This window comes from Acanthochromis polyacanthus, chromosome 5 (genome assembly GCF_021347895.1).
Source record: "Acanthochromis polyacanthus isolate Apoly-LR-REF ecotype Palm Island chromosome 5, KAUST_Apoly_ChrSc, whole genome shotgun sequence".
Classification (NCBI taxonomy): Eukaryota; Metazoa; Chordata; class Actinopteri; family Pomacentridae; genus Acanthochromis; species Acanthochromis polyacanthus.
The window spans coordinates 28,626,678-28,915,035 of record NC_067117.1 but is presented as its reverse complement, the minus strand read 5'-3'; the positions used below and the strand labels follow the sequence as shown (position 1 = coordinate 28,915,035).

Sequence of the window (288,358 nt, the reverse complement as noted above, 5' to 3'; positions counted from 1 at the left end):
GGAGGCATTTTGTTACAGCTTGGCTCAAAGGCTGCAAGAAAACAAGGAGACAACAACTAAAAATGGATTTACTGCAGTGCAAATAACCGATCTGGTGTCGTAAAGACAGCAAACAAAACCCAAACATGGACTGAAGCTCCAGGAGGAAGCAGCTCCTGTCAGAGAAAGTGAGGAAGGTTAGCTGAGCCAGTTGATCCCAGATGTGGACCAATCAGCTGATTGGTTCATAGCTGATGTGTTTTAATTTTTGCGATTTTATTAGTTATTTTCTTTAATTTAACAAAGCAGAGCCACAAATTGAAAAAAAAATCCATTTATAATTGTCAGGAATGTGTTTTTTATTGTGGTAATTTAAAGAAAAAAAGTTCATGTTTGTGCAGCACAACTTTGGGAATCTTATTCCTGCCAGAGGTGTTGGAAAAACTGAACCAGATCTCCTCTCCAAACAGATCAAGAGTGGTTCTGGATGCATCATTTAAAGTCCTGGATGCATCATTTAAACTCCTGGAAACAGAACGTCGGAGCCTATAAAAGCTCTGCAGACCTTCCATCGGTCCCTTTTTGCACTTGGACTTCTTGAGGACACTTGCAAATCGACCTGAGCTGACAGCTGACCTCTTTGGAGATCTCTGGAAAGCATTTACAAAACCAAAAACTTCTGCGGAGTGAACTCTATTTCTGGAAGAAGAAGAAGACGAACCGGAGCTGCTGAGAGACGAGATGTCCGCCCGCTGGGAGCACCTGGACCTGGACCTTCAGCTTGCAGGTAGGAAGAGATCTTCTCTTTTCCTAAACAGTTCATTTTAACCTCGAGAAACAAACAGGAAGCGTTTTCAGCTCGAAAATGAGAATTAATTGGCTCAATTTGTTCAGTTTGTCGAGCTTTGGTGACATGTTAGAAAACACAGTTTGAATGATGCTCGTGGCTATTTTGGTGTAAACGTGATATTTCTAAGGTTTACTGTATAAAATATGTCAGAAAATATGAGGAATGTATTGAAAATACTAAAATATAATAAGAAATTATGCGACTTTACTTCGAGGGCATTATTTTCGTTTCATTTAGTGTGTGAAGTTTATGAAAACGGAATGATTACTGAGACATTTTTCAAAAAATGCTAAATATTTTTTCCCACAAAGAAAGAAATGTAGAAAGTTTTAGTTAAATTTGAAGTAACAGAAGTTTTGGTGACATGTTAAAAAACACATTTTGAATGATGCTTGTGCCTTTTTTCTGTGTAAAATAGTTATTTCTAAGTTTTACTGGATGAAATGTCCCAGAAAATATGAGCAATGTGTTTGAAATATCACAGGATATCAAGAAAATGTGAGGTTTTACTTGCAGGCCATGATTTTAGCTGAATTTAGTGTGTGCAGTTTATGAAATCTGAATGATTACTGAGACGTTTTTTTTAAAAAATGCAAAATATTTTTACCCATAAAGAAAAAAATGAAGAAATTATTTGTTCAATTTAAAATGTTTTAAGTAGCATAGGTTTTGGTGATATGTTAGAAAACATACTTTGAATGACGCTTTTGTTTTTTCTGGGTGTAAAATTGATATTTCTGAGTTTTACTGTACAAAATATCCCAGACAATATGAGGAATGTGTTTGAAATGTCACAATATGTTAAGAAAATATGTAATTTTATTTAAATGGCATCGTTATAGTTGAATTTGATGTCCAAAATTGTGGAAACCAGAAGGTGACTGAGACAAAAATCTGATGTTAAAAATTCTGTATTTTTTTATTATTTCATCCATTTTGAGATCAGAATTTTAGTTGAACTTTGTGTTGAGAAAACAAAAAACAAGATGACCACAGAGATATTTTTCACAAACTGCTGAAAATGTTTTATTTTTAAACCATGCAGAAAGTTCGGGGAAACAAAATGGAGACTCACATATTTTCAATCAAATGCCGTAAATGTTTGTTTTTGGTCACCATGGAGATGGTGGAACTGTTGGGAGAAGCTTTAGAACGTGAAGATGGACAGAAAACAGCTGAAAAGGTCACCGTCAGATTTGAGTTGTTCTCAGCTGAACTCGGCTGTTGTGTTCAAATCTGTCATTTTATATTTAGGGTTATTTCGGAGTTATTTCTGCCGCTCTGAAAAATGTTTTCATGTGATAAACGCTGTTCTGCTGTTATGAATGACCGAATGCGCACGTCCTGCGTCTCCTGCACGAGCACTGGTTTACTCTTCTAACCTTTAGAATAACCAGAGACTGTCGTGTTCACAGAGGATCACGTTTCTGTGGTTATCTCGTTGAAAGCCTGTAGTTGTTGCGCATGACTGAACAAGGTGCCCAATTCGTCATGCGTAATTACGCATAGAGTTTGGCGCACTGGCAGCGGTGATGGAGAACGTAGCATCAACTTGTAAACACGATGCACATAATATCATGTGAAATAATCTGTTCTCTCTGAATCACTGGAGACCATCAGATCCTCTTTCCAAATTCCTCATTCCAAGTTCACTTTAATGTGAAGTCAAGCAGCAGAAGTGATTTGATTGTGGAGAATCAGGTTAAAATGTATTTTACATGTTGGCACCTTCCTAAAAATAACGGCCCAAGTCATTTTTTGACTAATATTATTATTATTATTATTATCATTATTATTATCATTATTATTATTATTATTGCCTAAATCATGCTGGCCACCTCTGGTAAAATTGCCTTCATCCTCAGTTGAACAGATCATATGATTCCATCCTGCAGTTTAATGGCCTTTAGGTCAAGGTTCAGGCTGGTGTCCTTCAATTTTTTCTGCTTTCTGAAGAACTTCAGAAAAAGACTTCAGCCATTATTTTAAGAGGGTGTCCATGTGGAGCTGAGTAGATGCATCACTGCTGCCTGTGAGTGTTTCTGAATCTGTTCTTTAGAATTTACTGACTGAGGTGGAAGATGTGGCTCTGATTCCTTACAGGAAACACAAAGTAATATTAGTGTGTTGTTTCATGTTAAGGGCTGTACAGTGACGTAGTGGTTAGCACTTTCACTTTGCAGCAAGAAGATCTCTGGTTCAAATCCCGGGGTGGGCCTGGGAGCTTTCTGCATGGAGTTTACATGTTCTCCCTGTGCATGTGTGGGTTTTCTCTGGGTACTCCGGCTTCCTCCCACAGTCCAAAAATATGCTGAGGTTAATTGATTATTCTAAATTGTCTGTAGGTGTGAATGTGAGTGTGATTGTTTGTCTGTATATGTAGCCCTGCGACAGACTGGCGACCTGTCCAGGGTGTCCCCTGCCTTCACCCGAGTCAGCTGGGATAGGCTCCAGCACCCCCCGCGACCCTAGTGAGGATAAAGCGGTGTATAGAGGATGGATGGATGTTTGATGTTATCTTAATCATAGCTGCACAGTAACTACTACATGTATGAAGCATTTTGTGCACAGCATCCTGTGATATTCACAAGTCAGAGTAAAGTATTTTGAAGTTGTGGTAGATATTTGTGTTTATTTGGGTCTCAGCTGCTGAATGAAAACGTTTTTGATGTGTTTCTTTTATATGTGTCAGGATTCTGCCCCTGTGCTGCCTTTGTTCCTGTTCCACTTTTCCTCCCTTTTCCTTCCTCCCCTCGTTTGGATTTGACCCTTTTTGGACCTTGTTGTTTTCTGTTTAGACTCGTGCCTGTTTGTTCCTCCTGTGTTGGTTGCTCTTCTGTGTGTATTTTTGCTAGTGTGTCTTTGTCTCCCTCTGTCTGTGGCCCTTCTCTCCTGTCACTCATCTTCTGGCTTTGTCACCTGCTCTGATTACGGCACGAGCGTCAGCTGCCACTAATTAGTCAATTCTACTCACCTGTCTCCTGTTATTTAAGCTCTGCCATTCCCTTCAGTCTTTGCTGGTGCATAGTTAGACATACATGCAGTTCTCTCTGCACTCCCCACTACCCTCCTCCGCTGGATTCTCAGTTGTTGGACTTTGCCATTTTTCACCCCTTTTCTGGATTACCCCCATTGGACTTGATGCTTGTTTGACCCTAGTTTGCTCTTGTGTTTGCTGTTCGTTCTCCTTCTGTAAGTTCCTCTTAGTCTTGCCGTAGCCTTTGTCGTGTTTAGTTTTTGTCCTCCCTTCTTCGTCTGTTGTTTCACCTCTGTCTAATTAGGTTTTTGTCCACTTCAGTCTCGTTTTCAGTTGTGAAAGTTTTTTTTGATTTAGTTAATAAATTCTTTAATCATGCCTAGTGTTTTGTCAGTGATGTCTGCACCTGGGTTCTCAACAACCCTAACAATATGAAATGTTAGAAGATTTAAAATCCATGAAACAGTGTTTGTATTTCTACACACAAAAATAACCTTTTTTAGATGGTATAATATAGTACAATTCTACAGTGTTTTTATTCATAATTTTTGATGTGGACATTCTATACAGTTTTTGTCTTTATTGATGGCTACATGTAAATAGTGTTTTTCTGTGATTTTGCTCATTATGTGTAATTTAACAGCACAGCTACAGTGAAGGTAAGAACTGCTGACTAATTGTGACATCCTAGAGCCGCTGATGGTTTTCTGCATGAACTGTTCTGTCTGAATACGAGGGTTAGTGGTTGTTGGTGTGAGTAAACTGTGTTTGTCACAATCATCCCCGTGTGACGCTCCGAAACTCCGAATATTTTTAGAATGTCAACGTCTTCGTTGGTCAGAACTGTAACTTTGTGTTTTTACTTCTTCCCTTGAAGGCGTCTCCAACATCGTTGAGCGTCCTGCAGCTGAAGGGGTCCCTGAAGGTAACATTCTGCCTTTATGTTTTTCGGAGGGGGAGGTTAGTTTCGGGGAGGCTGGTTTCGGGGAGGCTAGTTTCTCGGCGGGGGAGGTTGGTTTCGGGGAGGCTAGTTTCTCGGCGGGGGAGGTTGGTTTCGGGGAGGCTAGTTTCTCGGAGGGGGAGGTTGTCTTCGGGGAGGCTAGTTTCTCGGAGGGGGAGGTTGTCTTCGGGAGGCTAGTTTCTCGGAGGGGGAGGTTGTCTTCGGGGAGGCTAGTTTCTCGGAGGGGGAGGTTGTCTTCGGGGAGGCTAGTTTCTCGGAGGGGGAGGTTGTCTTCGGGGAGGCTAGTTTCTCGGAGGGGGAGGTTGTCTTCGGGGAGTCTAGCTTCGGGGAGTCTAGCTTCGGGGAGTCTAGCTTCGGGGAGTCTAGCTTCGGGGAGTCTAGCTTCGGGGAGTCTAGCTTCGGGGAGTCTAGCTTCGGGGAGTGGGAGGTTGGCTTCGGGGAGTCTAGCTTCGGGGAGTCTAGCTTCGGGGAGTCTAGCTTCGGGGAGTCTAGCTTCGGGGAGTCTAGCTTCGGGGAGTCTAGCTTCGGGGAGTCTAGCTTCGGGGAGTGGGAGGTTGGCTTCGGGGAGGTTGGCTTCGGGGAGTCTAGCTTCGGGGAGTCTAGCTTCGGGGAGTCTAGCTTCGGGGAGTCTAGCTTCGGGGAGTCTAGCTTCGGGGAGTCTAGCTTCGGGGAGTCTAGCTTCGGGGAGTCTAGCTTCGGGGAGTGGGAGGTTGGCTTCGGGGAGTCTAGCTTCGGGGAGTCTAGCTTCGGGGAGTCTAGCTTCGGGGAGTCTAGCTTCGGGGAGTCTAGCTTCGGGGAGTCTAGCTTCGGGGAGTCTAGCTTCGGGGAGTCTAGCTTCGGGGAGTCTAGCTTCGGGGAGTGGGAGGTTGGCTTCGGGGAGTCTAGCTTCGGGGAGTCTAGCTTCGGGGAGTCTAGCTTCGGGGAGTCTAGCTTCGGGGAGTCTAGCTTCGGGGAGTCTAGCTTCGGGGAGTCTAGCTTCGGGGAGTGGGAGGTTGGCTTCGGGGAGTCTAGCTTCGGGGAGTCTAGCTTCGGGGAGTGGGAGGTTGGCTTCGGGGAGTCTAGCTTCGGGGAGTCTAGCTTCGGGGAGTCTAGCTTCGGGGAGTCTAGCTTCGGGGAGTCTAGCTTCGAGGAGTGGGAGGTTGGCTTCGGCGAGTCTAGCTTCGGGGAGTCTAGCTTCGGGGAGTCTAGCTTCGGGGAGTCTAGCTTCGGGGAGTGGGAGGTTGGCTTCAGGGAGTCTAGCTTCGGGGAGTCTAGCTTCGGGGAGTGGGAGGTTGGCTTCGGGGAGTCTAGCTTCGGGGAGTCTAGCTTCGGGGAGTCTAGCTTCGGGGAGTCTAGCTTCGGGGAGTCTAGCTTCGGGGAGTGGGAGGTTGGCTTCGGCGAGTCTAGCTTCGGGGAGTGGGAGGTTGGCTTCGGCGAGTCTGGCTTCGGCGAGTCTAGCTTCGGCGAGTCTAGCTTCGGCGAGTCTAGCTTCGGCGAGTCTAGCTTCGGGGAGTCTAGCTTCGGGGAGTCTGGCTTCGGGGAGTCTAGCTTCGGGGAGTGGGAGGTTGGCTTCGGGGAGTCTAGCTTCGGGGAGTGGGAGGTTGGCTTCGGGGAGTCTAGCTTCGGGGAGTGGGAGGTTGGCTTCGGGGAGTCTAGCTTCGGGGAGTGGGAGGTTGGCTTCGGGGAGTCTAGCTTCGGGGAGTCTAGCTTCGGGGAGTCTAGCTTCGGGGAGTCTAGCTTCGGGGAGTCTAGCTTCGAGGAGTGGGAGGTTGGCTTCGGGGAGTCTAGCTTCGGGGAGTCTAGCTTCGGGGAGTCTAGCTTCGGGGAGTGGGAGGTTGGCTTCGGGGAGTCTAGCTTCGGGGAGTCTAGCTTCGGGGAGTGGGAGGTTGGCTTCGGGGAGTCTAGCTTCGGGGAGTCTAGCTTCGGGGAGTCTAGCTTCGGGGAGTCTAGCTTCGGGGAGTCTAGCTTCGGGGAGTGGGAGGTTGGCTTCGGCGAGTCTAGCTTCGGGGAGTGGGAGGTTGGCTTCGGCGAGTCTAGCTTCGGCGAGTCTAGCTTCGGGGAGTCTAGCTTCGGGGAGTCTAGCTTCGGGGAGTCTAGCTTCGGGGAGTGGGAGGTTGGCTTCGGGGAGTCTAGCTTCGGGGAGTGGGAGGTTGGCTTCGGGGAGTCTAGCTTCGGGGAGTCTAGCTTCGGGGAGTCTAGCTTCGGGGAGTCTAGCTTCGGGGAGTGGGAGGTTGGCTTCGGGGAGTCTAGCTTTGCGGAGTGGGAGGTTGGCTTCGGGGAGTCTAGCTTCGGGGAGTCTAGCTTTGCGGAGTGGGAGGTTGGCTTCGGGGAGTCTAGCTTCGGGGAGTCTAGCTTTGCGGAGTGGGAGGTTGGCTTCGGGGAGTCTAGCTTCGGGGAGTCTAGCTTTGCGGAGTGGGAGGTTGGCTTCGGGGAGTCTAGCTTCGGGGAGTCTAGCTTTGCGGAGTGGGAGGTTGGCTTCGGGGAGTCTAGCTTCGGGGAGTCTAGCTTTGCGGAGTGGGAGGTTGGCTTCGGGGAGTCTAGCTTCGGGGAGTCTAGCCTCGGGGAGTGGGAGGTTGGCTTCGGGGAGTCTAGCTTCGGGGAGTCTAGCTTCGGGGAGTGGGAGGTTGGCTTCGGGGAGTCTAGCTTCGGGGAGTCTAGCTTCGGGGAGTGGGAGGTTGGCTTTGGGGAGTCTAGCTTTGGGGAGTCTAGCTTTGGGGAGTCTAGCTTTGGGGAGTCTAGCTTTGGGGAGTCTAGCTTTGGGGAGTCTAGCTTTGGGGAGTCTAGCTTTGGGGAGTCTAGCTTTGGGGAGTCTAGCTTTGGGGAGTCTAGCTTCGGGGAGTCTAGCTTCGGGGAGTGGGAGGTTGGCTTTGGGGAGTCTAGCTTCGGGGAGTCTAGCTTCGGGGAGTGGGAGGTTGGCTTTGGGGAGTCTAGCTTCGGGGAGTCTAGCTTCGGGGAGTGGGAGGTTGGCTTCGGGGAGTCTAGCTTCGGGGAGTCTAGCTTCGGGGAGTCTAGCTTCGGGGAGTCTAGCTTCGGGGAGTCTAGCTTCGGGGAGTCGGAGTCTAGCTTCGGGGAGTCGGAGTCTAGCTTCGGGGAGTCTAGCTTCGGGGAGTCTAGCTTCGGGGAGTGGGAGTCTGGCTTCGGGGAGTCTGGCTTTGGGGAGTCTGGCTTCGTCTTGGATGACACATTTTCCTAACTCAGCCTGTTTTGTTGCTGTCCGAGCTGCTGTTTCTCTGATGGACTCATGGAGGACCAGCTCTACCTCCTGAGGTCCTGCCTCTCACCTACCACCAACAACGGGTGACAGTTTCCTGGATGGAAGGCGATCAACTTAAGATGCTAAAGGTAAGGTCTGCTAGCTTCCACACATTGCATCTGTTTATCTCTTCAGTGTTGGATCTCACACTCTGGTTTTCTGTTTCTCTGAGCTGAATGTGACTGAAGAGGAGCCCACCGGACCACCGAGACCAAATGTTCCTGCTGGACGTCCAGGAACTTCTTGATGATGAAGAACTTAAAACCAAAGGACGAGCTGGACAGCATGTGATTTGACAAAGTCAGACTTTGAGGATCTTCAAGGTGGCTATAGTGACAGAAGACACTATTTTATACTTGGAAGACATCTGAGGACATGTTCATGACTTTGTTTTGGTTCTTCAGGGCAGGATTCACTTTTTTTTTTTTTTTTTTTGTGGGGGGTCCACAGTGGAGACGATGAACAGCTTTCATCACCAGATGTTCCTCAAGACCATCAAAGGCGTTGGAACCTCCACAACCAACTGAGAAGGTAAGAAAACAGGACCCTTATACATTTGTGCTCTGCTAAAATTAACATTGCAGTCCTTTAACAATTTACGTCCTCTGCATCTTTACAAATGTATATCATGAGCATCCATGTTTTTTTTCATTTCCAGTTTCCTTGGCGCACCTGACAGTGGACGGTCATCTCAAGAAGTTCCACAAAGATAAAGACCACAACAACGAAGTGGAAGACAGCTCCAGTCATCCTCTTAATTTTATTTGTTTTGTCCATAACATATTCCCATCCATGTAAGAGATATTTTTGTAAATGGATTTTATTTTGTAGAAGCATATTGTTGTATTTTTGCTTTATTTTGTATAATTATTATTTTTGCATTTTGTGTAATTACATTGTTTTTGTTTTATCTTGTATGATTGTTTTTGTTGTATTTTGCATAATTGTATTATATTCTACCTTTTACAACTTGTTTTGATGATGGATTTAATTAAATTTGTGTGTACTTTTTCTGAACTAATCCAGTGTTCTATGAGATCCTTCACTCTCAGTTATGCTGAGTTTACATGAAGCTCCTTAACCAGTAAATTCCAAAATAACTTCACCACTGGGACATAAGTTTGTACTACAAAGCAGGATGTTGGGTGGCGCGATATAACTTCTGCTTGAACTCAAGAAAACTTGAGTTTTCAGTGATGGTTCACTTGTTAACCAGGTACATCGCCATGGTAGCTGAATGTCTAACCTGCCACACTAAACAGACACTAATTGCAGAGTGCAAATTATACAGTGACTTTGGGGGGGGGGTCAGCATTTTTTAGAGGCCAGGGTGAAAAGGGAACCCAGTACAGCACAGGCACCTGCTTAAGGTAACAGAAGTCTTACACAATTCTTACAGCATCATGAAGGTCCAAGATTTAACAATCTTTATTGTTGTATATAGAGAAGACATTAAAAAAAACATGTATACAAGAAAACAAAATCATTAAATTTTAACAGGTCATTTTAAATATTTACATAAATCTTGCTTCAAAAACATATCTGCATTGTGTACTGTCCTCCTCCTGTCTGCTCATTGTCCTCTGCTCCTCCTTTCTTGCTCGCAATATCTCCCTCTGCCTCCTTAATACAACAGCACATGTATGTAAAATTCACCATGCTATAATGCTCTGTATTTATAGTCTCTATAACAACCACTGAAAATACAGGCTGCATTTTCTTAACTATGTCCTAATTTTCAACTTACTGTTTTGTTTTTGTTTTTTTTGGCACCAAAATAGTGCCTGATACCTTCTCCTTTCCTCTTGACCATGTTGGCTCTGTAAATGAAATCTAATTTGAGTTCAATGAAGTAGTCATAAATTTGGACTAATACAACTATCACAGGCAATCAGTTAATCAGCTTTTAGTATGTTGATTTTAACAGTTCAACTCATCAGCCAGATTATAGTCCTGCCTGAAATCTACTGTCATGGAGTGCCTATTATAAAAGCTAATATCAAGGCAAAAGCATAAATAGATCACCGCTCAGAAGACTATTAAAATGAAATAATATAATTTTGTGACAGACTGACATTGGATTACATGTTGTCTATCAGTTCAGTGTTTTCCTATATTCATAAAGGTGGCATACAGGCTGACAGGCCTGTCAGTCATTGAGAGAGAACTGGAGCTAAAAGCTAAAAGTAGTGAGGACTGGTCTTCATTATTGTATGAACGTCAGCCCCCCATTTGCTAACTGCTCATGAGCACCGGTGTAAGCTAACGTAACATTCACACCAGTTTAAGCTAGCATTAACGTATTGACATTTACACATAGATACATGATAACATTCTTCTGAGACACCGGACACAATATGAATCCAAATATAATTCGTAACTCCGAAAGTGGGATACTAAATAAAAATAAACTAGCTAGATAACTTACATCACAGTGCTCCCCAAGTCGTTGATGTCCCGAAACAGCGCAAAGCCAACTTTTTCTCTGTCTAGCTCTTTTTTTTTTTTTTTACGTGCGTGCGGCTACTTGGATTTCAGCCAGGGAGCCGGGAACTAACGAGTGACAGTGAAAATGGTATAGTCCACTCTGGGTTGGGGTGTGTGTGTTTTAGCACAAGCCTCCTCCTGGCATGAATATGGAAAATACAATACACTGTAATATTTTTGACACTAAAAAGACAGATAAATGTTTCAAACCCACCCCCCCCCCAATCTCTTATTTGTACCCCTTTTAGGGGGGGTCGAAGTTGTAATTGGGGGGGTCAAACCCCCCGCAATTCGCACTGTGGTACTTGGGCTGGAACCGAATATCCGAATAGTCGTTCGCTACGGCGGTATCTGGATATTAATTTTGGTATCTGAATATATAAAACATGGTAAATTAATAAATAAATATATAATCTAAATAAATAAATACATAGATTAAGCAAAAATATTTATAAATAATCATTTTAATTTCATGTTCAGAAAAACAGTGACAATAGCTGTTCTATGAATAATAATAAACCATTTAAATCTAATAAAATCAAATCGATGAATCAAAAACAGTACAGACATGCTGAAAAAAATGAACATTTGATGGATTATTTATTTGTTTATTTATTTACAGAATATTTAAAACTGATTGAAAGAAAAACAACATTATCAAAATAAATAGCATGCACTTTATAAGATAAACTGATTAATCAAAAGCATTCAGAAAATAAAATACAAAACACACAAACAAGCAGAAGACTTTTTGAAGTACCCTCGTAATAACAGTTTGTGCAAATGGTGTCTGCACATTAAGGGAACGTCTGAAAATTATAGCTATAGAAAATTACCACAGTTGCACAGTAGTCTCTGCTTGCACATTGGTTTCACACTCTGAGACTCACAGCCATAAATAAACTGTGCTGTTTCCGGGAAACAGCACAGTGAAATTTCATCAGGTCAATATATGGTTCACACTGATACACCACCTTTTTGCCTCTGCTGGGTTCTACAATGTATTCTCAGTCATTCATTTACATATGCCAATGTCAGTTCCACATGTGGAGAGGATGACCATCAATTCACCAACCCTGGATTAGCAGACAATTCATAAAATCAGTAGCTCCTGTTTCTACAAAAGAATAGTGAAAACTTCCCAAAGCTTGTCATTGATTTAAACTGTATCACTGAATTAAGAAGCACTCCACATTAAAGATTGTGACAGAGCGAGACTGTGTCACTGAGCGAATGGGTGAAGGAATCAGAATGGAAAAGGGCCAAAGTATTTAAAGCAATGTGAACTTGAGCTTTTTGCATCGGTTTATGTCATTGTTTGAATCTTTGACCACAATTTATATGGACATCTGACACTGCAGCATTATATGTATTGCAGAAAATAAGGAAATGCACATATCTTCTTTGTATCCTTTGACATGAATTCACCAAATCACATCAAAATCTTCAAAAAGTCCTTCTAAAGAAATGGTTTGATTTTGAGCGAATGATTACCTATTGGCACAAGAGAAGACAGCAGCTTTTACACATAAGAACATGCTGGTCCTCGCTATTTCCAGAGGGGGGCGCCAAAATATTCAAAAGTCTTACATGATGTTCTTCAGTCAGGTCATCTTTGAGCAACAACTTTAAAGCCTTTGAAAACACACAGCAAACTTTGCAGCTACGAGTAAAATATTTTTTTAAAAAAATATGTGTAATTTGTTTGTATGCAACTTGGCTTATGCAAGTTTGTTACATTTTTTATTCTGTACATCCTCTTTTATTTGTTGAGAGCAGATCCTCTAGGAACAGACAAGAAAAATCTGTCAAGAGATGTTCTGCCATTCGTCACAAGACTCTATCCAGCTGCTCTTTCTTGGAGGGGTTTTGTTGCTCCACCTTCCACTTTAGACTAATCCAAATGTGCTCTATTAGGTTCATTTCAGAGGACATATGTGGCCAGGTCATAACTCTGTTACAGAGTGTTTGGGATCATTGTCATGTTGGAAAGTTCCTCCCTTGCCAAGTTTCTTGAAACTTGGAGTCTCAGTTTCGTCATTCTGTGTTCTACTTTTGCAACCCAAACTAACAAACTCCCGTCACCGTGTTTCTCTGTCAGGATCATGCAGTCACTGTGGTGGTCCTGACTGTTTTTCAGACTTCCTTTTATATTTGCTGGCAGCGTTTCATGTTGCAGTTTTGTGCTGTTTTGTAAGCAATCGTTTTCTTCCCGGACAAGGCCCACAGAGGTTGACTTCTTGTATTGTAGTCTCCACAGGTGATCTTTGGGCAAAGTCAAAAGTATCTATGAACTATTTTTCAATGCAAAATTGCATAAATAGTGGAGCAAATTTTTGAGGATTGTACCTTCTGCTTTTGGTTGTATAGCTCTTCTTCAACCACTTAACAAGTGTAACATCTGTGTTTTAACTTCTGTTAAGTAGCTGCTGATGTGACTGTTTCCATCTTACAAATGTGTTTTTAGCTATTGCTTCTCATCCTGTGGAGCTTTGACACATCAGAGACCACGGTCAAAGCCTTGGCTCTCGATTTTATCATCTTAATTACACAATTAACATAAAGATGATTTTGTCTTGAACTGACAGTGAACTTAAATGTGAGAAACTAACCTCATAAGAATCATAGGAATGTGAGTGTGCATCAGAATCTCATAATTACCAGATGTTAACAGCTACTTCAGTGTACTTGACTGTCCCAAATGTAAACAAAAATTAGCTAAAAAAAAAAAGGAATCTCAATTCACAGCATGCAGTATAATTTATTGTGTGCATGCAGTGGGTTAGTAGTTGTAAATTGGGGCTAATCAGCACATCTTTATTACTGGATTTCAGGTGGATGTGTGACCACAGTAAAAGCCAAAAACACATAACATATTCTCTTATTTTTAGACCTGCAACCATTTAGACATTATCAAATGCGTGACATGTTTGAAATGGCAGGAGTCTCACTTTGGCTTTGTTTAATAAGAAGTAAAGTTCAGATGTTGCTTCGGTGTTGTGTTTGGAGCGACACATTCAGTCCTCTCCAGTCCGGAGCAGGCAGGTCGAGGAGGTTACCAGGGGCAGCAGGTTTCTGTCAGTGAGACTATTCATTGTGGTCTCCGAGGGCCTTGATTAAGGATATCCTCCAAACAATTGCTGTGGGTGTTGAAATTGGTTCAAAAGTTTTCATGCGTATATACTTCCTCCCATCCATCTCCCAGCTACAGGAGGCTCCGAGCGGCAAACAATTGCATTTATTGGCCCAGAGATCATAATTAATGCCTTGTTAAAATGCCATTCGGCAGGCTTCCTCGCCCAGGGGAGGTTTTCCCATGTGATGTCACTGCTATAATATATGTTGCTTTGTGTTTGTGTGTTGTTCTGCATCATGGGGACAATTATCAGTGAGAAATCTCAGGCTATCTGTCATTACTCTGCAGCAGAGTTAAGGATTGAAGGGAAGTGCGCAGTTTAATGTTGGGAAAAATTTGTCTATGGAAAACCAACTACCTGTATCTAAAAAGAGTTTCATGCAGCACACAGTGAATAAAATTAATATCTAAAACATGTAAAAACAATGAAGAGATCACTTTTAAAAGCAGAATAGTCCTACATTTGTTTAAAAATGAAGATAAGATAAGTCTTTTTTAATCCCACAGTTGGAAAAGGGGAAAGAACAATTATAAATAAATATAGAAGTAAGCATTAGTTCAGATTGTCCAAATTCCTTTGGATGGATGGAACAATATTGCACATATCAGATTACTATCTATATTGCATGGATTTATCAAAATAACAATATTGCACATATTCCAGTGAACAATATAGAAAACACAATATGTCAGGGCATTGATGGGCGTCAAACTATGGCGGAAGTCTGCCTCCTTCCTCCTTCAGAGCTGCCTGTGCAGATTTATTGTTGTATTATTTTGACAGAGGGAGAAATCAGGTCACAAATTAGTCACCTTTCACCTCTGCATCAAGGGCCACCGCCTTACAGCTGAGGCAGAGCACAGCAGCAGGAACCGAGCTGAGGGCAATCAGAGCCCTGCCCCGGTGGACTGATATTGTCTGTACTAATGTCTCAGGTCATTCCTCTGCTTCCTCATGCTGCATGTTGAGGGGAAACAACTGTCCCAAGTGTCCGCTGCGGAGAGTGTGTCAACACCACCAGCACACACCCATAAACACACACTTATCTGCTCTGTTGCACAACAATAATGTTGTTCCCATTAGACCAGCAAGTCATCCACCTCTGATATACAGTAATCAGTGTTCCTCACTTGCAATAATTTGCGATGAAATGTCCATTATTTTCCATATTATAAACATATCTTAGATTTTGTTCTAATATGATCATCTCAAAGTTCCACTTGCTTGATGTTTCTGGTGCTTTCAACTCCTTTGTTCATCAGCCAGTTGCTCCGGTGTCATCACACAATTTTAAAGTTTATGTAAAGGCATGAACTTACTCCATGATGAGATTAAGGGATCAAAAATATCAAGAATAAGAACACTCACCAAGCACTTTATTAAAAACCCCAATTAATAGTTCCTTGCATAGCATGGATTCCTTGACCTATGTTAATATGGTACTGTCACATCGTTTCTGCAGATTTTTAAGCTGCACATTCACATTACAAATCTCCCATTTTTCCACATCCCAAATGTATTCTACTGGATTTAAATTTGATCGTTGGCTGAAAAAAACTGAAATCTACTGAACATGTCCATCAAACTGGTTTGACTTTAGATTCATGTTTGCTGGAAGACACAGGATGTACATTGTCAGCAAAACTCACGTATTCTGTAGCGTTCAAATTGTGAATGATGATTAAGTGACTCAAAATGTACTGAGAAAAACATTCCCCACATCATTACACTACCAACAGCAGCTTGGACTGTCTCTGTTAATTCTGGCTTATTATCTACAGACTCAGCAGAAATGGAGGTATGATGTTCTATCATTGTAGCCCATCCAGCTAAAAGGCCAAAGCAGTGTCATCCAGAGTAACTATCTGGTTAAACAGTGTGTTTCTGAGGTGTTTAGGGCCAAACACAAAAACTCCAGCTCTGTTTGAAAATAGTAGTAGAAAATTATACATCATCCAAGCCTTTATTTTCTTAAGATATGCTTGGAAGTTTGAGTAACTGCTTAGTTTTTCTGGCTTCATAGATAAATATAACAGGGTGTCATCTGCATAGCAATGAACGTTTATGCAGTGTTTCCTAATATCACCTAAGCAAGTGTCTGAACTCCATTGAAATCCATAAGTAGCTCTTGAATGTATGACATGAACTGGAATCTATCTGATAAATATGACTTAAATCGTGTGATTTCATCACTCTAGTGACACATTTCAGCTGATTTGTGATATGTCAACTGACTAATTTGCCAAATCTTTACTTGTGCTTAAGTGATAAAAACACAGGTGATAAGAGACTGAAGGAAGTTTCTGTTGCTCAAGTGTTAGTATGTATTTTTGAAAAACAAATTACCGTATTTTCCACACCATAAGGCGCATTGGATTGTAAGGTCCAGTCTCAATTATGGGTTTATTTCTGTACTTAAGCCATATATAAGCCGCATCGTATTATTGGGCGCATGCTAAAACAAGAAAACAGAAGCAAAACAGTGAGTTTGGTTGAACTTTATTCTACTACGTATTAAAAATACACTCACATTATTTTTTGATCAATCTTTTGTCACAAATCCATAAACGTCCTCATCTTCTGTATCTGAATTGAACAGCTGGGCAATTTCGACATCAAACATGCCGGGTTCACTCTCGTCATTGTCGGAGTCAGTCTTGTTGCCGGGTGGCTGTTCAGCAATGATGCCGACTTTTGCGAAAGCTCGGACAATAGTCAGCACTGTACGTAGCTTTAGGTAATGTTCTCTAATAGGTTTATCGCTGCCAGCATGTGTAGTGTACGTATTACATCCCTATGTCCGTGGGAAATGGTCCAACAGTCCAGATTTTGGAACTCAGTGCACACATAAGACGCACCGGGTTAAAAGGCGCACCATCGATTTTTGACAAAATTAAAGGCTTTTAAGTGCACCTTATAGTGCAGAAAACACGGTGGATGAAAATAAGTTTTAAGCAACTGTGGCCTTCAAATGCTCTAATAGGTCAAACTTCCTGTGCTGTCAAACACTGTCTGGCTTGTTTAACGCCTGTTTGGCTGCTGCAGAGGATTAGTATGCTCCCAGTTCTCCCACTCCACCCATCAATGGAAAACAATCATAAAAATCGGAAGCAGCCTATCCAAGGCCGCTGTCCCATGAAAGGGCCCGTGATGCGTATCCGATGGCGATTATCTCCTCCGACAGGCCGCCTGCCCGGGGAACTAACTATAGGGTTGAAGGAGAGGCAGCGAAGGGGCGTAACGTATCTGTCCTGTCAGACCAGTTGAGCTACAGCACCATAAGGGTCTGTTTAGGCCGAAGTGTGGTGGAGGGGAACTGTATCGCAATCTTAGCCCTTCCTATTTGCCCCATGGTATCCTCCACTAACGCTTACCAGATGGAGCTGAAGATGGGGAAAGTGCCGCTAACAACTCTGACAGATTAATTTACGTTCAAATGGAACTTTATACTGTCCTGTATGGAGATATCCCTAACTTTTATAAAGAAAAGTGGTTGTTCCAATTTTCCCATCATACTTTGTCTGTCTATAAAGAAGTTAAGATAATACAGACAGACCTGTTAATGTTTCTCCATCTGTCTTACCATGACCAGCAGCATTCAGATTTGCTACAATAGCACTAATGTTGTTCCTTTCCTCTGTTTTTTGTCAATGGCATTGCACTTTTTTCAGAACCTATGAGTTACTTACAGACAGGGCACGTGTAATACAGTCCTGAACATACATTTACATACACTTTATGGCAGTCTTGAGTCTCCAATGACTCCTATAACTCTACATTTTCTAGAATGGAATTATGGAAACCCCCAGTTACCCTAGAGAAGGGCGTGTTGTCATCCTGGAAGAGACCATCAGGATAGAAATGTGTCATCACAGGATTAAGGTGATCACTCAGAACACATGTGTACTGTGGTAGTTTGTGTTTTCCCGTTAATTAGTCACTCATTTGTATGTACTGTCTGTACATTTGACTGTTTATGCATGAGTGTGTTTCCTATTTTCTATTGTCTATAGATTGCTGCATGTGTCATATCTCATATTGTTTTGGACTTTTGATCTGATAAGTATCCATTAAGGCTTTTCTTACATCAGGAAGAAGTGAATTCCTAACGTTATTAATTGTAGTTTAATGCAACCAGCGGGACGAAGCCATTAGTGAATTAGCTGTAAAACTGTTCATTGACTCTGACTCAGAGTTTTGTTCGCTTTCCCACCCAGGAATTAAAATAAGCATCAGCTGAGCCTGACGGACCATCTGGACTCCTATTGATGTCAAAGCTGGCACTGACCCAGGGCCCCGGGTCCCGCAGGGAGGGCCCTGGCAGGGTCAAGCACTTGGGCCTTTTCCTTCCTGTTCTTCTATGACATCTTCCTGCCTGGGGGGGCCTCGGGGAGCCATTGAACGGGGCCCCGCCGGGCCCTTGGACCTGCAGGATAAGCTCACACAGCAGCTTCTAATTAGGCTTTAGCACTGACAGGTGGAGAGAAACTGGAGGGCTGGGATGCTTTATGCAAGTGTGCAGCTATTTGTGCCGCCCCCGAGGACGGCGAGTGCAATAACTTTTTTTCCAGAGGGGTGTACCTCCAAACATCACTTCAGGGGTGATTTAAAGGATTCAGTTTAGTCATAACTGTGTTGTCAAATGCTGAAAATCTGCAGTAAATCAGCGCATGGTTGGCTATGGGCGTGTGATAACGAGAAACTTTTGAGTGGTTTTGTAAGAAATGGTTACGACAGAAATGCTGCACGTAGCTCTAGGTATCATGTAGTACTGTAAAATACACAGATATGCTCAATAAAAGCACAACAGAGCATCATATACACAAATATTCTTGTAAAAGCACAGCTACCACAGGAATAAATGTGAAGAAAAAGTGCAGTACTACTAAACTAGACTCAGATAGGAAGATCACACTGAGCATGTAGAGTTAGAGTGAGACAGTCTTAAAAACAGTCCAGCACCACATGAACGACAATCTGGCCTCTTAACTTGACAGCAATTATTTGTGATTGTTTCTTCAGTCTTTCAAGTTTTCTTTTTAAATCAAGAATTTAAAAAAAAAAAAAGCCAAGCATTGCTGTTCTTTCTCTAAATCCTGCAGTGTTTTATCTGTTGATGTCACCAGTAACATCAGCTTACAGTCACTTCAGACTTTCCTTTCCTTTCAGTCCTTTAATTTCAATGTATTATGTGAAGGTTGGAAGATAATTTTGGGGCTTTTTTTTAGATCCATATGCTGGTATTCAACTTTTAAACATTTTTGTGTTACTTCTGGCACAACTGATTAAAAATCTGTGCTTCTATCCGTTGATACATGTTCATATATTTTCACACAGGCCACAGTGCTGCTCTCCTGGTGTGATCTACAACATTAATTCATCAGCAGCTGTGTTTGTCTGGACACAGGGCGCTAGGTGATATTAGCTGTGACTGATCAACACCACATGTGGATCCCAACTCGGGAGATTTACTACCAGAGCAGAGTCACACCAAAGATCGACCCTGAGATTTCTGCACTTCCATGGATCCTGACTGTAAAAGTGAAAAAAAGTTGGAGTATGGAGTGAAAAAAAATGCTGCTAAGACAGATTCCAAACAGGAGAAGACACAAGTATGAACCAAAGGAGCCTGAGGCCTAAAACCAAACTTTAAACTTCGTCCCCTCTGTGGTTGATCTTGCTGGCCGGGCTCCAGTAATGTGCTGCAGTCCCCGATGTTCTGCATGAGTAATCATCAGTCACCACAATAGATCCAGCGACACTAATTTGTCTCTTTCCTGTTTTGCCTTTTCGGTGTTCCAGAGTGGATTCTGATTCATGCCTTCCTAACCGGCTCTCAGCACCTACCACCTCGACAGGGCTCTCTGCTCTCCCATGCTGCTGGGATGCAACCGTTTCAGAGAGAACCCGCTGAGGAAAAGACGGATTACTTCCTCTGTTCAGATTCCTTGGAGTTATGCAGACAGACAGGGTAAAGCTTCACTGGAATTCCCCATGAAGGGTTCCTCCTCTGTACTGTTGCAAGATGAAGAAGTGGTTAAGTCATTCTCTGGGCTCTGATTGTCCTACATTTCCGTGTTTTTGAGCTATAAAAATCAAAAGAATCGCAACCTCACTGATTTACACTCTCAGCTTGCAGTGCTAAATTACATAAACTGTCATTTACAACTTGTGCACAAACAGTTGGATATATTTTAACGGTTTTGAATTATCTGTCTGATTCTACTTGGACGAAGTTTATCAGAACACAGTCAGCATTTTCCATAGCAACTACTTTTTCATTAGAACTACAAACTTGACCTGTTGCAAGAACATTTTCAAATAAATCCAGGTTCACAAAACTTTTCTAAATGTACCAACTTCGTCTAAATGGCTGGTTTCAATCTAATGCATGCAAACCCTTTGCAAGCAGGTGAAGGTTTGTGAAATTTCTTCAACAGCATAATCAGTGCACCTAGAAATGTTAATTAAAATGCTAATGAAGTCATGTTTCTTTTTATTTGTGGGTAAGTTTCTATCAGAAGAATGTTAAATATTGAAAAGAAGTTCAGATTAAGCAGCTTTTGGTCCTGCAAAATGAGAAAAACTGCTAAAACTTTGCACGAATGATTCCTACCTGAGGCTCACTGAGTGTTTTTTATAGAAGCTCTGATCTCCATTGTATTAAATGGAGGCAGAGATCTCAGAGATAAATATTTCCAAACCCGCATGAATAAAAATATAACAAGGGGCCGCTGCAGGACATTTAAAAGGTTGAGAAAATATATAATTGAGTGAAACCACTTAAAAGAGAAAATAAACCCTGCCAGTTTTTGATTAGTTCATATTTTGCTTGGAACGTCTAGTCTTGAACAGCTACTTGCAAAACTCACAGAGCTTAGAGTTATAATTCAAAATATTTCAAAACATGTCAATTACACCTCCTTAAGAACATACTCTGTGCATTATAAATAAAAGTGATGATAATAGGCTTGATCAAGGCCAAATACAAGAGCCACATCTATGTAAAAATAAATTTAATTTCAAAGTAGAGAGCAACATGTAATGGAAGAAAACAAACAAAGTAGAGTCCCACTGATGCATCCTGCTGCATTCAGCGCCAGTTCAGGGAGGTTGGAGTAGTTTGTCCTTTTCACTCCGGCAGAGGCTCAGCTGTGTGAGTGTCTTAGTGAGCAAAGCCTCCCCAGAAACATGTTGAGGATTTATAAACTGTCTTATTTGATCTTAAAGAGCTTTTCAAAGGAGTTTATCTCAACCAGCGCCTAACCTAAATGTCGATAAGATGACGGGCGCCAAAGTGTCTCCAGATCCAGCCGCCATTTTTGATCATCCTCACACACGGACCTGAAACCGATGATAAACAAAACCTCTGGAAGCTACGACCAACAAATGAGACGAATTTAATGTAAAGAGACATCAAGAGAACACCTTCTGTGAACATTTAAGTCATTGTTTAGTATTCATAAGTGACTGCCATCATCCAAAGTGCTGCATAATCATAAAACCATCAGTCGTCCAGAGCCGGTGTTGATTTCCATCTGAGCTTCATCGTCATGTGATTCAAACATCCCTTAATGACATTTGATAGCAAACACTGGACCTACTGTATCCGCTGGAGACACAGGAATGGTTTCTATGCCAATCCTCCCATCTCACACCGGGTTTACTGACCAATCAGGCAAACGCCCAGAAAGTCAGAGAAGCTCTTTAAGACTGCTGTGCTGCTGAGATGCTTCAAGTCTTTAAGGAATGACCGCTGGAGGGATTCTACCCCCTGACGTCTGCTCCGAGGAGAAGATCCCATCAAATGCCTTCACCGTCTGCTTATTTGTCTGCTTGTGTGCATTTTCACACAGTCTCGTCTGTATTTAACCTGTAGGGAAAGCAGGAAAATGCCACCAATGTCAGTTCAAACACTGTCATGGATACGGTGCATGTATGGGAAATATCTCACTCCTAAACTTCTTCAGAGTGCATGAATAGATTCAGTGTAATTATCTATCAGAATAAATAAAAATACCATCTTCCTTTAAAGGATATATCCATGCACTGAATGATATGGCACTTATAAATAAACTAAATCCCAACAGAGAGATCCAGAACACCAACATGGATCACATCCAAATTCACTGGGATGCAGGCAACTCAACCCAAACCCCTCAGTGTCACGTTAAGCTGAGCACAGACATTTTTCAAACGCACTTGTCAATACAACACAGAAAGCACCAAATAGTAGGGGGGAAATGTTAAATTGGTAGCTCAAATAATTAAATCTTGGTTTAAATTTATATAATAAAGGCAAAATTAAGAGACATACAGAACAAAAAGTAAAATATGATGCTGTTCAGAAGGCCTATAGTGCTTGAAAATTATATTTAATGAATGTTAATGAGGTGTCGAGTTCACTGGCAGTTTTTGAAACTGGCCAGTCTCATTTGTGAATATTTTACTCAAGTTATTCACCAGTGCAGTATAAAGTTTATGTGGAAAAAAGGAGGAAAAGATGCATTTTTTTTGCTTAAACTAATATTATAAGCATTTATTAATTTACGCATTTAATTTAAGTCTGACCAAAATTTCCATCCAGGTGTTCTGCAGGGAAAATGGTGCACTAATAACAAGCATGAATGCTGAAATTGTGGGATTATAGATGAAATATCTAAAATATATGTGCTTTTTCAACAAAATAACACAATTCTGACTCTGTTTTCTGAGCTGCAGTATGTGACCGTGTGAGGACGTGTCTGGAGCGGGGGTTTTTTTCTTTACCCCTTTTCGTTGGTTGCTGAGGCAGAATGTGCAGATAGTCCGGGGCTGTTTTCCGTCTCCACTGCCCTTCACCTCCTTGTAGACTGCGCTCAGGCACGGCTGTCCGTCCTCCCTGCCGTCCCCGACCACCAGCACGTTGGCCAGGTGGGAGATGTAGCTGGACGCGAGGCGCAGCGTCTCGATCTTGGAGAGCTTTCTGTCCACCGGCTCCGTGGGGATGAGCGTCCGCAGCGCCGTGAAGGCCGTGTTCACGTTCTGGGTCCGGTGTCTCTCCCTGGCGTTGGCGGCGTTGCGCTGGCGGATCACCACGCCGCCGGACTCCCGCCGGTAACTCTCCCCGGCGACCCCGCAGCAGCCGTAGCTCTGGTCGGTGCTGCCGTCGCTCTCGCTGCGGTTCCCCTCCTCGTCGTCCGACATCAAGGTCAGGTCCGCGGGGTAGGAGAACGGATGCGTGGACACCGGCCTCAGCATAGCGAAAGCCATCATAGGTAGGCAAAAAAGGGGAAAACACTCACAGGAGAAACCAGTCCTGTTGTTTATTTCGGGCAGACAGCAGCTGCGTGCGCTGGAGAGCCGTGCGTAAAAAAGGGCTGCAGCTCCGAGGTTCAGCCAGCAGAAGTCCCCGCTGTGTTTTGACACTTCCTCATAGGAGGGTCCGGTGTGGGAGTCATCATGACACTGAGCGTCTCTTATAGCGGCCACGGTAGCCTCAGCTGGGAGGGGAGGAGTGGAGCAGATGCTGGGACTCCTCTGTTCCCAAATGTTTTGGTCCTAAAAGTCTGGCGTGGAGAAGTGTGGACTCAACCAAACTGAGTGCACCATTAGTTTTTACGAGTGGAGTTAGAAATTATTGACACTGACAGACAGCTACTTCTGCATTTTTTTCTGCAGACAAACATGACAAACATTGACATTTGGTTGATATTGGGGTGAAAATGAGATCAGCAGTGGTGGACTGTGACTAAAAAGCTGCATTTACTCAGTTATTCCAGGTCTTTACTTCACTATACGATGCTTTAGACAGAATATTTATCTGGCAGCTGTAACTTATGACTCATTTGGAGAATATGATGCACTGCTATAGATTGAACTTCTCTACGTACATTCTTTAAGATAAGAGGCTTTTATTAATCCCACAGTGGGGTAATTTGCAACTTTGACTTTTTATTTGGTCATTTTTACTTGAATATTTTACTTTTGCCTGTGCAGTATTGTGAATTTTACCTGTCAAAGATGAGAGAAGCACACCTAAATGTAGCACACAAGCTGCACCCTCCAGCATTAAGTTTAATCAGCAAACTTTAAGCAGGGGAGATTTAGTGTAGCATTAGACTACAACATTGTTGCAGTCTAATTTTCCTGTATTATAATGATTCTGTCCATTTGATATTTAGAGGATTCCTCTATTGCTGTAAAGGTCAAGAATCAGACCATATGTTCCTGGTGTGACCTAAAAACTAAAACATTTCTCTGACTATTCACTGAATTATTCTAAATGCCTCCACACACTTGAGAAGAAGTAGATGAGAATAATCTGTGATCTTCAGATTCAAATGTATACAGGATTATTGCACACAAAGGCATGAAGCAACCAAACATCATCACAGAATGCATGAACTTAAATAATGTTCTTTACAGGACAGGGTATAAAGAAGACCTCCCCAAACTCTGATTAGTACCTGATTCTCACCTCCTTTATTGAGCTGCAGCACCTACCTGAACCATGAGCCAGGTTGTGATATTCAACCTTCTCATATGTATTTAGCTTATTTGCTTATGTAGTGCTTGCTTATGCATTTTAAAAATATGTAGACACTTGGTTCAACTGGCCTAAATGGAGCTGTCCTTTATAAACAATAGTCTTTAGTCCGTCCACTGTAGCTGCAGATTCAGACTGCTCCTGATATTTACTTTAATACGCTTGCAGACTTCAGTGTTTTTGGTGACATGTGGTCTAAACGCCGCACAGCTTTAGTGACTTGTGGCCTCGTGCTTCACAGACATCTCATGTAGGTCAGCACTTTGGAATTTCCTCTCAAATTCTGTTTCAGCTACGGCAGGATTTCTTCAACTTTAGTGATCTGTTTTTAAGCGTCAAAATTCCCATGATTCCAGTAATTAGACAGTTGTCAAGTGAACGGGATTTAGATACAGGATGCTCCAAAAGTGAGATAGATAGATAGATAGATAGATAGATAGATAGATAGATAGATAGATAGATAGATAGATAGATAGATAGATAGATAGATAGATGGATAGATGGATGGATGGATGGATGGATGGATGGATGGATAGTGCCCAGCACCTCACACATGTTACATTAAGAATAATAAGAAAAATAGCATGCAAATCGTTGGTATAAGAAATTAAACCCAATAATTCTTAGTACACCAGGACTCAAGAATGCCTCTTTAATGCTTATTATTATGTCTGTTTTTATACTGTACTTAGACGTGTACCACACCTTTTTAATTGTAAACACCAGCACATTATAACTCTGGAAGTATGATTAAATCTGCTTAGCTAAAAAAATACACACATCCAGGTTTGTGATGTAGAAAGTTGTGTTGATTGTATTTTCTTACTGGCATGGCCTCTAAGCCTACTGTGAGTGATTACAGCTGGTGACTCCTCTGACAGATTTACTCTTCATAGTTACTTGGTGTTGCAAGTCTAAATATTTACTTATAGAAAGGAGTGTTACAATGCTAAATACAGCATGTAAATAGAAATAACACCAAGCATATAGGAGGGGTGTTTATGTCCTGGTCTATGAAGGATTATTGAGGTTTATTTAATTCTTCTACCAGCAAGAACTGCATGTCATTTTCATCACTTTTCCTGTATGTAAAATGTGGGAGCTACTGGGTAACTTGAATTTCCCTTCTTATCTGGATGAATAAAGTATCTATCTATCTATCTATCTATCTATCTATCTATCTATCTATCTATCTATCTATCTATCTATCTATCTATCTATCTATCTATCTATCTATCTATCTATCTATCTATCTATCTATCCATCTATCTATCTATCTATCTATCTATCCATCTATCTATCCATCTATCTATCTATCTATCTATCTATCTATCCATCTATCTATCTATCTATCCATCTATCTATCTATCTATCTATCCATCTATCCATCTATCTATCTATCTATCTATCTATCTATCTATCTATCTATCTATCTATCTATCTATCTATCTATCTATCTATCCATCATCTATCTATCTATCTATCTATCTATCTATCTATCTATCTATCTATCTATCTATCTATCTATCTATCTATCTATCTATCTATCGGTGCAAAGTCATCCTGGTGAAGAGAAAAATAAAAAATAAAAAATACAATAAAAAACAGTATTTAATAGTCTAAATACAGTATAATAATAATAATAATAATAATAATAATAAATAATAATAATAAGTAATAGGTGGATGTTTGGGCCTTGTTGGTGGATTACTGCACAGTTGAAGTGATACATTTCAACAATTTCCCATCTGTAGATGCACCGTTGGCCCCGGTGCTGCTCCTGTCCTCAGAGGACCAACGTGACCAGTGGCTCTACAGTTGCCCCCTCTCAGTTTGTCTAATGGGTTAAGTGCTGTGGGTAAATAAACACTCAGCAGATGCTGGAGGTGATCAAGCCTGAACTTTTCCTGGTGGAAACTGAACAAATGGCTTCCAGATTGACTGGTGCTGCTGGAGAGGGGAGAGAGTGCCATCAAAGGGGCTGTTTTAACAAACACAAGCCCTCCACACATCAAACCCCGGCACCAGCGGCCCCCAACCTGCCCCCCCGACTCCTCCGGCTCAGCTGCACCAACAACGCCGTGACCTGTGTGCAACCTGGTGCCGCTCATAAAGCAGGACACCATGGTGTTTTACCATCGCCCGGCCAGCCAGCAACACGACCCCGCTGCACTTTCTCTCCCACAGCACCATCCACCGCTTCACAGTTTGGAACCATAAATTCTTCACCCACCTCGCCCCTCACCCCCTGCATCAACTTAAAGGAATGCCATTAAATGCCTGTTGAGGTGATTAGAGTCCTAATGAAGTGTGCGGTAGGTGGCATGTGTGTCAGAGAAGACGTGAAAATGGTCCTTACTTTATTATGTGGTTTCACTCGATGATTGAGGCTGATTCCAGTCGCTCTGGGTATAAAAGTTTTCTGAATGAACAGTCTGAACAAGAGGCTTAAAGCTGCATTCATCTAATTTTCCAGCATTAATAGTTATTTGTATTACTATGTTGCGATGTAGCTGTGATTTACTATATCAGCATCTTCAACCAGCTCACCTCAATGAAATTTTTTAGCCCATTTTAAGTCTTTGCTTTGGTTTTACAGCATCATTTTTGCTGTTAATCCATCTAAGAGCTCATATCAAGCTTGTTATCTGTTATTTTCTGTCAAAAAAGACAATAAAAATGCGTCACCTGACTGTACATTACCAGCCAACGTGGTTCAAAGCAACAATCATCTAGCGGCTAATGAGCCAGATAGTAGAAATACATTCAGATGTAAAAACATGAGCTCATTCTAGATGTTTTCTGTCCCCAAGACACCAAAAAGAAGTAATTAATAGACGCTATTATTATTCCTCTGAAGGGAAATCCCTGGTGGATCTAAATACATTAATGCTTGCTGCATTTCTCTTGCATATGCTGCTTGAAAACATGATTAATGTTTCTGCTACGGGGTGCTTTTCCTGTTATTATAAAACAGAATGCCTGTTTTGCAGCTTTAAAGCAGGTTTTGCATTACAACAACCCGACCAAACTAAATTTTACGCAAACAGTCATTGGAGGAAACAAGACTTATAAAATGTGAAACAGGTTTGTTCTCCATTAAAGAGACTCCTGGGACCATGTTTACGATCTTATGCAGTCTTTACCTGGTGGATCCTGACTGTGAACAGACAGTTTAGTGTCCAGAGCATCAGAAAACCAAACTAGAATTATTCACATATTTCTGCAGCTACACTTTGACACAATCACCACACTGTAGCCAATAAAATGCATTTATCTGCAGGTTTCACTGCTTGTCTTAGCAAAACATTGAACAAAAAGTAGAGAACTATAACTGAAATGAACAACCAATCCCATGAAAGTGTTCCTCATTTAAACAATATACATATAAGAATACAAAGACAGCGCAGGTTTTCCAGCATCAGGCTTTACCCCCTGCTGCACAGTGTGGAGTGACGAGACAGTGAGGCCCGTCGGTGTTAATGCTGTGGTGTCTCCTGTGAGGGAATCTTCTGGGAAACACTGCAGTCAGATAACTTGACTCATCGGAAACAGCTGCACTGGAGAGAAAAGCGCCTACTCCTAGCAGCCTGCTGCAAAGGGTCTTTTATTATGTACTGATGTCTGCGTGTATTTATGAGATGGAAAACAGCCGACTGACAGCAGACAGAGAGTTGGTGGAGCTGAAACATACTGACATAGTCTGAATAGTTTCAACTGGGGTTGACTGTGCGTGATAACAGCATCTCTTCTGTCTTTATAAAGAGCTGTTGTACAACTGGAGCAGCTCCAGAACAATAACTGTTGGTGCAAAGCCCCTCGTGGTCGTAATGCTGCAGTGAATAATCCTGAATTCCACCTGAAACCACCTGTTATACGTGACTGTGATGTCCTCATCTTTTCCTTGTTTTTGTCTGTTGGATATCATCAGAAGTAACCAGGCTGTCTCTGTCAGATATTTAGTTTCATGCAAGGAGAAACTATGATATAAGAGAGTCAGTTTCTACAGACAGACACTGAAAGTAGCCCATGAAAATGCTCTGCTGGTGATGTCAAGATGAATCACAGTTGAGGTTTCTGACTCATGACAGTCAAATGGAAAAACATTCATTTATTACTGATTTTAAAATTTTTTTGCTGCTTTAAATCTTACAACAAAACCAACCAAACTCTACATGGCTGGAATTGAATGAAATCAACTTTTTTTGTCATCAACGAAAGGAAATATGTTTTTCCCATTTCCAATAATTTTATACCTAAATTAATTCTAAACGATTTACATTTTGTCAGATTTTGTGAATATCTCCTCGTAGTTTGCTAGCTGTTCATGCTGTACTAACTATCTAAATAAGCTAACCAGCTAAATAGCTTCAGTTTTTCTCCAGATGCACAGACTCCAGCTTTAACTTTTTCATTGGGAAAGGGTGTCTCATTTCCGCTGTGCAAATTCTGATAATGATGTAAGAAAAATTTTCAAATAACTCAACCAAAAGCTGAGATACAGAGATGAGCAAACACTTGAACACCCAACTCTGTCTCCGTACACTCCTGTACAGCTGCAAACGCAAACTTAAAACTAAAACATATTAGTGACCAAACGTTGTTTTCTATCAGCACAATAAAGAAAGGTATATTAACTTGCAAATATGTTGATACTGAATTAATTAATCAAAGTTTTTTACCCCAAATGGTGGATCTTGCTTAAAAGTTGAGCACTTTGTACGCCTGTCCATCCACCCCACCACCTCCTGTTGACTCTGACCTTAATCCAGCCAGTGATTAAGCAGCACGTAAACATTAACAACAATAATAATACATTTTATTTATAGGTGCCTTTCAGAACACTCTAACCTTGCCAGCAAGTTGATTTCTCGCCATATTTGTGAGTTCACAAATCTCTCAAGAAACCATCTTGTTCCGCTCCCGCCTTCACTTTTCGTACAGCACCAAGTTGGTTCGTGGCCAATCACGCAGCAGTATTCGTGTGTGGGGCGGGATAATGGGCGGGATATCCGGGTGTGACAACGACACCAAGCGCCAGTAGATCAAAACAAACATGGCAACGGAGGACAACGATCGTGTAGATGCTGCTATTAAGTCAGTTTTAGCTGAATCTCCTATCACTTCTTTGAAGGAAGAACAACGAGCGGCGCTTTGCGCATTTCTGGATGGTAAAGATGTTTGTGCTTTTTTACCTACGGGTTTTGGTCAGAGTTTAATCTACCAATTGGCTCCGCTCGTTGTGAAGATCCCGCGATTGGCTAAAAACAAACCTGTCAGAGGCGGGACATACTGTTGCATTGTCCAATCCGTGCCTCTTTCCTCCGAACGGATTTACATGGAGCGGTCCCAGATTGATGTTGTGGAGTACTATCAAGTACTACACAATTATTAATCTGGCTATTGCCAGGTTAAGAACACTCAGGGTCACCATACAGAAGAAAAGTATATAGTATAAAATGTAAAAAATATTGGGAAAGCAATTTAGTTTTTAGGGATAGAATTCCAAAGAGACAAAGTTTGAATAGCACATCAATCTTGTTATGTATCACCTGTAAAATGGGGCAAGAAGATGTATTAATTCAACATTCCAATTTGTCTGAAATGTGCTTCTGCCATTAATTCATTTATTTCAGAACTTGATGGTATGAGTTCTTAAACAACTGCTTTTGTGTTTCGTTAGCTCCTTATATTAAGCTTCAAGAGCCATGTGAAGGTTAAAACTGTCCAAAAACCATTTTGTTCAGCTCTTCATTGGACACCTGTGCAGTAGACATACTGCATAAAAAAGGAAGAAAAAAATCCTATTACCTCCCACAGTGCCTGTAGGCACCAGGGTCCTATTATCACACTTGAACTTGTTTTATGGCTCTTATCCAGGTTGTTTTCTCCTGACTAGATCCTTGCTTGTGTTGTATCTACTCTCAGATGTACGTCGCTTTGGATAAAAGCGTCTGCTAAATGAAATTGTTGGAATGGCAGAATCTGTATTTCAGTTTTTTGGCTTTAACACTAGTTTCAAGAAGATATTCATTGATATCTGGTAACATTGATGCAACATAGCAAGGTTTCCCAGGTGCATTCATTACAGTTTATGCTCTGAAAAGCCACAATAGTACCAAACCTGACAACCTAACCATGACCACAAGACTCACAAAGAATAGAATCTGGGGTTGAGGCAAGGCTAAATGTCCATACTGAGGCTTCTGCATCAACAGTACAGTCATGGTTATGGAAGTCTGACTCACCAGATTAACTGTTGATAAAAGCTTGTCATTGGCCAACACATTTCACATTACTTTCTCCTCCCCTGCTGCTGTGTTGCCATTTTCAAAATCCCCTCCACCACAGAACACAACAACAACCAGAAAAATAAGAAGTTCATGTTTTTCCAAAGGTTCAGATCGTGCGTTTGAAAGAACTCCGTTGCTGCTTCCCGTTTGTAGATCTGCCCAAGACAACTGTGATTGGTTTTAATCAAAAAATAAAAACAATCTTAACCCTCATGTTGTCTTGCGGGTCAAATTGATCCATTTTTTAAATTTGAAAATATGGAGAAAAAATTCATATTTTTACAGTGAAACTTCTGATGTCCACATTTTCAATATGTTTGGGAATTCTTTGAACATTTTTTTTGTTGTAAAAAAAGAAATGTTAAAAATGTTTCTTAATAACATTTCAAAAAATCAACCAAAATTCAGTGAATTTTGCTGGATTTTGGTTGATTTTTTTGTGAATGTTCTTAAAGAAAATATTAGAAGTTTTACTGATAAATATATAATCACTTTAGATATTTATTGAGGATTTTTTTGGGAAGATTTTTACTCATTTTTTTGAAAATATTTACAAGAATTTTCTTGCCAAATTTGGGGGATTTTTTTTAAAAAAAGAAAACTTTTAAGGGAAACTTTTAGGAAATTATTGGAATTTTCTTCTTGAATGTTTTGCAAATTTTCAGAAATTTGGGGAATTATTTTTTTTTTTAGATTTTTACAGACAAGAAAACAATATTTTTTGGTGCCCGTAAATGAAGACAACAGGAGGAATAAACATTTTTCCCAGATAAAAGTGTGATAATGAGGTGCAGCCAGACCAATCTACACAGCACTGTGCTCAAGAATGGTCTGGGTTTGGCTGAATGTGAATAAACATGCCAGGTGGAGGTGATTGGGGTGGATGTTGGGTCTATAAAACACAAGACTGAGGTTCACATGTACACTTTTGTCTGTAGTTTAGGCAACAAAACAAATTTAAAAATGAGCATTTTGTTAAACAGAACCTGGTTTCAACTATATTTTTCTGGAAATTAATTGACTATAAACATACTTTCTTACAGACAGGATTACAACAGTTCTGTATTTTGCCGTTCCCCCTATTATCAGACTAAAGTAACAACCGATACAGTCATTTAAACCCTCAGTTAACCCAGATAAAGACTAAACGATATATTCATCAGTCCAGACGTCTCCTTGGGCAAATGAGCTGGCAAAAAAGCTAATGTAACCCCCAGCACAGTAGCAACGGTGTTATCTTTCATTTGACTTTTAGTGCGACCTCGAGATAAGACTCGGCCCATCTTCCTCTCATCCCGACACCCTCCTCCACCTTCTTCCTCGCATTTTTCTCCGTTTCCCTCCCGATCGTCTTTCACGGCCCCTGACAGTTTGAGCCATCAAGACAGGTGGTGCAGCGAGTCAGTGAAAGTTCAACAAATGGCCTCAGCTACACTTGTCTCACCTCTCATTTGGAGGAAAACATGAAAACTCAAGTCTCTGAAGATGCCAAGTTGTCCTTTTATTTAAAATGACTTCACTCTCAGGGATGAGTTCCAAATGTGGAAATGACAGTTTTATAGGTGGATTTTTCTAATGTTACACTTTGACCTGCTAAAGGTAACAGCAGAGTTAAAGTATACAGCCTAGAAGAAGCAGGTGTTTCTTGAACCTGGAGCTGAAGAACTGGGGTGTCATCGTTTCCCATGGGATCCCTGAAGTCCCGCAAACAGGCAGACATCAAGTGAAGGCCTCGCCATGCAGGAAGTTAACTCACACGCAAGGATTCTTTTCTAGAAGACCACCGCTGCCTTTAATGTCCGCCGTGCCGAGCTCCGGCCCACGTCTGTCGGCTTCCTCCAAAGCCGCCTGGGACCTCCGATCCAGGGGCCTCCACAGGTCACCAGATTTTATCACACCAGAGAAATCTACAGGTTGGCTATAAAGCCTTGTTGTACATGATGTAAGCAGCATGGCTCGTGATCTGATAAAGGAGGCTATAAAAAGGCTCATCCGTTTTGGCCTTGAGGTCATTCTGCCTGCTCAGGACATGGCGGTCATATCCTCCATGTTGATTGGCAAGCAGCGCTGACCTACAGTCTGCTCCTTTGTTTGCGGTGGAAGCTTTATGTTTGCCGACATGTACAGTACAGCATAATTGCTTGTTTTTATGGCTGCATCCTATACTATTTCCAGAGTCTGCACATAGAGGGGACAATACTGTACTCAACAAAGCATACTGTGGAAAGATTTATGCCATTTTCTGACAGTTTTTACACTCCACTGATTGTTTTTTTTTCTGCAGTTACGCTAAATTTATGGTTTAGACAGTAGAATGCTAGAAAAAAAAGTTTGTCCCAATTTCCCTGGACCTGAAGTGATGTCTTCCCAACCCAAAGATAATAAATTTATAAGCAAGCTGTAAGCAAAACCCCATATTTTAGAAGATGAAAATTGCCATTCATTTGTTCAAAACCGGGCATTTTCTGCCAATATTCTGTCTTTATGTGGTCATTTTCTGTCATTTGTGCCCATTTTGTGTGTGTTTATGATAATTTTTTGCCCATTTGCGGGTGATTTTATGTCCCTTTGTTGACATTTAATGTGGTTTATTTTCCTAAACAGTAATTGTTTAGTCAATAAAATACCAGAAAAAGAGATTATCCCAGTTTGAGGTGATGTCTACCAAACCTCAAGATAATAAATTTATAACCAGAATGTCAGCAGGTGAGTTTTCACATTTGAGAAGCTAAAAATTGGCAGCACTGGGTCATTCAGATGTTCAAAACTGTACATTTTCTGTCTTTACGTTATTTTGTGTCTTTTGTGGTCATTTTCTAGCCTAGCAATGCTAGATCCCATGTTTCTGACGGCACAAGGGTCTAGGGAAGCTCGACAGGGAGGGAGGCGGGCTAAAAGGTTGTCTATCAAATCCCTCTGCAGCAATTGGGTAGGTATACAACCAATCAACGCAACGAATAGGCTGACGTAGTTCCGAGAGCAACGGCGGATTGTGGCTAAGTCCCATTAGCTTCCCAACCAGTGGAGCCAACTGGTATATTAAGGATTTGCCATATCCCGTCGGTATAAGTCCAAATACGAAATTTCTTCTCAATGAAACACTTCAGTCCCGTCCTTTGTTTATCTTTCAAGTTGAATTTTAGCTTCAAATCTTTAAGGGCTGTGGCCAAAACCAAATCGAAAGATAACTGTTTATTGTGCGCTGATTGTTTCTGTCAGAATCGTCGCGCCTCTGTCGTCACTTAGTTACGCCCGCCTTCTGACTCTACACTTCATGGTGATTGGTCAGTTTCAGGAGAATCCAGCCTCGAGCCTTATGGAGGGTAACTAGACCCACCCTGGCAGAGAATTAAATTCGTTGCCTTGGGTTGTCTAGCGCGGCTAGGCTAGTCATTTTCTATAATTTGTTGTCAATTTTCTGTCCATTTGTGGGTGATTTTCTTTCTCTTTGTTGACACTCAGTGTGGTTCCTTTGTCAATAAAACACCAGATTAAAAGCTTGTGCCAACTTCCCTTGACCCGAGGTGATGTCTTCAGTAAAAAAAAAAACTGATTGGAAGCAAGTGAATCTTTATATTTGTACAGTTGAAAAATGGCGGAATTGGATCATTCACTTTTTCAAAACTGGTCATTTTCTGCCTTTTGTGCTTGTTTTGTTTGTATTTATGGACATTTTTTGTCCATTTGCCTGTGATTTTGTGTCCCTTTGTTGACACTTCATGTGGTTTCTTTGCCTTAATATTAATTGTTTAGTCAATATAATACCAAGAAAAAAAAAGCTTGTCTCAACCTGAGGTGATGTATTCAATTTACTGTTCCAAACCCAAATATAATAAATTGACAACCATATGACACATTAATACTGTAAGCAAGGGAATTGTCACATTTGGAAGCTAAAAAATGGTGCAACGGGGTCGTCCAGTTGTTCCAACCTGAGCTAGAAGTTGTGTTGATGGTCCAAAAATATCTCTGTAGGAATTATTTAAAGGAACCGAAGATTAAGCAGATTAACACTATAATATAACTCATTTTCTGTGATTAGAAATGAATAAAATTAATGCAATTACGTTTTTTTGAAAATGTACAACCTTTGTAGTTGCCTCTTCAGCATTTATGGAGATGAAGCTGATAAAAGTGAGACTGAATTAAACAGCAATGTTCTGGCTGTAAAACTAGATTAATGGACCGAGAGGAACAATAAAGCTCTGTGGACCTGCAGCGACTGCTGAGTTGGTGATGATTCTCTGTGAGTTGGTGCAGCCACTGTCCTATTACACCAAGTCATCTGATTGATGGAAAACACCAACTACTGCAGCTTTAAGGTGGTTGGATATGTGTGGAAAGAAACCCTTTCTGCAACGCTGCTATGGTTTTATGCACAACACTTGGACAAAAGTTGATCTTTAGCCCCAGAGTTCATGATATGTTTGTGTTTTCCCATCAGACTGAGGCGACCTTGAGTGCGTGTTGCGTGTATGTACACATCCATGCATACATGAAGACGTGAATATGTGTTTTGAGCGGTGGCCATTGTGTCTGAAAATAACCATCTCCCGTCTGCGGTCTATTGAGACACATACTTGCATTTCCCTGGAGGGGCTACTGAGGGTTCAGCCCTGTCTGGTATGGACCAGCAGCTCAGTTCTCATGACACCCGACCCAGAGCACATCCTGTGGTCACGCTGTGGTGTTGTGAAGATCCAGGATCTGATCTTAGGGACGAGGGCAGATTTCAGTGTGGACGCTGCTGACACATTCTGCTGCAGAGCTTCAGTTCCTGAGTGTGGCTGTTTTGAGTGAAACATTAATCCTCTTAATGAGTGTAGAGTCCTGATTGTTCCTACAACGTGGAGGACAAACTGAGGATGTGTTGTGTTTATCTAGTTGCCCCCTCTTGTGGTCAGTAGAAGCACTGCAGCTGAAGGAGATGGCCCAGAAAAACAAAACTGAGGTGTTCTAACAGTGAGTCAGGATCCCTGACGTTTTCATCCTGCTCATTCAGACCAATCAGAAATGTAGAAGATAAATCTGAGAGCTGCTAAGATAAGAACTAAAACAATCATTGTTTTTGAAATGTGAAATGTTGGACTGGGAGAGTAAAATTGCTGTTTGGTTTAACTATCTGCAAATCATGTTAGAAACCCCAACATTATCACCAGGAACAAAAGAAAGTCATGTACAATTTAAGTTTTTGACAACCAAAAAGAGTATTTACCAACACCAGGTTTATGGTCTGGCTTCTGTCCGGCGCTGTTTACATCCTACAGCGGCTTTTTAAAGTGGAAAAAATTGTTTTGTGTTTCTTTGTAGTCATTTCGAGTGTCTTTGGAGTTGTTTTCTATCCATTTGTTGACAGTTTGTATCTCTTTGTGATTGTTTTGCATTCCTTTGCGGTAATTTTATGTGTAGGTGTTGTCATTCTTTTGTCATTTGTGATTGTTTTAGTCCATTTGTGGTCATTTTCTTTCTTTTATAATAGTTTTGAGCCTCTTTGTGGTCATTTTGCGTCTCTTCTGGTTTTGTATATGTTTGTGTTCATTTTGTGTCCATGTGGTCATTTTTGCCTCTTTGTGGCTGTTTTGTATCAGTTTGTGGTCATTCTATGTCTCTTTGCAGTCATTTTGCATTCCATTGTGTGTGCTTTATGTTTCCTTGTGGTCATTTTTTTGTCATTTGTGGTTGCTTTGTACCTGCTAGTGATTATTTTATGAATCTTTGCAGTTGTTTTACATGTGGTCGTTTTTTTGTGTGTTTTCTTGTAGTCATTTTGTCTTTGTTGTCATTTTGTGTCATGTTATATTGATTCCGTGTCATTTGTGGTCCTTTTGTGTCTCTTTGTGGTAATTTCTTGTTAATCTGTGTGTTATTTTGTGTCTCTTTGTTGACACTTGATGTGGGTTCTTTGACTTTCCAGTGACTCATGATGTCTTTGATTCAAGTCTCTTAGAAGTTGTCAGGTGGGGTGTTGTCAACTTAACTTGACCCTGTCAAGCCATCATGGTCTGTTCGATCCCAAAAATCCATCTTTGGAGAACACAACAGCGTGAAAGTGTAGACTGTAAATGTCCCAGCATGCATTGAGTGGAGGGAACACAGATCCCCTGCTTAAAGTTTAAAGAAATGTTGAAACTGGTGAAATTCTTGCATAATCTTGTCTTGGGAAGGGAAAACCCAGGACAATAACCCACACAACTTACTCATTACAACTGATTATAGCTGATCAGAACCTTTATATCAAAAGCTGAGTTGTTGCTTTTCACTGCTGTTTGTACAGTACATTTTTGTGTCGGATCTGTAGTAATTTGTGCATTTGTTCAACATTTGCAACATACTTCTATCTGACCTGCTGCAGCTGTGTAGCAGTAAACTGGGCTACTGCAGCACATCATTTATAGCATGCCAGTGGTGGATTACATCTTTTTTTTGGAACAAATTAAATAATTTCATTACAGTTTCTAATCCTATTTAGGATTTGTTGGTTTGACCAGCAGTCAGAGAGCTCATGTCACTTTGGTGTGTGTTCAGTTGACACACTAGTCTGATACACAACAGAAGTGGACATCACTGAAATGTCAAATATTTCCAGACTGCATCACCTTACAGTCACTGGATTAATTTAGCATTTGAGGTTTTGTCTTAAAATAATTCTAACAGTCTCGGTTTTACTATCATAAAAATACAGACCCCATAGTGGAAAATCAGTGCAACAAAGGTCAGCATACCTTTTATCTTTGATATTATTTCATTTTTTTCAACACTTTGTGAGTCCATTTTTATTTTTGCTGGCAACCTCAGTTCTGTTACCGTGTTGCATGAGTTTCTGGAGAGACATTCAGCCGTTCTTTATAGCTGCTCTTTGCTGGAGGGGTTGTGTCGTTCTGCGTTTCAAGTCAGGCGACATTCTTGACCAGATCGTAATTTTCAATCTTTTATTCTTCAGTGCCTCTTTAGTGATTTTGATGGTATGCTTTAGATGGTTGTCATGCTGGAATATTCCTCTCCTGTAAAGCTTCTAGACTTTATTTTTATTCTAAAACGCCAGCAGCTGTGGTTGCCAGAATACTACCGTAAAATTACAGTAAAACATTTTCTACATTTATGGCACAGAAACATATTGATATTGTTCATTTTCCAGTTAAAAAATGTGCTTCATTTCATATTTTCCTGTAAAAAAAAGTTTCAACCTTTAAATATATGAAAATTATATGAAAATGTTGTATAAATTAAAGTTTGTGAAACTTATTATAAATATTGCATAAATATTTCCATTATCAGCACAACAGTTTATATATTTAACATTAAATATGTGTATTTTTAGAAAAAAACTGCAGTTATCGCCGTCATAAATTTTGGAGCATATGTCCGTTATTCACACAAAAGTAAATCAATTTGACTGGTAATGAACTGTAGTTTAGGTATGAAATAAACGCAAAAATTGCCATGTTCCTTGTTATGAAGATTACATCATGTTGCCATTATCAGCACAGCTGTGAAAAACTGTATTCTTTTTTAGAAATAACTGCAATAATTACAGTAATGATGTTAGACATATTACGGCATTTTTCCACCCCCTTAACACCTTTTCAGCCATGCAGCCCATATAATCACACTTCACTGTCAGGACTTTATCAGCATGAGGCCATAGAATCTGATCCCAGAATTCATCAGGTTTCTTTTCATGTTCTTTAGCCCAATTTCTTTTGCAGTCTTAGTCAAAAAGCACTTTCCTGAACGCTGCACTCTGAGGCTGATGTTATGTAATGTCCTTCACATTGTCTGAGTTGTTACAGAACCTCTGATCTGCATTGATAACTCCCTGCACTAACTCTGAAGCACAGATCTTCCTGTTTTTCAGAGCTAGACTGTGAAAGTAACACCCTGTCTGTGGCATCATTCTAGGAGGACGATCACTGCAGCAATGATTAGTGGTACTATGGCTCCTTCTTTACCCGCTGATTACCCCTGCAGCTGAGAAGCCATTATTTTAAGTTGGTTATCGATCTTCCCGTGTCTTTTTCCATCTCTGTGAAGTCTCACAATGAGATTTCAAACCCTATGTCAGTTCTTTTCCATATGGATCCATGATGCAGGCATGCAGGTACACACAGTCCTTAGGTTTAGATCATTTAACATGTAGGTCATATTTCACAGGGATGTAGTCATTCTGTTGCATACTGTGTTAGCTTGTTGCAGCTTGTTTGGGGTAGGCGCTTTAGCGAAACAGTAAAGAAGTGGTTGTTAATAACCGTTGTGTGTTTGTAGCTGGCTTGCTCATGTTAACCAGTGTTGTGTGTACATTTGAGAGTCACCCAGTGGAGACTTGGATAAAATATAACTGTACCTCTGAGTTCAGGACTTGCAATCACTGAGGCTAATGCTAAGCTAACTGTGACTCGTGCAGGCACATGAACATACTGATAATTTCAAAATGATATAAAAATATATTTAAGGCAGCACTGAAAAACCTCTTCTCATCCCGATCTCCTCCTACCCATGTGACTCACGTTGGCAAAACACAAAAACAAATTTGTATTGATTGAACAGTTCATAAATCCAGTCTGAAAAGTGCTTTTCACTCAGTAAAGCTGCGAAGAACCAGATTTCATATTGAAATTATGTCACATTTGCTGTTCTGGGGCATTTTGTCTGTTTCTGTCTACCTGAAGATGTTCATTGATTTATCAACAACATTTTTTACTGCCACTTTAGGAACTTGCAAATCTCAGTATTCTGGATTTGAAAATATCTTGAGTACATCTTGATCTGTTGAGCTGGCAGACTTGTGTTTTTAACCAACAGCAGCAGCCTGCTGTCCATCCAGTACCATTATTTCTAATAATAGCCAAATTGCACCAGGGTTTCCCACCTGCTAAGCTCTGCCGTTGACACATGCCAGCTGTTTTTGTTCCCGATCATGAGTAAATTCCTCCGAACTGATAAATAATGCAATGTGTTACTTTGGCTGCTGAGTTGTTAGCAGTCTAATGGTTTTAAAGAAGAGACAGTAACAGGTAATTGATTACAATTTGCCTGTCTTTATTGGACGTTTATAGTGTAGATCAAAACTATTTCCACATGTTGCCTCTCAGAGTGTCTCCAGATTGATCTGTACTTTGCCTGAGTACGATGGCACTCACTTCAAACCGCCCTTGCTGGCCAGCATTGACAGTATTGATCCACACCTAAGTGCGCCTGAGTTCTTTTTATCCTGTCCCTGCATTGCTCACTACTGCCTCTGAAGATCAAACCAAATATCTAGTTAACATTTCAATTTGTTGTGAGACCAAAGCAATCCTTAAACGGTGGACAAGACTGGAAAAAGTGACAGCTTGTTGAATAATATTAACATCATATCTTCATCACGATGCTACCTGATTTCTACAGAGCTAGCTTTCACACACAATGCATACGACACCAGCGTGTGCCTGATCTGGACCAGAGTCTGGCTTTTCCAAACAAACCGTGGTATATTATACTGTATTTAAAGGTAGCAAACATCCTGAAATTTGGGCTCAAGCATGTTTTAAAACTGCACAGAAAAGCAATTCTGATTATTTGAGTAGTAAAGTCAGCTAGAGATCATTATGTGCGACCAGACCATTCTCTAGCCCTGACACAACACTATGTAGAATGGTCTGACTGCAACGTATTATCATTCTGCTGGTCTTGGGTTTTGCTAAGCAACAGTATCTCCTCAAAATAATGAGTGAAAAGTTTTGGTGGAATGTTTGTATGAAGGTTGGTGAATGCTGTCATTAAAATGAACCATTCATTAGAAATGACAGTAGAGCCTTGAAATATTCCATTATCTGTGAAGTAGGTTGCTCAGACAGATGTTGTTGTTGTTTTTTTCTGTAGTCAAAGGGATGCTGAAAATGGTTACATCTATACAGCCGATAAAAAGGAAAAAGCTGGATGCAGTTTGTGGCCAATGGCAGATTTACAGTTTACATCTGTTGAGTCAGACTAACTACAGAGTGACCAACAGGTATGAAGTGACACCTGCTATTGGAAATCCAAGAACAGAAGCAATGTAGCAATGGAGATACGCCCCTGAACCAGGAGCAACTACTCATCAACCACTTTTCCATCTCATTGCCACTCCATTTTGGACTTCAAGATAAAAAAAAAGTCACCGTGTTTGCTGGAATAATGCTTGTCATTGGTGAGTTATATGACGAATGGAACAGTGTCAGTTCACAGGCATGAGTAAAGGCGGAGTTTCAGTAATTATTCAAATCAGTGGTTTTATTGTCATCACCAAATTGATCAGACAGACGAATATAGTGTCAGAATACATTTTGGCTTTTGTTCTCAACAAATCCAATCCATGGCTTGTAATAAATTCATGTCGATTTCACAAATACATCAACCAAGAATAAATAAATAATCTTCAAATTGGCAAATAAATAGTTAAATAAATTAATAAATACGCAAGTACTTTATGTTACCAACAGAAACAGTTTGAGGTAAATTAAGAGCTAGATGACATATAAAATAATACTGACATGTAAATTATTGCAATTTTTTTTTTAAAAAAAAGAATATAAAATATTTTATATTTGTGATCAACACAGACATTTTGATGAATTTTTCTACATACATGATTCCTGAAGAATTTAAAGTGAGGTTATTGCTTATATCAAAAGGCAGGATTATGATGCATGCATGTGACAAGCCTGAGAAGAGACGAGCTGATCTCTGACTTTATGAACTCTGGAAAAGTGTATCATTTTAAAAAAGGAAAAAGCAACTATTTCCCTTTCAGTCCTCGGAGCTGCAGTCGTCCTCCACGTGTTGCCCTTTGAAGCAGGCCGACTCGTAGTGCTTGTTCAGGTAAGACTTGAGCGCAAAGCTTTTTTGGCAGCGTTTGCAGGAGTAGTGCTTGAAGGCCGAGTGCGTCTGCATGTGGGCGCGCAGGTTGGAGCGGTCAGCGAAGGCTTTGCCGCAGTGGGCGCAGGCGAACGGCTTCTCCCCGGTGTGAGACCTCATGTGGCCCTGCAGGAGCCACGGCCGGCTGAAGGCTTTGCCGCAAACCGTGCACTCGTGCTTCAGGTCGTGGGTCAACATGTGCATGGCCAGCGCCGGCATGGACACGTACACCTTGTGGCAGGTGGGACACTTCCTGGCCTGCTGGCTGTCCAGGCTGCGGTGAGTCTGCTTGTGCCTGCTCAGGTTGGAGGACGTGGCGTAAGACTTTCCACACTCGCTGCACATGTGGCGCCCTTTGGATTTCCCTTTGATGGGGCTGCAGTCCGCCGAGTCAATGCCCTCGCTGTCGTCCGAGCAGCTGTCTCCCTTGTGAGGACACCTCTGGTTGGGCCTCCGGCGGGAGCGACCGTCAGAAATGAGGAAGGCGCTGATGGGGCAGGCCTCCAGCTCCGGACCGCTGCTGTCCGACTCGACTGTGGCGCTAGAAACGGGGCTGTCTGGTTGCTCCATGTCATGGTCGGAAAACTCTTCCCCACTGCTGCTCCCCGAGGAGTACAGGGGCCCTGAGGAGAGCCCGGTCTGCTCATGACTTGACTCCTTTGTGCTCTGCAACACTGAGGGGATGACGTAATCCTGGATGTAGCCTGGGAAAGAAGAAAAAAGAGCGCATTTAATATACAAACATAAAAGATTTAGAAGTGAATAGAAGCTCTTCAGGATCTGAATAACCTCTGATGAAAAGTGGCTTCTTACCACTCGAATGTGAACCTCTACAGGAAGCTATTTGTAAGCGCCAGGTTCAGCAAGCTTTAGAATTGAAATATTAATGAGCCCTTGGTGCCCAAATCAATACCTCCACTCACTCCAACAAGTGCTATCATTTTTTTTTTTAAAAAGAAAAGAAAAAAGTGAAAGGCTCAATATAACACAATGTGCTGACACTGAAAAAAGGGGTCACGGAGCAATAGTGCCACCCAGTACTGATCGATCCACCTGTCGGCACCTCGTAGCAGCAGCAGCAGTCTGGATCTGTGAGGGAGGTGGGAGGCGGGCGAGGAGGGGGCTGGTGATCAAAACAGAGTGTCTCAGCAGCGAAATCCCCTCAATCACTAAATCATTTTAATCAGATCATTCCCCATCTGTGGTGTTTTTGAGAGTGTTCATGAGTATGGTAATGGGGAGATTGAGTGACAGGTGGGGGCTGCGATTTGGCAAAGAAGAGGAAGGGAGGGCTTTGGAGAGAGTGTGAGGGAGGGGGGGAGGAGGGGGAGGTGGGTGGGTTGTCTGATCTTGACAGCAGTCAATGGTATATTGTACCCCCCCCCCCCCCCACACACACACACCTTCGTCTCCCACACACACACCCTCACGAACACACACTCTCACAAAGGGAAGCAGACAGCTGGCATCCTAAATCTGGGGGACAAATGATTCAACTCGAACACAAGATCTGTGATGCCTGGTGTTGTTGGGGGGTGGAGAAGTACGGCTGCTGCTGGTGGGTTTCTCAGGGCCAGTATACACTCAAACACACTACATATTGTTTGTGTTGGAGTGCAGTTCTCACACCCAGTCTCTGTAGAAATCCCACAGATGAAAATCTACTGTCTGCCAGCGTGCTGCTCATGTTGCACTTTATTGAATTACCTGCAGCACTCTCTCTTTTCCAGTCAATACCCATCCCTCTAAAACCCCGTTCCATAGCCTCTCACTGCTCCACATATGGATTGTGTTGCTGCAATCTTACTCCCTGTGGCTATCTAACATCCTGCAGGATCAGATGGAGAAAGATGGAGAGATGAATGGGGTGGAGGGGTAAAGCGAGGAGGGGGAGGAGGTTGGATGATAAGAGGAGAGACTCAAGGGCAACGGCACCATCTAAGGACAACCCTGTCCCATGTGGATATCTGCTTTCTCCTGAGTTTTTTCCCCTCCAGTTGGACCTTGCATCACATTTTGTGCCTAATACCGTGCACATCTCATCACTCGTGTACACAATAGTATTAAATCCAAAGGCTGCCGTGCGATCTGGTTTGAGTATTAAGCTGACTGAGCCGTGACCTGAATACTATTTAGCATCCATCGAGTTAGAAAACAAAAGTCCTGAGGCATACGGAAGGAGGGTTAGCAGCCGGTGGGGGGTTTTTAGGGGGTTTCCAAGAGCAGATTAAAACATGTCTGTTGTTTCAGAATTTCCAAAGACCATGTGCAGCATCAGCCTGTAGTGCAGCAGCAGAAATACACAAAGTAGGAAACTCAACTCACCGTTTTCACTCAGACGCACCGCCAAGTTGGTGGCCGACTCAGTGATGGCATGTGTCACAGTGTAAGAGTCGTCCCAGTGCTGCTGCTCCTGCTGCTCCTGATGATAGTAGCTGGAAGACGAGAAATCGTGAACCTTCGGCTGCTTCACCAAAAAGGAGCGTGGCATTTTCTCTCTTTTTTTCCTTTGATGAAACACTGATTCTAAATCCTCATAGAAAAACACTGTGATGATAATGATAACAAAAAAAAGAACCACTGAGCTTCCGGGCGGCCTTCTTGAAGAGGCCAGGGAAAAAAAAAAAGCAGCTGAGGATTGGTAGAAAAGAAAAGAAGGTGCAAGCAAATCTATCCTGGAATTAAAGCCAGAGGGGGGAGAAGTGAAAGAGAGAAGAAAGCAGCAAAGATAGAGAGAGAGGAGGACAGAGAGGATGGAAGGGAAGATAGAAAGTGGCGAGAGGGAGAGACAGAGGCAGAGAGAGAAGAGAGAGAGAGACGCTGGACTAGCTGAGCTCAGCACTACTGCAGCCTTTTATATGTGGGGCACGAGCCCCAAAGATCAGGTGGTGCTTTGGAAGAGGGAGCTGCTTAGCATTAATCCATCAAACATCCCCGGGGACACACATCAAATTACCACGAGCCGTCTGTGCTTCTGCCTGCATGCACACACACACATGCACGCACACACACACATATACACAAATACACACACACACAGAGCAGCCAACCACCTCCTCCTCCTCCTCCTCTTCCCACATCCTCCTCCTCCTTTCACCCCGTTCGTCTCCCCTCTCCCAGGGAAGGAGAGCAGACAATAGTGGTGCAGAAGCACGTGGGTGACACTACACACAACATCTTGTCCTCCATTGTTTTTCAATGAAGTAGCTAACACAATTTGTGCTGCCCCCCCCCCCCACACACACACACACACCCACACACACCCACACCCATCCTGCCAACCCCACCACCAACACCACCACCGATAATATTTTGTCATCATCATCCAACTCATCAACGGCGAAGACGTGGCATCAGAATGGGAATCAGAGTACAGTTTGGTTTGTGTGTGTTTTCGTCGCGTTACATCTGAGGTGTCTGTGTTTAGATTCTTGTTACGAAGCTGCGTGTGGAACCTCAGTGTGTTCTGTAGTTGTTAGCACTGTGTCCGTGGCAACAGGTATCAAAAACTGTAAGCTGGGGTTGAATTAATGCAACATCTTCAAATTCTTAATTTCGTTCACTCACTCTTTAATGTTCTGATGTAAATATTCTTGTTCAGTTTGTCTGTTCTGTTTATTATTCTAATGCTCCTCTTCCCAATTTCCACATATATATACAGAATAGAATATATTTACTTATAAAATGGGAAAAAAATTAAATAGCATGTTGATTGACATCCATACATTTATTTATATTTATATGCTCAATATGTTCAATTTTACACTGTACTTTATTACTTTCTCTTTATTGTAAACAGATAGCCTAGCCGCGCTAGACCCATGCTCTGAAGATGCAAGGGTCTAGGCACGCTCGATAGCGAGGGAGGCGAGCTAAAAGGTTGTCTTTCAAATCACTCTGCAGCAATTGGGTAGGTATACAACCAATCAACGCAACGAATAGGCTCCTAGAGCACTGGAAATCAGAGGATGCGGTAGTTCGGTGAAGCCTTATTTATACAGTCAGTGGGTGAAGCTCAAGTATATTACAGACATGTTAGCAGAAAGATTATTCAGAGTCGGTGCTAATGGAGCTCAAGGACTGTTGTTTTTGTTGTCAACCCTGGCAGAGAATTAAATTCGTTGCTGTGGGTTGTCTAGCGTGGCTAGGCTAGAAAATAGAAGCAATTTTGCACCTTATTTTTTGTAAATACCAGCATTTTTGGCACATTATTTCTTTGCCGAGCACGATTTGCACGTTTTTTGTAGATTGTTTTACTTACCTATCTTGAATGTAACATGTGAGCTACTGGTGCATAGTTGTGCTGATATTTATAATGAAAATATAGAGTTCCAAGCCTAAGCACAGCACATAAGTAGAAATAATAATAAGAGAGGTGTTTGTGTAGGTTTTATTATATTTCTTCTACCAGCATGATTTGCAAAGTATTTTCCTTGTTTTTCCAAATGTAACGTGTAAGTTGCAGAACAACTTGACTTTCCCCAAAGGGATGGATAAAGTATCTATCTATCTATCTATCTATCTATCTATCTATCTATCTATCTATCTATCTATCTATCCATCCATCCATCCATCCATCCATCCATCCATCCATCCATCCATCCATCCATCCATCCATCCATCCATCCATCCATCCATCCATCCATCCATCCTTCAAACTTGGTGGTTTAATTGTGCATCTGTGAATTATTCCAGTAATAAGACCTGCTATTGTGTAGCACAGTTTTAGAGCTGTAGGTGAGCTGGTGTGCTTAAACTGCACTGTGTAGGGAAAGACTTCAAAATGTGCAACTTTGTTACACAAATTATAGTTTTAATGGTCAAATCAGTGACCACAGTGGGATATTAAAATAACTTTTAACACGTCAAAAGTTCAAAATTCTAGATTATTTTCTTAGAAAGGATCTGAAAAGGAACATGTAGTTTGATACAAAATATAGAGGAAGGGGAAATCATATTTAATGGTTAAGTTTTAAATGTTGTCCAGAGAAAAGCGTACGACAAACTGGACCAACAACTTTTCAAAAATCTTTGGATCTAATGGACCGTTGTCTCTTCTTAAAACTCATCAGTAGGAATTAATCTATTTAGAATGGGGAAACAAATCAACGTGTTTCCTGCAGGAAACGATCAGAAATATTTTGATTTACTGTAAAGAAAATTGCAGAAGCTGTAAAAATTAAAGTTATTATTTTGGTACCAGTGATTTGTATCACAGTGATGCCAGGACATAAAAACTTACCCATTTTAAATAGGAGGGTTGCATCAGGTGACGTGCAGGAAAACAGATTATGTAAGTTCCATTCACATTCTTTAAATGTGCTGGATTAGATAATGTAGTATGTAAAGTCCACCCAGAAAGATGTCCTTTAATCAAACACAGTACAGTTTCCTCTCCAAATCTGACAAATATTTGCAAACGCCTGCAGCTCGAACATTTTCTAATTTTCACCTCCATCCTCTTTATGCTTTCTGGCAGTTTTATGTCTCTCTGAAGGCCCCCCAGCCCTCCACAGAACCATGTAACCCTCATCAGGATTAAAAGGCCCCCACAGTGACTTCCGGCCCGTCGGCTGTGGCAGGTCGACCTCCGGGTGCCTGCTGTGTCACGGGGTCACGTCCTGGTTGGGCGGAGGGATGACGGCAGCTTAAAATCAGGCTGGACGACTCGCTCACAGATGGCTGCACAGGTTCGGTATGACGGGATGATAAAAAGTATCTAATCTCACAGACAGATGTCGGCGGGGGGATTTTTGATTCAGTAACCCCGTACTGTGACATGTTTACAGAGGAGAAATCCTCTCTGGTCTGGGCTGAAGTGGCAGCACCTCAATGATAAGACAAAGAACACCTAAAAATAAACATATAATATAATATATCACACTTTTTTCTGATTAAAAACATGTCACATATGAACGAATGAATGAAAGAATGAATGAATGAATGATTTATTTCGGTTACAGTACTACAGTACAATAATTTAATTTTGTGCATTCAGCTAACAAAGAAGTATTATCCATTCTTACAGTAAACATTCTTTTTTTTCTCACAAAAACAGAAAAGAAAAATGAAAAAAAAGACAAAATTTGACAAGCTTTGTAACCGAAAAAGGAATAGATTGAAGCTGAGGCTTATTTTGTCTATCCTGTACAATCCATAAAATAACCCAGAAAATCTGTAATACAAGAAATAAAAGACAAGAAGAAAAAAAACAGAACTAGATTTACTCAAAGTTATTCTTCTTAATCACTTCACATGTCAGTCATTTTACATTGTAATCCTTAATTGTTTTACCTTTAAATGTTTTTTTGAAACTCAACAGAGATCTACACAGTTTCAAATCATCACTAAGTCCATTCCATAATATAACCCCCAAATATGAAACACATATCTCCATCAGATGTATACCAGTGATTGACTGAAACCTCACAAAAGCTCCAAATGTGTAATAATCAATTACTGAAAATAGTCCCTAATAAATGCACTATTTTCTCCGGTTTGAGTAACATTTTGTCAAAAAGTACAATTTTCTCAAGACAATTTTGTCTTTTTTTTGCATTACGTGTGTCTTATAAAACCTGGCTGGCCATTTTTGACAGAATAACTCAACTAAATATGCACTGAAATGAATAAAATACGAGAAAAATGAGCAGTCAGATGCTCAGATAGATGCCCTTTATTGCGTTTATTTTCACTTGGAGAATCAATATGGTGCAGCTGAAACAGAAAGTAGGTCTGTAAACTCTGATGGATGAACACCACCAGCTAGTTTGGACAATAAATTGACTGTTTATTGTCTTTCAGCTAAGCTAACCTGATAATTTGTATGTATTTGTGACATTATGTGACTGTTCATGGTTGTTGCACCTACTTTTCTGATGCTTCTGAGCTTACTTTGGTGAGTAAAGTGTTATCAGCTGGTAAAACTAGTGGTTTATTAACTGACTGTTCTGCTTTTATGATTCTTTAAAGGTGTAATTTCTGTAGTAAGACACAAAGAGAGACTGCACAGAGCCTGAGCGTTCTGCTAGAAAGAGATCTGGTCATTGCAGTTCTTGTGCATGCTACTGACTGCTGCTGAGTCTGATTAAATGCATGTTAAGTAGCGCTGCAGAGAATGCGCCCAGAGACCGTCTATGTAAGCCTGTAGAGCTGTGATAAGTGAGATAATTTGTGTTAATCACATCCAGTCATTAGAGAGCCATCTGAAAAACAAACGCAGGTCCTTTTTTCTGAGACGTCTTTTCAGCACCTCCACACACACAAAAAAAATCTCCCACTTCTGCAATCTGACAATGAGTCAGCTGCACTCGCATGAATGAGAGTGATTGTCTCTTTTCTTTTAATCAGCACTTAGTGAGCGATGAAAAGGAGAATTTCCCCTCTTCACTCGGCGTGTTTTTTCAGGGGTTGATTGTGGTTAGCTGCGGAGGGCGACTTGTGATTAATGTTCCAACACATTTCCCTTTTTTCCCCCCTTTAAACCGAGCAGTTTTGTGCAAACGGTGTGAGGAACGCTCCGCAGAGATTTGTCTCACACACCGAAAAATGACAAAACGCCTCCAGTCAATTTGAAAGTGACTGGTTAAAGTCTCGCACAATCAGCCACGTCCACACCACTTCCCAGGACGAGAGGTCAGCGGAGAAGATGGGGAGAAAATTCCCGAGCTGACTGACAGCGGATGGAGAGGGGATGCTAAGAAGGGCAACGGGGAAACCAAAAAAAGGGGGGAGGAGGCGTTGTACAACTGCATTTTAATCTAGTCAAGACCTCAATCCTGATAAAAGGAATCTGTCCATCTCTCTCTTTTCCATTTTGGGGGTCATCAATCACATGTGTCACTGGCCTCTGCTCTGGTTGATGTCAGAGTCTCTGGGGAGAAGCAGGCACAAGCTACAGATGCTGTCTGAAATGGGAAAAACCAGATGAAGAGAAAATATGGTGGATGGAAAGGATGACGACACGCCTGATGGCAGCTGAAGCTCCATGACAGATTGCGAAACAACAGGTTTATTTATGTTCAATACAAATCTAAAAAAAAAAAAACACACATTACAGATATGCAAAAAAAAGCAACCTTTAAGAAATAGTTAGTGAAGTGAATTGAGTGTTAAGGAGCTGGATTCAGGCTGTAGTGGGACAGACACAGCATTAAGGCTTAAGACAGGTTTCTAACATGCTTCTGTTCTGTGTGTTTGGTTAAACAGAAGCAATTTGTTGTATTAATGGAATTGAGACTCCATACATTGTTAGTTAAAGCACCTACAGTCACCTATAGATACTTTCTGTTGAACTTCTAGATCTTTGGTGTCAATCTTATTTTAGTTCAGGGACCACATACAGGCTGATTCGATCTCAAGTGGGCCACACCAGTAAAATCATAGCACAATAATCAATAAATAATGACGACTCCTAATTTTCCATTTGTCTTGGTGCAAAAAAAGAGAATGTTCTGAATATGATCGCATTTAATGAAATATCTTCTTGCAAAACATTATGAACAACCTGAATTTTCTCAAGAAAAATAAGTTCTATTTCAACAACATTATGTCTCGATTTATCATTTACACATTATAAACAAGAAAAGCGCTCAGAAATCACAGCAACATAGAATGTGTCCATTTAATAGAGATGTACCCACATACAAAATGACCTTACGCTGAGCACAGGTGTGTGTTATGCATGTGTACGTTACGCACAGATGCCAAATCGTGTGACCTAAATATGTAGCAGGTGGTAGGAATTGATGGGGCTTGGAAACACCCCTACAATTTAATCAATTGTTCCTTGTATCATTTTTGACAGATAAGTTCCGATAAGTCTGCAGTGGTGGATTTGTAGTAGGATCGCACTCATCAGCAGGCAGAACGTAGCATTCACTTGTTGTCATGGTTACAGTGACACTGTGCAGCTATCTCGCAGTAAGAAATCCTTAACAAATCCGTGGATCCAGACTATGGGAATGGCTAGTGTGACGTCACGGACCACTTCCGTGTCCTACGCCGCGGCGCACCGAATGAAAACACAATGGCAGTAGCGAAAGAACCGGTCACCTTTTTCACTGTGACATCTTATTTTGCGGATTTTCCGAAGTCGGTAAAGCGAGGTCTTAACTCTTACAACTCAAACAGAGTTGTAAATGTTAGTGTGCTGGCAGGTGGTTTTAAAGGGAAAGTGCAGGCGTCAATGAAAAAGAAAACGTACAGTGTTGAGGTGAGTAGCTAAGTAGCGTAAGCTAGCAAACACAGGATGTCAGAAATAAAGCTAGCTTTATCATCTGTGTGAGGTTAAATGTCGTTTACTTGGCTTTGTTAGAGCTGTTATGTTAGATTAGAAAATTTTGAGTTAACTCAAGAAATGTCTATCATGCTCAGTTTGACAGCTCACATGGCAGCACACTCTAGGGCTAACTTGTGCCGGGAGCACATGGCTAATTTGCATATGTAAATAACTACACATCTCTTTACACTAATCATGAATCCATAACAGTTAAAATAATCTTAGCCAAACATTTTTAGCAAGTCAGTCCAAGTATTGGACTCAATTAAATCCAAGTCACATAGATCCATATCCTAGTCAAGTCGAGTATTTTGGGCAGATTGGTCAAGCAAGTCCAAGTCCCCAAAACCGGGACAAAAGTCTCCCTCGGCAGACTTTATTCTTGTAAATTAAAAGTATAAACTTATTATCAGAGACTTCAATCTCGACCACTTTTAGTTTCTTTTGTAATGTGGCCCAAACACTCATCTTAACACAAAAAATAACATGATTCAAGCGGCTAATACTAGCTAGCGCATGTTAGCTCCCGGCGCTAAATGTATTTTCTAAGATTAGAAATCCGATTTACCTTATCAGTGTCAGCCATCTTCTCTTCTCCTTTTCGTCCAGAGGAAAGCGGTAGAAAGATATCATTTTATTTACATCATTTCTATTGTTGCAACACAGGACATAACACAGCACCATTATATCGTTGGTTTGGTAGGACACGGAAGTGACGTTTTTGGACACGATGACGTAGTTACTAGCCATCCCCATAAGCCCCATCACTGCCAAAATCTAATGAGGTGGTCCTTGTGTCATTTCTTAGCTTCCCTGAAAATTTCATCCAAATCCCTTAGTCTATTGTTGAGTAACACGGACAGAGAGAATCACGTACGCTGATCGTCACAGAACTCCGCTGCATTTGTTGGTGGAGTAATTGCCAATCACAGTGTATCTACAAAGGCACAAAACTTTTATAGTCCCAGGTATCTGGAACTCAACAATATAGTATTTTACTTTATGATCAAAACAACTTGTCAAAATCTAGAAATATTTGAAACTCAATTTTACAAATTTACGAGTTGCAGTTAATGTGTTCTCTGTAATTTTTATCCTTTGCAATGTCATCTAGCGGGGTGTATTGGATTCTCTGGAGAGCCGGTTTTGCCCCATGGGCCATATGTTTCACACCCCTGTTCTAGAGGTTATGTGAGAAACCATTGTTTGTTTCAGCAAATTGACCAAAATTACACATAATTACATCCATGCCATGATGCTTTCTAGTGGCTGTAGTGATTATGAAACCAGTAAGGGGGAAGTCAAGTGATGATATTGAGCCACAGAGTTGGGGAGGAGGTCGGGGTGGATGGACGGATCCATAATATGACCAAAACTGTGTGGCTGTTACTACAACCATGAAGGTGCTCTAACCTTAATAGACTACTTATTTCTCTTTGTTTTCTCTGAGTTTTGTCACCACACAATTGCCGGTGGATAACCTGTAGAGCAGGAAATAGCTCCAACATGAGAGATAAAGTGCCTTCAGTAGTGTTCAACGGCTTTAAAGGTGTCAGCTTTGATTGATGTTTCTGCTTCAGTCTTCTGTTTAGAAATTACAGTGCTTTAGTAATGTATTGATCTATTACAAAGACCGTAATCTTCTGGTTTACAATGATTTACAATACAATGCACAAAAAACATATTAACGTAGATGATTATTTGTTATGGCTGCACAGTGGGGTAGTGGTTAGCACTTTCGCCTTGCAGCAAGAAGATCCCTGTTTCGAATCCCGGGCTGGGCCTGGGATCTTTCTGCATGGAGTTTGCATGTTCTCCCTGTGCATGCGTGGGTTTTCTCCGGGCACTCCGGCTTCCTCCCACAGTCCAAAAACATGCTGAGGTTAATTGAAAACTCTAAATTGTCTGTAGGTGTGAATGTGAGTGTGATTGTTTGTCTGTATATGTAGCCCTGTGACAGACTGGTGACCTGTCCAGGGTGTCCCCTGCCTTCACCCGAGTCAGCTGGGATAGGCTTCAGCACCCCCCGCGACCCTAGTGAGGATAAAGCGGTGTATAGAGAATGGATGGATGGACTGATTATTTGTTATTCATTAATTATTTAGCTTTTTGTAAAATATATTTTTGTACATGTGCTTGAAATCAATATTATTTTTTAAAAAGCACAAGTTAACAACAAAAAAGTGGCACAATGAAGACCAAAAAAGTCCATTCCCCTTGCTGACTATGGTACTCCCCAGATAATTAGGGGTTAAAGTGTAGTAATATGTGAAAATAACCTGAAGAGGGCTGCACAGGTGGGGAGACAGAAACCTCACAGACAGAATTTGCTCTGATAATACCAAATCTATTTGCTGATTTGTTAGTTTTTTACGTAATCTGACAGAAACAGCCTCTTTTGTCTTCTATTCTGTGGCCATTTACAGGAAGTCGATGTGTGCAAGGACATTGTCTTGGCATGTAGAGAACATTTCTGTACAAAGTGTCTTCTGCAGCCTGTAAAAAATGATCATGCAGCACACATTAGTGAAATAAGCCAGTCTATCGCCCCACGGTCCCCCGTCCTGGTGTCCTTGGCACCTGGTATTGATGGAGACCTTCGTGTCGCCTCGCGTGGATTCATTTTTCCTCGGACGCTTGACTTAGATTTCGCCCTGCCAATAATACTGCATATTTCTGGCCTGGTGGGGTCCGCACCGCTCTGTTCAATACACAATCAACTGATGGTGTCATTGGGGGTGACATTGTCTCTACAAGTGTCATTCGTGGCCTTGAGAGCACTTACGCTAAATGGCTCTTCACCAAATAGCCCTTCAGCGCCGGCCAGTTCAATTGCACTGTCAAATGGAGAATTACCTGCCGCGGGGTCCCAAATGGGAGCTCTGGCTTGATAAAGGACGCGAGGAATCATCTAGGCTAATGTTCTCGCATTAAAGGAGCTCGTTTCGCCCCAAGTGAGAGATTGAGGTTGAATTGCCACATCTGCATGAATGGGGGGACGTCTGAAGCACCGCAGGTTCGTCTTAATTGAAAGGCACGTGTCTGTGTGTTTTGAGGTTGGTGACCAACACATTTCAGTGGGTTCCAGCTGTAGCCTCACAGAAACAGACCGCCAGCTCATTGTTCGGGGGGCTTGCGAGGAAAAGTGAGGTGGGGACGTCGGGGGGTGTTTCAGTAGGTGGGGGCCTCTCGCCCTCACACACCCTTTGTCGAGCAGCCATCTGCTGGGGTTTCATAATGACTCCGAGGGCGAGCGCATGCGGGAGGGGAGGCGGAGGAGCCGGACGAGGGGAGGGGGCTGCATTCCGTCACCTTACAATCATCCACACCGCAGAGCCACAATGGGCCAGGCCAAGCCGGGCCAGGCCACAGGAGGCTGCAGACGCTCTGTCGCACCGGGAGAGAAATTTACGGCTCCGGTGACCCCACTCAGATGACTCTCCATTTCCCAAACACTCACTCTGGTTTATTGCTCATTTTGTTAAGGAGCGGGAGGCTTTGGAAGGCTGAGCACATCTAAAATCGGCCTGTCAACATTTCAAAGACAGGTTTTTGTGTGTGTGTTTGTGTGTATTTGTTTACAGAGTAGGTGCATTTTTGTTCACTAAGTGTTGTGTAGTTTTGAATTTGCACATTAGAAAAAGGAGGAAACAGCCAAAACGAGAGAAAAAATGTGAACATATGTGAAGCTCAGGAAAGGGGATAGTGCAAACATTTAAGAAATATCAACTGAAAGCATAAAAATAAACCACAAATATATATAAGTACTAGTTCACATTGTCCAAAGTCCTCTGGATGTGGAAATAACAATAATGCACATATCAATGCATTCTAAAGAAATTAGTCACTTTGTTGTCTGAATAAAATCCACATAAGCTGGAACAAACCTAATAATATTCTGTTTCTTAAGGATATTTAGTGCTTCAACAGGAAATACCATATTTTATGATGCAATATACGCCTTTATTAATCATGTAGAGGAGAATTTTGCATTGTTACAGCAGCAGCAGCAGTAGTAGATAGTGCAGATATTCAGGAAATATAAGTTAGAAAACAGATAAATAAACCAAAAATATGCATAAATACTAGTTCAGATACTTCAAATTCCTCAGGATATGTAAACAATAATACTGCACATATCAATGGTGGTGCACAGACTCTTTCATGAGTAGAAATATTGATAGAAAAGTGTTAATTTGGCACAGAATTGTCCATATAGAGTACATTTTCACACATTTCTTCTCGAAGATTCTGAAATTTCTCAAGATAAATAACATTTTACAGGCAAAAATAAAGTGATTTTTAGTGCAGAGATAAACATTAATACCAAACAAGTGTGAATGAATAACAAGATAACTTTAGACTGAACTGAATTATTGCACATCTCAATGGTACTGACAGATTCTTTCTTGAACAGACGCATATTGCACAGGTTTCTCTACATTTGACATTAATTTCACTGTTTGAGGTTTGACTGGAGCACTTACGGTTGCATCATCTCATTTCATGTCGCTCTTCTGTGATGGTTTAATCACACCTGACAGGAGAATTAGTGCCACCACCTGTTTATGCCGACAAACAAACTCCTGTTATTTGAATAACTGAGTGGAAGCAGCCTGAAAGGAAAATCACTTCCCTAAAAGACATGTTTATATTTAGCTTGAATGAAAGTACTTCATTTGCAACACTGGTGCTTTTTTATTGCAATGGAGTAATGAAAATGCAAACATTTTATGCTTTTAGGGGCCTTTTCAATGTTTAAAATAGCTATCATTGATATTTACACTGTAATTTTACAGATTTGTTTTCACACATTGTTCTCTTTTTTTTTTAAATCTGCAAAAATATGGCTAATATAAAATAACATTGCAAACCTGTGACTGTGAATACCCTTTGAATGTTTTTTTTTTTAACAAAGGACACCAAATTGGTAACATTTGTCAGCAGTTTTGCTGTTAATGAGCTTCAGCGGTAGGAAGGAAATGGTTAAACCTGGATGAAACTAAAATCAGCATCATCAGCTGAGCTGGTCAGACTGGGTTAGCAGGTTGTCACTGCACTGCGATTTACAGTTAAACTGGAGGACTGGAGCATACAGGAGGAAACTCATCTGTGTTAAACATTTAGCTACTGGACTTAAAGCAGCTTATATGGAATATGTATTATTTCTTACTATGCTGTTTAGCGTTGCAACTCATGGTTGTTTTTTGTATTAAGGACTAATCTGATAATTATTTTCTCAGTAAATGTATTGTTTGGTTTGTAAAAAGAAAATGTATACATACCAGATCAGCAGTGACTCCTTTATATTGCTTTATTTATACAAAGTGCAACAATATTTGACATCAAACCTGCCCAAAAGAGAAACAGCAAGTCCATTACCGTGTTTAATCCATGATAAAACATCATATTTAATAAGCAACATGTGCTTTGTAAAAACATTAATTTGTAAAAAGAAAAAAGAATAGTTGTCAAAAAAGTCTAATTAAAATGTCCAGTCTTTCTATATGAAATGTAAAGAAGTGAATGTACTTAGTTCATTTAGCCACAGACACAACCAACCTTAACCTTTTATGTCAAAGAGAAACGGTAACTAGAGATGGATAAAAAAGTGTAGATGACACGATGTGGAAGAATTTAAGTGTTGATTGCCATGCTTGTGCTGCTGCCATTTCTGGTAAGAATCTGACACTAGTTCTTGTAGGACCTAAGCAACAGCGTTTAATAAAAAAGCTTCAACAGCCCAGTGTTGGAGAACATAAGTTTCCAACAACTGCAGGGATTCTGGAAAAGTACAGTAATGGAAGTAAAACAAAGTCTGAATGTCGATAACCAAGTAGATCTACGGCTTTTTTTAGTTCCTAAAGAGATAAACAATAAAGAGCAAATGTATATTTTACACTTTCTCCAAATGTTTGCAGGGAAAATGATGACTGGAATCAAAATACTCCCAGCAGTGGATTCAAAACAAATCTACACAACAAACGATATGACAATACAACTGCAAATAAAGATTAAAAACTACTTAGTGGCGTTATATCTGACGTTATGACTTTTCACACAAGAAAATGTGACCTGAGCTTCATAGTATTTGTATCTATCCTGTCAACAAACATGAAGAGATGTGTAAAACTGTTTGAAAAATTAATACTTTTGAGAGAGAATTATTTTTTCTGTCCCATGGTTTTGGAATCTTCTTTTTCATTTCAGCCCATTAATGTGAGTATAGGAACCATGTGCTCGCCATAAAAACACAAATCACACTGAGCAAAAATCGGTCTCATTTAGCTAATTGGCATCGCTCTGCATGGGGCTGTGTGTGTGTGTGTGTGTGTGTGTGTGTGTGTGTGTGTGTGTGTGTGTGTGTGTGTGTGTGTGTGTGTGTGTGTGTGTGTGTGTGTGTGTGTGTGTGGTGTGGGAGTTTGTGTGCCACCGACCATCTGACACCTCACACAACTGGTCTGCTCCCCCCAACTCACCACCATCATCCCCTGTGCTTTACATGTGAATGTAACAAATAGAGTGCAATCAGGCCACTGGAGTTAATTATCAAGATGCTCTATGAATGCAGATATTCCAAATGATAATCAGGGAGTATACAAGAACATAAACCGAACAAAGTGAAGGCAAAGTTAGATAAAGGAAGTTATATAAGAAAGACTGATATCTCATTTCAGGCTGACCTTTTGCTCTGCTAGTAAGTGTAAGTCTTTCTTTTGTTCCGTCACTAAAAATGACAGAAACATCAAGTGTAAATGTTACGAAATCTCCAATTAGATCCTCCTATATAGTCACTTAACTTTTCTTTGCTGCTTCATTCAGTCTACGTCAACCTGAAAACATTTTCACTGTAAAAATGCACATCTTCTGCTATGTATCCACACTACTACAAAGTTTTAGGACCTCGAAAAAGAAGTCTTTTGAAAACGCTGAATGCAGAACAACTGGTCTACCTTCCAACTGTCACCAACTGAGAGGTTTGCCTTCCAGCTCAGGTCCGTCTCCACCACAGTAACCTGGTACAACACCTGCATTAGTGCAGACGCTGCACCAATCGGCTTGTCCATCCCACTCGACATCCCGAGTTAATTAAACTCCTTCACTTGGGGCGGAAACTCACCTCCAACCTCAAAATCCTTGGAGGTTCTGACTATAATTCTTGACACTCAAACCACCCCAGTGTGCTAAAGGTAATATCCTGATGAAGCCTACAGACATTTGTCTTCTACAAAAAGCACTCTGAGGTTACCAGCATGGACACTCTCCTCACCCTGGCTGGAATGTCACCAACAGGAATGGAGATAATCCTGGTGGAGTCCAGCACCAACCGGAAACATGTTTGGCTCTTGTGTGAAGGATCCAAAAAGCTCTCATTTTAGTTAGACAAGGATTGCATAGTTCTTTGCTATGACCCTGGTACCCTGTGTTTTTGCAGTGTCCACCACAAGGTTCACCTAAAGGTACGATTGTAGGCCTTCTTCATGGATGGTCAAAATCTGATTACCCTTTCAGGAACTCCAGGTAAAGAGCTGTTCCACTGGTCCACAGCCAGAATAGAATCCTCATTCTTTCTCCTCAATTTGAGGTTTCACACTTAACCGACATATAGGAATGCCTACTATTCATAAAGTGACAAATCTGTAAATATTTGCAGCACAATAAGTGGAATATGTAAAGAAACATCCCTAGACATGATCAGTGGTTAAACTACAACACCAACACCCACATATAGAGTGCACATGATTGGTCTGGTGTGTTAGTAAGCATGGAGAGTAATACTGAAACTAAGAAAGAATGGAGATAATTTTTGTTTTAAAACATAGGGATGTAGCCTTTGTTGATACCATTATATGAAGTCTATGCCTCTACACACTGAATCTGATCTTGCTGTTCATGGCCAAAGCATTGAGGGTTAAAAACAACTGAAATTAAACCTGTTCAGTGGTTTCACTGCATACCTGTCTGGTGGAAAAACTGGTAGATCTGCCTCTTTACTAAGGGCCTCCCTGTGACTCATGGCTTAAGTCAAACACAAAATGGTGGCTTAGAAAAGTTTGTACTGTCAATTAATTCAGTTATAAACAGAAATAAAATGCACGGCTCATATACAAAACTGGTCCAGAATTACAGGATACAAAACCAGTAAGTTTGTACAGGAAAGTCCTAAAATGGATGGATGGATGGATGGATGGATGGATGGATGGATGGATGGATGGATGGATGGATGGATGGATGGATGGATGAATGGATGGATGGAGGATGTATGTATGTATGTATGTATGTATGTATGTATGTATGTATGGGTGAATGGATGGATGGATGGATGGATGGATGGATGGATGGGTGAATGGAATAAGATCAATATTCTGTAAAAGTAGTGGGAAGCTCCATATACTGTTTATATACATAACAAAGTCCAAAAGCAGACTAGAAATAAGCACACCAGACATCAAGCTTTATTCAAAAGTATTTTTAAAACTGAAAGAGAATTTGCAGCATAAAAAAGGAAAGACTCCAATAAGATAAAGTCCTGTGAGAATCAGTCTGACTTGTACCATCTCAGGGGAAAAGGAGCATCTCTAAAGTACTTCTTAGGAGACTGAAAAAGGACAAGCTGTTCTAGTGGCTTTGGGCCTTTTCCACATATAGATGGGTAGTTCTTTTAATGCAGTTTCTTCTATGTATTGTGAGCTTCTTTGCATAAAAATGAACCTTGAGGAAAAATCCTTCCAGAGTAAAGATTTTTTGAAGCTCAGTTTGCAGTGCAGACAAGGAGAAACTTTAGGAAATTAAGTTGTAGATATTCTCATTCACTTCCTGTTTGGGTCATATCAGTCACTCTATGCTTCCCTGGTTCATCACAACCCATCACTTGACTCTAAAACTAAGCAGCCGAGTGCTCAGGGCACCAACAAACAAACTTTCAATTAAAAGATAACCCATTCTAGCACCTCAGCCTCAGCCACATCCATGACAAAGACAATCCTGCAGTGGATCAAACCCACACTGAAACATGTTGCTGGGAAAATTCAAGTCTGCTGCTGGACATCTGCAGTGAATCGACTCCACCCTGACCAAGGAGAAATAGCGCTCCATTGTACCGAGACATGTGGAAACATGTAGAGAAGGATTCATATTGTAGCAGGAAAATGAACAGAAACACACCTCAGTGTTTTGTCTTGAAGACCAAAGAAGACCAATGAGTGTCGTGGGCTTTCCTCCACAGTCAGCTGACCTCAAACCCACCAAACATTTCCGGAGAACTTGAGCCTAAGAAAGTCAAACATTTCTGACATGAAAAGAAACTGCTGGAGTCAATGCAGGCCAAGTCATTGAAAAAGGAATCAGATAAATACTGACCGATTCTAAAAGTCTGAAAATGCAGAATAGAAGCACCTTCACAAATGGTTTCAGACCTTTGGACCCCAAAGTATTTTCCTCTGATGACTGTTGAGCTGCTCTGCGATGGATTTGTCCGATGGGTGAAGTTCTGGATGGCTGGCCGCCCTGTTCCAACAAGACTGCAATGTCAGCAAGGAGGTAGAGTAATGATGACCTGGTGATATCGGTCTTCGCTTTATGGTCCCTGAGGGTCTTTTAATGACATTCGCAAGATAGGTGGAGTTACCAGCAGGCCTTTTTCCTGCCATGATATAAAAACACTGAATCCTGCACAACGCATACTGTGGTGATAAAACAAAAAAAGCCTTCTTCCAATGACAACAAACCTGCTGAGAACACACAGAGCAACCTTAAAAAGCAGATCTATGATGACAGTCGGTCTGGAAACAGCAGCTCCAGGAGACACATCGGCCTCCTCAGATTAGAAGAAACTACACATGGACAAGTTCAGAGGTTAGAAGTGTTGTTAGAGTGATGTGTGAAAGAATCATGCAGCTTAATCTATAAAGTTTTTCTTTCAAATGTACTTGTCTTTGAAGTACATGTATTTTAATCAGGCAAAAAAATACAGCACATTTCTGCTTTTATACACCACATGTGCAAACAATTCAGAACAATATATTTGGTGTTGTTATTAAAATAGATGAAAATCTGTCAGAATTTTATGTTTGTCTGTATTTTATATTTGTAAAAACAGTTGCACTACAATATACGTACTGTGGATCCTACCTCTATGGGAACACAAACCATAATGGCACCAGCATAAGCTAGTAGACAGTATGGAAGTCATGTGTAAACTGGTTATAACTCTGAGATAATAAGAGAAGACTGTATCATCAGAACTAATCTGGTTTACATCCATATGAGGGAATTGGATCCTGATACATACAGTAGTGTGTGCAAAGGTTTTGTGATTTTGGTTCAGACCACATGTTTTTTGTTGTTCATTAGCACCTGTTTTCTGTTTAATGTTGCATTTTTAATCTGGAAAGCGCTCCGTTCTATTGTTATTTGACTTGAGAACATAAGTTCACTTCATTGGTCATTTCAATAGTGTGGTGATGTACTACTTATGGACAAATCTGTGCAATCTTTAAACTTTTTACCAATATTTCTACTCATAAAGAATCTGTGCAACACCACTGATATCTGCAGTATTGTTATTTACATTTCCAGAGGACTTTGGACAATCTGAACTTGTATTTATGCATATTTTTGGTTTATTTGTCTATTTTGTAACTGATATTTCCTATATATCTGCACTATTCATTACTACTGTTGCTGTAATAATGCAAAATTCCCCACGGTGGGATTAATAAAGGCTTATATCAAATCATAAAAAATGATATTTCCGATCAAAGCACGACATACCTAACATCCTTGGGAAACAGGATATGATTAGGTTGATGCAGCTCTTGTGGATTTTGATTTCCAACAAAAAACAAAACTAATTTCCTCTGAAAAGTCAAAGCAACATGTTGTTCTCATAGGTTTTAAAAAAAAACATGATTTGGACATAGCAGAGTCCTAATTTTTAACAGTTATAATCCATTTTCGGTGGAACCTGCTTTGCTGCTTGTGCAATACTCCAGTGGTGAAATAATTAGTGTCAGAGAAACACAATGATGCTCATTTTCTGACATATTTCTCATTGAACATCTGTTAATAATACAGAGGTTGTGTTCAGGGACAGAGGAGAACCACTGGTTGCTGAGGTAGCATGAATCGACTTCTTAGTCCTTTTTATCCTCAGTGTGTCAGAAAGGCTCAAATGTGAATGACAAACAGTCACAATTATACTGATTGACCATGTTGTCTTCTATTTATTGCCTTTATTGCAGCACTGACCACCTCAAAGCTGTTGCTGCTTTTGTACATCGTGCAATATTGTTATTATACTGTTATTGTTCACCTTACCTTAGCTTTATGTCTACCTTAGTTTTGTATCCTTTGTCCTGTTTTGTTCATTATACATATATACACTACCAGTCAAAAGTTTGTACACACCTTCTCATTTAATGTTTTTTCTATATTTTCGTGACTATATATGTTGTAGATTCTCATTGGAGGCATCAAAATTATGAATGAACACATACTGAATGATGTAGTGAACAAAAAATGGTGAAATAAGTTAAAAAACAAAGTTTTATATTTTAGATTCTTCAAAATAGCCACCCTTTGCTTTGATTACTACTTTGCACACTCTTGGCATTCTCTCCGTGAGCTTCATTTGGTAGTCATCTGAAATGGTTTTCTAACAGTCTTGAAGGAGTTCCCAGAGATGCTGAGCACTTGTTGGACCTTTTACCTGCACTCTGAGGTCTATCTCATTTATCTGAACTGGGTTTAGGTCAGGTGACTGTGGAGGCCAGGTCATCTGATGCAGCACTACATCACTCTCCTTGGTAAAATAGCCCTTACACAGCCTGGAGGTGTGTTTGGAGTCATTGTCCTGTTGAAAAATAAATGATGTTAAACCAAACCGGATGGGATGACATGTTGCTGCAGGATGCTGTGGTAGCCATGATGGTTCAGTGTGTCTTTAATTTGGAATAAATCCCCAACAGTGTCACCAGCAAATTACCCCCACACCATCATACCTCCTCCTCCGTGCATGTAGAGACCATCCATTCACGTTTTCCGCATTGCATTAAGACACTGCGGGTGGAACCAAAGGTCTCAAATTTGAACTCATCAGACCAAAGCACAGATTTCTGCTGGTCTAATGTCCATTCCTTGCATTTCTTGGCCTCAACAAATCTCTTCTGCTTGTTCCTTATAGTGGATTTTTTGCAGCTATCTGCTAAAATCTGATGCTACAAACCAAGACCTGTGAAACTGTGTTTCGTTTTGGTCGTTGCTCGTGGTTAGAATGACAAGTCAAGTTGAGTCTGAGTCTGTTTGATAGAGTTGGACTGATGGAGAGCTTGCCCATCACGGCTGATATAATCGGGGTGATTGAGGGTTACACACACACACACACACACAGAGTTAACGGTAGCATCATTCACGATTAAGGCAGTCCTGGTCAGTGAAGACATCCTAATAATGGGATAAATGGTAAAAACGGTAAAAACATAATTTCAATTTTGTTTCCCTTTTTGAGACTTTTCTCATTACGGACAAAAAAGGCACATTTTTAAATCTAATCTAAGTCCATAAAGCACCTTTTTTCCGCAGAATCTGTGTCCTTGAATCAAATCCACATATTTAACTTGGTTAGAATTGATAAGGCATCATTGACTGTCTTTTTCCTCCCTCTGTGTTCAATCAGGAGTTGCTTTAGCTACCACAGCGCTGGATTTAATAGTTGATTGTATCTCCTTGGAAGTCCTGCTCTGTTTGGTATTTTAGGGAGTGACTGGCACCCAGCTGTATCACCCACTGTGATTGATCCACCAGTGCTTTCTCCCCTCCGCTCAGGTCACGTGCTGCTCTTTGTCCTGCTTCCCCGGAGCAAATCAAGAAGAGGCAAATCAAAGCGACAACAGCTGCTGAATGAGGATGCTGCGTGTGATTAGCCTGAGAGGAGCATCTTGCTACCAACAACCCACACGAGCCAAAGTGATGGATGAGTCTGGAACACTCAACCGGGTGGGTTTCTCTCTTTTAGGCACAAGGATAAATGTTCGAAGTGCAGTTCTGAAAATGACAGACTTGAAGTAGAAGGCTTTTCTTTCAAACTGAGTACAGATGCTCACAAAATCACAAAATACCCATGTAAGAAATGGACAAAATGGCAACATATTGTGGCAGAAGGAGAGTTTCCCCAACACATTGTCAAGAATATAATACTAGTTATGGGAAACCCCTTACTTTCTTCACTACCAGGACCTGAGTACTAATTTAGTGTCACCTCATGTGAATACGAGTGCTGACAATAAAGAACCTTGAATCCTTGAGAGGAAAAAATTCTATGATAATCCACTTTGGCCATCTTCTGCGGTCTTTTGGTGTTGCTGAGCTGACCAGTGAATTCTTTTTTTATTAAAAAATGAAACAATTTGTTGATTTTACAACTCCTAAACTGTCTGCTGTCTGTCTCTCTGAGAGTTTTTCTGTTTTTTCAGTCTAATGATGAACTCCTACCCTTCATACTGCACATTGAGAGTTACTATGAACAGCTACAAAGCCCAAATTTAATGATTGGAATCAGCTCTTAATCTGTCTTCAAGTAAGGAGGAAGAAGGTCGCATCGGTCCATGAAATTTGAAAACAGAGGGAACTAAAAATAGCTCTAATTCTGAAATGGTTGATGAAATTTTCTTGTTAAATCCATTGAATTATAGCTAGAAGTCTTCACTTCAATCACATCTTGATTTCTTCATTTCAAATCCAATGTGATGGCTTCAGAAGCAAGAGTTTGAACATTTCCATCACTGTTCAGATACTTGTGGACCTGACCCTAATAATGAGCAAATAGCATAAATCACTTCTTAAATCTTTAGTCTTTTCAGGCCACTCAAACATCTTTCAGGATGGTTAAAGATGGTGGTTTCTTAGGTCGGCTTACGATTCCATTCACTGATTTTGTCAGAAGCCTCCGAGAATTGAAAGCAGCAAACCATACAAGGTACAAATATGTATGCTGTAGCCACATTTCAACAAAAACGAAACAAACAGACTACAGGGTAGTGGATTGCGTGGGTTGAGAGGTTCTTCAAGTACAATTTGAACCTTTTTTCGGCTGGGAAATCTGTCACCACTGGGCCCCCCTCAGTAAGAACCAAATTTTAACACACGTTACACAACGTAAATGAAAAATTACTCATTTCATCTGATCAATTAGATATTAATCTGACAAACCCAACATATAGCTGTTAACTGCTCTTTTAGAAGGAGGGATTGGTGTTGTAACTTTCATTTCTCATCATCTGGCTGAGATGCTCGTCTTGTAGTGGCAGGGAGAAAGGTTGGCCGGATAGTAAATATATCTTGTTTAACAAAAAGACATTGATCAAAATAAAATGAGGAAATAATTATACATTTATCTGCTATTTTTCTTACATTATATCGTACGGAAATCAGTCTGGAGACGACACAAACGTGCAAAAGTAATAACGTTTAATTCAAATAAAACCATGCAACAGGTCACCATCACCCTGATCAGATTCACCCCCATTATAAAATAAACATCCAAAGCCGTACATTGCGTTCACTGGGGAGGGGGGGTTTCACCGTATGAGAGGAGAGACGACTCCATGGAGTATACACAGGTCAGCCCAGAGACTAAAGAAACCTAAACAAGAACCCCAAAAAAACTAAAACAGCAAACAAACATAAATCACAGCTCCTCCTGTTCCACACAGGCCACAGTACAGTGGTGATCCTGAAAGGGTGCCAAGCACACAAACTCTATGTTCTCTAAAGAGAGAAAGCACAAGGACCTATATCCACCCCCCACCCTCCGTTCCCTCTTCCCGCTGGCTGCTAATAATCAATCACCATCACAAAGCGCTATGAACCATATGGCACACAGAAGACAAGTCTGAGAACATGAGTGATGAGCCAGCAGTGCCCTGCTGATAGATACGTTGCTGAATGTCTAGTAGCAGTTTATTCCCCGTGTACTGGACATGCACTCGCTTAAGGAAGGCCCCTCAAATTCACATCGTCGGGATATTGCGGAAGCGAGGGAATTTGAGACTAACACAGGCTGGGAGACCAAGCAAAAGGGGTACGCTTATTTTTTTAACTTCGTAAGGGAAATCTTTCAGCATATTCTAAGATATTGAGGTTTGTCGTGTGGAAAAACAACTTCAAATTGTCCCAAACCTTTAACAGTCGGGCTTGCAGAAGTGGACTGGTTTTCCTAAACAGTGAGTCGATTCGAATTCCTCACCAATATACACCCATACAACAACAGGGGCTGACTCTCACCACTTGTGAAGAACCCAGAGCACACACATTATGAATACACTCAATCAGGTCATTTGTTATTTTACAATCCGGACATAGAAACACAAAGAAAATAAAAAATAACATTAGTAAGATGTACAGTATTCTTGTTTTTTAATGTCTGGTCTGCACCGTGAACTTTAATGGATGACTGGGCACTGGGTGAGGAGATCGGGTTCACCTATGCATCCCTCTCTCTGTCCAATGGAAGACTCCTGGAGGAGGAAGTGGGAGTCGAAGAGTCTTGGAAACCAATGGCGGGTTGTGTATTTTCTTTTTCTTTTTTTGAAAGTGGCAGAGTCAGTGTTAAGTGTGTACGATGTTATGTGTGTGCGTGGTTGTGTGTGAGAGTGAGTGACAGGGAGGGATAGCAGCAGGAGGATCAGTTGCTGTACACTTGGCCCTCGGGCGGCTGGGAGAGCCTGTTGTTCTCTTTCATCATCATGTGCTGTCTGAGCTCCTGCAGCACCATCCGGATGTTGTAGGAGTTTTTCCACCGGGACAGCGCCATCATTGACTTTATGTCCACCTGAAGGGAAAGGAAGGGCGGATGTGGAGCTGTGATTATTAGAGGCTATAGACGACATGGCATAAAGACAAGACTCAAGACTAACTATTTCAGGTACGATCAACTTTTTCAGTTGGCTGGGCACTGGCATTAAACCTATCAATGACTGTAAAGTTTACAGATGTTCCCAAAACATCCCACAGATAGATACAGATAGACAGATAGACAGATACTTTATTCATCCTCATCAGGAGTCAGCAGCTGTAGTCAATTACAATCACAATAACTGAAGAGGCCATGCCACCAAGAAAATTTGATTAACACGGCTTTCTGCGTCACCAAAACTGACATTTTAAGTGTAGGTAGATTTTAGTTTATACTTTCACTCAACAGCTTTAAATTGTAGGCAGAGAGACAGACATTTTATTCATCCGCTTGGGGAAATTCAGACAGGTATGAGAGCAAAATTAGTTTGGAAAGATTAAAATAAGGTGCTCTAAAGTCAGATTTGGTCAAGATGTAACTGAATGATTTTATTTACATGCACTTCTTTCTATAAGCAGAGTAATTTTCACACATTTTACATGTAAATACTACAATCGATCATGTTCATGTAATGGTGAGAGGGCAAAACCATGACTGCACTAATATTAATCCAATTTTGCAGCTCTACCACTGCATTAGCGATTGTAGCTGAACGTATAGCATTCGGTACCTCTTCCTCTCAACCAGCCGCCTCCTCTTGCCTCATTTTCTATTTAAAATGATCAGCTTCAGACTGCTTTATCTTTGGACCACACAGCAGCTAAACAACTTGTTCTATGCATCAGGAAAGAACAGACTGACAGGTCAAGAGAAGAAATTAAAGTACTACAGTCTATCACTGTGGCTGACACAGTAGCTACCTGCGCTGATCATCATTCATTTGCACAAATGCGACCACTTGAAATTTTAACACACTCTCAAAAAACAGGTCACACGAGTAAACTTTTTGGTGGCAGCCTGGAGCCCTGCGGAAACCACATAGACTGTATATATAATGGATGTAGCATCTGGCTCCAGAATTGAAGCCAACCCGGAAGTGTCAAAAACTTGCAATATCGCGCCGTCCGCTAGGGTTGGCTCCAAAAAGCTTTTTCTCCATAGACCCCAATTCATTTTTGGAAAAAATAAAATTTGATAGACTGATTTTCTGCAGCTCAGGATTTTTTCCCCGTTAGTTTTCATGGTCAAAATGAGAGATCAGGTGGCCGATCTTAAAATAAATCAATACTGAATTTTAAATAAATCGTTAAAGTTGGCGGAGCCAGGGGGTGTGGCTATACTTGATAGACAGCAACAGAAGCCTCTGCGGTAAAATGTGGGCGGGAAAAGAGAGTCCTCAGCCAATCCTGCCCCTAGTTGCTCTCCGGTCCAGTCTGTTTGATGACACTTTTTACGTCACTGGCTCCAAAAAATCCAAAACGACGACCAGGAAGTAGCAAAATCCGGGCTTCATTTTCTCGGCGTTGAAACCAACGGGTGATGTCACAGTTAGTTTACGCCTGGTAAACCATCATAACCAAAAAGAAAAAAAAAAGCCAGAACCACTGATGATTGCATTCAGTGTGGTTTGTTAAAATGGACAACTGAAGTCTCATCTTGGATGCCTTCACTCATCTTCAATGACAGCAGAGACAGGCAATGTTCAGATTTTAACAGTAGTACCACTTTTACCGATACTGCTTTTCAATCCACTTCTTTAACGGTAATCTTAGCGGCTAGTTTTGTCACTTCCTTTCACTAAAAAACAGAATGTATACCGTTTTATTGTCACGAGCCACTGTCCCATCTCTAAAGTCTCAAAAGTCAACTAACAGGCGAGCGAGCGAGCGCTGAGCTGTTGTGAGTTCATTGGGAGGATTAAGTGAGCACCATCACAGTCCTCTGCTTATGAAACCACATTTGTGCACACAGAGCAGAAATGCTCCCTCATGAGTACTGCTTTTCTACTAGCAAACGCTGTTCTGTGCGGTCGGGGAGCAGAAATACTCTCATGATTACAGTTTTAGGCTTGCAGATATTGTTTTCTGTGCTTGTATCATGTCTACACATCTGTTTTTAATTGTTTATGGGTTTTTAAAACCAATTAAACACCATGAGGAGCAGCCAAAGCTTTTAAGTATTATTACATTCAAATTCAAAAGGGACAGAAGTGAGTAATATGGAGGCAGGGAGGGACTAGTGAAACAGGCTACTGAGTGGCTTTAGGGAATCTGGAGGATCCAGTGGTTTTGGAAAATGACCCCTGCTAGGGACTAAAAGGCAGATTATCTCCGCCTCTGACGAATCCATTTCGACCATTCTTTTTTTATTTGTCTCTTGTGACTCTATAATAGTTGTGAGTGCAATACTTAATTGTTTGGTTTACCCATTTCATAGAATGTGGTGATACCATCTGCACTTCATGCAAATCAATAAGCGAGGCTGGTTTAAGGCATGTGTAATTGGTAGGAGAGCTTCTTCAATGTGATGAGGAACTTGGATTTCTTTGGTACTGAACAGCGTGGATTAGCAGCATACTAAAGGAAACCCAACATGAAGCGTCTTAATAAGGTGCTGCGCCTTCTTCAGGTCGCTAGAACTCTACTGGAGCCATAAACACCGTTCTTCTAAATAATACTAACTCATTTAATGTTATGATGGTGGTGGAGGAGAGCTCACCCTAACACGTAGGTCCAAATCTCTCTTAGGTGTTCAACTGGGCACCTGTCCTCCAACAAATTGTGCTTTTTTATATATATTTTTAATGCTCAAAAATGTAATTGTCACAGACAGCTGATTGAAAATACATAGTTCTTCAGCTGCAGTGTTTGAACTCTTCAGACTGACTGATCAACCTCCTGGTGTCACTGTCAGCGCTCTGTTTCACTTTTCCCTGGCCACTAAAGAGATCAGCAATGAATAAGTTACTAAAATCCATTAATGTACACATAAAATTTAAAATAAAACTGACTTCCATTTATGCAACAGATTTACACTGTCTCCTCTTAGCCAGCTGGTGTTAAGAGCAGATACCAAGTGGAGATTGGGGCCTGTGTGAATTTAACAGTAATTCTTAATAATGATTACTAAATATAATTATTAGTAATTCCAATTCTGAATGGACAGGTAGCTGTTACATGCTACACATACTTTGCTCTTAATGTGCACTCCCAGCAACACAACAATGATAGAACATTACATCACAGCAAACAATTAGTCAATCAACAATTCCCTACTACCACGAACACTGAGGCATATGTCCAGTCTTAAATTCAACTGGTAGTAACTGCTGCTACTGGGAGTAGAGTAGTTTTTGGTCAATTTTGTGCATATTGCAACGTTCTAATTCGGTTCCCTGCACACCAGTAAACACTTGGCTGACTGATGAATGATCTAACTTAAAATGTCGACCAATCAGGAAAGAACGGATGCGTAGGAAAAATCTCATCACTCACCACGCCGTTCGAACTGTTCACGCCAGTCAGGTTGATCTTGTTCACAAAGCGGACATGAGGAGGATGCTCTGGGTACCTGGATCCACAGTCTATTTTCAGACTGTATATCCTGCCGTCATAGACAGTCTGTAGTTGAAGGAAAGGAAAACAAGTTAGGTGATGAACCGAAAGCCCAAGATGATGTGTGCAATTTAATGCTTCTTCATCAATAACTGACATCTGTTGATAGATGTGGACAGTTCATTCTTGATCTTTGTACTAGGCTTAGGCGAAAAACGAGCAATTAGTGATCAGCCGATTACTGGCACAACCGATTTTTGATGCACGTTTTTCTCTTTAAGCAATCTGGCCTTATGTGTGTGACGTTGGGTGTAGGGCTGTAGGAAGTGCAATAGTTTGTAACATTACCAGCATGTAGCCAGAGTCACTGTGAAGTGTATGTTCACAGGGAAAATTAAGTTACTGTAGTCAGCCATAAAGTGTCTGATAGGCCCAATATTATGTGACGGCCTAAAAAAAAGGAATTAACATTCAAGTCATTCTAGGGAACAACCATGACTTGACTAATAAAATTCGTGCTCAGATACAGCCATAATTTTGACATAATTTGTCAGCTTTATCATCCTACATCTACCACAGCAGCAGTTCAAAAAATACTGTCTCCACTTAAGCTTCCCCTACATGGCTGTTTTAAAAGTTCTGACAGTAAGACAGGAAGTGTGACTGTGATTTATACATTTCATCATGTCTTTAATAGAATGTGACAAAAGAGAATAAAACAGAGCATGAGAAGTGAGGTTAGATCTTAGTGATGACAAACCTTTAGTGGACTTTAACTGAAGAGGTGAACGGATACTAAAATATTTATTGAAGCTGAGTGAACGCTCAGCTCTGACTGCAGCTGCTCAGAAATTCTGTTTGTCATCAGTAATCCTACGGCGGACAAAGTCTAGCTTACTTCAGTTCGTTCATGAAATAGAATATTGACAACTGTGCTTTGTGTTAACAGTGAAGTGGATTGTTGCATGACACATTTTACTTTACGTGTTGTTGAATTTATCCCTGTACCATGGGGGCGAATGAGCAAAGTTGCCACAAGCGATACTGCAAAAATATAAACTAGCAAGTACATGCATGCACTTCTTCTTAGTTCTAAACCGCACAAGGAAGTGATGCATCATCTCAACTCTCTAGAGGCTAAGCTGAACTGTGCAGGTGGCATCAAATGGAGCACAACCCCCACAAGAATGGATCTGAGCAACACATGCATCTGCCACCTCAGAACCTTTAACATGCTGCAACAGAATCTTCACAAGCTGAAACGCAGTTACTCAAGAGGACATTCACTGTGGAAACATCCTGTTGCTCATCGTCGGCAACACTGTATGCTGTTTTATTACAAAATGCAGATGTTTAAAACTGTTGTTTTGCAATAAAAATATCCAGGGCACTGATTAAAAATCCATTTGTTGTAATATATACTCTGCATATGCTGAAATTCCACACAGATGCACGGTGCTGCACTGACATAAATAAAACATGGCTACCCTGATTGACTTGTGAGAGGGTCACTCAAACTGCAAGTCTGCTTTACTCATCTAACGGCTTTATTAGGCCTGAAAACCATCCATTTGATATTTATCGATTTAAAACTGCATATGCTGTCAAAGGGCCTTTCAAAATCATCACACCGGATATTTGCATTCTTTGAAGTTCACCTCACTGCAGCTCATCAACAACAGCAATCATTACCACAACATCCACAGTGTCTTGCTGCTCAGTCATTAGCTGACAAAGATTCAGAGACACAAATATAGCCTCATTTCCCACACATGTAAGAGGTTTTTCCTGCCGTAACTGCTACGTACATCCACACAGATGCACAAAATATTTATCATGTTGCTTGTATTTCTTTTCTCAAGAACACAAGCTTAAAAATTTAAGCTCACTGAGAGCCTTGAAAGACACGTGGTAAAATCTGTGATCATCGATCCAAAACAGTGATTCTAAATCACATTGTGAGACACGTCGACCATATTTAGTTTAGAGCTTTGGTAACCAGTGACAGGCTGCTGCAAAACTTCTGTGTTAGAAATCCTAAATTTCTGACACAAACCAAATGAAAGAATATCTCATAAAAATAAATGACTTTGACTACACTGGACAGCGCAACATGTTGTATGTGCCATTTTTTGACTAAAAAACACTTGTGGAGAAATGGAAAACAAGAGCTGGTGTGACTGGCAAATAAGAACAAATTGTAAAGATGCATTTTCAAAACATAAGATGCAGTAGATGGATCACACAAACTGATGATGTGTCTATACGGTTTATATTTAAACTGTAGTGGAAATATTCTGCACATGTTTATCACACAATCTTGCAATCTAAATTTTAAACAAGATTATGCTACAATCCTCTTGCTGAGTGTGGCACTAAACATCCACAATCTTTGCTGCACAGTTTAAAGATATATTTAAGGACAAGTCAACATTTTGAGTGCACCCCGTGTTTTGTATTAACTCTCAAGTGTCAGATGGTGTCTTTCCTCTTACAAGGACAATCCAATGCAAGGCTGAACGTGTACTGGACAGCTGAGGAGGACAAGTGTTTTTTTTTTTTTTTAAAGTGTCATAATCCCTGAGGGTGGCTCACCTTGGCGGGGCCGATGATCATGCCATTCCAGTGAGTTAGCGTCATGTCATCATCATCTGCGAGGCCCCAGCTTACTGTACCGTCTCCACCTCCCTTCTGACCTTCCTCCAGTTCCTCCAGCAGCCGAAAGCTGCGGGGAACTACGACTTTAGAAACGTGACACACACAAAAAAGAATAAATGATTTGCCTCATTACATATTGGAAGACCGTACACTCACATCATACTAAATAATTTGCATTAACACAAAAAACTACCCAAAAACTAGGCTAACCGAGAGGAAGGTATGTGTAAAAAAAAAACTAACAAAAAACCCCGACTGACCCACTAATCACACTAAACTGACACAGTTGGGTTTGATTACTAACCACTATTTTGGCAATTCTGATATTTACAGGACATCAACACAATGCAGTTCCATTACAGCGAGGGGAATGATTGTTTCTGAGCTTTTTTATATTTGTGTACATTTATTAAACTAAACAATAGCAACAACAATAACACACATTAAGACGAACAACAACAACACAAAACAAATAAGATGGTGAGATGTGAGATTGTTTCTGAGCTGCATGTGGTGCTGTGAGTGTAAGCAGACTGTTGAGTGTATTTGCAACTCTGAGACTGGGAGTAAAGGGGAGACAATGGAAATGGAAAAAGAAAACCCTGTGTCTTTCTTCGCATAATCTCTTTTTGTTCTTCATTGTTTCTCTCCTTGCTTAATTGTTTGTGACACCATTCACCAACAAGAATGTCTCGGTGAAACAGCAAATTACCATTCTTCTTATAAGCCGCCGATAATTTTCGGAGTCGCTGTACCTTCAAGCGTACCCTACCCTTTACCTTGAATGGTTGCTTTACGGCATACCTGTTCTTCAAGGTTTTAAGCATCACTGCAGAAGCTTAAAAGTTACAGGAGTTTTCACAACATGGGTAATGGAAAGGTGTAATACATGAAACACTTAATTGGCATTCTGAGAAAATGTAAACTAACCGCACAGGTATAACACTGGAAACTTTTAAACTTGGTTAACACTTCTTTGTTATCAAGTTACTAAGAGTGTCGATCTGCTTTATAACTCGTCTGAATTTGTTTACAGCACTGCGTGGGCTCAGATTAATAAATTATTGCTAGTCTGACCAGCAGCACGTTATTGATTTTGGTTTAACGTTAGAAACTATGCTAGGTTGCTAGCTCTTTAAGGAGTTACCTGCTCAATCATAAAATGTAAACACGTGCCCCTAACGACAAATTTCCGCATTCAATAAGCAGCTGGGCTGTGCTTTCCAGGTGTAAACGATTGTCTTAGGTACTACTACTTTGTTTTACTCTTTCCTCCGATATAGCTCCAGTTGTTGGCCCCATTTTTCAGCTTCCAGCTAACGTTATCTGAGCAATCAACTTATCTAGCTACCATCAAGCTAGTCACGGGCGTCACCGCCTTGCTAACACAATAACCCACCGATACTCCTAGTAATTGGGATCTACTATGTGGACTTAATAACTCCCTAAGCATTTTTCTGACCGGCAAGCTACACAAAACATACCAAGGTTGATGCAGATGGCCGAGTGCTGCTCAAAGACTGTGGGCCAGTTTCGCTAGCCATTTAGCCAGCTAGCTAGCAACGTTAGGGACAGTATTTTCTTTCAACCAGAGTCTTGTTGCAGTTAAAACTCCACCGCAGCCGAACGGTATGGGATTGTTAAACTGTTATGATACCAATGCGATGAGTTGGAAAGTGTGCATCGACGTAAAAATTAACAATAACACACTGAGTAAACTGTCGCTGAAGTCAGCTTACCTGATCCGGCGACCGCCATCTTTGTCACTGCTTTACGGAAGCGCGCACGTACGATCCCGCTGCGCGTGTCCGCCGCCACAAAAACACAACTTTGATTTTAAAGTTGTGTTTTACTTAAATTACATTTTTATTTTCGTTAACATCATCATTTTCCCCCGTAATTTTTAGAAAATGATTCTCGCTATAGCTTAATTAAAAGAACAACACAACAGGTGGTAAATGGCATTTGATTTAGATTCTGGAAACAACGCAGATTATAATTCCTGATCCTACGTCGCCGTCTCCTGGACAATATGAAAATGTTTCTATTTTTTTTTAATATTTTAAAAAAATATTATAAAAAGCGTTTTTCGAACTCTCAAACCGGAAATTGTTTGAATCGTCCTTTCAGTCCGTCTCTAACTTTACTCTAACACACCACTTTCAAGTAAAATAAATTTAAAACACTATGCTGAAGGTAAAATAAGGTAATGCCAGTTTCATTCCACTTCATCAAGTGTGCTCTGCCTACAAATATAACTTGTTTCTATTCCACCAAATGTGGCAATAAAAAATAACAGGTTACCACCATTTGTACTAGTTCCAATAAAAATGTGTATTCTAAAGGCAGGTTTACCAAATGAAGTGCCAAAGTCAACAGTCTACACCTATATAATGTGTGATTTCACACCTAAATCTAGATCCCTATAATAATTTATCCTTTGCCTGTGCTTCTCGTCTCTAACAAGACATTTTTTAAAAACATCAGTTTACTTCCATTTGCTTGAGAACAGTATTTGTATAACAGCTTTCAACAACAAGGCATAACAAAGTGTTTTGCACGGGGCATAAAAGGCATTTAGTGAAGATATAAAAGCAACACAAGGCGATATGAAAAGACCCTTGAACATTTGATAACCTCTGCAAATGAAATTATTCATGGAATGGGAATAAGGGAAAGATTAATTCACAGAAGCTCTATACAATAAGAAGTACTGCAGCACTGCCTTTGAGTTGACTAAATTGGTCAAATATCGGATCAATAAGTGATCACAGAGGATGGAGGGAAATCATATAAGAACTTACTGCCCCCTTCAGTCTAACTGAGCTCCTGTCACAAAACAAATCATCTCTGGGAGAAAATGTTCTAAGGGCTAAATTGGGCTAAATTTCACCAGTTCTTTAAGAAGTCACATTATAAGCCGATACATTCTTCTCAGTGAAATAACTCAGCGATAATGGTGGAGCTAAAAGCAAATTCTTGTCACTGATGGTTGTCAGTTGAACAGTTCAAGTAAAAAGATAACATCTGGGTGTATTTTCATAAAGGAAGTAGTTTGGATAATATAGTTAAGCTGTTGCTTGGGAAGAAAATGCCATATAGCTCTATTTCAAATGGATAAATCTTTAATAACTGCTAATGCTACATAAGGCAGCTGTGAGAACTACATGGTTTCTATGACGGATTATAGAAAGGATTTGAATTTGAACGCTCAAAAACACTGATGGGCAAAGATCATTTCTAGTGAAAGGGGGGTGTAAAAGAGAAACTGAGGTAAGTTTACACACTACAAGACTCCTAAGATATCCATGACAGGGTTTTTAAACGGTGAAATTATGTCAGCATGTTATGACCCTAGTTAAGAAAAGAACAAATGAAGCTTGACTGAAGGAACAAAGTTTTGAAAAACACTTGAAAGAGCAGCAAACTTTTTAAAGGACAGAGCTGATGGATCAGTTAATTAAAATAATTTTGTAACTAAACATCCTGGCTCAGGTTTCACAAGCAGCCATGTGGAGGTGCTATTTAATCTGGAGCAGCACCAAAAGCTAATGAATACTCTGTTGTTCTGGCATTTAACTTTCCATTGTTGCTTGAGAAGATAAATGTACTAAAATAATAAAATAGATGACTGTAAAAGCGCAGTCAATACCTACAGTAGTGTATACTGTTTTGCCAAAAAACAAAACAAAACAGCAAAATCCTGTAAAATGTGATGAATGACCATTAACAACAGGCTGCTATAAAAACAGAATTGGTGGAAATTGAGCAAAAAATGTTTGCTTGTCAGTTCACAAAGGACTGTTTAGACAAATGATTTAATTTAGACAAATAACTACACTTATGTTGCTGGTAATTACAGTGGCTACACTAAATAAATACAGTATATTGATTGATTGATTTGGCTGATGCAATGGATTTAGCTTATTTATCACTCTTCTTAGAATTAATTTTATTTGTTGATTTCTTTATTTATTCAGTTATTTAAATATTTTAGTCTATTCAATGTATAAATTGTTACTTCATTCTTTGTATTAGTATTTTTATAATATATTTTTAAATTAATTTGAATTTCTAATTTGTATATCTTTATCTAGCTATGTATATTCTAATAATATTTATTTTATCTGGTGTTTCTTCATTGCATGTGCTATTTAGGATAGTGTTTCTTCTGTTCCTTAATGCCTTTCTTTAGTTCCTTAATCTTTCATTTAGAGCATGATGGTGGTTTGGCTGCATTACTGGTTTTCTTTTAATGCATTTTTATTCCATTTCTTTTGTGAAGCACTTTGTGTTAAATTTAATTTGCATAAAAGGTGCCATATGAATAAATTATAATTGATTGACAGATTGACCATAAGGTAAAAGACCGTATATGTAAATTAATAAGCAAGCAAATGGGATGAACCTCTGATAGTTAACACGATATTTCATTTCAAAGGATCCCTCAGAAGTTAAATCTTAGCGTCATGTATAAAAAACTTCGTCAAAGTGAGCTTGAATTTTATCTGGGTCACTGCTGGCAAGTTTCCATCAGATTGCTGGTTGGATTTCTGAAAGGTGTGTGATGTGCAGCTGCTGGAAATCCTCATTTTTCCACCGATCAGTGTTGAGTGTATTAAAGCGAATGGAGAGTCTGTCACTCTTCCTGGATATGTGATAATGAGCACACTAGCAGAAGGGGAAGGTTGCCCTCTCTGCCTCCCATCCACCCTCCCACCCCTCCCCCAGCCATCCATGGCCTACCAGTCCCTCCATCCCCCAGAGCAGCCGGCAGCCGGCAGCCTGCCCAGCTCCTCTCTGCTCTCCAAAGACAAGTTAGTCTTCAGTGTGTGTGTGCTTGCGTGAAGTTTTGAGATGAATGGCTCAGTGTTTTTCACAGGGACGTGAATGCAACGTGTTGTCCCTGACAGACAGGAATCCTTATTCACACTCTGCTTTTCCACTTTTCCAGCTCAGTTCTCTGTCACCCAGCTATGAATACAGACTTGTGCGCATATGTAAACACAAATTCCCCACAAACGGACCAAAAGTGTCCCAGGATTCTTGGGTGTTACAGTACTTTCAATGTGTCGCTTTCTGCAGGAACAACGGCTAAAACTTCAGACGCTCGGCTCTAAACAGCAATAACAATATCGTTAATATCATTAGCAACTTTACTTTTCTCAATAGTTTTGTTTAATATCAAGAGTAGCATTTCTTTTCATGCGCAATATGTAACGTGGAATATTTAATATTTTCATTTCTCAGGTGCAATATTTCATTTTCATCTCAGTTTTAGGTGCAATATTTCATTTTAATGTATGATACTACTTATAAACTCAGCATAGTTTCCAGCATTATTTTACACTGTTCTATTCCAGCCTTATTTCATTTACTTATTTTATTTCAGTAAAGAATTGTACTTATATCTTTTTGCTTTTCTACTTTTTAGTACAAGCATTTCTTATGGAGTGTCATTCTGAGCAATGTCTGTCACAAGAATTTTCTTTCAGGATTAATAAAGGTTTTTCTTGTCAAAGCTTATCTTGAAAATCTATTATTAAAATGTAATAATTCTACACACAGTGGCCCTGTGTGGCACATTTTATTTAGTGTATTTCTGTGTTGTTTATGCACCAAACAGTATTTCCAGGACTCTGCTGTTCTGTGATCCACATGATTGATAGGCATTGGAATAGCAATCATTTCTAAGGTAATAGTAGTAACAATAACAATATTAATAACTAGTAATAATCATTTACTGACAATTACATTTTTATTACATTTTCTAAAATCTTACAGTGAGTGAAATGTTTTTTTTGGTGCACTTCAAATTAAAAAGTCTCATGACTTGTTCCTTTCTTTACTCTAATGAGAATCTTTGCTGCATGAATTCTCCAAAATTCTGATGAGTGAAATAAAATATAAAATCCAGCAACTGATTTCTGTATTTTCATTGACTGTATCCGTGACATATTTGCTTTTCACACAGTTCTCCTGGAGCTTTATGGATTAAAAAGGGATTCAGATTTTGCAATATTAACTGATGACTATGGTTGTGGTCTGTATTGAAGGAGCAGAGCTAAATTCACTGTCTTGTCTTTGAACTGGGGGTTGGGTGGGGTATTTAAGGGCTGGCATGGTGGGTGGGGCACCAGTGATCTTTGAAGTGAGTGTAGCTTATCTGCCTTCAGTCCTCATTACAGGAGAGTTAAGAGGAGGGAGATAAAAGGCTTCCTTTCACAAGAAGAGACAAAGATACAGGAGGAGAGACCCTCCTTAAAGATGACAAGTGTGAGCAGAGGGCTCTGTGCGGTCTCTGTTGATTTGCATCCAGTGTGAAGCGTGACCTCTATAATCTGAGGAGTGAATAAAGAACTGTTCTGTGAACAAAATCCTTGTAAATATTTACGGCTTCATTTCCATTCGAATCACTTAAATGCTTTGTGAATGCTTGTTTCATGCCTCATTATAGCACAAGACTGCTGTTTGTTTGTTATTATAGCCTGCTCATTTTTCAGATTTTTACAGCCCATGCATAGGTTACATGCACTCACAAGATGAATTATAACTCTGGATAGCCTATTTTTGTTTCATCTTCTGTCCCTTTAATTTATCTTCAGGTCTCGGTCTCTCTAAATAGATGTTGCTGCTGATTAGAAAACTGGATGTGTGTTTATTTCAGCGGGAGTATGAAAAAACCACAAAGCTTGAGGGTCAAACTGTGACAGACTTGTAGGATGCATGTTTCCAGTTGACCAGAAGGGGTCTGCCAAGCATAAGTCATTCTCCAGTAGCTGGTGATGCATTCAGGGCTGCAGGAAATATAGCTGTTGCAGTGGAAGCCCACATCATATGTCACAGTACGGTTGTATTACATGTAATTGATTAATTATGTCACATATATTATCACATTGTAAAACTGAGAAATTATTTACGTCATTTCACCCCAGAATACCAATGATTTAATGATGCTATTCAAATTTTGATAATTTTTGTTACATAATTTTAATATTGCCAATGTCAATAATGTACAGTTTTCTCTCTGTCCTACAGTGGAATTAACATACCAATATGAACATTTCTCATTGGATGGTTGAATTCTAGATAACTGACAGTTTATTTTATCTAGGCTTGTAACCATACATTTGTAAACAAAAGTTTACATATACAGGTGGAATAACTGAAATACATGCATCAAAAACATACATACACTTAAACTGTCAGTTTTGGTGATGTGGAAAGCTTTTTGAATCAAATTTTCTTGGTGGCATCGCCTCTTAACTGATTGTGATTGATTACAGTTGACTACAGCTGCTAACTCCTCTGATAAGGGTGAATTATCTATCTATCTATCTATCTATCTATCTATCTATCTATCTATCTATCTATCTATCTATCTATCTATCTATCTATCTACAATGGCAAAGTTTAAATAACGATTAACTACAGGTGGTGACTCCTCTGAGCCAATTCAATTAGGACTCATTTGATAGATTAATTCGACTCAGCCACAAACACTAAGTCATCAGTTTTGGTGATGTAGAAAGTTGTGCAAATCAAATTTTCTTCGTCCTTCGATGAAGTGATTCTGATTGGCTACAGTTGGTGACTCCTCCGAACCAATTTAAATCGAACACAAACACCAAATTGTCCATTTTGGTATAAAGTTTTTTTTAGTTAGAAATTTTCTGAGTAGCATGACCCCTTACCTTTTCATGATTTCAATTGACTACAGCTGGTGACTTCACTGAGCCAATATACTACAAACACTACATGCTACTGTCCTTATTTTTTCATAAATGTAACGTGTGTGAACTATTGGATATGTTGAATAGATGATGAAAGTATCTATCTATCTATCTATCTATCTATCTATCTATCTATCTATCTATCTATCTATCTATCTATCTATCTATCTATCTGTCTGTCTGTCTGTCTGTCTCGTGAGTGATTACAGTTGACTACAGTTGGTGATTCTTCTGAGCCAATTGAAATATGACCTATTTGATACACGTTTTCCTTATTTTTCTTAAACGTAACATACGTGAGCTACTAGATATCTTCAAGTCACCCAAAGGATTGAACATGCAAGCAATTTTTTGTAAGAATGAGGAGCATGGCACAGTGTTGTCGCTGCCTGAGCTTGGTTTTAGGAAAAACGAGGAGCCCTTGAAGGCAGCACGGTATATCCCCTTTTGCCAAACCCCTTTTTACGCCTGTTGGAGAGCTGCACCAAACCGATCCCACCAGCACTTACCGGCTACATGTGGGGGGAGAAACCTGCAGAGTGAAACCAAGCAGAGGACGCAAACTAAACGCAGCGTTACTTTTCAGTGCACGGAGGAACTGCGCTGGTTTCTGCTTCTTCTTCTGTCCCCAAACGGAGCGGTTCATTGCGCGTAAACTAGTGAAAGTTGGGTTCCTGAGTGGAAATGTGGAAGTCTGGACAGTGAGGACTGGTGTTGTCTCCACGTCGAGGAATAACGTTACCTTCGCGGGGTGTACGAGCGCAGGTTGCGGATAAATTGGATAATTCAAAGGGAGAAAACTAGTAAAACTTTACCTTAACGAGGAGCGAAGCGGCGTCCTGAGGAGTTGGACCCAGTGTAAGGTGAGCGTATAAACACTATTGCAAATGTTTACTAACTTCTTCCCTCTAAATGTCCCAACTTCGACCTTGTGACCAGCGTTTGTTTAATTAAGTCGTAACGTTATTTACGACTATTTCACCATTAGTTTTCTTAACTCTCGCCTGCTTTGTTTTCATTCAGGTTTTCTGCTCTATTAATCACTAACTGTTCAGCAGTTCACGTCAATATTAGCTAGTTGAGCTAAAGCTAACTGTGCACTTCACTGGAGTCCAGTCATCCCATTTATCCAGTACACTGTAAAAATATTTTTCAAAAAACATTTTGGACTGATTTTTTTTTAAATGTAGTGTTTATTACAGATTTTCCATGTTTTATTGAATTACAGCTATTTATTTTGAATTCTGAATATTTTGTAAAGCTAAAATCTCTGCAAAATCAGTTTTTCTTCATTTATAGCAATCTGTGCAGTATCAGTTTTTAATCTACTTATAGGCAAATCTGTCCAATATTAGTACTTGTATGTCAGTATTTATGCTCATGAATGAATCTGTGCAATGCCACTGAGATGTGCAATATTGTTACTTTTTGGTTTGTTGTTTTATTTTTCTTCTGATGTTTTTTCCCATCTGCTTATAGTATGGCAAACACTCAAAGATCATTGATTTTTTTGAATAAATCATAAAAAACTGGTAAAAAGTGGAAATAATGTCCAAAAATTATATCTGTGCTACAACAGGTTTTTGTAATTTTTTAAACGTAAACTTCATGGCAACTTTATTGTCATTTAATTATTAAAGGGATAATCTCATGTTAAATGACCAAATTTTACGGCTACTTTTAATATAAATCATTGTATTGTATATGTTTATATGTTTTATAGAAATAATTATATACTGTGTCTATCTATTATATTTGGCACATTACTGCCAATTATTATATATATATTTTTAACAGTGTTACAATTGAAGCTTAAAGCCTCTGATTGTTGACAAATGAATAGTATTTTGTATGAGATGTGACCACTATTTAGTGAACTTTAAATAAGAAGTGAAACCACACCTCAGACACTGGTTAGCTTTTCGAAAGTTGCGATTTGATTGGGCTGGTCTACTTTCAGGCACAACTTCTCAGGAAGTTCAAACATTAGTTTACCCCTAGGTCATTTCTTCCATAGACGATGCTACTTTGACTCAAAGATGTCTTTACTTTGTTCTATTTCTTCATGCTGTCTCCCAACAAAAAGTAAAAAGAAAACATTAAAGTTTCCATTTATTCCCTCACTGAATTTTCCATTTCAGTGAATACTTCTTCCTGTCCATGCATAACAAAAACACAATTAGTCATCTTTTCCATCGATGTTCTGTTTGTGGAACTTCTTCCATTTATTACAATGTGAATTTGAAAATCCCATGTGAAGATTTTTTTGTTTGTTTTCACTTAAGTAAGACTTTTAACGTCCTATGTTGCAATCAATCATGGTTATGTTTTCAGTAAAACAAACAAAAGGCTGCCAACATATAATTTCAATCAGAAATCAACAATTACCAGGACAGTTTGTGCTGTGAAGTTCCACTACTGGAACTATTGTGCATGTTCTGACTTAAAGATCCACCTCTTTAGACCAGCCTTCTCTCTAACATCGCCATCTGATTCGTCATGTTGGCTAATATAACAAACCTTCATTGTTCTGTTTCCTACCTGCTCACAGAACTGTAATGATGCCCTCTAACTACTATTTGTCTTAGTTTTGTTGCATTCGGAATTTGGGTTGCCGTTGAAACTGTTTAATCCTGTAAACGTTTGCACCACCTCAGTTTCGACAGTAGAAAGCCGCCTAATTATACTCTTTAAACTTAAACGTCAGACCCAGGTGTATGTGTTATTATGCCAACACAATAACTTGTTTAATATTTCATTGTGTTTATCAGTACACACTTAGTTACAAGTGTCATGGCTGGCAGTCCAACAGAGGGACTGTGTGTGAGGGTGTGTGACCTTTGTGTTTTTGCGTCCCCTGGGTGGTGGGCTCCTTTCATAGTGTAGTGTCGTCTTAAACCGAGGCCATCTGCTCCTCTTGCTTCATAACAGAATTGATGGCTTAGGATAAGCCAGGAAATGAGATGGAGTATCTCCTCCCAATGATGATGAGGATGATTGCTCATTTATTTTAGATTGTGGGCAGCATTTGGTGAATTAGGCATTGTGCCTGTTGGTTCTTGAGCTCACTTACTTGATTGTCTGCCTTTTTGAACGGAAACTCTTAAAAATCCCCACTTTAGTGCCATTATAAAAATCAAACACATCTTAACACAGTTTGTTTGTGATGGTATTTTTCTACTTGTTTACAAATTTGCATAATATTAGCACTATATCAGGATTTCTACTCATAAATACCACCAATATATGCAATTTTCTTGTTTCCACATCCAGTGTAATTTGAACAACTTAAACCAATACTTGTGTATACTTTCAGTTTTCTGTTTTTCTGCTGACATTTCTAAAATGTTTGCACTTTCCCCTGTTGCTATAACCATGCGAATTTCCCCACTGTGGGATTAATTAAAGCTTATCATATAGTGTCTGTGTTGTGTTGGTATTCAAACTGTTTAAAAATATGTGCAGGGATAATGTTTGTAGTGCATTTTTGACAGCATTGTACAACCAGTGTAGCTGCACTAAATGGAAGGTCCTTTGAGCTTTGACACTATGGTTAATGTGCTGACGGAAACTCAAATTGTCCCTAGTACAGGTTCTAATATAATGAGAGACTGTAGCTACTGAAAATCGGATAAGTGTGGCGAGTACAAATTAATCTTTCCATTGCTTCCTCATGTTAAAGTTGCAGTTTGTTGTCAGATTATAGCTTTAGGAAGGATGTTTAAGAGGGGTCTGTTAGACTGAAAGGGAACACATGTTTTAATTGCCTCTAAAGTGAATGACTGTTCACCAGCAGAACTAGTAGCTGGCTGGTTATTTTTCCTTGTACCTGGATAAAGTCAGACACCAGCACCCAGTGTTGTCTGGATTTGTAAGTGGACCTTTGGCCCTGTGTATAAATACCGTCATTATGGTGCACACATTTGACCTTTAGAGGCTTGGCCTGTGGTGACCTTAGATGGAAAAAAAAGGGATTTTAAAAGGGCGGCAGATCAATATATATGTGATGTTTCAATCATTTTACTTTCAAAAAGGTGCCGGAAAAGAAGAATGAAGAATAATTAGCAATCAAACTGTACGGATTTTTGCATTTAACAGCTAGTATTTGCGACAACAGAGGTTGTTAAGTGTCTCTCCAATAAACAGGAGGCACCTCACAAATTCTGTCAAAGTCAAGGTGCCAAAGGTCAGAAGGTGAAGGGGGATGAGTGTCGACTGCTGTGCCTTGTGTGTGGCAGCTGGAACGGCTGTGCAGAGGCGTGAGGTGTCGAAACCTTTCACCATCACCCCGCTTCTAACCAAACAAATGTGTCAATGCAGGCTGCAGTCAACTGGTGTTATCATTTGAAGTGAAGGTAAATATTGTCTGATGGGATAAGATAGCGCTTTTGTCTGGCTTTGCGTCCGCGGTGACATTTATGCTCTCATTTCGGTAATGAACAGGTGGAGAGAAGTCAAGGACGGACTGAGGGCTTTGAAAAAACTGGCTGGTGGTGGCAGTAGATCATCAGCTCTGGTGTTGATTAAGTGTCTGTGAACGCTGCACCATCAGGGTGGAGCTTTGACACCGAAAGGTGTTAAAAAGGTTGTTAAAAGATGAGAGTAAAAGAGCACATGTTCACATAGTTTCTCACTGAAGTGTTGTATTTGGTTATGAAAAATAACAGAAAAAGTTTTCTAAACAATGTAGAAACAGATTGACAAGTTGATACTCAGGCTCTTTGGGGTGTACCTGTAGAACAGACCGACCTGCTTCAACCTTCTTCTTCTGTCTTGTCTTTATGGATTATCATGGGCCAGAAACCAACAGGTGAAGTTGCTTGAAAAGGTAAAAACTATGCTTGAAATTATGCATGCATCAAAGGTGGGGGTGATGGACGGATGTCATAGATAGATAGATAGATACTTTATTCATCAGCTTGGGGAAATTCATTGTATCCAGTAGCTCATACGTTACATTTAAGTAAAATAAGGAAAGTAATGTGTAGTATTTGTTTCTGAATCTAATTATTGTATCGAATGGGACCTCCTTCAAACATTATATGGATCCACCTTAAATTGAAAGTCCCACCAATTAACTGGTTTGGGTAAATATGTCAGAGGAGTCACCAGCTGTAGACAAATGCAATCATACACAAGAAGGTAAGGAAGAAATTTAGATCAATGCAGTTTTCTACCTCACCAATACTGAGAATTTAAATTGCTGTATGTATATTTTTGCCTGAACAAGTTTTGTCGTACTTCCAGAAGATAAATCTATGGAAGAACCCAAATGCGTGATTGTTTTTTTGTGACAGAGACGCATGGTTTTCAGTGGTTCTGATTCTGATAGGAATCACTACAAACTCAAAACTATCATTATATACAACGCCGTTAAAAGTGTGAGTAAACTCACAGCTGTATAGTTACACGCCCATATAAAGCAAACTGTCAGTTATCATTAATTCAACCAGATATCATATGTGTTAGGCAGACTCATCCATGGTTTATCAGTCTAATGAATGTATCAAATGGGCCTTATTTATATTGGCTCCATGGAGTCACCAGCTGTAGTCAATCATAGTCACTTTGATAAGTTAAGAGGCCATGCTACTAAGAAAATTTGCTTAACACAACTTTCCACGTCACAAAAACTGATCATTTAAAGTTGTGTGTAAATTTTTGACTCCTATTTCTCCATCATATAGCCCTTAGCTTAACCTTTTGCTTGGCACCACCTCACCATCAACGGTGTGCTTTCTTCAACTCGACCATAATGGGATGTTTAACTGTTCTTCTCCCAGCTGCACACATTGTTCCAAGTAAAGAAAACTACTAACAAGCACTTTAAAAACACTTGCAGAACACATACCTGCAGAGCTACACGGACTTGCTGCCACTGAAAGATACCGCTGCTCATAACGAACATTGATTTTGTTTACTTTGCGTGTGTCATTGTACAGCCTGCGTTGTCACAGTGTTTGGGTTGCACACAGATGTCTGCAGAATGGACAGATGATGACATGTATGTCACCTGGACACCTGCGGGAATGAGGAAGGCATGAATTTTGCTCAACACCCTTCTCACCTGAGATCTATACATGTGTGTGATTTTGCTGCCAGGTAATCCATGTAGAGGTCATTTTCTACTGCCAGCTTTTATCGTCTTGTTGGAGAGGACAGTCACCTCAAAGAGGATCAAAGTACAAGTTATCTGAAATGGCAGCCTCAGGACTCGGGATATGACCGCTGTGTTTGCCCGGCCAGGGTCGAGGGCTCCTCTGCGCTCATGGCCAGATTAAATACTCAATTTAATTATGTCACGGAGCATTAAGTCAGTAACCTTATCAGAGGGGTCTGGCTGTTTAATGGGGCTTTGTGAGCCAACAGATGCACCAAGATTAGAGACAATATGCTGGTGCTGCAAACCCTGAGTAGAGGGATAAAAGACGGACTTGGAATCTGATATGTGGTTCCCCGTCCTGCTGGATACCACCACTACGGTGCAGGACACCTCAAGGTAGCTGACGTTAAATATAGCCTCATGTGAGGATAGGGCGGTATGCAAAGCTCATAGTGCCTTAACAGTAGTAACATAATCTCCGAAATTATTTAAAGAGGTTTAAATGCAAAACTAAGTTGTGGAAATCTTAGTGAGTCTCAGTTTGAGTCGGGATGGATGAGCCTCCTGTGATTCGTCCTCTGAGATGTAAATGAACGGTAGCTGAAAGTGAAGCTAAGTGGTCTTGATGGGAGTCATTATCTGAGTGGGAAAAAAAGTGTGTGAAAATATGCAGCTTGTAGAATTATTTCAGTTGAGCTAATTACATGAACTTACAAGCATCTTAGAGTCTTCCTAGTGTGTGAAAAGAAGGAACGAATAATTAACTGAGTGAGTAATTTACTGTATAAACAAAAATTTGTTTGTTCTCTGGAGTCGGTGAGTGGGGTTGCTTGGTGCTCTGTCATTTTCCAAAACGCTGTACGGGTGCAGGGCTTTGATTTTTCTGAAGTAGAAGTAGTTTCTTCATCTCACCAGAGCTGGTCAAAGTTTTGCAAACAAGACATGTGCGCTGTTTACCGCCTCGGCTTTTGTGTTCCTCCCAAAAGACTGCAGTTGTCATAAAAATCTACTGTTTTTAACTCACCCCTAATTGGAACTTTTATGCTCTGTGCTATTTTGTGCATTTGTTCTGTTGCCGGGTTGAGTCACATCTCATGCACATATTAGTGCACCAATTATGCACAATATTTGTTATTTAAAAATCAGAGTCAGAGTGGCTGATTTAGTTTTTTTGCATATTGATGTAGAGTGTCAGGCTCATCCCTTAAGTAACAGCGCTATGAATATCTAATGGTTTGCCACTGGGTACAGCAGTATGAGGAGTCAGATCTGTCTACGCTTTCCTTACAGCGGACACTCACTCTGAGCTGAACAGGATGGAGCTCCTGTCTTTTTGTTTCCCATTATGTGAATCAGCAAAGACTTTAAAAAATTGTTTTAAAGGGGTCGACGGTTTTCTTTGATAGGAAGAGCAGTGATAACCCTCCTCGGGATTCTCCGAGGATTTAATTAGACATGGTAGCCTGTTCATTATTCAAATATGTAAATGGAGACCCAGATACATGTGGCGCTGTGGAATGTAAAATAGATTTGAGTGTTGAAACTCCTTTGAAGCAGCAAGCGAAGTGCTCTGTAAGAGCGTGAATTATTAACTCATCGGGGTACGCTGCAGCTTCCACCCCATGCTGGTGATGTGTATGTATGTGTGTCCTCACAATTGTTTCCCTTATGAATGAAGCTGGTGTGTTTGCGTAAGGTCAGTATGAAGCAGGAGTACGCGTGATGGGATGGTTTACCCAAGCACAGTCTGTCCCTGGCTGACTGACAACCACAAAAGAGCTCTTGTGCTGACTAATAAGACTGACATACTTGCTTACATATTGCTTAATGTGATTTTTGTACGTCAAACATTTAGGATATCACAAATTAGAATTAATAACTTTCTCCATGTCCGTTCTCTAGTTGGTAAAGCAGTTAAAGTGTAGCTGTTTGTGTGTGAGACTTTTGGCTTATTTTATGCATTTTGCAAGTTTTTATTTTTGTATTAGGGTGTCGGAGTGCTAAAAGTCAAATTTCATATTAGCACTAATAGATGTAGTGTGAACAGTATGCCGTCCAGTATGATTTGCACCAAGGCAATATGCAGTAAAGTGAACATGCATCTTGTGTATAAAGTTCATGATGGTCAGAGGAGGAATTTAACTCAAATGTTTAACTAAAACATTAGTCAAAAATTCTGTAAAGCAGCTTCATGCAACATTCAGCAGTTTTCAATCGGTTCATTGCCAAATTAATTTGGTATGAATTCAGCAACTACAGTGCGGTGCTTTTGTCCCCAGTTTGCTACAAAGAAACACCGAATTTCTGAAGCTCTGATTTAGGAGTGAAATTAGCTTCTTTACAGCAACAAGAGCATGTTTTGCCAAGTTATATTTGTGAATCCACAGGACCTTAGTAGCCTGCATGATATGAATGTGTGGGTCTGTGCAGCAGAGGTTTAGACTGGACACCACCAAATGTTTGACCATGAATGTAGACATGCAGCGCAGTAAAAACAGAACCCTGTCTGTGTCTGTCTGCGTCGGACTTCGTTTTGGACCATATCAGGCCCCTGAGAATACATATCTTTAGTACAAGTCACCAATCTTAAGAATATACCCAAGAATGTTGAGCAGAAAGCAGACTTGTCTTCCTTCTGCTCAACTTTCATTCTAGTTGGAGAATGTTTGTATTTTCATAAAACGTTTTTTTTATTTTACAAATGAATGAAATAAAGAACAAAAATTAAAATAGTGTGAACAGAATCATTAACACAACAATCTTTTTCCCCTTTCTACCCCTATTTTAACTTGCATACACTCCATATCATCATTCTTGTCTTGCAATACTCCAGAAATTTCATCCCTTCCTTCCTCTCCTCAACCCATCGCTCTTAACTCAGTACTTTCTGTGGCTCTCACTCTCTCAGTATTCCCTTGTGTCTGCATTCATGCACACCCAGGCTCCCGTATCATTTCCCATCTTTCTGTGCAGCTGAAGCAGCCGTTTGTAGGAGACCTTCAGAGAAAGAGGCCCTCCTGATAAGATAGGCTGCCGTGTATGAGAAGGGCTTTATCGCTGCTGTGGTAATGAGAAGGCGAGACCTCCACCTGAACAATGAACATACACTACCGCCCTTCTTCTGTCCTTATGAGGCCCACCTGAAGGAATCCCTTCACTTTAACCTGAGCTTCAGTCCTCTCTGCTGTCTTAAATTATATTTTAATCCACATCTGATTCTAAAAAAACACCAATTATAAACCAAGATTAACGTAGACACAAGGTCGGATAAGTGAAAAATTATTTTAGAATTATTTTAATTTGGAAGCAGGTGCACACACACCTGCTAATACACACCTGAGGGGTAGTACAGATACCAGAATGGAAGAGTCTTTCATTTCATTTCAATCTTTCATTGAACAAAAGCATCACCATTGAATGTTTCCTGGCAGAATTGACCATAATCAAATACATAGGGTGTAAATGAAAGCACATCGGATAAGAGAAGAGTAGACTTGCTGACTTTTTCTTCTAGATTTTTGCATTTTGCTTTTGCACATCTCCTGCTGTATTTTTAGAATGTCTGGTTTTATAAATGCACTGACAGGATTTCTGCTTAATTGTGTGCAATGACAATAAAGGAATTCGCTTGTATCCTAGATAAAAATAAGAATCAGACTAAGCAGCTGCTTTTCAACTGGCGCTTCTTTGCAAGTTCAGATTCTTTGTTTGGTTCTGTGGACGTAGTCAAAATAAGTATTGACCCCCACCACCTTCTTTTTGCAATAGTCTAACTGTTGTTGTATGAATGCCACCAAAACTGCAAAATGCAACCTGTTTCTCAGGTGTTTAATGCCATTTCTGCAAAGATAAAACAGGTAAAGGAGGGGAATTGAATGTTATTAAACAAAAAAGGGTAAATTGAAACATTTAGTCATAAAATCTCTGCATTGCTGTGATGGTAGCAGACTGATAATATGCTAGTAGAGATGCACATTTTACACAACAGGCTGTTACTGTTATATCAGGGCAGTAAATGCTGACAACCAGCCGACATGCAGAAGATTCTAGGGACGGAACAGACTGGATATCATAGAACATAATAGAATTGAATAGATCTTTAATGTCATTGTTGAACAACAACGAAAGGCAGTTTAGCAGCTCTATTGGTAAGCAGCAACAACAAATACACAACAAAAGAGCACAAAACATTTCCAATAATAAAAACCATTACTAAAAATATAATAAAACTGAATAATTTAAAAAAAAAAAGCATAATTCTTGTGGAATTACAATAGTTGTATATTGTTAGAAGAGGTCCTGGCAATTCATTTTTAATTAAATAATACATTTGTAAAGATTACAAATTACAAAATATGCCTTAATCACTATAGGAGGGAGAATGGCTTGGTGACAAAAGCTGATCTCACCCCAAAAAAACATCCTTAGTCCAGCGGTCTAAAACAGCGACTAGTTCCTCCACCACAGAGCTTGCTTCCATACGTTTGCACATTTTGCATGCTTTAGCTGTGGGAAAACTGATTCAGAATGTACAAATGACAAAATAATCAAGGTTTTTGTTGTTTCCCGCTTTTGCTTTTTGTTTTGTCGCTTCCTGCACCTTCACATTGCTGTGCGTGCTCCACAGAGATGCTAGAAAAATGTTAAAATGTTGTTTTGCATCCTGTTTGCATGCCTTTTGCATGTGGTGATAAAAGTTTTGTTTGCAGATGCTTTTTGCCGTGCTTGGTCTTTACAACTTTGAAAGGGGTGGTCTTGCTACCCCCCTTCTTCTCATCTCTGCAGGGGGGGGTGTGGGGTGGGAAAGAAGGGAAAGTGGCCCTGCCTCCTTTGTTTCTTTTGTTGGAACGGAGGCTGAAAAGACCGGCCAACCAGACAGGGGGGATTGTAAGGGAGAAAGTGGGGGAGAGAGGTGAAGGCGAACCTCGAGGAGAGAGGGGGGATGTGAGAGAGTCTCTTCCTTCTCCTGTCAGTTGGAAAACAGCTGGTGTTGACTGGTGTTGTCTCCTCAGAGGAAGGACAGGTGAGTGGGTGTGACTGAAGAGGGAGTGTCCACCATCTGGAGGACAGCGTTCAGCATCTAGCCTTCAGTGTCCAAATAACTCCAGTGGAAGTAAAGTCACCTTCAAAGTCAATCAATTGTTTACGAGAACATTTTGAAACATGAGGATTTATTGGCAGATTTATTGGATTGTAATTAGTGTGATATATGTGTTGCTGTTGCTGAATTGTTGCTCCTGTGTTCTCATGGCTGCAGCCAGACAGGCGGCCATTCACACCGGATTATGATTTGAAATGAATGGACATAGAAGTGCGCTTGAAATTGAATATCGTCTTCATGACGTCAGGCGGCTAGCTTTTGGCTTTTGACTCCAGAGGCAACAATACGAGAAGCATCTGCTGTGGTGACACTATCCGGCTTTTTTTCCTCATCTCATGCTAGCGTGTGTGTGTGTGGCTTTTCGTGGCACACTGACAAGCGTGAAAAGCGGCATTTTGAAATACCGACAGTCAACTGTTGCCAAGTGGCAACCATGAAAGCTGCCGGAGAACAGTGAACACTCGGTTGCCCCAGAAACGCCCTTTTTCTCAAGACAGCACCTCCACCAAAAAAAAGAAAAGCTTTAAATGCCTTGGTGGGAGAGACCCTCTGTCCTGGGAAAAGGGGGTTGCTATGGAATGCTTAGACGAATGTTGAGCAGGCGTGTTAAAAGTTCAGGACCTTGGCCGACTGCTGGTGGAGTCCACAAGTACAGAACAGTGTTCCTGGGGCGTCTAACACTGCCTTACCTAGCTTTAGGTATGCAATCTGGATGTCCCTGTCCCTGGCACAGCTGGCTTTTTAAAATTCTCTCACAATGAATGCCTCCAATTCTTTTCCAAGGCCAGTGATTTCATGCATCAGTCAATCTTAAATTAGGACAGCTCATATGTATATTTTCAGGACGGCTAGAAACCAATAAAACTGAAGAATTCAATTAAATCCATTAATAAGAATCATGAGATGCTGTTGAAAGCTCTTGAAAAAGCTCGTAACGGGACTTTGAATTAGGATTTATCTTTCTGCTGTGGCATTAAGCTAAAATTGTAGATAGTAAAGAGTTGCATTTGCAGTGCAACATTAAATATATTCCTGTAGATGCAAAAACCTGAGGAGGAACATATGTATTTTTTAAAAAAATGTGCAGTATTTTTTTAGTACATCAGTTAATATGATTGGCAGAAGATGTATTATCTCCTGTTGAAAAATTAGCATTTTTATAGTTTTTTTTTTCATTTACACAACCATATAAATCCGCATTTTGCCTTTTTGCTGTTGTTATTGCATGGCTAAATGAGTTACTGGTACCCTCATGTTCTCTTACTTATGTACAGACTAGGGATGGGAATTTCGACTAATTTCCGAACCGACTAGTCGCTAATTTTATTGGCGACTAGTCGCTTCGGAAAACTTGCAATTTAACCCTTTAAGCGCCAAAGTTGCAATATTGCGAGAAGCAATATTGCTGAACATAACAAGCCATAGCTTCAAATATACTGCCTCGTGTGCCTCATGTACTGTACACCAGGAGATGGCGGACATCTGGAACTTCAATCTGAGCATCAGTTGTGGGCGTGTTTTCATTCAAAGTTTTGGAGTTTACAGAGTTTGAAAACCGACGAGACGAGACTCGCCGTCGGAGCGTATCGGAGCGTATCGGAGCGCAAGACGGCACATTTTAGAGTGAGAAAACTCACCATACCGAGGGGTCTGGTCAACGCTGACAAAGTACTTTGTCAAGTAATGGCTTACTCATATTCTGAAGAGGAATATTCACCCTCTGATGAAGATGTTCAGTCGTCCACTGAGACAGAAAGTGCCGCTGCTTCTGTGCGTAACGGCAGCGGGTCGGTGCGCCATGACAGTCCAAGCAGCACATACTGGAGCCGATGTTTTGCTTCGGGGTGGCAGGAAGGGACGTGGTGGGTGTAGCTGGAGTGGTTAAAACACCGCTAATGATGAGGGGGATAGCGGGGGTTGAAAAAAAACGCGGAAATAGCAGCAGACGCGGGAGAAAATGCACTGATAATAACGATGGAGGCTGCAGTGGCGTTCATGGCCCCGTCGTAAATGATGACGATGATGGCTGGGTTTGCTTGACAGATGAGGGAGAGTTTCACAAGTGGATCAGACATTTTGATAAGCCTGTTGGGTATTGTTGAGAGAGCGATCAAAGGAACCAAAACTGATTTAATGAGCCATTCGCAGTTTCACTGTGCCGGCCGTGTGTACTTAGGCTTGCATGGCTTAATCTTTGAGACAAGCATATGCTACTGGCAGGATCAACCAGGTAGCCCAGACGGGACGAGCGTGCAGCGCACGCCCGAGCGTAGAGCTGCGTGGCGTCGCCCGGTCGGGACCGGGGGCCACGAAGCATGGCTGTACCGGGGGTTGTGAATGGACAGGCGGTGTAGGTTTGGAGAAATGAACGTGTCATCCGGAGGTCGACCGCCCCCTGCTACGTGTGCGTGTGAGGGGAGGGGAGGAGGAGCAATTCTCTCCCTGGCTGCTCAGCCTGTTTACAAAGAAGCCGATGAAGAGGCGCGAAGAACAAGGTGCATGATACTTAATGCAGCGTTTAACCGACTAGTAAAATATTAAACGTTTAATAAATGAGTAGGCGGTTAAACGATTAAACGACGAGTCGCGCACATCCCTAGTACAGACAGAAGACACTAGACTGTCCCAGCAGAGCAGCATTTTTACAACCTGCTTTTCATGTGTCTTCTTGCCATGACACTTGCTGCTGGTTCACACTCTCACAGGGGTCAGGGGTCACGGCGCTCTGTTATCCTTGCACTGACACTAAACTTTCCCAGCAGTCGGTATTTGCCCCTTTTGGCTTCAGCAGCCCTGAGCTACTCGTCGAAATGTTTGCATGAATATGTGACTTGATCTGCGTGTTTGTGTGTGAATGTGAACGCCCTGTGAGCCCACTGTTTCCTGGCAACCTTAGCCGCTAGCTGGTAAGCTGAGCTCCGGCACAGTGTCGCAGCACACTGGCTGCCCCGTAGCTCTCACTGGGCTGGATTTACAAGGCTTTGATTTGGACATTCCTTAAGCCGATCTGAAAATTTTGGTTCCATTCCTCGTTTGGCGCACTGTAATCCTGGTAAATAAAACCAGAACCGCACTGTGGGACTAATTCACGGTTCAGTTTGTGCCCGCACCTAGAAAGTGCCCGGCTGCTGTACGAGTTGTAATGCAGTAGCTCGACTTACAGCATGCTAGATGTCTATGTGCGTACAACAGTGAGCCTTGAGGCGGCTTTCATAAATAACGCTCTCTTCATGTTATTAATGGAGAGCTTAGGGCTTTTTTTCTTGCTTACCAGGAATAATCTTTTCCACCCGCTCCACCTCAGTAGCTTTAATCTGGCTGCAAATGAACCAGGCCTCTGTTTCCAGGGTTATGGAGCGCTCTGAGGGGGTTTTATGTGTTTGTTGGTGTGTTTTATGCCCCACCTCCCAATTTCACCCAACTCAGACTTCACTACTTGGATTTGTAGTTACTCCATAAGTGCAGAAATAATAAAAAAAAAAAACTGTTTTGCAGGTCCAGTTTGTCCGCTGTAAACTCTCCTCAGTAAGAAATGTGATGGAAACTAGATTGGAATCTTGAGCATTATAAAGGATTACACTGCAAAAAACTGTTGTCTCTGTTCTTATCTTGACCACCTGGTCTGCTACATTTTCAGTTGTATGCTGTTTGGTTTCCTTTCGTTTTAGTCTGCATTAGATTGCATATTAGCACAGAATCAAATATTTTCATTTATTTAATCTCTTATTCTTTTGTTTCTTTGTCACATCCTCATATTTATTTATTGTTTTCTACTGGTCTGCCCCAGTTTTCCCAAACAGGTGATGCAAAGACTACTGTTTAAAAGTTTGGGGTCACCCAGACAATTTCTTGTTTTCCATGAAAACTCACATTTTTATTCAAGTACTAACATAACTGCACAAGGGTTTTCTAACCGTCAGTTAGCCATCGACACCATTAGCTAACACAATGTAGCATTAAAACACAGGAGTGATGGTTGCTGGAAATGTTCCTCTGTACCCCTATGGAAATATTCCATTAAAATCAGCCAGAATAGTCATTTACCACATTACCAAAATCTAGACTGTATTTCTGATTAATTTAATTTTATCTTCATTGAAACAAAAATGGTTTTCTTTGAAAAATAAGGACATTTCTAAGTGACTACAAACTTTTGAACGGTAGAGTATGTTCACATATTGTAGTTATCTTAATAATATGAACAAATAAACAAAAGATTTGTCACATGGAAAAGTTGAATACATTTGTTTATTCAGAATCTGCTGTTCTCTTTGATTTTAAAGTGTGTGATGTTATCATGCTGAGATCTAATGAGCTCTCTAAGGCCTTGGAAAAATAGGTTATGGATATCTCGAGTCTGTCAAGGGATTTAAAAATATCTCCACATTATTTGGAATAAATCAATTCACTTTGAGTAAAGTCATCTACAAGTGGTGGAGATTACAAATGGCTTTCAATTTGTCCGTTGCAGCAAAGTCAGCTCAAGTGTAGAGTGTCTGGTGTACAAAACATCTCCACGAAGCTCAAACTTTATCACAGAATCTGCAGGTAACTCTGCAGCTGTTAGTGTCAAACTGAGGAGTCTACAAAGAGATTGGACACACTTGACCTGTATGGGAGGTGTGCCAGGAAAGGTTTGCTGCCAGAAAAGAATTTTAGAACAAAACTGCCTTTAAAAACAAACATACAAGCAAATAACAGGACTTTTGGAATAATGTGCTGAGGACAAACGATGGAAAGATCGAGTTGTTTGTCTGCAGAAACAGTCGACATGTTTGGATCAGGAGAAAATCCTGAGTTGTGGAGATATTCAGGTTTTTTGTTGCACCGGGGACTGGGAAACTTGCAGCCATTGATTCAGCTATGAATTCTGTGTCGCCTCAAATAATGCAAGAACATAATGTGAGACCACCTTAAAGAAAGCTTCTGTTTATTTGAAGCTTCAATAAGATACTTTGGATGTTTCCTCAGAAGGAATATATGTAATCTCAAATGTGTTTCTTCATATGCGTCTATTTATTTGTTTGCGCTATGGAGCTTTCCATCAAATTTATCTCCTCATATGCTGCCTTGTTGACAGATAGTCGGAAGGACTATCTCATGCTGTCAGCTATTAACATTCCTTCCACTGAAACATCCATCCAACCCAAGTCCTGGAACCTGCTGAGTTGCTGCCGATAAAACCGAGCACAAGGCGCTGCTGCACTAAAATCAAAATGCCATTATTATTGCTAATTAGTCACGAGTTTGCGTCTTTAAAATGTGCCCAACTTGGCTCTCCCTTATTTAGTTTCCTTGTGTGCAGACAGAGAGCAGAGCTGTAAAGTGTTGCTGGTTTAGTTAATGTGTTGTACAGCAGGAGCGATGATCAGTGGAAGAAGCCATAAAAGTTTTATAGCACAAACTACCCCTCCTGTTTTAATGTTATTGCTGTTTTCTGCAGAAACACATTAGACATTGTTTCCACTGGAGTAGCTCAGAATTAGTATTTATCATGTGCCCTTAGCTGACTGTGACTTTATGATACGCTCATCAAAACATCGTCTACTATTGTTTTCTTGCGTCATGCGTGCAGACTATTGTTCTTTAGTTTCGCTCTGTGTAATCTTTTGCCTTCCCACAAAAATAAGGATTTGAATGATGATTTAGTTTTATTAATGTCCAATGCACATTGCACACACCTCTGACACTGCACCAATATGGTAAGGGTTGTCACGGCTGACAGAGTTAAACATAGAATCGTGAACTAAAATTTTGTACTTGTAAAGACACCAAAACAACAATGCTAATGTTTTGGCGATTTTTCTTAAATTAGGTGCTCTTGTAACTGTCCACAAGGCTCTGACTGTATCTTTCACCACTCTTCTTGACAGAATTAGTGCAGTTCAACTAAATTTCTTGACTCTCTGACAGAGACTTGTTTCTTCATTACAGTCCACAGGCTCTTGATGGGGTTTAAGTCAGAAATTTGAGGAGACCAGTCAAAAATGTTAATTCTAGTCTGATTTAGTCATTTCTTTACCACTTTTGAAGTGTGTTTGAGGTCATTGTCTTGTTGAAACACCCAACTGCATCCAATATCCAACAATCTGACTGAGGACTTTAGGTTTTTCTTACGAATGTTGAGGTAATCTTTTTTTAAATTATTTTATTTACTTTTTTGTTCAGCACCAGTTCCACTGGCACCAAAACAGCCCCAGAGCATGATACTGCCACCACCATGCTTGACAATGGGAAAGGCTTTCTTGGAGTTACAGTCTTCATTCCTCAAAACATATCTCTGGTCACTGTGGCCAAATAGGTCAACTTTTGTTTTCATCTGACCACAGAACTTTCCTCCAGAAGACCTTTTCTATGTTAAGAGTTCCAGGAATCATTGAAAACTAAAAAATGCCATGATATACGTGGTCTTTACAACTGTATGTAAACTTCTGTTTACATCTGTACCAGAAGAGGTGTATATTCTAGCTAAAATATTGCTAGAATTTCCTACTTTTATCATCTGTCACCTCAAACCTTTGCTTCTGCAAAACATCCCAAAAGTGTTCATTTAGCTCTTGTGAGCAGTTGGTTGCAAAACACTCCCTTATGCTTTTCTCTGAAAATAAATCAATGTTATCAGTTTTTTAGATAACCTTGTGTTTTCTGGATCACTGCCGCTCTTTAAACTGTGTATGCATGAGCAACACGAAGTGTAAATGTTCAGCACAGTTGTCCCAGTGGGATCCAGCTAGAGAGCATTTCAGTAGCAGAATCAGTGTCAGGACCTCAATATGAAATGAGTCACGCGAAAACACACACGAGCGCTCTCCCATCATCCTTTATTTTTGGCATGTCTCATTCCACAGCATGAGGGGTTAATCCAAATTATGTAAAACATTCAGTTTGAAATGGCATCACAGATACTGAGAGAGCATGGGGGATGCTGTGTTCAGATCTCTCCCCTCAGATATCATCTCAAATTTCTCAAATTACCTCTTGATGTGTGATGAGACGAGACAGTGGGAAACCTGCACGAGGTTTTGTGTCTTCATTAAAGTCTGGTTTGGTTATTTGCTTCCAAAATATGTGGTGAAGTAGTCAGACTGTTAAACCACATATTCATACCAGCCAGCACTGTGCAAGTAAATCTAACAATATAATACTGTAACCCTCTGAATACTCAAAACATCAGACTGGGGTGTTTGCTCCAGATCCCAAACCCTATGCCATACTTCAGAGGTCATCAGACCATACTGACCCTGCCCTCCTGGCCCTTATTGATTATACATGCTCACTGTGCTGCCTATTGATCATAGACAACAAAGTGATAACTATACCGACCCCATGACCCGGCTGCCCCGCGTAGTAGAAGGCAATGGCCTCATTTAGATCTTACACTCATTGGTGTTACAGCTGAACTGCACGGACATGAGTCTCTGGTAGGGTTGATGTCTGTTTTTTTTTTTTTTTTTTTAATCTTTCACTGGAAATTCATGCAGAAATCCTGAGCTTCAAGAAGTGGATTTCTTTGAATCAGTTTAATTGAGCTGTATTGCTTAAACCGAAACCATTTTCATCGCTAAAGCGTTAGTATTAGCAGCTCATGGAGCAAGCAGATTACATGTATGGAAGCTTAAGAAATGAGCAGTCCTCTGAGAAAGTTGGCCATAATCTTACCTGCTCCTGCTACCATTGTTTCTGGATTAAGTGGAAAACCTCCGACCTGTTCTTTTTCCTTTCACTGAAATCTGTATTGAATTGAAATCAAATGGATAAAGATTCCTTTAATTGCACAAAATGCCCAGTCTTTTCCTAAAACTGACCACTGTAGCTTTTGAAAATATTACAAGCAAACATTTTGTGGGCCATTGAGTTTTTCTGTTGTCAAGACACTACAGGTCCTTCTCAAAAAATTAGCATATTGTGATAAAGTTCAGTATTTTCTGTAATGTACTGATAAACATTAGACTTTCATATATGTTAGATTCATTACAGACAACTGAAGTAGTTCAAGCCTTTTATTGTTTTAATATTGATGATATTGGCCAAAAAGTAAAGAAAAACCAAAAATCCCTAATTATTTGAAGGTTGACTTTTTTTGTATTAAAAACACTTTTCTTTTATGGTCGGAAGGAATATGCTAATTTTTTGAGATAGGGATTTTTGGTTTTTCTTTACTTTTTGGCCAATATCATCAATATTAAAACAATAAAAGGCTTGAACTACTTCAGTTGTGTATAATGAATCTAACATATATGAAGGTCTGATGTTTATCAGTACATTACAGAAAATACTGAACTTTATCACAATATGCTAATTTTTTGAGAAGGACCTGTATATGTAGATTAAAAATAAAATGTATAATAAAGCCTCAAGGTTCATTTAGTTGCTTTTTTGTGTGCAGTTTAGCAAAGTTCTTCTTTTGTTTGTCCCACATCTTTTAAATTAAGGACCAGAATTATCCTTAATTTTACTTAAAAACAAAGTTTGGTTCATAGAAAGAAATTCTTTTCTAGATGAAGTTTATTTCAGCAGGAGATAAAATGTAATTTCACTTTATAAATTTGCTGCGCCAAGATGTTTCTTGACTTATTCAATTACAATGCATGTTGGGGTTCCTTGATTATTATTGTATTTTCCTCTAGTCTTCAATGGTGCTGTCATGTGCTTTGCTCTCATGAGAAATCTTGAATTTTTACCTGCACGGACCTTTTGGAGCCTCAATTTTCCACAAACAAACACTGTCTCCGGTTTGCCTGACTTGAAATCCTTTGGGAGTGTTGGTGGCAGTGGCTGCTGCTGCTGCTGCTGCTGCTGCTGAGTGAATGTAATGGAAACACACAATGTCCGTGATGTGATTTACTCACTATAATTTGAAAGAAATGAAAATTAAACAACCGTGCCCTGTAGTCAATTAGGCGTCAGTCCAGCTGTGTGTTTCCAAATCAGACAAATTAAGATCTAAGTCATCTGTGGGTAGATTTATGCTGCAGGAAGAGTTCTTTTTCAGCAAATTTCAGTTTCCTTTATGAATAAAATCTGATTTGTTTAACATAAGTCATTACAATTGTTGGTGTGTCACACTGATTTGGCCTGGTTTCCTGCCCTGTGTTTAACAGCTGAACTAAATACTGTCGGCTTCATGAGTTTGGCTCAGTGCCAGCAGGGAATCTCCTCATTGATTACCCCTGGGCCTGTGTTTCTGCTGCTGCATATCCGATTCATTATCAGGCGCTGACTGAAAACAAAAGCACAAGTTTGCACTTACTCCATGCTCTGATGTTTAAAAGAACTCTCTGCTTCACAGCTTGAGATGCTGCAGGTGAATATTCGTGTGGCTGCTGCTGATGATTTAAGCAGGACGTCATGTTCAGTAAATTGATCGTTGGTGGCTTTGGGCCACACAGCCGCCTGAACCCACCCCCTGCTGCCTCTTAATCAGACTGAGTCAGATCCCTGTTGTAGTCTTTGACTCTGTGTGAGCTCCACGGCTGTGTGAAAGTAGCTGACAGGCATGACAGGGACACACCACAGTACTGAGAGAAGCCACGAAGCAGCAAAGAGGGAGTGACTCCCGTACCGATTCCTTCATGCGTATTCATATTGGAGCTGCAACAATTAGTTCATCCATCAAAAGATTAATGAAAATAAATTGACAACCATTCTGATGATTATCCAAAATACCATAAATGATAAATGTCATTATCTCCAGGTTCTCAAATATGAGAATTTACAGCTTGCTGTTTGCGAGACAGGAAAGCTGGTAGAAACTGTTAGATGTGTGTTCATGAATTTATTTTACCGATGAATACTGCCACTTATTCTAACAAGACAGCAGCACACTGAAGCTGTTAAACTTTAAATGTCATATATTTGAACACAATATTGTACTTAAGTGCATTTAGGTCCTACACTATCCTGTAATGCAGCATATCACTTTAATTTTTCATCAAATCAAAGTAGAACTGATGTTACTGACTGAATATTCTCTGTAGTATATGCCAGTAGAATAATCAATTTGAAGAATACATGGCAATGTATACTGTGATACTGCTACAGCACGGCTTCATTCAGTGATACTACTAACGCATGGCTTCACAGATTTTGCAGATAAAATATATTCCCTCTGCTGAAAATCTGTACTACTCAGAGAGAATAGTCAGGAAGCGATTTGGTTAAAGGGAGGCGCTTTTTACAGCCGATTTAAATCCGAAACACTGAACATTTCTAATCACAGGATCAGCTTATAAAAGTCAAACACAATTCACTGGGAACCAGGAAGTTGCAAAGTCAGGTCAGGTGATGTACACCAACTCATGCACTTCAACCCCAGATGCAGTATTTATCTGTGGCAGTGTGCCACATGGAGAGGACTATGAGTGTTACCCTTTGATTTAAACCATGAAAATATGAATAAATCTGAGTTTTTTTTCAGTCAGTCTGAGCCACATTTGTGCTCTCAACGTGATATGTCATGGTTGGATTTCTATGACATTTATACAGGTGTTTATGCCTCCCACAGTTTGATTTGTAATGTTTCATGGAACACAATCATCAGAATTTAAATTTGTCCGATATTTGGGTTTATGTTCACACCTGCAAAACGAATGCAATTCCCAGAAATCCCAACTTTAATTTACGTTCTAACTGGAAACAAATGGTTCTGCTAAGATACTAAACTGAAATGGTTAGCAATGTAAACATTACTTCTGTTAAACATGCAGAATTATTATTGTGAGCATGTTTTCATGTTGGATTCAGAATATAGGTCAGAGGATTGCTGTTCCTATTTATTTACTCATCATATTCATTGCTATATTTTGGTAATTGCCAAGAAGTCAAGAAATGTGGCAGCCAGTTCAGCAAAACTTAAACGCTGAAGAAGACAAAGACAGAAAAAAGGATACGGCAGAAATGATGTGTAAGTCAGTGGAATAATTTTCTGAGTCTTCATGGGTCTTTAAACTACAGTGGACAACCAAAGGTCTGAATAAACCTTTGGCATACTGTAGTCCGTGTATTTAAATGCCCACAATGAAGGATATTTACCAGTATCGGAGACTAAAGCGCTACGTATCTGAGTAAACAGTCTTACCTTGTTCCACTCTGTGTACTCTGTGATACGTTCCCAGCTCTCAGGCTTCACTTTGATGAGTACAAGGTTATTGTAATGGCTGTTTCAAACACTACAAAGACAAGATCAAAGATGTGCTAAAAAGGCTGGAATTATCCGTTGAAGGGTGGAATCACAACTGAAAGCTAAATCCCCATCCTGTTCTCATAGACGTTAATAATTAAGAGTGAAACTCAGGTATATTGAAGGGAACAGTTGTCTAAGCTTGAAAAATAAAATGGGATTGAGACATAAAATTCAGCATTAATTTATATTAGGGGGAGTGTGTGTATAGATAAGAGATAATTAGCACATTTGAATGGATGTTTGTGACATAGTAAAAAAAAAATATCTGCACCACAGTGAAACTATTGGACAGAGGGGGATGTGGGGGGGATTGGATGGTGAGTTAAAAAGCATTGGTAATTAAAGTAGGCAGATGAGGCTTAGCTGATGAACCTTGTGTGTGCGTCTTCCAAAAAAAAAAAAATCAATCATGGCTAATAGGGGTTGGGGAATTGGCACACATGCCATGTGTTGTTGTCAGATTATGATGATGACGTTTATCCTTTTTGCATGCCATTACAAAACACAGCATTACAAATGAATGAATAGGCCACAGAGACGGCATACCGCTTGTCACGCTCAGAGTGAGAACACAATTAGACTTAATGACCAAGCTGTCGCTGGAAAGCGTTCATCCTCTATCGTATTCATTAAGGCTTAGAGAGATGCCCAGTCTCTCATTAGTTCACTATAAAGTGAAAAGTTTAATCCCTGTGCTTCCACTGCTGTAGAGTCCTTCCAAGGAGGACTTCTGCTGTTTGGAAGCACCGACATATTTACCTCTGGCCCTCAGGAATTCCACCACAAATCTATTTTGGTTTCAGCTTGACAACATGGCTGGCCTTCATTTTTATCATCTTACAATTTGTGGGAATAACCTTTGTTCATTCTGAGGTGAAATGACCAGATGTGGACTGAGGAATGAAGCAGGATGGCATCAGCCTTGTGCCAGCGAGCCTGAGAGGGCAGGGCACGAGTTGTATTTAGACGCTGTATATATTTTCCAAGGAACAGAGAGGGGGAAAAACCTGAAATTTCTGGTGTTTAATTACAGAGCGGCCGTGGCCAAAGGCACACTGTCAATGGTAGTTTTAAGACCGACAGCTTAACAACCACAGGAATGGTGGCACTATTGGTTTCAGTGACGCTGTGTCATTTCCCCCTGTGAGGAGCCATGTTTTTGATGTGTTTGGGATATGAACATGTTCCAGCTCCGTTGAATGGACAAAATTAAGACGCAAGTTTAGAAGAAAAAAAAATGTGGTGCTGCCATGTTTACCAAAATGTACCACCGTTGCCAAGTCAAGGGTGAAAGCTTCCACTAATTTTAGGATTTTATGCTGCCTGGAAATGGCTTTTATTTAATTTTTTTTTGATGTCTGTTTTCTCGTGAGAACCTTTTTTCATGACAGCTGTAATTGCTTTGAAGGACTTGTCGTCTGTTTGCCTCGGCTGTGGCGGCGATATTTTTCCTTCCCGTGTTAATCTGACCTGATTAGAGTTTAGTCGGGTTCAAAAAGTCCTTGTGTACATGTAGCTGTGGATGTGTTTGAGAGGACTCTTTGGTGTGATGACCCTCTCTGTACAGCTTGTGATGGGAGGAGGTGGGTGTTTGCGCACCTAATTTGGCCAGTGACTCACTAGTTTTGGCAAGAGTTAGTGAACACACCATGTAACCAGTTGAGTCACTCCATATTTCCCAACAACGGAAAGCCTGGCAGCAACTGGTGGAGTTCTCTTTCACAGTCACAAAGGGATCCATTAAGGCTTAAATGCATCCGGATTCAAGTCGCCCACATAATCTGTGTATTCTTACATCAGGTTTCTTGATTTGGTCAAAAGATCTAATGAGTAAGGAACCCAACATCCCTGCTTCTAGTCCCTGAAAGCCCAATGTATCCTCTACTGGTGTCAGATGAAAGGTCCTCCAGGCTGTTTGATAACTCCTCTACAGCCTGTTTGCTCAACCTGATGAGCCACAATGTGATACAGGTCAGCTTTAATCCTTGAATAGGAAACTTGCAGAGGGGAACAAACATTAGAGCAAAGACTGCAATCCTTCCTGTTCCTGTCACATCAATCCTATCAGCCCATCAATCTTGCCCACAGTTCCAACAAACTCCTCTTTGGACTTTCAACTTCAAGCTTGTCTCCACACAGCTCAACTCCAGGCCTCACCCTCACAGTCTGGGTCAAAGAAAAATTGGAACAATATATGACTGGGCCAGCCCCTTGAGGCAAACAAGACCCAACAAATCCCAACCAGAGGCCAGAGGTATGAGCTGCTGGATCAGCTGGTGAAGCCTTTACATTTTAAAGCCACTCTTTTTTACTGCTTTGAGAATGATTGGAAAAACTCCAGGTTTGTCCACATTTTGTCCATGTTAATGCAGCATTCCTAGACAATGACCATCATTTGGTTCTCCTATGGGAAGGCAGTGGTATAACCTTTACAGCTTCAGGACACCTGTGGTGAAAAACAAGCATGAAATGAGAATTTACTCAGGTTACAAAAGGCGATTTAGTTTATTAAATCTAAGGTCTTTTTCAGACTTGCTGGCTTCATCTGTTAAAGTGACGGCATTGTGTCATTCAGACAGAGGTCACTTTTATTTTAATGTTCCTGTCTGCTTTATTCAGACAAACCGCTGCAGCGATGGATGATTGCAAGCCCATACAAGTAAGATTGGACAGTAGATAAAGTGATGTGTGATGCACTTAAAAAACAAAAGACTAAACCTAAACTGATAGCAGCTTATCAAACTGTCCAAAAACAAAATAAATAGTTTATTTAGATTTCCTAAAAACTGAAAATTCTGTCTATTTGTGGTGATGTTTTGCCTGAATACGCCAACTTAAAATGTGTTTTCATTGTCACTCGGCTTCCTTTAGTCATACAGGGTGACACAAAAAAACGGGAACTTTTTAACAATCCAATAAAACCAAGAGTGATGGAAGAACAATGTTTTATTCATAGTAATTGAAACCTTAAAACATGCCATTTAAGAAACAATGATGGAATTTTCATTTTTTAAAGATTACTTCCTGTAGATGGCCTCCTCCTGTATGAATGCATTCTTGAAATCTACCTGGGGCTATCTCAAGGGTAAAGTGTACACGACTCGACCAAGAACTCTGGATGAGTTAAAACAGAGAATTCAGGATGAAATTCACAGTATCCCAGCTGAGATGTTGCAGCGGTCAATGAGGAATCTCAACAGCAGATTTCAAGAATGCATTCATACAGGAGGAGGCCATCTACAGGAAGTAATTTTAAAAAAAAAAGAAAATTCCATCATTTTTTCTTAAATGGCATGTTTGAAGGTTTCAGTTACTATGAATAAAATATTTTTCTTCCATCACTCTTGGTTTTATTGAATTGTTAAAAAGTTCCCGTTTTTTTGTGTCACCCTGTATTTTGGTAGTCATTTTACATATTTGGTTGTGGGACTCATCCATCAACCCAACAAGCCAGTACTGCAAATATCCTGTCTGGATAATTATGGAAGGAGTGTTCACACAACTCGAAATAGGTCATATTACAGGTGTCTATCTGTTATTGCAATGGCATGCAGTCTAGACTTGTGGCATGCTGAAAGTGATATGGAAATGTTGCAAAGTCTGATCTAACGTCACTAGACTGTGCACAATTTGGCTCAAGAAAGTCACTTTTAATCACCGTTCACACCTCAAAGTGGATCACTAATTAACTGCTTCATCATCAGACAGTACCCCAGTCGCAGGGTTTCCACATCACGATATTGTGCTAAAGTGTCCAAGTACTACAAGAATATCCACAACTGGAAAGCGTAGACAGAGACAAGGTCCAAATCTTGTCAGGCGTTTATTATCATACATGCTACTGTGGCTTTTCTCCATTGACTAAGCTGTTACTTTTTTAAAGACAAATGCTGACAAACATTGTATACCCAAGTGAAATGTCAGGAATGTATGGAAAAATGCACATTTCAAACTTTATTCAATGTTACTGTGTATCTATTTAACAAAACATTTCCAAAACACACAGGTTTTTGCACAATGAGATGTTTTCACAGCAACTTTTTTAAGTGGCTTTGGACTGTGATGATCCTTTAACCAGTCCATCTCCTTAAGTTTCACTATGAGTTCACACAGTATGACAGAGTTTCTGTTTAATATTGCCTTTGTTTTGTTCTTAAAATGGACTCTTCTGTCTGCTCTGTCCTCTACATGTTCAGCTAAGGTCTGTTGTTGCACTGAACAATAGTTGCCTTGTATTCAAAGCGGAAGCCCTCACCTGCATAGCATGAATTAGGAAGACATGGCAGGCGTTGCAAATAGTTTTAGCTCACTTTGCAGTGGAGAATTTTGCAGCCACTGGCTCCTGCTATCATCATCTGTTTCCACATTATGGTTTCTCAAAGACCATTTGTGTTGCACATTATGTCATGTCTTGGCTTTTAGGAGAGAAAGCTGTAAAAAAAAATGCTCTCTGTGGATTTTCTAACTGCTTGTCTTCCTCCAGGTTTGGACTAATCCTCACGGGAGCTATGGAAAGTTTGGAAATGACAGGAAAAGCGTACTGAGCTTCCACAGGTAGGAAAGTCACATTTTCTCAGTTTGTGTTCAAATTGTAGTCCTCGTTTATCTTTATTCTTGTATAATCATTGTAAAGGTGATCTTTTTTTTGCCCTGTGCTAATGTAAATAGCCAGATATATCTAGAGAGTGATCCCTCAAGTCTTTTAAATGATTTCCTTCAATTCATCTGAATTACACAATGGCTCATGGGATTTGAGTTTCCTCCTCCTGCGGTGTCGAGTCCACTTCCCCCCCAAACCGCATCCCACCGCACTCAGCAGCTATTTAAAGTGTCAGCGGCTGCCTCCAATTACTCTTCCCTGCACCAAACCAGAAGCTCGGGCCACGCAAACGGAGGCCTCCCCACTGTGACTTTTATCTGTTTGTTTTCATATTTCCCTTCCTTCGGTCAGTCCTCCTCCCATTGGTGCTCGTACTGTTTTCGCCTTCGCCTGGGATTATCGTGTTTTTCCTTCAGTTGACCTTGGTTACATAAACTAACTCCTGATCCCCCTTCCTTGATTCTCCTCCCTGTCCAAGTCCTCCTCCTCCTCCTTGTCCCATTGCTCTGCCAGGCGGCTATCCTCTGGGCGCTCCCACAAAGCCCAGTGTTTTGATTACATTGTGAAATTGGAGCCAGGACTATTTATTCCCAGGCTGAGGTAGAGTGGAGGACCTGGTTGGAGGGTAAGCCAGAGACGGGGAAGCCAGGAAGCTGTTGCGGTTGAATCAGGCGGATGGTGTTGGTGGGTGAACTGTTTATGTCTTCTCATAACCTCTCTTTTGGGCTGTACATCCAGACAGCTGTTTCAAATAAGCAGAAACACCGCGGGGTCGCATCCCACTGTCAGCAATTTCAGCACACAACCCAAAACCCGTTTTTCGGCTCTGGACGTTATAGGGCAGCAGATGTGCCAAGAAGCCATCCAACTGCCCTTTAGCTGGAGGACAGAAACATAGGCTCTTTTTTTAGGAAAACATACATCCCCCCAAAGTGTCAGATGCAGACACCAAATCTTTATATATTTATAGATCATGACCTTTGCATGCATAGCCTCTTCTTGATTTTTTTTTTTTGTTCCATACCTGTCTTTGGTTTACGTTTTCGAGTTATCATCCAAACCAATTGTCTAGAATCTTCTTCTGTTTTATGGAAAAGCGGTATTACAATATTGGTACATTTTGACATCATTTAGTGTCGTATTTTAACCATGGATAATTTTGCCTAACACATACACCACCGTTCAAAAGTTTGAGTTCACTTAGAAATGTCCTTATTTTTGAAAGAAAAGCATTTTTTTCAGTGAAGATAATATTAAATGAATCAGAAATCTAGTCTAGACATTGTTAATGTGGTAAATGACTATCCTAGCTGGAAACAGCAGATTTTTAATGGAATATCTCCATAGGGGTACAGAGGAACATTTCCAGCAACCATCACTCCTGTGTTCTAATGCTACATTGTGTTAGCTAATGGTGATGAAAGGCTCATTGATGGTTAGAAAACCCTTGTGCAGTTATGTTAGCACATGAATAAAAGTGTGAGTTGTCTTGGAAAACATGACATTGTCTGGTATTGTATCTTATTTTGTTGGATGGTTGAGTTATGTTTAACTTACAGTTTGGTTTTTATATTTGATTGTAACCATGTAGTTGTGAACAAAAGTCTGCATACTTTTGTAAAGACCATGTATATCATTGCAGTCTTCAGTTTCCAATGACTGCTGTAACTCATAATTTTCCTCGACGGAATGATTGAAAGCCGTGCACCTCTTTCACCAAAACATTCTTACACTGTTACACAGGGTGACATGTTTCTCACTGTTCACATGTTCACACCCTGCGGTTCATTATTTTGAGTTATAGTCCCACATACACTGCTGTAGGAATTATTCACTAGAACACAAATACAGAAGCTATTACCAATAGTGGCAAGATGTGTCAGCCAGTTATGTGGATACTGTCAGCCTTATTCTTTAACATGACCTAATCTGAACCTAACTGAATGAATCTAGCAGCACTAGCCATCCATCGTCTGCTCTTCTGGCTGTTTTGGAAAAGTTTGTCCTTTAAATTTCTCCTAAATCTTCCACTCTGCTGAATGTTTGCAGAGTGTTCTGGAGTATTTCTAATGAGGATGACATATTATTCCCCAACTGAAATTTCTTGTCAAAGAAGGTGTTTTTATTCTCGAGTTTGTCAGAGAGAATGACGCCTGGTCAGAAAGTGCCGTCCAGCATGTGGAGCATAATTCTGAAAGGTTTATTAATCATGAAAGTCGAAATAATATTGAAACCTCAAGTCTTTATGACCTGGATGGTAAGAGTTACAACAACAGCGAAATCCTGCTTTTGCATTAATGCAGGAGTAATAACAGTCTAATGATATAAAATGCTGCATCACAGTAAAAAGTGTACAACAGTCATGGGAGATATTTTTCTGCATTGAGAACTTTATGTTTACTCTAAGTGACATTTTTAATGCAGAACTTTTATACAATATAGATCTGAGTAATTCCTTCACCATTGCTCAACTCACTAACCCAAACGAACACGTAATAATTACATGAGTTATGTAATTATTATGTATTTTAATCACTGAGTTTAAATAGCCACAGCCTAACTGCACATTTTAGGAAGGAGGTGACGTAGACTAGTGTTTTGTTTTGTTTTGTTTTGGGGTTTTTTTTTGCTGAAGCTGGTCTCTACATGTGTGTGAGAGACATAGCAACGTGTTGTTATTGTCACAGAAAAGTTAAATAATAAGCAAATTAGGTTTGAAAAGTTTGTGTGTTGTGTTCGCTGTCACAAGTTGCTGCAGCAAATTCCTGCACTCATCTCGGCCGGACTCTGTCATCTTCCAGTAGCTGCTCCATTAAACTGCACTACTCATTGACTCATTTGTGTTTCTTCTGGTGTGTGGTCTGTACATGCTGAGTATTGCAGATAATAGTGGCATTTGTTAATGCTGGTTTACCAGAGTTTTGTTAAAAAGCTACTTGCCTTAAACTATACAGTAGAATAGTGAATTAGAAACTGTGTCTCTTTGGATGTTTAAATAGATTTTATTGGTGTTGAACTTCAGTGCTCTAGCTGTTTCCTGCTGTCACACAGTATTATCCCATGTCGTCTGATAGCCTGCTGTTCATGTCTGAGCAAAATCATTGAGGCTTCAGGTCACTTTTGGTTTGGGGTGGGATCAACAGATTGTTTCATTTGGGAGGGGCTGGCTCGTAGCCCCCAGTAATTAACTATTGACCAGTCTGTAATAAACCCACCACTACTTCCTACAGCTAGCTTCACACCTATTGTCTATGTACATTTGCAACCTGATTGAACTGTTGTTGGAGAGGAGGTATATCGGACAGCTTATTACACTGAGTTTTTTGTTGTTATTTTCAGAATAAATGGAGATCATCTCCAAGAAATCATAACATGTTACAGCATCCTCTTCATAATAATGCAACACAGAGAGCCATTGTTTACACATAGTACTGTGGCAAAAAGGCACTGTGAAAAGTTTTGGGTGCACCAAAATTCTAGCCAGAGTGACCAGAAATGTGCTTGGAGGAGAGGAAAGTAAAGCCCTTAACCCCAAAAGCACCAGACTTATTGTCAAGCATAGTGGTGGCAGTATTATGTTCTGGGGTTGTATTGAAATGGAAAAATGAGAAGGATTACCACATTCTTTGGGAAAACCTAAAATCATCAGACAGAAAGTTTGATCTTGAATGGAATTGAGTTTTCCAACAAGACAATGACCCCAAACACACATCAAAAGCATTAAAGAACTGGGTAAATCCAGCTTGGATTAAGGTTTTAGATTGGCCTCCCCAAAGTCCTGACGTAAACAAATCAAGAAACTGTAGACTGAGATGAAAAAACAAGTCTGTATCAGAAAGCCAACAAGTTAAAGGTTAGCGACCAGTACAAACTATGTAAAAGTCTGAAACCCTGGGATGCATAACAGTGTGGAATAGAAAAGCGTAACAAAGAGTTGAGATTAACTGATATGTGCTTAGTTGGCTTTTCACCTGAGTTAAACTATGAAAAACTGTATTAAAGCTCACTATGACAAAGTGTCACATGTTATCATTTTGTCTTTCGGGATTTGTCCAAAGTTGCTGTTCCCCCTCTACTTTTTCTGCTTAATTTGCTGCTGAACGGAACACTTCTCAAAGGTTATCATTGAGTCACCTTTAGTACACATGAGCTCTTCCTGTGTTTAGAACTTAGCCGAGCCTCTGAAACACTTCTTGACTCTACAAGACCTTTCACCAATCTGCTATTTCAGAACTGTCTATCACCATCTGATCAGGACACACATACAATGTTCTCTAAACAAACACTTGACCTTGTGCTTGATGCAAAACATTCAAATATTGAGGTGAACATGCTCGCCGGTGCACTCGCAAACTTTTGTACCTGTGCCCAAACTAATTTCCATTAGAGAGCAAAGTTCATTTAGGCCAGCTGTCTTTGTCATTATTGAATCACCGGTTCAGTATTGTTTCCAGAAAATAAAATTGTGACACAGAGATGTGCACACGTGCGCATACACGTGGGTAAAGCCAACCGGAGATGAGCAGCCAAGCGTTAGATTACAGGGAAATGATCAGCCGGGGTAGACAGGAAACACAGCAGGAGAGTGAAGTGTGTGTGTTTCACAGTGTGTGTGTTCTTTCCACAGACGGTCTCACACCAAAAACAACCAGACCATGTAATGATTTCATTTAAAAAATCCACGTTTGGTTTGGATAAAACACAAAGTTTGCCAGTCACAATTTATCAATTTTCACACAAATTGAAAGACTGACCACAGAGAAAGAGGTGAAGATAAAACTGCATTTACAAACTGTTTCTGATCTGATTTAGGAATCGCAGGATACTCATACCGGGGTGGTACTTAGAAATAGGTTTTCTGTTTGGCTTCATCCAGCCATGATTTAGTTTGGTTTTATTTGCAGTTTGGTTGCAGGCCAGGGCCCATTATTGTAACTGTGCTGTTGTTGTCAGACTGAGTCACAGGGCTGCTTCTCATTCAGAAGTTTGAATACTGTAGTATGCTTATGCTGCTTAACTTGGTTTGAGTGTTAACACATTTTTCTACATTTTCATATAACTCAATAAGCCGAGTTCCTCTCAAATGCATCAATGTTTGGTGTTTTCTTAACAGCACAGCAACTGTGTTGAGTAAAATTGCATTTACCATAAAATAGCAGAACTGAAGTCAGAAAAAGATTGAGTAAACAACATGAAAATGAAGTCTTCATTGCCAGCTTTTGATATTTGACTGCAGCTTTTGGAATCTCTTCATTTTACAAGAAGAGATTGAAGCAACTGGGCGTCCTGTAAAATGTTCAGGTTTACATCTAAATATTTGATCTGAGAGCTACCTTTATGTCGGTTACTTCTAGTGGTTTAAATGTATTAATCTTGTTCAGTTGCAGACAAGTCTTCTTTCTGGCATTTCCTGTGACCCAAACAACGACAGTTCAAAGTCTATTTATGTCTACTTACTAAGTTACTTACTGAACATTTTGGCAGTGCTCCAGCTTTTGTCTAACAGCTAGCATGCTAGCAGGGTTAGCCTTCAGCGTCACCATGGGGAGGCCTCACTGCACACCAACACTACGTCTCTATTTTGTTTGTTCACTGACGGTGAGTTTTACTCTCTCTTAATTTCTTATTTTAGTTTGATCATTTTGACACAAATCTGATTCCATATTGGTACAGTTGGAACATATTTTTCTGGCAGTACTAGTCTGTCACAACTAGGTCTGCTGTGCCTGTTAGCCAATGGCATCTTTCTAACGGAAGATGAACTTTAACAAGCTCTCTGGCAGACACAACCTGCACAATTTGAACAAGAAGCAATAACCATCGCCATGCGTCAGAATGTTAGCTCCATTCTGTAACACATATTGTTCTGGCTGCACCACACTATCATTCTGCTATAGTGGTAAAATCTCAAACTGGTTTGCTGTATTTTTTACAACCGATCACAATCACCATATGGCATGGAGGTTAGGGCTAAGGCAACGATGCGACTGTGGTGGTTCTTTAAAATAGTGATAGTGCAGTTGTTTTGCTGGCACAGTTGCACACAAGGAGGCGAGCACTGTAATTAAAATGGATAATCCACCAAAATAAATAGTACAGCAGCTTCACTGCATGACCCAAATCCTCTGCAAAACTTCAAATTTACAGTGGTTGTTGTTGTTTTCCAGAGTGAACGGGATTTTAAGTCAGACTGGCATCGAGCTAGACAGTCAGACTAATTTACATGTTCTGGCAGGTGCAATTATTTTCCATTTTTTTGTAGGCCTAAATATGTTTTTGTTTTTATAATCCATGGCTGTGATTTGTCTGATGTGATTTTTGCATTTTTTGTAGACTTGCTATTTTCATTACAATTTCATTCTAAACAATACAGTACAATACAACAGAAACTGAATGAATCCATTTTTGTCTCTGTCTCTTATTTTCCCAAAGCCCTGAAAATGGGTCCACTGTCTCCAGTTAACGTCTTGGTCAAAAATATGTTTATGTATTTAGAATGGAGGAAAACCTGTCTGTGCCTGTTTTTTTTTTTCCAAAGCAAACCCTTACATTGCAAGCTATTTAAAAGTCAGGTTGATATTTTCTTTCTCTGTTTTAGCATACAAAATATTTTCATCATCAGTAAAGATGTACAAAGGCACCAGCTAGCTACACTTACATGATTAAGAAAAATTTAAAAAATTCACCAAACCCATAATATACAAACATACACAGAAAGTGATATAAAGAAAGAAGGGATGGCCTCATTTCTGTTGCATTCCTTGATATCACTAGTGCTTTCTTCCTTTTTTAAAAACATTTTTGCGCCACACACTCGCTTTCATGCGTACGGTATTCCAAGCCTACGCACCAGAACACAGTTGGTGTGCTTTGCCGCTAAATGACTTGAGACTAAAGGGTGGCTCGGTAGTCTAGTGGTTAGCACTGTCAGCTCACTGCTAGAAGGTCATGGAGCTTTGTGGGTTTGGTCCGGGTGCTCCAGCTCCCTCTCACAGTCCAAAGACATGCCTGGGAGCTTAACTGATGATTCTAAATTGGTCGTAGTTGTGGGAGTGAGTGTGCATGGCTGTCTGTCTCTCTGTGTTAGCCCTGTGATGGACTGACGAGACCTGCCCTGTCCTGTGGATCGACTGTTACCCCGCTTCCTTTCACCCCATGTCAGCTGGGATAGACTCCAGCCCCACTGCGATCCTTAACAGGATGAAGCGGGTATAGCAAATAGATTGATTGCCTTGAGACCCAATTAAATAAGCTTTATCCCAACACATGTTATTTGCGTGCAAGAAAGACCTAATTTAATAGCAAAGCATGTTCTAGTTCCAGACCAAAAGTCATCGTGGTAATGCATTACAGTTCGTCTACAGCAGATCTGGCAGATCCAATGCTGTGGCTCCACACCACACTGATCTCTGCTTGGACGGATGGATCGAGGTCTACAGATTAGTGTACTTTTAAGCGTATCAGACATCTTAACTACCATTAGGGGGTTTGATAAAGAATCTGGAGTGATACCAACTAAACCTGCTTAAATGGGCCCATACTGTGTCCACAGATTAGCTGAAGTCAAAAGCTTCATTAGGGGACTCTAAATGACTGTCACAGCTTCTGGCACACTGCTTGTCATGTTGGAGGAGTTGCTGTGATGCACTTGTTGGATCCGTTGTAGATCTGTGCAGGTGCTCTTTGACTATGTGTTTTTGGGTGACATATTCTGGCACTGTTTTGTCTGTGCAGGCTTTAAGAAGGCATTGTCCAGAAATCATATCAGCATGAGACGGCTGTTTTCTGCTTCATGAGGTGCCTCTGCTGCACCAGATGAAACAGACAGAACAAAACGGGAATGCCTTCTCAGACTGGTGTTAAACAATGCTGCCAGCACATGTCACCACACTGAGGCTTACTGAAAGCAGGGTGAGACTTGCTAATGACGACAGCGATGACGTTGACGCCCTTCTCATACCAGTGCAACAGTCTGTCAAGAGTTAAGGGCCCCTTTCCCAGAAGCCGAGATTTTTGTTTGTTGCTGAGAAAAATGGGAGGACTTGCCCTATTTTGCTTATGTGAGAAGTTAGCACCATGGAAACTCTTGATTTCTTCATCATCCATTGCTTCATCTACCTTTTTCTGTATAGTATTTCAACTTAGATTCAAAGAAAGCTCAGCGGAGGTCGACGGTGTTCTCTATTGCAGACCTTTTTCAAAAATTTGAAAAGAAAATGTAAACCACATTTGCACCATCTTCAACCCATCTTGTAACTCTGTGCTGCTGGCTGCTACTGTCAGTGGTCCTTTCATTCCTTTATAGGTAATAAATGCTGCTTTTCAATCTCCCGGTTGAAATATCCACTTTTTCAACTGTGGTACTAATGCAAACTCCTTTAAAATCACATGGCAAAGCGATGCTGCTGACCCAGACCAGCTCCCATTCAAGTAATGATTCTTAAATGTTTTAAACAATAAAGGATTTCATTCAGATTGCGATTGCTCTCCGTGATTCACCATGCATTAGACCCCGGTGGAAATGAAAAGCACGGGAGGATTAGCAAATTGCTCCTGAAGGACGAGCAGCAAAAAAACGACAAATGGCACTATTTCCCTCCTGAAGTAACCACGAGGGATGAGATGCCGTTTGTAATCAGCGCTCAGGTAGTTTAAGCCTTGAAGGTGTGTATCCATTATCTCTTTGTGTGTGTGTGCCTACAAAGATGCGGTCATCTCAGAAAGTGGCCGCTAATCGCAAATCCGTTCCCCGTGGGGCTTTAAATCACCGACAGACCATTCACTCCCTGAGACTTAATGTCCTGATGACAAAGATGCTACTTTTGTAAAGCCCCTTTCAGACATGTAGCATTTTCCATTAATCTGACAGCAGTTTATGTCTCAATAAGCAGCCTGATCACTTTTCTATGAAAATCACAGCGACAGTTTTATCAGATTGGAGCAAGTCTGAGTGAGTGCAGTCATAATTGACAGACGAGATGTTTTACATATCGTGTGAATACCAATCGCACCAGCCTTGAAATTGCACTCATTTTAAAAGTGGTGGGTTTAGAAGGAGGAAATTAAATGGAACAAGTTGAAATATTAGCAAAAATGGCTGCAAACTGGTCAAAATTGAGCAAGATTGAATCATTTTTGGGCTAAAGCTTGTTTGTTACACCCCCATTAGAACAGATACTTACTGTATCAGTGTCATTACCAGAAACTCTTTTAATGTTCAATGTTTGGTTGGTTTGGTTGGAGTTTTCTTCTTTGTGTCTCCTCTGTGTGTTTGACATCATATCAAACGAGTGATGTAATGCTAATCGACCCCGTTTATCTCCGTACCCTTGGCAAGACAAGGTGACTTTACCGGAGCGAAGCAGCTGGAACACCGGCAGCAAGCAGAACAATATAATCAAATCATGTCGTTTAGTTGCCTTCTTCTCCTCTTTTTTCTTTCGACTACATTTACCGAGTCGCACGAACTACGCCTGAACTTCACATGACTTCTGCTTGCTCATTTCTCTGATTGTGTCCTCTTTTTTTTATTTAAAGTCACCTACATTCGTCTCGGGCTTCCCAGACTAGCCGAGCAGGGTGCAGAATCTCAATCACTCGCCTGACCATTTCTGTGACATTCACTCAGGCTTTCTGTATCATTTTTTCCATTTAGTTCCATGTCTTTCTTCCTAATGCTCCCCTCCTCCTCCTAAGAGATGCTCCATACCTTAAGGATATTAAAGCCAGGAAGAGATGAGTGCTTTTACTGAGGGATGTACCTTTTTTTGATGTTAGGTGGATGGGAGAAGCTGTGAAAAGGTGAAAAAAGTGGGTCATCCATGCCTTTCCATATAGGTTCTGTAAGGAAAACGATAAAGTAAGGGTTTGAAGAGGAAGAAGTTTAATCATTTGACGACATCCTCAACAATAATCCCCCACATGCAGAGAGCTTTTCGTGAATTCTGTCTAAATTTTGTAAATGCAAATTTGCACAAACCCCCGAGAGACACAAGAAAGAAGGCAAAAAAAACACTTCAGCGTGAAATCTGACTCCATGTTCTCGATGCAGTCCTAATTAGCTATTCTCAGCTGGGCCGTGGTCTGCATAGCTCTCTGCTTTTTGCTATTCAAATATATTAAAATGAGAGGATATGCCAGTTGCTGCTCTGCTTTGTTGTTTTGGTTTTGATTATTAAGAGTTTGGGCTTCATGAGAGGGGCTTCCAATTTGTTGCAGGACTTTAAAAAAGTACTTTTTGTGTAAACCTTTATAAAGATTATAGTTACAGCAAGAGTGCACCGTCTCTTCTTCTGAGGCATTTCTAAACCAGGATGGATGTCTCTTATTACCATCCTCCACCTTGTGCCATACCATCGCCTCCGTCTCATTTAACCGGTTGTCCTTCTCCCTCCCCCTCCATCCATCCAAGACAGACTAAATTAATAGACAGACTGAGAAAGCGCAAAGTAGAAAAAGGGACAGAAAAAGTAAATTAGATAGCGAGAGATGAGGCCGGTGGGGGTGGGGGTGGAAATGGATGAAATGGAGGCTGGTGGGAATAGAGTGATAAGATGAGAAGAAAGAGTAGATTGGAGGAGACAATGGACAGATTAGGGATGGAGGCCAGATGATACCCAGAAGTACAGTTAAACACACATGAGGCCGATCAATAAAGTTTGCTCGTCCTGAGGGAGAAGGTCTGACCCAGTGACACAAACACAACCTCACAAACCTCTGGGGGATGAAAGGACAATGTGCACCCACGTTTCACAAACCTCAACCCCCTCCCGGCCTCACTACATCCACATTTACACACAGACACCATCGCTGGTCTCTGGGGGGGGTTCAGGCAGTTGACAAATTGGATGCTGTCCTCACTGTTTGCTTTTTGCTCTTAACCCATAGCACAATTAAATCCTGAGATAACAGTGATAAGCTGCTTTATAAAGTTCTCTATACAGTTTAGGACCTCCTGCTGCTGAAATAAATTGTGATAGGAATTTAGATCAGTGGGAAAATCTGGTGTATTTACTGGAATTTGATTAGATTAGATTTAGCTTTAATGTGATTGCACGGAGTACAAGAGCTAAGACGACGAAAGGCAGTTTAGCATCAAACCAGAAGCTACAGTACAAACAGAACAGTTTGGACAGAGTGCTATGAAAACACTCATATATCAATATATAGATGTGGGTACAATATAGAAGAATCTAAATCTAAGATAAATAGAGGTTTGAGCAGTATAAACAGTCTGAGCAGTCTAAGCAGCATTAACGCTGTCAGATATATGCAGTACATATATACAGGATTAACAGTTTGAACACTATAAACAGTATTAACAATGTATAAGACATGAGATGACGCATGTCTGCAGTATAAACACAGTATGAACAGTGTAAACATAAACAGGGAATATGGGATCAAGATGGGAGATGCATGCAGTTAATGCACAGTGTAAAGTCCAGGGTGAACATAGATGGAGGAAGGGTTTGTTATAGTTAAGCCCAAAAGTATTCATATCCATAACATTTTATAATTTATAGTGAATTTTTATTTGACCACCAGCTTTCTTCTGATTGAAAATGACATAAAAGTGACAAAAGACAGTCAGACATTGTGTTGAGAGAGCTTATATATAAATATTTATATTTTTACTTTAATTAAAAATCAAAAATTGACGTGAATTTGAATCATTTTGGGCTGAACTATATGTGCTACATTGACTGGGAATAATGGACAATTTCTTTCACAGAACACTGCACATGAATACGTTATCTATCAGGGAATTGTGGAATAAACCAAATACAGAACTAGGAAGAATAAATATTAGCCCCTAAAGGTGAATTTCTTTTTATAAGGTAAAACATTTAAGTTTTGCAAAGTTTTAACGACAGCTGATGGTGGGTGCTGATGTCTAGAGTGTCGATTCAAATGTCTGACAAAGTCACTAAACATGAGTTTAACACATCTGTGATGTGAATTCAACAATATATTGAGGGAATTTGAAACTGCCTCCAGGTCAGACAAAATGAGTGGTTTGTAAAATATCGACTTAGTCCATGTTGCACTTTGTTTAATGTCCGGTTTCATTAGACAGATTTAATGGAAACTCAGGTTTCTATTGGCGTTGCACTCTATGCCAGAGTTTCAGTTTTCTCACCTTTTATTTTACATTGAGCTGCATTATACAATAAAACAAACAGTTTGTCAGATTTTAATTAACTTAAATGGAAATGGTCATTTTGCTGTTTTGGGAGAAAATCAACCATTTAAATGAATTAAGTAAAGGACAATACTGTGGATGAATTAATTGATAAGAGGCAGAAAATGACACTATTTCAAAACAGGTGTAGCTTAACCAGCATGTTGGTAGAGCAGCAGGAGCTCTGTCTGAGTCTACAAAAGATGATGATCTTTTTTTAAATGTTTGGGGCCGAGATACATTCAGAGTGATTGTGATGCACATGTAAAATAAAGAAGCATAAAATTACGTTTCAATTCATGCTTATGGACAAGCAGCAGAGATACATTTTGCCGATGCTAAACCGCATGAAACATTTAATCAGCTGCTGCTCAGGGTGTCCAAGTTACTTCCCTGATTTTGACTGAGGTGTTATTCTGCCTTATTTGTCCACTGCTACTGCAAGATTTCATCAAACATACTGTATTTCCTAATTAATGGGATGTCCTGGTTGAAGCTGGGAAGATAAAATGACATGTAAACAGGGATGTGTAGACCCCACATAGCAGGAGGTCTGACGCTCTGTCTCCATGGCGATCCTGTCTAATGAACGTACAGATTCTTGGAACTCACTGGAGAGTCTGCCACCTGATTGCGCTGGTGTGGACACATGGCCCGAAGGCAGTTAGTTAGCAAACCAGATCAGCTGGGGAGCGACTCTTCACTTAAAGTAGAGCTTTATTTGTAGTTGCAGAGCTGGAGAACAGGCCCCAATGCAGAGGACTCACTGCTGCGAGGAAGAATTAATGAAGACATTTGGGAATTGTAGCAGCTCTGCGGCATGACTCTGTGTTTGTGCTAACATGCTGATTAGATGTTTGTGTGTGTTAGAGTGTGTAATTACTGGTCTATAGTTTATTGCCAGCCTGTGCATCTGTTACCTGACTCCTTCAAAGCCTCCAAGATCCAAAGGACTGGCGACCAGCAGCCTGTGAAACCAAACACACTTTGTGTCTCTATCTGCTGTTTACTAGCTTTGCAAACGCATCCGCAACATGCATAAGGAGACGAATAAACACCCAAACTTACTAAAGCTGTGCTACACTGCAGCTGTCAACTGCTAAGAAACAGCCTGGGTGCAAACAAAGTGCTGGACTGAAGTTTAAAGTATCCATGAATTCACTGTGTAATGTGTAATTACATGTGTGCGACTGTACCGGTGTCAACATTTGTGCAGCATCAGTCATGGTGTTACATTAAGCTGCGGCTGTGAGTCTGGCTCTATCTGAGCCGGCCAGCGGGGCGGACAGAGTAATGACTAGTATTTAGACTGCTGTCAGGCCACTGTGCTGATAACAGTGTGTGGGAGCGGCTGTGGAAATAGACTGTCAATCCTTCAATTTGACTCCCATAACCACTGCGGTACCCCCAATGCACACAACAGAGGGGAAGATAAAGTACAGGGGAGTTCTTGTGGAGCTTTAAACAGGCAATCCAAATATTTTCTGCCTCTTGAGGGTTTCAGACAAAGCAAAAATAAACACTGTTTTTCTTTGTGGTGTGGGACCGAAGCACATCACAACACAATGAAGTGCTACTGTGAGAAGACAGAGCGTTTCTTTTAATTTGGCGCTGCACATTTCAGACTCTCAGATTTGAAACTCCTCTCTTCTTTCCACACCCGTTGATCCTGTTTTTTTTTTGTTTTGTTTTTTTTAGCTTTCGACTAGGACTGAGCTATGAATCTTTCTAAAATTGAAATTGTGATTTGAACAACTCAAAATGCTGCAATTTAGGGTACATGTTATGTAGTGTGTCTGAGCCAGTGTGCACACGGTTTCCCAAATTCATGCCGTTCTCCTGGTGTGACAGTCATGCTTTCAATTGTATCTCGTATGGTAGATGCTCCATCACATGCTTTCTAATCTAATACAATCGTGATACCACAAATCAAATTGCAGTGACAATATGTGTCCATTGTTCAGCCCTTTGAACCTCATTCCTTTTAGTTATGGATTGTTTCCAGCAACATTACAGAGATGAGGCCTGATCCAGAACCAAAAATACGATCGTATTTATTCTAATCAGGCTGAAGGTCTTGGGACTCAATTTTTTATTCTCAAATAACACAACTGGATTCAAGAGGACTGCATCATCACAGGAGAGGAATAGGTTTTTGATTAAATGCACAAAATATGAACTTTAAATTAAAGACAAATATGTGTCAAGTGGGGACTGGTGGTAGCAGCTTCTCAAACACAAGCTGACCACAATCCAAAACATAACCTGCTTTATCATCTGTTTTGCTCCTGATAGGATGATAATTTACAAAATTGGGGTCTTGCTGTTTTGAAGGAGATCTAAAACCCGTGATTCCAACCATAAACTCACTAGAAAATGGGTTATTGAGGTAACAAATCATGTGAGAAATACTCTCATTTTTGCATAGACTTTAGTGCATTCAGACTTCAGAGGAGATGCCTCCTGCTGGCTGTTGGTAAGAATGCAAATCTAAGTCACTTTGGCACCATCTTTTATGATACATTCAACTTTATTTTCATTTCCTTGTTCAAAACCAGAGCCTAGTTGACCCATTAGATAGTCAACAACAAAGATTTGGTCACCAATGACGAGAAAGGAAGCATCAGAAGGAGCTGGTAGATCCCAACCCAGGTCATGACAGTGTAAGAGCGGATGCACAGGCTTTGCTTCGACAACAGCAAGGTTGTGAGCAGTTACCAGTGTCAGGGATGGACTTTTCTCATGGACTGTAACTTTAAAAGAGCAGACAGACTGGAGACAAGAGCAAACAGAGATGTGTTTGTTGATAGTCTCTTGCAGAGTCAGGGTGTGGTTGGGTTTGGTGGCTGGAGGTCTACTGTTTGATTGTCTAGTTGTAGACCAGAAACAGTCGAGTGTGCACACACTCAAATCTGAACACTGATTTACCTTTTAAAAGCCTGAAAGAGGGTATCTGACCCTGAAACACAGCAGGACACTACAGGGCGGTGCCACTACTCACTGAAAAACTTCTGTTGACATACAGGCATTTTTTTTAGACGTATAGATTAGTCTTTCTGAAATCTGCTTTTGTTTCAAATGCTTTCAGATTCTGAGCCCTGAAGGAGGAGTGTACTGCAACGTGAAAGTAATGGTTTAGCGAGGAATGTTGAGCCTAAAGTCAGAGTTATCTTTGTCAGGAAGATTCCTGTCTTTTAACCTGCTGGCTAACTGATGCAGCAAAGCTAACCTGCTCCAGAAAAGGTTAGGTTCAGAGTTTAGGATTTAAGCTGTACATCGGCTCCCTTTCACCAGTTCTTTTCCCGATGATTCTGTATTAGTGATACAGCTTCTGCAGTTACAATGTCACACACTATATGCATCATATTGCAATGGGAAGCTACATGCGTTTAAGTGGTGATGCAGAAAATGCTTAACATGTTCTTATGTTTAGGTCTTAATTGCTGCTAAGTTCATTTTGCTGCAGCTCATTGAACACAGGTTAGAAAATTTATTAGTCTGTTGTTATTTATTACAGAGAATATTCAATCAGTAACATTTATTCACTTTAGTTTGGTCTAAAACTAAGATAGTTGCATCGAACATTCATCTTATGACAGTTTAAGACATGAATGGAGAGTGGGAAGTTTAGCAGCTCTAATGTGCAGCTGTTGTGTTAGAAATAAGCGGCTGCATTGATCAGGAAATGAATATTTAACTCACACAATTTAAAGTTTTCTGCCAGCATTCCTGTCATTTACAGTAGCAGCACTTTTTACTGTAATGATTTTTTGTATTCTTCATAGCTCTCCATTTTAAAAACCCATTCCTCCTCTCTTATCTGAAAGCACACAGAGTCTCATGAAGAAGAAAACCTGTTCACAAAGAAAGTTGATGGCCTCTGTTGTAGAACCAGTTTACACAAAGAAGGCATGTCAAGGCAGTGACAAGACGTTTGTCAACAGTTATTGTAACCCAATATGTCAATAATTTTAAAATCTATATCTGGTTGTTGATTTAACCCTGAACAACAACAATTTTGTGTATAAAAGTTCCATATTTAGTTGTAAAATTAGAGGAATTCAGCCATATATGTAAGTGATTCTGAAAAAGAAGAAAGATACAGAAATACCCACGTTACAAATTACCAGAATTGGTTTATTGGGTTGCATTAGCTCTTATTTTCTCCTGATGTGTCTTCTAACATACAAAAACACCATATGGACATGTTAATAAGGAAAAAACCTTTACTTTTACAGTTAATTTTTAACAATGTTAGCATATAAGTTAACATTAGGGGGCCCAAATCAATCATCGACACATTTTTATATTCAATGATAATAGTTCTAGATAGTTTGATTGGTATAAAGAATTTGATCTGTATAAAAGAGTCCATCAGGTGTGTGAGAATGACTTAATATGCAGTTTGCATGGTGTTTTCCAAGGAAATCAGTTGTTCCTTAAAGGCATTAGAGGAGATTTAATTTCCTACGACTTTGAACGTAACATGCGCATGCACACATACAACCTCTCCCTCACCCCCCTCTAACCTCCCCCCTCTTAACATTTACGAAGAAACGCCCCCCTCCAGAAACTTGCGTAGCACTCGTGAAGTTGTCTTTTACGGCTGGGTCCCCCTGGATCTTTATCTGCCATTATGTAAAAAAAGATGAGCAAAACAAGTCGCCAGCTAACTATGAAGCTATACCAAAGCAACACATACACAAAACACGTAAGTCCAAGGCGTACGTAATCTACGTAACTAGGCCTGAGCCGGAAGATTTTTGATTGACAGGAAAGGGAGCAAACCAAACGCCTCGGTCCGAGCGCATTGATTGGCTGATGTTTTTCAGGTCCTGCCATGTCCACAGTTATTTATTTTTATTTTTTTATTCTTTTAGAGACCATGCATACAAGTCCACTAAAGGTCAGTATATTCATTTTATGTCACTCAGACAAATTAAACAAACAAAAAAAACCATCCTCCATCCTTTAAATAGCTGCTGTGCTGTTAATGAGCATCTTTTTTGGACCTTTTGATTAGTCGCTGCCAACTGCGAGCTGCAAACCAGCGGGACAATGATGGGGGCTGGGAGGGAGCCTATTGTGTTTCTAATGCAGCTGACCGCCCCTTGTTTTGGAACTGAAGGGCCGACAGATACTCACACAGTATCAACCAGCCCTAACACGCACCCCCCCTCTTGAATTTTCCCAGCCTTCCCTTCTTTTTCTGCCACCAGGGGAGGAGGAAGTGGATGCAGAATGGGACCACTGATGCATTTTGATTGCACCACGACGGTTAGAATGAGTCATAAATCAAATCCCTGACTTGTCCCGGCCCCTACGCACGCAAGAAAATGCATCGCCTTGTCTTCATTTCGGCTTGGCTTGGACTGGCCATACTGGGAATTTACTGGGACCATCATTACATGCTGATGGATGTCTGAAGTGTACCAGTGGCCCCTCCGGCTTCAGCTCCATGAGATGAGCACATTATGGATTTTCCTTTGTGTGGAGAGAGCTAAGGGTTTTACTACCTTATGGATCATACATTTATTTCTAAAAGTACACACGTTTACATGCAACTGCACCTTGATGCCATTTTTGCACTACTTTAAGCCATTACTTTTTCACATATGTTCAGCCATGTGCAGAATCCAAAAGTGCAACATCACTTAAACTGCTGTTTTTATCACTTTTAATACACCAAATAAGCTATCTTTAAAAGAAAAAGCCATGTTTTCATTGATGCACTTGCACATTCTGTTTCTCTACTAGATTTTTTATTTTATTTTTACACGTTTCCTGCTGTACTTTCAAAATGTTGTCTGATTTTGTGCACGCGCTGACAGGATCGCAGCTTAGTTTCATTGTACGCTGTGCAGTGATGATAAAGGTGTTCTATTTTATTTTATTCTACCTCCTGGGGTTGGGAGGAGGAGGAGGCCTGTCATAACACTGAATGGGAGGTTTCTGTGTGGGAGCTGGAAGCCCTGACACACCCCTCACCCTTTAGCCAGCTTATCAGTGCCCAGGCAGCTGTGTACCTGACGCTGTGTAATCTCATCGATCCCATTAGCAGCAGTGTTGAACCAGAGCTCAGGCTTAGGAGCTGCCTACACTGGTGTCAAAGGCTCAGCTGGATGCGGATGGTTTTAAACGAGCGCTGCAACATTTTGGGAAGCATGTTTGGTTTCCATTTTTTGTGAATTCGCTAAGAGGATGGTTGTAGTCGGGGACCAAGCCGAGCCAGGATAGCTTGGGAGGAAAAAGGAAAACTGCTTTCCTAAAGGTGTCTGTATGCTCTACCTTCTTCTTCATTCAAGTGTAAGATTTTGATTGATTACTGTTTGAATATCTGGAATGGGATAGACCAGTATTTTCAATAATTAACTAGTTATCGGTATTGGTGTTTTTATTGATGAATTAAATGGGCTACTTCAGGTCCTCTCCCTGTCTGTCGTCACTCTGTCATCTCAGAAATGTCTTTCAATTAGAGAAAGCAAAAACTGAACAAGAAACACAAGCTGTTGCCACAAACCAGGAAATTAGCTCCTCTCACCGTGGTTAAGGCTATGCTAACGGCTAGCGGCTAAGTTAGAAGGCAACCACAGATTAACCTGAAACAGTCTGGAAAATAATAATTAATAATATGTTAAGATTTGGATCTTAAAAATGATTGAAGAACAGCAGATGGAACTGCAGGAGACAAGCTGATCAATCTCAGCTGGCCTTGCATAAACAGAGAAGAGCATCTTAATTTAATAACTGCTGTTTCTATTTTACATTTTCAGTTATTGTCACTCTAATTAATGAAGAAGCCAAGTTGTGAATGACTGATTCTCTGCTGTCACATGCTGTTAAAACATTACATTTAATGTATATCCTGCCAAAAAAAAACACAACACAAACAGCAACACAAACCAACAAGCAAATAAATGAAAACATATAAGGAGATTCCTAGTGTTCACTATGAGGATGATTGTAGTCTAGGAAAAAGCCAATCTTGGACTTGCTGGGGAAGAAAGAGGAAAACTTGCTTGCTTAAAGGTTTCTTTGCAGTCTCTACATAACTAAATACTATTTGAATGTCTGATGCTGATCACAAAGTTTTTTTCACCAGTTTTTGCTCTTTAATCTGTACTTGACACTGATGAGAAATGGTTTGTCTTCTTGTCTAATGTGTAGACGTCTCACCATCGAGTACCATCCTGTCTGGTCATCAAGCCTGGCAACCCTACTTTCTGTGAAAAGCCAAATGTTCGTTCTGTTGTAGGCGAACCGCAGTGGATCAGGTCAGTGTTTTTTTGTTTTGTTTTGTTTTGTTACCCAACTCTTTTCACCAAACACTGAAACATTTTAGGGGAGTTATCAGTGAAACTGCTCCAGCAGAGATCCCGGCTGCTTCTGTTGGATGCCTGGTCTTGTTTACCTGCCTCCTGGCCAGATGAAAGCAAAGTGCTGGCTGCTGCCTGCCTTCCAAGGTCAGGTCACTCAGACCTTGTTTGGATGTGAATGATGCTTTGGGTGAATTTCGAGCAGAGCCGGTGGATGCTGTTATCCCTCACCTCCCCGTATAATGAGGCGTATGTTCGTGTGCACAGTGGAGGGCTGGTGACCCTTGTGCTTTCTTGAGCACAATGATGAATGGGACTGTTAAGAGTGGAGGAGTGAGACTTCACAGAGAATCTCTTAACCATCATGCACACACACTTTACACTTAGCTCTTGGATGAATCTGTACGAGCGGATCTTCATTTCTCTCTCTCTGCCTTGGAGGCACATTTAAAAGCCAATCCATTATTTCTCCACCAATTTATTCCCCATATTGTCTTCTCCTGGGTATAAGAGGAGCATTTTTCATTGGAGATGCCATCTTGATACATGAGTTTTCTTGTTAATGCTAAAACAATGGCATTTTTCCATGCATCCTGTTTGGTAAAATGGAAGAAAACATCTCTAATGCATCTGTTTTTTAATGTTCGAAGCTTTGCATACATGAAATTTGCACAATTGTCATTTAAATCATTGAACCACAGAATCAAAATGATTTATTGCCAAGTAGGTTCACACATATGAGGAATCTGACTTGGGGTTTCAGTCCAAAAATAATGGTAACAGCAACATGTAGAATAAAAGTGTTGACAGATGTAGCTATCAAGCCTAACAAGATATACCATCTGAAGACAAGCAGACAAGACAGACATTGCGGTGCCATTGGGGTTAATTTGAGATTCATGATTTTATCCTGACAGTTTTGGTTGAGTTGAGATTCAAAGTGCGAAAACAAATCTCTTTACATGCACTAGAAGATGTACATTACACCTGCTGAGTGGAAAGAATGAATCTGTAAGTCACAAAGACAGTGTGTTTAGCTGACCAAGTACTGAGAATGTTTAGATTATTTTCTTTTTTTTTTTTTTTTTTTTTAATATATATTTTTTATTTAATTTTAGAAACACACGTACAAACATAAGAACATAAAGAACATTTCCCTCACAAACATCAAGGTACTAGGATGAAATATAGACATGTACAAACATGCAGATAGCATACAACATAGGCGCAGAAGGCATTGTGCAGAATAGTAACTCAAGGGGCATCACATACATTGATCAGGTAGTGGCGAGCTAAAGGTGGATGTGCTCAGATATTTCAGTCCATGCTAGTCCATATAGACCCCTCCGCAGAACCTGGGCCCCATCCTCGCCAATATAGTCCAGAAAAGGCTTCCACATATTGAAGAACTTAAATGGATTGTCTTTCAGCCAGAAGCTTATTGCTTCAAGAGGGACAAGTTCTATAATGTTCCTGATCCAAAGTGAGGTAGATGGGACAGTGTCCAATATCCAGTGGAGAAGAATACATCTCCTGGCACCAAACAACAACACCTGAAGCAGCTTCAATGAGGGAGGGGTTAGATTCACTGCAGTAAGCTGAACACCCAAAATACAGGAGATAGGTTTTAGGGATAGTTTCTTCTTGAAAATAATGTCAATTTCTTTACAGACACGACACCAGAAGTCAGTTACAAGGTGACAGTCGAAAATACAATGAAAATATGAGCCTTCATTAATTTGACATTTGTTACAGTATTTTGAAAGCAAATGATTAAACTTGTTACGTCTCACTGGGGTAATTTGAAGCCGATGTATGATTCTGAATTGTAATTCCCTGGCTTTATTTGTCGATAGGCAACCTGAGGAGCTCTGCCAAACCCCACTCCACTCGTCATCAGAAATAGTAGCTCCAAAATCAGCCTCCCAGAGGGCTTTCGCACGAGCAGTGTAGATAGTGCTCGGGATTAACAGGGCCCTATAGAACTTAGTAATGAGTTTCTCAGAGTCGGAATTTTTCAATATATCCTCAATTGTTGAGAGGGAGAAACCATTAGGGTATAATTTAATGACAGAGGTGACAAAGCTGCGCACTTGCAAATATCTAAAAAATTGATTCTGCTGAAGATTATATTTCTCCTTAAGCTGATCAAATGACATCATGAAGCCATTCACCACAAGATCACCTACAGTCTTAATACCCCTAGTGGCCCAGAGGGAAAAAGAGTGATCCTCTAAACCAGGAGGGAAATCAGGGTTTGAGTGAATAGGAGTAAGGAGAGAGAGGAAACCCTCTTGATTTTCAAATTTCCTTGCCAGTCTCCAGATTTTAAGGGTGTTTTGTAGAATTAAGTTTTTTTTAACATTAAGGCTAACCCATTTCTTAGAAATATGTAAGAGATTACAGAGAGGAACAGGGGTCACTGGGTGAGCCTCCAATAATAGCCAGGTTGAGTCTGGGTCCTCTTTGAACCAATGCCAAAGATAAATGCACAAACATGCAACTTGGTAGCGTTTAATGTCTGGAACCCCAAGACCCCCCTCCTCCAGAGGTCGTTGCAAAACTGCAAGTTTTAATCTGGCCCGCTTATTTTTCCAAAGAAAAGATGAAAGAGAACTGTTAAGAACAGAGAGTGATTTGCGTGTTAAGAGAGCAGGGATCATTTGGAACGGGTACAGCAAACGTGGAAGTATAGTCATCTTAAACAGATTTACTCTACCCAGAAGGGAGAGAGGCAGGGCTGTCCATCGAGCAAGGTCTTCTTTAATCTTGCGAATCAGGGGTACAAAATTTGCTTTGTAAAGGCCATAAATTGATGGGGTAATTTTTATGCCTAGATAGACAAATCCAGATGGGGACCAGCGAAAAGGGGCAGAGCAAGTGGGAGACCAGGGCAGGTCAGGGGTCAAGGGCATCGCCTCAGATTTAGAATAATTAATTTTATAGCCTGAAAATTGACTAAAGTCACTAATTATTTCCACTACCCTAGCTATAGAAGTCTCTGGGCTACTGAGGAACAACAAGACATCATCACAATACAAGGAGATTTTATGGTTTACAGGACCGACCTCTATACCTGCCACTAAACGGTCATTCCTAATGGCCTCCGCTAGGGGCTCAATAGCAAGGGCAAAAAGCAGTGGTGAGACAGGGCAGCCCTGTCTGCACCCACGCCTCACAGTGAAAGCAGGAGACTTCAGACCATTTGTGATGACTGAAGCTTGCGGGGCAGCATAAAGAAGAGATATCCACTTAATAAAACTATCACCTAAGTTGAATTTAGAAAGGGCCTCCAGTAAATAAGGCCATTCAATCCTATCAAAGGCCTTCTCTGCATCCAGAGAAATCACAAGAGATTTGACCTTTGACCCTGAACTGTGCTGTATAAGATTCAACAGTCTCCTCATATTGTTGCTACTATTGCGACCCGATATAAAACCAGTCTGGTCCACAGAGATGATATCAGGAAGGACACCTTCAAGTCTCCTGGCTAGTATTTTGGCAAGTAATTTCCGGTCTATGTCCAGCAGAGAGATTGGTCTGTAGGAGGTACAGTCATCTGCAGGCTTTCCTTTCTTAAGAATTAGAGAGATGTTAGCATCCATCATAGTGTGGGGAAGAGCCCCGGAGCTAAAGGAATATGACAACATGTTAAGCAGAGGGCCAGTCAGCAAGTCACAGAAAGCTTTATAAAATTCTGGGGTCAGGCCGTCTGGCCCAGGAGCCTTGTTGTTTTTTAAAGTGCCGATAGCCTCTTTGAGTTCCTCACTTGTAATAGGCCTGTTTAAAAACTCTCTTTGTACATCTGAAATTTGGGGGAGATTAACAGCTGAAAGAAAATCATGTGCTAGAGAGTCAGAGTGGCAGTTCGTCTCAGAGCTGTACAAATTTTTGTAAAACTCTACAAATGAATTGTTAATGTCTTTGTTGTTATAGATCATTTTACCACTTGTATGTTTTATAGCAGAGATAGCCTGGGGGGTGGGTTTAGCCTTCACCAAGTTCGCTAAGTATTTATTTGGCTTATTCCCAAATTCATACATCCTATGTTTAGCGAATAGAAGGGACTTCTGAGCCTCCTTAGATAAAAGAATGTCCAGGGCTGCAGTGGTAGCATCAATTTGTAGTCTTAAATCCACTGATGGGTTAGCATTAAAGTCTGCCTGGAGTTCACTTAACTTTTGTTCGAGGTTCTGCTGCTCAGCTCTCTGCTTTTTCTTAAGATTGGCAGAGAAAGAAATTGTAAATCCACGAATGACTGCTTTGGCAGTCTCCCACAGAAGGTTAGGGGAAATGTCAGGAGTATTGTTCTCTGTAATAAAGTAATTGAACTGTTCTGTAAAATATTGTTTAAAGTCCGGATTCTTAATAAGATGATTTGGGAATCGCCACTGCGTCCTAGGGCGTTGTACTCTGCTGGACAAGACCAGAAACACCGGGGCGTGATCACTAATGAGAATGTTACCAATGGAGCAAGAAAGCACCGTCTGAAGGCCATATTCAGAGATGAAAAAATAGTCTATTCTGGAGGATGACTTGTGTACTTTAGAATAAAATGTATATGACTTATCATTGGGATGAAGAGTTCTCCACACATCAATATAATGTATGTCCCTGCAGCAGCCAAGTAGAGATTGGGCTTGCCCTGTATTAGACTGTATTGACCTATTAGATTTATCTAAACGTGGATTCAAACAGCAGTTAAAATCTCCAGCTATCACAGAGGATTCAACTATCCACTTTGAGAAAATAGAAAACACTTTAGTGTAAAAATCTGGGGCACGAATAGGCGGAGCATATACGTTTAAATAGGAGACAGGCTCTCCGTATAGAGTCCCTTTAGTCATAATATATCTGCCTAGTGTGTCAGCTTCAACCTCCACTTCTGTTAAAGGTAAGGACTTGTGAACTAGGATAGCTACTCCCCTGCTTTTAGAAGTGAAGGAGGAATAAAAGACCTGGCCCACCCAATCTCTCCTCAGTTTGGAGTGTTCGCTGTCATTTAAATGAGTCTCCTGAATCAATGCCAACTCTACTTTCTCTTTTTTTAAGAAGTTAAGTATTTTCTTGCGTTTCACTGGGTCCTGGATCCCATGGACGTTCCAAGAGCACATTCTAATTGTTGTATTATCAGCCATTACTCCATTCAGTATATGTTATAGATCTGCCTGATTCCCTTGTCAACATGCTAGTGTTCAGTACAACCCTTCTGACCGAGACAAAAAACAAAAATACAAATACAAATACATACCTCTGAAGTGTGGGGAAAAACAAAACCCAAGAACACCCCCCTCCCGCTCCCCAAATGCCCCCCAAACGGGGCATCTAGAAAAATATGCATTAAGCATCCTACTTGACCTAAACCAGTGCTCCACTTAAAGTAAAATAGATATACAAACGTCACTATACATATAGATGCACATACATGCATATACATACACACATATACTTATGCATATACATACACACCTGCACATTATGCATAGAACATAACAACATATACTTAGCTGGGGTGTTATATGAACTCACCACTCAGTTCTTGAGTATAGATAACCAAGACGGAAAGACATTAGAACTAGTCCAAAAAGGCCCGAAGCCGAACCGACGGTCTGTCCGCGCTGCTGCTATGTGAGAAAAGCCCAGTGAGATGAGGGGAGGTCGTTTTCATGCTTCATTTTCGTTGGTACCGGGTGCTTCACCTGCTTGGAGTGCCGGGGCTATGGTATCCACATAGAATTTCTCTGCATCCTCCGGTGTATTAAAACTGTACCTCCTGCCATTGAACGTGATCCGCAGCCGAGCCGGGAACAGGAGACCGTATCGGATGTTTGCAGCCCGGAGTTTTTGCTTAATGTTGTTGAAAGAAGCTCTCCGCGAAGCGACCTCGGTTGTGAAGTCCGGGAAGATATGTACAGGGTGTCCTCGGAACGAGAGTGGGCCCTTCTCCCTGGCCAGCTGAAGGATGCGCTGCTTCATTCTGAAGTGATGAACCCGAACTATCACCGGTCTCGGAGACGCATTTGGGCCGGAGGTTGGCCGAGATGCGAGGCGGTGAGCCCGGTCCAACAGCTCCGGGCCATCTCCGACATTCACACCCAATGTCACGGCAAAGAAGTCAGTCATAAAATCCGTAATTCGTGGCCCCTCTAAATTCTCTGGGACACCCAGTATGCGCAGGTTCTGGCTCCTGCTCCGTGACTCAAGGTCCTCCGTCTTGGCTGTCAGCAACTTGTTGCATTTCTCCAGTGCCTCACATTTAGCCTCTAGAGCGGTTAGCCTGTCGTCACATTCTTGGAGCGAAGTTTCAACCGCAACCATACGTGAGGAAAATGAGTCGACAGTAGACTGTAAAGTGTCCAAAGACGAGCGAGTTTCAGCTCGGAAAGATTCGATAAGCTCAATTACCGCCGAGATGGAGCCGCCATCCTCAACGCCGCCAGCGTCGCTGAATCTAGCTGGCGACGCGGGGTTAGCCCTCTCGCTAACTTGTCGAGTAGTAGGGCCCAAAGTGCCCCGAGCTGAGCGCTCTTGGCGAGAGTTTCCTTTCCCAGACATAATGTGTTGTGTCTCGAATTGTCTGGAGATTAACTAAAGCCAGCTAAGCAAGTAAAGTTGACGTTTTTACAGTAATTAATGGATAAATGTGCTGGAGCTGGTAAAGACGTGACTACCTCGTCGCCATGTTGCCACGCCTCGATCAGATTATTTTCTTTTGACAATGTTCTTCTACAGCTGCTCAGACCAGTTTTTTTTTTTTTTTTAGAGAATGGGGCTCTTTTTTTATCGGAGAAAAACACATATTTCGAAGAGGCAGCCAAAGAGCAAAAGTGAAACTGGAACTTTTCGGCTCCGGCCCAGAAGCAAGAAAACTTTGCTGAAAACCTCATAGAAATTTACAACTATACTTAAAAGTAGAAACCCAACCTTGGAACACAGACATTTTTCTGGGACTTATACTGTGGTAGTTTTCTGGAGAAATCATCAAATATTCTTCTTTCAGTATCCGAGTTTTATCTGATCTTTAAAGACACTATTTCACGTCAGCATTCGATTGAAACAGTGACAAACTTTGCTTGTACAAATAAATCAGTGCATTCAGATGACCCCCTCAAGCCTTTATGGTTCGAGATGTCACCTAAACGCATCTTGGTGTGGTGTTACATTTGACTGAAATGAGCCTGTCAACGCCATCTGCTGCTCCAAAATACAGTGTGAAGGCAGCTCTTCTCCTTCCAAATGAATGCCTTTCAGTCCTGCAGGCTTCTAAGTTGATGAATGCACAGCGAGCTGCTGAAAATAGCCGCCGAAATGATTTAACGTCCACCCAGAACACTGCAAGAACCACCAAAATCCAAACAATATCACCATGCAACAAGCGGCACACACAGTGACGTTACTGTGTGTACACTCGACCGCATTTAAAACAAGCTGCTCCGCTGTGTCCTCCCCAGAGGGAAAAAAGAAAGTCATGCTCTTTTCAAACGCAGATAAATTTTCAAGACCTTTTTAAATTTTTACATTCCCCATTGTCTAGTGTTAACAGAAATAATTTAAAGCCACATTCTTTCTGGTTCACCTTTAAATGCATGCTGTGTGGCGCAGATTTTTACTGTATATTCCCTGTAGGAGGTGAAGCCGGAGCCAAGAGCAAAATGTTCCCGGTGTGAGCATTTAACTCTGAATGCAGAGAGTTGCTACAGAGATGCTGCACTATTTATGGGGAGAGAGTGAAGAAAATGTAATGGGGGTGAGAGACGAGGCATTCCTACATCTGTGCTGCAGGAGTGTAGACTCAAATGTTAGGATTTAAAGGGGGGAGTCTGTAGTAAACAGGCTTATTCCCCCACAATATGTAATATTTTTCATTGGTATAAGTAGATTTTAAAAAAGCCATGCTCTTTTAAAATGTAGATGTGTGATCAGTGATTTATAAAATGGTGCCCATCAGTTTGTGTCGATGTTTACAAGTAAATATAGTGAAAGTAGTAAATGATGGGCCAAGCTAAAGGAGTGATAAGTTCAAAAATAAGGGTCACTTACTGTGTTTAGGACTGAGTTTTTCCTTCACAGTTTTGCATGCAACATTCAGAGCCACGTGATGTTTCTGAACACAACAAAAACACAGCAAAACACCAGTAGACACTCACACTGAGCTAAAATGAAACAAGTGCACATAAATTATGAAAATAGCATAAATAAAATACTCTGTATTTAAACTCACAGTTTCTGGAACACCACCTGGCCACTTCAAACTACACTTTTGCTTTTATAGTGCAGTGTTGAAGGTACTCTCAGTCTGTTTATATGCATGGGAAGGTTTCAAAGGGAGGGACTCACATGCACAAACTTGTGCACACAGTTCTACCAGCTACTAAAACATGGAACAGAGAAGCTCATATTACAGAAACAGAGAGGGACTTCAGACTCTTCTAAGGGCCCCCATTTCTCCACTAGTAGTTGTTTGCTGCTGTATTATTGCTGCATAAGTGTTCAAAATCTTCCATTTTGCACCTTAAAGAAAGAGTTGAGGTAAAATTACATTAAAGATCAAATCAAAGTTGGTGTAAATCAGTGGTTCCATTTGTTTTCTGTCACACCACCACATAGTGTAAACTGACTGTACTTTTATCAAGTGGTAGCAGCATTTACAAAGCAGGGACTTTGTCCAGAACTGGAACCTTTTGAGGACTTGAGGTTAGACAATCTTTAATCATGGACAATCTTAATATAATGATGAAGCCATTCCAGCAGCTACTGTCTTGTTTTCTTGTCAGCAATAAACTGAGGTTATGGACAATTATGAACTGTTTTCAAATTATAGTGTTGCATTTATAGAATACAATGTGTTACATTAGGGGATTTCTAATAGAAAGCAGTTCCAGGGACGCAACTTTTTATGTCTGAATTTTGAAGGGGTTTGGAGAAATTTTATAGACACAATGAATTGACAGAGAGTAGATACAGTATACAGTATATGCGCCTGTTCTCCCTCCAGAACTTATGTCCCCACTTTGGGACTCACTGATACCATGTGACATATATGTTATCTGATCATTAACTCGTTAAACGGTTGGCCTCAGAGACCTTAGGACAACATCAGTATCGAACACGTTGACACTACCTAGTAACGCTGTTCTCACAACTTAATGTAACCCCTTGAGCACAGGGCATTTGGTGTACATAACTTCTTAATACTTAAAGGCAAATTCAAAAGCTCATTTCGACAGCAGCTAAAATGTCTACATATAGGGTTGTGAATTCTACAAGAGGTGCACGTTCTTTTGGACTCTTGTGAAGACCCAAAGCATAATCCCATTAGAGGGCAGAAATTATCCAAACAGCAAAACATTTAACTAACAGTAGTGGACTAAAACAAACTTTAATTAGTATTTTTAGCAGATTTTCCCAGAATGTGCAACATTTGAATGACAACCTGCAGCTGACACAAGATACTACCTGATGCTATAACTCTGAAGTTTGAGGTTAATTTAGGGCTTTGTAAAAACAAAGAAAGCAACGGTTTAACTATCAAATGGTACAGACTGCAAGTATTTATGGTCATATCAAATTTATCTGATCATTGTGTGTTTCACACCTGTATTTTGGCTTGAAACAAAATGATGTTACCTCAGACTTTGCCTGGCAGGTAGCTCATTCACTGGAGATTTTTTTTAATGAGACCTTACATGATCACAATATCTAAACCAACATAAGAAACTGTAATTTAGTGAGGAAAAACGATGCAAGCAATGCCTCTTATACTATATTAATAATCTGTAGTTACAAGCTTTTGCAAGTTTTTTTTTTTAAAATGAGCAACGGTAAAAAAAAGCCCTGCTTTTCATTGTCTGAAGTATGAGGAAAATTCAGGAAATACATGACAAGCTTTTGGGAAATCATACATGTTTCTCCCCGTATAGGAAATGTGTCTTGAAAACTGGATTATGAGGGGAAGCCGAAGCCCCTCTCTCCTCCTTTTACTACTGACGTTATCCCTCTTGACCTCTACAGTCTAATAACCAGACTGACTTTGCGTCCTTCAGCCCCTTATTGTAAACCTCTGCCTTGTAAAAAAGGCAGAGGTGATGATATCTCTTCTCTCTGCATGGAAACACACACTGTGCTGTCAGTTGGTAAGCAAACAATATTATGCAGTCAGCAATCTGACAGGAATGCGCCGAGCTCTTATGTCTTTTTCTTTTTTAATTTACATTTCCCTTCTGTGACGTTCCTCCTTGTGTCAGTTCTGTCGGACCAGCATGCTTTGCTCAAGGCAGCGGTGACATCATACGGGCGCGTTCACTAAGGGTGGCCCAAACCACAATGGCAAGCCCACCTTCAGGGTGGTCCACTGTGGCAGAGTGGGTTTTCTGTTCGAGGTTGCTCATAGCTTCAGACAGTGTCATATTTCTGTGTCTGTATTACACTGAAAGGTAACTGCAGCTGTAGTTATCATGGTGTTACCTCAGATAATGTGACTTTAGCACAGCTGCTCGGCCCTTCCAAACATTTTCTAACATTTGCTAGCACAGTTACTTAGAAATGCATCTGCAGAGGTGCACGAAAGCACACCCTGAAATATGAGAGTTAAGATAAGGTAAAACTTTATTAATCCTGATGGAACAGAATAGAATAAATGTCACTGTTAAGCTACAACGAAAAGCAGTTTAGCAGCTCCTTGAGTTCGCAGCGTACAACAGAAGAGCACAAAGTCATTATGCAAAACTAAATTAAAGAAAATAAACGGTGTAAGAATAAGATTGTACTGTTTATAATATAATAAAAGAGCAGGTTATGTACGTTCTTGTGCTAAATATTGCTCAGAAAAGACAAAAATGACATAAAATAAGCAAAATAGTACCTAAATAGTAGAAAGGCAATGAGATAAAAACATGCTACATTCCTGAAGTAAAACATATTAGCTGAAATAAGACAGTAAAAAGTAATGCTGACAATGATACCATGAGGTAATAGGTAATATCACAGATGGTAATGAAATATTGCACCGGATGAATGTGGTGAACATGAAATATTGTACATTACAATGACAATGTTGTACATAACAATGAAATACTACATGTGAGAGTGAAATATTGCAGCTGAGAAATGAAAATATGAGATACTGCACATTGTAGTTTGTAAATGAAGTGAAATGCTAGACATGGTTTGGAAACTATCGATATAAAGCCATTGAGAAAAGTAATACTGGAAATTATATTCATATTATTGTTTGTATTGAAGTCCTTACAGTGACATAATGTCACACATGAAGATGAAATGTTGTACGTTTCATTAACGATGTTACACATGAAAGTGAAATATTACATGGCTGTGTCCGAAATCGCATACTAACGTACTACTCATACTAAATGTGACGTCAAAATAAGTATGTAGTGCGTTCACATTAGACAGTATGAAAAGATTGAGTACTGATGTATACTATTTCTGGAAAAATTTTAAGTATGCGCGGTGACCACACTAGTCATACTCAACCGCCCCATAATGCTTTGCGAGCTATCCACCGAAATTGAAGCCTCCGCGGGATATGTGGCCGGACCGCGGCGATTTTTATTTTATTTTATGTGGTTAAGTAGTCATCCTAATCACCCCACAGATTTGAGAAATAGGAGTTTTCTGACCAACGTTTTAAATTTGTCAGACGCCTCACAACGTGCTACTGAATGCTTGCAGCTATTTGCAGCAGCTCGCTTTGCATACAGAACAAGTAGCAGCTACCTCCAGTAGCCTGCAGCTACAACTGAAACGATTCACATAATCTGGCTAATAACTGCATGAGGAGTGCCGGCTTGAAATTGCCACATTAATTATGTGACTGTTTGTTAGCGTAAAATCGATCTGAAGCCGGCATTCAGCTGAGATATTTGATAGCCGTACTTCCGGAGTTTGTCGTCGGAGGTTTGAAATGCATTATGGGAAACGTAGAAGTATACTACAGTGTGAACAGTCGGCATTCTAATCATACTTACATACTATAGTACGTAGTATACAGTATATACTCATTGAGAATGTAGTACGTGAGTATGCGATTTCGGACACAGCCCATGATACGGAAGCGAGTATTGCACAAACTATTGAGAAGAGGACTAACACTATTGTTCAGTGTGTGTTTAATGTTTTAGCCGTCAGCTTGCTGTGGAAGCAGCTCATTCAATGAACTTTGTCTGCGCTCCATAAGAGGCTGTTGTGCTGTGGTTTCTTCTCCCACCCAGAAGAACTAAATCTGGGATGAAGCAGCAGCAGCAGGTCTCGCTCACCTCCATGAGGAATCCCAGACATTTGACAGAGTCTGGAGAAAAGAGGCGGCTGGGTGAAGTCAACAAGAATGTATTCAGGACAGAGTTTATCCCCAAGTGCCCTCTGTGGATGTGTCAATAACTTTAAGTAGCTTCTTTACTTCTATTCCAGGGAATACAGGATATATTGAAGAACAATGTGTAGAAACAAGGAAGTGCTAAAATCTGATCATGGCCAGAACTTAATTGTGTCTGTTCAGTTTTTTAGGAAACAGACTTTTGATAGATTTTTTTATGTTAGGTTTAGAGAGAATTACAGATTTGTTAAAGAAACAATTAGTTGGTTGAGCTGCCCAGCAAATTCAACTGTGTATAAGTGCTTCGTTCCACATTGGTCTTGGTTATCAGCCTAATATCAGCTGTATAAATGCCCGCTGGCTCTTGATGGTTTCATGGCTTGTTAAAATGGTGCAGAAAAGGGCGATCCGTCGGTCGAGCGGTTAAGACACAAACCACATGGGTGCCTTCAAGCGGCAGCCCAGACCTTCCTTACATGTCATTCCCTTTTTTCTTTCCTCACGTATTATGTCTCTTCCCTACTCTTTTGCTCCTGTTAAAGGTGAAAACGCATTAAACTAAACCGTGCAATGGCTGGAAGCACTCTTGCTTTGATATGATAATGACTTTCTTCCTTTATTATAATTTGTTGGTGAAGTTCATTTAGTTTTTACTCCTCTCCAGGCTCCTTTGCAGTCTGGTTCATAAGAGCTCCTGAATCTGTTCTTTAGCTTCGTTTTCACCTCTGTATGCAGCGCAATGAGCCTGGCTCCTTAAGCAACACACACCCTAACGTTTTACTAAGGCAACACTATGGAAAAGCAGCATTAGCCACATGGGACCACAAAGAGGCTCTTTGTGTACCGGTGTGTTTTACACTCACAGCATTCAGAGAGGACCAGACAACACAGCAGTCACACTAACATTTACCCTTCACTCTCTCTGCACTGCCCTTGTTGTTGCCCAGGCAAGCACAGAAAGGAGCCTTTATATACGTCCAAGTGTGTGTGTGTGTGTGCAGGTCTGGCTGACCCCTCCGTGAGTTGCTCAAAAATCACCTCCACTGCCCTTTTCTTCAAGAACACCACCATTAATATTATCCTCAGGTTGCAACAGCTAACTGCTTCTCAGAAAAACACGAGTGTTGCGAAGAAAAGAGGATTATGGTGCCGGTTTGTAGAGAGAATGAGACAGAGAGGGCTGTGTTGTGTAAAACTGCTTTGAGGTGAGTAACATGTCAGTCGGAAATGAATTTCCAGAAGAGTTTCAGTGTTTGAGAGGATCGTTGGGGGCGAATCTTTGTTTCATAGCAACGCTGCTCTTCTTGTTACCTGAAGCTGAATGTGTACAGTTAAGTTTTTCCTCACGATGTAAGAGGGAAAAAAAGATTTGCAACCTCAAATCTATGCTTATAATCTAACTTCTCAGGTGGAAGTCCTGGAAACTCATGTTCTGTGAGCCTAACACCCCTCTAGATAAAGGTTGTCTCTTCAGATGCCAATGATTCCCCAGCATCTGCGTGAATGAGGAAAATGTCTAATTGGGATTTTTCTGACAGATGTTGCAATTTGATTGCCTTTTTTAAACTTCAGTGTTTACTGTGCAACAGATTTGTGGAGCTTTACCACATGAGAAACCATTAAAAACGTGATCGTCACACAAGGAGGACAACATGAATAGACGATTTTTGTTAAATTCAGTGAATGTGTTTTTGTGCTCTGCTAGCTGTCTAAAAAAACATCCAATTTTCATACATTGTCAATGGGAAACAAACAACTGGCTCGAATTTATGCAACACTTTTCCTGCGATTCAGCAGCAGGAGACATTCATGCTTAAGCAAAGGAGAGTACTATGAATTTGGCTTAACTTTTTTTTAAACATCACTCCCCCTTATTTTTTTGCAGGGCATAGTACAGCGGCAGGTTGCAGATTACGTTTAAAGCTTGTTTTATGTTTGCCGCGTCCGTGAAGTCCATGCGGCTCCGTGCTGACAAATTCCGTCATTTTGTCAGCCACACACCTCCAAATTTTTGTAACTACACAGACGGAGACACGTGAAAACTGGCAGAAGACCAGGAGCTCCTAGCAGCAGAAGTTCAGAAAATAAAGGCATTTATACGATTCATCACACTGAGATCACCATGACAACCGGGTGATGAACAATTCATCGTGTGAAATTAAAACTAACTTGTAAAATGCCATGTTGTAAGTGGTGTAAACAATGACAAACTTCTTCTACTCTAGTTTAGTACTGGTGTGTTTGCGATACACTGCCCCCTGCAGTTTGAGAGCAGATGCCACATAGAGTATAAAGTCACACACGGTCTCTCAAACAGATTTCCAAGCGTCTCATTTCCGCTCAGCTCGTTTGTGCAGAAAGCATAACCCAGCCTTAAGACGACCCCAAACAAGCTAGCCTTTGCTCTCCAAATCAATTGACGTCTGTGACCCTGCTGCTGATTCACTGGTTCTGCTTCCTTGGACCACTTTTGGCTCAGCCATATAGTCGTTACAGTTTGGTTCTTGTTAAAGTTGCTCCGATTCTGCCCATTTTTCCTGTCACATCAACCTCAAGAACTGACTCTTCACCTGCTGCCTTCTGTATGCCACTCATCATCATAATGTTTTTCACTTTATCTGGCTGTGGTTTTCATTTTGTCGCTGATCGGTCCTCCTTCATAGCAACACTTGAGCATTTGCAGTGCTGAGATGGTTTCTCAAAGCTAAGAACAAAGGGACACCGGCTGCTGCACAGGTGTGTTTACAGCCAATGTGTGGTTATTTTTTCCTGAATTTATTTCCATACATTTGAATACTGGGCTGTTTATGCAGTAGAGTGCTGGTGTCACACTCGTAGCTCCTACTCTGTGTTGGTAGTTCCCTAAACTATTGTTTCAGCCCATTGTCCTCTTTTTTACTGTAATGTGCCAATGGCATCAACCGAAACTAAACGGCACAGTGCACACCGATTGTCTTTTGAGGCGTTTTTCTGTGACAGCTGAACATTTGTGTGATTTAAGCAGTGCCTCCTGTTCTTTCTATTGTTCTCCTCCACGCCACTCCTTTTCTTCAGGGCTTCGTATGTTTGTGAACAGCATAAATTCAGACTTTACTGTGGGTTGGATGGCATTAGCATTGTGCTCTGGGTCACCGTGACATTATTTCTCACTATTTTCGGAATTTTTACAACCCAAATAGTGGATTCACTGAGCGAATAATCCACAGATTCATGCATAATGAAAACAATCATATGGTGCAGCCGTAAATAGAGGGGTTAAAAATAATGTTCAACACACTGAGCTGTGACATCGTAGGGCTGCTTATTCATGGATTTTCTACTCCAGATACAGTTTGATGATTAAATTACATACTTAAATACCACTTTTAGCTTTTACTTTTCATTGTGGTATCACTGCGTCTTCTCCAGTAAAGTATCTGATTGTTCTCTGCAAAAAATACCAAAATTATTGTGCATTATGAGCCGAGAGCTTTACTTGAAATTGATCGAATATAAATTTTAACATTTAATCTTGTAAATAAATGATTTTACACATTCTACGATAAGATCAGGGACATTTCCATGTTACAGCAGCTGGATACTAAAGTACAATGAGGCTATAAATAAAGATTAAAATAAGGTGTAATAAACAGAATACACAAGGCATGATGAATTTGCAGTACTGTAGTGTTTTTGCTATGGATACGTAGAGATATGACATGACAAATTTGCATGTGGATATGTAAATGATGGTTAGTGTACTCAACATTTGTGTTATTGCAGTCAAAACATTGTCAACATTGCACATGAAGAGCTGTAAGAGAATACAATTTTACATTTTGCTCTTGGATTATATTAAAAAAAAGCTTTTACTTTGAATTTTTTCATATAAACTAATAAACCACCTCCACATACAATGGTTTAGTAGACTAAGATTATTGGAGATCATGAGGATCTAGCAGGAATGTTAACTGTTGATGATTGTCAGCTCAGTTAATCCCTAAGTCAACTGAACGACCCCTTGCTGAGGTCCAGTTTTTGGTTTAAAGTGTAGGAAAGTAATAAGTGAAACGAGTGTCCTCATGTCGGTGTGTTTGTGTTCCACTGTGGTCACTTCTTCCATCCTCCCCGTGCACAAAGTCTCCACCTCTCCCCTGAGAGCGCCACACTCTGTCCTCCCTCCATCTCCCATAACATCCATCTGTTGGTCGGTGGCTGCCTGGCTGCTGTCCCTCTCCCACTACTAAGTCTAATAATAGCTTGTTTTTGTGCTGCGACGCTGCCAGTCATGATTGGGCTTCAGGAAACATTTTTCTTTCTCCTCGGTGCTTGAAGTTGACACAAATGACGGGCTGATCTCAGTTAGCAAGAGTCCATCTTTGCAGCATCTTACACAAACACTTCAGAGTTTATTTATTTTTCTATTGGCTCCATCCATCAGAAGGCAAGGTTTCCTCCCTTACTTTACTGATTTAAAGCGGCCTCAATCTGAATGCTCTAGAAGTTTAGCTTCAGTGCTGTTTGCTAAACCTGGTTGTTTGATTAAATGACTAAATGTTGATGAGAACATAACAAATGATGATCTCATAAATTGGCCTTGATGATGTCAGAAGTTAGTGCAGTCTTTCATGAAATATTGCCTGTGTTGTCATTCATTGCTTTCTTCTTGTTTAGGAGTAATATGTTTTGTGTCTAACATCATGGGGCCTTTTGAGAAGCTTCAGTAATTAAATGTCAGTTAGTTTAACCCACTAAGTAACTTTAAGGATGGATTGATGTTCTCGTGATTGAAGAGCTGATAAATAATGCATTAATTTTAATGCTACATCCAGGAACTAATGAAGTAGTGCAGCTTTTTGTGTCTTGGATTTTAAATATTAATGGCACAGTGACATGCCGTATGCTGAGGGTTCAAAGGAGGCTCTCTGGTGTCTGTAGATCAGTGTCAGTGGACCACGTCGCTCTACCTGAAACACTTTATTTAAAATTTAATTTTGAATTCATGAGCCTGTGGAAGATGTGGATAAATTTGCAGTCATGTTAGTAGAGCCAACTTTTAGCAGCAGACAGTGGATTACGTCAGATAATTGTCAAACTGAAATCTCCTTACTGCAGAGCGGCATTAAAAATGACCACAATAATTAAAGCACAGAAAAAGTCTGAATTGTTTGAATGGAGCAGGGCCCAATAATGCAGCTAGAAAAGATAATCCCCGCCACACAGCTTTTCCTCCCTTTGACCTCGCTCTCTTGCATATTTATCCATTTTTGCCCAGTATTATATTCTCTGCACTGGAGTGTGTCTGTGGTATTAAGCCTATTTGGTGGAAAATCCCGGAGTGGTATCCATGTTTTGAAAGAGGAATAGTTTTTAGATTCAGTGGGATGTGGAGCTGTATAAATACTAGCACCATGCAAACCGAAAATAAACTACTCACTGGCACGTTGACTTCTGATTTGGTAGAATTTTTCTCAGTGATATCATCCCCTATACGAGTGTCATCTAGGTTGTTTGATTTGTTTATATTTTTGTTGTTGTCTGACAAAGTCTGCACTGTACATTAATATTATCATAATTTGAATAATGAGGAAACACACACTACCGTTATCCAAAGTAGTTTAAATCAATCCACTGGACTTTAAGAAAGTTCCTTGAAGACGTTTCACCTCTCATCCAAGTGGCTTCTTCAGTTCAGAGCTGACCATGACCTGGATGAATGAGAACCTACACAGACACACACTACTGTTAAAAAGTTTGGGGTTTGCCATGAAAACTCACACTTTTATTCACATGCTAACATAATTGCACAAGGGTTTTCTAATCATCAATGAAACATTCAACACCATTAGCTAACACAATGTAGCATTAGAACACAGGAGTGATGGTTGCTGGAAATGTTCCTCTGTACCCCTATGGAGAGATTCCATTAAAAATCAGCTGTTTCCAGTTAGAATAGTCATTTACCACATTAACAATGTTTAGACTGGATTTCTGATTTATTTAATGTTATCTTTATTGAAAAAAAATGCTTTTCTCTACCACAAACCTATGAACAGTATTTTACATAGTGTTGATGTCACAGGACTGCTGTGAAATTTTTCAGGTATCCAGGGTTCTCACCAGGATTTTTTTACAGTGTAACGGCAGGTCGGGACGGCCCGACACTATGCGCATGCACAATAGCCTTCGTTAAATCTCGCGGGCGGCCGGCCCAGATGTCAGTCAATGAGCGTCATGCAGATGCTCCAAATGCTCTTGATTTAGGTCACTATTCACCATACATGGCATCACGGAAACAACTGAGACATGCTAATTGTAACCCCGAGATTGGAAGCGACTCTTAATTTTAGACGGGAACGGGTCAATCGACAGGAAAGTACGGCTGAGGTGGGGAGACATAAATTAACCTAGATAGGCACCCAGTCGATAAAAACAAACGCACATGGTGTTATCTGTCAAAATATCTCTCTTTCACAGCGCCAACTGCCCCAATAAAGAAGTTTTCTCACATAAATATGGAAATATTACACAAGCAAATGTGCTCAAAACACAATACCACAACTTGAAAGGCAGCGTAGTGGTCCTAATCACAGCGTAATCTTTTAAACTGACAGCGTAACGGCCCGTTACGCTGAAATGCGCTAGCAAGAACCCTGGGTATCACCACATCTGGACAGGTGAAAGTTGTGAATCAGTGCTAATGCTAGCAGGCTAGGTAATCCCACACAAAATAAATGGTTTGGTATGAACCTTGGTAGTGGGGTCACAGATTTTAGAGAACAAGAAAAAGCTTACATTTTCATTTTTGTCATTCATTTTGACAAGTGTAAATGTCCTCTTGTATCAGCCAAGGCACTTAAATTCTGGTATATTTTCGGCGGCGGCAAATATTCGGATACCAAAATTAATATCCAGATACCGCCGTAGCGAACGAATATTCGGATATTCTGGATATTCGGGTCCAGCTCTATGACACACACAGGAAGAGACGGGAAAGTGAAGTTTTAATGTTGCTGTTACTGGGGATAAAGCTTTCCTCTCTGTTGCTGGGAAACTTTGGCCAATCACACGTTTGTTTCGCTGCTGCACTATTGGTTCGATTCTCGGAGTCAGCATTGTGCTGTCGGCATGAAATCCTGAACTGCAAGGCCAAGTAGCATTAACAAGCTGTCAGGGCCTGAGGGGGGAGTGTATGTGTATGTGTGTGTGGGTCTGGTCCCCTCTCCTGTGACTGGAGTCATAAATATGGAGCAGCTTCTGGCTTTGTTCAGTCACTCACACAGCATCAAACAAAAGATAAGGCTGTCAGGGTGAGAGTGTGCCTTCAGAGCAGGTTAGAGCAACTGAATTACAAGCCCTGAACCAGCACTTTATCTGGTGGAGCAGAGAGAAACACAGGTGGAGGTGAACCAGGGATGGCTGGAGGATGTGGCAGATGTGCTGCTCAAGTTCGCTCCAAATTTGTGGGGATTTTACTAAATTCTTGTTTAATTTAGTTTAATTTGACTTAGCATTAGATAAATTAACTATTAGAATATATTTACATAATATCTAGCATCATTCCTTATGTTATAGTAATGCATTTTAACCACATAAAGTACTGAGATCCACTTCTAGGCATGTTTTTGACATTCCCTTAAGAATCGCATCAACTCTCTGAAAGCATTATATATTTAACATTTTTAGAAACAACAAAACCTACTTGGGGTAAGAGGGAAAGTGTGTGTGGACAGATAGATTTCTGCTGCAGAAACTGAGTGGAATAAATTAAAGGTAAGGGGTGTGATCCCACAAAATATTCATGGCTTGGTTGCTGGTTCAGTGTTTGGTACATTTTCAGAACAACAGAAAATGCGTACGCTTTCATTTTTGCAACTCATTTGGACCAATATAAAGTGTCTATACAGCTATAATTCTTCCTGAAACAGTTGAGGAAGTTAAAGTCTGATCTATTATTCATAACAAAGTGTTGCTGCCTTTCTTCCCTTTGGCCACATTGAAGACACAGCCATCTCGTTTAAATAAACTTATACTGCATTAATGGCTATTATAAACACAACTGGCATCACTCCTTTACGTTGTAACAATGCATCTTCATCAAATTAACAACTGGGATTTACTGCTAGGCATGTTACTGACATGTACTCAAGTAACCCACCAGCTTTCTGGAGTGACATTATATATTTAACATCTCATAAACAACAAAACATACTTGAGGTAAGAGAGAAACTGCTGGATTTCTGCTGCAGAAACCTCATTTAGAGACTGTTTTGGCCATGTACGCCGCTGTATGAAAGTTTTAAGCACTTCTGACGTTTGAGATTTGGATTCATCACGTAAGCTCAATAGGGAGGCATCTGTTCCACCTCAAAGTCTGAGAACAAGCTCAAACATCCAGCCAAACAACAGTCTTCAGCCACAGGAAGCACTTGGTGCAGATGATCTGGCCTGCACAGAGCCCTCTTCTCAACATCATAGAGTTAGTCTGGGATTACTTTCAGCCTTCATGCCACCATTTTTGAAAGCAACCTCATTTAAACCTAAAACTTTTACTCTGACAATTTATGAGTAATCAGTTGATTTCTACTAATAATGTAAATGATTTAAAGAATATCTTAACTGATCAGGCAGAAGATGAAGAGCATGCATATCAGAAAATGTATTATAGTTGAGCTCTTGTGCCTGATTGGGCCACTTGTTAATGCATCTTTCTCTTTACTGAGATGAAAGACTGTAGTTATTATGTTTTATGACACTGTAGCACCTTGAGGAGTTTCATGTTGGCAAATTGAGAGCATTGTAGGGGTTTAGCTAGCAACGGGGCACCATGACATATACTTCTGTGGCGGTTAAAGGGGTCTGGCCAGAACTCACATTTATAATATGAGCTGGAGTCTACTGGAGGACTGTGACGTAACTATTGGTTTGAACCATCTAAAATTTGCATCCCTATTTTATAAGGTCCATCAGAGCTACAATAAGTGCAGATTAATACAACAAGCCTGCAGTAAATTCTACCTGTGCGACGATTGTTTAGTGTAGTTTTTGCTGAAATTGTTCCACTAAAGGTAGGGTGTATTAGACTGCTTTGGTTTTAGCTCATAGTTATCCAAGGACATGACACAGACCACTTTTATGGAAGTACATCTAATCACCAAACAGTTATCTCAACTGTCTCCCGTAAACATCCGTTATATTTTGCAGAACGCTTCCTGCTTTTTAAAAAACTTTCTATGCTATTTGCGTACTTTCGCTATTGTTTCCTTTCAAAGAGTTCAGATGGAATCATTGTAATGACTGAAATCAGTCTGGTTGTTACCTAACCGGGTTCACTGCCGAACAGCCCTGGAACACTTCAGATAAAGACCTTGTTGAATCAACATCATTCTTAACACAACAAAGTGGCACCACGCATGCCTTCAGGAGAGACACGTTTCTGTAGCTCAGTGGATTGAGGCTTCAAAAGCACTAAAAAGACAGAATCCTTCAAGAGATGTCAGGGAGGCTGGTTGATTGTTTCGAACCAGTAGAAACACTTTTACCGTTAGACATAGTCAGGCCGTTATACAGTTCATCGTCATACACTGTTATTAGTCTCAGTTATAGAGTTTGGTTTCCATTGTGGCACAAACTGCCTCTCAATCAGGGCCTGATTGTGAATTTGAACACATTTTGTTCTCACAAAATTTTCAGGTTTTTGTTTGTGGTCAGAAATGGTGGCAGCGAATATGAATAGAAACATTCTTCAGGGACTCTGATGACTTGTTGAATAATTTAGCCCTGCGTTGCTGTACTTGTGCTTCACTTCTCACTCATTAAACCTTACAACTCAGCATCTTGTGTTTGAGAGTTTCTACTTTCTCCCCATCTTGTCTTTCATATGTTCTCCGCTCTCGAGTGCTGCATTTCCAGCAGCGTGTCGATCCAGCAAACCTCTCACAGCTCCTTGTAGGCCCGTTACTGCTGTGCATTGTGTCGCTGGAAACGAGCAGACAGGAAAAAATAGCTCTTGTCCTTCCTACTTTTGCTCTCTGTCCGAGGAATTTCACTGCATTCTTTCTGATAATGTGTGCATAGTTCTCCTTGCCATAATCAGCGTGTAAAAACACACGCTGTAATTTGCCTGCGAAGACGTTGCCTCATGAAAACACAAATGCGCACCAGCTCGGGCGTGCACGTACGTACACACTGATGTTTCTCCTCTGTCTACCGAGCTTATTATCACTAGACAGCATTGTTTATATGAGCGTGATTACAGCTGACATTGCGGTTCATTGAAACAGAGAGACTGTCTGTAGCTTCTGTTTGCGTCTAAAAGTCATGGAGTCCGACTTATCATTGACTTTATCTTCATGTTTGCTCTCTGGCCTCTTTTGTGAAGTGTTATCATCTTTTGTGAAGTGTTATCATCTCAGTTGAGGCACTTAAATTCTGGTATATTTTATAAAATATTGTCATTTCCATTTGTTTAATAAGTAATTTCACTTTGGTCACCCTTTGGGCTGTTGTAAAGGGCTATAGAAATAAACTTTGATTGATCGATGTCAATCTTTTCTCACTTGAATATTGTGTCTCCATGCTCCAGATAGGGTTATATTGGTCAAGATTGCAGTTGTCTTATATTGGAACCTCTTGAAGTCGATTTCTGTCGATAGAAAATGAGAAGGGAAAATAGAAACCCAACAGGAAAGCATGTGCCAGCCGACTAGTCATCTGTATCCTCTCAAAACACACGGCCGATGTGCTAAAGATGGCTGACCTTGTGGAAACTACTGGGCCCAACAAGGCCTGTAAGCACACAGCTGTGTCCATCACTGTCCCAGGAACTGCAGCTGGCGGGGCCAAGCTGGCGGCCAGAACAAACCAATGTCAGAGGTTGTGTTTGGGTAATTTGCCCCAGGATAAGTGCCATCCTGCCCTACAGGGACTTCTGGTGGAACAGCAGTGCACCTGACTGCAATTATTTAACTGATTTCCAGTCCGGTACTGAGTTCTGGGAGGTTCATCTGGTACCATAATCAGTGTCTCCTGCTGGAACGGATATTAGATTGTATTTACTTATGTTAATTTGTTACATGTGTTTCCCCATCTCTTCTCTGTAATGTTTCTTCTACTTGCTCTCCTCAATTTTTCTTTTGCTCCTGTCTAACAATTCCCTCACTTGGTCAAATGTTAGGCCCTTTGGCAGCTAAACATAGTGTCCAAAAAGTGTGTCTCAGTGTGTTAACCTGGTAATGACAGCATGCATTCTTGTGTCCCCACCCTTCTGTTCTGTATCAGTGTGAGTGCTTCACTGGACAGCTGCCATCTCCACTGAACAATAGAATTATACACTAGGACTCAACACGCACTCTCTCCTCTCTATACTTAGCCTGACCCGATGTGATGAGAGGTTATGCCATACATGTGTACAATACACACCTACGACAAGCAGACGCCGGCTCCCTCAGACATATTGGTAAACTATATGGAAACACAACTTTACGCCTTTTTTAATGGCAGTGTCAATCATTTATCTATAAAAAGCAACCAAATAATTGTTTTGAACTTGTTTTTAAATTTAGTTTCATGTCCGACTGCTGATTTTGCCATACAACAGCTGATTTCCCTTAATATTTGAGCCGGGGGTAGCATTGTTTGCGTCGCATTTTTAGTGGAAATGCTACAAAGGTACAAAAATATCTCAAATTGTAGCCAAAAATGTTTCATGCTTGAGAGAAGTTGAAAGCTTGGTGTGTCGTGACAAAAGTGGAATGGAAAAAGGTTTGGTTTAATGTCACTCAAGCTCCAAGAGCACATTAGCTTTTTAAAACTCTCCATGTCAGTTATCCAGAATGCTCTGCACCACCAAGCTTTCCATCAACTTAATACATTCATAATTTGTATTTCTTCATTTGAGGTGTGACTGGTGCTCTTTAACCCTTTGATGCGCAACAAAAGTGACCCAAATCCAATGGAAAATGAGTATCTCCTGACCCACACTGTGCATCAAAGGGTTAAAAACATATTCTCGTTGTTCCCTTTTCTTCTGTAGAATTTATTTTATTTACTGCTTATCTTGATGAACGAGCTCTTGGTATTTGCATAACAGTCGTAGATGTAAACTCACCTATATTTGCATCTCTTCTGTGTTCCGTATAACTTCAGATGCTGCACCAGTACAGAATTTGAGGGTCACCCTGGACAATAACAGTTGGATTTGTTGGTGTTGGCAAAGTTTTATTGGCTGGCTCATCTGTATAATTGAATTTAAATCCAAAATGTCCCCCAGATCAGGATTTCAGCTATCCCACTGGTGGTTGCCATCCTTCTCAGCTTCTACTGCTTGTTCCTTCAGTTGCCTGTAAGATTGCTGGCATCTGGTGCATTAAAAAGTGAAACTGAAACCTTTGAACTTTTGTAGACAGAGTTAACATGAGAACATGTAATAAATGTCATGTATGATCATGTTTGTAGTTATGTTGTATCTATAATGCCATCAAAATGCCCTCGCCTGTTCAGTTTTTAGGAGACATTTGTTGGCCAAAATGTAAACAGCTTCTCAAAAAGGGTCGATACAGACAGGCTCAATATGAATCTTTTAAATCCGTAGTTTTCCGTTTTGATATATCAGCATTTAAAGTTTCTGACCATTTCAGCGCTATCATCGTCTGTATGTCATGTGAAAGTGTGTTGAAAGATGGTGGTAGGAGTGGCCATCATACAGGATGTCTATTAAAGTTATATTTACAGCATTGTACTACAGTTTCTTCTATGTGCTAAGGGTTGTCTCAACACGCCTCATCTCCGTCTGAACTGTTTTGGTGCTTTTGGGCTAAAATGTGGTGTGTAGATGAAGACGCCGCAAACATGTTGTGTCAACTCTCAGAGTGGAACATATGATTTACCCTGGAGCATTATAGCTTCCCTCTCTCTGCTCGAGTGCATTGAAAAGTTGTTGCCCTGCGCTACTGTGGATGCTTTATGATGTGTGTGCTGCTAGCCACACCTGTCTGCATATGAGTTACGATCCAGATGAACTCGACAGACTTTTATAGCTTCCTGTCTGGCGGTTCTGGCTGTTTGTTTATGATAGCCGTGTTGATTCGCTGCTTGCTCCCATTTATGCCCCTTAACATCTGATTCCACCACACATACGCCTTTTTATCTCGTCGGCACGGATCAAAGGACTGTTGCAGTGTGATTTGTCTGGTTTTTTTGGCTCCTTTTTTACTGCTGAAGTGAACATGTTTTAAGTACTGGTAATAAAGTAGAACTCATTCATTTAACTGTTGTTGTTTTTTTTTTGTTTTTTTTACAGGGCTGTTTGCGATTATGAGTAATCAAGGAGACAAAAACTGATATTTGGAAATGAGATATATTTGCAGTCCTTGCACTCCAACACAAATCTGTGTGGAAAAGTCAGATAGTCCTGTTGGTGGGATGTTGCTTAAGACCACAGAATGACTACAGATAGAAAAAAGAGGCTCCCTCAAGTAGCACATTTTTCAATATATTTATCTGTAGTCCGTCAAAAAAAAAAAACGGGGATACCAGTAATCAGCAAAATGCCCAATACCAAATCGGATATTCGGCCTGGTTGATAATCTGTCGATCCCTCATTGAAACTGTAAAATCGTATCTTTGGTTTGTCTGTTAATGGATAGTTGCTGACAGGAGTCTGATGACAATAAGGATTTTGAGCTTGACTAAATCTGCAGTAGACCGACATCTGGAAGACGTAAAAAAATAAATCTGTGATAGGCATAAATGATAAAAACAAATAAATGCCAAAATTTGAAAACACATAATCCTCCTCTTGCTGCTCATCTCTTTCCCTTGTGAGTTCTAAGCCCCACTGAACCCCAAGATAGTCGAGCTAAAAGTCAATATTCATTTGAGGTTTTTACACCAGATTCAATTCCTGGCTGCCCAAATGAAAATCCTATGCCTAATCCATTGCGCCCCCCAGCTCCACTCTTACTTTGGACTTTATTGCTTATCATACTATCTCTGATTGGATCAGTAAAAAGCCCCATGATTGGCTAAAATCTTCCACCATGGGATTAATTGTCTAAAGTCTCACAATAAAACCAAGAGAAGGAGCAGGAGTCTAGTTTCCTCTCAGGTCACATTTAAGTTATAATATTTGACCAGTGATGCCACAAAAATGTCTACTCCAATTTTAAAGTTGCAATTTCAGAGAAAATAATACAGAAAATAGACATAAAAAGATGAAATATGCATTTTATGTTGTTTCTTGTGTTCTTGAATGAAAGTATGAAAATTTAATTAGAACTCTTACATTTACATGCAAATAAATTAGCAGTTTTGCAAAATCCAATAGTTTCCAAAGAACTTTTGACCAATGATGCCAAAAAATACTGCCTGCTCTTACTTTAAATGTGCAGTTTCAGGCGGAATAATTGACAAATGAGACATTGAAAGATCATATGTTGGTTCCGTTGCTCTTGAATTAAAATATGAATATTAAACAACGATAAATCTTGAAATTAATGTGCTAGTCAATAAGCAGTTTTGAAAAATCCATTTGTTGCCTTTTTTTTACTGACTGAATTCAAGATTTCTGCCATCACATCAAGTAAACAGCAGCTTTTAGAACAGGAACAGTAATATCCTTTTGCATGTTTCAAGTTGTTTACATCGCATAGTATGTGGCCTTGTAGATTCTCAGGGGATTCATTTGCACCTTCCTGCACACTGCAAGTATTTTTATTGCTTTGTGACTCATAGTGATTACGCTTACTTCTTGTTTGTTTTGTAACATTTACTGTCTGCTGACTATAAAAACCTTTTTAATCTGTATGTTACTTTTTGCTGTTATGCACTGAAACATTAAGCCAAACTCCTCCTCGGCACTGAAACCTTTTCTGACTCTAATTCATGTTGAGGAAAGAAGAGATGCGAGCACGTGCTCGTTCAAAGCCACTGAGTTCCACCCAAACGTGGAGGTGGTGCCTCAGATCCGACTATCTGTCCTGTTATGTATCCAGGCTCAGGCTCTGTCACCCGGGGGTGATTTCTTCAGAGCCATAAAGTTTAACAACCATGGGAACTTCCTTTACCCACCCAGCGACAAGTGGCTCTCCCCTGACCCCTGAAACATGTCCAGAAAAGCTCACTGTCATGTCATTGAGGGACTTTATCCCTTAAATGGACCTGATCCTGGAAACCGAGGGACTTTTATGTCTTAATTTCTGGAAGGACGTTTTCCGGAAGAAAGAGCGCAGGGCGATGATTTCCCTCCTCCTCCTCTTTCCTCCCTCTCTATGAAGTTCATCAACCAAGGAGGAATGTGTTCTTTTTTAGATGGGTGGCAATTCTTGAGGGTTTCTCTATAAATAACTTCTTGTCAGCCAGTCAGCCGGGCCTGTCCAGCTCCAGCGCCAGCAGGGTGACTGGTGCAGCGACTGAGAGGGAATGCTGGATGTTGGAGCAGTAACTCCTGCTGCTTCTGCACATGCTTGTGAATAAAAATGGAAGAAAGGCGGTGCTTTAAAAGTAGAACCAAGATCTGTTTTATGTGAAGGTCAAAAAGATTTACAGTTGTGTGCTTATGCATCGATTTATTTTCGCAGTTTTATTCCTTCATGCTGCATAAATCAAAGGAATCTAACACTTTGGCAGCTGTGCAGGTCCAGTGTGCAGCTACAACGTCTTAGAAGGCAAAGTTGAACGCATACAGCAACACGAGTGATATTATGTCTCTGTTGTTAACAGCTGTTGTACGGGTAATGCTTTGCAGTTGTCCTGTTCACATTTGTTCATGCAGTGCCACAGTGGTGCTGAGCATAAGGTTTACGTTGCATTCACTTTGTTAGATGTTTGTAACTGAGACGGACATGAATAATTGAAGGTTTTCTTTAACTCCCTTTGTGTTTTCCTGACTCCTACCCAGACCCTGTTCTTTATAAACCTATAGGGGTGTAACCAGTTGTATTTTGCAGCATCGTATGAAGAATCTGAACCAGGATAACTTTGCAGTGATGCTCTTTTATTCTGCCAGGAGGTAAACAACAAAATCCTCCAGTCAAACATGGGCATTAAAATAGTTTCCGACACAAATAAAGCAAATTTGACTTCAGAATTTGATTGTTAACCATGGAAATGTCTGTGCCCATAATATCACTCACCTCTCTCATGGAACACAATATCAGAAGGGTTGAGGTAAATTGGGAGACAGTTTTAATGGAGGACGGATACTCACTAAGATGTATTGTGGCTGGTTTTTTGGCATTTTTCTGATTATCTGTATTGGTATTTTTATTGACCAATTCTTGCTAACTTAAATGCGCTACTTTCGATCTGAATTAGCCTCCTCTCTCTGTCTGTCGTCACTCTGTAATCTCAGAAATGTCTGTCAAACAGAGACTGAACAAGCTGTTGGCATAAAGCAGAAAGTAGCTTCTCTCACAGTGGCTAATGCTATGCTAACGGCTAGTACAGCTACATTAGAAGGCAGCCGCAGATTAATCTGAATGATAAAGCTTTAAGATTTGGACCGTGGTGGACAATTAAAGTGATACAACAGTGAAAGATTAAGAAAATGGAGAAGAACAGCAGGAGACAAAGTGATCAATCTCAGTTGTTCCCACATAACAGAGGAGAGCGTCCTAATTTAATAACTCCTATTAGTGTTTTATATATTCAGCTATTGTGACCCTTATAAATGAAGAAGCCTAGTTATGAATGACAGGTTCTCTGCAATCACATGCTGTTAGAACATTACATTGAATGCCTCAAAATAAAGGTTATTGGCCTGATAGTCAACATTGATATTAGCCCTAAAAACCCCATATCAGGCAGACTGTATCACTCACAAAAGTAGACTTTGAGGTTCAGAAACTTCCCGTTGGCTGTTCCATGTCCTAATTCTGGAGGTGTACCATTCTGTGCTATATCTATTTACCTTCATTTTGTGTAATTATACCCCAGAATATTACTAACTCTGACTCTATTATAGCAGCCAATGATGCAGCATCTGTCAATCCCTGCCCCTTGACTTGCAGTTACATTTCCGAGTAGTGTGTAAACTCGCAGCCTATAAATCCTGTTTTCCTCTCGAGTGACGATCGTGAACATTTGCAGAGCCCCTCATCTCTTGTGTGAGGTGTTACGAGGTAGTCCTGATGGTTTACACCGCTCGTATAGCACAGCTTGTGTTGTGGAAAAGCAGGAGGAGGATGTAAGCAGCCAGTGTTTGTGTAATTGAACACCGTGGGCTCTCAGAGCTACTAAAGCATCCTTTGTAAACACTATTTGTTGATGTAAAGGCAGTGACTGATTGCAGATGGCTGCAAGGCCTCGCTGCTGCTTCTCCGTGTGTGTGTGTGTGTGTGTGTGTGTGTCTGTGTGTCTGTGTGTGTGTGTGTGTGTGTGTGTGTGTGTGTGTGTCTGTGTTTGCATTTTGTAGGGTGTTTATTTGTTTAAAATGCACGGAGGAGGACTTCTCATTACAGCCGTGTGTGTGCGCACTCTTGTGCACTTTTGTGTGTTTATGCTTACAATCATGTCACTAATTAGAAACTTGCTTTATTTCCCCTCCCCCTTGTGCTGCGAGTGAGTGGGTGTTGAATGGGACCTTATGGGTAGGCACTGTAATTAATGGCCACCTTATCCTCCTCTTCCTTCACTCCCTCTCTCCCTCGTTTCTCTCTCTCCCCCCTCTGTCTCCCTCGCTTTCTCTCTGGCTTATTATCATTAGTCGCATTCCATCAGTTCTCAGAGAGCACTGAGGCTTGTTGGCACTTGTTTGCGGTGATTTCCCCTCGTTGTTTCCCCCGCTTTTCTTCCTCACCCCTTATTCCCATTTCGCCATTGTCTTCCTGTAACCCTGTTTTCTGTCTGCTTGTATTCTGCCAGCCTTTTTCGCTTCAGATATGCTCTGCCCGCCCCCCCTCCCTGCTGTTGTCTCCTCCAGAATGCTGAATTGAAAATGAATGAAAGGCTGGACTCAATGAAGCGGATGATGGCTCAATTGAATGTGCCTCTCAGGAATGCTCTGTTGTGTTGTGGAGTCTGGTAGACTTTGGTTTGTCGTACAAGGATTCCTCCATGCTGGTCCCGTCTATCTGCTACAGGTGCCGTAACTAGTTGTCACTTTAACAATACATGAGTACAAGTAAAGAAGTACATTTACATTTAATCGCTGTCTTTGTGAACAAGGCAGGGGGCCTTTTGCTTTCACTGTCTTTAACAGCTCAACATATCTAAAGGAATGCTGGTCTAGTCTCAAAGCTCACTTCAAACCAAACCCTTTCAGGCCATTTAGACATCTGAAAGGATATTTTTCTATCAGCAGAACCGCTGAGCATGAAAGTAGTGTTGTCAGCTTCACACACCACAACAGTGTCTAACAAACACCAATCACCAGTGTCAACAAGACAGTTCATGGTGTAGAATTTAGGTGATGAAAGCACTTATAACTACAGATGTTTAACCTTCCTGTCGTCTTGCGGGTCAAATTGACTCATTTTAAAGTTTTAAAAATGTGGAAAAAATATATATATTTTCACAGTGAAAACTTCCACATTTTCAAAATTGTTTTAGGAAATTTTTTGAACATTTTTTGGTGGAAAAAAATCAAATTTAAAAATAAATGTTTAAGAACATTCAGAAAAAAATCAACCAAAATCTAGTGAATTTCGCAGTCAAATTTGTGGGGTTTTTATTTTTTAAAAATAAAACTTTGAGAGAAACTTTTCAGGAATTTTTTAAAATAAATTTGGGGACTTTTTTTCTGAATTTTTGGACTTTTTCAGACAAGGCAACAACATTTTTTGGGAAGGACAACACGAGGGTTAATATTCACTGAAAACTCCATTTGATTACTTTAACTACTCAGTTCAGTTTCACCGTCCTGGTAACTTTCAGCTTGTTTCAAATATTTGAGAATTGGTCGGAAACCATTAACCACCTCAGAAAGCTTTGTCATGGTGTCCTGTTGCTCGCTATTCCCCCATGATTGTGCTCTCCTATTGCTACCATTGAAGTGCCTGTCATCTGAGCAGCCACTAAACAGTAAAATACTCCACTTAGTGGGGCAACAAGGTACTATACCTAATCGACAATGCATTTTCTGACTCGCATGCCCGTCATCTTCATAATTGGTTAAGTTATTACCAATAATCATTTAATTAGTGATTAATCCTTAACATCCTATTAGAAAATTGTATATGAATGGATATACAGTGGGTACAGAAAGTATTCAGACCCCTTGAAATTTTTCACTCTGTGTCATTGCAGCCATTTGCCAAAATCTAAAAAGTTCATTTTATTTCTCATTCATGTACACTCAGCACCCCATCTTCACAGAAAAAAACAGAAATGTAGAAATTTTTGCAAATTAATTCAAAAAGAAAAACTGAAATATCACATGGTCAGAAGTATTCAGACCCTGTGCTCAGTATTGAGTAGAAGCACCCTTTTCAGCTAGTACAGCCATGAGTCTTCTTGGGAATGACGCAACAAGTTTTTCACACCTGATTTGGGGATCCTCTGCCATTCTTCCTTGCAGATCCTCTCCAGTTCTGTCAGGTTGGATGGTGAACGTTGGTGGACAGCCATTTTGAGGTCTCTCCAGAGATGCTCAATTGGGTTTAGGTCAGGGCTGTGGCTGGGCCAGTCAAGAACGGTCACAGAGTTGTTCTGAAGCCACTCCTTTGCTATTTTAGCTGTGTGCTTGGGGTCATTGTCCTGTTGAAAGGTGAACCTTCGGCCCAGTCTGAGGTCCTGAGCACTCTGGAAGAGGTTTTCCTCCAGGATATCTCTGTACTTGGCCGCATTCATCCTTCCTTCAATTGCAACCAGTCATCCTGTCCCTGCAGCTGAAAAACACCCCCACAACATGATGCTCCCACCACCATGTTTCACTGTAGGGATTGTATTGGGCAGGTGATGAGCAGTGCCTGCTTTTCTCCACACATACCGCTTAGAATTAACACCAAAAAGTTCAATCTTGGTCTCATCAGACCAGAGAATCTTATTTATCATAGTCTGGGAGTCCTTCATGTGTTTTTTGGCAAACTCTATGTGGGCTTTCATGTGTCTTGCACTGAGGAGAGGCTTCCGTCGGGCCACTCTGCCATAAAGCCCCGACTGGTGGAGGGCTGCAGTGATAGTTGACTTTGTGGAACTTTCTCCTATCTCCCGACTGCATCTCTGGAGCTCAGCCACAGTGATCTTTGGGTTCTTCTTTACCTCTCTCACCAAGGCTCTTCTCCCACCATTGCTCAGTTTGGCTGGACGGCCAGGTCTAGGAAGAGTTGTGGTCGTCCCAAACTTCTTCCATTTGAGGATTATGGAGGCCACTGTGCTCTTAGGAATCTTGAGTGCTGCAGAAATTCTTTTATAACCTTGGCCAGATCTGTGCCTTGCCACAATTCTGTCTCTGAGCTCCTTGGGCAGTTCCTTCGACCTCATGATTCTCATTTGCTCTGACATGCACTGTGAGCTGTAAGGTCTTATATAGACAGGTGTGTGCCTTTCCTAATCAAGTCCAATCAGTTTAATTAAACACAGCTGAAATCCAATAAAGAAGCCAAATCATCTCGAGGAGGATCAGAAGAAATGGACAGCATGTGAGTTAAATATGAATGTCGCTGCAAAGGGTCTGAATACTTCTGACCATGTGATATTTCAGCTTTTATTTTTTAATAAATTTGCAAAAATTCCTACATTACTGTTTTTTTTTCTGTCAAGATGGAGTGCTGAATGTACATTTATGAGAAATAAAATGAACTTTTTTGATTTTGGCAAATGGCTGCAATGACACAGAGAGTGAGAATTTTCAAGGGGTCTGAATACTTTCTGTACCCACTGTATGTATGTATTTGTGTATATATATATATATATATATATATATATATATATATATAACCTCAACATACTTTATAATGTTACAGAAAGAATTGTGACAAAGATATATGCATATCAGGGAATTATTAAAGTATATGCTGAAGTAGATTAGGGGTTGACCGATCATTAGACATTAAGGAGACTGATGGCTACTATTTGGACATTTGCCATAAAATTTTGGTGTTAATGCTTGCTTAAAATAAAACTGTTAAATATTCTGTTGTATCTTCAGTGTTGATTGCCTTTTACTCATGATATGTAATCAATCAGACACATAAAAGACAATGATATTGATTAGCAGAATTTTTTTTTGACAGTGTTATTTTTTTTTTTACCTTTTTCCGGCTTTAATTAGATAGGTGCAGTGAAGAGAGATTGACAGGAAATGAGGGAGAAGAGTGGGGGGAAGACATGCAGCAAAGGGCCGCGTGAGCGGGAATTGAACCCGGGCCGCTGCGTCGGGGACTAGGCCCTGTACATGGTTCACCCACTTAACCTGTTGAGCTATACGGGCGCCCCTGATTAGCAGAAAATTGCTGAATATCTCTGATGAGCTATCTTTGGCCTGTATGTTGAACCAGGTGATTTAGCAGTTTAGCACGGTCTACAATTTTATTACCACTCGATACAGCAAGACTTTATACGCCATCTAGTCTTAATAATAGTAATTTTGTTTTTAGGATACCTTTCAAAATAAAATAAAAAGTGCTTAACAAAGACATAAGCAAAAGAAGCAAAATTAATTAAACAACAATGTAATATTGGGTAAAAGTACAGATGATACATATATATAATATTATGTGAGGCCGAAGCTGGTGGAAAAGCAAATTTTAGAAGCAAATTTCACCTCCCCCTCTGCCATCCTCACCCAACGAAAAAAGCCTTATAATCCATAGAAAGTGCATTAACTCCTATACAATTTTCGCTCACTTGAACTTAACTTAATTATCATTTGTAATATCAATTATCTTAATCATTATTTAATTCTAAACTATTTTTCTTCATTTATTAACATTTATGTTATACTTTCATTTAGAAATTCTTTTTCTGCTCCGCTGTGTTTATTATAAGCTCTAAATCAATAGTTACTTTGCAGCAGATTCAGGTTTAACAAAATATTGTTTTCTCTATAATTTCTACCAAAGATTACATGTTTATACTACATATTGCAATGATAGATTATGATAGATTGCCATGAGGAATACTTTGACTTTTGGTGCGTAAAATATATTTTAATGTTACTGTTTTTGTTCAAAGAGAGTATAAGAACAATGTCGGTGTTTCTACAGTGAACTATTGGTACGAACTTCCGTGAACGATCTCATCTTCCACCAGTGCTGGAGTACCTACTGTGTACACTTACCCTTTGAACTGAGGAACTGAGTTAAGTGACTATTTCTGTAGAAAGTGCCGGAACATGGTAGAGTCCATTACACAAAAGCGAGAGAACATTTGGATAAAGGCAATTACAGGAACACATTTCCTTTCCGCCTCTCTCGTCAATGTGATACCTTTTGACTCGCTGAAGTCACCTCAAAAAACTTCTGCCTTTCTGAGGCCGAGTGTGAGGAAATTGAATCAAGAGTCCATTCTCTTGGTCTCGGGTGTCAAAAACTCTGAATGAAGTTGAGCCTGATTGGATTATACACTGCAGGAATTTGAAACTTTGTCTAAATGAGATCAGCCAGGTGTAACAGCAGCCCGGTTTACTGTACTTTTTGACTATTTGATGTGCAGCTTTCAGCAAACAATAACTTGAGGTGGACAAAAATGGCTATCCTGGCTAAAGTGACACAATCTGTAAGTTGCATGGAAACAGGAGAAACACTATATAAGCTGAAATGCGGCTTCTATGCTGGAAAACACTCTTCTACCAGAGAGTTGATGAATACTGAATAAAAATTAATGCTGGCTCTCCCCAACCCAGCAGGTCAAAGGAGTCTGACTTGGTTTGGATTTAATGATTTCAGGATCAGTTACTGAATCAATCTGTAAGTCATTGTGGGTAGATATACGTGCCTCTGAGCGGGAAAACAGTTGCAAGGATGCGCCTCAGTTGGACTTTTCAATTGCACTGACATTTGATTTAGATTGTTTAGATAACAATGATAATAACCATTCTGCTCCTACACATTTTTTTTTCCTTTTGGCCTCTTGCCAGGCCTTTACCCTCATTCCCACATACAGGAGATTGCCACCAACAAAGCACGCTTTCTAATGCTCTTAGTGTGGCAGGGAAAGAGTTGTGTGTGTGCAGAGTGTTGAGTGTGTGAGGTTCGTGTTCACTGAGATGAATAGTGTCTTTTTCAGTCTTTGTCTGTCTTTTTCCCCAAATTCCCTTTTGGGTAAGCTCACTGCAGATCCGCCTAAAGTCGTAAGAGATAATCTTGCTTCTGTGCCAGTGATGGAGTGTTGGGAGGCTGTGGAGGAGGTGGATTGAAAGTAGAGGGAGGTAATGGGCAGGCTGCACTGTATGTGGAATGCAAAGGAGAATTGAGTGTAATTTTGCAGTCATAACCAGAGGAGACATTATAGTATTTCACACTAAGTAAGCATGAAACCACAAATTCAGGTGTCAAAACATGGGAACTCTACTCCTCCTCTTAATGTGATTCTCTTTTACCTCCCAGCAACTTGTTTTTCTGGCAGGGACTCTGAAACCAACGGGTTTTGTACCTTGTATCCTAGCAATGAGCGTGGATTGTATACTGGGAGAGAGTGTGTGCCACTGAAAGCCTCTCTTGGACTGACACTACTTGACTTGGCCTCTGCTGCAGGCTTTTTACACACAAAAACGGATGTAGTCTGTCAGACATAGGTCTGACAGGAATTTAAATGGGAATGAGCTTCCCACAAAGTTTAGTGGACTGCAATGATGCCAGAAATACGAGTGGTTTGAATGTCTGTGTTTGAGTTAGAAGCAAAGACTCAGACTTGGGATTGGCCTACAGTAAAAATATCCTTCAGGTGTGTCGTCTTTGCATTTGGTAAATAACTGATGTATCTTTTCTTTTCTTTGTGTTGCAGGTTGAATTGGGAAAGATGTGTTTTTAAACCAAAGCTGCTGGGAGATCAAGAGGTGACATGCCTCTGTAGAAGACCACTGGAAACAAATGGTGAAAAATCTCAGATAGTTTATTATGCTCTGTCTTCCTCTTCCTGTTTTACCAACTGAATATCGCTTTGTGTGGTCATAAATTCTAAAAGTAGCAACGATTTAGGTTTCCTTTTCTAGCCGTGGTTTTTCCGAGTTGTCCTTGCAGACAGAACAGACTTTTGCAGACACAAGCATGCGTCATATGTCAAAATTAGGGGCTGATTGATGTATATCTTTAAGACTGCTATAAAATGTTAGTAATTAAACAAACTGACAACTGACAAATGAAACTGATACACGTGTGTGCATGTATGTGACACACATTTGCAGTAAAAATGAAAGTCTTGCTTTGAGAATTTACAATAACAAATTCCAAAACAAAACTTTAATGACATTTTTTTAGTAATTCTCCTTCATTATTGATAGGCTGTTCTCTGCTACGTAACTGTGAGTAGAATCATCATTTGTCTATAACAACTCATAGTTCAGGCCCACTATCTACACTGGTTTCTTTGAAGAAGCCCCAGAAACCCAATTGTGTGTTAATTCTTCTTTGTTCAATACTTGAATCGAAGGACAAATTATCAGCTGGATATTGACCTGACTGACGCCCAAGTTCTGCTTTTGATGGTGCCACATGAACAGTTTAGAGAGTCTCTGCTGTCTGCTTCCTAATCACATTGGTCATGGAGGACAACAAAAATAGTTTTTTGGAGACCAGCATGACATCTGCCATACCTCTCAGCCAAGTCATGGCAAGAATTTATGACTTTTTACTTAATGATGCTAAAACCCAATGACCCCAGTAGGGAGGAAGCTGCCAGAGCCAGCATTAGCTGGATACTTCCAGCAGCTATTGAAACAAAGGTCGAATAGGTAAAATGTCATCACATACCGAGGCCCCAAATGACTTCATTTATGAAACAATATGCTGTTCTGGATAAGGAGGACTCATTTGGCTTTCTTGTGGCCTGGAAGCAAACGTTCTTTGGCCTGGTTAGAGCCTGATCCACAGTGTGCACAGGAAATGAAGAACAGTTTTTAATATTATTTACTTGAAATGGACTAAATTAAGGATTGTCTCATAACAACACTGTTTCCTCCATGTTCAGTAAAGACAGTAAGATACAACATGAACCACAAAGAAATTTGTGTGGCTTTACCCAGCAAGTTGTGGTATCTGTTTTTATATCTCTAATAATAATAAAAATGTTTGACAAATCCTGTTAGACTGAATAGCAACATCCTTTCTAACATCCTGTGTTGTCTCCTTTCCCTCAGCTCTGCTGCCATGCCTCCGGGGATGGTACGTCGTCTTTCAGTGCTAGCAGTCCACGCACTGCTGTCCCTCCTGCTGCTAGCCGTCGACTGGCCCTGTACTTCACTACCCAGTGTTGTGGCCCAAGCATCAGACTCTTCCCACTCTGATCTTTACCCCACCTTTATCCGGAATGACACTCTGTTTGAACACCTGGCCCTCCATCCTGACCCCAGCGTGGGTCGGGTCTATGTTGGAGCCCGGGATCACCTGTTCCAGTTAGATCGATTCCTCCAACCTGAACTCCAGGATGACACCGGACCGGTCACAGACAGCCGGGAGTGTTTGCCTCCTGTAACTGAGAGCAACTGTCCTCAGGCAAGAGAAACCAGCAACCACAACAAGCTGCTGCTGGTTGATCCTTACTCTATGGAACTTATTACCTGTGGGAGCGTCAACCAGGGAATCTGCCAGAAACGTAGTCTGGATTCTGTGGATACAGTGCTTTTCTCCACTGAGAGGCCGGTGGATACTCAATACGTAGCAGCGAACCACCCCAATGTTAGTACTGTCGGACTCGTGGTTCGCTCTCATCCTGACAGGCAGCCGGTGCTGTTTGTGGGTCGGGGTTACACCAGCAGCCATCCACCTATTTCCACACGAAACCTCGCCCAGGATCCTGTGTTTTCCTACGAGGAGACTGCCAAGTTAGCCGTGGCTGGCCGCCTCTCAGAGTACGACCATCATTTTGTGGCCTCGTTTGCCCACCGTCAGCATGTTTACTTCCTCTTCTACAGACGGGACCTAAAGTCACAGTCGCGCGAGTATCGAACTTACATATCTCGTGTGTGTTTGGACGACCAGGCCTATTACTCCTACGTGGAAGTACCCTTGACGTGTCGATCCAGGGCAGGTAAAATTTACAACCTTCTGCAAGCAGTCCAACTGGGGTTGTCCAAAGAGGGTGGAGAGAGCCAAGGTTCAGAGTCTTTGCTTGGTGTCTTCTCGACTCGTCTGGCTTCATCTACTCGGCCCAGTGAAGACTCGGCTCTTTGCATGTTTAACCTCGAGGATGTGGACCGCAGGATCAACTCCACCAGAGACCTGTGCTACACACAGATGGGCAAAGAAGCTGGTTTGGAGGCGGCCTACATCGAGTACGAAGTCAAGTCCAACTGCGCCAACCTGCCAGAGGTGAGGTTAAATGAACTGTTTCTCAATTTGTGCTCCTCATTTTTCAAAAAAATAAATAAAAATACAGGTGCACAGAATTTGTTCTATAATTAAATTCGATTGAAACATTGTAGCCAAATCCTAAACTTACAAGTGACTTCAGATTTGTTGCCGTGGTAACTGTACTGTAAGGCATCGACTCGACTCTCACTCTGTGGTGTGTTAACTTAGCAATGATCAGAGCATTTCTTTGACTGTTTGTATGTTTTCACATTTCAGATAAGTCTTAGACAAGCAAATGTATGTTGTAAGGCTTAAGGAGTTGCTGTGTGGAAAAGTGAATGCTATATTTCTTATAGGCATGGAAAAGGTATTTGTAAAAAAACAAGAAAAATGAATTACAGATAGAAAAAAAGGAAACAAAATGCACTTGAAAAATTCAAAAGAAATGATCATGAAAAAGCTTTACACAGATAAAAATATACTTAAATAACCCCAAGCAGTTTCTGTTTTTTGCTTTTGTCACATTTTTCCTCACTGTGGGCCCATTTTTTTTTTTACCTTCTTAGAAATTCCTATGGAGACAGCACAACAATGGCCAGGAGTAACTTGAACTCAAAATATCTTCCATTCAGAATGACTTGTAAATTCCAAAAAAGGGCGCTTTTTTGATGGAAGTCAAGAAGAAGCTCCTAACTCTGCTGAAGAAAGTCAAAAAATTGTTCTAAGCTTGAAACTCATTTAGTGTTTACTTTAGTTCATCCAAACTGCAGCTACCTAGTTTAATGACAGGCCATACAACAGATTAAAGTCACATTTTGCTATATTTAATGCTCAACTTGCAGTGCCAACGGAGTGGAGACAAATAGAGTTGGTTAATATAACAATAACGGTGCCATAGAGTATAAAACTGCGAACCTAAAAATAATTCTGATTTTAAAAAACAAGTTTTATTATCTTCCTTCTTTTAATAACCACCACAAAATTGCACATTAGTCAGTAGCTTTTGCCAGTGAGACCACAAGTTGAACACAGATAGCAGTGACGGCGCTCCACTCCCTCTTGTCAGTGTGTGTAATTGTACGTTTGTGTGACAGGGTGTTTCTAAAGAAGAAAAATGACTGCCTGCAAGAATAATGGTGGCCTTGTGTTTTATGGTGTAAAAATGTCATTTGTGGCTATTAAGATCTTCAGGGGAGTATTTATTCTTTGAGTGAAAATCTTCTCATAGACGCATTATTGCAAGCCCAGCAGCCTGCCATGCCTAAGCATGATGGAAGATGCTATTTTAAACTACATTTACAGTGAGGTAGCTCGCTTTAAATGGATATAATAGTTGAAAAGTTCACCAATTGTGTCAAAGATTTGCGTCTCCACCGAGTCAGCAAAGCTTGGCGAGCGCCTCGTCCTTGATAAGTTACCTCACAGACTATAGCAGCCGACCTAAATGCTGCCATCAGTCTGGCCAGCGCTGGATCTCCATTAATTAGCACAGTTGGCTGCAATTGTGTAGCTGCTAGATCAGTGGTTTGGTGGATTGTCAAAAAATCCATTAAGTTTTTTAGCAGCCATCTCTTTACCTGCCCTCTTTGTGTGCCAGGCATTCATGGTGTGAATAAAAGCAACTTATCTGGCAGAAATTGTGAAACCCATCACTAAATAACCCAATGGACATGACATTCACCTGCATAAGCCTCCTTGTTTTTATAGTTCTGCTTACAGAACGCGTCCTGTTCTGTGTTGTCAAAGTCATTTTTAAAAATTTACTTCTTTGGCAATAACTATCCTGAATAAAAGCTTCCATCTGCCAAAGCTCGTGCCATGCATCTGAAGCTGTCCAGGTCTGTCCCCTTCCAGCAAAGTGACCTTTGTATGAGAGAGGATGAAATTTAATTTTCCTTTTTTTTTTTGCAATAGACAAATGTAGTGCTGTGGAGGATGGATTGAATCAGATAGCATGACAGTAAATGTGAACATCCTGACTTTAAGATGATGTGTTTGTGTGCATTCTGGTAAAACTTTGCATTTGGAGAGATCTTTTTCTGCTATCGCGTCCTTTTCTGTTGAGGATGTAGGACCTTCAACCTGTGCAGCCACGTACAGCAGACTGGCTCGAGGGTAGAAGGTAGTGCGAGTGGTGTAATTAAATAAAATTGCTGTTGAGGGAGGCATCGATCGGCGGCATTAACCGTACTTAGTTGGGTGGGGTTGGCGGTGATGTTTAACAAGGCCTGACAAGGACAGGGATAAAGACACACTGGGCAGAGACAAAGGTCTGAAGGGCAGAGACAAAAAAGTGAAAGCGAATAAAATAGATGGACAGAATGGACAGATGGGAATGTGTTTTTGAAAGTCAACATTTAAAAAAAAAGGGAAGTCAAAGGAAGCCTTATGGTTAGAGGGGAACGATGCGGAGAAAAATGAGACTAAAAAGAGATTTGCAGCATGATTAGGATGTCAAATCTTGATTGGATCCCTGTACACAAACAACACAAATCAGCCTTCATCCCTGGTCAGTTTTTGCAGACCATCTGCAGACTCTCATGCGAGCTCTAAGCTGTTGGAAAGAAACGCATTGTTACCCTTGATCAGGTTTTTGGGCCTTGTGTTGAACATTAGTGGCCAAAAAAATGCAACTCTAGCAATCTTTTGTCATCATCTTTCTGCCTCGTGGTTATTACTCTCCTTAGATGATTGCAGTCTGCACAACACTCATCAGCATGTGTCATTACAGTGTAATCACAGGCTCCTGTAAGCCAAACCAATGACATGCCAAAAGTTAAGCTTCCAAGCCATGTTCCTAGACTGGTCGTCATAACTTCGTAACTATTCCAGTAGCCGTAATGTAGTTTGGATCTATTCTTAGCATGCAGTCGTCTCTGCTTGTTGTCCTTTAATTTCTGGGGCCTCGTACATGCTGGATAAACTATTCTTCACTCCTCATGCTTATCTTATTTTTACAACCAAAGCTCTGTGAAGTGCTGTAATCAGGAAAATATCTCGACTCTACTGGTTGTATGTGTCTCAGTCATGGAAGTTCTGCGGTGCTCGTACATAAGAAGTCTCTATTTCTTAAGCACAGTCCAAATAAGGAGTCCATTCATAACATCGCACCGGCCAACAACATGCAATCCATCAAAACAAGTAGCTTTCAGCGGCCAGGGCTCTCAGGTTCATTGCCTCTATTTCCCATTGTTAAGATTACCAGTGATGAAGCAATGACCCCGCTTTCAAACATTCTTGTGGAAAAATAAATTGCCCGGAACAAAAAACAACAGCCCTGCCGCCAGAGCAAAGACTCCCTACTGCCAAACTGTGGAAGCAAAAACAAATCTTGTGTAAGCTTTAAAGCACAAGAGCGTAGAGGCCACTGGATCCCAGTTCTACTTTGTTCCCAAACCCCAACCCCCTTCACAATAAATCCTGCTGGGATTTTACAAACCACATTAGGAGGAGTGCTGTTATATTTTTGGCTACCGGCATTCAGGCTGAAAAATGAATAACAAATCACCTGAAGGGATTTAATTCTGTTCAGAACAAGCCGTGCGGTTGACAGTTTTTCAACTTACATGGAATTTATTGCGTGCTTTTTCTTCTTTTTTTTTTTTACTTGATGTAGTCACTGCACACTGACTTCTCTCCACTATCCACCTCTATTAGAACACCCTGGACGCCTACCCCTGCGGCTCTGACCACACCCCCAGCCCGATGGCCAGTCGCATCGCCGTGGAGGTTGAGACTATATTGGACAGCCCGTCTGCCCGTCTCACCGCCGTGGCTGTCAGCGTGAGGGCGGGACATACCATCGCCTTCCTGGGAGACTCCAAAGGGAACCTGCACAAGGTAGCTCACCGTTGTAGACTTCAAGACATGCACAGACAGGTTCCTGACCTGCGTCCTGCTCTGAATCTGTTCAGGCACTCAAAAAAATCCATAACAAAATGCATTTCATACATGTGCCAACTGTGATCTTATGCAGAGATTGTGATGTTATTTCTGGAAATCTGAAGTTACGCTCTGGTATGCTTGACATCTTGGGTCATTATTTTGAAGTCAGAGCCTATTTGGGTAACATGTTGAGTGTTTTTATGCAACTGTAATACCTGCACACATGTGGCAGTCAGCAGATGCCAGTTCAAGTCTTCTCTCCGTTCACCTCCAGACGCTGCTTGTCTGTTCTTGTGCCAGGAAGTGGAGGTTTAAAATAGTCTGTGTGAGGAGGAAAGCACTCGAGAAATAATCTCAAGAGCAGAGTCCTGGTTTGAAGATTGTATGTAGATGGTCTATGACAAAAACACCAAAGTCATCAATGATTTTCTGGTAAATCAGCTCTTCTTAAGCTGCTAAAACTGACCCACTGTTAGTACACAGAATATAAGATTGGATATTGTTAAGTTGATAATGCCAAAGTAACAAGGTTTCTATTTTTACAACTTTGACACATGAGCATCAACATGTTCATATGCGTATTCATTACTCAGACGTCACCTTTTTTGTCAGTGGACTGTAAAAAACTGCATGTAAACGAGCATCACTGTGATTTGCGTTAGAGCCATTGCCTGATAACTTAATGGGGAGTCCAAGAGTAGAAAAGAAGTGCATTTGCTGCAGCTGCCCAATTTGTTGCAGCTGTTACTACACACGTGGACAAAATTGTTGGTACCCCTCAGTTAAAGAAGGAAAAACCCACAATTCTCACTGAAATCACTTGAAACTCACAAAAGTAACAATAAATAAAAATTTATTGAAAATTAAATAATCAAAATCAGCCATCACTTTTGAATTGTTGATTAACATAATTATTTAAAAAAACAAACTAATGAAATAGGGCTGGACAAAAATGATGGTACCCATAACTTAATATTTTGTTGCACAACCTTTTGAGGCAATCACTGCAATTAAACGATTTCTGTATTTGTCAATGAGCGTTCTGCAGCTGTCAACAGGTATTTTGGCCCACTCCTCATGAGCAAACAGCTCCAGTTGTCTCAGGTTTGATGGGTGTCTTCTCCAAATGGCATGTTTCAGCTCCTTCCACATATGTTCAATGGGATTCAGATCTGGGCTCATAGAAGGCCACTTTAGAATAGTCCAACGCTTTTCTCTCAGCCATTCTTGGGTGTTTTTGGCTGTGTGTTTTGGATGGTTGTCCTGTTGGAAGACCCATGACCTGCGACTGAGACCAAGCTTTCTGACACTAGGCAGCACATTTCTCTCCAGAATGCCTTGATAGTCTTCAGATTTCATCGTACCTTGCACACTTTGAAGACACCCTGTGCCAGATGCAGCAAAGCAGCCCCAAAACATTACTGAGCCTCCTCCATGTTTCACCGTAGGGACAGTGTTCTTTTCTTCGTATGCTTGGTTTTTGAGTCTATGAACATAGAGTTGATGTGCCTTACCAAAAAGCTCCAGTTTGGTCTCATCTGTCCAAAGGACATTCTCCCAGAAGCTTTGTGGCTTGTCAACATGCATTTTTGCAAATTCCAGTCTGGCTTTTTTATGAGTTTTTTTCAGCAGTGGTGTCCTCCTTGGTCGTCTCCCATGAAGTCCACTTTGGCTCAAACAACGACGAATGGTGCGATCTGACACTGATGTACCTTGGCCTTGGAGTTCACCTTTAATTTCTTTGGAGGTTGCTCTGGGCTCTTTGGATACAATTCCAACGATCCGTCTCTTCAATTTGTCATCAATTTTCCTCTTGCGGCCACGTCCAGGGAGGTTGGCTACTGTCCCGTGGGTCTTGAACTTCTGAATAATATGAGCCACTGTTGTCACAGGAACTTCAAGCTGTTTAGAGATGGTCTTATAGCCTTTACCTTTAAGATGTTTGTCTATAATTTTTTTTCGGATGTCCTGGGACAATTCTCTCCTTGACTTTCTGTTGTCCATGTTCAGTGTGGTACACACCTTTTCACCAAACAGCAGGGTGACTACTTGTCTCCCTTTAAATAGGCAGACTGACTGATTATGAGTTTGGAAACACCTGTGATGTCAATTAAATGACACACCTGAGTTAATCATGTCACTCTGGTCAAAGAGTTTTCAATCTTTTATAGAGGTACCATCATTTTTGTCCAGGCCTGTTTCATTAGTTTGTTTTTTTAAATAATTATGTTAATCAACAATTCAAAAGTAATGGCTGTTTTTGATTATTTAATTTTCAATAAATTTTTATTTATTGTTACTTTTGTGAGTTTCAAGTGATTTCAGTGAGAATTGTGGGTTTTTCCTTCTTTAACTGAGGGGTACCAACAATTTTGTCCACGTGTGTATGTTTGGTTTTCTCACTTTCAGGTCGTAATTACAAATTACTCAACAAAGTCTCATCCTGTGTTTACAAGGGTTGTCACAGGATGCAAGCTGCACTCAATCTGCTTGAATTCCATAAAATTGAATAGCAGCGTTAGTCTCATTGTTTAATAGCTGCACGTTGAATATCCTAAATTGATGTGATAATTAGGATTTTCATTTAAAACTGATTGATTCCTGAGTTCTATCATAAGTTTGAGGTGTTTCGTCCTTTAAATGATCTGTTCTATTTGCATTCTGGCATTTGGCATTCTATAAGCGGTCCCTGATCATCAACTCAGACACTGATTTCCTCCATTCATGAGTTTTGCCTTGCTTTTCTGTTTTTGCACGTCTGTTTCTGTTATTGTTCAGTATCTGCTGTATGATACTTTCTCTACTTTCAGAAAAACAAGTTCTTGGAATGTTTGCATCCACTGTGTTGCAGAAGCAGTCGTTCTCATGACCTGCCGTGTGTCTACATATTAGGTGTTCTCACAGTTTTCATCCATCTCAATCAAATCTGATGGGACAGATGTGCTCTGATTTCGTTGAATTAATTTGTCTACGCAGGTGGCGAAACAGCTTGTACACCTGAGCTGAAGCAAATTAAAAGCTTTCGGATTATTTTCTGGTGTTTCAGCTCTCGGCTTGAACAGAAAACCTCAAAAAAAATCCTGCACACTGTCAGTCGCACCATATTAAAAAAAACCATATTCCATCTTCCACGAGGTAGTTGATTGTGAAAAATCCCTGAAGTCATGCAAATCATGTTCCGGAAATGGGAATATTCTCCTGGAGTTGGGTTAATTATGGCAATCAGTTACATACTGGAATTAGTTATTGTAGAAAACACCTTAATGTTAGAAGAACTGACTAACCTCATTACATCTAGTAGAACCTAAGGCTCTCCTTAGATTCTTTTGCCACTGTGTTTGTTGGTTTTTAGTCATTTCTGGGGTTGTTTAGTTTGTTTTGGTCTTGAATTGACTGCATCATGTTGTGAAGTGCCTTTAAAGCACAATGCTCCTTTTTTTGTGGTCAGAGCCTGGCTGGAGGTCAGGGGCAGGAAGCAGTAAATCAAAACGTGCCTATTTTTAACAAAAGCTCAGTCTGTGAGTTGGGGGGGATAGTTGAGCTGCTGCTTGGTCCCACTGATCATAAACGCTGTCATGTTGAAATGTAGACTGCAAGCGTCGGGCTCAGTGGTCGGACAGCGTGAAGCTCCACTGAGGTGATGTGCTCGATGTGCTGCGAGTCTGATTTGCAAAGTGCTGCTGTTGAACTCAGGGGTCTCATTTAAGTCACAGTGGGGGTCACTCATGATAGCATCCTCTGTAGGTTCAGCTGGAGGTCAGGATAAAGATAACACACAATACACTGGGAAAAATACCCCTCTCAAAACAAGCAAAAAAAAAAACTTAATTCAAAGAACTTTTACCTTTAAATAAGTAAAAAAAATCTGCCAATGGAACAAGTGAAAAATGGCTTAGTAAGATTTCTTGAAATAAGATATGATATTTATAATATTGAGATCTTAAAATGAGCTGGGAAAACTTATTTAAAGCTATGTTTTACCAGGATTGTCAAGCTTTGGTGTCTTAACCCTCCTGTTGTCCTCACTTGCGGCACCAAAAAATATTCTTGCTTTGTCTGAAAAAAATCCATATTGAGATCTTAAAATGAGCTGGGAAAACTTATTTAAAGCTATGTTTTACCAAAAATATTCTTGCTTTGTCTGAAAAAAATCCAAATATTCTGCAAAAAATTCCCCAAATTTATAAAAAAAATTGTAAAATCTTCAGGAAGAAAATTTCTGAAAAGTTTTCCTCAAAAGTTTTTTTTTTTTAAACCCCTGAATTTGGCAAGAAATAAAAATTTAAAAAATAAAAAAATCTAAAAATTGTAAATATTTTCAAAAAATGAATAAAAATCATGCAGAAAAAATCCTAAAAATATCTAAAGTGATTGCATATATATCAGTAAAAGTTCTAATATAATTCGCTGGATTTTGTTTGAATTTTTTCTGAATATTCATAAAGAAACTTTTTTTAAACATTTCTTGTTGTCACTTAAGTGACTTTATCTTAAATCAAGTGGGATGAGGCATTTTGACTAAAAATAAGACAAATAGACTTGGTAAGATTTTGAATTTTTGCAGTGTAAGATAGGCTTGGGCGGTATCCAAATTTTGATACCGTCAAACTTCCCTCACATTTTACCGGGGTATACGGTATTACCTTGACTATTACTGTTACTGGCTTGTGCCTTCACATTCGGAAATTGAACACTCGCAGCAGTGAGTGGGTGGTTGATTCGGAGCTGCGTCCTTAGGCTAGAGGTGTTTCCATCTCTTGTGATCACCTTTTGATTGCAGAATTGACAGATTGCTTCATCATTATTTACCGGCTCTCCTTTCTCGTTTGCCTGGAACCCGAAATACTCCCAAACTGCAGAAGTTGTGTTCTTTTTTGACACCAAGTCACTCCGTGTGGGATCTGCCACCCCCACCCCCCCCATAGCTAAAAATTCAACCACACAAGTGCTACTGGACATCAGTTTTAGGCATTAAATGACTTTTATTTAATATTTAATCCTTATGTTAACCTTTCCTGCTCAGCTCCCGGCTGTGGTCTGGAAGCAAGTTACTGTTGTTACTTTGGGGTTAACCCCCTTCACTTCCTCAGCAGTTGTAGAAGGCAAAGACACAGGAGCCCGGCCTTATAGAAGAATACTGCAGCCTTTATTGTAAATTAACAGCGGCTAAACCATACAGTTGCGCTAACCCAGCAGCTACACACTTCTTCTCTCTTCCTCCCCGAACCGACTACTGCCGTCTTCCTCGCTCGCGCTGCATTCAGGGTCGCTCGGACATCTCGCTCTCCCCCTCACACACACACACACACACACACACACACGCTGCTCTCAGAGCCACACACCATTGCATTTTTTTCATGACGGTATTGGAACTGATACCGCTGCTATTTTTAAACACCGGTGGTATACGGTATTACCGTAATACCGCCCAAGCCTAGTGTAAGACAAGGAATGCCCTGTTGTGGATAGAAAATCAGAGAAACTAAGGGCATAGCAAGTGTTTGTGACTGAATAGAATATGTATATATGTTGTTGTATTTCTTGTCATTTACAGAAAATAGTGTATTTGTTTGTATTTTGGTTATTTGTAGCTTCCACTAGGAGGTCAGTGGATCAGGGAGGTTGTAGAGAGATCCATTGATAACAGGAGTTTACAGATCGTGAGCCCACTTGCACACAGTTGGCTCTTTGTGTTGTGTTTTTTTTTTTTCAGCCGTGACTTGTGGTCAGGGCCCCCTGCACAAGCAGAAATAGCACAATGAAATCCATTAACATATTTTTACACAGTTACGTCACCAAGATCCCAGCTAAACCTCGAGTTGTACATCACTGTGTGCATCTTATGGAGCTCCATACTTTTATTGTGCACTGTCATCGCTGACTGGCAGACACGCACTTCCCAACAGAGAGGCTCATTCACATTTCTGCAGTCATCAATCAACGGCAGACAGTGTCAGTGTCACTGTCATTAATAGACACATTGTCAGTCTGTGACCTGCTGACTGCATCCACCAACCATGAACATTTACATTCAAACTTGGGTAGCCGCCTGCTGTTCTCCTGACGTACCAAACTGTATGTGTTTGGGATTTTCCACCTTATGTCTGGTATCACTGTACAGAGCAATATCTTCATGGAAAAGCAAAATACAGACTTTTAGAGATAACTAACACACAAATCCATACAGTTGCTTCTTTCTTTTTCCTTGTGCAGCAGAGAAAATATACTTTGTTCTCTCAGTATTCAGTTGCAGTGTAAAGCAGTATACTGTGCCCTCTATTGGCTGTCATAACTAAAGTGTGAGAAAAAAGTTGGAAAACTGACAAATAGCAGAAAAATAAACCTTGGTATTTTTTTTATTTAGCAATATATATTCAGTAAATTTATGTACAGTCAAAATATTTAGACTGTTTTGCTTTTTGCACAGTAAATTTTGTTGTAGATTTAATTTTAAAGTTGTTCATTAGTCTGCACTCAGTAGCTATCAATACAAGAGAAAATGTGTATTTACAAATGTTTGCAAAGCTGTACGGATTTTTTGTTTAAAAAAAGTATTCAAACCCTTAGTTTAGTAGAGGCCTCTTTGGCTGCAGTTTGAGCCTCTAGTATTCTCAGTTAAGTCTTTTTGGGCTTTCTATACCTGGATTTGAACAGTTTATCCCATTCTTCCTGTAAGATCATCTCAGGCTCTGTCAGATTGCATCGGAAGTATTAGAACTTCCATCTTCAGGTTTAAGTCTGGGCTTTGGTTGCGCCACTCAGGGACAGTCAGGCTTGTCCTGAAACGACTCCAGTGCTGCTTTAGGTCACTTTGTTTAGCGTTACACTCCTAAAACAGACACTCATTAAAGCAGCAAAGCCTTGTTGACATTATAAGACTGTTTCTCAGCCACCCTAGCCCCAGGTTAAGCACAGTCTGGAGCAGTTTTTCCTCCATATACGTTTGTGCATTGATTGCATTCATCCATGCATGATGCTGCCTCCACCATGCTTCACTGTAGGGACACTATTAGCAGAGGATCAGCAATTTGTAGAGGTCAGTTTATGTCCTAGAAAGTGGATTGTTTTTGTCACGCTCTCAAAGTTCTGTTATGTGCTTGTAACTAAAGTTGCTTCCATCTGGCTACTCAACCATACAGGCTTAATTGATGGGGAACTGCTGAGGTGGTCATCCTTCCAGTCGGCTTCTGTCTCTGCAGATGACTGTTGGGTTCTTGGCCACCCCTCTGACCCAGCCCCTTGTTGCTGGGATACTCATTTTGGGTGTAGATTGATGGACTAAATGTATCCAGATTGATAAAATTTGCAAGAAATAAGGGTGTCTGATTGCTTTCCAAAGCAACTGTGTGTGTCATAGTCACTTTGTATAACATTAGAATTGTAGAATTGTGGAAAATCCTAAAACAGAACTTGATTGAAGCAATAAACCTTTGTACTTGTTGATTCTTGTTCTCTCTGGAGCAGGTTTTCTTTAAATACATCTGTGTATTTAATTGCTTTCATCCATGCATGATGCTGCCACCACCATGCTTCATTGTAGGGATGCTAGCAGGTGATGAGCAATATGTAGAGTTCAGTTTTTGTCCCAGAACAGAGAATCTCTTTCCATGGTCTCAGTTCTTTAAATGCAGGCTGTCATGTGCCTCAAGTTGCTTTTGTCTAGGCCTGAATGATGGAAAGCTTCTGAGGTGGTCATCCTTCCAGTAGGTTCTTCTGAAGCTCTGTTAGAGACTGTGGGGTTCGTCATTACCTCCCTGACCCAGTCCCTTCTTGCCTGTTTACTCAGTTTGAATGTAGATTGATGGACTCAATGTGCCAGATAGATAAAATTAGCAAAACAAAAATAAGATGTCTGATTGCTTTTCATCCAATTTTGTATGTAATATGTCCATGTTGACTTGTCTTTTCTACCACGCTACGTTAAATATGTGCTCAGACACAAGGCAGTGAAAGTTTGCTTTGTGTGATTTGTGATTATGACTGCCTGACCACTTGTGCACAGAGCAGTTATTTTTGGTATTTATTTCCCTGCACTGGCTGTACTTGTTGTGACACGGATAAGGTTTTCATTGATTTACGTCTCTTAACTGTGCTCACACTAAACACTGCGATGCTGTGTCAGTGCTGCAGCTGGAAATGGACTCTCTGTTGTTGTTGAATCTCTTCAAACACTCAGCAGTTTATTTCCCAGCTGATTAAAGCGCTCTCCTTTGTAGATCAGTGTTTATGTGTGATGTCTTGTTCTCATGTTAAATCATGGGGCTTCCTGTCTGCTCTGCCAAGTCAGCAGCCCGTAATTCCTCAAGTGGAAAGTAAACTTTTTTTATTAGTCATTCCATTTACTCATTCCACAGCTTTGGTAACAATACAGTACATGAAATGAATGGTCACAAGCACGTAGACACATGATAGTAGAAGAACTAATTCAGAAAAAGCAACAGGAAAGTACACTTTTGTTAAGAATGTTTTAGCATTAACAGACTAAGTTATTGATGTCTCTATGAGGCCTTTGTGGCAAAGCAGGATTTAAGGTTAGCCAAGGTACTTTAGCTTTAACTCTGTATCTCCAGGATGAGGTTGGTAGTTCACATGCATCATGATTCATCAACTTGTTGCACAGTTGACGTGCTCCAGAGCAGGATATGTTCAAGATCAACACTTATCAAAACACCATAATTCCTAGAAGGTCTGTCAGAGGTCTATGCTCAGATAGTGAGAGGTTCCTGAAAAGGCAGTGGTTTTACAGACTGTTTAAACCAGGGGTGTCAAACATGCACCGCGCAGGCCAAAGCCAGCTCGCCAGAGGGTCAAATTCAGCCGATGGGTTGACTTTTTAAAGTGTAAAAATTACAGAGACGACATTAACTGCAATCTTTCAATAAATGTAGCTGCTATTTTGAATTTGTCCACTGTACTGCTACAACTTTCATGTATTTTTTATGTATAAATTTAGTGAATTTAAAAGGCAGAGAGATATATTAACCTTCTTTCTTTAGTTGTATGGTGTGGTGCTCAGGATTGCTGCACAGATGTGGGAGTGATTGGGAATTTAAAATAATTTCTGGGTCTTGACAAGCTGTTGTGATCTTAAAGTAAAATACTAGATTGTTCAGTTCCAGATACCCGTGACTAAATGTTTTGTGCCTTTGTAGACACTCTGTGATCTGTAAGTTGTAATGTGTAAACGATAAACTGAGGCATAATATTGTTGAAATTTAATTCATTTTTCTTAAGAAATTTCAGTTTGTTCATAATGTTTTGTAAAAAGATAGTTCATTAACATTTTCAGAATGCACTTTTTTGCACTAAAACAAAGAAATATTTAGAGTTTTTATTTATAGGCTATTATGCTCTCATTTTACTGGTTTGGCCCACTTGAGATCAAATTAGGCTGTATGTGGCCCCTGAACTAAAATGAGTTTGACACCTCTGGTCTAAACCCTGATGAGCACAGATATGAAAGATACAGATCCTCAGTGAAGAGAACTTCAATCATTCTCACTGTATTTTTTTTTTTTTCTGTTGACTGCAAGGAATGTCAAAGCAGTTATAATATTCTCGAGGCCTTTGTATAGCAGTATGATCCTAAAACAGAGACTTATTAAAGCAGTAAGGCCTCGTACTTGTTGAACATTTACCTCCTTACAGTAAGTCCAGCCACCAATATGAATAATGTTTTAATATTTTTTTCTTTACCTACCAAGAATGACACAGTGAGACCAGAACTAAACTAAGGAACACAAATATAAGCAACAGATTAATTTAATTTAGTAAGCAATAGTCACATCTGTAAATGGGAGGCAGTGATATTGATAAGCTTTCCTTCCTGACTTCAACTGCTGCAGCTGTGTTGCTTTTAGCCTGGATTATAGTTTTTAAACTCCACATATTGGTTAAGGATTATAATTTGATCCTATTGTGAGAAATATGCAGCTCCAGTCCTGTCCATGTGTGCGATTGGTCATCTGGTACTCGCACTGGATGAGCTTATAGAGAGGTTCATTTATTCATATTTATGTTTCTCATATTGTCGGTGACTGCTGATCCTTACAGAAGCAGAGACTGTAATCTGCTTTTAAAAAAATAAGTATTAATATATGTGTTGCCAGTCTCTATTAAATAATGCATGAAATCAGAAGCTAGTTTTTCTGTCAAAGGTGTAAGGATTCATCTCTTTTGTTGTTTTTTTATTGTTTGTTTTTAACTTGTTAAGCACTTTGTGTTACTTTTTGTATGAAAAGTGCTATAGAAATAAACTTTGATTGATTGATTGATTGATTGATTGATTGATTGAAAACAGTAAAAGCTAACAATGCTGAACAATTTCCAGCAGGAAGGCTGTCATGATACACATACATAAACATGTACAGATCCTTGAGAATTCTTTATCAGCAATTTCTGTCATACTCTCTGAACCCCAAAAACAAGCAGGTGAGCTTAAAAAGCCTGCTGTTTTTTAAAATAAAAGATAAAAATATACAATTTATCAGCCAAAAACTGTAAAAACAGAAAGAATCATCAGATTTTTCACTTTTTGACAATCCTTCAACTAATCAGGTGTGAAATTAAAAAAAATATGTGTTAAATTAACTGTAGTGTGGTGATAATTGTTAACACCTGTGGGCACTAGGAAAATACTGTGCATGTTGATTTCAGGCTTTTATTTTTTTTAGATGAATAATTATCAAATTTTTAATGATCTATGGCTATCTAACTGTCATATTGCGCAAAATACGTTTTTGAATTCTCTCTACTTCTAGCCAAGGTGGGCCTGTTTCCGTGAAGATGCAGGACTTTACATTGCAGTGAAAGATGAGCCTACAGTGAAGAAAAATGAGACAGGAGCAAATAAAAAAAAAAACATCCAGAAATGTCTTGGAGTTCGTAGTTGGAAATTATGTGTAATATTATTCTTGTTATCGTGTTGTGTTATTAATACAAGGAGACAGAGATTGGTTTTGTTCAGCTTAGTCCTATTTAGCTGCATATAGGGATGATAAGAATAGAGCCAATATCTGGATGCAGGCCCCGACACATTTTTACTGCATCACAGAAACAACAGACCTTGAAGCATTAAGCAGAAAGGGGCTTGATGACGACCAAGTCAAAGAAATATGCTGTTATGATTTATGCTAAAAGGGAAAGAATCATTAATGTTGACTTCTATGTTTTTAATTGAAAGAACACAACTCCAAGACTTGTTTTTTAGGGAAACCTTCTGCTCGGCGAGAAAAGATAATGTCGAGGTAGCCAAGCCGAGCTGTTGGAGGTTTGTTTGCAGCTTGTACTATTGACCTATCACTGGCTCGTTTGCAGTCAAACACAGTGCGCTTTGATTGGTTAATCGCAGCTGCTAGGAATAACAAGAAAACTAAATGAAGCCAAGTTGGCGCTTTGGACACAGGAACCAGTATAATTGTAGGGGGCAGTCTAATTCCTGAAACCTCAGCCGTCTTATATAACGCTGCTGACTAGTTGGGATTCCACCTCTAAATGTTTGTTTTGCTGAATGCAGCTCAGTGCATAATGATGGAAGAAAGAAGGTTTTGTGCTGCAGCATGCAACGGTTGTTATGCAGCATTCAGTTTACCTTCCCGTCTTACATTTCCCACTCCTGTTTTGACATTTGGAGTAGATTTCTTTTCCCAAATTTTGTATTTTTTCAGGGCTGACAGAACAGAAGATAGTGTCCTAATTTGTGTTCCTCTTGGTTTACCTGCAGGACAACAGAAATGTTATTCAGTCTCTAGTCTTTGTCCCTCCATCTGTTGCGTACTTTGAATAATTCGGTGTAGTCTGAGCGGGTAGATATTAAATCCTGGACAGTCTGTCTTTGAAGAGTTGTGGGATCTGAGAGTGCTGGACTGCATAGCTGACCTCAAATCTCCCTCATACCTGAAGGATTAGATTAACCCGGCATCAGTGAGCCGTATCACCATATCATAATCATCACACCCTGCAGACTCTGCTACTGCGCGCACACACACACACACACACACACACACACACACACACACACACACACACACACACACACACACACACACACACACACACACACACTCTGAGTGATATCTAAGGCTGAACTCACAGTACAGATCCTCCTGACCTGCGCTGGATTTTCCCATTTGGATGATTGCCGTCTTTGTTCCAGCAGACTTGCCCTCACAGTGAAATATCTCACTAATGACATTAGATGGAATGAAGCTGATGTTCAGGCTCTTGTAAATAACATCAAACGGCTGATGTGGAGCAGTTGGTCAGGCTGCCCTCTCGTATTAGCCCACATTACGGCAGCTATAGACTTTTAACAGCCAGCACGTTGTCGGACTGAGGCCTCCTAATGCCATCTGACTGTTTATTGGTTTCGACTGTTTGGATTCGTGTCTGCGTTCTGTCAGACTTCACTTTGTCTCGCCAGCCTGCGGGCTTAAAAACGTTTCCAAACACGACTGTGTGCTGGCACCGACTATCTGGATTTGCCCCATCATCCTCATTTCCTTTATTGGTGTTGCTCTGCACAATTAAATTCTGCTGATTTTCCTGCTCCGTGTGCTTTCAGTCGTCGGCACGTATAACTCTATATGTGAAAATAGACGCATAAAACCCAGTTCAGTTTACCCAGATGGAGCTGTGTGCAATGAAATGATGTCACTGAGGTCAACTGGGTCTGAAGACAACAAGCTTGAAGTATAAATCTGACCTCTGTGGCCTGCTGGTCGACTCTGCTGCAGCTGAGACTCTCCAGGCTTCATTACACGTCACTAACACAACCATTTCAGAATAAATAGTCATCGGTTGACGTGCATCAGGATGATGGAGTGTTCCTTTAGAGTTCGGGAGAATTTCCTTCAATGTTTTTCCAAAGTAACTTGCTGAAACTTCTGACAAAACCAATGCAGTGCTCTAATACTTGCTTTTTTTCAGACTTTTCCACACATACATTTAAGGTTTTTAACTCAAACCTACACTCTGGAATGTCTGACCATTAGTAGTGATATGGAACAATGTTTTTTTTTTCCTCTTAAAGCTGCTGTCCGGAGTTTCCGTTTGTTTTCAATTTATGTATCATTTTTTAACAAAGCTTAAATGTGTTAGTCTAGTGCGATACTATAATATAAAGTTAGTATAACGCGATATGAAAATTTATTCCTGAGCTCCGCCTTCCTCTCATAGACCCCCATGTTATTCCAAAAAGCGCCGGTCGCTGCCGACCAATCAAGTTCGAGCTTCAGCTTTGTCATGCTGTCAATCAACGGTTACGCGCACAGCAAGCAAGCCCATGCAGAGGTGGGCGAGCTATGCACTACGCAACCGCGCGCACATTTGTTTTGCTTGTGGAGGAGAGAGCATCAGGGCTCAGCAACTTCCAGAAAAGTTACCAATCCCACGGCTTGTCAGGCCAAGAGACTGCAGGACGTTTTTTGGCTCGGGGTGCTCGCATCGCTCCCAGACCACGGCCTCCATAGCCCGCCTGACGGCTTCATTTAGATGCCCGACCTCTGGAGGAAGATGTTGGGGCGTCTGGGACATACTCTTTGTCAGAGGAGTCATGCAATTCTGAACTCTAGATAGAAATGAATAAACAATGTAACACATATACACGCGTAAATGCACTAAGTTTGATAAACAACGTCATCGAGAGGGATACACGAGTGTAATCACATATTGAAACTTTACTCGTTCGTCCTAGCAGATTCATGTTATTTTGGTATTAGGACAAGTTAGACTCAATACATAATTCTAACGTAATTCCTTTATTATTTACTAAATGTACTAAATGCAAAAGAGGGGAAAACAGCAAAACAGGCAAGATGCTGCAGCACTCCGGGCACTTCTCTCATATAAAGGGGCGAAATCAGAGGGAGGGAGGGACCACCAGTGTTTTGGGAGACTCTACGATTCAAACTCCGGACAGCAGCTTTAATGTTTCACACTCCTATACTGTCTACATGTCACATTAACATGCCAAGAAATGCAACAAAGAAATGAATACTGTTAGCAAATGTAACTTGATGCGAACAATCTGAGTTAATGAATCTTTCAAGCAACTGGACTTCTCTTTTAGATTGTAGCTGCTTTCTGCTGAAGCTCCAAGGATTGCTGTGAGCTGGATGACTGAGAATCAACACAGAAATTTGTGGATAATGTTTAGTAATGGAGGAATCTCATTCAACATGTTTGATTACAAGAAAACTCTGAAGGATGATTCTTTAAGCATCCAGACTTCTTCCTCATCTTGAAAACGTTTGAAATAGTTTCACCAAATAAATCAGTGTGGACTAAGGTTAAGGTCAACTTCCAATGTTACAGACAGGCAAATTAAATTCTTACATCATGTCTGGTTACGTCCTTTAATAGACCTTAGAGTGTAATGAAAAAGACGAAAAGGAAAAACAGTTAAGCTGTCTATTTTTGTCTCTCTGCACCTTCAGTAAATTTCTTGAAATTTGGCACAAACATTCAGTTTGACTCAAAGATGAACTGGTTAGAACTTGGAGGACACAAAGCATCGTTCGGCTGTAACTCAAGCTTTAAATCTTTCATGCTAATCTCTAAAAGAATAAACTAATGAGATGGTGACATTTTCCATCCAAAACTTCAAAGATCAGATGACGTCTAAATGTTCCTCAAAAAGATTTTCCTGCACATTTTTCAACAGCATCGTTCAGAGACTTTACCATATTTCACATTTTGTCAGATACTGAATTGTTGACCATAATCTTGGGTGTCTACTTTGAAACTGTGGTGATTGTTAAGGGTTGAAGATGTGTGTGAAGCCTCTATGTTTTAGAATCTGTAGCTTCTTTGCAGCAGCATCTGTACTTGAAGAATTGTCTGCTGGCATTGCAACAGCTTTTTGTTCTGTCAGAATCAGTTTTATTGACCAAACATGTGAACACATACAAGGACTTCAAGGTTTTCACTACATAAATGATACAAATCTGGACAGACATGGGTGTAAAATGCAACTTGACTAGCTGGTGGAAGCCCATGTTCAGTTACAGCTCTGTGTGCCTATTTCAGAATGTGTATATTTGTATTTCTTCAGGTGTTCTTGGGTCCAAACGGCGAGGTGGAGGAGTACTCTGTGATCCCTGTACAGATGAACACAGCCATCAGCTCAGACCTGATCCTGGACCAGAAAGAGGAGCATCTCTTCATCATGACCAGAAACATGGTATGTATAAAACACACACAGACACAACACACAGCAGGCTTCCATGTGCTGCAGCAGTAAATAAAGACAAATCATTCTGACTCTCCTGTTTCTGCCCCAATTCTCCCTCTTCCGTGAAGGCAGCATGTAGTTGGGATTATTCTAATGACCATATTTTCAATTTGCATTGTTGTGCTGTGAAATGTGGGCCAGCTATTCCTGTTTTAATCAGATTTTTAGAAGCTCAGTGTGGGTGGTTTGCACGACTGAACATGATTGTCGCTGTCCCGGTTCCAGCTGCAGAAGAGGCCGGTGGCTGAATGCCAGCAGCACACCGACTGTCACTCCTGTCTGCTGGCCCACGACCCCTACTGTGGCTGGTGTGTCCTGGAGGGAAGGTGAGGCAAACACTTACAGAGGTGTTCTTGTCTAGCAAAAGCATGCACTGACGGTAGCACATTAATCATACGAGAGTTTACAAAGTGGGTGTACAAAGGTCTTTATAGACGGGACGAAAAGAAGAGAAGGAAGCTGAGGATTGAACAACAGAAGGCCGGTCAGTGCAAACAGAAAGAGGCAGAAATGTAAAAATAGACTTAAACATACTAAAACATTTACAGAATACATCAATACAACAACACCTGATAAAATATTGATGGAATCAAAAGTGCTGCATCCAACTATGGAAGAAGGACAAGTGGAATAAAAGAAAATAAAGTGTAAAACCATAAAGACAAGGCTGGAATATTAGTAACAGTAATGGTAATTAATATGTAAATGCATAAATAAATAAATGGTAAATGAGAATAGAATGAGCAATGCAATAAATACAGTCAATAACTGAGTAATCGAGATGTGAGAAAATTAATGCATGAATGGCTTTGTCCAGATGTCACTGTAAAAGAAATTATTTCAATCTGGAGACGATTCAAGTATGAAGAATGAATAACACGCCATCATATCAACAAGTAAATTAGTTTTCTGTCTGTCTTTATATTTGCATTTTATTAATACCGAAACTCACAAGTTGCAGCGCTTATTTGTTCTTTAATTTTCAATTTTGTATTAGTCTGATTTAAATATATGTTTATGTTTATTGTTTATGAGCAAAATCTCCCAACCCCCCTTCAAATGAAACGTATAGAAGAAATGATTGCCTACCCATAGAAAGTAATCTAAAACGTACTCGCACAGTTAAAGCTGCTTAACGTTACTAACCAGATTTAACTATTATTAACTTACATTGCTGCTGTTAAAGCCAATCCAAATAGATTTTCCTGAGTACCAGACACTTACATGCTAAATACTAAGCATAGGGCTAACATTCTTTCTGTTTATTTCTTTATTATGTGTGAGAATCCGTATGAATGTATTTATGTAGGTATATTTGGTATGGATGTTTGGCTGTAAAATGGCTTATAGTCTAATAATTCTGTAAGTTTTAACATTACAGGAATATTAGTCACCACAATGACTATAAAGCGAGAGTGTTGGTCCAGTTTTTGGTCTTTTAAGACTAGTCAAGTCAACTCAAGTCACTGGTTTTAATTTTGCTATATAAATAATGCTAAGTTGACTTCACTTGCTAATAAATTTCACTTTTAAGATTGAGCATTTAACTGTCATTTCAACTCAAAAACAACAAATTCCTGCTTCAAATGTGAGATGCATTTAGCGGTCTGTCGGTTTAACACCACAGCAACACCTCCAGTCACTTTTGATGAGTCAATTTAGTTTTTTGCTGGAAAACAATAACAATTTTAGTGTATTTTTTAACCACAGTTTTCCTGAGCAGCAGCCACAACTGAATGATAATTCACTACAACACAAATAGAAAAGATTTGGAAAGTTTGAAAAGCTAAGTTAACATGAGCTTACTGGTCATTTAAGACGGAGTAAAGCCGAAGCAGCAGCCGTTTGTATGTGTTAAAACAAACAAAATGTGCTTGTTTTGCTTAAAAATTGTATTTTTTTTTATTTTTCAAGGGCACTAACAAGACTTGTTATGAGCAAAATCCATTATAAATGACCTGAACATGAAACTGTGAAATGTTTTCATTAGGATTCGCGCAGATCTGACTGGGGGGGGGGAATCCTGCTGGCACCCTTTTTAGCTTTTGATGTGTTTCTGCAAAGTCACGTTTAAAGCTGATGGGATTTTGTTTGAGTCTGATGAAAGAAAAACACAGACTATGTCCCATCTGTGTCTCCTCCTCTGTCCTCTCCTTTCCCCTCTGCTCTGCCTCACCAGCTGGCCTCCACCTCTTTTCTTAGATGTTTTCATACCTTTTTTTTCTCCATGATTACTTCTTCTATTCCTTCCAGTGTTCCTGATTAACTTGAAATTTTATTTCTTTTTTTACAACATGCACTCAGGTTTTTGTCGCTGGAGTGGAATTACACTCGTCGGGACCACTCGTATACATTGAAGATCATTTTCAGGGTTTAACTTGTTGGTGAACTTCCTTTTAAAAAATGGTGATTATAGTATCCGTAATGTCTGTGTTTCCCCTGCAGGTGTGTGCTGAAGTCACAGTGCAGTCGTGGGAGCCAGCCTGGTCAGTGGCTGTGGAGCTTCGACATGGAGCAGCAGTGTTTGACCGTCCAGGGCCTCAGCCCCTCCAACGTCAGCAGGGAGGAGAGCAGGATGGTGAGTCTGTAATTCATTAAGTCAGCGAGTGAAGAGGCAAAACAAAACTCAAGTACAGGCAAAGGATTTGAGGGAGGAGGGCGATAATCTTTCTTTACAGAGCCGGTTGACAGAAACGCACCTTTTTTTCCTTTGCTTTCTTTTGAATAAGTTCAGATAATCATCCACCTCAAGCACCTACAAGCTTGCAGAATGGAGTCATAGTCTCCTCACATACCAAAACACCCCAAAGCTCAGGGCAACACATCGACTCGCTGAAACTCATCCCGGATCCCTTATCGGCTGAGCTCAGAGCTTTACTGTTCCTGAGGATGGGGGTGATGTGTTTGTGCTGATGTGTGATTTTCAGTGTCATGGGAAGATGGCGATCACGGCCCTGTCCTGTCATGTTCTGGTGTTATAGAAAAACATTCTCTCTGTAATCTGTCTGGAAGATAGAAACAGAAAATATATACACAATACACACACTGTGTTTCTTCATAGGATGACTCCAGGACGACTTGTGCTTGAATACGTCCAAATAACTTTGTTGCTGTAAATTAGACCTGAATCAAGCCTGTATTTATTTGGGAATATTCCCTCACCTTCACTTTATTAGGTACAGTTTGCTAGCACCAGGTTAGACTATCGTTTGCGTTCAGAACTGCCTTAATTCTTCATGGTATAGATTCAACAAGGTGCTGGAAACATTCCTGAGAGATTGTGGTCCATGATGCGAGTCTTTTGTTCCACAACATCCCAAAATACCTCTATTGGATTGAGATCTAGTGACTGTGGAGGCCATTGGAGTACAGTTAAATCATTGTCATGTTTCAGAAACCAGTTTGAGATGATTTGAGCTTTGTGACATGGAGCTTTATCCTGCTGGAGGTTTCATCAGAAGATGGTCCACTGCGGTCATAAAGGGATGGACATGGTTAACAACTATACTCAGTTAGACTGTGGAGTTTAGATGATGCTCAGTTGGTACTAAGGGGCCAAAAATGTATCAAGGAAATATCCACCACACCATTAGACCAGCAGCTGCCTGAACCGTTGATACAAGAAAGGATGGGTCCATGTTTGAACTTCAGCAGGTTGTCTTGACCACGTCTACCAGTCTGATGCACTGAGATACAGAACAGGTGTATCTAATGACTTGGACTGTGAGTGTAAATACTCTGTAACATTAACTAGCTAAATGTCAGGTGTTTTTATTGCATATGGCTAAATGGTGGTGTCATGGATGAGGTCACAGCGCCTGGAAATGATCTGTTCTGTAAATGTGTTCATACTGAGCACTGAGCTATTTTCGTATTGTATGAGTGTCACTAGAAGTTAACTGGACTTTTCTCTCAGGTTCTTGATGATGAGAAAGGTGAAATGTCTTCGAGAATCTCAAAGACGTTCCATTCTCAGTCATCCATTCGCTGGATGACTGAGAATCTACAGATTAGTTTCATATTAAAGCCTTCAAATTACATTTAAACTATGTGAGACAGTCGATTAATCTGTTGGTTGATGTACAGAAAGACAAGCGACTATTTCTATAATGAGCTCTTTAGGAGGTTTTTCAGGTACAAATGCCAAATATTTCCAGTTCCAGTTTCTCAGTATTTAGCATTTGCTGCTGTTGTTTTCTGATGAGAACAGAAATGAACTGAATCAATCTTTGAAGTTGTAAATGGACCGAGGCAACCGCATACGATGGCATCAGCTCAAGCTTTCATGACAGGGTTTCTGCTTTCTTATATTTTCTGGACCATGTAATTGAATTAAAAAATAACTGGCTGATTAATACATAGAAAAGAGAATTGTTAGTTCAAGCCATCGTTTGTGCTCTATTTTCTAAATCACCCTCGTCCTATTTCACATGTTGCCTCGAGACGTTCTTTGAGAAAAATGATGTGAATCTATCCAGAAATGTTTAGTGTAACGAATCGGGAAGCATGAGTCACGAAATAAGTCGCTAAATAATGTAAATATAGTCAAATCAGTTAAAAAAAAAAAAAAAAAGCAAAGAAATGCATCTGTTTTTAATCAACTAATTCAACTTATGTGAACTCAAGTCAAAGTCTGTCGCTGTGGGTGATGTTTGTGCACATCAGTAGCTGCTCTTTGTATATATGATTTAGTTTTATTCATTTTGATTTGCTGCAAGGGGAAATAGGCCATTTTCAGTATGTACGCTTTATCTGTATCTGTAAGCTACTGTTCTATACGCTGTTTAATGTAATACTGCTTCTATTGGATTATGAGGATATGCTGTCTGTTCATGTTGCTGCAAGCATACAGCATAGAAGCAGCACGTTGCATCTGTAAAAATGTCAAACAATAAAAATGACTCTGTGCTGATTCAAATCAGGAAATAAGTTAACAATGTCAACTTTTAATACGTGAAAGTAAGTTTCTGTCTGAGCTTTGTGGCACCGTTCCTCCAGAATATAGTTAAAATGAACACAAATAGTCACCGTTGCAGAGCAGAGGCACTTTATCAAGAGAAAATCCAAGGAAAGACATCACTGTAGAGGACGTCCTGTTTGACTGACAGATGATATCTTTGAAGTGCGGCACAGAAACATCACATGGCTGAGAAACATACAGCAGATGGAGCCAGAAAGTACAAAATACAATAACTCAAAGAGCTGCTTTGTCACTGTGATTCATGTTCCTCTGGAAGGAAAATGCAATTTAGTTTTCAAATCTAATTTTTGCACATTGACATTTACAAGTGAGCGCATCAGATTTGTGTGTCTCGCTGTCATCGTGACCTCTGATGTCCTCTGCAGCAGCACAGGTGTGGACTTAATGAGGCCGACGTTTCTGTCCCACAACTCTGGGAGTTGGTTCTGTCATTTTGTTTTTGTACAATGTTTGTAGGCGCTCAGTTGCTCTGCTGCTGCTGGTGGGGGTTGTCAAAATGATGTTTCAATAATGGAAGAAGAAGAAAGAGAAGGAAGGAGAAGGAAATCAGAACATAGAGGAGGAGGAGGAAGAAGAAGAAAAGAGTGAAGGAGGAAGAAGAAAATCGAAGAAGAACAAAATAAAGGAGGAGGAAGAAAATAGATGAAGAGGAAAAAGGAGAAGATGATGATGATTGAGGGAGGAGAAGAAAATCAATCAAGAAGAATTACAAAATAGAGGAGGAAGGAGAAGAACAAACTGAAATAACACAAAATACAGGGTAAAACCACAAGCGCAAAGCTAAAAACTATAATAGTAATAATAAATAAATAAAGGGGAAAACAAAATGAACAATAAAATATAGTCCAAAACATGAATTACACGATAAAAATATGCAATACAAATAGATGACTTCACATAAAAGAAAACCTATAAAAGGGTTTTAAGAAGTGATTTAAAAGAACATTCACCATGAATTTCATTTTTCCCCATCTTAATTTTCACTTTCATCATCTTTCCCCAGGTTTCTCTGTCCATCCCAGGACTTCCGGTGTTAGAAAAAGGTGAATCCTACTCCTGCTTCTTCGAGGACAGCCACAGTCCGGCCGCCGTCACTGAAACTGGAGTCACCTGTCATTCTCCCGACACCAGCCGAGTTCCCATGGTGCCTCCAGGACAGGGTGAGTGTCTTTCAAACCCCAGATCTGACCAAAACTCACGCACCTGGAGATTAATTACTGCTTTGAACTTTTCAACTTCGTGCCTGGAGGACTTGACTGCTCCCTGTCACGGGATTAATCTTAGTGTGTGTCTGTTTTTGGATACACAGTATGTTTGTGTTTGCTTGACCAGACATGCTGAACATGTATTCACTTCGGTCTTTTTTTGTCAGTAAATCTAGGCTAACCCAATCCATTTTTCTAAGCCAGCTTACACAGCGGGGAGTAATCTCTATTCTTAAAGCGTCGATCTCCCCGGTGATTCTATGCTTGGACGGCAGATTTTGGTTGTCCTGGTTTGGTTGCTGTTACAGTGCAATGAGAGCAGCTTGAGAGTCAACGAGGGGCCTGTAAATAAAAAGCGAAGGTCACAGTCGCCCAAACATTTACATTGTTTTTGTGTATCTCTTTCTCACACACATAGATTGTGGTTCCCAGGCCAGGATTCCTGAAAACTGCAGTTTGTTGTAGTTCTCAGGGTGCAGGACTCAGCAGGAATCAGCCCATGGGGGGTTACTGAGATATGGACACGCAGACTGTATTTAAGACTTTAGCTCTAGAGGCTTACCTTTACTAAAAGAGGGTTAGAGCCAATGATCACCTAATAAAAGACAGCTTTCTGTTTGACAAAGCTTCTGCATTGGACTGGAATTCAGTACACGACCAAACAGATCTTAAACTGCAAATCCTCTGTATAAAACTGACTAAACTTCAACATCTGAATCATTAATTTTTGTTTCATACAAGGGAGTCAGCACAGGGTTGAAAGTTCACTGAAAGGTTGTGGAATCCTTGAGGTATGAGAGCTTTGTTACAGATAAGTAAGTAGTTGGAGAGTTGTTTTCCTTACAATTAATGACTGTTAGGACGTGTTTGTACTGAAGTGCAAAAGGCTGGATTTAAAATGTCAGGCAGAATCCGTGCCAGAACTGTAACTGTGATCCACCAAATCAGTAAAAGTGACAAGAAATTTTTAATTTGGGAATAATTTAGGTCACCAAACTGACAACTGGTAATTTTCACCTCTTAAGACAAGGTCCAGATTCTCATTTGCCCGTAATGAAAATGAAAAATTAGAGGTGAAAAACATCTTTGGGTTGCTTTATTAGGCATTAATTTAACAAAAAGTGAAATATTCTAGATTGAGATTTGTTGAAGTACCAAAGCAACAAACCAGAAATTTCAGAACGTGTATTTCACAGTGTTAGACTAATCAGATTCCAATGAACGACAAGATAACATGTAGTCTAAACCAAAATCACAAAGCGAAACAAGTATGTAGGAAACTGAAACTGATGATGGAGGACCTGGGATAAAAGGTGAGTTTGCTTAAGATGTGATCTAAGCTTCTTTCTCAATGGGAATAGGGATCATAGGAACTCGACACAAGGTGTCATCTTGCAAGACAGATGTTTCCAGATGTGCTGATCTTATCTGAACAAGCACAAAGAAACAGTAAAACTGAGTGCAACAGAGGAAAGACGCTTCCATGTTTCATCCAACAGCATCAGCTCAAAACAGAAACCTGTGGGACCTTGATAGACCATCTACAGAGAAGTGTGTTCATGGAAAACTTGCAGCTTAAAGGCCATAAATCTGATGCGGAGAGAGAGATCCAAGAGACCCACCTGTGCACAGAAATACAAGAAATGGGTGAAGATTTACAATTTAAAACATTTGAAGCAGTTTGGTCACTGAATTCCTGGAAAACAATTCAGCACAGGGGAAGTTCTTTGTAGGTTTGGGGCTGCAGTTCTGCACTTTGATCAGAAATATTTTCCTCTTCAGTGATTCTGATTGATCAAATTCAATCAGCAGAATGATTGCGTTATACGTTGGAGTCACTGTTTCTTAGATGTTTATCTCTGTGTGTGTGTGTGTGTGTGTGTGTGTGTGTGTTATCCAAACCGATCTTCATTACAACTGAACAGAGCTGAACTGACAACAAGCCCAAAAGTCCAGCCAGAGAAGAAGAACTGTCTTCTGCTACAATAATATCAATAAGTCCTGCTGCAGATGGTCTACAGAACATCATGGAGTTAGTCTGGGATTATATGAAGACAAGAGAACAGTAGAAAGACTGTGACAAGATGCTGAACAACCGACCTGTCAAATATCCTAAAGATGTCTTCAAGGAGGAGAAATGGTCTTGTTATAAACCCAAAGAGTCCTCAAAGCCAATCTGAATTTGATATTTTCTTTTTTTTAATGTATTTGATGTTAATTAAATAAAAACTACTCTAGACTCTTAAAGCTCTGTAAATACTGTGTAAAAGAAGTAAAAGACATAGAAATGAGAAGACATCAGGACATATTATCCTTTATCGTACCAAAATTAGCTTTGTTGTTCTTTTAACATGACAAATTGCAGGAAAAGAGAAATTATCTTCTCATGCAAGTTTTGTTTTTTGTAGTTTTTCCATCATCTCCAATGTTTAGGATTGGTTGGTGCTCTCAGAGGTTACCACTAAGATCTGGGAATGTGGTGACTTATTTGGACGAGAAAACAAAAGCAAAGGGTGGAATTACTCCCCCCAAAGTGTCCATTTTTAACCATCCATCAATGTTTCCACTGACAGAACTTTTAATGCTGCCGTGTCTTCGTCTGCAGCCTCCAGGATGAGGATGGAGGTTGCACATCGGTTTCATCAGGCCTCCGTTTTCTGGCCGTCTGACCAGAAACTGATCTCTTTCCTCTTCCCTGGGCTGATGTGTTGTTGTTGTTTTTTTAGCTCTTTCCTCACATTGTCCTCCTCTCTGTGTTCTTTTGTCAGATTTTGTCACAGTCACCTTGTCTCTTCGTTTTGCCGACGTCACGGTCACAGAGAGGGGTTTCACCTTCTACGACTGCACGGCTGTTAAGCAGCTGTCTGGCAGCATGCCGTGAGTTACCACCTATGATTTATCAACTCTGCTCTGTCGGCTTGTCTCCTCCCTGATCTACTCGCTGCAGACCTCATAATCAAGTGCTGCTCCGTCTCTGAGACTCTGCTTTTCCATCTCGTTTACTCGGCCATCCTTTGTCCTCCATCGATTCACCCTTCAAACATGTTTCTCCATTTCTTCCACCTCCTGTTTTCTTCTTCAAACCTGTGATCCCCTCCTTTAAACACTCCCTTTTAGCTCATCCAGATGTTAACTTACAGTATATATTACATGTGTCCATGAAGGCTGCAGGCTCGTGACTTTTTGCCCTTCACTCTGATTGATTTGGTTTGATTGATTTGATTTTCCATCCCAACGTTTGTGCATCGCATGTCTCTTCTGTGCAGCTTGAGCCTGGATTTAACTCCAACCAGTGTCCATCATTTAAAAGATAGAGAACATTAGATCTCATGCATGAACATTTCAGTGTTTCTTTTGAGTATTTAGTGAACAGTCTTAACTGCACATATGTACAATAATCAGTCACAAGAGTCTTTTTCTTGGGTAATGTCACATTTTTGCTCACTGCAGGTTTATTTTTCACTGCAATATGAAGTCCTGCACCTTTATTAAAACAGCAAAACCGTGATTAGAATTAGAGGATACTGTGAACATGTTTCTGCTTTGAAGATAAAGATAACATAAAGATACTTTATTAATCCTCAGAGGGGAAATTCAGTGGTAAAACAGTGTTGCTATGCTATAAATCATTAAAACAATACATTTTTTTGTCATTTTCACTGCTATATAAAGTCTTGCACCTCTGTGGAAACAGCCAAACATGACGAGAAGCATAAAGAACTAAAAATGTGTTGTGTGCATTACATCAAAGTTATAAAGCCATAAATCATAAAAAGTTACATTTTTTTGTATTATATTTTACAAAAATTGGAAAAACATGTAACCCCTCACTACGGGATCATTTTTCACTGCAGTATAAAGTCCTGCATCTCTGATAAAACAGAAAAACCGTGGCTAGAAGTACAGAGAATTTAAAAACATGCGTTATAAAAAATGTTGCAGGTTCAGATATTAGGTTTTTCACTTGCGTTCAAGTCCTATTTCATGTTCCCAAACAACTAAAAGCAGAGCGATTTGATCCTCCCAGAGGATTGTATACAGTGAACTGTTCTCAGAATACGCTTCAAATAACATCCAAATAATATCAGGTGAAGAGACAAAGCTGCTTTTTTTTAGAAATGAATAATAATAATGATCCCTGGAAGAACATGTTGAACCGACTGTGTGTTGTTTCCTGCTGATGTGTTTCCTCTCTGTTCCTTCTCATCCCGCCACTCTGCTAAGAAACTGAATTAGACCGCCTGACCTTTCTTACCACTGCAGGCAAACTGGCGGCAATTGGATTATTGTGTGTGGTCCAAGCTCTGCAATAGCTGTATCTCTTCCTTTGTACCATCCTTTCTCCCTTTCCACCTCTAGATAAAAAGTCCACACTACTTCTGCCACTTCTCCAAACCCCGACTCATTTCAAACGGGCACAATTACTCTCTGCCTCTAACGTTTTGTCTCCTGTTGTGTTTTCGTGAAGCTGCCGTGGTTGTGTTTTGAGCCGATGGGGCTGCAACTGGTGCGTCCACCAGCACTCGTGTACCCACAAACCCACCTGTGACGAAGGCGTGATCATCTACAACCAGCATGTAAGTCCCAGCGGTCTAGATAGGGAATGTGTTCAAGAGCAGGTACAGCAGTCACTAAGGTGTTAAAATGCAACATTTAGTCAGTCACCACTTGTGTTCTATAAATGTTGAAGCACTTTTCAAGAAGTAGGACATCAATAATATCTTTTTTTTAGCCGTTTGTTATGTGTTTTTAGGTTATCCTAGATCTAATTGATATTTTACCACAAATTGATATTCTGTACACTGCTGGACCTTGGTACAAATTTTGTTCCCTTGTGTTGTTACAATAAACTAAATTGAAAAGTAGCGCAGAACTGTCACACTTCTAATATTAAAGCCACAGAAAATCACAGTTATTGGTTCAGTTCTTGTGTATTATTTCAGAATAAGAACTCTTCAATGTGTTATTTAAAACCAAAATTGTTGACTAGACAGGAGTATTTTTGATTGATAACAACTGAACTGAAGCACAATACAGTAACACATTTAAAATAAAATCCACCATTAACAGTTATTGTACTTTTTCCAAAATAAAAGCTCTTGAATGTGGATGTTTAAAATCAAAATTGTTAACTTGACACGAGTATTTTAGGTTGATTAAAATTAAATCTACAAAAACCACCATAAATTGGTTTAATTAGTGTGCATTATTTCAAAATAAAAGCTGTTGAATATGTTTGTTTAAAACTAAAGTTGTTGCTCAACAAGAGGATTTTTGGTTAATAAAAACTGAACTGAGCTGAAGCACAGTGCAGTAACACATCTTAAATTAAATCCACAAAACACCATTAACTGGTTCAGTTATTGTACTTTTATCAAAATAAAAGCTCTTGAATGTGCTTTTTTAAAACCAAAATTGTTAACTCGACAGGAGTATATTTGATTCATAAGAACGGTAACTAGCTAAAGGTCAGGCTTCCCGTTTAGTGTTTTGTTGTGTAAACATCTGCATTATTTGTAACAAAAGTCATGCGTCATAAGAAACAATAACAGCAACTCACGTGTTTAACATCACATTTGAGTTTGGTTGTTTTCCCATTTTCCTTTAAGTTTTTTTTTATGATTTCTGTCTCACCCTCTCATGTCTTCCTCCCTCCTCCTCCCTCCCCCCAGTTTAAACTCCCCACCTCACCTCCTCCCACCGCCAAAACCATTAAAGTCATCACGGCAGCCGCTACCACAACGGCTGCCCCGACAACCATCACCACGACAACCACCACAACTCCTCCTCCCACCACCACCACAACAACTATTGCCACTACGACTACCACTGCGGCCCCTGTCACTATAGCAGCCACCCAGGAGCCCACCACCCCTCCAGCACCCACCACTCCACTCATAACCTCCACCAGACCCGAGCCGACCACCCCGCCCAGCACCCTGCCGCCCAGCACCGCAGCACCCACCACCCCTCCACCTCCAGAGTCCGTCACCGGGAAGGAAGAAGAGACAGAAACAGGCGAGCTCGTCGTCGTCATCCAAAGTCACTCCGGAGATGCTACGGTTACAACCAGTGTCGCCATGGGGGCGGCAGAGTTGATGCCCGTCACCGTGGCAGACGGTCTGAGCGGAGATCAGGACACCGTGATGCCTCTGATGATCCCGGACTCTTCACCTCCAGAGGTGCTGAGAGAGTCGACACCCAACGTCTCCCAGGAAGCAGAGGGGGTGGTGAGTCTGGCCGAGCCCCCCAGCCTCGGCTCCTCTGGCTTCCCCCTGCCCACACCCTTCCCTGTGGGCGAACCGGTCGACTCCGAGCCCCACCTTCACTCGGATGTGACTCCGACGCTGCTGCCCCCTCAAGACTCCCAAACCGAGGCAGGAAGCCCGGACGCCGACCCCGAGGTGATCCTCTGGCCGAAAGAAGCCGACGTCCCCGCTGAGGGTCCCGTCCAGTCAGAAAACGAAACGGCTACGTTTTCAGCCACTACCGTGCTCTCAGGTGACGGTGAGGTCGACCACGCCCCCCCGTCCTACCCCCATCTGCTGGATACCGACTCAGAGCTGGACTACCAGTATGATTCAGCTGATGCCTTCCTCCCGGTGAGTTCAGACGCCTCCGTTTTCCTCCTCCTCCTCCTCCTCCTCCTCCTTCTTCTTCTGCTTCTTCTTCTTCTTCTTCTTATCAAGAATGCTGATGCTCCCAGCTCCTGACTGAACTCCTGCTGTAGCAGCAAACCAGCTTCCCCGTCTGCCCCTCTTTCCATGCTGTCCAACTCCTCTGTTCTTTTTGTTATCTTTCATTGTTTGAACTGACCGAAAAACAGCCGCTTGACTCTCAGCGCTGTTTTTTGTTTTGTTTTATGATCTTTTTACGTCTCAGCAGCTCTTTAACTCTTTAGAAACACACTTTGAAACTGAATGTTTCTGTGAATGTTAGTGGATGAAAGTGAAACAGTGTCGTAGCTTTGTCCCAGATGTTTTTATTATAGCTCAACCAGGATTTTTTAGGTCCGTATCAGTATTAATATTTAATACTGGCTAATGTGCGTCTTTTGAACGTTAACAACCATCGATTCAGTTTGTATAAGGTGCTTGTAAGGAACCGTGTCTTCAAAAAGTGTTAATTGAGACATTTATCAGCTTGAAAATACATGTGACCTGCAGGTAAGCCAACAAGAGCATAGTGTGTTTAATAAAGTAAGGCATTCCAATGTAAATTTTTTGATAGCACAATGTAAAAAGCCTAATAGCTAACTGTTAAGCTTGATTGAAGGTGAGGAGGGTGAGTAGGGCTGAGGTAAAGATGCAAATTATCGTCAAGTGTCAAAGCCACTGTACCTGTACAATCAGCACACGGGAGGGGTGCAGTGCATGGCTCATGGTGGATTAAGATTGTTGTTGTGTTGCACAGTTGAGTTGAGAATGGGAGATGTTTCAGTGCCGTTTCACTCAACTGAGACACCGAAAGCAAAATTCTGAGTTTGGTTCCCTTGTCAGCTGCGACATCATTCAGTGACTGCTCCAGTACAGCTGGCATTCCTGTTAAATTACTCCTGTTGCACTTCTCTGTATGAGACATAACCCGATTCTCAAGAAAACCCTCAAAAAGCTGCATGCACGTCCACTGAGATGACGCCCGATGACAACCCACTAGTTCAACATTGCTTATTGGTCAAAGGTTTCAAGTGAAGTGAATCATTTTTCATGGGAATATTTGGCAACTTACAGAGAATTAGTTTTATTAACTGAATGATATGGCCTCACTTCCTCTGGAAAACCACCAGATTTTGTGACAATATGGCAGCTGCTAGTAGTGGTTGAGAATCCCCGCCAGTCCAAGGTCTAAATGAAGTCATACTCCAGGTATTTATCCTCATATTTCCTGCTTTCTGCTTTTCTTCCGTCCTTTGATTCTGTCTCTGCTGGTCGTTCTTTGGCATTGTGCAAAGTTACTTGTGCAAACAGGAGATGATGTCTGGAGTGTTTATTTATCAAGCATCCTATAGGTGGTGCTGTTATCCAAGTGTTTTATACACTCTTTCTATTTCGGGATAAACTTTGTACCATTTGGAGGGTTCAAAATAGAAACCATGTAAGAAAGAGGTTAAGTACAAGGCACTTAAATATAACCTATATCATATAAAAGGGGAATATTGAAGCAACTAATGAAATTTGTGTAATCATATTGAAAAAATGGTTAGTAAATGGTTGATTTTGGTCCACCTCTCTGGTTCGTGAGGACGTACTGTGTGTGTATGAATGTAGACATAAGCAGAGTGCGAAGAAGAGAGGACTTGTGTGTTAATATTATTGTACTGAACATCAGGGAGACGAAGGCTCCTACGTCAGCTGGGGCTCCTCAGCTTGTCCCTGTGTGGAGAAGGTCCAGGGTTCATCGCTGCTGCCTGTCAGGGTGGAGAGGAAGATCACTTTACTGGCTCGCAACCTGCACTTATATCAGGTAAAAACACACTCTGAGGCTCAGACCACAACAGGAAGGAGTTTGACCCCTTTACCAAACCGGAGTCTTGGTGTGTTTTCAGGACGCAGAGCTGGACTACGAGTGTGTGTTGGTGATTGAAGGCCAGACGGTGGTGGTGGACGCCTACGTGGAGACTGATGATATCAATCCATCAAACTTTGACATCACTTGTCAACTACACAAGGTTTGTTGTTCTTATAAAAGGGGTCATACTCAACAAGTAACATGTTCTGTCACTGAAAAGGTGACTTCAGGGGTAATTAACCACCTGAATGCTCAAACTGGGAAGGAAAATTGCAGCTGATTCCATGACTTGTTGCCAACAACATGTCAAATGAAATCATACAGAGTTTCAGACTAACTTTACACATTTTCACCACACTTTTTGGCACCAAAAACACAAGTGTAGCCAATGGAGAGGATGCTGTGACACATCAAGAGAAGGACGGTACACAATGGTTGGGATGTCAGTGGTCAGTAGGTGTGCAGCTAGCAGCAAGATTCAAGAGTTTTATTTGTCACATGCTCATACAGTATGTGCAGTGAAGTGCAAAGTGAGTGTTCTCAAGGCTGTGCAGTAACAATAAGACGTTATAAAAAGAACAATGCTTTAGAAAACAATAGAAAACTTGCCAAAAAAATCGCAATATCATAAAAAATGAGGTAGAAATCAGGGAGTAGTGGTGGGTTTATTGCTGACTGTCATTGCATTTACTGACATTTCTCCAATCTCCAAACCAAAGGTGACTTATATTAAAGGTTACCCAAAACATGAACGTGAACCTAAAATAAAACTCCAAACTGCAGTAAATCTTAAAGGCTGGACGATAACGATAGAACCACCTGTGAGTCGAAGCGCAGGGCACAGCAGAGCAGCGAGGAGTGAATGAATCAGCTGCTGCAAATGGCAAATCAGACGATGGTCGATCTGCGATGTAAATCAGAATGCAAGTGGAAGAAAAATGCAGCTGTGCAGCTAATGTCAGTCAATAATTTACAAATGCAGGTAATTTGGTCCAGCTTTCATATTTTAAACATGACGAAGTGCAACTCCAGAGCTTCAGAATTTCTGTCAGATAATTAATCCACATCTTCAACCTGACTTTGATGAAGCCTCTATGTTTTCAGTTTTGTGTTGATATTGGCTCTGGGTTTAACCAGTGTTGGTGAATGTAGATCTAGCAGATGTAGGCGACAATAAGAAATATTTTGTTGTTTTTTTGTGTCTGTCCAGTACTCATACTCAGCTCTAGTGGAGGAATATAACGCCATGGTCTATGTGAAGAGGAGGGACACCTTCCATGTGGATAGTTCTCCTGATCTCTACGGTGAGGTCACATTATCATTTTAGATTGCACTTTGCTTGGTTTTATTATTCTCTGTTGTTTGCTCTCACCACACCTTGCATGAAGTTTTTTGCACTTCTTTAGGTCATATTTTTTTCTGATATGTTGAACAATTTGCAGTATATAGATGTGCAATGTCAGTTACACCAGTGTTTTTATGTTTTTTAATGCATCAAATATGCTACCTTTAAAAGTTTTCATAGACACACTTGTATATAGGATTCTTCTTTGAGATTTTTCTGTTTTATGCTTCCACATTTACTGCTGTGCTTTAAACATGTCTGATTGTGTGGATGTGTTTTATACTGTGCAATCACAATAAAGGAATTCTATTCTTTTCTAGTCAACATAGTGGTAAAATTTTAAGAGAGTATTTTTGCAAGTTCGACATCAGCCTGACCACAGCATACACCATGAACATTCCTGCGTCTTGTGTCCTCAGTGACTCTGTACAACTGCTCTGTGGGTCGATCCGACTGCAGCCGCTGCCACACGGCCGACCAGAAGTACGGTTGTGTTTGGTGTGGAGGTCCTCAGGCCAGCTGCTTGTATTCAGACTCCTGCAGTGAACCCGTACAGCAGACATGTCCAGCCCCCGTCATACACTCAGTAAGTAATGATCTTTGAAACTTAATCAATAAACTTTAATTTGCAACAACTGGAGTAGATATGAAATTCATTTGGTTGCAGTTTTTAACCAAGCTCAGGTGTGTTTTTAACATCTGATGGTGATAATATCCTGTACTTATGAAGTCACAGTGACTTAAAATGGACAGAAAAAAATGACAGAAATTCTAAAGTTTCTGCCAACGACCTTTAATAATTTGTTGTTATTTCGTATAGGATATTAGATGTATTAACACTGGATTCATAGTGCTGTACGCAGATTTTAAAGCTGTGAGGAACTTAGTTTCTCTCTTTTTCAGCTGAATTTAGAACTTAACTTGATTTGAAGGGTTTCATCTTGTATTACTGCAAAATGTTATTATTTTTGTTGTTGTTTTTTGTGTTTATGTTTGTTTTTAAAGCTTTGTAATTACGGAAATTTTAAATCCAGCTGAAAACTGGGACTGTTTTTTAAGAAGAAGGTTCAGTTTAATGGACAGTGAACACACATTGGTAGTGTGAGGGTAAAATTTTATATTTCTTCACTATATGTAAACTAAAGTTACTGCACAAAAACATCAGCTGTTTGTGAATAGGTCAGGTGGATTCATTTTTCATGAAATGGCCCAATTATGTCATACAGAAGTCGTAATTAAAGATAATAATTGTCTCTGGTGAACGCAATGTTGTTTTATATCGGGCCATCAAGAAAGTTTCTTTTCAATTGAAGCCTTTCCTGGTTTCTTCCAGATTGAGCCTCTCTCCGGCCTGTTGGAAGGAGGAACCATGGTGACCATCTCAGGCTCTAATCTGGGCCAGAAGGCTGAGGACATCCTCCAGTCTGTGCTGGTAGCTGGGGTTCCCTGCACGGTTCTTCCCAGCATGTACGAGGTCTCCTCCAGGTACAGACCAACTACTGCTGTTTGAGCTTAATTAGACATTGCCAAGGTGCATGCAAGGCTTTCTTTAATGCATGTTTGTCTTCCAGGATCGTGTGCAGGACCAAAGCCAGTGGAGGAGAGAAGACAGGCCAAGTGTCTGTGAAAGTCAGCGGAGGAGAGTTTGGTTTGTCCAGCCAGACATTCAGCTACCAGGTACTTAGGATTAAAGTTGACAGCAGTAGATTATTCTGGATTTCATTCATTTTTTTCATGGTATCTCTCCCTCTGCACCACCCTTACAATTTGAAAACTTACTGAATATAGACCAACTTGTGAGTGAAAACTGCACATTATAATGTTTAAAAGTCACCCAAATCATATTCTCTGTGAAAGTTGTGATGTTGCAGCACCAAAGTAGATGTAAACATTAAAAACATGCACAATAGTGTAATAACTTAAGAAATTTGATGTTTTATTCTAACTTTTTAATCACTAATCTTCAATTGAGATGATTTAAATTCTCTTTAATTGATTGAATTCACAGAATTACAGATGTCTTTAGAAGCATTCTTTCTTCCACATCAAAATTTCAAAACCCCAAAGCACTGAATTCACAAGAAAATTCTGAGAAAATACTGGAGAAGTTTGAAAGTATTTGGCCATGTTTCTTTTTTTCCGTCTCTGCAGTTGCTAACGAAAGAGTGGACATTTTTTGACTGAAAAGTGATGGAGAGAAAAATAGCTTATGTAACTTGTTCCATTCTTCAGGAAGCTAACACGAATATTTGTTAATCTTATACAAAGGTTGACTTTACACCCTGAAATAGACATCTAATCTAATCTGTTTTAACGTAACAGGTGCAAACTGAAGTTTTTAACAAGGAAGGGTTTGAAAACAAATAAATGTTGAGACTTGACAACCAGTCTGTTAATGTTTCCCTTGAAATCTTCTGCATTTTGACAAATGAGTTAAGCAAATAAGCTTTTTAGCCCTGCATTGAATGTTAGTGCCACATTATTAATTCACTCCACTCACTCTTCCATATACCAGGGTATTTGAAATAGCTGCAAAATGACCTGAAACATCTCGATTGTTAACATCCCAATGTCATCCAAAAGTTTTTCTTTAACATTTTCTTTCAGGTGTTAGATTGTAAAAACAGTAGATGTACAGCATTGTGCAAAAATATGTGTTCATTAATCAGTTACTTTGATTTTGTGGTTGAAGATTGACTTCCTGCTGAATGAATTTCAGACAATTAGACATCTCCCTTAGAATTTGAAGCACCTAAAACCTTCACACAGTACTGCACATTTAAAAGAAGAAGTAAATTCAGCTGTAATCTTCCATCCTGTCCTTCCTCTCAGGACCCATTTGTGATGGGGGTGTCGCCTGAAAGAGGCCCCAAAGCTGGAGGAACAACTCTGACCATCACCGGCCGAAACCTGCTGACGGGTCGGCCGTCTGACCTCTCTGTGACTGTAGGAGGAGTTCCCTGCAACATGTGAGATGAACACAGCAGCACGTACAGACAGAGACGGTCAGGTTTAGATTGGTTAAATGATGGATTCATCCTGTAGCTAATGCTAAGTTAGCTTTAGTTTAGGAGCTGCTGTTTCCACTAATTCTCTCTTACTCAACACAAAGACTTCTTCATTTGGTATTTTAAAGGTTAGACTAAAGGGGGGAAAGAGGGAAAAAGATCAAGAAGCTTTTTGACATTCCAAAACATTGTACATGTAAAAAAAAAAAAAAATTGAGACTGGCATTGCTCTGGTACCAGTGCTAAAGAAGTAAATCATTCCACCTCCATTGACCAAATGTTGAAGAAAAGTTGACACCTGACCACACAATATTTATCTGGGTTTTTCTGTGCATTTGTATGTTAGTAAAACATGTAAAACTTTTTATTGCAATAGTGAAAAGTCAAAATTTTCGAGGTCATGTTGATTTTTGCATCATTTTCTTCATGCCAATCTGTTTCAATGTTGCTGTGTGACTATCTCTTGCTAACCAGGTTATAATGAATTAAAAACAGATGTTGATAAAGAATTTAAAAAGTAGCAGGATATATATATATATATATATATATATATATATATATATACACACACACACACATATAAAATTTGTACTATTTTCTACATTATAGATTAATACTGAAGGTTAACACTTTTTTACAACATAATTCTATATGTATTCTATTATAGCTTTGATGTCTTCAGCATTAATCTACAATGTATAAAACAATTAAATACAACCACTGAATGAGAAGGAGTGTCCAAACTTTTGACTGGTCGTGTGTATATATCAGCCATATAGCACAACTTTTGTAAAATACAGAGTGTCCAAAAAAAATTTGACATCATTTTGCTGGCCAATAACTTTGGCAATTCATGTTGAAATATCCTCTAATTTTCACAGAATGTATAGAAACAGATCAAGTTTTTTTTTTCATTTAATGTTTTATTTTTGTTCTGTTTTCAGGTTGAGCCATGCCGTTCACTCCCAAAAAGAAGCCATTTTGCATCTTGGAGTATGCTGATATTGATGATGGTCTACCAGATCCTTTAGCCCTGCATAAGCAGCCGTCCTCTTCAAATTTTTGATACCAAGTCCAAATTTGTTTGCCAGTTGGTGAAGTTTATCCAAATTTTGCATTGAAGGCACGCTGCACAGTCTTGGGTGACTGTGTGCGAGCATATTCTAGACGCAAAATGACTTCTCTTTGGGAGTGAGGGGCATGGCTCAACCTGAAAACATTTAAAAAAATAAAACATTAAATATAAAATCTCGATCTGTTTCTATGCATTCTGTGAAAATTTGAGGTTATTTCAACAAGAATTACCAAAATTATTGGCCTGCGAAATGATGTCACATTTTTTGGGACACCCTGGAGTCTGACTTTTCTTTTATCCCAGTAACTCTCCAAGTTGGGACAATTTTGGAGTCATTTGACCGTCATACCGGCTCAGTGATTGTCCTAATATTGGCCATAAATGCAGAAAATGTAATTTCAATCATTTTTTACTTATAAAAAATGCATCTGACTGGCACCGTACTCTACAGTTTTAAAGCTCCGATTGGTGCCAGTCACAGGAAAGCAAACCTCAGTCAACTGAGACAAAATGACCCAAATATAAAAGTAATGAAGCCGAAGTCCACAGAAGATAAAAACCTCCTAATAAAAATCATGCAGCATTGAATCTTCCCCTTTTCCTCATCATTAATGAATGTGTGTCTCCTCAGAGTGTCAGAGGTGCAGAGCTCCAGTGTTCAATGTGTGACGGGCAGCAGCAATAAAACAGGAGATCATCGAGTCACGCTGCATTACGGCGGCAGCCAGCGCCACCTCAACCTCCATGGTTACCGCTACACCCACAACCCCAACATCACACACGCCACACCGGCCAAGAGCTTCCTGGAGTAAGTCTGGGAACCTTCACCTCTTGTTTTCGTGACTTAACATCAAAGTATTGTGGGTTTATGACGGTGTCTTTTCTGTTTAGTGGCGGTCGGTTGATCTATGTGAGGGGCCACAACCTGGACGTGGTGCAGGAGCCTCGGATGGTGGTGACCGTCGCTCCCTTCGAGACCATCACTCAAAACAAGAGGAAGAAGCGAAGGAGGAGGAAGAGGAGGAGTGCAGAGGAGAGGAAGGAGAGGGAGAAAACCCTGGGAAGGATGGTGTCTGACCGGGTCTGTTCTGGAGACCCTCTCTGCTCCGTCAAACAGGTCAGCAGGTCGACATAGAAGAGGAAATGTGAGCGAGCTTTCAGTGTTTCCACCAAAATGACAGCTCTGTTACCTGTCCTTGTCCCATCAGTTCACGGAGCGCTGCGAGGTGAACTCCTCCTCCCTCATTCTGTGTCGCTCTCCAATGGTGGATTTATCCGTGTGGGGGTCCAAGGTCACTGTGGAGTTTCTGCTGGATAACCTGCGATTTAATTTCAACCGTCTGAGCCCTCAGCCCTTCAGCTACGAGCCCAACCCCATCCTGACTCCCCTGAACCAGCAGGACCCTCTGAAGGCCTACCGCTACAACCCCGGCAGCTTCATCCAGCTGGAGGTCAGTGACTAACAAGAGCTTTACTAAGTGGAACAGTGTTGGCAGTAATGTTACATCACCATCACTGTTCTGTTTTCAAGGGTAGTGATAAATGGATGCACAATGAAAACCACAAATAGAATAATTTGTTGATGTATTTGTCCAAACAGGTCATTTGTAGCCGAAGAAAATCCTCCAAAAATCATTCATGTTGTCTTCTGATGCTGCTTCTCATTCATGACTGAAGAATCCAGCTGATTTAATAAATAAACAAAAGAAAAGCACAACTTTAGCGACACTTCTATAAAAGAGTGAACAAAGCCATACTCCCTAACCAGCCAGCCAGGACTGTTCATGGCTACAGTATAGGAGTGCTTGAAGGTTGAGCTGAAAGTTAACAAAAACTAAATTTAAACTTTCCTGTTACTGTCGCACCTTTTATCTCATTTCACTAATTGCACATCCTCGATTCCTCTCCTCACGTCTTCATCCTTCCTACTAGAGACTCGAGCAGAGAAGGAGATGCAAAGAGAGAAGAGTTGAGTCAACAAATTTTTTTAAACAAAATGAAATATCCTCACCTCGGAGCGTCACTTTAAACCACCGTCAATTAAATATGATGCGTGGCACAGCTGCATCACCACACAACAGTGTTTATGATAATATATAGTCTGTATTTTTACTTATAATTAAAGTCACAACACAGTAGAATGTGTGTAAAGATTCTTATTTTTTATGGGGTCTTAGTTTTTTTGGGGTCTCTGTGGTTGTTTTGTGTCTCTCTGTGGTTGTTTTGTGTCTCTCTGTGGTTGTTTTGTGTCTCTGTGGTTGTTTTGTGTCTCTGTGGTTGTTTTGTGTCTCTCTGTGGTCGTTTTGTGTCTCTCTGTGGTCGTTTTGTGTCTCTCTGTGGTCGTTTTGTGTCTCTTTGTGGTTGCTTTGTGTCTCTTTGTGGTCGTTTTGTGTCTCTTTGTGGTTGCTTTGTGTCTCTTTGTGGTTGTTTTGTGTCTCTCTGTGGTCGTTTTGTGTCTCTTTGTGATTGTTTTGTGTCTCTTTGTGATTGTTTTGTTTCTCTCTGTGGTTGTTTTGTGTCTCTTTGTGGTCGTTTTGTGCCTCTCTGTGGTTGTTTTGTGCCTCTCTGTGGTTGTTTTGTGTCTCTTTGTGGTTGTTTTGTGTCTCTGTGGTTGTTTTGTGTATTTCTGTGGTTGTTTTGTATCTTTGTGGTTGTTTTGTGTCACTTTGTGGTTGCTTTGGGGTCTTTGTGGATGTTTTGTCTCTTTGTGGTTGTTTTGTGTCTTTGTGGTTGTTTTGTGTGTTTGTATACACACGTGGACAAAATTGTTGGTACCCCTCAGTTAAAGAAGGAAAAACCCACAATTCTCACTGAAATCACTTGAAACTCACAAAAGTAACAATAAATAAAAATTTATTGAAAATTAAATAATCAAAATCAGCCATCACTTTTGAATTGTTGATTAACATAATTATTAAAAAAAACAAACTAATGAAATAGGGCTGGACAAAAATGATGGTACCCATAACTTAATATTTTGTTGCACAACCTTTTGAGGCAATCACTGCAATTAAACGATTTCTGTATTTGTCAATGAGCGTTCTGCAGCTGTCAACAGGTATTTTGGCCCACTCCTCATGAGCAAACAGCTCCAGTTGTCTCAGGTTTGATGGGTGTCTTCTCCAAATGGCATGTTTCAGCTCCTTCCACATATGTTCAATGGGATTCAGATCTGGGCTCATAGAAGGCCACTTTAGAATAGTCCAACGCTTTTCTCTCAGCCATTCTTGGGTGTTTTTGGCTGTGTGTTTTGGATCGTTGTCCTGTTGGAAGACCCATGACCTGCGACTGAGACCAAGCTTTCTGACACTAGGCAGCACATTTCTCTCCAGAATGCCTTGATAGTCTTCAGATTTCATCGTACCTTGCACACTTTCAAGACACCCTGTGCCAGATGCAGCAAAGCAGCCCCAAAACATTACTGAGCCTCCTCCATGTTTCACCGTAGGGACAGTGTTCTTTTCTTCGTATGCTTGGTTTTTGAGTCTATGAACATAGAGTTGATGTGCCTTACCAAAAAGCTCCAGTTTGGTCTCATCTGTCCAAAGGACATTCTCCCAGAAGCTTTGTGGCTTGTCAACATGCATTTTTGCAAATTCCAGTCTCGCTTTTTTATGAGTTTTTTTCAGCAGTGGTGTCCTCCTTGGTCGTCTCCCATGAAGTCCACTTTGGCTCAAACAACGACGAATGGTGCGATCTGACACTGATGTACCTTGGCCTTGGAGTTCACCTTTAATTTCTTTGGAGGTTGCTCTGGGCTCTTTGGATACAATTCCAACGATCCGTCTCTTCAATTTGTCATCAATTTTCCTCTTGCGGCCACGTCCAGGGAGGTTGGCTACTGTCCCGTGGGTCTTGAACTTCTGAATAATATGAGCCCCTGTTGTCACAGGAACTTCAAGCTGTTTAGAGATGGTCTTATAGCCTTTACCTTTAAGATGTTTGTCTATAATTTTTTTTCGGATGTCCTGGGACAATTCTCTCCTTCGTTTTCTGTTGTCCATGTTCAGTGTGGTACACACCTTTTCACCAAACAGCAGGGTGACTACTTGTCTCCCTTTAAATAGGCAGACTGACTGATTATGAGTTTGGAAACACCTGTGATGTCAATTAAATGACACACCTGAGTTAATCATGTCACTCTGGTCAAATAGTTTTCAATCTTTTATAGAGGTACCATCATTTTTGTCCAGGCCTGTTTCATTAGTTTGTTTTTTAAAATAATTATGTTAATCAACAATTCAAAAGTAATGGCTGTTTTTGATTATTTAATTTTCAATAAATTTTTATTTATTGTGACTTTTGTGAGTTTCAAGTGATTTCAGTGAGAATTGTGGGTTTTTCCTTCTTTAACTGAGGGGTACCAACAATTTTGTCCACGTGTGTATTTACATCTTTTATGTCACGGATGCTAAAAAGACTTAATCGAATGAACAGCATGGATACACCTGTGCATCTTCATACCATCTCCAGCAGCCTTCTGGATCCCCAGTATGCATTTCAGAAATTGAGACGTCCTTTGTTGTGATGCACCAAGATTGGTTTCCATGTCACAGACCAGAACACTGAACACCTTAACACCTTATTATAGCAAATAAACATGAATACTACACTAAAAAAACACAGAAACAAGACTGTCTACTTTTACATCCAACAGTAAGATGTAATGACAAGAGCTGGAAGTAGAAGTTTTATGTCCATGTGTTTTTTTGTTTGTTTGTTTGTTTGTTTGTTTTTAGGGGGAAAACCTGGACTTGGCCATCACTAAGGATGAGGTGGTGGTGCTGGTCGGGGAGGGTGTTTGTGCTGTGAAGACTCTGACCAGAAACCATCTCTACTGTGAGCCGCCGCCCCAGCAGCCTGCACCGGGATCCAACGGCAAGAAACGCGAGGGCTCCGACAACCTGCCTGAATTCACTGTGAGTCCACCAGGATTTGACCTTTAAGAAGTCGTCATGTTTTTACTGCGCCTGCTGCTGCCTGAAAAACTTTTAATGTTTAATTAAAGAGGAATGTTGGTGTGTTTCAGGTCCAAATGGGCAACCTGAACTTCTCTCTGGGTAAGGTTCAGTACGACAACCTCAGCCTGTCCACCTTCCCTGTGGAGGCTCAGATTGGAGTTGGAGTCGGGGCCTCCATAGTGGCCCTCATCGTCCTGATCATCGTGCTCATCTACAGGTCAGTTGGTTGACTGTTCCTCAGATTGTTAGCATGTTTACTTTGTAGATGGGTACAGAATAGGAAAAAATTACACATAAAGGGATCTGTTTTGACCACTAGTTGCGACATAGATGATTGGTTTGATGATGAGACCATTTGGCTTACTTTTATCATTCAATTATCATCTTTAATGCACAAATAATCATTTTAATAACCATGAGGAGCAGATATCATACGCCTGACTCTAAAAAATGACTTCTTGCTGCACTGTTGGTCCTTTATGTGCTGCCAGAAGGGCTCCAAATCATCTAAGGCATGAATTTCACAAGGACTCCACCAACACTGATGAACAGAATAGTTTGAGCACATCTCCTAACATCTTTGGCTCTTCTCCAAGTAGATCAAGTCTTTACATCTGCCTTATGAGAACAGACCATTCATGTACTGTTCAATTAGGCCCCTATGTGTACCATTTTTACAATACAGTCCATATTACTCGTTTCATCTGTGAATGGTTATAATGTGTTGGCTCGTCTGTGGAAATGCAGCATCGAGGCAAACAGGTATAAAAAAACAACAACATCCTAACATGGTCTGTTGGACTTTATAGAGCAGTTTACATGGACAGTTCACAAGCAAGTTCACATTAGTGACTGAAGGCTTTAATGGCAATTCAGATTTTAAAACATGTCAGCGATGCAGCCTGTGGAAGAACTGAAAAACATTCTCCTTCATTCTTATTATAATTCAAGTCCTCCAGCAGTAACACTTTCTAAAGAGCACCAGCTGCCAATTATGACATGTAGCAGCGCTGTGGTAATGGTCAGGTCAAAGCCAAATGGTGCATTTATGGAACAAACACCTCCCGACTAGGGAAAAAACAAACCAGGTGTAGGGTCGGTTTTCTGGTGTGAACTCAAGTTAAAACCAAGCCAAGTAAGTTTGTTGCACTAGTCAAGGATTTCATTTATTGCTTACTGATGAATTATCTTTTTGATTGTATTTATTCAAGTTCTTTGTGGAGGGAAAACAGAGTTGCTCTAATTGCAGTGCCAGGTGTCTTTGCATTGATGGCAGTGACACTTTTGTTGGTTTTCAGTTGATCTAACAGTCCATCTTCACTAGTAGATAACTGTGGCACTTTAACACCATCAAAAAGTGTGAACAGAGTACAGACGCTGAGTTTTTAGCATCGGAAGTCATTTCTGGTTGTTACTAACCAGCCTGTGTTTCCTTTGTGACCCTGCGATTAACCCTGATCCTTTACTGCTGGGGGTTTGTCGGGTCAAATTACATGAGTCAGCCCTTTCACAATTTCACTGGATTTCCACTAATCCAGTGTGAAACTGCTGTTATTTGTCCTCCATCCTCTATCCCTGCCTGACCCCTCTGCTTCTGTCTGATAGGAGAAAGAGTAAACAGGCTCTCCGGGACTACAAGAAGGTTCAGATCCAGCTGGAGAACCTGGAGACCAGCGTGAGAGACCGATGCAAGAAGGAGTTTACAGGTAAAAGAATGCGAGCAGAGAAAAGTTCAGTGACAAAGGAAAGAGTTTAGAGAAGAAGAGCAGGTTATGAAAGGAAAGCCAGAGACGGAAGAAGAAAAAAAAGTTTGTTTTCGTTTGTGGATTCCAACAGATCCACTTTGTTTTAACACCGTTAGCACATTACATCACACCGCCTGGATGAACTGTTCCTCACATCCCACATGGCTGCTGCAGAGGAGTTTAATTTTAGTCTGTCTGCTCTGTCCAGGGTCAATATTTACCAGCTCCTACCTCCATGCACAGTTCCCAGCATGCACTTTGAATGTCATTAGTATGAGAAGTCAGAGACTGAAGGGCTTGTAGCAGCCTCTTCTGACCTTTCACCCCTCTTCCTTGTTCTAGACCTGATGACTGAGATGATGGACATGTCCAGCGACCTGGTGGGCTCAGGGATCCCCTTCCTCGACTACCGAATGTACGCCGAGCGCATTTTCTTCCCCGGCCACCGGGAGTCTCCACTGAGGCGAGACCTGGATGTCCAGGAGTGTCGGCGACAGACGGTGGAGCAGGGCCTGGTGCAGCTGTCCAACCTGCTCAACAGCAAACTCTTCCTCACTAAGGTAGTCACCGTCACCTCTGGCATCACGGCTTAAATGTAGCTTTGTGGAGAACATGTGCATTAACCCTCGTGTCGTCCTGCGGGTCAAAATTGACCCGTTTTAAAGTTTGAAAATGTGGAAAAATAAATATATTTTCATAGTGAAACTTCTGATGTCCACATTTTCAACATTTTCGGGAAATCTTTGAACATTTTTTGTTGAAAAAAAGAAATGTTAAAAATGTTTCTTAAAAATATTCACAAAAAAATTTACTGGATTTTGGTTGATTTTTTTTTTGTGAATGTTCTTAAAGAAAGTATTAGAAGTTTTACTGATATATATGTAATCACTTTAGATATTTTTAGGGTTTTTGGAAGATTTTTACTCATTTTCTGAAAATATTTACAAGAATTTTCTTGCCAAATTTGAGGTTGTTTTTTTTTTTAAATCCTCAATTTTTTGCAAATTTTTTTGAAATTTCAGGATTTTTTTTTGCTGAATTTTTGGATTTTTTTCAGATAAGGAAGCAATATTTTTTTGGTGCCCATAAATGAGGACAACGGGAGGGTTAACATCTATTCTTCTCCTCAGTTCATTCACACTCTGGAGAGCCAGCGAACGTTCTCTCCCAGAGACCGAGCCTACGTGGCCTCGCTGCTGACGGTGGCCCTCCACGGGAAACTGGAGTATTTCACCGACATCCTCAAGACTCTTCTGAATGACCTGGTGGAGCAGTACGTGGCCAAGAACCCCAAACTGATGCTGCGAAGGTAAGAAGAGGAATGAGATCATAGTTTAAGGTTCAAGTTGTTCTCGAAAAATGTTCTACAGCTGCTACAACTGTGCGTGTTTCCCTGCAGAACGGAGACGGTGGTGGAGAAGCTGCTGACCAACTGGATGTCCATCTGCCTCTATGCTTTCCTCAGGGTCAGTCAACACTTTGGAAGGGATATAAAACCAACCCTTTCTTTTTGTTACATAACATTTACAGTATCTGATCTTTGTTCGTCAGTAGAGAGGGTCTGGTTAGAACATGGTGGGAAAAATTTGCGTGGGAAAGTCGCTGAGTGAGATGTTCCCCAGATGTGGCGTTCTCAAGATGGCCATGAGGAAAAAATATGTCAAACCTACATCTTGCGGGACATTCAGAGATGATATCCAGTGACAGCTATTCATGCAATTAGATTCACTACTTGACTGAAGTGATCCAAATGTTCTCAGTTAAAATTAACCAGATAAATGATATGCGTATTTCAGACACTAATTAATATCTGAAAGGCACTGCATCCTTACCAGTCCAGTGTAACTTTTAAAAAGCAGATAAATGTGCTGCCTAAACATCACAGTGCTGACGTGTGTAAGAAATGATTAAACATTCAGCCAACCTTCAGCCATTAGTAAGAAAGTGAAATCCTCTTTTTCTCAGAGTTTCAATCTGCAGAATGATGTGCAACCTTTACAGCCTCTTTAGGAGAAAGTTCTGAGCTACTGATTTAAAGACGGTGAAAGAATGTCCTTCATTCTCTCCTGCAGAGTGTTCCAGCCTAGTACTAATTGACTTCTTTCTGTGTGTGTGTGTGTGTGTGTGTGTGTGTGCAGGACTCAGCAGGAGAGTCTCTGTACATGCTGTTCAGGGCAATAAAGCACCAGGTAGATAAAGGACCGGTGGACGCTGTGACCGGGAAGGCCAAGTACACCCTCAATGACAACCGCCTGCTGCGTGAGGACGTCGAGTACAAGACCCTGGTGAGGAGACTTTAAATAATCACTCGCATCTAATGAGAGATTCCCATGACCTCCAACCTCAGCCTTCATTCTCTCCTTCTGCAGACGCTGAACGTCCTGGTTCAGGGCGGAGGAGTGAACGAGAGCCAGCCGCTGCCCTCCAAAGTGCTGGACTGCGACACCATCACACAGGTGAAAGAGAAGCTGCTGGATCAGGTGTACAAGGGCACCTCCTTCTCCCACCGACCCCACGCCGACTCTCTGGACCTGGGTGAGAATCCACAAACAGGGCAGATTCAGATTAAATAGAATACATTCTAAACTTGGCCTCACAACAAGAATGTTTTTGCGGTTTGAACAAAAATGCATGAGTTTGCATGTTTTCCCTGTACCTGGTACTGTGGGTTCATTTGTGATTCTAAACTGGGTGCAGGTGTGAGTGTAGCGACAGGGTATCGCAGGTATAGCTAATGGATGAATCATACAGATTAAGATGTATTGATTTTAATGAATTAATGAAAAACAGAGGTGGTAAAAGGTTGCAGTGTATCTTTTAACTGCTCACAGTTCACACATATCTGTTGCAGCATCGTGTAATTGTGAACTCCTGCTGGCCTGGACCTTCTTTTCTGTATTTGTTGAACTGTGGCGCCCCCTAAAGGAAGAGAAAAATAAATACAAGACAGTTTATTGAGTGGTCGGGTTACTGTATTTGTTGGTGCATTATCAGCTCCCAGTGATCAGTGGAATAATGTAACACCCTTGGAGGAAGTAGGTAGGGATGTATATTGCATCCTTCATGTACATGGAGGCCCATGTGTTCAAAAACATACAAAGATAAGATTAAAGGTTTTTTTTTGTCACTTGCTCATACAGTATGCACAGTGACTGTTCACAAGATAAGAAAATGATGAGGTACTTTATGGATCCCTCACTGGGAAAAATTACATGTTTTAGCAGCTGGATACAGATGAGACGTGGAAGAAGCAAGATAAGAATTACAAAAGTACAGTAGGGCAAAAAAAGGAAAAGATAAAGGTCTCATAAAGACAATGTAAAAGACAAGATGAATTTATACATGTACAAGCATAAAACTTGCACAGGGTGCCTTTAGAATGTTAGTGTAAGCTGCTAATAGCAATAATAGAATAGAATAGAATATCCTTTATTAGTCCCACAAGGTGAAATCTGCAACGTCATAGCAGCAAAGTGGCAGTAAAACAAGCACGAAAACACAACTATAAATTAAAGAAGTGAGGAATACACATTATATATACAATTTAAATCAGAAAAAACAGAAGGACACAAGGATACTAAGAACACAAATTTAAGAATATAAACTCTATATCATAAAAACCTACTTACACTGACATTCCACTGGAAGCCGTAATAGAAGGCACCCAAAAAGTGTTCATGCACACATTCCACAGTGAGTACATTACATTTAGAGAAGCATGCGGTTTTGTTATGGCGCTGAAAGCACACCACACTGTGCTGATGGTGCTGCTGCTGTCTCCTGTTCAGAGTGGAGGTCTGGTGTTGCCGGTCATCTCATCCTGTCCGACGAGGACTTGACCTCCGTGGTTCAGGGCAACTGGAAACGCCTCAACACGCTGCAGCATTACAAGGTAAGAACCATCTCCTGACGCTCTGAAAGCACAAATCTCAGTGATCTAGTTGGTGACATGTTCAAATAAATGGTTGTTAGATCCTAATGGTGGATGTTTTGCGTTGCTCATCAGGTCCCAGACGGTGCAACAGTAGCTCTGGTCCCCCGACACACGAAGCACATTCACCATGACAACCACGACTACGTAGCAGGAGAGAGTGAGTTCCTTTACAGTTTTAAATCTGAATTCATTTTCCTCATAATCAGGTTTTTACTGAACTTCTTTTTCAGATCCTTACTGCTTTTGTCTGACTGTTTTGTATCTATGCAGCAGAAATTACAGGCATGAACAAATTAGTGAAGATTTGTAAATCAGAGCAGACTGGAGTTTCCAAATGACTCCTATAACTATGTTAAATATCTCAGAGAAATCAGCAGCTGTAGTCAAATGTAGTTACGCATGAGAAGGTACGAGGTCATGCCACTGATAAAATTTGATTTCCACAGCATTGCACATCACCAAACCTGTTCTTCCAAGTAACTGTATGTTTAGTTTTGTATATTTTAGTCATATTTCCAGGTTTATTAAAAGTCTATGAAAAAAAACAGAATTGTCGGTTTAAATAAGTAAAACTATTGTTTAATAATTCCATCAAATAGGAGTTTTTCTAAACTCAAGACTGCCTTTATTTACACGGTCTTTACAAATGTATGTACACTATTGTTCACAATGGTATTTAACATGTGGTGCACCTTTACAGACGTTGTGTTTCATTTGACATTGAAATCTGGACTTATTTACTAGGAACAGGATGTTTGCAGGGTCACCTCAGAATATGTACGTTTATAAAGTGAAATCAGAGACTGAAGAACATGTAAATGAGTTGCTGATTATGCAGGACATCAGACAAAGTTGTTCCAAATAAAGCGCTTGAGCTGCAAAACTATTTTATTATCCTAGTTTTAATTGAGGTCTGTGTTCTTTGATGGCAGCTTTGTAATAATGACAGTGACAGATGGTGAAGCGGGGCAGCGCTCGTCAGTGAATCACTTTAAAGCCTCACTAATGTTTGTGCAGAGACTCCGATGCTGGAGGATGCAGATGAAGGTGGAGTGAGATTGTGGCATCTGGTGAAGGCCAGCGAGGAGCCGGAGCTGCCCAAACACCGCCGAGGCAGCCTGAGAGAGCGAGAGAGGGCCAAGGCCATCCCCGAGATCTACCTGACCCGCCTGCTGTCCATGAAGGTACACCATGCACACACAGCCAAGTTTTCAATGCACACTTTGTGCAGCTTCTATAGCTGAACTCTAGACACACACAATGTATAACACAATTTAGTGTGCACTTTATAACCACTGCTGTCATCACTGTACCATTGCCATCGTCACGTTGTACAAACCAAAGGCACAGTGCACCTTACGTCCACTGCTACTTTCAGTTTAGTTCTGCTTATTCATTTAGTATAGCTTTAATTTTTTATTGTGTTCATTTGGTTAAGGAGGATAGGTAAAGTAAGGATTTCATTGTACAGTAAAACAGCTCAGTTTTCTGTGCACATGATGATAAACCTCTTGACTAGCATTTACATTAAAGTTACAGATAAAAACAGTGGGTTAAATAGAAACTCCCCGTGTTGGGAGCAGCAGCTTTTTTTCCATTTAAAATATATTGTCTGGCCAAGAAAAAAAGTCGCCACCTGGATTTAACTAAGCAAACAGTTAAGAGCCTTCCGATGGATAATTACTGCAGTGATGAATATGTTTCAGCTGCAACAGCTTCTTTAATGGTAGCTGATGCAGTGAGGAGCTTCTCATTTCTTAAACAACCATGTTAGAAAGCATATCCCATGGTAATGGAAAGGAGGTTAATCTGTCTCAGAGGGGTCAAATTATTGGCCTGCATAAAGCAAAGAAAAAAACTAGGAGATTTCTGAAACTACTAAAATCAGGTTGCGAACCGTCCAACACATCATTAAAACCTGAAGATAGTGGAAAACCATCATCTTCCAGGAACAAATGTGGTCTGATGAGTCCAGATTTACCCTGTTCCAAAGTGATGGGGGCATCAGGGTAAGAAGAAAGGCAGATGAAGTGATGAACTCATCATGTCTAGTGCCTACCAGCCTGTGGGGGTTAGGGTTATGATCTGGGGTTGGTCAGGTTCAGCAACATTTTGTTCCCAAAGAATGAGGTCAGCTGACTATCTGAATATACTGAATGAGCAGGTCTTTACATCAATGGGGTTTTTCTTCCCTGATAGCATGGACATGTTCCAAGATGATGATACCAGGATTCATGGAGCTCATACTGTGAATGAGCACACCTGTGCACTAATCATGGTGTCTAATCAGCATCTTGATGTGGCACACCTGTGAGGTGGGATGGATTATCTCAGCAAAGGAGAAGTGCTCACTATCACAGATTTAGACAGATTTGTGAACAATATTTGAGAGAAATGGTGATATTGTGTATGTGGAAAAAGTTTTAGATCTTTGAGTTCATCCCATAAAAAATGGGAGCAAAAACAAAAGTGTCACGTTTATATTTTTGTTGAGTGTACGTGTTATATAGATGATTATGATATTCTTAACACCTTGAATGATGAATGCTGGAATGAATGTTTTATCCCACATAAGTAAGAGAGCAAATAAATCTGAAATAGAGAAGAAATCTGAATAGAGAAGAAAGAAGCCCTGCTAAAGGCTAGCTAGCGTAGCTTAGCAGTAACCACTGTCCCTGCATCTTCTTGCTTCCTGATATCTATATACATTAATGACCACCCTTACAAATGTCCCTTTTTATTGTTTTTTTTGCCAAAAATTTACAAAAACTACTATTTTAGCTTGCGAATCCACGACTGTCTGACCTTGTAACCAGAATAGTCACCTATGTCTGAGGACAAACACAATTAATCGGCCACACATGCATTTTTCAGACCTTCAGTTAACACACTGATACTCTAATTCTTATGCTGTCGTGTGAACATTTCTGTTAACTCTTCCGCTTCCTCTGTGTTTCTCAGGGGACGCTGCAGAAGTTTGTAGACGATCTGTTCACAGTGATCCTCAGCACCAGTCGTCCCGTCCCGCTGGCTGTCAAATACTTCTTTGACCTTCTGGACGACCAGGCGGGACATCATGGCATCTCTGACCTGGAAACAATCCACATCTGGAAGACCAACAGGTACAGTACAGACTCTCACAGTGAGGTTTAGGACAGTGAGTGTCGATGATGCTGTGATGTTAATCTTTCTTCTTGTTCCTTCAGCCTCCCGCTGCGTTTCTGGATCAACATCGTGAAGAATCCTCAGTTTATCTTTGACGTTCAGGCGTCTGACCACGTGGATGCTGTACTCTCCGTCATCGCACAGACCTTCATGGACTCCTGCACCATCGCTGAGCACAAACTGGGGCGGGTGAGCAGCGGTTTATTTTTCCTCTGAACCTCTGAACAAAAAGGCTTTTTTTTGCCGATTGACTAGAAGGAAGGAAAAGGGTTGAAATGATGCAGATTCTGTAGGAAGTAAGGAGCATTTCTCTGCTGTGGATCTGTTTAAGAAAAAGCTGACATAAGGATCCAAACGAGTCTTAAAATAGCCTCTCATTCCTTTATTTTTTTATTTTTGAACAGGATTCTCCCATCAACAAGCTGCTGTATGCCAGAGACATCCCCCGCTACAAACAGATGGTGGAAAGGTTGGCTCAGCTTCCCCTAAATCCTTACCTCGTGATTACAACTGCTTCCATAACCGCTCCTCAGCCAACACGAGATAGATCCATGCCTAAATATGATTTGGAATAAAAACTATCAGGTTTTTTTATGCAACGCTAAAGAGAAAGCATTATGTTGTATTGATCTTGTGTTGTTCTGTGAGCAGACGTTCAGTTTTCATTCACTTCTTGAAGCAGTTATTCATGTGGAAAGTTGCTGACGGTGATGTTTGCTGCAGGTACTATGCTGACATCAGGCAGACTATCTCAGCCAGTGACCAGGAGATGAACTCTGCTCTGGCTGAACTGTCCAGGGTGAGTGCAGCTAACGGCTAACAGAATAAGCAAACACACGGAGGCACAGTGTGACGTTTAATTTGTGTTTCAGAACTACTCCGGAGAGCTCAACTACCTGGTTGCATTGCACGAACTCTACAAGTACATCAACAAATACTACGACCAGGTGTGTTGATCGCTCATACCTGCCTGTAGAGGTTCATTATGGTTCTGTATATATGATGCTGTGTGCTGTGGAGAATGCCTCACAATGCAGGTTGGATTAATTAAAATACAGATTTTTTTTTTATGCCAGATTTTTAAATGCAATCGATCAGTATGACATTTTTAAAGTCACAATCTCTGCATGAAAATTCTGCCACTGAGGACCTTCACTCACAAATCAAAGGAAGAGAAAGTTAGTTGATAAAATTAAGCAGCATTAAAGATGAAAACGCTGGTTTCCAACCCCTAACAGCAAAATGTGTGACATAGTGGATCTTTGTTGCATCTCAAATCTGTATAATATATTAATGGTTGAAACATCTTCATTTTTTCACATGGTTTCATTAAATGAAGTCTTTGAGACCCTGAGGTGTAAACTAAGTTACAAATCTAGGCCAGAGTCTATGACTTGACCGTGTTCAGATCTTCAGAAAGTCACCAAGAGAAGTCAGCATTCGGTGAGCAGCCGGATTTATTTGTCGACAAAAATCCAGGAGTAATTCTTAGCAGTGATAACGCCCCAAGAATAACTGAAGATACTGAGCTGTGCATCATCTTTTATGCTATCTTTTATACGCCTCTAGGGCATATGATAGGAGTGACACTTTTGACACTATCATACTTTTCTCCATCTATTGGTCAGATCATGACATCAGGTTATCATGTTTCACCCTAGATCTCACTACACAGACGACATGCGCATTAAGTTATCATTAGGTCATCTTTCACAGAGAACATGCCCAGACATGTTCAGACTTTTTGCTCCACATCTTACCCTTATTATTTTATTATTTTATTTTAATAGATTTCATGCATATTCTTCCAATATACAGGGTGTCCCAAAAAATGTATACAGTCTTTAAATAATTGTAAATTAGGTGTTTATTATAATTTGTTTCATTTTCAACGTATAAAAGAATTCACAAACATCCTTCTATTGTTTTGTCACCGCCTGTTCTCAAACTGATGTCCGTTCTCGTCCAGACTCTGCCGACAACATGAAGCGATGGAATAGCACACATCACGAAATTGTTCCCTTGGTCTTTGCGTGTATTCATGTTCAGCATTCATGTTCAGTGGTTGCTCTCAGTTCAGTGACTGTTGCAGGTTTCATTGTGTAGATTTTGTCTTTTAGGTATCCCAATAAAAAGTGGTGTGAGGTTAGTTAGCTATCAGCTGCTAAAAGGTGTACACATTTTTTTGGGACCCTGTATGTTAAAAATGATAAAACCTTAAGTTTACACCATTATGTTTTGAGTCCATATGTTTTACTTCTGGTCTTTAGTCTAATAGCATTGGCCATAATTATATCATCTCTTATTTTCAGCACGTCGTACCCAATAAATACTCCATGTCAACCCATGTCTTAAAACTTTCAGTATTTTACAGAGAAATCAAAAAATAAACAAAATTACAAAAACCTGAAAACCGATGTGTTTATCAGAACTAAAAGAACTGCCCTCTTTTCTGTGCCGTAACTCATCTGATACCCTTTAGATTTTAGATGTATTGGAGAGACTCTAACTCATCACCTCTGGACTAAACTATCGGTGTGCCGTAATTTAAGACAGATTCATCTCAAGGAGCTTCAAATGTTGAATGCTGTTCACACCCTGAAGCAGAAGTAAACCCAAAAAAAACCCAAAATGAATTCTTCAGATATCTAATTCAATTTTTTTAGAAACATGTGCTTCTACATTTGATGCTTTCAGTACATTTTACTCATCATGCTTCAGTACTTTTACCAGAATCTTTAATGCAAACTGTTTACATGTAATGCAGACATTTGATGCTATTATTTTGGAACTTTTACTTTAAACAAGAATTTAAGTATTTCCCTGTTCTGTGGAATAAATAAGGATGCCGGTGCAGTCATAATTGTCTTCTGTTTTTTGGTAGCAGCAGAGACAGCCCTCTGACAGACATGAAAAATCCTAATTGAACTGCGACACAACTATCAATTTTTTATGAAGTGCAGTTTCAGGGTTGTGACTGGAACAGCTCATTTTGATCATTAGGACTACTAAGGCTGCCAAATACAGAGTATGGAAAGGTTTAAGCCAAATCTGTGTTACTCAGAATCATCTGAGTCATTCAGCCGTGGAGTAGTTTTGTAACTGAAACAATGAATGTATAAGTGAGCAGTACAGCCGGCCACAGACTCAGTAGTGCAATCATTTTGTCTATGTTTGCCTATTTTTGCGTCTTCTTAAACTGTTCTCTTCTTCTTGTTCATCTCACCAGATCATCACGGCGCTGGAGGAGGACACCACGGCACAGAAGATGCAGCTCGGCTACAGACTGCAGCAGATCGCCGCCGCTGTGGAGAATAAAGTCACCGACTTGTGACAGAGGAAACGACTGCCAGTGTTACTGCAGACGGCACAGTGTGGGAGACGAATAAGAGAGAGAGACGGGCGCCCTGGTGGTTCAACTTTACCCACTGATGGGGAAACAGACTCTTCTTTTTGAGGAGGAATGATGGAAGTTAAGATTTTTGTTTGGTTTTTTTTTAAGCGAAGGATCAGAAGATTGAGATTGGTGTTAAAGTTCGCATCCAAGGACCTTTTTGTTTCTGGTGTTTGCTGATGGATACTGAGGCCTTGAGCTCGCTGTAGAATCAGGACGGCAGGCGGACGCTGAACCGGCCCGGACCAGGAAACGGCGGGTGTTTAAAAGACGCCGGTCAGGTTTGCTGTCAAACTGTTCACTTTATGAAGAGTCATTTGGAGTGTTTTCGCTCCAGAACAAGTACTGGAGTCACGCTGATCCACTTCCAGCTGATCTAATCTGAGGACTGATTAAATGGGCATTTTATGTCGCCGTTTTCCCTCTGGAGTCAGTTTCATGAAACTGTACCTCTTCTGCCTTGTGTGCTTGTCGCTGCTGTACGTTCTGAAGTCATTTCTGTGTGTGTGTGTGGATGGTGATTTGTGTGTGTTTGTGCAGCTCTACACTTTGCCCTGGTTGTCAATCTACATCCTGTATCGTCACATTTCTGCTTTCTACAGTCTTGAAGTAACTGGGTATTATATTTCACATCTAAGAGTGAGCAGTATTTGAAAAGCTGAACTTGAAGAGAATTTTTTCACATTTTAAAAAAGACTTGGTCACAACTTTCTTTAGAGCAAATATTAAAAAGTTGTATTAAGTCACTGCCACTCTCTACCTCAGCCTATCGTGCTGCATCGACTGCTCTCTTTTTCTGTCGTGTTGTTAACCCAATAAAAACACCATATGATGCTTTTCGACCAGCTGCATCTGCCAGTGCAGCAGCAGCGCACAGATCTGCCCTCACACGCCTGCTTTCCAAGCTGTAAACACACATTTCAGATATTTCTAGTTCATTTTTTTCTGTGTGAGTTATTAGAGGCGCAAACCTGCTAGTTGGAGCATTTTAAGGTACTTAAACCCCGACTGAGTTTACTGTTTCTTGCTTTTATACATATTCATGTGGATGTGTCTATAGTGTACAAGTCACTGGAAAGTCAATAGAGAATAAAAACAAAACTCATGTTAATGAAGTGCAGTTCTAGTGTGCACCAGTGTTTTATTGTGTGTTTCTGTTTTGTACATGTTTTAACATTCCTTTTAGGTTTGTGATAAATCCTGGTTCAAACTCCAAGCTGAGGCTACGGTACATGTTGTTGGTGCACAGTTCCTGTACTGAACACCGGGTGGCACTGTTTCCTGTCATAACGTTGTCTGTCTTTTTATTCCTTTAAGTTAATTCTGCTACTGGTTCAGTAGAGATAGCTGATCCTTTGATACAGTTTGAAGTCTTTTCAAACAGGACCTAATGTTTGCTTCTGTACTTTTTAACGAAGGTGGCTTTGACATTTGTTGATACTGATCTCTGGTACCCCTAAAAAAGTGTTTATTAAAAGCACTTTATCTAGATTGAGGTTAGATATCTGCCCAAATCCATGTGCAAACCTGGACACAGCACCCAGACCAGTGTGAAACCATAGTTTTAGTAAATCTTATATACACATTTATCAAATATCTTCCAATCTGCCGTTGTTAAATGCTGTTTTATTCTCTAAATCACAATATCTGTAAGGAGACTAGACTCCAACTTCACTACTCAGCTTCATCAGTACATCAGTCAACACTACAGGCAACAAGTCTCCTCTTAAAAAGTAATGAGACTTGATTTGCAGCCCTTTTCTTCACTGACCAAAACAGATGAGGATTTGTGTCCATCTGAAGATTGAGTCTGAAGCGTGTCAGAATGTAGCGCTTAGGTTTGTCACTACATTACTTAACACAGCAAACTAATGACTCATGTGAACAGAAACAGATGGTTTGTTCATCTGAGGGGTGGGGAGGAAGCTCAGCGATGGTCGAGACGAACCGTCTGAGGGAAAAACTGTAACTGTCGTTAGGCTGTATAAATTTGGCGATGTAGAGCAGGCTCTGCAAGGAGCGGCTTTAGGGATGTTTCATATTTTGTGTGTTAATATCATTGTACATACTGATTCCAAATGTAACTGTAGTGATTTAACCTGTTTATTAAGAGAAGTTGCAAATTCTCACAGATGTAATAAAGTATTCTTAAAATGATGTGGTGCTTTTCTTTCACAAGATCTGATAGGTCAAAGTCACGATTTTCCACCTCTCAGTGAATGCAACTGCTATGTCCGATTGCAAGTGAAAGCAGCATCAGAAGACTTTAATATCCACAGGTACCACAGCAGGAAGTCATTAACAGGAGCTGAAGTTTAGTTTGTTGCTTCCAGCTGTTTGTAGGAGTTTTTCCTCTGACATTCTTAAATATCCATATGAGCATCTCCTAAAGCAGCTGCGTGCCGTTATGAACTCACATAGCACACTGGTAACTTCATTAATTACTTAGAATTATAAATTCCCCTAACACTGAGATGAGATCAGTCACAATCAAACAGTAAACTGTTCTCTACCTCAGACAGATGAGTTGCCAGAGAATAATAGAAGATAAAACTCCATTAATCCCAAAGGAAATTCTTGTACCAGATATTGCTCAGAAAAAGTATAAATAAGATAAGAATGCAACTCCTAAAAGTAAACGGCAACAAGATATAAGTATGATACATTACTGAAACAAACTAAATGAGCTAAAGAAAGGCTAGAATAGAACAGCAGGAAGTAATGCTGACAATTCTAGTTAATAAGAAAAATCACACATGATAATGAAAAAATGAAATACTAAATTGCAGCTGAAAAATGAAATGAAAGTGAAATATTGCACATGTTGATAATGCTAAAATCCAGCATGAAAAAGTACAAAATACTGACAAAAAGTGCGAAGCCACATTGTTCTATGGAGAACAAACGTAGTCTGCTAAATTTATTTTGAAATAAAATGCAGAAAAAGTGACGAAAAAAAACATTTGCCACAGCTGCATCCTAAGCTCCTCTGTGGCTGGATATTATTTCACTGTATAAGTCTGATGCATTTACTAAAACTAAAACATAGTTGTCACATCCATTTTTAAAAAATTAGGGGCATTTTACCAAGTCAAGGCAAAAATGTTTACATTTTATTGTACTACAACTGGTTGAAGTTAAATAAATAATCCCATGTGAAATCAAAAATATACTAATATCTCTAATAAACAAAGTTCAAGCCATAATTGTTTTATTCTGTGTGCTTTAGGTATTTAGTAAAACTTCACTTTAAAATAGAAAACTAAAGTATCGCAGTACATGATTTCTTCTCTCATATTGACATAGATTGTTAATGGGCCTCTATGCGGCAAAAGTGTAGTAACCAAAAGCAAAAACATTTTTTCCTTTTATCATTTTATTTTCCAGCCCTGCGACAGACTGGCGACCTGTCCAGGGTGTCCCCTGCCTTCGCCCGAGTCAGCTGGGATAGGCTCCAGCACCCCCCGCGACCCTAATGAGGATAAAGCGGTGTATAGAGGATGGATGGATTTTATTTTCCAAATCTATTTCTATTTTGTTCTGTGCACTTGGTGAATTTTGTATGCTAAAGCACAAAGAGATCCCCTGGAAATGCAATTTTGTTCTGCCTGCACTCCACTTGTATGTCTGGCAAAATGACAAAAGTGGGATTTGACTGATTCGATTTCAATTCCTGAAATCCAGTTATGGCTTTTGGTTTTTGTGTGGCACAAAAGTGGTCCTGTTGGTGGTCAGCGATATGTAAAATCTCTGCCCCTGCATGGACTCCATCAAGATCCTCACAGGTGTTATACAGGTGAGGGTGCGGTTACCATGGAGATCAAGATGCTGAGGTGTAGTCAAAGTTTGAATGACAGATAAATGTGTTTTATCTCAGCTGCACCAGGTCATACAAATAAAACCTAAGTACATTTTCACCTGTTTAAAAGCTATTTTTTAAAAGATTTTTTTAAATGAATAGATAAATAAAAATTTAAGTAATTGTTTATATGATTTTAATTAAATATATGTTTTTAGATTATATATTAAATGACGAAACAAATACACAAACGATCAAAATCCGTACTCATGTTTATGTCTGCTTTGTACACACGTATATCATCATCATCATCATCATCATCATTAATATCACCACAGAATCCGCAACCACGTCCTCGACAGGAGGCAGCATCCTCAGCAACAAACACAAAGGGGCCAAGATGGAGTAGCGCTGAAACACAGTACCAGACGGGAATCTCACTGCATGTAACCTCACATTCAAACAGGAGCCGTGCAGTAGCGAGTGATTTTTATTTAGGACGGATACACAAACTCCCGTGGAGCTCGCTGAGAAGAACAGGTAACTACCTGCTAAGCTAGTCCCGTTAGCGTTAGCGGCTAGTGCTAACGTTAGCCAGCTAGCGTTTTACCGTTGAGCTGCAAAGTTTGCTTTAAGTATTTGTCAAGAAACGTTACAATGAATGATTTTAGCCCAGACTGTGCAGAGTATTCTTACTGACATGGCGTAATACCCCCCAAAAGAATGCTTGTTTTATCTGTGTTAGTCGCAGTGCTATCGATGCTAATTTGAATGGCGTGTATTCGGTAAGCTAGCAGCTGTCACCTGTGCACAGCAAGCTAGCTTCATGTAGTTTTTCCCCCGCTGGCTCAGGACTCGTTTTGCACTTAGTTTCTATCTGTTAGGGTGATTTAGTTATCTTGATATTCTGTTGTTGCATGTGTAGGCAAGTCAAGTCGTTCATGTTTCCAAATACGGCCTTACTTGGAGTCAAGTGCGTTCCTGTACGATGTAACCTGATCCAGTTCAGTTGGGTAAAATCCAGTTTACTAGTAGGAATGGTCTGTGTAAAAATCCTTCCCGCTCGTATATGTAGAGGATTCAGGCCTGTGTCTTATAGCATGGCATGTTTGTATAAATGAGCCATTCTCGTAGCCACATGCTAGTAATCACATCAGCTTTCACAGTCATAAATAGCATCACTGCAGTACCCAAAAGAGCATGTATGAACACATGTAGAACTGCTTTCTACAAAAACACTGTTGCCACTGATTTCCTGGTTCATTTGGCTCGGTGCTGTGCGTGCAGGATGCTCAGTGCTCTTGTTTCTTACATTGCAGAGAATAATGGAGCCAGCAGAGCAGCAAGGCCCAGATTCAGGTTCTCAGGATGTCAACCCAGTGTTTCTGCAGCAGCTCAGAGAACTGGACATCCCAGAGGAGGCAGCCAAACAGGTGCGGTGGAACAACGTGTTTGTTTCCAATGATGAATATAAGCTGGTGTCAGTGACTTAGTGGTAGAATGCTTCAGTGTGCCCACCAAATTTAATCATGGCTCTTCTCTGTAACTGTAGTTACTCAGTAGGTAACCATTCAGTCTGTGCGCTACTTAACCCTCCTGTTGTCCTCATTTACGGGCACCAAAAAATATTGTTTCCTTGTCTGAAAAAAATCCAAAAATTCAGCAAATAAAATTCCCTGAAAATTTGCAAAACATTCATGAAGAAAACTCCAATAATTTCTTAAACATTTCCCTTAAAAGATTTATTTAAAAAAAAATCCCCAAACTTGGCAAGAAAATTCTTGTAAATATTTTCAAAAAATGAGCAAAAATCTTCAAAAAAAATCCTAAAAACATCTAAAGTGATTACATATTTATCAGTAAAACTTGCAATATTTTCTTTAAGAATGTTCACCAAAAAAATCAACCAAAATCCAGCAAAATTCACTGGATTTTGGTTGATTTTTTTTGTGAATGTTCTTCTAGAAACATTAACATTTCTTTTTTTCCACCAGAAAATGTTCAAAAATTTCCCCAAAATGTTGAAAATGTGGACATCAGAAGTTTCAATGTGAAAATATATTTTTTCCCACATTTTCAAACTTTAAAACGGGTCAATTTTGACCCGCGGACGACACAAGGGTTAAACTCACATTCAATACTCCATACTGTATAGTGAGAGCACCTTGCTACTGGACAACTTCCATGTAAAAAAATTTAAATTTTTGGTGGTACACAGAGAATGTTGCCTTTGTTGATGCTATACAACCTCATGAATTGTTCATTTAAACTCAAACAATAAATGACAAAGCAAAGAAACTGCATAGTAATATATATTATATCCCAAATGTGCATCACACATGAACTAAATATCAAACACAAGGTTTAAAAATATAAATGTTTTGCTTATTTTATCCTTTTTCTGCCCAGATTACAGCTTCCACTGTTTGGCTCACTGGTCTTTTTCTTTGTTTCTCACCGCTTCAGGCACTTCTCCACACGCGGAATGTGTCTGCCGAGGAGGCGGCCATGTACTACTTCAACAAACTGGAGAATGAGGTGCCCATAAGCTAGCCTTAGTCCCCGCAGGTACACCTTGGTACATTAGACCTCGTGGAGTTTGTCCAAAACCAAATCTCAGTGTCTCTTTTGTCTCTGCTCTGGTGTGCAGGAGGAGGGCGATGACGACCTCATGTTCAAGATGGTGTTTGTGGTGAATATGGATCTGGCCATGGGTGTTGGAAAGGTCAGTCTGGAGGTGCCGGTGTGGACTGTGTGAGAAGTAGTAAAGTGGTTTCCTAATATTTAACAAAAGGGTCTGTTGCTCCACAGGAAAAAAAGTAGAGAAAGCACTAACTGAGCTCACATTTATGCCTTTTTCTCTGGGTTTACATTAGAGTAAAGCTTAGATGTGTTATGCTGTTTTACAGAATCCGTCTTTAATTTACGGTGGTCTGTTTTTTACCAGAATCAGTTCTGGGTTGGTTTGGCCTTTAAAGTACAATACTGTTCAGAAGTTTGGGGTCACTTAGAAATGTCCTTATTTTTGAAAGAAAAGCATTTTTTTTCAATTAAGATAGATTAAATCAATCAGAAATACATTTTAGACATTGTTAATGTGGTAAATGATTATTCTAGCTGGAAACGGCAGATTTTTAATGGAATATCTCCATAGAGGTACAGAGGAACATTTCCAGCAACCATCACTCCTGTGTTCTAATGCTACATTGTGTTAGCTAATGGTGTTGAAAGGCTAATTGATGATTAGAAAACCTTTATGCAGTTTTGTTAGCACATGAATAAAAGTGTTAGCTTTTGAATGATAGTGTACATTACAATATTTTTTGGTATTTTGTGGTAACGCGAGGCTCTTAATGACAAGATAAAACTGTCTCATTCAGTAATATATTTTCTAATGCCACCTGATATCACACGTCATTTAAAAGGTAAAATAGAATGAGACGTTTTTCAGCATTGAATTAGTTTTCTTTAACAAACTGCTGTGTGCAGATGATGACTGTCATCATGTTTGCAGGTGAAACTTCATAGAAACATCTTCACACATCACTTCCTCTCTGAACATGGCCTCATGTTACAGTAATGGTTCAGGAAACACCACCCAGCAACACAGCTTTAGATTGGACAAAGGAGCCAACATGGCTGCCAGTATTATAATTTAGCAAAGCAGTAGTTTGTGCAGTGATATTTGATCAGTCGGGTCACTCTGAGAGCACAGAGGTTCCTTGATGGTTTAATAAGCCCCTGGATGGACTATAAAAACCAGTGGTGGCTCATCGTAGCAGCTGAACGGTGTCTTGCAGGGCAGATTATAAAATCCATCTGTTACAGAGATATTATAGAAAGTGTCAAGTGATCGCTTTTGTGATCATAGACAACTGGATATGAATGAAAGCATGACAGAGTGTTCAGGGTGATTCTCTCACCGTGCTAGCTTCACTGTCTTGTCACACACACCTGCCTCTCCTCGTCTAAAGGCCACACTGACAGATAGAGATGTTTAATCTGATGTGTTGCAGTCAAACAATTTTTAAACAAGAAGCCCTTTTTTTCCTGAATCAACTCACCAATGTACGAGTTCTGCCTGCTCCCGTGTTTGTTCTGGTTGTAGGCTCACATTACAGATACAAACATGTCCCCACAGAATGTCCTATTCTCGTCACGGTGAGGGATTATACCTGTACTTTGTGAATGATATGATGGGACAGCCCTGCTATGTGTCCTCTGTTTGAACTCAGAAACAGCACACACAGGTCATTTTCAGTACAGCTTCAAACAGTGACTCCTTGAACTCAGCGCTGTGTGTTTGTTCAGGTGGCAGCCCAGGTCGGCCATGCTGCTGTGGGTTTGTACCAGGCTCTGCAGGAGAAGAACAGCTGGAGGGAGATGGCCTGGAAGTGGGACCACAGTGGGTAAGGCAGATTCAGCATGTTAGCAGAGGAGATGCGCTGAAGAGTGAAGCATTCCTTATAAATCTTTTGTTTAACCCCCGTGTCGTCCTGCGGGTCAAAACTGACCCGTTTTAAAGTTTGAAAATGTTGAAAAAAAAAAAAAATTTCACAGTGAAACTTCTGATGTCCACATTTTCAACATTTTTGGGAAATCTTTGAACATTTTTTGGTGGAAAAAAGAAATGTTAATGTTTCTTTAAGAACATTCACAAAATATGTTCACAAAAATATTTCTTACAAATATTCACTAAAAAAAGATTTTTTAGTGAATATTCTTAAAGAAAATATCACAAGTTTTACTGATATATATGTAATCACTTTAGATATTTTTAGGATTTTTTTTTTTGGAAGAATTGTACTCATTTTTTGAAAATATTTACAAGAATTTTCTTGCTAAATTTGGGGGATTTAAAAAAAATAAAACTTGTAAGGGAAAGTTTTAAGGAATGATTGGAATTTTCTTCCTGAATTTCTTGCAAATTTTGAGAAATTTGGGGAATTTTTTGCTGAATTTTTGGATTTTTTTCAGACAAGGAAACATGTTGTGGTGCCTGTAAATGAGGAACAACAGGAGGGTTAAAGATCCATCAGTTAATCGACAAAGCTTTAAAATGTATGAACTGATTTAAAGAAGGCGCTCCCAGATTTTATGGTTGTATAAACCTCGCAGTTTGCTGTTTTAGTTTCTGGAAGAGCAAGCTCACTCTACTGCTGTTGCTTTATTTAGGAGGTCTTTTGATTTGTTTTTCTTCAGATGTAATCCGTCTTTGTCGTCTGGGATACATGGACTTCTTTCTTTTCCAGTTATTGCTCCACCATCCACGTCAATGTTTTGTGATTGCTTTGGATTATCTGCTGTTGTTTCTTTCACTCTGTTAATTGCAGAAATGTAAATGTTTGTGGTTGATACAGGGCCAAGAAGGTGGTGGTCCAGGGCACCAATGTGGCTCATCTGCTGGAGCTGCAGGCCCTGGCCATGAGCCTCAGCCTGCCCACTTACCTGGTCCAAGATGCAGGACTGACCCAGGTGAGCAAAACAATTTTGCTTCCATAATGTCTATAAGAAGCTCCTGCAGTCACTCCTGAGATATTGTCACTCTGTTACTACTGTCTGTGAAAGTACTTAGACACAATACAACAATGCTAAAGAGATATGTACATGCAGACAGATGTTTACATAGCTGAAGCAACAGTTCAGTGTATTCCAGTAGGTTTTATAGAAGTAGTGAGAGAGCAACACTGTCATCCTTGTCAGCATCTTTAAGAATACCTGAGCCTGGTTTTCCTTTCACCAGGTGGAGTCTGGATCTCGCACTGTCCTCGCCATCATGGGTGAAGAAGAGATGGTGAACAACGTTACCGGCAGTCTGAAGCTGCTCTGAAGGGCTCAAACCTACAGTGGGGGAGGCATGGCTCTGCAGTGGCATAGCCCAACCAGCAGAGGGCAGCATTTCCCAACAGCAGGGAGAGTCTTGGCATGCAAGAGTGTAACAACCTTTTTAAAAAAAATAACAAAACAGACCAGAACAGGGGGAAACAAGCTATGTCCCAACACCAGAAAACAAACACTCTCAGCCATTTGTTTCCCTTTCATTCTTTGTCTGAGCCGCTTAGTCGGCCATTGAGTACAGGAAGGGAGAAAGAGGCCGGTTCCTCACTTAGGAACAAGACAAAGTCAGTTAAGTTTTCTTTTTCTGGTGACCTTTCTCTTTTTTAAACAGGTCACCTGCTTAGAATAGTCTCATTATAATCTCGATCAGCTTATGAACACATCCAATCCGTCCAGTTTCACATATGGCAAAGTCAAATCAAGTATTTTTGGTGATCTACCAATATTGTAGTTGACCTTATTCAAAGGGCCGTGTACTGTAGACTTGAGTAATTACAGTTATACCGATGTCAGATGTAGTATTTCCCCATGGATTCACTACTCCTGAGTGTTGGGTCACTAACTGATAGTATGTGAACACTCACTTTTGATGTTTCATTGATTTTTTTTTTTTTTTTGTGTGTGTGTCTGTATGCAACTATCCTCCCAAAGATCCCTAACCTATAGACTCCATACCATCACATAATACTGATAAACGGCTATATTTTGTATACATATGCCTGTTAGGGCCATATCCTGTATAATCTGTGGTGTGCCATCCTAAACAGTATGCACAGTTACTGGACTCTGTTGTATTGTTTTTGTTTCTTTATGCAAAAATGAAAAAATAAATCCTTAGTTACAACATTTGGATCTCTTGGTAGAATCTGACTGTGGGCAGAAGTAGAGGTCTGCTGAGCCTAACTTTATGCATTCTGACTGCCTGCGGGGAATAGTTTACAATACTGAATTTGATCAACTTATAGCTTGAGAGAACGCAAATGATTGTGCGGCAATTGTGAATAGTCTTGCACACTAATAATCTTAACACACCAAGAATGACGTGTGAGCTGTTGTGTCAATGTTTGTCACTAACAAATATTTGTGGGCATGAACTGCCACTGCCAGAGTTCCATTCTTAGCTTATTATCAAAGATCTTACTTGTTACACAAATCTTTAAAAAATGGCAGCGTCATGCATGCAATATGAAATGTATATTTGAACAAAACGGACCGTAAGAATTCCAAAGTTATGTCAATTTTAGTAACATGTCCACACTTTGATACCTCCTGTGTTCTACAGTCATTTGTGTAAGTGCTTCAGACTATGGGGACGATTAAAAATGCCTCCAGATTAAGTATCAAGCGTGTGGGTTGTGTTTTTTTTTTTTTTTTTACCTTACAGACTGTGCAGATGAAAGAGATATGCTGAAGCTGTGGCAGAGAGAGCAGTGAGTGTGGGGGAGGGTCGAACACAGCCATGTTGCAGTGTGTGGTTTGGACCGGCCATATGACACTGCTTTTTCACTGCGGTAACAATGGCAGTATTGTGAAATATGGCCACGGTGCATCGTGGCAGCACGGCTGGGAAAATTGTAAAGTAGTCATCAATTATTAACCTCATGATGTGCAGTCGGGAATTATTCCTGTGGTCGGGGTTTATAAAAGGCAACAACCAGATGCGATGGCGCTAAAAAGGAACGACAAAGCAGAAAATTAATACACCAATAAGCCGCATATACTGTGAGATTATAATGTTAAAGATGCTCATGTCACTTATAATATGTAGCATGGCGGGCTGCTGTGGATCACAGCTTTTACATAATTCACTAAAAAGACACTACTTTGAAATTATTATTGCATTTCCAGCCAACAGAAACCTCCAGGAAGTGTTCCAGTAACATTCCTTGAAGGTTCTTGTTTGCTGAAACCTTTAGGGAACCCATCTGAATATTATGATTACATGCCCAGCAAATTCAAACCTCCAGGAAGTGTTTCTACAATGTTCCTTGAAGGTTCTTGTTTGCTGAAACCTTTTGGGAACTCATTTGAATATTATGACTGCATGCCCAGCAAACACAAACCCTCTGGTAGTGTTCCCATAATGTTCCTTGCATGTTCTTGTTTGCTCGAACCTTCAAATTTGAATATTATGGCTGCATGCTTAGCTAATAGGAAGTGTTCCTAAAATGTTCTTTGAAGGTTCTGGTTTGCTGGAACCTTAAAGGGAACCCATTTGAAAATTATGGCTGCATGTCCAGCAATACGGAGACTGCAAGGAGTGTTCCTCATATAGTCCTTGAAGGTTTTTGTTTGCCGGAACATCCGAGGAAAGCCATTTTAATATTCTGGCTGCAAACCCAGAAAACAGACATCTTCTGGAAGTGTTCCCATAATGTTCCTTGAAGGTTTCTGGTTGCTGGAACCTTCAGGGAACCCATTTGGACCTTATGACTACATGCCCAGCAAACAGGAACCTTAAGAGAACCTTCAGAAAATGTTACAAGATACAACTTTGTTGTAAAATTCTATTTATTCAGTACTGTTTAATGTGTAACAGTGGCTCAAACATAGATTGCGTGCACACACACAGCTTCCTGATAATGTTTTACGGCTTTATTGCTGTTTAACAGGAACGTGTATTGTACCATATTCATATAACTGGTCCATAAGGCTTCATTCCCATCATCATATGCATCCAATCTGCAATACTCTGACAGCTATTTCTGTGTTTACTGCTTCTGAGCTAACTTTATTATGGAAGCCCTGTAAGTAGCAGCAGCAGCACTGTAATACTTTTATTATTCTGCTGTCTAATCTCATTGCTCCAGACCTTTGCAACAAATGACGTTGGCATTTGTCAGCGCAGCCAATCCAAAGTCGTCCTCAAGTCTCATGACACGACAAGAAACCAATCGCGTCATCGTGACTATTTGTTTATAAAAAAAATCGTATCGAAATTTCCCGTTATTTACTTATATCTGGTCTAAATACCAAGGTGTCCCTTTTGAGGCTTTGTTTGTACATCCGGTGTGTACGCTACTGTTCGATAGGAAACATCGGCTGCGTCTCGTGTTCCTCTCCGCAACTCGCAGGAATTTTATTGAACCGTTGCTGTTATTGGTATTTTTTGTTTGTTTTCGTTGTGTCGAGTCACTTTTTTTAGATGTCTGTGAGAAAATAAAGAGACACAAGCGGGAACACAAGTAGGAGGGACCAGGAATAAGTAGATGCAACCCAGGAGCACTGGTCAATTTCCCTGTCCAACCCCTCGCCAGATGCTACCAGGGCGACACCTCATACTCCATTCATCTGACATACCGTAGGTGGGGCTGACCCAGTGGGCTAACCATGCCTCTGGTGTCCCTGGAACTGGGCCCCAGAGACCCCGTGTAGCTAACGCTTGCTACTATGTACTGGTATTGAAAGCTCCTTCCACAGTACGTAGATCAATGTAAACCCACAAATAAAAAGCAATAATCCCACTAAACGAATTGAAATTAATTCCATGGCATTTTGCACTTAATAACGAGTATTTCCCCGAGACTTTTGAAGGTGCGAATCCTCTGCCAGGTATCAAATTTGTCCCCCGAATCCGGACTCTCTCTAGCTATCCTTCTTGTACGCCACCAAATACACACATAATCATAATGGAACAGGATTTTCGCACCCCTCCTCAAAGCAGCGCCCGCCCTCTTTGACGTCGCGAATGGAAACAAGTAAGCGACGCCGCGACTGGCCAATTACCTTCGCGTATTTCTCGTGCGTAATATGAGTGACACATTGCTGGTGAATCGCTGACGAGAGGTAGGGACTTGTCGACAAGGGCCGCCCACGGAGAGAGCCCCTGCACGGTCGCCCGGGAAACCCCGTGGCGTGGTTGTGTGTCAGTTTCGCTGGGACCCGCGGTCGATGCCGGTGAGGAGGGGGATGGGCGCCTCTGCGAATGTAAGGACCCGAGACAGAATCAGAGCCCTGTATCACATACAGCAGCATATACCCCATTATAAATAGCGACTGTAAATATACAATACACTAAAATAAATGGATTTACTCACCGGGGATCTATTATAGACACTCAATGGATGCAGTGCACCTGAGCAGGACGGGGAATTTAACTTTCCACCTATGCGTGGGAGACACTGAGAAGTTTGTTTCCTACCCCTGGAGAGGGAGCTACTTTTGAGGGCAAAGGATACAGGAGACTCCGAGGCCGAATTCTAGGCCTACTTGGTCTGGTTGGAATTGATGTTGGGATACTCTAAGGACTTCATACTATACATGAATTTGCCTCGTTTTTATAACTTTGGAATGCCTCTTTAGGTGAGTACTTTTAAATCTGTGTTGATTGCTAATAACCTCCTCTATTTTTAATCGTTGAACACTAAAAAACTAACCATGTTTTCTGTGTATCCACCACCACTACGAGGCTAGCTAACTTAGCTACCTAACTACCTAGCGTGTACTTTATTAGAACAAGTTAGTTGCCTCCACTGTGTTTCCACTTTCAAGTGCCCGGCTGGCTAAAAATCTGCCCGGGTTGATGGTGAGCCTTGCAGGGCTGCTCTGAGGCTGTGTCTGGACCCATCTTCCGTGGCTTTTTGGTCAGTCCCTCGTGTTGTTTTTTCTCCTGATAGCTAGCTTGTTAGTCTGGGGATCAGTTAATGTAGAGATTATTTTTTTCAGCCACCACGTCCTCTTAAGCTCTCCCCATCATTCTGCAAGTTTCCAGGAGTTTGACTCGTGTAACGTTTAGGCCATTAGGGGCTGGCTTCAGTTTTTCGGCTTTTAAAAAAAAGCAGAAATAAACGAGTCACAGTTGGCTATCGTTATTACGTTACATTAGCATTGGTAATTACTGAAGCCTTGTTGCTCCCTGGGCTAATTAAGTTACAAACGAGTGTCGTTTTGAACCAATTAGACATAAACCTTCATTTGCTGGGGAAGTTTCGACAGTGTGTTTCCGCAGAGGCTTAACATACCCAACAGCCAAAACATTAATGGTAGCACACGACTGGGGACTTTTGTGTTTGTCTCATAGCTGTTATCATTATTAGGTGAAATTGAAAGTAGAATTAGACCTACATTCAGTATCTTTGGGGTTTGGAATTTGAGAATTAAACCGCGTTGGGTGAAAATGCAAACTTGTTTTGTTAGCACCAAATGTAAAAAATAACTTTATTGCGCCAGTGGTGTGTTGGTGCAGTTTTTAGGGCACGAAACTGTCGATTTTTTTCAAAGTTACCAGCGACACAATTTGAGTATTATTGACGACTCATGTTAGCTAAGCAACCAGCTGCTCTCCTCCTGGTAGCTGTTAGCCGACAAGCCATGGGCAAGAAATGCTATTGTAGCCTTTTAGCTAACTTTCTGGATGTTTTCCAGTTGATTGTGTCCTTATTTTGAACCACATCTTCACGGACACACACGCACACACGCACGTTAGCATAAAACCTTCAGCTTAACACGAAGGTGCGAGCTAAACTCCCATATTGTTGTGGATATCTTGGACTGTTCCGTGTAGTTTTGATGGAAATATGCTCGTCCGCATCATGGTGGTGTTTGGCTACATCATGTTAATGCATCTGGCAGCATTCCTAGCTTCTTTTCTTTTTTTCGCTCAGGCTTGTGAATCAAACTGAAAGCTCGGGTTGTGTTTTCCTCTTATTTTTTTCATGAATGTGGCATTTAGCAGTCAGAAAAAAGCAGAGCTGCTGGGGTAGTGACTTGCTGTTCTTCACCTCCCCCCACCTACCAACCCCCAGCCTCGGTGGCGGTTAAGAGAAATGGGTGGTATTTTAGAAGGGGAGCTCTTGTTTCCTTTTTTAGCCTCCATTTTTTATTTCAACGTGTGAAGCAGCATTGTCGAGCCGGAATGTGGCAATCACAAGTTTCGATCCAAGTTCAGCTGCCGCGCAATGCAATCATCTCGATCATGAGGAAATGTTTTTAACTCACACCTCCGTTGTGGGTTTACAAATCTTAGCAGTTGTTGATCATTTTTTAAGGCTGTGAAATATGCGAGCTGTTCCAGATAACATGTGATACTAGGGAAATGACTGGCCGGTTATTTAACGCCCCCTTTTCTTGATTAGTGTGATTTTTTGTGCGTTTTTTCCCAATCAGGACCCCTCGTTTTCCCGAGCACAAATGGCTGCCCCAACCGTCACCTGAGTAGCTGTGATCCACGTAGGCTTTGCATTGTGCATAGTCCAGAACAGTGGACACAGCAAGCATAGCAGAGAGGAAAAGACACGTTGTTTTAGGTCAAATAACGTGCCACTAGATGTGTGACTACCCCTCTGTAGTTATATTTGTGTCATGAATTCAGTTGATGATTTAAAACGATTGCTTTCATATCACCGAGAGGACAAAGTCTGATTTGAGAGTGAATCATTTTAAGTCGTGTTTGTTGCTCGCTAATGAGGTGTTTTCCCCATACAGACATGGTTAAAAGTCCACTTAATAAACTGATTTAGGATGCATGTGAGTCTGCAAGTTGTTGTTTTTTTCCCTGAGCCCTGGTCGACCTTGCTTCATGAGTACAAGGATTACACCCGTGCCCTGCTGGGGGGGTGTCCAGCCAGAGCCAAGTATTTGGATTGATCTCGGTGCCTCTTGGAAGCCAGATTGCAGTGTGCCGAGCCTTGTTTTCATTGGTTGCGACTGACATTCTCTGAATATGTTTCGCATCTTTTAATAGACTGTGTGGGTGCCAGCTTGCAAACCTGGCCACTCAGAATCGCTGGAAACATGAGCCCCTCCAGCACTCCCCCTGACCTGACCCTTCTTGTTATCTTGAACAAACACTGCGCTCACTAACAGAGACGAAGGCATGTGCACGGTCCGAGTAAGAACTGCAAGGAGTATTTGGGACACAGGCAAGCGCACAATGGCAAGCCTTCTTAGCTCAACCTGCCACCCTGGGAAAGCCAGGAATGTGCCGCTTGGTCGCTTGTTACTGCACTGCCGTGAATTACACCAACAGTGTTGGTTTTTCCCGGCCTCTCAAGCAGCTTCAAGTTATGTTTTAGAGTGAGATACATGTGTAAGGGGTGTTGCGTTACAGCAAATGGTGAAAGAGCACTGTCTTTGGGAGTAACTCAGCACTGTGTGGGGATCTGTCTGCAGGATGTAGACCCTTCTTTCCCGATATGGGCCTCTGAAACTTTGGAGATCAGAGGAATGTGCAAACATGCAAGGTTAGCTTGGCCCAGTTTTCGGCTTGAAAGGAAATAAAGTCTGGTCTCACCCATGCACATTCACAGAGCAGTTACAAAACAAAGACATGTAACTGCTGGGTGACATGCCCTTGAAAACACAATTAGAATGGGTGGGCAGTGTGCTGCGATACGTAGGGATCATATTCTGTACAGAATTGTAACCCTGGTTTTGTGTACGCGCTTGTACAGGAGGGATTGAAGCAGGATGTTGGCTTATTTCCAAAAGAAGAAGACAGGATTCTGTCTCGGCACAGACAGAGGAGAGAGAGAGCCGGCGAGCAGGGAGTGTTGCTGTGAGAACTTGGATTTGGGGGGAGGGTTGGCCCTGTCCTTTTAGCTTCCATTTGCATGCTGATGACACTCTGTATCATTACACGGAGGGCAGGTGTAGCTATTGATATGTTAATAAGGTTTTATGTGTGTTGTGGCTATGTGACCAAGTCAACCAAGCCAGTGTTGTGGATTTGTACCTGTATCGCAGCAAAGAGCTTAAATTCACACAAATGAGAAGCAGTCGTATGCATTTTGACCCATACTTACCCACTACATTTTGTTATAGCAAATGGTTTGTTTTTCTTGAAGTCAAGATGAGACTCATGAAATATGAAATAAAATATATAGAATTTATTTTCTTAACGTATCAGTAATTATAGTAGATTCTTAAGACTCGTGTGGATTTAGTTTTCTTGATGTTCTGTTGTACTTGAGAAGCCACTTTCTAAGTTCAGAGACATGTATAACATCAGTCCAGTGCCGTCCCCTCTCTGTTGCATGCCCTCTGCAGCTGCTGTGTGTTGTGCGGTTTGCCTTCTTGCACAACAGGGTTAAAAACAAGTCGCTCTGACGCCTGCCTCACAGAAGCATTCCTATTGGCGCAGGAGCTCTGGAGCTGCTCCAATGGGGCGCAGCGTTACCTCGGCACAGGGGGAGCGGTGTTGCAGAGGGCTGTGCTGGTTAATTCTGTTTTGTGCCAAGAAGCAATGCTTCTTGGGAGAATAATGGAGGAGGAGGAGGAGGAGGAGGAGGCTAGAGGAAAAAAACAAGGCCGAAAGGGGGGTGAGGCAGGCAATCTACGTAATCATCTCTCTCTCCCTCTCTCTCTGCTTTCCCTCTCTCCTGTTCTTGTTTTATTGCACAGTTGTGTGTTGTCCTTCATTTCCTTTTCTTTCTCTCACTGTCACATTGCCTGTCTCGCTCTCTTGTTATACTCGGTTTAGCATACAGTCGGGGGGAGAAAAAAAGCTCACCAATATTCAGAGTTTCTCTCTCCACCTTTTGAACTGCAGGCAGCCATTTTAGGCTTCACCACATTAACCCTGCTGTCTCTTTCCTTTCCCACCCTTTCCGCTGGTCCTGTCTGTCTCTTTCTGTTATGTAAATAAATGGAACATTAAAGCAGAACAAATAATAGTCAATAAAATGCCCAAATGAGGTGAAGATTGGGAATGTGTGTGCTCAGAGGGTGTTGTCAGCCAGGGAGAGCAAATAAAAAGCAGGGCAGAAGAAAAACAACCAAGAGAGCTTTTGCACCAAAGTCAAGCCACTTGACACGAAGCCGTTTGCAGCTGCCCTGTTTTGTAATTCACAGCACCAGTGCTTAAAACAACAGAGGAAAAGACCGGCAGGTGCCTGGTTTTTCCTGCTTGTAAGCGCCTTGCTGTCACCTTGTGCAAATGGTTCTTATTGGGAACAGAAAGGTGGGAGTTTTTGCTTATTTTTTGTGAGCAGCCTTTATATGTAGGCATTCACTCACGCTTTTAAAACAGTTTTGGTCTTAAAAATACATTGCTGCCTCTGAATCTTTTGAGTCTAGATTTGTTCCTTGCTAAAGCTTCACACACGTTTATTCATATGCTCCATCACGCACACACACTTCCCCATCATTGTGATTCGTCTTTCCTCACAAGATGTTAGGTTTGTTGAAGAAATGTCCTCGATTTGAAAGCCCCAGTGTAACATTTAAAGCCCTGCAGCAGTTCAAAATGGCTGCCGTGCCTCAGTGTTTTTCCTCTGAGTGACACCTTGCAATCTTGCACTGGCGAGCGCGACATATGTGCTGTGCTACGAATGTTGTTGCGAGGTGGAGCCAGGGCAAGCCCTCGTGTCATTCTGGATAGGACTGTCGGCCAAAAGAGGAAATGGAAATGTCATGTAAATGTGTTTGTCATGCAGGCAGATCACGTGGCGAGAAGCAGAGGGTGTCTCTGGTTTATGTTATGCCAGAGTGTGAGCTTATCTAACAGCAAGATGGGGGTTTTTTTGGGCTCTGTGCCTCTGTTAGACTACTACTTGGAAAACATTCCTCCCCACATTTGGGAGGAGACATGGTTTACAGGGAATACTGTAGAGTGTCTTGTCTCTCTGTGAAGCTCTCTAAATGTAGTATGTTGTATTTAAGATATCGGATTAGAGTATGAATTCATTACCTGTTGTTAATTCATTCTTGTTGTGTTATTAAGATGTGACTTGCTTCACAGATGTGGCCTGTTTTTTTTTTTTTTCTGACTTCAGAGGTAAAAAGGGGTAACCAAGGTAGTAAGGCCCAACCAGGCGGTCAGATTTTGCTTAGTCCTTTCTTTTTTCTTCCACTGGGTTACTGAGCCTCAAATGGACACTGGCTGACTTGTTTGCCCTGAAACAGATGATTGATTTTGTGTCATGCTAGCCCTGCTGTCGACTGGTCTCTCCCCCACCCCTGTTATAGCACCCACTTGGCCTTTGTTCTCCATTGTGCGTCTCTCATCCCCGGTCTGGTCCCGATCCATTCAGGCAGCTGGACATTGTTGTGTTAATGGCGGGCCACACTGTGCTCCCAGGACGCTTGACCGCTCAGCATGACAACAGCCACGTTGCCGTTCGAGTCGAGGCATTATCTAGTGATGATAAAACTCAAAATATCCTGTAGTGTCAGACGTTTGCATTACTGCCTTATGTTGTTCCATTAGCCCTGCATCTCCGACTCTTGCAAACTAAACGTTGTTGTTTATAGCTGGCCAGTGCCTCTGCTCACGGCTTGGACCAGGAACGTTTTCATCTGGCTTGCTGTGTGGCAGCCATATCTGTTTCAGGCAGCTCTTGTGTTTTGTAATTGCGGTTAAGGTCTGTGATTGTACCGCTGTAAGAAATGATTTGTCACAAGCAGCTGAATGCATCATCACGTAATTGTTTTATTTAGCCTGGTTCATGGATTTTTTCGGGGTGGGTAAGAAACACAACTTGAAATGGATAAGACAGGGATGAATGTGCTGTTGTAATACCAATTTTGCGGTGTGTGTGTGTGTGTGTGCTTCCACTTCTCATTATTTTAGCCTGTCATTGAGCACAACCTAGCAGAGAAACCAACTGTTATGTCACTAGGACATTGGAAGCCTTCGTGACTCATGTTAGAATGTACAATTGAATTGAGACATTGAAATCCCCGTCAAGGCCACCTGTTATATTCTCGTGCTAAAACCTTGTTATCCGATGTACATTTTCTATTTGGGAAATACAAAGCAGAGTGGTAGTGCTTGGCAACAGGTTGAATAGAAATCTATTCTAGTCCTTCACATTCTGTCTTTTGTGTGTGTGTTTTTACGGCTTTGTGATATTGTAAGTGTGTTGGAGAGTGTGAAATAAGATCCACAATGAGCCAGCCTCTCTGCCTGGCCACATATCCCGTTTGTCTTAAAGCCAGGCCCTATTGATTTGCCTCTTCTTCATCTTCAATTTCCTCCTGCTGCAGCTCAGTGCAGTTCGACCTGCGCAGTGCTGGAGAGTGGCAGATATATTCATATCCTGCCTTGTACAGCAAGCATGTGTGCGGGGGCAGACTGAGGGGGCTGGTGTAATCTCACTGGACTGGATGTGTTGTGGAGGTTTGGTCAGGCACAGGTGGACACTGCGAGCACGGACATGCTGTTCAAACTAATCCTGTGTATATGTGTGTGTATGTGAAAACCTCCTAGTGGTTTCCTGGAAGCTATATGTGGTAAAGATGCGGTGATCGAGCTGCTCTGCCTGTGCCAGTGTATTCAAGGTATTGGTCAGATGTAGGGTCGAACAATTACTCTGTTTCAGATGACAATATGAAGAGGTGTATTTAGCAAATCACACAGGCGCTTCAGAGTATTTGTGCTGCAGTATGTCTTTTAACTGCTGTCGATGATTTTTGCTTTTTTTTTTTTTTTGCAAAATTATGCTGTTCTTCTTGCGTGACAGTCAAACTACAGATGTGGTCTCACATGTAAATCTATTACACACTGAAGCAGGACTTTAAAAATGTACATTTCAATCCTGGTCGCAATTGCAGTGTCTTGTCAAAACGTACAAGAACAGTTCACAAGTTTAGGCAAATATTTCTCTAAAACGAACATGTATGTAATGGATTTGCTTATCTGTTCAAAGAGCAAATCATTTTGATTAAAAAATAGCAATAACTAACTCATTCTTTGCTGCACTTTCTCTTTTTGTTTGGTAGGTGCTGGTCACACGTTGTTCTGTCTAATTTCTTACAGTTGCATGTTAAATAAGCAGATATCAGGGTATCAACTGACAGCCAATTCAGCCTAGTGGCCGTTGATCCTTGACATGTTTGTGCAGTTACTCATCCAGACACGAGTTCTTATTGTATTAAGGTTGTGTTCTAACATGAAAAGCATTGCATTAATTCATCATTTCCTTGTAACCTTATTCTTATCAAGATGGATAGGCCAGCAACGTGCCGTACACAACATGGTGTGTTTCTATGCTTTCCGAACTGTCTGAGCTGGTACTGACATATTTGCAGTAGCTTCTTGCTAATTAGTTTGATCACATCAGCAACAGATGAAGTTCAGAAGTTGTGAATTGACAACATTGTCCTAAGCTGCCAAATTGTTGGAGTGGTTTAGAAAGAAGATCAACTTTAGCCATTACTATATAAACTGCTCTAATGTAGTGTATTTGTCAGCTTGTGTTTTGTACAGTAGTAGTAAGAAAATGAATACTGCTTTGAAATAATTCCTTTCAAGGAGTATTTAAAGTTATGGAGCCAGATTATCCATTTTTCCAGTTTCTAGTCTTTATGCTAAGCTAAATCGCTGCTAGATGTGGGGTTAGGGTTTGTAATGCTTGGCTAGTAAGTTAGCAAATTTCTTGATATTTTGAGCTCTAGAATGGGCTGGTGTGGAGATAAATGCTGTGTCTTAGTTATGCAGTAGGGTCATTGAACCAGTGATGGAATGACAGGCTGTCTTTGGCATTTTCCGTTTTGTCAACAGTGTTACCTTGCTTTGTTTTTTTTTCTCCACCAGGGACAATAACAGCATGTGATCTTTCCATAAATGAGTGTACATTTTGTTTTCTTTGTTTTATTATTCCAAAGTCCAGCTACAGACCTCCAGCTAAATGTCTAGATAGATTGAAAGTAGAGGGTTTGTACACATGTATCTATTCAACCCATGATGAGCTTTCTATTTCTATTTATTTACGGCTGTGAATTAAAAGTTGTTGATTGACGATGATTGAGGTCTGGCCTCACCCACTCCACAACATCAACATTGTTGCTTGTTTAGCAGTCGTTCCTTTGTGGCTTTGGCTTTATTTGTGCAGTTGTTGTCTTTCTGGAAAATAAATCATCTCCTAAATTCAGTCGTTTTGCAAGCTGCAGCAGGTTTTTCCTCCACCAATAAAGAAATATTCAAAAATCTGGAACATGGTGTTTAAATGAATCATCGTGGTGTTGTAAACTTGGAAGGTGGAGTAATAACATCTGTGACTCAATTGGACAAGTCACTTCCATTTTTGTAAGCTTGAAAGAATGACGTGTAATGAAGTAATGCGAAAAATTGAATTGAAAATAATGTGTGCTACTTTTTGCTGTTCAAATATATATTAATATTTCTTCTGATGCATCCTCACCATCACAGTGTACATAGTACTGGCTAGTGTCTTCAGTATAAATTTTAAAAGTTTGCAGCAGTCTTCGGTGTTTTGTGCAGTATCAATACTCAAATACCAGCAGCTCTTAAAGCCTTAGGTTACAGTCAAAGGTTTCTGTGCAGCATGTAGCCTGTAAGAATATAATTAACTACAGAATTTTTCATTAATGTAAAAATGTATCATGTTGTAGCTTTGTTTTGTTTTTCTTTCAATTGTTTCAAAATGTAAATAACCAATTATGGCTACAGTATTGTGGCAATTTTGTGTTAGCAAAATTGATTTTATTTTTTTCAAGGGATTATATCGATCGTTACAAAAATCAAGATAATGGGAGCAACCTGCTAAAGAGCTGTGTTAAACTCTGTAGTTTCGCTACGTCACTGATGCTCATTGACTCTAAATTAGCATAGTTTCTGCCAGCAGCTCTTATCCTTTAGAATTAGTTTGCCCTAGTTTTAAATTATGGCGCTAAATAATAAAAATGAAAACAGTCCTCACATGGTGCAGTAAAATGGACATTTTGCAAGCCTAAATAAATCGTTTTCATTTTTTTTCCATCTCAGACGGTGTTAACTGATAACTGTAGTTGTGACATCTGTCATCTCAGGAGCAGAAGATTTGGATTGTGGGACGTACCAAATGATATGCCAAAAGTACAAGCTATGAACACTGCTCCGTTTGCTCTATGATGGGATTTTTTTTAGGGTAATATGTTGTGTATTGTGGATTGGTATCAATCAGTATAATGGAAATATAAAATGATGTTAATATAATTTGACTCTTAAGTGTATAGTGTGTATGGATTTGTTGTGATAGAGCCTGGGTATTTTCAACAACAGTGTTCTGTAATTTGTGAACCACTGTGGAACAGTTGTTTTGTGTTCTTAAATTACTTTATGTTGTACGTTGTAATCACTGTAATTGGGTCATGTTGACCTAATTACAGTGGTGGACGGTGAATACTTGAGTCATTGTGAATCATGTTGTATTGTGAATCTGTTTCTCTTCCTTAAGTAGGACATTTTGTCCTATAAAAACTTTTTTGTGCTTACCTGTCTGCAGACAAGGTGTGGCACTTTCTGTATTTGTTCTTTTGACTGCCGTGGCTGAATTTCTTTGTGTCCCTGTGCTAACTATTTTACCTCACATATTTAGATTTTAAAAGAAAATCAAATGGCTTATTAGAGGAGAGTACAGTTGACATGAACCTTTAATAATGTAGGAAGGCTTTGTTTTTATTTTTTATTTTTTAAAGAGGAGACAGAATTATGTGATAGATGATATGAGAGAGAGAGAGAGAGAGAGGGTCTCCTATGCTGTTCATTTTGTGTGCATGCTCCTCCCCCTTGGACTTGTCTCCAAAATGGCCTCTGTTCTAGTGAAGTGAAAAGACTTTGTTGAGCCTGCTGGTAATTTGAGCCTGGTATTCATGGCCAGAGGAACGAGCAAAGCAGGGAGGGAGGCGGTGCGGGAGGAGAGGAGAGGAGGGAGTGAGGTAAAGAAAGGCTTTCCTTCTTCGTATGGAATTTACCTCCCTAGCTCACCGTCTGGTTCTTTTGGAAGAGGCCCAAATAGTGACTCCCTTTGTGAGTTAGGAAGCAGCAAGTTGGCTATTTTTGTGAAGCGGCGATCAACTACAGGGATACTCAGCAGCCAGTGGTTTTTGAAAAGGCTCTGAATGAGGCACCCCGGGGTCCACTTCAGGCCATCATGTCCAAATATGTTGCAAACTCAAGTTAACCCTTCACGTGCTGGTCCCTTAAAAAGGCACAGTGCCTAAATGGCCACAATTCTCAGTATGTTCTCATCTGTATGTCTCTGTTCCTACTCAAGACCTTCGTGGTGGAGCAGAAAGTCCACCTCGCTGACATTTCTTGTTGCTACCTACCTAGCATTGTGTATCCAGCTGGATGGGGTTGACATTCACAGTGAGTGCGACTGAACTGACCTTGACATTATTGGAAGTCCCCTGTCTTGCTGTGGTTGCCTCGGTGCCGGAGCGCAAGGGCAGCACTGACTGTAGCCAGGGGACCACCACAGAAATGTCATGCATCCTGTTGCTGTTAGTTCACGTGGCTCTCTGCTGGTGAAGCTGTTGGTTGGGGGCTGTTTTTGGTGTCAAATACATGATTTGCTTTTATGGACTGCAGTGAATCCTGATCACTTCTGGGTTGGTGAGGTAATGTATTTGCATGTGTTTGCCCACGGGATGACCTTGCCGTAAGCCAAATCCTCTCCTCGGCATGTGAACAGAGCGCAGGAAGGCCCGTTCCTCTTTCTGCAGCCGTGGCCGCTGCCTCGAGCTCTGATTCTGTCTGGGCGGGCAGGCGAACGAGGCGGGGAGGAAGAGGGAGCAAGCGAGGAAAGAGCAGAGGAGTGTGGGTCAGTGTTTCAGCAGAGTGTGGTCACATGACAGGAGGGCCGGGCTTCATGTTGGATGACTCACACCTCCAGGCGTCTGGGTGGAAAGCGCCTCCTGTTGGTCGTCTTTGTTAGTGTATCCTAATGGGACTGTAAGCAGAGCTGTAAAGCCCCTGGTTGTTTGTCTGCTCTTTGAATAGTCTTCCCCTCCCTCACCTCCATACTGGAAGCGTCTGTATAGATGAGACACCGGCCTATCGCACCGTGTCCATATGGAGTTATCATTTTAGACACAGGCGGATGAAAAGCTGCTTCATAAGGCCTCCATTGTGAACATGAGTCAGCAAATTTGGGTATTCATTCAGTGTGAGAGGATGGGTTCCCTCTGTGGTATTGGGGTTATGTGGTCGTGGCAACCTTCTGTCTGCATTCATCTGAGGAAGGTGTGATCTCTGATAATGTTGCCCTATTTATATTTGACACAGTGGTTCCATTTTTGAACATACCTTTACTTTCTGTTCTATCTGAGACGCAATAGTAAGTTACCAGTCAGTGAACTAGTTGTGTCTGACCAGTGACGATCTCTGGAGAAAGAATAGTTTAAAATAATGCCATTAAAGCAATTAATTTACTAAAAGGCACTGACTATAAATGTTTTGGAGCCCATTAAAAGATATGGCTTGGTGTTTAAAGGCATTTCCGACCAAACATTTTCCTCCTCAACTAGTAGCTGTTTATATATGCGGAAAATGATTTGAGTTCAAGGCGTGATAGAGAATGTCATAAGGAGGCTAACATTAAAGGGAAATGGAAAACCATTGCTAACAAATATATATAAATATTACAAGTGCAGGCTCAAAGCTTGCAGCAGCAAGGCTAGTTTTGTAGGCTAATTCTTCTGAATGTGTCTTGAAAAAACCAGCAAATAGACTGAACATTCTCTCAACATAATCAAGCAGTGCGTCTCAGATCAATGAAGCTCATCATGTCTTTGATAAGTGGCCACAGAAACTGTAAGACCCCACCTTTCTTTTGCCATCAGCCTCTGTTTGTCCTTGCCAGTTCCAAAAATGACACTCAAATGCTGCATCTGTAATTCAGCGGACCATCAAAAAAAATCTCAAAACTTTTTACGAGCCTTGTCTGTCTCTTCACTTGGCCTCTCCATATGCTGCATGTTCTCAGACTGGGACAATTAGCCTAAACCAAACTGGCTCCACCTGCCGAGATGTGCATGTCACCTTTTTGTGGTCATCCTTTACCCAGTAAATTATCCCACATTTTGGATTTACTGCCTATTGTATGTAATTACTGTCCAATAACTACAGGGACCAGCTGTGTAAAGGATAAAGTCTGTCGGACTGTTTTTACTACCTGTGGTGCTTGCGTTTGTGTTGTTTTTTTCCCACGGTCAAACCCCCAATGAAAACTTGGTTGACTTAGTCTCCACTATCAGCTCACATTAGGTCAACTACTAGGGGGTAGTGGGACTTCTCTGTTCTAAATCAGTGGATAAGTATGTAAACTTTGAGTGTTTTCCCCTGAGTTTCGTTTCTTTTCAAACAGAGGAAAGTCCAGAAGAACCAAATTGCATCACTAGAAACCACAAAAGAATGATCGCTGTGCTTATTGGTCGTATTCATCTGGAAAGGGGCAAGAAAGTAAATACAAGAGGAACGTTCTGTGCTCTGAATTAACGAGACATCAGGACTCTCTCTGGCTCGTTGTTGCAAAATACTACTACAGGCGTATTCTGCCACATAACAGAATGCAAAGCACACCTGTCTACAGGAGCCATTTAACTCAGACTTGCTGAGTACGCCTGACAGTTGGATTGGCTCAAGGTCAGATCGCTTTACCACCATAAACGAACCACTCAGGGTTTGTTTGGGACCACACCAAGACCACCTCCTCTCTGGGGTGTCGGTGTGGTTGTCTCCATCCGCTCTGGAGCGCGATCACACCTGCCATAACAAATCGTACCAAGAGTTAAAACAGAACAGGGTCCAGTTTAACCGGACTAAAAAACAAATGTGTGAAAACGCCCTTTTCTTTCCAATAGTATGTGTGCTCAAGATTGGTGACGACGCTGCTGCTTTCCTTACACAGTTGCAAAACTATTCTGTAGTAGCACACTGTGGAGCTAAAACTGCTTTCATTAGAGAAGTGGGATTAGATTGAATTTGAATTCACTGGTGCAATGTTACGTCTGTGCTTTTTTTGTGCTGTACAACATCAATAGTATTATTTCGGTAGCGTTTGTCCAGTAGTGCAGGGTTTTTCCGTCTGTCACATGATCTGCTGAGTTATGCAGTTGGCTGTTTGTCTGCATGCAGGTCACATATCTGCTCGTAACTGACGGTCTTTTGTCTCTCCGTCCTCAGGTCCCCCATGACCGTGAGCCGTGGGCTACGGCTCGGCGGCGCCCCACCTCTGGAGCGGTCTGTCTGTGTAGCTGGGACCCTGTGATTCCCCTCCCCACCTCTTCTCCTCCCCCCCATCCCATCCTGCCCCTCCCCTCCCCCTCCCTCTCCTCCTCCCCCCTCTTCCCCCCCTCCCACGCGTCGCTGTGCTGGACGACATGAGCATAGTAATCGCGCTGGGAGTCACCACACCTGAAACGTCTTACTCAGATATGGCTGCTGGATCAGAGTGAGTAGCCGCCACCAGCTCCAGTCGAGGTGTCTCCTTAAAGACAGATTTTGTTTCTGTACGTCTACCTGTTAGAACAGTTTACTTTGCAACTTGCTTGCTGATGTAGAGTAACTTTGATAAAAGAAGGGCAAGAGTGGCAGGTAAGCAAACTACCTGTCTGACCTGATCATCTGCACCACCTCCTGTAGAATATGCATCCATATAAGCAGCAAACCTGACAGGAAAAGAAAGTTAAAAATGTTCCTGCACAATATCTTTGACCTACTACACATCACATTTTTTAACTGCAGCGACCTTCTAAATATTTCATATGAGTGTGTAACTTCACACAGGCTGCAGAAACAAATATAAAACAAAAGCCAAAAAAAATTCAATAACCAAAACTACTGAAATAAGTAGTAGAAAGATTTCCTTTCCTGTTCTATTCCAGGTGTAGTGTCTTCAGTTCCAGTCAATGAAAAAAGCTCAAGTTATTTCCATTTAAAATGAGATGTTGTTGTCATAATTAGTCTCAGCACACCACTGCGTTGTTAATGCAGGTGTACAACTCTGTGGCCCAGATCAGCACAGTGTGTTGGCGCAGTGTCACTGAGTTCTCCGCTATGTTTACGTTCCTCTACAACCATAGCAAATTGGGTTTTGACGAATATGCTTCCTTCCAATACGTTGTCAGTAGTTGTCTGCAGAGTCTGCTGGAGAGATCCAAACAAGATGGGAAGTGCACTAAACTTTACCAGACAGAAAGTAAGGAAATACAGCACATGAGTTTCAGTCAGACTGGTTACACATGAACTTGAACCCGTCTACAAATGAAGCAATCTAGCACTGACGTCTGCATAGGGCCTAATGATACACTGGTATTTTGTCTTCTCGTCAAAGCCACCTTTTCATGGCTGTTTTAAGATAATGCTGAATTGTGTGACACAGCCGAGTGCTGTGTGATAAAGGGTGCAGTTATCTTTTTATCACTTTGGACAACTCACCCTCAGGAGCCTATTTATCACCCCCTGTGTTTTTTTCTGATACAGTAATCATTGGTGATTCTTATCCTGCGCAAAGATGCTGAACTTTTCCCCACATTCCTCCACATTGGGTCTTAACTGTTGAGTAGTGTCTAAGGAAACGTGCACAGACAACCTCAGTGCGAACAGTTGCCACTTCTCTGTTGGTGAGCTTGCTTACATGACTGAGGTTATTAGGAATGCCGTTGGCCTCCCTCCCATCCAGCCCTGTTTACGGCCCCCTTCAGTTTCCTCCAAAACTCAGCAGGCAGGGTCGATTCTTACATGAGAAAACGCACCGTGGCTGCTGAGATACACAAATCCTCTGGTTCAAACAACATTTTGTCATTTTGATTCTCTTGACATTCAAGTTTGCTGCACAATTACAGTGTGAGGCAGGATAAGGCAAGGTTGTTCACTCGCTGGCCAGACCTTAACTAAAGGGCAAAGGAGTTGCATAACATAATGGCGGCCCACATTCCATTTCCTAAATTGCCATTCTGCTAGGTTGGTGAGCAACTTCAGAGTCGTGGTGCCATCTAGTGACTGACTGATGTCGCTTATTATAACTGGTGTTTACATAAGAGCTCTGGAAAAGTACAGTGGAAAATATCTACTGAATTATGTATATAATTCTTCAATTAATATGTTTTTTTTAAAATATATTTTCCAGCCCTGAGTCAGTTGAAGCAAGCCCTGCAGTGAATGAGAAAAACTTCAACAACCACAGCTGTGGGAGTGCACAGAGTCATGGGTATCGGGGACTACCATATGCTGTGAGTTCATACTGTTCTTATGTAATCATCAATTCTAATCATAGCATGTCTTACTGTATGAAATAAGTATTGCTCTGTATTAATAAGACAGTTGGCTACTTTGTGAATGTTCTGAAAGCTAAAAACAAATAACTCAGTTTAATCTATTCAATCTCTCCTTTTTTCTAACCTTTTCAAGGTTTGTACTCAATTAAAATAGTAAAGTAAGAGTAAAACTAAGGATTGCTGGTGCTTGTAGTTCCATTATGTACTTGAATGTCTATCCTGCTATTAGTCTTCTGTAACCACAGACTACTTTCGTTATTAACAGCTGTACTGTTTCACATACCTGTTTTTTTGCCCTCATTTTCATTCGTCTCCATTTTCCGTTTCCCTTTTTGCCTGAACACCCGTTGTTTGAAGATGCAACAGTCTTCCGTTGTGTGTTGTCAGGATCACAACTATGGCGCGCCCCCTCCCCCCACCCCACCCGCCTCCCCGCTCTCCCAAACCATCATTCCCCGCATGGATCTCAACGGCGTGGTACGCAGCTCCCGCTATCACGAAACTGCTGAGGACAACTCAGCCGACAGCGACAGCTCCTCAGAGGAGGACGGCGCCGTGGCCAGCTGGTGTCACTGCAGCCTGACGCCAGACGACCTGCTCATCAAATGTGATAACTGCAGGTGAGGAAGGGAAAATGTGTCCCGTCGGGATCCTGAGCATAAGATCCATCTGCTGTGACCGGTGCAAGTGTGTAGTGACCAGAAGGATTTCAGAAAGAACAGCAAAGCACAGTTCTGAAAGGATAAGATGACTAGTTATGGACAATTTTGTATTACAAATTCCCGCATCCTGCTTTTTAACATTGCAAGCATTGTTCAGATCATGACATCATGGCTCCATTTACATCCAAGACTAATTGCTCTGCTCCTGATTAAAACTTAACGTTCCTGGGCAGTGTCAAACTCACGCTGATGATGTGTTTTGTTGCAGAGGACTGGACAGGAGGAAAGGCGCAGAAGGGCAGCACAGAAAAGCAGAAAATGTCTCAGGTATGGTGGTTAACCTGAACCAGACAGTAGTTTGTAAAGTACAATACAAATCAAGTTTTTTTTTCCCCCCTCCATTACATCTGATTAACATACCAGTTGTTGCTTTGATAGCTGGAGAGAGCAGTGCAACAGAGAGTGGTGATGAAGAGGTATCACCCTCCACCATCTCCTATACGGCCACCCAGCATACGCCCACTAGTATCAAGCTCACTGTCAACCGGGTCAAAAGGAGCAAATCCAAAAAGAGGAAGAAGAGCACGGAAAAGGCCCGTGGAACGCCGAAGGGCAAGAAAGTTAAGGTACGTAAAGTGTAACGTGTGACAAAAAAAAAAAAAAACAAGAAAATGTGTTAGATGAAGGTCCAATATAAAGCTTTTATTTTTGTTACAAACTTTCCACACTGAAAATAACATTTTTGCTGGTGGAATCACATGTATCATGCACATCTATTTATATAGGTCTATTTTTCTATCTTTCAGGCTTTTAGAGAGGGTTCTAGAAAATCCATGAGGATGAAGGTAGGATTGCAGTTAAGCTGGCATTTATGTCATGTTTTTCGCTCTCTGTGAAGTCAAGCTCTTTTCACAACCCGCTCCATCTTTTTTTTTTTCCCCCCCCATGTAGAACTCAACCACAGAGGCGAATGTGCTGGATGAGAACACAGCAGAGGGATGGGAGAGCAGAATCCGCCAGTGGACTGACCAGTACGAGGAAGCTCTGGCCAATCAGTACAGCGCCGATGTCCAGACGCTGCTCCAGCTTCACCGAGCTCCCAGCACCACCGTCTCAAAAGCAGAGAGCGGCACCACCACGCCGCCTTCCAGCGCACAGATTCACGTCTCGGTCGACGCCATGGACACAATCAATCGCACAGAGCTGGCCTGTAACAACACGGTGCTGGGCTCACAGATGCAGGTCAGCAGCTCCACATTTGGATCAACAAGTGTATTTATAGAACTATATGGCAGTAGTACTGTAAGAGTTGCACTATGATTTGCCTAATTTAATCCAGAACTTTACAAACATAACAATGGTTTATGGTTTATTTTTTGATGAATGTAGAAAGTAAATCATTAGGACATAACATCTGCTGGTTTTACAGTAGTGTCTGCACATAATCAGTCAAAATGATGTGATCGTACCTTAATAGAACATGTGGGATGTTTTCCTGGAGTTGCAAACACATTATTTTAATGTTTGATGTGTTGTTTGCAGCTGCAGCTCGGCCGGGTAACACGTGTGCAGAAACACAGGAAAATCCTCCGAGCGGCCAAGAACCTGGAGCCAGACACACTCATCATCGAATATCGGGGGGAAAGTCATGCTCAAGCAGCAGTTTGAAGTCAACGGGCACTTCTTCAAAAAGTAAGAGCTCACAGTATATGAGTTACTGGACTAGTAAGCTATATGCAATATGGCATTTTAGGCAAAGAAAAAGATTACATTCACCAACATTCCAGCGTTATCTTACCTTTTGCATCACCTCTGTACGGTTTTTGATTCTGTTTTGCATCCAGACCCTACCCTTTTGTGCTGTTCTACTCAAAATTTAACGACGTAGAGATGTGTGTTGATGCAAGGACCTTTGGAAATGATGCCCGATTCATCAGGAGATCCTGTACACCCAATGCAGAGGTCAGAGATTAAGATTTTTTTAGTATCTCCATGCTTGCCGGTTAACTGACAGTCTTTCTTTCAGTTGATATTTTGCCACTAAAATAGCTCATTGAATTCTCTTTCCCAGGTTCGGCATATGATTGCTGAAGGCATGATCCATCTGTGTATCTATGCCGTCAGCCAGATCACCAAGGACGCTGAGGTCACCATTGGATTTGACTACGAGTTCAATAGCTGGTCAGTTCTGTTCCTCAGCTCACAGCTCTGCCATCTCACCTTCTCTGAATCAGCCACTGAAAGCATTTTCTCTGGTGTAACCTTCTATTTTCTCTCGTAACTACCAGCAATTACAAAGTGGACTGTGCCTGCCATAAGGGCAACCAGAACTGCCCGGTGCAGAAGCACAACCTGAGCCCCAGGGAGAGTTTGCTGAGTCCCCCCTCCTTGCCGCCTCCCTCCCCTCTGGTTGGTGCTGAGACCCGACGGAGAAAAGCTCGGAGGAGAGAACTGGAGGGCGGTCTGGCTGGTGACAGCAACCAGACCCTGGACCAGCAACAGGAGGCCAAAGATCTACAGGGGAGCAGTGACACGGAGGTATAAGTCTTTCTAGCGAAGATGAAGACATTTTCCAAATAAATCTGGTCAGCACAACATACAGTTTTCTTCAGATGAAAGGCCAACAACTAATATTCTGACCGCAAAGGGAAAATAAAATGTTCTCTTTGCATTATTTATGCCTGCTGGTTAAGATGTTTTCCTCATGTGCTGTCTGTCTGTGCAATCAGGAGAGGCTGCTGGATGAGGTTAAGGTGGAGGAGGGAGAGGAAGGAGAGGTGGATGAAAACGGACTCATCATCTCCAGTAAAAGAGTATGCCATTTCAATTATTTTTCAGTACAGCTGTATATTATATTATATTATATTATATTATATTATATTATTATTTCAAAAGACAAAATATTTCAGGTAGTTCTCTGACACTGACTTTTATCTTTGCCTATTTATTTAGACTTTCAACAGCTTGGACAGGAGGAGGAGGAAAGTAGGAGGAGCAGATGTAAAGGAGGAGGGTGTAGAAACTGAGGATGGGGCAGGAAACCCCACAGGAAACACCCCTGTATCTCACAGTACTGGTGTGGGGGTCAGCACACGACGCACCACCTATGTCATGGTCAGTGACAGAAAACACGTTGAGCTATCTGTTGTTCTGCAGCATCGAACATACTTGACTCTTCGTATTCGTACATTTCTTACAGGAAGTGCCATCTATTGAAGAAAAGGCCTCATTACCCAACCTGCCCGCACCAGTTGTTCCCCCTAAACCTGCGAGGCCTACCAAGCCTCGGCCTAAAAGTCGGATATCTCGCTACCGGTCGAGCTCATCCCAGCGTGCCCGGCGGCAGCGACAAGCCCTGGCCCAGCAGGCTGCGGCGGCTGCTGCTGCAGCAGCGATGGCAGCTACTCCTACATCAACCGATCAGGGCGTCACTCTGGTTGAGGAGGGTTCTCAGGGCCCGTATGGTGCTGAACATGGCCACGGGGAGAGCAGCCTGGGAGGTCATCTCCTAGATGGAGATGGTCAGGGCCTAAACTGCATAAACAGAGGCAACCTACGCTACCCCAAGACCAAGAAGGTTAGACTTTGCAGAATTTGTGCAACAGTTAACTCAACTCCCCTTTCTTAATCATATTCATTCTCTTATGTGTTCTGCAAATGGAGAGTAAATTAATGTTTCCGTTTCTTCTCAGTACCTGGTGACAGAGTGGTTGAACGACAAGATCCCTGGAGGGGAGAGGGTCAACCAGGAGGTGCCCGTTGAGCGCCCGCTGAGGATAACCACTGACCCCACGGTGCTGGCCACCACCCTCAACATGCTTCCAGGCCTCTCCCACTCATCGCTCATCTGCACCACACCCAGACACTACGTCCGCTTCGGCTCCCCGTTCAACCCCGAGACCCGCCGGCCTCGTCCACTGCAAATGGACGGCACTTATGGCTGCTACAAAAAGGTAAACAGGCATCATATAGAGATGGCAAGAATATGTAAATATAAAATGTACGCAAATGTGGTCATCCTTAGGGGATTTACATTTAATGCTAGTGCTGTTTACAGGGCCTTAAACGGCAACTTTAAAATTTCTCAAAGTCGAGAAATGTTGCAATTACCAAGTATGTTTTTTAGACCCTCCAGAAAAACGCGATTATGCCATTGCATGAATTCCCGCATTAATCACCAAAATGCCGCTGATTATGTGGGGGTCAATTATTTCCCAAAAGGCCGCATAATCCCCGCAAAACAGTGCATAATTCCTGCAAGAATCTCACATTTCCACGAAAAAAGAGAAATATGCGGGTCCCGCTTGATTTCACAATTTCCGCATAAAATGAGAAAACTATAACCAATATAAATGGAGTTGTGAGTGAGTTTTTATGTGACGCCCGGCCTGACATCATCAGTTCGCGCATTCACACACACAGTAGAAGCACGAGCTGATGCAGAGCGCAGCACCAGTGTTGCCAACTTAGCGACTTTCTCGCTAAATCTAGCGACTTTCCAAAGTGTCCTCGCGACTTTTTTTGTCAAAAGCGACTAGCCACAAATCTAGCGACTTTTTCTGCCGCTTTGAAGACTGACAGGAAAACTCGGATCATTCTGCAGTTACTGTTTTCAATGAGCAGCAGGTGCTGTTGTGAGCTCCTCCCCCTCCCAAAGCACAGGCTGTCAGTCCAGTAACCCCACAGCAGTCCCAGTGTCTGATTAGAGGACACATCCCTCCGTGGCCAGACGGCAGGTGAATCGTGCATATTTTTGCATATTTCACAACTATTCGCATACTTTGCAACTTTCCGCAATTTCCCCGCATAAAATGGCATAAAAACCCTGCATACAACCATTTACCATTTTACCATATTTATTTGCATAATCAAGGATTTTTGCCCGCGTTTTTCTGGAGGGTCTAGTTTTTGTTGAGAAACTAGGAAGAGGAAGTTTTACCTTGAATTGAACATTAAATTCTTTTTGTTCTCCTTAAAAGTGTAAATACAAATATGTTAAATTCTATCATCCATACTTTTCCTTTTACATAACACCCAAGGTTTTCAGAGGGCCTTGGTTAAGTTAAAGAAAGTTTTCAGTGTAAATCCTGCATAAGCCTCTTTATTCTCGCGTCTTAATCTGTCATTTCTTTGGTCTCGATGCAGAGATGGATCAAGCAGGTGGAGGATGAGAGCTGCTCAGCCAGTGTAGAGGACGGCACGGAGTCCACCTCCTCCCAGCAAAGTACCAGTAGCAGATCCACCCCCAACCCTCTGTGTAGCGGTATGTGCATCACCACCTCCCTCTGAATGACTCATTTCCTGCTGCATTTTCTGAAACCACCAGGGCAAACAGTGAAACATCAACACTAAGCAACTGGTCGCTATTACTACTTGAACTTGATGAAGGGTGTCTTCATTTAACTGAAATCCAGGTCAAAGCGTTTTGTATTCTTCTCTTCTTGATGCTGTAAGTGCATGTTTTAACAACACTGTTCTCCACATTTCTCGTTGTTAAAATCCCAGAACTCAACGCACCGTTTAAAAAGCGCCGCTCCAAGTATATGACAGAGGCCACACCAGCACCTTCAGACCACCTGCTTCGCCCGCTGTCGCCCATCACGCCGCCGCTCCCAGAGGACTCCCTCCACCCGTTGCTCCACCCTCCCTCTCTGCTGCCCAATGGCTTGGTCTACTCACCCATGCCCTCACTGCCCGCCAGCCGCTGCAACACGCCACTGCAATTCGAAGTAAGGGACACGACTACATGAAAACCTACAAACAGCTCCTGACACCGTACTTCACAGTGATGTACATTTCTAAAAAAAATACTAAAATATTCCATTGACAGAAGTATTCAGGCACTTTGTTGTGACACTCTGGTCCTTCCTACTTATTTCAGTGGTTCTTGAGATGTTTTTACAACTTTGTTAGAGTCCACCTGTGCATGATTGAAGTCACTGGGCATAAAGACACTGTTTACTGGTGTATGTCGGAGTGAAAACCAAAACAGGAGGTGGAGTAAATTGTCTGTAGACTTATGAGACAAGATCGTATCAATGTATAAATCTGAGAAGAGGGTACAAGAGACTGTAGAATTGGAAAGGCCCAAGAGCACGACAGCCCGCATTATTCTTAGATCAAAGAACTCTGGAACCAACAGCAGTCTGGCCTTCCAGCCAAGCTGAGTAAATGGGGGTGAAGGACTTTAGTCAGAAAACTAAGAACCCAAGAATCACTGTGATTGAGATCCACAGTTCTTTGTGGAGATGGGAGAACCTTACAGGACACCCACCAGTGCAAAAATGTGAGAAGACTTGAAGCAATGCTAAGTGGAGCATCACAATATTTCTGGAAATATTCAGTTTGTTGTGAACACTCCACAAACCTGTTTTTACTTTGCTGTTGTAGACAAACAGGAATAGATTAACAAAATGCTGATTGTGTCCAGTGTTATCTAGTATGGAAAAATGCATCCAGTTACATAAGTAACCACCATATGAAACTTAATGAGTCCTGTATGTCCAGTTTCTGATGTTATTCTCAGCCAAATTTCAGCTGTATATCCATTTAAATGTTTTTTTTTTTCTTGTGATTATTCAACAGATGAGTACAACACCTATGATTACCTTGTAGATTGAGAATGATACTATGTGTTTATTTTAATATGTAGCAGCGTTTATTGTGTGAGCTCATTTAGTTATGTTAAATGGTATCTGGGGATCATGTTAATCACTGATGATAAACTGTTGTTTGTATGCAAATTAACATTTTGGTGCTCATTGTAAACAGATATGGATGTAACACACTCATAAGAACTGAAACACCAATCAACACTCTACATCTGACATTGTCGAGAAGTGCTAGATCATGTCTAATTGAACATTTTCTTACAGATATGAGTTGAGTCGTAAAACTTGTTTAACTCCTGCCTCAGTTTGAAGTTCACTGTGTAGTGGAAAAGTGTCACTGTCTAACAAGGAGCCCTGCATTCATTTATACAGCAGGTTAATCCCTGACTCATACTCATTGCAGCCTTTGTGATTTGTTAGTTGCATTGTTTGAAACTGATCAAACCTACTGTTAGGTCTCTAAAAGCCTTTGTTTGTCCCTTTAGAACATATCATCTCCCGAGGCTTCTCCTGTCCACAGGCCGGAGTCCATCTCTCCAGAGGTACGTTCTCATCTCTCCGCTACGAACTCACCCTACAACAAGCTAAGTGCTCCTGCTTTCTGACCGATTTCTCTCTGTCTGTTCCTCCTCCACCTGCAGCCGTGTCTTCAGACAGACTTTGACGTCTCTCGGCCTCAGTTCCCGGACTTGTCGCTCCCCTCCAGCTTGGAGAGCCCCGTGGCCGTGACCTCGGATGACTTCTCACTTCCTTCAGGCCAAGACTCCCAGGGCCCGTCGTCTGTAGGGACCAGTTCTCTTAACCCAGTGTCATGCCCTTCCTCAGACCTAAACCCCCAAAACAGGGAGCAGGCCTTCAGGACAGAGTTCAACCTCATATACACCTGCTCGCCCCTCAACGCAAACCTGGGGAACCCCGTGGCCACCGACCGGCGCCTCTCTCAGTCAGAAGGAGGCTTTTCCCCCGCTGAGTCCTTCCACAGTTCCATAAGCTGCCAGGGACTCGTTGGAGACGTGGGCCCTGGCTCCATGTCGCCCTTCGGGGAGCCCCATTACATAGGAGGCTACCCAGACAGTGGCACGCCTCCTCACACCAGCAACCCTCCGCAAAAGAAGAAGGCAAGTTCTCCACATTTTAACGATAACGGTGTGAAATTGTATCAAAATAGCTTCACAGGTAAATCTGTTCCTCTCGAGCACAAATGACTTTGAATGTGATATGTGCCAACTGAGAAGCTCAGCCTCATTATGTGCTTTGCCCCTTTGCTCTGTGTTTGCCCGTTGACTTTGTCTTAAATATATAACTGGTCCCTTGTGTCAGGTAGTCGAACCCAAACACAACAGGCACCTAGAGGGACGTATTGCTTTCTATTTTATGTGTTTATCTGAAATGATTTCGACTCTGTAGCTTTGACCCTTCCTCCCTTCCCCTCCTTACCTCCCCTTCCTCCTCCCCCTCAGTCCTCTTCCTCGTTGCTCCTTGACACTCTTTGCCAAGTCTCTCTTCCACTTTTCTTCCAAGGCAGAGGGCCAACCAGCATACCATTAGTCTGCTGACAGGGAAGCCAGATTACCAGGCTATAGCTGTAAGAAGTGAATACAAGCCAGTACAAAATATGGTGAATATTCTCCCTACAACTACATCTTTAGAAGTGTGCATGTAAATATTGTTTCTTTGCATCTGCATACAACACCCACCCCATGCTCTGACAACTCCGCCCCCCCCTTCCCCTCCTTCAAACCCACATTGAGTTACGACTACATAGTTTCCAGAAGGAGTTTTGAGTTAATACGTCATTTTTAGCCCCAAATCATCAAAGTGTGAAAAGGTTTCATCCATTGCCTTCAACACAAGAGGCCGACGGTTCATGAATTGTCATGATGGTGTTGGGATGAAGCTCATGTGTCGTCGCTCCATCTCATCACATGGCTCTTTCCAAACTGCGATTCATCCACGTCTGCTGCTGTAAACGAAGTTAAATCTGTTACGGTGGTTTACAGCAAGAAAAAAAAAAAGTAGTATCACAAGGCACCGTGGGATACTTTTGGGGCTCAGGGTGAAATAAAAAGGGAAAGAATGGTTGTAGGTTTTTATGTTTTTCCTAGCAACATAAATTAGATGTTCTCACCCAACAAAAATAGGACTGCAGCTAATCCATTATTTACATTATTTGTCAATCTGTAGTTTATTTCCATAATTTCTGCGCCAAAAATTTTAAAAACAAAAAATATACTATCACAATTTTTACAACAAAAAAACAGGAAAGTTTAACAAATGTGATGCTCAAGTAAATTAATGTTTTTTGTTTCTAATTGCTTGGAATCATTAATCAATTGTCATATATAGATGCCATTAATTTTCCGTCAGTCTGATTTCTATTCTTGTTGTTAGTGATGTTGGTTCCAACCTCACATCCATAAACTCTGGCCAGATATTTATACTGAGAATAGATGAATCGCACAAACATGTAGAAGATATATGACCGTCTGTCCCTCAGGTTTTCTTTCTCACAGGGACCCATGTAAATTCAGTAAAGTAAATAAAAATAAAGTTGTCTGTGTAGATCCTCAGTCATCCAGGTCACTGAGTAACTACTGGAGATTCAGTTTAAAGCCACTTGATTTCTCTTTAAGGGTCTTATAGGTTCAGGAACCTTTAAGAAATATCCAGCTGCTTTTTACTCAAGCTCCTAGAACTAGACTTAAAGTCATAATGAAGATGCAATTCTCTATTTCATTCTCTGATTTAAATTTAATATGCAGCAAAAATACAGCTAGGTCAGTTGATTATTGTAGACGACAGATAAACAGGAGTTAATGTATTTAAATAAATGTTGGTAAACCGAATCAATAGTTTGGAAGTTCTGACAGATTCATCAACTTATATAATTCACTTTAAATGGAATAAAAGTGAAAGTAAGCACCTGATATACCGTCTATCAGGCTGTAGGGGAAATAATTTGACCATTCAACTTTGTTTAGACTTTACAGTCAGCTAGGTTCTAAACACATCTTTATTAGATCGCGATGCTGATTTGTGCTGCTCTAATAGGCAACTAACCAGAGACCTTCTTGAAACAAAGCTGTCCATCTCTGTCTGATCTGTAGTATAACCAACCCTGACCACCTGACCATACATAGACTTTTACTTACTAAATAGCATCCAAGTTCTTTTGGTCTTTCTGGCTTAATACAATAGTCTGATGCTCATCTAAACTTTAATCAGGCTTTGCTTGCTGTAAACATTCCTCAACCAAGTAAGTTTATCAAAAACAGAACATTCTTAGTCGTTCTTCTGTCTGGAAATGCATTTTATCTGAAGCAATGAGGTCTGAACGGTCTGACTTTGTCTTCTAAAGTTAACCTTCTCGTTGCTTTCGCTCCACTGCAGCTCAGCATCCCCAGCATGTCCAGTGAGTCACAAAGGAGGAAATTAGCACTAAATAATCTGTAACTGTGGAAAATATCCATTTGATATGTTGAACTGGAACTCATGAACTCTCATGTTCATCTTTGCACAGACTGTGGACTGTTGGACTTGTTTCTGGTCACTTGAGTTGAAAGTACATTAGAAGTTACCTGAAAACGACCAATGTGAATCAGATAAATGTCTACAACAAGCAAAGCCAGAACTGATCCCGGTGTTAACTGAAGACTTTATGGATGTTTTTGGTGCTCTGTGGTAATTCCACACTCTGAAACTGTATTTAATGTGAGCGCCAGTTCAAAGATTCAAGGCAAGAGCCATCCATGTCAGTATCTGACCTTGTGGTCGTCATGCCGCCCCCACGCCTCTTCCATACACCCCCCGCTGTTCCCTCTTCTCTGTCGTGATGACGTGAAGCTGGGACGAGTGCTCTCATTCTCATTGTTAACAGTGGAGGTGCGTGTCCGTGTGTGTATGTTCAAAAACACCAACCCTCCATGGACATCGATATGAGTGTTTGTGTAGTTGTTGTTTCAGCGTGGTTGCATCATGGTGTGGTGCATTTCCAGTTGCCTGCTCTTTCGTCAAAGCTTTAAATGCTGTATGTTACTAACAGTGCATTCATGATACATTACGTGAGCCACAGTCTGCTGTATCTGAGCCGTTCTCATGACTACAAGTAAGTTAACGGAATGAAACAAGAACAGAGCGGACGTTTTCATTTCTAAGGTAACTGATGATCAGGGTGTTTTTATTTTTTATTTACTGGTGAATACTGTTTCCAGGTGAGTCCTCTCTGGTGTGGTGCATGCAGTCTGCCCATCACTCAGTGCAGTTTTGGTGAATGATGTGATTGAATCAGCGGCCCAGCGTCAGTGTGAATGAAACAAACTGTGTGAAGCGAGTGTTTTACGTTCTCCCTCCCTCTGCTGCCTCAGGTGTCTTTGCTGGAGTACCGTAAGAGGAAACAGGGCCGCGACCCGGAGCCGGCCGGCAGCAGCTCCTCTCTCGCCGGCACCCCCACCCGCCCCGCCCCCCACTACAGCAAGGACTCCCATCATCCTCCTCACCCCCATCAGCAGAAGCAGCCCCCGGCCTCCCCGCACAGCTCCTTCTCCTCCTCGGCTCTCACCGCCTCTATCCCACAGATAGAGGAGGTCAGTCCTCCGGAGCCCCAGGGGCCCCCAGTGCAGTCCAGACGGCAGGACAGCAACAACCAGTGGTGAGACGCCACAAAACTCACTACATTCCTCGAGTTATTCAAGTACACTGGAAAAAATGCCCCTCTGAAAACAAGAAAAAAAACTTTTTCAAAGAACTTTTACCTTAAATTAAGTGAAACAATCTGCCAATAGAAGAAGTAAAAAAATGGCTTAGGGAGATTTCTTAAAATAAGATATGATGTTTTATGATATTTAGAATATTGAGATCTAAAATTAGCTGGGAAAACTTATTTTAAGCTTTGCATATAACCAGGATTGTCAAGCTTAGGTGTCTTAACCCTCCTTTTGTCCTCATTTATAGGCATCAAAAAATAGTGTTGCCTTGTCTGAAAAAGAATCCAAAAATTCCCCAAATTTAGAAAAATCTTCAGGAAGAAAATTCCTTAAAAGTTGCCCTTAAAAGTTTTATTTGTAAAAAAAAAAAACATTTTTTTTTGCGAGAAATGTTCAAAAATAAAAAAATGCGCCTCAAAATTTTGATGTCAAACAAAGAAAATGGGGGCTGAGACTACCCAACTTGAAATTGTACTACTGGGCAGCCCAATTGAAGGCTATGGTGGCATGGATCATTCGTGATCCAGAAATACAGTGGGTTCCTATGGAAGAATATTCCCTGCCCAGAATCTCTCTCTCACGTCTCCCATTCATCAGCCAGCAGTCTCAGAAAAAAATAAAAAATGCAAATCTGTGAGTCAAACATACACTAAGGATTTGGAATAGAATCCAAAAACAATCAAAGGGAAAGGTTTCCCTATCTCGAGCTATGTCAGTAGCTTCCATCTTTATCGGACAGTGGCTTTAATGGATGGGCTGGGAGAGGACTCATATCAATCAGATGTTTGAAGGGAATGTCATTAAGAAATTTTACCCAATTAAGAGCCAAATTTGATATACCGTCAAATGATTTATAAAAGGTATTTACAAATAAGAGGCTATTTAACAAAGCACCTAGACTGGGAATACATTAGAAGGGAACCAACAAATATAGAAAAACATTTTATTAATCTGGTTGAAAATGATGGTGTAATGAAAAATAAGTGTCATTGATGTATCAACAATTGTTGAGTGACATGTGGGATGATACACTACATGTAAAACAGCAATGGGAACTGGAGCTAAATGTGACTTTGGAGGATGATGTCTGGAGAAATATCTGCTCAGGTTGTCATCATGGTGTGGGGAGTCAGCTGTGGAAAGAATTTGACTGGAAAACAAAAATAAGATTTTTCAGAACTCCGTTACAGACTTTTCTTTCAAAAACCAGGAAAAGTAACACGTGTTGGAGAAACTGTGGCTTAGTGGGCGACCAGGCTCATATTTTCTGGGACTGTCCTGCTATTCGAAATTATTGGAAGAACATTAAGGACATACTGGAAAAACATCTGAAAATGAACCTTTCTTGGGACCCTTTAGTATTTTTATTGGACATCAGTCTCTCTCATGACCAAGAATATCTTCTGCATTTAATGTTAGTGACTGCAAGAAAAATGATAACAATATGCTGGTTGAAACCTGAGCCACCGACAATTACACAATGGACACAAAAAACTATAAAGTTTTCTTGATGGAACAGCTGACAGCACAACTGCAAGTAAAACCCCTGTTTTTGAGAGGAAGTGGGGCCAATGATAGAATTCCTGTCGTAGGACTCCAGCCTATGCCGGTTTTTTCTTTTTCTTCATTTTATATCTGATTTTGTATTTGGTATGATGCCCAGTCTCAGGATAATGTTAATGGGTTTTTTTTATGTCATTTCCCTGTTATATGGCAATACAGTTCTAATAAAAAATGAAAATTGGAAATATTTTCAAAAAATGAATAAAAATCTTCCAAAAAAATCTTAAAAATATCTCAAATGATTACATATTTATCAGTAAAGCTTCTAATATTTTCTTTAAGAAGAATAAAAAAACTCAACTAAAATCCAGCGAATTTTGTTAAATTTTGGTTATTTTGTTTCCGAATGTTCTTAAAGAAACAGTTTTTTGAACATTTTTTTGCATCAAAAAATGTTCAAAAATTTCCCCAAAAATGTTAGAAATGTGGAAGTTTTCACTGTGAAAATATCTATTTTTTCCCACATTTTCAAACTTTAAAACGGGCCAATTTGACCTGCAGGACGACACGAGAAATTTAAGATGCATTGTCTTAAAACAAGTCCCTCTGTCTGCTGAAATGTCACTTGTTGAGTGAGTTTATCTTAAATCAAGTGGGATGAGACATTTTGACTAAAAGTAAAACAAACAGACAGACTTGGTAAGATTGTGAGTGTTTGCCGTGAACTTGTGGTCAAATCAAAGTGAATCTAATGTTACTGATTGAATATTCTCAGTTATAAATACTAATAAACTCATCATTTTTCTTATATGTGTTCTATCAGCTGCAGTAGCAGCAGCTTAAATGGACCAAACGTGAAAACGTATTTATACGATTTCTGCATCACCAACTAAATACATGTGGGGTTCCCATGGCCTTGAGTTTTACTTGAATACCCCTATACTATATATGTATTATTATATATGCAATACCCCTGTACTATACTATATTTGTACTATATCTGTATACTATATATGTACTATACACCACAGATGTCCGCCCATGTTCCACCATCACGGTTATTTTTTCTCTTGCACAGCACGCTCACTCCCACTTTCAATGCTGTAACGCGCATACCAAGTGTGGAATCCGATTAATCAATAGACTACTCGATCACTAAAACAACTGACAGCTGCAGCCCTACTATGTATAGTACACATTTTAATACCTTTAACACCACATGGAAGTTGTTGAGTTGCCTGGCAGATAACCTTTAGGTTTGTGTTTTCCAAGGATGGTCCCCACCACCGTTGAACGTCTCCGAGAAGGTCAGGGGGTTCGGGAGCGAGTGCTGAGAAACATCAAGATGGAGCGGATGTACAAGAGGAGTGACGGCTCCACGGAGAAGGATTCTGGTAAGAAGGCCTCCATAGATTGAGAGAGAAAAACAAGAATGTATATATATATTATGTTTTTTTTAATTTATTTGAGGCTGCACAGTAACACAGAAAACACAAAAATCAACCAAACCAAATCCAAAACATCTGTAAATGAGTGGGAGGAAGTTTAACTTATTAGCACGTTGTACTTTTTCCTGTTTGCATCAAAGATCGAACACATTTACTGTTCTGCATTGTGTTTTACATGCAATTTTTTGTTGTATTTTTTCTCAGATTGGTTAATGCTTGTGCTCTTTTTGAGATCGTCGTTCAGACTGTTCCATTAGTTTACCCTACAAACTGACAAACGTGATTTATTTCAATTCATTATGTGATTTATTTCATTTGAGCAATTTACATTAGCCAGTTTAAAGATTTACAACATTTAAATACATGTGTAGCTCAAAAAAAAAAGGAGTAGGCTGAAACTAAAGCTTAAAGCTTCTGCTCCTCATGGTGGTACGAGGAAATGGCTTTTTAAAATGAAAACTTCCTCTACATTTGCAGTGTTGCTTCTGAACAGCTGTTTTATGTTGATTGTTGTTTGGTTTTGACATTATTTGTGCAGAAATAACGCAAATTACACTAAATCAGTAAATTTCAAAGTATTAGAAGCGTTGTATTCCACTTGAGGCATCATCCTTATAGCTTTTTTTGTAACATGTTTACTGGATATAATGTAGTGTTTTATGTTACTTCTGTAAAGTAGTTCAAATTTGATGAACACGCTGAGAAGAATAATGAAAAAGTGGATTTTAAATTCAGATTGAATCTTGTCCTTTGCTGTAATGAGACAGTTTTTGCTCTTATATATTTATATGAGGTTTCCCACTAAGTTTGTGATCCAGTACAACATGTATAAATCAGTTTTTATTTCCTCTTCCAGCATTGGGATAGCTACCTATAGTAGTGCTCATACGGTTGTGTATCCTGAGCTGTGACTTTCAGGTGTTTTTCAGTGCTGGAGTTGATCCTAGTTCCTGTGTTTTCAGATGCAGATCGATATGAGCTGCAGGCAGCGTCCATGGCTTCTCCCATGAAGAGTCCACACAGATACAGTCCCTCTGTGTACTCTCACCAGGTAGCAAACCTTCTGTCTCTCTCCATGTCTTGGGAATTAGTTTTTTATTCGTCTGTGTAGATTCTTAGTCATCCAGGTCATGGTAATCTAAGGAGCTTCAGTACAACTGGACTTGTCCTTTAGCTTCTTGAAAAGCTTGAACATTTGTTATAATAACGTTCATATTTCTGTTTCTGTTGGGTTTCAATGCACACTTCATTATTGTTAATTGTAAATGAGGTTTATTGTTCATATAACTGAAGGCAGAGTCTCTGTGGTTGCAGGCCCGACTGCTTCCTGTGAAAATCAAGGTTTTCTTTACCTTGGTATCATGTCCATATAGTGCTTTTATAAGTGAGATAAAGCCTGCGTATTTCCACCTTGAAACAGTGGAGTACTGATGGTAGTATCAAGAACACAGATTCAGACTTCAGGGTTTCATACGTCACAAACCTAATGAACAAATCCTATCAGTTTGTACGGTGGGTATCAATGCTGTTCTTCAGAATATGTTTCTAATATCATTATGTATGACTGAATTACTCCAACATTAAAACATGTACATGAGTAGTTTTCCTTCTCATTCTAGTAGAAGCATGTGAATATGTGACTTTAAGATGAGTTTTTAACAGTTTAACACAGTTTTAGTTTGATGTGTTCCCGTGATGCCAGAGCAGTGCTGCAGGTTTATAGTCTCATTTCTGTGGGGGTCAGGTGGAAGACACTGATTGATTTAATTTTAGTTTTTTGTTGCAGTGACTCACAAATGTTTACTCAGAGTTCTGGGTGGACTGATGGGAAGTCACTTTGACTTTGTAAAATACATTTATAGTCGTAACAGAAGAACTCATTGTCTATGACAAAATTAAACCCAAATAGGATAAAATGATGGCGTGATGACATTTCATTCTCAGAGGTCACATCTGGACGGACTAATGGATCTTTAGTGGACATTTAACATTTGTAATTCTATGTCCTGCATTTTTCTAGAAGTGCAACAAATGTCTGATGTTAGCATTCACGTTGCTTCAGGTGAAACTGAATGTTACACTGGAAAAAATGCTCCTCTCAAAACAAGAAAAAAAACTTATTTCAAAGAACTTTTACCTTAAATTAAGTGAAAAAAATCTGCCAATAGAACAAGTGAAAAATGTCTGATATGATATTTAGAATATTGAGATCTTAAAATTAGCTGGGAAAGCTTATTTTAAGGTGTCTTAACCCTCCTGTTGTCCTCATTTATGGCTTCAATTTGAGCCGCAGGACGACACGAGAGTTAAAACAAGATAATTTCAAGATTGTTTGACTTAACGCCATATTTGAGATGCATTATCTTAAAATAAAACAAGTCCCTCCATCTGCTGAAGTGTCACTTGTTAAGTGAATTTATCTTAAACCAAGCAGGATGAGACATTTTGACTAAACGACAGACAAATAGACTTGGTAAGATTTTGAGTTTTTGCTGTGTAGAACCTGCAGATGTCCTCTTTATTTTTGGATTCACACCAGTTGTCCGTGTGCTAAAGTGGTGATTGTTTGTGTGTTCAGTCGATAGACGGCCACCGACAGACCGACAGCCCGTCGTTCCTACAGCAAACCTCCAGCTCTCCATTCCGGGGTTCCTACAGTCCCTCATCAGGCCAGAGCTTCTACCCTCGTCTCTCCTCCTCCCACCCAGGACTCTCCCAGGACAACCCTCCCACCTCCTACCTGAGTCCCGGCCCCGCCTCCTCCTCAGACTCCCGGCCGCCAACCGGCTCGCTACACCAGCAGAGTGGCAGCACTAACGTGGACGGAGGCCACGGCTACAGCGGCAGCCACCTAAAGGCCAGCCTTTTGAACAGTGGCCTGACGGGGGCTTCTGCCCCGGGATCCAGAGCCCACGGGCAAACTAAAGTAGACTCAGGCGCCCCGGGCTCCAGAGGGAGTCAGCAACAGGCGTCTCGCGGCCTGAAGTCGGGCAGTCCGGGCCAGGCGGCGCTGCAGGCCGGCTCCAGGCTGCTGTCGGCCTCCGGACCGACACACTACCCACAGCGAGGGACAAGCCTCAGTCAGTTCCAGCACTCCCCCCTCCAGGGACCCGGAGTAAGGACACAGTCAGGAAGCTTTTAGGACCTTGTTCCAGTGTGTATGTGTGTGTGTGTGTGTGTGTGTGTGTGTGAGTGTGTATGAAGCTGAGAACCTCCTCAGACCCCCAAAAGCTGCAGTGGATGGGGAGTTTGGGGAGGGCAAAATGTACAGACCTAGGAGGAGCAAGGACTTCTTAACGGATTTCTCCTTTTCTTATTTTCTGTCTTTTCTTTCTTTATTTTCAGAGAAAAAACAAATTACCACACTCTGCACAAAGATTAATCATTGACTTTGAACATCATCATGGAATCAGTGGAAAGAGCGATTTGGACGACACATTCTGAAAAAAAATAATGACAGGAAATCACATGTAACTTGAAATTGTCCCCAGTGTTTCCTCTTGTGCCAGACTGTGGAGAATAGGCTCTATGACGACAAAGTAAAAACCTTCCACACAAATGTCTGTACAAAGTTCTAAAAAGCCGTACCTGACGTCCCGGTAGCCAGGTTGGATAAATGCTGAGATGCAATGTAACTGAAAGAAAGAGTTGTTTTATTTTTTCATGTTTTTTTGTTTTGTTTGCCAACGTTACTTTTTCTGATTCGGCACACGCCCGAGTCTGCTGCAGTAAACAAGTGTTTTGATTTGGATTCGGGGGGAAATGATGCACGTGTAAATCATCCGTTGTAAAGATGCGTTGGAGAGGCGGCGGTTCTTCCTAGAATAGGATCATTCCATACCATTACTAGCTCCCGTGTTCTCTCACTAAACAAGAAATTGGCCCTTTTTTTGTTTGTTTGTTTTTTGTTCTCGAAGGTTCTTCGTCTGTTTTGTTTTCGGTTCTCTTCTGTTCTCTCATCCCCACTGGACTGTTTTTTTGTTTTACTTCACTTTAGGACAACTCCACTGTAGAACTCTGATGTTGTACTTGAGACGTACAGGTCTTATGATTCATGGTGCTGCATTCTTGTTTTATTTTCCAATAAATTTGAAATCCAGTTATGTTCCCCATACATGGCTGTACTCATCTTGTCATTATATAAATCTGTTTTATTTTCCTCAGAGCTCATGCTGATCATATATAAATCTAATAGTGGTGAAATGCAGGAAGGAAGAAAGGCAAATATACTGACTTTATTTCTAAGCAAAGATGTGGTTGTTTTCCTGCAGGTTTTTTTTTTTTTTTTTTTTGTCTGACCAATCCTTGCATTCCGTGTGGCATCGAGGGAAAAAAAACGGGATCTCTGAGGGAGCGTTTGGATTGTTTAGAAAATCTAGGTTATTAAAAAACACAAAAAAGCTGCTATGTTCTCCTCGGAGAGCTGCTTCCCTTTCCACAGAATGCTGTATTTTTTTATTTTTTACTTTATAAATCCTCACAAACTGACTGGTAAAGAAAGAGACGGTTTCTCCCGACCGCCGCTGTGGGACCTCAGACGGACGTTACGGCAGCAGGACTCGCCCTCTCCTCCCTCTCAGACTTTAATATTCGGGACCGGATGTGTCGGGGGAAAATAACGGCTGCGTTTGTGTGGAAGAATTCAAGGACCGAGGGGAAGCCGGTGGTTTAACCGGACCCCCGCCCGCCACTACAACCCACCAACCCCTCCCCGACAAACACAGAGGAGGGTACTTATGTTACATGAATGTTTGACAGATTAAAAAAAAAGAAAAGTTGTGACCCAAAATTAACCAGCACCTTAAAACGAAAGAGATACAACCTAAAAGACACAATAGGACAATATGTATGATTATGTGTGAAATGTGATATAGACTTGTATGGAGAATATAGTACACTGAATTTATCGCATGATATTTGTTTGTAGGGTCTGAGTGACCAACTTTTGTCCGGACGGTTGGAAGCTAAGCATCGGCTCCGTTCCTGGGTTCCTCCGAGGAGAGAGAAAAAAAAAAAACAGACGCTGCATTTTTCTCTTTCTGTTGTTGTTTTGTAAAGATTCATTCTCTTGGTTTTTGTTTTATTTTTACACAGATCATAGTAGTAATTATTTCAATTGTTCCCCTCCCAAAAGATTTAAGAAGCAAGAGATGTAATGCATTTTGATAATAAAAATAATCATGATGGTAATGTATTTTGAAAACTACCATTGTGATGTGTCATTTGAGGGACTCTTTGGTGTGATTTGCAACATTACAGCAGCTAGCTGCAGTGATATGAATATTAGCTGTAATGTTTCCTGCTGTTTAACCCTCATGTCGTCCTGTGGGTCAAAATTTATGCAGTTTAAAGTTTGTAAATGTGAGAAAAAAGAAATTCTCGGTGAAACTTCTGATGTCCACATTTTTTGACATATTTGGGAAATTTTTGAACATTTTTTGATGGAAAAATAATGTTTAAAAAAAGTTTCTTCAGGAACATTCACAAAAAAAAATCAACCAAAATCCAGCGAAATTTGTGAATGTTCTTAAAGAAAATAGCAGAAGTTCTACTGATATATATATAATTACTTTAGATATTTTTTGGATTTTCTGGAAGATTTTTACAATTTTTTTGAAAGTATTTACTAGAATTTTCTTGCCACATTTGGGGGAATTTTCAAAATAAAACTTTTAAGGGAAACTTTTTAGGAGTTATTGGAATTTTCTTCCTGAAGGTTTTGCAAATTTTCAGAAATTTGGTTAGTTTTTTTGCTAAGTTTTTGGATTTTTTGTCAGATGAGGAAACAATATTTTTTTGGTGCCTGTAAATGCAGACAACAGGAGGGTGCAAAGTGAAGTAGATTTTCTCATCACCAGGACACATAAAAACCTCAGATTTCTGTAAAGTCACTTGTAAACAGCATTAAAATAACCCATAAAAATGTAGGGGAAATAAAATGGATTTTCTTAAGGTCAGAATATCAAGTGGATGAAAGATTAAAACATTTATGGATGCGTCAGAATCTTTAGTTTGACGGGTTAGCGAGAGATCTGCACTCGGGACTTTAACACGGAATGTCTTCTGCAGGATGTCGGACATATTTTACATTTTTACTCTGAATATTTAGCTCCACTTGTTGCTGCATCCATCATTCTCTCAGGGGTGGAAATAGGAAACTATGACTGTTGCAGATGTAATTTTGAGCGTAGAGTATTGTTTTTGAATACATATTCTACGAGTATTGTACATTACCACACTTCAAATAGCCTGAAGAGACATGAAAAAGTCCTAATAAACGAAGAAAAGTAGGAAAGCTGCAGCACAGAAGAAACTGCTGGTTTGTCTGCAGCTCTAATAATAGTACAGTGATATATTGGAATCTAATTTATCTATTGATGATCTATTATCTCCATCCCAGGAGTTGCTCCATTCTCCTAAAACCATGCTTTATTAGTAAGATTATAATAAAGAGTAAGACATAATTTGCACAAGTAAAGGCTCCTGGCTGATTTTAATGGGGACATAATGGTTCATTTGTGGAAAATCTGTTGTTAGAACTGGTTCTGGATCTGTTCTACATCTCTGACCTATTAGTATTTTAATCATTTAGCCTTTTAGCAAATAAATCAGTGATAGGTTGGTAACAAAAATATGTCCAAAATGAAAAAAAAAATTGTCCAAAAATATTTTCTAAATTGGTCTGATGAAAAATTCTCCAAATAAGTCAGAATGTGTTGAATCAGACAAAAAAAAAAATGCTGAAACTGCTGAAAATTAGTCTAAAATTACAGAAAAAAAAGTCCAAACGTAATACAAGATCTTTTTTTAACCCTCCTGTTGTCCTCATTTACGGCACTAAAAAATATTGTTTCCTTGTCTGAAAAGTTTAGCAAAAAAAATCCCCAAATTTCTGAAAATTTGCAAAATCTTCAGGAAGAAAATTCCAATAATTCCTTAAAAGTTTTATTTTAAAGAAACAAAGAAGAAAATTCTTGGAAATATTTTCAAAAAAATGAGAAAAAAATCTTTTTTTAAAAAAATCCTATAAATATCTAAAATGATTCAGTAAAAGTTCTAATATTTTCTTTAAGAACATTCACAAAAAATCAACCAAAATCCAGCAAAATTTGCTGGATTTTGGTTGATTTTTTTGTGAATGTTCTTAAAAAACATTTTTAAAATTTCTTTTTTTTCCACCAAAAGATTTCCCAAAAATGTTGAAAATGTGGACATCAGAAGTTTCACTGTGATTTTTTCCCCCACATTTTCAAACTTTAGACCATCATGAGACAGGTTAGTTTTACCCTGTTGATGGCGTGTTGCTGCAATAGTAAAAAAAAAAAAAAAAAAAAAAAAAAGCAGGACGACACGAGGACTAAATGGCTCAAATTTTATTCATTCTGACTTAAACTTTGCCAGAAACAGCAGAAGTTTGAAGTTAAAGTATTTTGCGTGGTGTTGGTTCAATTAAACACCACCCAAAATAACTATTAGTTGAGTAGGTGTACATGCATCACAGTGAATCAATATATTCATGTTAAGTTTCACAGATATTTTTCATGCTCATGTCTGCAGCCTCAGTGCTGTTTGTTCCCACTAGAGGGAAGCATCGAGCCACACGTGAGTGATGGAAAGAGGAAACAGATGTGACTCAGGATTTGTGTGTTTTTACCACTGATAAAAATGTCAGGGATGCGGTTTACTCATATATGCGACTGTCTTTGCAGACAAAAGCACACACACGACACAAAGCAGAATGTATCAGAGACCAGTCAAAGAAATCTGAGGCTGCAGGTTTTCAAAATGGAGGCAAAGATGCACAAATCAAACAGAAAATAAATGAAACGCGTAATGACGTGTTATACAAAAAAATTACGATAATGAGATGCAAAATTATAACAAAGAGGCTCAACATTACTCCATATATAGACAAAATAAACACGAAAACAAAGAGACACAAAACTGTGACACATAAAATGGTTATTAAAAGAAGTGAAACTCACACAAAATGAGCACTAAGGGGGCATGTAATGACAAAAAAATGCATAAAAGAGAAAAACTCATACAAAAAAATCAAAGAATAACACATTTACACACATCAGCAGGGGTATCTTAAAAAAAACTGCAAGAAATTATTGTTAACCCTTCTGTTGTCTTCATTTACGGGCACCAAAAAATATTGTTTCCTTGTCTGAAAAAAATCAAAACAATTCAGCAAAAAACCCTCAAATGTCTGAAAAATTGCAAAACTTTCAGGAAGAAAATTCCAATAATTACTTAAAAGTTTCCCCTAAATGTTTTATTTAAAAAAAAATAAAAATCCCTCAAATTTAGCAAGAAAACTCTTGTAAATATTTTCAAAAAATGAGTAAAAATCTTCTTTAAAAATCCTAAAAATATCTAAAGTGATTACATATATATCAGCAAAAATTCTGCTATTTTCTTAAGAGCATTCACAAAAAAATCAACCAAAATCCAGCAAATTTCACTGGATTTTGGTTGATATTTTTGTGAATGTTCTTAAGAAACATTTTTTAAACATTTTTTTTCCATCAAAAGATGTTCAGAAATTTCCCAAAAATGTCGAAAATGTGGACATCAGAAGTTTCACTGTAAAAATATTTCTTTTTCCGCATTTTCAAACTTTTAAACAGATCAATTTGACCTGCAGGACAACATGAGGGTTAAATGTCACTGAAAATATCTGAAGAGTCACAGAAGCAAAGACCAAAAAAAAAAAACCCCTAAAAACACAAATGGAGAAAAAATGGTGCAAATATAAAGTTTACAGACTGACAGAAAAGAGAACAAGAACAACCCGTTTTTTTTTATGTTTTCCAGGATATCTCATACATGAAATGTGACATATTATATACTGGATTATTATTAATTATATTAAACATATCAGCATCACTAAAAGATACTGGTGATGAAAATAATGTTGTGGCTAGCTCAGATATGCTCTGAATGTCATTTTATTTATTATGATGTTCTGTCCAACAGATGCTCCAGCTGGTGAAGCAGATGTGCTGCTGCTGACTGGTTGTCCTGACTGCCTCATTGTAAAGGTGGTGGACATCATAAACACTCTTACACTCTTCAGTAAGGACAACAGAAGCACAGAATCAGGACATATGTAATAACCTTTCAAATGTGGGTGACAGAGTAAAATGAGATGATACACCAAGTCCTGAGAGATTCATTTCCTACCCTTATATCATTCATAATTTAAAGAATAGCTTCCATTTTGAGTTAGCTACGAGTGGCGTTTAATAAGTAATGCCCCTGACTCACTTCCAGTGGTCTGATCCAGCTGAAATTTTGCATGTGCGATGATTTATATCTCTATGGGTGGTGTGGCAAATTACAGCTGTGAACTAGTTGTGGTTTCTGATTTACACATGTTTGAACTGGGTCAGGTAAGATAGTCTCTGTCTTACGGGGGGCATTTAATAAGTAATGCCCCTGACCCACTTCTCGTTGTCTGATCCAGCTGAAATTTTGCAAGTGCAATGATTTATATCTCTATGGGTTATGTAGCAAATTACAGCTGTACACTAATTGTGGTTTCTGATTTATACATCTTTGAACTGAGTCAGGTGTGAAATTGAGCCTGTCGAGTGTCACGCAGTTATCCAGTTTTTGTATTTGAAAGGACGCACACCACAGAAGACTTTTGATGAAATGAAAGAAACTTATGGTGATGATGTCCCATCATATGACCTTGTAAAACACTGGCATCGTGAATTCAAACATGGTTGGATCTCTGTGGAAACAGCTCCCAGACCTGGTCACCCCCAGAAGGAGGGCGACCAGGGACAGGTCCCTGGACAGGTCGCCAGTCTGTCACAGGGCTACATATACAGACATACAATCATACTCACATTCACACCTACGGGCAATTTAGAGTAATCAGTTAACCTCAGCATATTTTTGGACTATGGGATGAAGCCGGAGTACGCGGAGAAAACCCACGCATGCACAGGGAGAACATGCAAAAACAATGAAATGAAATGAAAAACAAAAAAATGTATGATCAAATAATTTCTATAGATAAATGATCACATATGTGTATAATAAAATATATTTTCATGTATTCTATGTGTGTAAATTTTCCCCAAAATGGTAGTATCATATAATGTAGCAGGTTGTGTAATAATGTCTTTCTGTCACCTTAGGAAAATGGCATGGCCTTATGCAGGCAGAGGACAGTGAAAGTGTTTGTGGAACTAGGAAGATTGTACTGAATATGCTTGTGTAACTTCGACAAGGATGTAGAGGAAAGGGGAGATTTTATTCATTTTATTCAGAAGCAACAGGTTTTCAACAGTTTCTGGTTTTAAACGATTCCTTTTTTTCTGACACACACGAAGCCTCGATACGCGCTTCGTGGAAACGCCCCCTCCATTACTCGACACATGCTTCGAAGCCTCGGCACATCTCGTAACATCACTAGTAACTGCCCTTTAATATGGATGGATGACACTGAATTAGAGTCTGTTTTTTTTTGTGATTCAAGTTTTTATTGAACTTTTTACAGGCTTGGTACATGGCAGATCCAACATTTTTCCTCCATACAAACACAGACGTAAAATCAAGAGTTAATTCTACAGACTTAGCATATTAGAAAATACATACATAAATAAATCCATATAAAATAAAAATAAAATAAAATAAAATACATAAACAACATTACCCCTATTCTCAGCATGTTACTTACTGTAGTATACAGCACCACAAAGACCCCCCTCCCGCAAACAATAATCCTACAAGTCTGGGTCATTGTTTACCTTAATGTAGTCCCAAAACTTGTCCCAAGAGGTCACCCTCCAGTTTCCTTTTTACATTTCCAACAAAAATCATTACACTGTAGTTTCATCCTTTTCAGTCTGGATGGTGTATAGTAATACCTATGTAATACATTATATTGTGTCAGTTTACCCCTTGCCTCTCTTACATATTTACCACAGTCAACTACAATTATTGCCCATCTATCACCTTCAGTTTCTCTACCCAGGTCCTTCTGCCAAGAGATCTTTAAGTGATTACAGTCATTGTTAAAAGAAGAATTAGCAATTTTGTAAAACAGTGAAGCTTTTCGTTGTATAAGTGGAAGTTTCATATAATCTATCACCATGTTATCAGTAATATTATGTGGTTTTGAGGTAATACAGCTCCTTATTTGCAAAAATTTCCAAAAAATGATCTTTTCCCACCAAATTAAATTTCTGTAATAGCTTATCATATGATGAAAACACCCCTTCACCAAATAGATCATTAATAGTACTTAAGCTGCCAGCATGCCACTCCACTCTTTCCAATATACAGGTTTCTTCCCAATACAGACATCAGGATTATACCACAATGATGAATATCTTTGTAGAGTATGTGTAAGTTTAAACATTTTGTGTACTCTGGTCCAGACATCCCTTGAATGTAAAACTGGATTTGTAATGTTAGACCTTTTTTGAGATAATACTTCCATGGGTTGGAAGGGGAAAAATATCTCCCTTTCTACCTCCATCCAAGCTGCTTCCTTCTCTGCAGCTTGCCAGTATCTTGCTATTTTGGCCATCTCAAAAGCTAAGTAATATAATCTGAAATCTGGGAGGCCCAACCCTCCCTCCTCTGTATGTGCACATAACTTTCTCAGTTTAACTCGTGGTTTTTTCCCACTCCACAAAAATGTTTTATTACATCATCTATTTGTCTAAAAGTGGTAGATGGTATCTTAATTGGTAACATCATTGCCACATAGCTGAACTGTGGGGCAACTATCATTTTTATAACACTAATTTTTCCCCACTTATCAATGTTTGTTTTTATCTTTTGGAGTAAAGGGCCCCGAGTGGGAATCGAACCCGGACCGCTGCGTTGGAGACCAGCCCCTATATGTGGTTGTTGTTGAGCTATACAGGCGCCCCATCTGAGTGTCTCTTTACTGATGACAATCACAAACTGTTTCCTGGTTTTTCTGAGGTGAGCCAGGTGAGGGGCGGAGCTTGGTCACACCTCATCTCCTGTCGAACCTGTTATTCAGCTTCTGTTTCATTCCAGAGCAGTGTTTATTACTCAGACATGTCAAGAAGTTGCATCAGTTTGAATGCAGCTTTCCCTTTCTCTCAGTGAACCAGAATCATAGTTTTCTGCTGTTCTGCTGCTTCTGGAGGCTCCATAACGAACACAGAGGAGCTTCTGACCACAGAATGAATCCAGAAAAACCTCATCAAGCTGTTTTCCAGCTATAATCCATATCAGGGTTATGAGGGGCTTTTTATGAAGGTTGAAACTTTTTCTCACATTTAAACTGACAAAGAATCAGAGATTATTTGATCTACTTGTTCAACACTGCAGATTGTGAATCAACGACAGGATGACTAGTAACAGTGAAAGTTTCACTTCCTGAGATGTTGTCGTTGAAACAGCCTCAAAGTTTAATGTGTTAAACTTTGAGCTAAAAGTGAGTCAACCGGGAAGTTTCTTTAAAAATCCAACTGCAGCTGGAGGCTTCAAACTAAAACCTCACCTGTTTAAACTGATTTAAAAAGTTTCCTGCTGCAGCTTCATACATGTAATGTCTCCATTCCACCTGTGGATGGCGCCACATTCCACTTTTTAATGTTTCCAAACCAGCTCATCTGATTTATGAAGCTTCAGTCTGAAGAGTTTCTTCAACAAACAAACAAATAAATAGAAATAATTTACACTGAATTAATTAATGGATATTTTCATCATTTTCACCAGATGGATTCAATGATTTACATTATTCCAACAGTATTTGGTACTTGAAGTGAAGTCACGCACAACTTCGTCTTCTTCCTCTTCCTCTTCTTTGTCTTCTTCTTCTTGGTGCTTTTGTTGTTGTTATTAGAATTGGTATCATTAGTATTTTATTTCCTTGTTTGGCTTATGTACCTTTTAAAGATACAAGAATTTTGCCTTGATATGCCAGAAATCCCTTGAAAATGAAGTCAGCTTGGAGAATAACTGAGCTAATCATTGTCGAATATCGGAGATTTGTTATTATCCTTAGAAATAACACTTACAGTTTAGTTTATTTAAAAATGAAAAGTATTATTTCCTAGATACAGACCACAGACTTCCAGTCAGTTGAATTTGCCTAAGGTGAACTCAGGTAGCTCTTATTTTACACAGGAAATGCAGTTCAAAGTGTTATACAGGTGACTGATGAGAAAACAGTTCATATGTAAGCAGCAGAAAAGTTTGAGACTATTGCACACAAGTCGATAACTGATAAACAATAAGTAATAGAACCAGAAAATCTAGATTTTAAAAAGTCCTAAATAAAACTAGATAAAATGGAGAAAAACAAGATCATTACATGAATTTAACCAATCAGTAGAATGTGATAAAAAGCTAACGCGCTCTAAAACCTTTCTGAAGCTACTTGTATCTGGATTCATTAACTTCAGCAAACTGCTTATCAGACTAAGGGGCCGCTTACAAGAGGATGCTTGCAGGTAAAAACGTCAAAATATTTCAACAAAACACCCTATCGTTTATACGAAGACGGCATTTTGGGGGCTTGAAAACGCAAAAATTTGAAACCGGCCTCCAGAGTGGAAAAGTAGAAAACGCTCCGCCGTTACGTTTCCGTCTAAACAGCAAAACACAAAACTTTGCCGAGATCTGACCACGTCGCGTACGCGATTACGTCACATACATGCGCCGGTGCTTTGGATTGCCGGCCGGTACAAGGAAGTAAACAAAGATGTGTGATTATTTCCATCCTTCGCACCTTCAACCAACTCTGGCAGCTCTATGTACACTACAGGGGTCGTACCAACAAACGTACAGAATCTGTACAGATTCCATTCATGAACATTTACCGCGGCGGAGATCCGAAAAGGGAGATAGCACGCATGCGTGTAGACATGGCAGAGTTTTATCACAGCGCCACCCAGCTGCCTGACATGCATATCCAATCGAATTCCACACACTATAGAGTCACCGTATATACGCAGATTTCCTTCAAAACCGCTAGTCTAAATGTGAAATGACAAGACGCCACTTTTGCATTTTCTGTTAAGATGGTCCTTGTGTAAACAGCCCCTAAGTGAGTCTCACTAAAACAGAGTTTCTGTTTGTGGGTGCCAGAGTCACACAGGAAATATATGGTCCTGATGTTTGATGACGGCCTGCCGTTGAGGGAGGAGATGACCCTGGATGACGTCCTGGGTGAGATCGGCACCACCAACAACCTCATTATCTACAACACGGCGACGAGGCAGAAGTGGGAGAAGGTTGGTGTTCTGCATCAAACTGCCACCTGTGATGATTTAATGCAGTTTGCCAGTTAATATTCTATCAGTTGACTAGTAATCAAATATTGTTAACTGTAAAGATTTTTCTGCACCTGGTCTCACTGTGTTTTTTGTGAGTCCTCCTGCTGAAAATGATTTTCACCAAATGTTTTGCCAAAAAATGGCAGCCTTTCCTTTTGTTGTTATTTTACAGCTGCGAGGAGGTTTGTTTTTTGGACTTAACTTTGTTTTGGTATGTTAATGCTATTACCAACATAATTAGCTAGCAGCTGTCACTGAATGTTACCGTGGAAACACTCTGTCTGTGCTCATTGTTTTGGATCAGTTTTACATGCTACAAAACTTTCTGGAATTCATCCACTTCAACAGTTTTGTTCTCCAGCAACATTTACAGAAAATTCCTGGAGGGACGGTTGCTACTCTTTGTGTTATTGTAAATCTCCTAACTTCTTGCCTCTCTGTGTAGGTGAAACCATTACACACATTAAAATTCACCTCTCTCTCCCTGGTTACCAAGGTCACCCCTGTCAGCAAAGTCACTCAGGACACGCAAGTTTCCCCGGTAATGCCCGTCAATATGCCTGTATGCACACGGATGGCCACCCACCAGCAGACCAGGGGCCTGTTTCACGAAGCAGGTTTATTGAAAACTCTGAGTTTCTTAACCCTGAAATGAGGGAAACTCAGAGTTTTCCGTTTCACGAAGCGAGGTAAATCTAACCAGGGAATGCGGGGTAACTCTAGCCTGTTTCACAAAGAGGGGTAAAACTCTCGGTCAGTTACCGCAGTAACAGGTTCTATGACTTGAACCTGGTCGCCAGCAGGTTTTTCTGAGAAAACCTCGAGTTTATTAACGATCCAGTGGCTAAAGGAGCAGCATTACTGCACAGATAATTAAATATTCGTCGGTAGATTGTTATCAGACCAAGCATAAATGTTCTCGCATTTCCGGACAATTATCTGTTTGAGCGGTACCGTTTCGTAATCGTTTTAAGTCCATAATCTACATAAACAACCTAATCCGTCCTTACATTTACATTACCAGTCGCAGTCATGCTCTCACATCCAGCAGATATTGTGTGTTGCGCTGCTGTTCTTTGCAAATGGAAGTTTTTATATAATGTCGGAGATGCAGAGCACTTCAGTCAAACAACTGTATGGAGGACATTCAGAAAAGTATTCCTGAACCTGAAACGACTTTTACCATCATTGTGGTTTTCCTGGACATAAACCTGTCAGAGCATCAAGGAGGAGTTCCACAGGATTGCAGGTGAATGATATAGAAATCTGTTAAATTCATTTAAATCATATTCTGTTAATGACATTGTGCTGCAGCCTCAGACTGGGATTAGTCACTTTAATTTCTTTTAGGATTTCCCAGTGTGATTGGCTGCATAGATGCACACACATCCCCATCACAGCTCCCTCACATCATGAACAGGAAGTTCATTCACAGCATAAATGTGCAGGTAGGCTACAGGTAGACCGACTACTGTTTCTAAATGTTAAAGACTGCATCATAGTTCAACATCTGTCATTCTCTGCACTGTCCAGATGATATGTGATGCTGCGTACATCATTTCTAATGTGGAGGCCAAGTGGTCTGGGTCTGTTCATGACTCTTCATGAAGGCAAATGATGTTTAAGGTGTTCTGGTTTGAAGGAATTCCCCCTAAGAGCAAAACCTTTCGGGAGGCCAGGGTGCACGGCAGCGGCGGCCACGCCTCCCCCTCCCCCTATCCGCTCGGTCGCACCTGCGCGAGCTGGGTGCGCGGCTGCCGGTGGACGTACCTCGTCTCTCCGCGCTGACCGTGTCCTGCCTCGCCAGGGTGGGCCCAGGCTGGGGGTTCAGGACGGTTCCGGCGCAGGCCGCCCAGGCCTCTCCTCTGAGCCCGTGAGCTCCGCCAGGACCACGGCCGCCGGTCCCCGCCACTTCTGCGGTGACCGACTCCCTCAACTACGACCTCAGATCAGACGAGACGACCCGCTGAATTTAAGGATGTTAGTAAGCGGAGGAAAAGAAACTAACAAGGATTCCCTCAGTAGCGGCGAGCAAAGAGGGAAGAGCCCAGTGCCGAATCCCCGTTCGACGGGCAGACGTGGGAAATGTGGCTTACGGAAGACCGCTTGCCCGGTGCCGATCGGGGGCCTGAGTCCTTCTGATCGAGGCTCAGCCCGTGGATAGTGTGAGGCCGGTAACGGCCCCCGTCGTGCCGGGGTCCAGTCTTCTCGGACTCGGGTTGTTTGGGAATGCAGCTCAAAGCTTGTGGAGTCTAAAGCTACATGTGAGTTCAGCAATGAGCCAGCGAAGAACTGAAGGAAAGGCAGGGCTTAAATAGCAAGGCAGGGGACCAGGTGAAATAAGTTGAGCTTGATTGCATCAGCTGACAGAACACAGTAGGCAGGGTGCAGCAGACAGGGGGAGCCAAAGGAACAAAACAACAAAAGGGAGACTGGGGCAGAATCCTCACACATTGTCCTATTGAAAGGAGAACCTTCGGTCCAGTCTGAGGTCCTGAGCACTCTGGAACAGGTTTTCCTCCAGGATACCTCTGTACTTGGCCGCATTCATCCTTCCTTCAATTGCAACCAGTCGTCCTGTCCCTGCAGCTGAAAAACACCCCCACAACATGATGCTCCCACCACCATGTTTCACTGCAGGGATTGTATTGGGTAGGTGATGAGCAGTGCCTGGTTTTCTCCACACATACCGCTTAGAATTAACACCAAAAAGTTCAATCTTGGTCTCATCAGACCAGAGAATCTTATTTCTCATAGTCTGGGAGTCCTTCATGTGTTTTTTGGCAAACTCTATGCGGGCTTTCATGTGTCTTGCACTGAGGAGAGGCTTCCGTCGGACCACTCTGCCATAAAGCCCCGACTGGTGGAGGGCTGCAGTGATAGTTGACTTTGTGGAACTTTCTCCTATCTCCCGACTGCATCTCTGGAGCTCAGCCACAGTGATCTTTGGGTTCTTCTTTACCTCTCTCACCAAGGCTCTTCTCCCACCATTGCTCAGTTTGGCTGGACGGCCAGGTCTAGGAAGAGTTGTGGTCGTCCCAAACTTCTTCCATTTGAGGATTATGGAGGCCACTGTGCTCTTAAGAACCTTGAGTGCTGCAGAAATTCTTTTGTAACCTTGGCCAGATCTGTGCCTTGCTACAATTCTGTCTCTGAGCTTCTTGGGCAGTTCCTTCGACCTCATGATTCTCATTTGCTCTGACATGCACTGTGAGCTGTAAGGTCTTATATAGAGAGGTGTGTGCCTTTCCTAATCAAGTCCAATCAGTTTAATTAAACACAGCTGGACTCCAATAAAGAAGCAGAACCATCTCGAGGAGGATCAGAGGAAATGGACAGCATGTGAGTTAAATATGAATGTTGCTGCAAAGGGTCTGAATACTTATGACCATGTGATATTTCAGTTTTTCTTTTTTAATAAATTTGCAAAAAATTCTACATTTCTGTTTTTTTCTGTCAAGATGGGGTGCTGAGTTATTAATGAGAAATAAAATGAACTTTTTTGATTTTTGCAAATGGCTACAATGACACAGAGAGGGAAAATTTCAAGGGGTCTGAATACTTTCTGGACCCACTGTATATGTGTTGATCTGTTATCTGGAACTGAACCTTCTCTGGAGCAGGTGAGGAGTTCAGTTACCATGGTGATGTACCTTTTAAGGCCTCTAGTAACGCTGTTTATCTGAGTGTTTGTCTCCAGTTTAAATGAGAAGAAAATAATGTGTAAAAGTGCACAGAATTACAAACAGAACAACAGAGTGACTCAGGGAAATGATCAGCAGAGTTGTGACTTCCAGGTTTCTTCCTACAGAACAGCTTCTCTGCTTCGACCACAAATCAACACTGTCCATCCACTCACTGCTTCAAGGACCTACAAACGTGATGCACACCTGATTATAGTCTATTATTTTATGATTTTAACTTGATAATTACATTATTTTAAGTTTACTGTGAAATGTGAGGCACTGTGTCCTCAGCAAAGTAAGGTCAAGTGTCAAGATTTTTTGTTGAACTACAGTTTAATGGTTGAAAATTCTCCTTCACATGTTCTGTAGTCATATATCTGTAGTATCATTGGGTAGGTTTTTCTTTCTCCTGCTTCAGTTTTTACATTGTGTTGAACAGACTCCTCAAAGAAGGAAAAGAACAGGTTGAGGTCAGGATTGATGGCACCATGTGTGAAGAGATCTGTGAGGGAGCATTTCTGTCACATATGTTCTGATAAACGCTTCACTCAAAGACTGTTACATCAGCCGTAAATGCAAAAGAAAATCACCAAAATTATTCATACATGAAACAGATTTTTGATTTTGAATTTTGAACAATTGGTTTTACAGTGAACATGGCAATAAATAACTCATTTTCCTGTGATTTTACTAGATATATGTAATTCACAAAAAAGGGTAAAACTGTAAAACTGTAGTCCAAATATCATTTACATTTTTAAATCTTCATATTATGTTATTAAAATTACATCTTATTTTTTGTCTGATACATTTTTTTCAAATAACATTAAATATCTGTAAGATAATGACATTTTTGCTGATTTAAAAGTCCTGTCCTTTACGTCTGGATCGTTGTCTACTGGCTTCATCAGCTTCTGACAGGCCAGTGATGCAGCCTGACACACTCAGATGAGACTCAGCACAACAACACACAAAGTCTTCATGGTGGCTCAGTGTGAGCTCTGGTGCCTCTTCCTCTCTCAGAACTGTCTTAGAGTTCTCTGACCAGTTACTTTCCTGATTTATCTACCCTCCCCTGACTCCAGTGCAGACAACACTAAACCACACGGTATTCCAGTAAACTTTGGTGTTTGCTTATCAAACACACTGCTCTGCAAACACATTTTCCAAACTGGAGTAAAAGGGACATCCAGTAGTCAGACAAGGTTTCATGTTAAAAAAAACAGTCCAATAACCTAATCTGTCATTAAGAAATCATTTACAAAACTGGTTTAGAGCACCACTGCCATTTAACATAATCACAGACTGCATCATGTTCACAGGCAATAATTTTTCCTTACAGAATAAAATGCTACATTTATGACCTGCACTGTAGTGTCCATTGCACATTCCTGGAAAGTGCTACAAATGTTGATAACCAGTTTAAGATACCACTGAATCAATAGCAGCTATAGCAATAGTTCTCTATTATGCATCAAAACTGCACACAGTGAAATCATTTCCTATCGTTTGTCTTTTAGATGTACATAAGTTTACTTTAATATATAATAATCAGAATGTCTTTGTATTAGAACAGCAAAATTGATTCTGATTAAATATTTGCATTTCATAAACTGATCAAAGTATATTTAAGCATTGTTTTTGGAAATCTAAGTTGTGTCAGTTAGGTTTGTGGTTTTCTGCTTTTCAATTTTCAGGTCCCTGAGGGGGGGGGGGGGGGGGGGGGAATGGAGGGTTCTGGAGGCTCAACAAATGTTTGAGAAAACACTCAACATTGCCTTTGACCACGTGACCATGTTTAATTGTGTCTCTGTTGGGGTGGGGGAAATCGGAGAAACCAGGTGCAGACAGACACGAGACAAACAGATGCTTCTAAGAAATTTATTCAAATACAAAAACAAGCTGAACTGAAGGAAGAGCAGGAAACAAAACTAGAAAACTGGAGGGGAAAAAAACTAAACCAGACCTACTATAAAAATATGCAAGACAACTAAACTCAAACAAAGACTAACTACAATCTACACAGGAACACTAGGAAAACGCAGACAGAAATGCTAAACTAAGACAAACAGTGTACTCACAAACCCAGGGGGGAACAAAACTAAGGGAGACAAGACTGGCAGACAGGGTGAGGTGGTGAGGTACGGGGTCCTGGTGGGGGCTGGGGCGGGCGGGGTTGGGGCATGGGTGGCGGGTGGGTCCTCTTGCCCTGGGCTGCCTGGGTCGGTTCTGGCGTGCTGGGGTGTCGGTAGCTGCTCCCTCTTGTCTTTGGGGTCCCGGTTGCTCTCTGGGGGTGCCGCCCCGTGGCTCCTGCGGCCTGGGGGGGAGGGCACCCTGTCAGCCTGGCCCTGTCTTGCCATGATAGCTGTTCTGGGCTTCGGGGTCCTTCACACTTGCATGTGCATGTTTGCTCAGGTCCCACCAGCTCCTGTCGAGTTCCGCTGTTGAGCAGTGATGGGACCCACCAGAATGTGCTGAGACTCTCTCCAGAGTCTAAACTCACACTAAACCCTCTCTCCTTTTCTCTAGTATCTTCTTCTGGCCTATTCCACTTTATACTGACATGACACCCAAAACTATGGTGTTCAGTACCGTTTGGTTATTTATTCATTTGTTTATTTTTTGTTTGTTTGGTTTTTCTGTTTTTTTTTGTGTGTGTTTGTTTGTTTGTCTTATTGATGGGTAATTAATAGTCAAGAATAACACAGCACCTGATATTCTTCAGATGTAATAGCACCGCTTGCTAGTCCCTGTCCGTCCTGTTTCATCCTGTCCACCCTTTGTTTCCCTGCACGTCGCCACTGAGGTGTAGCACTGCCCTCCCTGGCTCTTAACAGGGAATTGTAATAAAGAATGTCAGCTTAGCTTTCAGGGAGGGCTGGTGATGGTCACACGCATGCACTAAATAATAAAATATTTGGCTGCAAGACTAAAATATGCATTAATCTCATAAAGTGTTGACACCCCTTCTGTGGAGTTAAACAATGAGAATAAATGCAGACAAAAAAAAAAGACTAGCAGACAGAAGGCTAGAGAGAGAGAGAGAGAGAACCAGCGGTTATCTAGGGATTGGGGGTGATAAGAGTCCAGGTGGGGCTATGGCAGACTGGAGACAAGCTAGAATCTGTGGGAAGTAGAGTCTATGGTCCACAGAGGAGTGACTGAATGAACTGAGCTTTATACTGCATGAGGTGATTGTAAACAGGTGAGTAGAGTCAGCTAATTACTGCAACTGATTGACAGTGCTGCAATCAGCAGTGAAGACAGAGCAGGACTAACAGGGAGAGGAGGAGTGAGAGATGAGGGAGAGAGAGGGAGAGACAGATGGGCACAAACAGGAAGAAGGAGGCACAAGGAGGGAGAAGGAAGTGGAGAAAAATGCTAAAACAGGGATCATAGCAGTCTCGGTGCCTTTCATAGCTGTACTTTGACCCTACATAAACCCAGGAAATAGCTTTAAGGATCATTGCCCTGGTTTGAACTTTCTTACCAGTACACAGAGCTTCTCCTCCGCCAACATTATCTTCTGGACTCTTAACTTCCAAACTGTGCAAGTAAGAGAGCACCAGTTTTCACTAAAATACAGTCTTGCTGTGCTTACAGAGTATTTAATTAGTATTTAGTGTTAGTTTTGAAGGAGTTAAACAGCAGTTTCTGACACATAAACAGGCCTGTACTCAAGGGAAGTTAGCGAACACTAAGTCTGTGGTAGCTCAACTGTTGAAACTAAACTGTAGCTCAGTGGGCTTTTTAGCACAGAGTTAATACTTATTTATCTTTGATTAAATCATGATGTTAATTTTAATTTTGTGGTACATGCATAATCAGACAATTATTAAAAGTCTACGTACCCTGTGAGAGATAATTTATATGAGATTATTGTTTTGTCATTGATGCATTTGTTGATCACAGTACTATAAAGTA

The 288,358-nt window shown here is 40.7% G+C and overlaps 6 protein-coding genes and 1 long non-coding RNA gene across 7 annotated transcripts; 4 read left to right on the top strand and 3 right to left on the bottom strand.

Annotated features, from left to right (window-relative positions):
• Positions 1-20,624: 20,624 nt before the first annotated feature.
• Positions 20,625-24,718, bottom strand: LOC110960812 (transcription factor 15-like). The gene is made up of 2 exons (XM_022208191.2): positions 22,393-24,718; positions 20,625-21,496 (listed from the first exon to the last, which is right to left on the bottom strand). Exons 1-2 carry the CDS (start codon positions 22,876-22,878, stop codon positions 21,437-21,439), a joined length of 546 nt encoding a protein of 181 aa, XP_022063883.1. The 5' UTR covers positions 22,879-24,718; the 3' UTR covers positions 20,625-21,436.
• Positions 22,774-64,025, top strand: LOC127534111 (uncharacterized). The gene is made up of 2 exons (XR_007942069.1): positions 22,774-22,880; positions 63,422-64,025. It is a non-coding gene; the product is annotated as an uncharacterized LOC127534111 (long non-coding RNA).
• On the bottom strand, positions 40,672-44,314 carry LOC110960811 (transcriptional repressor scratch 1-like). The gene is made up of 2 exons (XM_022208190.2): positions 43,642-44,314; positions 40,672-42,020 (listed from the first exon to the last, which is right to left on the bottom strand). Exons 1-2 carry the CDS (start codon positions 43,805-43,807, stop codon positions 41,209-41,211), a joined length of 978 nt encoding a protein of 325 aa, XP_022063882.1. The 5' UTR covers positions 43,808-44,314; the 3' UTR covers positions 40,672-41,208.
• A 1,020-nt stretch (positions 64,026-65,045) lies between the features above and the next one.
• LOC110960810 (ubiquitin-conjugating enzyme E2 variant 1-like) lies at positions 65,046-74,432 on the bottom strand. The gene is made up of 4 exons (XM_022208189.2): positions 74,341-74,432; positions 72,539-72,684; positions 69,884-70,009; positions 65,046-66,425 (listed from the first exon to the last, which is right to left on the bottom strand). The coding sequence occupies exons 1-4, from the start codon at positions 74,357-74,359 to the stop codon at positions 66,279-66,281; spliced, it is 438 nt and encodes a 145-aa protein (XP_022063881.1). The 5' UTR covers positions 74,360-74,432; the 3' UTR covers positions 65,046-66,278.
• A 6,352-nt stretch (positions 74,433-80,784) lies between these two features.
• plxnb1b (plexin b1b) lies at positions 80,785-224,112 on the top strand. Its single transcript, XM_022208187.2, has 40 exons — positions 80,785-81,197; positions 107,204-107,274; positions 126,672-126,778; positions 163,014-163,102; positions 164,365-165,535; positions 169,175-169,357; positions 184,455-184,583; positions 184,860-184,960; positions 187,080-187,212; positions 190,619-190,775; positions 193,589-193,697; positions 195,289-195,397; positions 196,493-197,422; positions 199,149-199,283; positions 199,366-199,488; positions 200,539-200,632; positions 201,093-201,259; positions 202,007-202,158; positions 202,245-202,350; positions 203,506-203,642; positions 205,388-205,564; positions 205,648-205,873; positions 205,965-206,207; positions 209,496-209,675; positions 209,786-209,934; positions 211,323-211,423; positions 211,805-212,022; positions 212,593-212,771; positions 212,862-212,928; positions 213,601-213,747; positions 213,832-213,997; positions 215,251-215,354; positions 215,469-215,553; positions 216,414-216,580; positions 218,358-218,518; positions 218,603-218,750; positions 218,966-219,030; positions 219,285-219,360; positions 219,434-219,508; positions 221,791-224,112. Exons 5-40 carry the CDS (start codon positions 164,375-164,377, stop codon positions 221,893-221,895), a joined length of 6,765 nt encoding a protein of 2,254 aa, XP_022063879.2. The 5' UTR covers positions 80,785-81,197; positions 107,204-107,274; positions 126,672-126,778; positions 163,014-163,102; positions 164,365-164,374; the 3' UTR covers positions 221,896-224,112.
• Positions 224,113-226,066: 1,954 nt separating this feature from the next.
• On the top strand, positions 226,067-232,932 carry si:dkey-19e4.5 (UBA_like_SF and PTH2 domain-containing protein). The gene is made up of 7 exons (XM_022208186.2): positions 226,067-226,294; positions 227,074-227,187; positions 228,221-228,292; positions 228,405-228,479; positions 230,066-230,163; positions 231,115-231,229; positions 231,498-232,932. The coding sequence occupies exons 2-7, from the start codon at positions 227,080-227,082 to the stop codon at positions 231,582-231,584; spliced, it is 555 nt and encodes a 184-aa protein (XP_022063878.1). The 5' UTR covers positions 226,067-226,294; positions 227,074-227,079; the 3' UTR covers positions 231,585-232,932.
• A 2,516-nt stretch (positions 232,933-235,448) lies between these two features.
• On the top strand, positions 235,449-271,654 carry setd5 (SET domain containing 5). Its single transcript, XM_051948455.1, is given in 25 exon segments — positions 235,449-235,894; positions 249,441-249,708; positions 251,386-251,488; positions 251,891-252,153; positions 252,464-252,522; positions 252,634-252,821; positions 253,002-253,040; positions 253,147-253,437; positions 253,738-253,833; positions 253,835-253,887; positions 254,040-254,157; positions 254,267-254,376; positions 254,484-254,733; positions 254,925-255,008; positions 255,148-255,309; positions 255,395-255,772; positions 255,888-256,148; positions 257,341-257,458; positions 257,701-257,924; positions 259,292-259,348; positions 259,448-259,924; positions 263,171-263,454; positions 266,285-266,406; positions 267,423-267,511; positions 269,039-271,654. Coding segments are annotated over 24 exon segments (4,461 nt in total). The 5' UTR covers positions 235,449-235,894; positions 249,441-249,637; the 3' UTR covers positions 269,603-271,654.
• The last annotated feature ends 16,704 nt before the right edge of the window (positions 271,655-288,358 follow it).

What these genes read in the sequence shown, in the direction of transcription:
- si:dkey-19e4.5 (XM_022208186.2), top strand. Translation starts at nt 227,080, where the DNA reads ATGGAGCCAGCAGAGCAGCAAGGCCCAGATTCAGGTTCTCAGGATGTC. An exon ending in TGGAAGTGGGACCACAGTGG is followed by an intron (nt 230,164 to 231,114) that starts GTAAGGCAGATT and finishes TGGTTGATACAG; the next exon opens with GGCCAAGAAGGTGGTGGTCC. An exon ending in AAGATGCAGGACTGACCCAG is followed by an intron (nt 231,230 to 231,497) that starts GTGAGCAAAACA and finishes TCCTTTCACCAG; the next exon opens with GTGGAGTCTGGATCTCGCAC.
- LOC110960812 (XM_022208191.2), bottom strand. Translation starts at nt 22,878, where the DNA reads ATGATGGCTTTCGCTATGCTGAGGCCGGTGTCCACGCATCCGTTCTCC. An exon ending in TCAGCAACCAACGAAAAGGG is followed by an intron (nt 21,497 to 22,392) that starts GTAAAGAAAAAA and finishes CTTTCCCTACAG; the next exon opens with GTTAAATACAGACGAGACTG.
- LOC110960811 (XM_022208190.2), bottom strand. Translation starts at nt 43,807, where the DNA reads ATGCCACGCTCCTTTTTGGTGAAGCAGCCGAAGGTTCACGATTTCTCG. An exon ending in GGTGCGTCTGAGTGAAAACG is followed by an intron (nt 42,021 to 43,641) that starts GTGAGTTGAGTT and finishes CTTCTTTCCCAG; the next exon opens with GCTACATCCAGGATTACGTC.
- LOC110960810 (XM_022208189.2), bottom strand. An exon ending in TGATCATCGGCCCCGCCAAG is followed by an intron (nt 70,010 to 72,538) that starts GTGAGCCACCCT and finishes CTTCAACTACAG; the next exon opens with ACTGTCTATGACGGCAGGAT. An exon ending in TGAACAGTTCGAACGGCGTG is followed by an intron (nt 66,426 to 69,883) that starts GTGAGTGATGAG and finishes CTTTCCCTTCAG; the next exon opens with GTGGACATAAAGTCAATGAT.
- plxnb1b (XM_022208187.2), top strand. Translation starts at nt 164,375, where the DNA reads ATGCCTCCGGGGATGGTACGTCGTCTTTCAGTGCTAGCAGTCCACGCA. An exon ending in CCCAAACTGATGCTGCGAAG is followed by an intron (nt 212,772 to 212,861) that starts GTAAGAAGAGGA and finishes GTTTCCCTGCAG; the next exon opens with AACGGAGACGGTGGTGGAGA. An exon ending in CCCGCCTGCTGTCCATGAAG is followed by an intron (nt 216,581 to 218,357) that starts GTACACCATGCA and finishes TGTGTTTCTCAG; the next exon opens with GGGACGCTGCAGAAGTTTGT.